The sequence below is a fragment of the Hyla sarda genome, chromosome 4 (assembly GCF_029499605.1).
Source record: "Hyla sarda isolate aHylSar1 chromosome 4, aHylSar1.hap1, whole genome shotgun sequence".
NCBI lineage: Eukaryota > Metazoa > Chordata > Amphibia > Anura > Hylidae > Hyla > Hyla sarda.
In genome coordinates, this window is record NC_079192.1 from 165382086 (window position 1) to 165670443 (window position 288358).

General features: G+C 44.0%; 1 protein-coding gene and 1 pseudogene across 5 annotated transcripts; one reads left to right on the forward strand and one right to left on the reverse strand.

Annotated features, from left to right (window-relative positions):
- Positions 1 to 6353: 6353 nt before the first annotated feature.
- LOC130267844 (U2 spliceosomal RNA) lies at positions 6354 to 6530 on the forward strand (annotated as a pseudogene).
- Positions 6531 to 50438: 43908 nt separating this feature from the next.
- Positions 50439 to 226029, reverse strand: C4H15orf39 (chromosome 4 C15orf39 homolog). Of its 5 annotated transcripts, XM_056572604.1 has the most exons (5): positions 135375 to 135684; positions 95802 to 99648; positions 87146 to 87179; positions 58856 to 58916; positions 53263 to 53419 (listed from the first exon to the last, which is right to left on the reverse strand). In XM_056572604.1, the coding sequence occupies exons 2-5, from the start codon at positions 99589 to 99591 to the stop codon at positions 53399 to 53401; spliced, it is 3906 nt and encodes a 1301-aa protein (XP_056428579.1). In that variant the 5' UTR covers positions 99592 to 99648; positions 135375 to 135684; the 3' UTR covers positions 53263 to 53398. The 5 variants fall into 5 exon arrangements, with proteins under 5 accessions (XP_056428577.1, XP_056428578.1, XP_056428576.1 ...); XM_056572602.1 differs by lacking the exons at positions 58856 to 58916; positions 87146 to 87179; positions 135375 to 135684 and adding exons at positions 154784 to 154876; positions 225934 to 226029 and having other exon boundaries at positions 50439 to 53419; XM_056572605.1 differs by lacking the exon at positions 58856 to 58916 and having other exon boundaries at positions 53280 to 53419.
- Positions 226030 to 288358: the final 62329 nt, after the last annotated feature.

Below are 288358 nucleotides of genomic sequence, written 5' to 3' on the forward strand. Positions count from 1 at the left end.
GTTTCTGTGAACAATTTGTGGCTCATACCTAGACTTTTGTACTTCGTATACATCAGAGTCCAGATAGGGTATGGCCGTCACCATGTACAGTTCTGTAACCCAGATAGAGTCTAACTTGTGGGTCTTTGGAAACTTCCGCAGCCAGACTTTATCGTCCAACTGAAGTGGTTTGGCAGGAGCATAACGGTTATAATCCTCCTGCTGTCTCTGCTGGGCCTCGCCCATCTTCTTGCTGACAATTTCTTTGGCCTCTTGGGTAGTCAGAGACCCACTCCAGGGAGGCTTGCTGAGAGTTGTTGAACGGGGCTTGGAGCCCAAATGTTCGGTCTTTAGGCAGCTGTCCATGGTGCCCCATCATCAAATAGAAAGGGGTGTACCCCGTAGAACAGTGGACTGTATATAATTCAGGCAGCAGTTGGGGACCCTTTTTTTGTCTTGACACAGAGGCAGCATGTGGATAAAGGCTTGGTTGATGCGCTCACAGAGCCAATTCCCCTGGGGGTGATAAGCAGTATTCCGGAGTTTCTTGCAGGCATGGAATTGACACAGCTCTTGGAAGGAATGGGCCTTGAATGCCGTTCCCCAGTTCGTTAGGACAGACTCCGGACACCCAAGGGTTTGCACCCAATTGGAGTAGAACATCTGGGCCGCTGTCTTGGCTGTAAGATCCAATCTTCACCTGACAGTGGCTTCAGTCTTGTGGACTCCAAAGTGTCCCGACTGATCATGGTATGCGTTGAGGACCATCGCCACGTCTTTTCGGAGAACCAGAATCTGATTAAGTCGATCACCAGAAACCGGATCCAAAGAATTTTGGCACAATAGCCCCTGTGCACAAACAGTCGCTTCCTCTGTCGCCACAGACGTTTCAGCTCATAATAACACTGGGCCCGGCATATACGGGTTGGTACCTTTTTCGCCAGAAGGTAGTCCAACAGATCCCCCATGACTCGACTTTCATCTTGAAGAGTCTTCCAGGTATACAGGTCTTGTTTAACTTTTTCGGACCTGGGTTCACCGTCCATCAGCATGGTCACAACATTCTGGTTCACAAACCGTTGATAAAATGGGGGAACCTCCACGTTCCCCCACACGTCTTTGAAAGGTGGTTCTTTGCCGGGGGTCATCCGAGACAGTACATCGGCATTGACATTAGACTTGCCGTTCTGTACTTGATGGTGAAACTGTAATTGGCTAATCTTGAAGCCCAACACTTTTCGATGGCACCCAAACTGGCAGGGTTCAGGTGGGCTAATGGGTTATTATCCGTGTAGACAGTAAATGGCGAGGCCGCCAAGTAGTCTTTGAACTTTTCGGTCACGGCCCATACCAGGACAAGAAGTTCTAACTTGAATGAGCTGTAGTTTGTGTTATGTTATGCGCTCCGGCCGCACACGCTGGCCGTGAGCGCATGGTCCTGTTACCTGCTGCTGCCAGCTGGGCTGGGATTCGCATCGTGGGACGCGCCTGCAGGTGAATCCCAGCCCGTCACACACCTGGTGCTTCTCCTGCCCCCGCCTCTGCCGCTCTGTTCCGGTGTGCGTGTCCCTGTCCCCTAGGGCGCACGGACCGGAGCTTTAAGATTTAAAGGGCCAATGTGCCCTTTAGTGAAGTAACACCTGTGGCTCATTGATAAATTCCTCCACCTCCCACACTTCCCTGCCGTATCTTTGTTGCCCTAGAGCCTTAGAGAAAGCATTCCTGTGTATTGCCTTGCCGTGTATCATACCTTTGCTCCGTGACCTGACCTTGCTCCTTTGCCGCCTTCCTACTGACCATTTGCTACATTCCTGACTATGCTACTGTGCAACCTGCCCTGACCTCCTGCTATCCAGACCACCAGTTGCCTAATCCCACCTGTGCCTCGAATCTCCTCAGCTGCCTGTGTGGTTGAGCCGTGCCAGGGGTAGTGACCTGGGTGCCGCCTGTTGCAGCAAGTCCATCCCGTTTTGCGGTGGGCTCTGGTGAAAACCAGCGACACCTTAGACTCCACTCCCTGGTATGGTCCGAGTCATCTACCACACAGGTCCAGCGGATCCACTATCATCTGTGTTCAAGTCTACTGAAATGTGAGTGTTACAGTTTGCATCATTTTTCTCTGCTCCTCACAGGTTACCACTGGCATAGGCAACTACAAGCTCTTGCCCTTCCTGGACTTGGGACAGGACAGCTCTCAGACCTTCAAAACTGGCATTGGTATATAACAGGAATGGCTGACTGTAGTCTGGGTACGCCAGGATGGGTGGTTCTGTCAGCAGACGTTTAAGAGCTCGGAACGCTGTCTCTTGCTCTACGGTCCATTCAACAGGTAGTTTTCCATTGTAGTTCTCCTTCGCTGTACCCCTTAAGAGAGTTGTGAGTGGTTCTGCAATCTGGGCAAAGTGGGAAATGAAGCGGCGGTAGTAGCCGGCAAATCCCAGGAAGTTCCTGACATCTTTCACCGTGCACGGGGTAGGCCAGTTCTTGACAACTTCCACCTTTTCAGAATTGGGCTGGACTCCTTCGGCGCTTACAACATGACCCAGGTAGTGTAACCCAGGTAGGTTTGAGCAAGTGACACTTTGACAGCTTGATCTTCAGCCCATGCTTAATCAGGACTTGGAAGACGTCTCACAAATGACTAAGGTGTTCCTGGTAGGACTTGGAATACACAATGACATTGTCCAGGTACAATAGGAGACTTTGAAACTTTAGAGGGCACAGGCACCTTTCCATCAAACGCTGAAACGTAGCCGGGGCATTACATTTGAAAATGTAGATGGTCCAGGCACCTTTCCATCAAACTCTGAAACATAGCAGGGGCATTACATAGCTCAAACGGCATACTTTTAAACTCAAACAGTCTCATGGGTGTCACGAAGGCAGTCTTCTCCTGGTCTTCGATGGCCATGGGCACTTGCCAATGTCCGCTGGTTAAGTCCAGGGTGGAGAAGTAAGCAGCAGACCCGAGGGCAGAGGATAAGCGTCCTTATGTGTGACATTGTTCAGTTTCCTGTAGTTGACACAGAAGCGGATGGTTCCATCTTTTTTTTTTTTTTTTACAGGAAAAGTGGCACCGCCACTGCCTCTTTCATGTCAGCCAGCATCTTCTTGACAGTCTGATACATGCCTGGCGTGACCGGGCGGTGTCCTTCCTTGATAGGTGGGCTGTCGCCTGTGAGGATTCGGTGTTGGATTATGAACGTATGCCCGAAATCTATAGGGTGTTTGCTATAAGTTTCATGGTACCTTTTGGTGACATTGATGACTCCCTTGACTTGGTCCCTTGGGGTAGTGTCGTCTCCAACTTGGAGTTGTGCCCACCAGGGCTTGGGAGGACTGGCACTGGATCCTTCAGCCACTTGGGCTGCACTCTGTCGGGCCACCATAATTTCTGTTAAGATGTCCTTTGACTCTATGAGATACAACTGGGCTACTGGTGTGTATTTGGGTAACACAGTAGCAGCATCAGAAAGGTAGACTAACTGGACTGGAACTCTCCCTTTGGTAACGGTGACAAGGCTTCTCGCAGATTGGACAAAAGGGTGGTCTTCTAGTTGCAGAGGCTCCATCAGGGCTTCATAGTCTCTATTCTTTTCTCTGGGACATGCACGACACCAGATGATGTGTGTTTTGTCTCTGTGTTGGGTTGCAAGGTCACCGACCGGATGTTTTGTACTCGAACTCTGCAGATTTCACCTTGTTTGTTGGCAAACTTTCGCTCGGCAATTTCACTTAAAATTTGTAGAACTTTCAAGTGGTGCTGCGCAACCCGCTGGCCTGAAGGGGACATTTGGGGAAGAGAAGCATGCAAGGCATCTACTATTTCAAAAAAACAGTTTTTCATAATGTTCATCCCCAGTATAAATTCAGCAGACCCCTTATCTGTCACATTAGTTACAATCACTCCCTGCCCGCTAAGTACATGCTCTCCCAACTGAATGGTTGGGTCCCAGTATCCATGTCTGGGGACTGGTTGCCCATTACCCGCAACTACTCTTAAGTTAACATCCTCCAGCTCACACAATAAACTAGCATCCCAATGCTGAAAAAACATTTTTAGGTATAGTAGACACCTGTGAATTTGTATCTATCAACGCCTCCAACGGTACACCTTCTACAATAATTTTTACATAAGGGCAAGAGGCAACATAAAGTGAGAGTCCTGATTGAGGTCGTTCGAGGATTGGACCTGATGACTGTTTTCCGGCAGGCCGGTCCGCGACATCAGGGGAAATCTACTTAAATCCCAACACTGCATTTTTCTATGTCCTCGTTTATTACAATAGGTACAAAAGGGTCTTTGAGTCCCTGAGGGTCTATTAGGTGGAGGGTTGCGGGGGTTGAAATTGCCAGGAGCAGGGGCAGGTTTTCTGGTTGGGGGCGGTTCACGGTCAGGTGGGGTGGACCAGGTGGCAAGCTCCTTCACAGCCTTAGTCAGTTGTTCAATGTCCTGCCTAAGGCTTAACTTTTACTATATCTCTTAAAGCAACATTACATTTTATAACACTTTACATGGTAAAACATCTTTACAATGGGGAAACAAGTGCAGGGGCCCTTGGGGACACTTAGGGAGGCTGCCTGACAGGACAGCAGGGGCACGGGGTATCACCTCCCATATTGGGCCACCACAGGTATAAGTCTGAGGGTTTAGGGTAATGCATTCCAGAGAACTGGTGCAGCATGAGCGAAGACTTCAAGATGGGAGTGAGAGGTTCAGATTATAAAAGATGTTAGTTTTATATTATCAGCAGATCTAAGATCACATGAATTATGGTAGACAGATATGAGGAAGAAAATGTAGTGAGGTGCAGCACTGTGGAGACAGGCTTGTGGGAGAGAGTGAGGATTGTGTACTCTATTCTGGACTGAACAAGTAACCAGTGTAGTGACTGACACGGGGAGGCATCGGTGTAACGGCTGGAAAGGAAGATAAGTCTGGCTTCTACATTTAGTATGGACTGGAGAGGGAAGAGTTTAGAGAAGGGAAGGCCTATTAGTAAAGAGTTACAATAGTCAAGGTGTGAAGGAATGAAAGCAACAATGCCAGTTTAGGCTGTTTCAATAGCAAGAAACGGATTTTGGAGACGTTTTTGAGGTGCAGATGACAAGAAATGAAAGCTATGGAATATAGGGAATGAAAGACAGATCAGAGTTTAGCATAACCCTAAGACAGTGGACGTGCTGCCCGAGAGTTATGGTATTACGACACACCGAGATGACAATGTCAAGTTTAGGTAGATTAGTCAATGGAGAAAATACAAGAAGTTTTGTTTTAGAAAGATTTCGTTTTAGATTGCAGAGACAAACACTGGTATTTTGTGGGACTTCAGAAGTGATATGATGGGTAGAGATATAGAGCATTAATATAGAGATGCTACTGGAAACCTAATCTACTGATCATTTGTCCAATGAGGGCTGTGAAGAGGGAATGGAGGAGAGGACCCAGGACTGACTGATTCCCAAGGAACCCCGACAGCAAGGGGAAGAGGAGAAGAACTAGAGCCAGAAAATGAGACACTAAAGGAGCAGCCAGAGAGGTAGGAAGAAAACCAGGAGAGAGCAGAGTCCTTAAGACCAATGAACCCAAGATAACTGAGATAGAGTTGGGGATCTACAGTGTCAAACATTACAGATAGATATAGAAGAATCAATAGAGAGAAATTATCTTTAGATTTGGCTGTCAGGAGATCATAAGTGACTTTGGTTAGGGTGCTTATCTGTGGAGTGTTGGGAGTGGACTGTGAGGCAATGTTCACACGGCACAATTTCTCCAATTCCGCACTAATTCCATTCAGCAAAGCTTGCTGAACGGAATTGCAGCAGAATTTAAGAGGAATTCTGTGTTTTCAAAACACAGAATTCTATTGAAAAGCCACATTGACTTCAGTGAGATTCGTCTATGGAATTTAGCTAAATTAAAGACTGGTCTTTAATTTATGCAGAATGCTGAATTTTCATGGCAGAATTGCTACCATGGAAATTTCACTATGTGAATGGGACAGCAGAATCCCATTAAAGTTTATCCCATAAAATTTTGGTGGAATTTCAGGTGGAATTATTCTGCGGAATTCCGCACAGAAATTCCGACGTGTGAACATGGACTATAGAGATGAGTGGCAGGGGCCATATTAGAATTCATGATATTTTGCGAATATATGGACTAATATTCGTCCTATGTTCAAGAAATTCGCATATTCACTATGTTTGTTCCCTTTTTTTTTCATGTGAAAATTTGTAATGAAATTCGTATAGTGCACATGCGCTATTATATCTTTCACCTAAAAGAAGGGAGGGATCAGTGTCAGGAAGTGCAGATATTTGCAAATATTTGCATATTCGCATATACAAAATATTCGCGCTCCACTCAGTAAATAACTTCTCGGCCTTTTGGCTAAGATCAAGTCTAGTATCTGTTCTTATCAGTTTCATGCCGGTGGCAGGCAACGCCGGTGTGGAGCTGGTAGGGATGGGTGCTGCATGGTAGGGGGCAGGTGTTCCAGGGCTGGTTCTATGGAATAAGCTCGACGGCTACCCCGATGTGACCTGTTTCCTCCGGGTCTCGCCATGAGGCTGAGAGGGTCTAGAGCCGAGGTACTTTAGTGCCTCGGGGAGTGGTGACCCCGAGGTGCTGAAACTCACTGGGAGTACTGACTCACTGAGTGGAAGCACGGGCACCATGACTTTTTCACCTTGTGGCACTCACCTCTTGATTCCCGTCCTTCTGGCTAGGATCAAAGAAAATTTTATAGACCCGGCCGGATGTCCGGGCAGTATACCTGCACACATTCACTTATTTATTTATTTTTTGTCACTGTGTCACTTTTTACATGTTGTGTGTTCACAGGATTGTTAGGATGCGGTAGCCCTTCTGAGTGTCCTTCCTAGCGGTCTAGGGGAGGTGTGTGTGGCCATCAGGTTCCTCACCTCCCTGCAAAAACCCTGGGTACTCCTGTATGGGCAGGGTACCGACCGTTATCGGCTCTGCGGGCAGATACCTTGTATGACGCCAAGGGGGATGCCAGGAGCATTTGTAAGTCCCTTAGTAGCTTTGGTGAAAAGGTACATCGAACCTGGAACTTTGCAGGTACCTTATGGGTTGGAGGCGAAGGGTAAGGTTTGTTGGGGGGCCTCTCTTCCATCGGAGAAGGGCTTGCAATATACCGCATCCTTTGTGCATGTTTTTTTTTTTTAGTGTAACACGTTTGCACTTTTTCTTGCACTGTAGGTGATTCGAGAGCACGTTCCTCGGCTCTTAGATAATCTCAGTAAATAATATTGGAGCCTTCTTTGGACCACAAGCTGGAAGCAGGGAGGGATGATCACTTTTTTTTTACACAGTACACATTATTGTTGTGATATGTACTGTGAAGAAAAAAATTGAATATTCATAATTTCAAATTTATATCGCCATATTCTAAATATTCGCTAAATTGCGAAGTGCCAATATTCACGGTAACAATTTGGATATAGAATATTCGTGCTCAACACTAATGGACTAAGGGAGTCAATCCTAGTGGATTAGGAAGGCATACACTAAGCATCCTGGGAGTTTAGAGATGAAGGGAAGTTCACAGATGGGTCGACAGTTAGCTATCCAGAAATGGCATTTAAGTAGCAGGGTTATTGCAGAATGTTTGAAGGAGGAAGGGAAGCTACCAGAGGAGAGAGGTTAAAAAATGTTGTTAAGTGACTGGTGATTGCCGGAGGAGAGAGAGACTGGATGAGGTGTGAGGAGATACGGTCATTAATGCAGGTAGTGGGGAAAGAGAAAGAGAGGAGCCTGAATACTTCATCCTCAGTTACTGCCTTAAAAACTGAGAATGATTAGGAAGTTTAGCACTAGATCAGCACTATTGGGGGACTGGGAGATGATTTAAAGGGGTACCCCACTCCTAGACATCTTATCCCCTATCTAAAGGAAAGGGTATAAGATGTCTGATCTTGAGTCGCAGCTGGGACCCCCACAATCTTCGGCCCATAATCAGGCACAGAGCTAACTCCGCTCTGTGCCTGATGACGGGCAATCACAGCCGTCACGCCCCCTCCATTCATGTCAATAGGAGGAGACGGGATGACTGTGTACTAGCCGTCACGCCCTCTCCCATAGACACAAATGGAGGGGGCATAGCATGATGTTGTTTTGGATGCATTCCAAGTGACTGCTCTAGGTTGATGTCCTGAGCCAAATTAGATAATACGTGCATGGAGAAAAATTACATTGACACAGGATTGAGTCAAAATGGTTCTATGATTTATTGTATTGCGTACACACAAGATATATCCTTCAGTAGGGCGTAGCACATTGTCTAAGCTTTCTAATTGGTTAGCAGACTACTTTACGTAAGCATTGCATGATATTTTCTCTGTGCCAAAAGGGTATGGTCACACAGGGCATAGTACAGGATGCAACCACCATCTTAGAAGAATGATCTTTATTTTGTATCTATCATCCATAACAACGTCACAAACACAGAATGCAGCGGCATCGGCCCTGAGATCTCCGCAGATCCCAGCCGCCAGACCCCCATGATCAGACATCTAATCCCCTATCCTTGGGATAGGGGATAAGATGCCTTGAGGTGGAGTACCATTTTAATGGAGAATTTTATCTATTTTAGTTTTGAAAAAGGAGGTCAGGTCTTCAGCAGAGGGGTCAGTTATGAGCTTCTGCACTTTAGGCCTGAGGAGAGGGTTGAATGTGTTGAATTTGGGTTATTAGACAAAGGAGAGATGATGGAGGGGAAATTGGCAAAGTGGGGGGCAGAGTAACAGGTTTTGAGCATGAATTTATAGTATAAATAGTCCACTGATGTCTTAGTTTCCCTCCACAGATGTTGGCACACCTAGAGAACCACCAAAAAAAGTTATTTGCGTGTGCCGGGGTTGCTGCTGTCTGTGTCAGGAGGTTTAGATTTTGGGGGATGCTGTTTTTTTCTAGGTAGTCTTGAGAGTGTCATGGTTTTGTTCATCTGATTATGGCTCGCAAAGGATGAGGGGATGATAGGGGTCGAGAGTAGTGTTGAGCGGCATAGGCCATATTCGAATTTGCGAATATATGGATGAATTTTCGTCATATATTCGTGAATATTCGCATATTCGTAATATTCTTGTTTTATTTTCGCATATGTGAAAAATTTGCGTATGTGAAAATTAGCACAAGCGAAAATTCGCATGTGCGAAAATTAGCATATGCAAATTTTCGCATAAGCGAAAATTCGCACACCAGTCTCACACAGTAGTATTAGAGCCTTCTTTACACCACACAAGCTGGAAGCAGAGAGGGATGATCACTGTGATGTGTACTGTGAAAAAAAAAAAAAACACGAATATTCGTAATTACGAATATATAGTGCTATATTCGCGAATATTCGCGAATATGCGATATTCGCGAATAAAATTCGCATTGCGAATATTCGCGAGCAACACTAGTCGAGAGGCAGATGAGAAAATTCTGTTAATGGGGATGTTAAAATCCCCCATAATGAATGTAGATGTTTCTGAGAATAGGAAATGAGGGAGCCATGTAGCAAAATGGTCTAGAAACATTTGAGGTGAGTCAGTACCTCGACTAGTGAGTCAGTCAGTCGATAGATGGCTGCTTCGCTGAGAGAAAAAGTCTGAGGGTGTGGACGTCAAAAAAGGGAAATATAAAGGAATGATCTAGAAAGTGCATTGTAAGGAGAGAAGCACACCAACTCCCCCAACATGCCTGTTGTTAGATTCAGAAGTATGTGAAAAGTTAGGAATACCATAAGATAGAGCAGCGATCTTTATATTGAGACATGACAGGGATCTCTTCCAAGCCTACAATTAGCTTATACAACTCTTGAAGACAATATTTAATCTGTATTGTATTGATTGTTTCGGGACTGATCTTTTATCATTTCAACCGTAATCTATTTCTACTTAGATATTATGACATTGATGTAAATGTAATGATGATAATTCAAGGGTACTCTCATTGATACTTTTTCTTTTACTTATCCTTCTTCTAGTTTTTTCTCTTTATGTTATTTGTATGTTAATGGGAAATTGTACAATTTTTCACATAAAGAGTTATGTATATATATATATATATATATATATATATATATATATATATACAGCAACAAAAGAATGCAGCAGCACACTGCCAGCACAAGGATATAGGTGAAACATGAATATGCAGTTAAAACATGGAGAGCTATACAGCTATGGTGTAATAGATGCATATGTGAAACTATGAAATAGTGAGGCACTTAGTTCGCAAATTTGTCTCCGCCGGCGGTCAAATAGCTTGGACCGTCCCACCGCGATAAGGTGGCCTCATTGGGACGGACCCTACACTGTGAATATGCCTCTGTGTGAACAGTTCAGTAAGCATGGCAGGATCTGGAACATCCAAGACACCTTATATACACACCTGATAGAGGTGGGTGGGGTGCAAGGCCGACATGGAGGTAGCCACTCCCCCGTATGTGCAAAACAGACAAAGAATAAGTCAGCCAGCACTTTAGTTGATACCAAACTATTATATGGACCTGGCCTACAGGTGCACGCTACTAGGCTAGATATACAGCAACAAAAGAATGCAGCAGCACACTGCCAGCACAAGGATATAGGTGAAACATGAATATGCAGTTAAAACATGGAGAGCTATACAGCTATGGTGTAATAGATGCATATGTGAAACTATGAAATAGTGAGGCACTTAGCTCGCAAATTTGTCTCCGCCGGCGGTCAAATAGCTTGGACCGTCCCACCGCGATAAGGTGGCCTCATTGGGACGGACTCTACACTGTGAATATGCCTCTGTGTGAACAGTTCAGTAAGCATGGCAGGATCTGGAACATCCAAGACACCTTATATACACACCTGATAGAGGTGGGTGGGGTGCAAGGCCGACATGGAGGTAGCCACTCCCCCGTATGTGCAATACAGACAAAGAATAAGTCAGCCAGCACTTTAGTTGATAATAAACTATTATATGGACCTGGCCTACAGGTGCACGCTACTAGGCTAGATATACAGCAACAAAAGAATGCAGCAGCACACTGCCAGCACAAGGATATAGGTGAAACATGAATATGCGGTTAAAACATGGAGAGCTATACAGCTATGGTGTAATAGATGCATATGTGAAACTATGAAATAGTGAGGCACTTAGCTCGCAAATTTGTCTCCGCCGGCGGTCAAATAGCTTGGACCATCCCACCGCGATAAGGTGGCCTCATTGGGACGGACCCTACACTGTGAATATACCTCTGTGTGAACAGTTCAGTAAGCATGGCAAGATCTGGAACATCCAAGACACCTTATATACACACCTGATAGAGGTGGGTGGGGTGCAAGGCCGACATGGAGGTAGCCACTCCCCCGTATGTGCAATACAGACAAAGAATAAGTCAGCCAGCACTTTAGTTGATACCAAACTATTATATGGACCTGGCCTACAGGTGCATGCTACTAGGCTAGATATACAGCAACAGAAGAATGCAGCAGCACACTGCCAGCACAAGGATATAGGTGAAACATGAATATTCAGTTAAAACATGGAGAGCTATACAGCTGTGGTGTAATAGATGCAAAATGTGAAACTATGAAATAGTGAGGCACTTAGCTCGCAAATGAAGGCCTACTAACCTAAGAAATAGAATTAGATGCTATAGAAGTTTCATCATGCCACCTTGCATATTCTCCCTAGTTGACAATTTTTTAGGGATGTCTGATAATTAGAGACGAGTGAACTGAACCTGTAGAACCTGAGTTCAGTCAGAATTCTGCTAAAACTTCAGTTAGCCTAGAATCTAAACTTTGGGCAGTTCAGTTCTGCAGAACCTGATAAAATAACATCAACTACATAAGATAGATGTAGGAAGGATCAGATGGCCTTAGAATCTCAAAATGCCTTTCAAACAGCCCATCAGGAGGCAGTATAGGGTTGATGTCAAAGCCACTATAAAAGCCTATGTACATAGCTTCAGCAAACATTTTAGGGATAGCTGGAGTGGGGGAAGATCTATGTGAGGGACACTAAGCAGTGAACAACACAGATAGGAGTAGGATCACACATAAATAATAGTTGTAGTAAAGCAGCAGAGAGTATTCTGTATCTATATTGTTAGTGAAAAATCGGATTAGGCTGCTTTCACACTTTAAAATCTATCCATTTTAAAGATCAGTTCAATGTTCCGTTATAAAAACCCTGAAAATCGTATGTTAAACCGCCGTTACAAAATCCCATTATAGTCTATGGGATTTTTACATTATCTGTTTTAACCCGTTATTAATAACGGACATTATTTTGTGATGGAAGATAGTAATGGGAGAAATAGTGCATGCACTATTTCTTCTGTTCATTCTCCCGTCTAAAAATTATCCGTTAAAACGAATAATAGAAAATCCCATTATAGTCTATGGGATTTTTATAACGGCCATATGGGATTTTGTAACGGCCGTTTAACAGCCGATAAAGAACATTGAATAGATCATTAAAATGGATAAAGTTTATAGTGTGAAAGCAGCCTTACTGTTAGCTAAGTGTGCACATTTTTTGTTTCAAATAGTTTATTTTATTTTATATTTTTTGTTTGTTTTTCATTGTGAAAAGCAGTACGCAGAGGGTTTTGTGTCACATTTGTGCACTTATTTAGGAAGGGGCTTAATTACGTTTATTAAACTTTTTATTTATTTATTTTATTTTACACTTTTAAGTCCTCACAGGGGACTATTTATTGCAATCTTTTGATTACAAATACTGACCAGTTCTATGCATATGCATAGTACTGATCAGTGTTATCTGCAATCCCCTTCTCTGATCTATCAGAATGCAGACCTGAGAAGAAGATTGCAGCAGACGGCCAGGAGTTTCTGCACTTGCTTCATAGCTGGGACGGGACTCAGGACTTACATGTACAGAACATACTAGTATACAGGGTGTACTAGGATGAACTAATGCAGTATTTTTATACAACCTGTCAATTACCACCGGGTACCATCCATTTACCTATATTTATACATGCTGCTGTACCTTTGAAATTAAATTTGCCTGAAAAACAGCTCAGAAGTACAGAGATAGTAGGTCACCTAACAGTTTTATAGAGGGCTTTTAGACAGTGTTATACACATATTTGTGGGCTATTGTTTTTTTCAGAGCCATCAGAATCATACTTTCGAATTTCGCACATCTCTACTGATAACTCCTTAATAAATGCTGTGTTTAAGTGTAGCAACTCAACTCTTAAGACCTGTTTCAGCTGTTCAGTTTAACCCCTTAAGGACTCAGCCCATTTTGGCCTTAAGGACTCAGACAATTTAATTTTTACGTTTTCATTTTTTCCTCCTCGCCTTCTAAAAATCATAACTCTTTTATATTTTCATCCACAGACTAGTATGAGGGCTTGTTTTTTGCGAGACTAGATGTCCTTTGTAATGATATCACTCATTATATCATAAAATGTATGGCACAACCAAAAAACACTATTTTTGTGGGGAAACGCAATTTTGCTAATTTTGGAAGGTTTTGTTTTCACACCATACAATTTATGGTAAAAATGACATGTGTTCTTTATTCTGAGGGTCAATACGATTAAAATGATACCCATTATTATACATTTTTATATTATTGTTGCGCTTAAAAAAAATCACAAACCTTTTAACCAAATTAGTACGTTTATAATCCCTTTATTTTGATGACCTCTAACTTTTTTATTTTTCCGTATAAGTGGCGGTATGGGGGCTCATTTTTTGTGCCATGATCTGTACTATTTTTGATACCACATTTGCATATAAAAAACTTTTAATAAATTTTTTATAATTTTTTTTAATAAAATGTATTAAAAAAGTACGAATTTTGGATTTTTTTTTTCCCATTCACGCCGTTCATCGTACGGGATCATTAACATTTTATTTTAATAGTTCGGACATTTACGCACGCGGCGATACCAAATATGTCTGTAAAAAATGTTTTTTACGCTTTTTGGGGGTAAAATAGGAAAAAACGGACGTTTTACTTTTTTGGGGGGGAGGGGATTTTTCCCTTTTTTTTACTTTTACTTTTACATTTTTTTACATTTTTTTTTACACTTGAATAGTCCCCATAGGGGACTATTCATAGCAATACCATGATTGCTAATACTGATCTGTTCTATGTATAGGACATAGAACAGATCAGTATTATCGGTCATCTCCTGCTCTGGTCTGCTCGATCATAGACCAGAGCAGGAGACGCCGGGAGCCGGACGGAGGAAGGAGAGGGGACCTCCGTCCGGCGTTCTGAATGATCGGATCCCCACAGCAGCGCTGCGGGCGATCCGATCGTTCATTTAAATCGCGAACTGCCGCAGATGCCGGGATCTGTATTGATCCCGGCACCTGAGGGGTTAATGGCGGACGCCCGCGAGATCGCGGGCGTCAGCCATTGCCGGCGGGTCCCTGGCTGCGATCAGCAGCCGGGATCAGCCGCGCATGACACGGGCATCGCTCCGATGCCCGCGGTTATGCACAGGACGTAAATGTACGTCCTGGTGCGTTAAGTACCACCTCACCAGGACGTACATTTACGTCCTGCGTCCTTAAGGGGTTAAAGCTGAAAGTCACTGTGCACACAGCAGAGAAGAACAAGCATTTTGCTAACGTTAAAAGAGGTTGTCTGGGGACAGACTTTGCTGTAAAAAGAAATGTGAGCTCCCCTACCTGATCCTCTGCCCCAGCCAGTGCCCAGTCTCAATTCTCAGCACTTCCTCAGTCCTTAAATAAGGAAGTGCCTGCTCAGTCCATCTTTGGCCACAGCTGTGACCTGTCTCAGCAAGTAACTAGATGAATGGGCACTTCCTTGTGTGAAGATGGAGACCAGGAAGTGATGAGCACCATCAAAACAGATTCTGTGGGGAATCAGGGCAGAGGAGCACATTTTTTTTTCCTGTATAGCCAAACCTGGCCACATTTACACATACATATTAATCCCTGGACAATCCCTTTAGGCCATGCCATTACTACTGTAAGACATTTGTAGTATTGTTGTGAGGTAATAACTCAATTATGAATTATGGTCATAAAAACATTAACCCCTTAAGAATGCAGGGTTTTTCAGTTTTTGCATTTCATTTTTTCCATATCGCCTTCTAAAAATCATAACGCTTTCAATTTTGCACATAACATTCCATATGAAGGCTTATTTTTTGAGTCACTAATTCTACTTTGCAGTGACATTAGTCATTTTACCAAAAAATCCACGGAGAAACGGAAAAAAAATTCATTGTTCGATGAAATTGAAGAAAAATGTAACTTTTGTACATTTTGAGGGCTTCCGTTTCTACACAGTGCATTTTCTGGTAAAAATGACACCTTGTCTTTATTCTGTAGGTCCATACAGTTAAAATGATACCCTACTTATATAGGTTTGATTTTGTCATAAAAAATCATAACTACATGCAGGAAAATTTATACGTTACAAATTCTCATTTTCTGACCCCTATAACTTTTTTTATTTTTCTGCGTACAAGCCGTGATCTGAAGTTTTTATCGATACAATTTTTGTATAGATCGCTTTTTATTCATTTTTTCATGATATAAAAAGTGACCAAAAATACGCTATTTTGGACTTTGGAATTTTTTTCGGCGTACGCCATTGACCGTGCGGTTTAATTCATGATATCTTTTTATAATTCGGACATTTCCGCACACGGCGATACCACATATGTTTATTTTTATTTACACAGTTTATTTTTTCATGGGAAAAGGGGGGTGATTCAAACTTTTATTAGGGAAGGGGTTAAATGGCCATTATTATCTTTTTTTTTCACTTTTTTTTGGTAGTGTTATAGCTCCCATAGGGGGCTATAACACTGCACACACTGATCTTTTACACTGATCCCTGCAAAGCCATAGCTTTGCATTGATCATTGTTATAGGCGGTCGAATGCTCAAGCCTGTATCTCAGGCTTTGAGCAATCAAACACTGATCAGATGCGATGGAGACAGGTGAGGGGACCTCCGCTCGCGTGCTAGCTGATCGGGGACATCGGGATTTTATCACGATGGTCCCGATCAGCCTGACTGAGCTGCTGGGAAGCTTTCACTTTCATTTCAGACGCGGCAATCAACTTTGTTCACCGCGTCTAAAGGGTTAATAGCACGCGGCACAGCGATCTGTGCCGCACGCTATTAGCCAAGGGTCCCGGCTATCATTAGACGACGGGACCAACCCGGTATGACGTGGGGTCATGGTGTGACCCCGCGTTATTTACCGGGACCGGTGCAGGGCATGAAGGTAAGCCCTGCGTCCTTCAGAGGTTAATTATGAAAAAATTTTAATTTAGAAAGTTATTAAAAATATCAAAATTATGACCTAGTGAATTGTAGACAAAGCCAATCAATACAATTCACAACTGGGTCCAACTATTTCCTCAGATATCAGCAAGTTATTTTTATGACGGGATGACATTAACGCTTAAGGATGTAGTTTTTAAGTATACAATAATACACAGGTATTACAAAATATGCAGATTTATTGGTTATAAGGTTTTAAACATAAATGAGTAACAAACACAATGATATATGCAAATGAATATCAATTAGATATATTAGTAAACATTACAAGCTTGTTAATTGACTACATATAGTAGAACAATACATGTGAGTAGTAAGTAACTTGTTACAATAAAACAAAAGCTACTAGGTTAGGATATCATATAAGAAAAAGGTTACATATCACTGTATTCAGAGGAAACCTTATGATATCAAGATGGGCAATATCTAATCATAGACATATCAATATGGCCCCCTTCTAACCAACTACATATCACATGACTCCATGAATGAGCAAATCCATCTAAAGATATAAACATGAAAGAACTATGACACTTTCACCCCATTCTGGACTATTTTCTATACATGACCTTGGTAAGACATTAAGACAAATAGCAGAGTTTTATGATCTTGCTAGACTATATTTTAGGAGGAAAAACTTGAAACAGGTTTTCTGTGTGGGAAATATACTTATAACACTTAGTTTGGCGAATAGGAATTCTATCAATGTCTAAGCAATTTAGTCCTGATTCTTCTGCAGGAAGAATGAAGTCTCACAATATCCTAAAACTATAATCTCAATATGGAGATAATTAATTATTTAATTTAATTTATTTATTTGCCAATCTAAATGGTATAATTCCATCAACATTATCCCAATTAGTCTTAATTAAATTGAATACCATTTTTTTTTGTCTCTTACCAAGTCTATGTAAGAACCTTGTTTCTGGTCCTAGGAAAATTGAACGGTCCATCTCATTGTCATGGATAGCCATTGGTCTGGTACCGTGTGATCAGTCTGTCTTGCTGGAATCTCACATGGCTTTTCCACCTGGTTGGACCTCTTTCTTGTGCATTTGTGTTCTCTACAGCACAGTACAGCACAGTCTACAGTCCCTAACATCTGGTTTACCAGACGTTTTAATTAGTTAGACACACCCTCCTAAATTGGAATTCCCCAATGGATGTAGGTTGGGCGTGTATATATGGTAATGACTATGACATCACTATATTACCAAGAATGCATTGAGCATATCACCCATAATGCCTTTCCTGTCGGTGTAATGTCAACTTCTCCTACGCTAGGGGGTGCTATTGAATAGGCAATTAGCATCATTACCATTAAGGGTTAACTGTCAATAACTTGTCTTAAACCCACATTCCACACTTGACACATAATTTAATAGGTCTGACACATAAAAGTAATTAAAACCTGGATTCTCATAGACAGAGTCACCAACTAGACATTTCCAACACTATCACATTTATGGGAAAGATAAGAGTACCATGGAGGTCTCTTTCACACAGACATGTGAATCTCTCTGTCTGTCTAGTCTAGGTAATTAGGCTCCCTTATCTAAACAGCAATAAATATCTGAAGAGACAACAAATATTCTTCTCTCAGACTGGCACTTTTAGAGGGGAACTTTAGAATTGTGGCCTACTTAGATTATACACAAAATGGCCGACATCATGTTATTAAACATATTAAACATAGTGATTCATTTTTGGGGCGTATAATTAGCACAACAGTATTAAGATTTCTCTTAGATCATAAAACAATTTCTGGGTGTTTATTGCAGTCCAGGGCATGTAACATTACTTATATGTTATTTGACATTATTATTTCAGTCAGTGAATTGTAAAGCAAGCAGCTTGTTTCCTTCCTTTTGTTGTCTTATATTTACAGCAACATATTGTATTCTTTTTTCCTATTGCTTTAAAAAGATGATTATACCTGTGCCCAGTTACGTATTGTTTTCCTCCCCCAGTGTTATCGTTTCTCTTCAGTAATAATTATACCCTTTAGATTATCTTAGTAGTTTATACAATATTTTTAAACTGCACATAAAGTGCCATGGGAAATGGAGGTTGCATCATAAAAACATTTTGTGTGACCTGGCATCTACACTGTACAATCAATCTAATCCAGCCAAATATATATTACCAGATGAAATGTTTGCCCACAACTATGGAGCTTTTTAAATATTGTAAAGACAGAATACTTTTCTTTACTAATTTACCAATATTTCTATTGTATTGTAAGTGCTGTGTTACACACTAGCATTATGTATTCCATTGATTTTGGATTCCATTTTTCAAAACACTGGAAAACTTCAATGATCATAATGAGTTCTATGGAGTTTATGATATTCAGAAGACTGTCTCATGATAACATATAATATTTCACTGTTAGATTTTAGGATTGTGGTGTTTAGGATTATGTAAAAATAAACAAAGTAACTACACTTACCACTAAGGCTGGGTTCACACCACGTTTTTCAAATACGGTTACCGCTAAAAAAAACGTACGGCAAAACCCATATGCAACCTTATACAACCGTATGACTCCAAATTAAAACGTATACGGTTTTTCCCTGTACGGTTCTATCCGTTTGCATCAGTTTTTGCCAACGGTTTTGCTATTTTGTTGGAATTAGTTTTCCAGCAATTTTATAAATTTACTATTGTTCTATTGAAATTCCAATCTGCGCATGTGTCAACTCCAAAAATGGATTAGAAAAACCGTGTGCAACCGTATTCTGAAATTCTGTGTACGGTTCTCATAGACAACAATGTTAAAAGAACCACATACGGTTCGCATACGGTTTTCCAACCGGAGGCAAAAACGTGGTCAACAGCATTTTTGCCTACGGTTGAAAAATCGGCAAAACCGTATCCGAGGCAAAACGGATGTGTCACGATTCGGCTTACAGGTAGTGGATCCTCTGTGTCAGCGAGGGATTGGCGTGGACCGTGCTAGTGGACCGGTTCTAAGAGGCTACTGGTGTTCACCAGAGCCCGCCGCAAAGCGGGATGGTCTTGCTGCGGCAGTAGCAACCAGGTCGTATCCACTAGCAACGGCTCAACCTCGCTGACTGCTGAGAAGGCGTGGGACAGAAGGACTAGGCAGAGGCAAGGTCAGACGTAGCAGAAGGTCGGGGCAGGCGGCAAGGTTCGTAGTCAAGATGGATAGCAGAAGTTCAGGTAACACAGGCTTTGGACACACTAAACGCTTTCACTGGCACAAGGCAACAAGATCCGGCCAGGGAGTGCAGGGGCAGTGAGCAGATATAGTCTGGGAGCAGGTGGAAGCCAATTAAGCTAATTGGGCCAGGCACCAATCATTGGTGCACTGGCCCTTTAAGTCTCAGAGAGCTGGCACGCGCGCCCTAGAGAGCGGAGCCGTGCGCGCCAGCACATGACAGCAGGGGACCGGGACGGGTAAGTGACCTGGGATGCGATTCGCGAGCGGGCGCGTCCCGCTGTGCGAATCACATCCCCGACGGCCATGACAGTGCAGCGCTCCCGGTCAGCGGGACTGACCGGGGCGCTGCAGGGAGAGAGACGCCGTGAGCGCTCCGGGGAGGAGCGGGGACCCGGAGCGCTAGGCGTAACAGTACCCCCCCCCCCCTTAGGTCTCCCCTTTTCTTTGTCCGGTAACTGCCTCCCCTGGGATGAGGACACCGGGACAGAATGGAGGGTTTCCTCAACGGCAGGCAGTACAGCAGGAGTGGGAATGGGGAGGTAGGGCAGAGGGCGAAGCCTGGCACGGGGCAGTGTGTCACCAGGACGGGGGCCATGAGGAGGCACTGAGGCTTGCCTGACGGGACTGGGAGGGGGGGAGAGGCACTTCCTATGGCAGGCAGAGTCCCAGTTCTTGATCTCCCCGGTGGTCCAATCAAGGGTGGGAGAATGAAGCCGGAGCCATGGCAGACCGAGGAGGACCTCAGAGGTACAGTTGGGAAGGACGAATAACTCAATCCTTTCGTGGTGGGGTCCAATACACATCAGGAGGGGTTCTGTGCGGTAACGCACGGTGCAATCCAATCTGACTCCGTTGACCGTGGAAATGTAGAGCGGCTTGACGAGACGGGTCACCGGGATGCGGAATTTATTCACAAAAGACTCCAAAATAAAATTCCCAGAGGCACCAGAGTCCAAGCAGGCCACGGCTGAGAGGGAGGAGTTGGCTGAAGGAGAAATCCGCACGGGCACCGTGAGACGCGGAGAAGCAGACTTAGAACCAAGAGACGCCACACCCACGTGAGCTGGGTGCGTGCGTGCGTTTCCCAGACGTGGAGGACGGATAGGGCAATCCACCAAGAAATGCTCGGTACTGGCACAGTACAGACAGAGATTTTCTTCCCTACGGCGATTCCTCTCTTCCTGGGTCAGGCGAGACCGATCCACTTGCATGGCCTCCTCGGCGGGAGGCCCAGGCGTAGACTGCAAAGGATGCTGTGGGAGAGGTGCCCAGAGATCTAAGTCTTTTTCCTGGCGGAGCTCCTGATGTCTCTCAGAAAAACGCATGTCAATGCGGGTGGCCAAATGGATAAGTTCTTGCAGGTTGGCAGGAATCTCTCGTGCGGCCAGCACATCCTTGATGCGACTGGATAGGCCTTTTTTAAAGGTCGCGCAGAGAGCCTCGTTATTCCATGATAGTTCGGAAGCAAGAGTACGAAATTGGATGGCGTACTCGCCCACTGAAGAATTACCCGGGACCAGGTTCAGCAGGGCAGTCTCGGCAGAAGAAGCTCGGGCTGGCTCCTCGAAGACACTACGGACCTCAGCGAAGAAGGACTGGACTGTGGCTGTGGCAGGATCATTGCGGTCCCAGAGCGGTGTGGCCCAAGACAAGGCCTTTCCTGAAAGAAGGCTCACTACGAACGCCACCTTAGACCGTTCTGTAGGAAACAAGTCCGACAACATCTCCATATGCAGGGAACACTGAGACAAAAATCCACGGCAGAGTCTGGAGTCCCCATCAAATTTGTCCGGCAGGGACAAGCGGAGGCTAGGAGCGGCCACTCGCTGCGGAGGAGGTGCAGGAGCTGGCGGAGGAGATGGTTGCTGCTGTAGCAGAGGCAGAAGTTGCTGTAACGTGGCGGTCAACTGCGACAGCTGCTGTCCTTGTTGGGCAATTTGCTGCGATTGCTGAGCGACCACCGTGGTAAGGTCAGCGAGACTTGGCAGCGGCACCTCAGCGGGATCCATGGCCAGATCTACTGTCACGATTCGGCTTACAGGTAGTGGATCCTCTGTGTCAGCGAGGGATTGGCGTGGACCGTGCTAGTGGACCAGTTCTAAGAGGCTACTGGTGTTCACCAGAGCCCGCCGCAAAGCGGGATGGTCTTGCTGCGGCAGTAGCAACCAGGTCGTATCCACTAGCAACGGCTCAACCTCGCTGACTGCTGAGAAGGCGTGGGACAGAAGGACTAGGCAGAGGCAAGGTCAGACGTAGCAGAAGGTCGGGGCAGGCGGCAAGGTTCGTAGTCAAGATGGATAGCAGAAGTTCAGGTAACACAGGCTTTGGACACACTAAACGCTTTCACTGGCACAAGGCAACAAGATCCGGCCAGGGAGTGCAGGGGCAGTGAGCAGATATAGTCTGGGAGCAGGTGGAAGCCAATTAAGCTAATTGGGCCAGGCACCAATCATTGGTGCACTGGCCCTTTAAGTCTCAGAGAGCTGGCGCGCGCGCGCCCTAGAGAGCGGAGCCGCGCGCGCCAGCACATGACAGCAGGGGACCGGGACGGGTAAGTGATCTGGGATGCGATTCGCGAGCGGGCGCGTCCCGCTATGCGAATCGCATCCCCGACGGCCATGACAGTGCAGCGCTCCCGGTCAGCGGGACTGACCGGGGCGCTGCAGGGAGAGAGACGCCGTGAGCGCTCCGGGGAGGAGCGGGGACCCGGAGCGCTAGGCGTAACAGGATGCAACCGTACACAACATTTGGAATACGGTTTACAATGAATTCTCTATGCGTATGGTTTCGGATACGGTCGTATACGTTTTTTTTTGTGGAAAACCGTATACGGTTACCATATTTGAAAAACGTGGTGTGAACCCAGCCTAAGCCTGATTGGCTGCAGCAGTGATGTGGGTATACAGAGCATGTCATCACTGTAGCTCTATAATCAAAGGCAGCAGGAAGAATGGCAGTGGAAAATGGCAAGGTATCTAGAAGACCTTTTTGAGGTACATTTAAGAGTAGGGTCAGGGTCTGAACTGAAAATGAAAGGCCACTTTCAATAATTGTTTATATAAATGTCCACATAATTATGCCAGACTGCCCAGCCCTGCCCAGGGCACTTTTAAGAGTAACGTCAAAAGGGAAGGGGCTCAAGACCCCTTTCTAGTCAACCTGTGCACACCCCTGATCACCAACCCATATTGCATACAGATAGTGACAGTGGTGGAGGAAAGACGGACCTAGCCTTCCAAGGCAACATGAACCAAAATCCCCCTAGAAGATGATCCTTCCACCCCTTCAAATGCTGCCTAATAAATGCATTCAGATGCATAAAAATAACCACACAGATATGCAGTCTGCATAGACAAGAAGTAGTGGCACTATGAGTCATACTAAACTTACCGTATTTTTCGCCGTATAAGACGCACTTTTCTTCCCCAAAACTGGGGGGGAAAAGTTGGTGCATCTTATACAGCGAATATACACCTATGGGGTCAGTCCCTGCGGCCATCAACGTCTGGGACCCACGGCTAATACAGGACATCACTGATCGCGGTGATGCCCTGTATTAACATTTCAGACTGAAGCGAAAGTGACAGTAAATCGGCTGCTCAGTCGGGCTGTTCGGGACCGCCGCGGTGTCCCGAACAGCTTACAGGACACCGGGAGGGACCTTACCTGCCTCCTCGGTGTCTGCTCCGTGCCGGGATCCCCTACATGGCGGCGCTCTCCTTCGACGTCCTCACGTCGTCGCGCACGCCGTCCAGTCATCCAATAGGAGAGGCGTGCATAGCGACGTGATGACGGCGACGGAGAGCGTGGATCCCGGGGAAGAAGACGTCCGGAGCGTCGGGGACACCCCGGGGACGCGGCGACAGCGATGGAGCGACATCCAGGGCAGCGGTGACGAGCGGTGATGGGTCCGGAGCGGTGGGGACACGTGAGTATTACCTCCTATCCAGTGGTCTTCAACCTGCGGACCTCCAGATGTTGCAAAACTACAACTCCCAGCCAACGGCTGTCCGGGCATGCTGGGAGTTGTAGTTTTGCAACATCTGGAGGTCTGCAGGTTGAAGACCATTGTTGGGTGCAGAATAGAGCAAAAAATACGGTACTTATTTAGCTTAGCTAAACATAGCTTTGTCATGGTTCAACCATTTACCGCAAAAATGCATGTGCTTATAAGTTTTGGTACTGCTAATTTGCCGCAACTAATGAACATGGCACTAATTGAGACATAAGCACATGAACTGTGTGTCAGTTTCTCTGGTGAGGCAACTGCAAACAAGTTTAAAGTCACAATGGACAATGCTGAGCATCAACTAGAGTGGTGTAGAGAACCCTGCACTGGGCTCTGGAGTAATGGAAATGTTTTCTGAAGTGATGAATAATGTTTAAAATTTCATGGATTATCTGGAGTGATTAATCATCTGGAAATCTGATGGATAAATCTGGGTTTGGAAGTTGCACAGAGAAAAATGCCTACAAGCATGCACAGAGAAAGTGATCATAAAAGTCAACTACACTAGCAAATGTTATCAATAAAAAAAAAGCTTTTAGAATGACACAATAAAAAAAAAACATAAATAAATTGGTCACGAAGGGGATAATCCTATACTATATGTTACCATATGAATTTATCTAACCATGTATCTTGTCTAACCATGTAACCTTTATGTAATCCTAAAACTTTTAATATGAATTTCTGTATTCTCCTATTTCACGTACGTTCTTGTGAGATACTTGAAAATTTTCTCATGTTTTAAAAAAAATAGTTGTGGTTCGAATTCTGTGGTTGAGATAACTCCCTCTCTCTTCCTTGGTGACATGACTTTTTCTAGGCGAACACTTAGGTCAAATGAACCATAATTCATCAAGAGTCAACTTCCAACTCTGCAATGATTTTTTTTTTTTATATGTAGAACACATTTTAACATCTTTTTCGTCACTTGCATAATACTTGCCTACGATCTGTATCAAACATTAAATTATTAAATAAGGACTCGTTCACATTGCCGTCGGGCTCTGTTATACGGAGCTCTGTCGGCAAGTCCGTCAAATGCACCACAGTACTCCTTTAAATAAGTTTACAGCAGGCATATGCCTTATTTTGAGGAGATGTTTTCATATTTGTTTGTATAACATGCCCAATGAAGGCACCTGAGATGTCTTGAAACCTTGCAATTTATATTTTCTCAGTTACCAAATAAAGGTATTATCCATACTCCACTTATTTCCTGCAAGTGGTACTAAGAGGCCCAATGTGTGCCATGAAAATGTCTCCCACACCATTACATCACCAGCCTGAACTATTGATACAAGGTAGTATAGATCTAGGCTTTTATGTTGTTTACACCAAATTTTGATCTTGCTTGAATTAAGACTGATCAGACCAAGGAATGCTCTTCCAGTGTCAAATTTTAGGGGAGCCTGTGTGAATTGTAGCCTCAGTTTCCTGTTCTTAGTTGACAGGCGTGGTACCTGGCGTGACGCTTTGCTGCTGTAGCCCATCTGCTTCAAGGTTTAATGTGTCGTGCTTTGTGCAACATGGTATTATGCATACCTTGGTTGCAATGAGTGGTGGTTTGAGATGACAAAAAGGCAACAGCAACTCAAATAATCGCACCATTCTTCCAATTCTCTTCTGACAAAAGCAAGACATTTTCATGCTCACAACTGCTGCTTATTGGACATTCTCTCTTTTTCAGCTCAATGTCTGTAAACCCTTTTTATGGTTTTGTTTACATAACATAATTTTTACCAAGCAGTGAATTCCATAATAAAATAGTTTAAAAAACGCCACAAATTATCACATTTTTCACAACATTTTTTATTTTTATTTTATTTTTTTTACAAAAAATGCAGCATGAATCAACAAACATTTACCACTAATATAAAGTACAATATTTCATGAGAAAACTATCTCAGAATCACGTCGCTAAGTAAAAGCGTGTCAGAGGTATTACCACTTAAATCCGGTCATTAAGGTAAAATAGGCGGCATCCTTCAGGGGTTAAAACTTCTTATAGCCTGTGGTTGATTATCTTCTCTCCTTTCTATATCACTATGGCTGTTGAATTACCATTCCCACTAATGGTCTCTCTCTCTCTCTTTCTCTATTTACTTCCTCCCCCCTCCGTCTCTTATCCTTATCTTTGTAAGTCTATGGTCCTAAATCTGGACAATTTATGACCCAACTTAGTTTGAATTCTTTACTATTGTTGATTTAACCTCTGCATATTTTGTGAGATATGTGCTTTCAACCTGTGCACTTAGAAATGCTTTCTACTTGAAAAAGATAGGCCTCCCGAGAGCTTGTCTCTACAAAATACTGTTTATCCAATAAAAAGGTATTACAAGATTCTGTAACATTCTACGATTTTGTATTTTATCATATGTGAAAGGAATATGCAAAGCAGCTCCTTCTCAGGTAGCACGCCCTAAGATCAGCTCTGGTTCCAGTTACGAAGTCTCAGAAACTGATTGGGATTTATGCCAAGCCAGAATTGTCCCCAGAAGGGAAGAAGACCCATCTGCAGACAGCTGTTTTGGGTTTATTGAAAGAGCTTTATTGTCCGTTCAGTCATTACAAGTCATACAATAAATTACAATCACACAAAGCATGACAGTACAATACAAAGCAAAGGTTCCCTAAGCTATACATCGCACATCATGCTACTCTAACACTCCGCTCAATCCTGTAATAGAAAAGCACAAGAGATCGAATAACAAAACAATACAATCTGTGATCGGTGTAGGGGCGTGGGTGACTATGTGGGGGTGGGGAGGGGGCGGATCACAGGGCCAAACTGCTGGGCTGTATCTTCAAGGAGACATGGGAGAAGGAGAGGGGTCTTCACTCCTCTTCTTCCTCATCGATGGCCGGGCTGTCCAAGATGGAATAGTCTCTAAGCAGGCTCTTGATCCTGCGGCAGTCCCGGACATACATGTTCTCCCTGTTGATCACGAGGCGGTTCCTGGCAAGCCACACTGCATCCTTAAAACAGTTCATAAGGCGCCAGGCCTCCTGGTTGGCCTCCACGTCGTGGGTCCCAGGGAACAGACCGTAAAGCACCGAATGGTAGGATAGGCAGTTCCTGGGTAGAGTCTCTGAGTTCATTTTCCACGGCGTCCAACAGACCCTGTTCAAAGGGGCACTGCCAAAACACGTGCAAAGATGCTTCCTCCACATAGGGGCACCGGGGGCAGTACCAGGTAGTGCACATGTTGCGGGCATGCATGAACGACCTGAGAGTCCTCCCTTGACAGCCATCCACGACAAGCCCTTGTGTCCATTGGTAAGCCTTTTGAGGCCACATTAGTCCAAACTTTCTCTGCAGTGGCTGCGGGAGTCCCGGAACCAGCTCAGTCAAGTCCTTAGCTCGGATGAGCTTGTAGATTGTCTTCGGCTTCCATAGGTCAGGTTTCAGTCCTTCCAGCTGGTGCTCCCTCACAAACCGGACAACATCCCCATAGAACCAGGGAGCGTTCCAGTTGTAAGGGATGGAGTTGTCCCACCTGTCCCAGCCCAGCTGTCTCCAGAGGGGCATGAGAAATAAGCGAGACATGGACGTGCCCGCTGAGCCAGTCTTTTCAACAAGAGTCCGCTGCACGCTGACACATGCAAAGGAGGCCCTCAGCAGAGTGGGGATATCGGATATTCCCTACCCACCCTTGCGGGGATCCTTGTACATCACAGTCCTCTTGACTCTGTCCATTTTGCCCCAGATGAAGCAAAACACTATCCAGGTGATGGCCTTGCAAACGGTGGTATGGGGAGGCCAGGCCTGTGCGGTATACTGGAGTACAGGCAAAACTTCACTCTGCAGGACAAGTGCTTTGCCTTCAATAGAGAGCTTTCTGGAGCTCCACAGTCCGATCTTAGAGTTCATCTTTCCTAGTTGGTCTTGCCAAGACTTAAGGGCCGCTCCTTCCTTCCCGAACCAGACTCCAAGAATTTGAATGAAGTCCGGCTTAACAGTAAAGGGGAAGGTGCCATTCCCCGAAGAGCATGGCTTCTGACTTCCCGCAGTTGACTTTTGCCCACGAAGCTCTGCCGAAGTCCTCGCAGGTCTGGACGAGTGCAGTCACAGAACGCTGGTCAGCGCAGAAGATGGTCACGTTGTCCATGTAGAGCGAGCACTTGACCTCGTAGCGATCTGGTCCTGGTGCGGTGATCCCTCTGATCTCTCCATTCTGCCGGATAGTCTCAGCGAAGAGCTCTATAACACAAACAAAAAGAAGAGGTGAAAGAGGGCAGCCTTGTCTAACCCCTGAAAGGATGGAAAAGGGGTTAGTCTTCCAGCCGTTCACCAACACTGTGCTGCAAATATCAAAATACATGACGTTAACAAAAGAGCAAAACATCTTCCCCAGACCAAGCTTGCGCAAAGCCCTGCCCATGAATGCGTGGGAGACACGGTCAAATGCCTTCTCCTGATCCAAACTGACCAGGGTCATTAAGGTAAAATAGGCATCCTTCAGGGGTTAAAACTTCTTATAGCCTGTGGTTGATTATCTTCTCTCCTTTCTATATCACCATGGCTGTTGAATTACCATTCCCACTAATGGTCTCTCTCTCTGTCTCTCTCTCTCTCTCTCTCTCTCTCTCTCTATTCACTCCCTCCCCCCACCTTCTCTTATCCCTATCTTTGTAAGTTTATGGTCCTAAATCTGGACAATTTATGACCCAACTTAGTTTGAATTCTTTACTATTGTTGATTTAACCCCTGCATATTTTGTGAGATATGTGCTTTCAACCTGTGCACTTAGAAATGCTTTCTACTTGAAAAAGATAGGCCTCCCGCTTGTCTCTACAAAATACTGTTTATCCAATAAAAAGGTATTACAAGATTCTGTAACATTCTACTATTTTGTATTTTATCATATGTGAAAGGAATATGCAAAGCAACTCATCACACCACCTTCTCAGGTAGCACGCCTTAAGATCAGCTCTGGTTCCAGTTACGAAGTCTCAGAAACTGATTGGGATTTATGCCAAGCCAGAATTGTCCCCAGAAGGGAAGAAGACCCATCTGCAGAAAGCTGTGGGTAGCTTGCCCCTCGTCAGTACAGAGCAGGATGTTCTGGCTTGGCTGTGGTGAGAGTCCTGTGACTAGCTAAAAGGGGTAAGTATTCTCCTTAGGGAGGAGCACCGCTTCAGGTGTAGAATGGAGATTCAAAAAGGCCATTAGCACTCTGCAGGCTTTCTGGGTAAGGAATATGCAAAGCAGCTCATCACTCCACCTTCTCAGGTAGCATGCCCTAAGATCAGCAAGATCAGCTTCTTCCCTTCTGGGGTGAATTCTGGCTTGGTATAAATCCCAATCAGTTTCTGAGACTTCATAACTGGAGTCAGAGCTGATCTTAGGGCATGTTACCAGAGAAGGTGGTGTGATGAGCTGATTTTCATATTCCTTACCCAGAAATCTCCATTCTACACCGGAAAGGGTGCTCTGCCTTGCAATGAAGGGTTAAATAATGGTGATGGAAGCAGCTAACCATATCATATGTGGCCAATTATCTATACTCTCTATGCCAGATCTGTACAGTTTGTAGTTTCCTTAAAGTATACCTGTCAAAAAAAAATCAATGCTTATATATGTTACTAGATCATGCAGATTACATGTCTTTGTCTTCTAGCTTCTGTATTTAGCTCACAATTCCCTCCATTCCGCTGCTCACTGATTCTGACATCTACTGTTCTGGAAGGAAAATGTCTGAGGCAAGCACTGAGCCCACTCTCATATACCATGCATTCACTTCCTCCCTGAGTCTGCTGTATTGGGTCTCTTCATCCAATCACTGCTTTGTCACCCTCTCCTCTCGGTTTTCAGACCGGACAGGAGTGAGCACAAAAGGAGTCCACTTCCCAGCCTGTGCTTCAGCTGGGACAAAGTTGATGTCTGCAGGCAGACAGCACCATGTTCTGGATGGTATGGGGACCCTAGTGGTCTTTTTTATTTTTTGTAAGCCACTATTATTACGAAAAGGAGATATGAACAACCAGGAACCATGGCTAATCTCTGCATTGCTAATCAGAGCCGTGTGCAGACTTAACCCTTTAGAAGCCACCATCAAAGTTGATCACAGCATCTAAAATGTGAAAAAACTATCTCTGGTAGCTCAGATGGGCTGAAAAGGACACCTGCTGCAAAATTACCTGTGAGGAAGGCAGGAGGGCACTTACCTTACTCTTCACCATCCTAAGATTAAAAAAACTATAGAACAACAATTCCACGTGTCCCGGGTGTGCCTAAAACATAGCTTTTAATAGATTCATTAAAAATTCTAAATTAAATGTTCCTTTGTAACCAATCACCAAATAATAGTATTCCATCTAAAATAATATATGAATATTTGTGGCTTGCATATACAAAATGGCACAAGTGGGCTCTGCTGGGCCCTGCCAGCCCAATTGCACCACCAAAGAACAAAATATACCACCAATTAAACCACCAAAAAAAAAAAAATTTTTTAAATGGTGTCATCAGGGAGGTATAAACATTGGCTCATTATCATAGAATTTATGGCATATCAGGTAACCACAGATATTTAAGGTATCAGTCAATGGCGATTTTGCTGCACTAGTGGACTTCCAACATTATGGATATAAAGAAGGCCCACTGTGAAAAAATAAAGCTATCCCTAAGGATAACAAAACAAAACCACAGCATCTGGATCGCCTGGAAAGGAAGCTCTGTCAATAGATGAGTAGTTCAGTGCCAATTGTATCTGGGATAACTGCTGAATCCACCTAAAATATAAAACAGGCACAAAAAGACCTATTCAGTGTGAATCCTGAAAGAGAAACGGGGACTGTATAGTAAGTCCCTACATTACTCATGGTTTCCCTATGTCCAGGACGGGTGCAATGCACAACCTGCTGTAGCGGAGGGAGCTGGAAGTTTCCAGCTCTGCTCGCTCGTTTCAGAGAGGTGCCGATGTCTGACGTCACTGCCGGTCTGAAGCGGAAGTTAAGCACACAGCCTCGCCCGCCTCCGTGACGCGCATATTGGGGCGGGCGAGTTAATACATGTCTGTTAATAGATAAAACTTGGGCAATAATCATTATGTGGTACATATTTTAATCGCCCAAGTTATGTCCAGGAGATAGTATTTCAAAGCCAGGGGTTTCCCAGGTATTTGCAGTACTATAAACAGCAAATAGGGGGGGGGGTTAGAAGGAGAGGGGGAGCGCTAAGGGGTATGTGCATAAGAAGGGGGGGGGGCAAATTTAAAATTTTTATGTAGAATAGGGGTGGAGAGGCGAGAAATGTCTTTTCTGAAAACACATTTGTTCAACCAAACTACACTCCTTCTATGCGGTCAGCTTTTAAAGAACTCACTCAATATTATAAACAGCACTCTACTTTTTTTTGGGAGGTTCAAAGCTTTGAAAACTACTTAGAACAAGGAATAGTGCCCCAGGGATTGAGGGTTCCTATCCTCCCCTCTACTAAATTAAGAACACCTGCAGTCCTTGCAAAGTGGGAAGCAGAAGCCACAAAGTGTTCTACCAAATTTATGGAAATTCTCCTAGAGGAGGAAAAGAAAAATCTAGATACTGTACTTTCCACCCATAGGGGATAAATCATCCATAGACGTGTTTTCAGAGCTTGTACTCCCGTGAAAAACTTATTTTTTTCAAATCAACAGAAAGTTAAACAGATTTGTAAATTACTTCTATAAAAAAATCTTAAAGGGGTACTCCGGTGCTTATACATCTTATCCCCTATCCAAAGGATAGGGGATAAGATGCCTTATCGCGGGAGTCCCGCAGCTGGGAACGCCCGGGATCATGCACGCGGCACCCCGTTTGTAATCAGTCCCCGGAGAGTGCTCGCTCCGGGTCTGATTACGGTCGACCGCAGGGCCGGCGGCGTGTGACATCACGCCCCCGTGTGACGTCACGCTCTGCCCCTCAATGCAAGCTTGCATTGAGAGACGGAGCGTGACGTCACACGGGGGCTGGGGCGTGACGTCACATGCCGCCGGCCCTGCGGTCGCCGGTAATCAGACCCGAAGCGAACACGCTCCGGGGACTGATTACAAACGGGGTGCCGCGCACATGATCCCGGGCGTCCCCAGCTGCGGGACTCCCGCGATCAGGCATATTATCCCCTATCCTTTGGATAGGGGATAAGATGTGTAAGCACGGGAGTACCCCTTTAATCCTTCCAGTAGTTTTTAGGGGCTGTATACTACAGAGGAAATGCTTTTCTTTTTGGATTTCTCTTCTATCATGGCCACAGTGCTCTCTCCTGACCTTTGCTGTCCATTTTAGGAACTGTCCAGAGCAGGAGAAAATCCCCATAGCAAACATATACTAAAATGGACATCAGAGGTCATCAGAGGTCAGCAGAGAGCACTGTGGTCATGACAGAAGAGAAATTTAAAAAGAAAAGCATTTCCTCTGTAGTATACAGCCCCTAAAAAGAAGTAATTTACAAATCTGTTCAACTTTCTGGCACCAGTTGATTTGAGAGGGAACTAAATTTTCTGGATGTCAAAATACATAAGGATATGGATAACACATTACAGAGCACAATCTTTCATTAAAAAAAACTGCAACGAACAGCCTCCTGAAGTTGGAGAGCTGCCACCTGGGCCCCCTGAAAAGGGGGATCCCTAAGGGGCAATATCTCCACCTCAGGAGGAACTGTTCGTTGCCAGAGAACTTTAGGACTTTAGCGAGAATCATGAGACAGAGATTCAGAAATAGAGGTTACCCGGATTTTGTACTATCACAGTCATACCATATTATATCCACTACACTGAGAAACTATTTACTTGTTCCAAAACCAACAACTTCTAACTCCCAAGTTGCACGTATTATTGAAACTTTTGATAGGATATCCCAATGCTGGGTGATAATTTCCCATATCTTAGGGGACATCCTAAGAATGGACCCGGACCGCCAGGGAATGATTGCCCCCCCCCCCCCCCCCCAAATAACATACAGACGAGGGTGGAGCATTGTGGACTTGTTGGTCCGGAGCCATCTCCAACCAGACACTGGTTCAGCACAAACCTGGTAGGATAGATTGAATACCATTTCTGGATGCTTTAAGTGTGGTCATTGTCAGGCTTGTCAATACATTCTAAAAAGTGACACGGTTCCATTTCAACAACAATCGATTTCAACAAGACACTTCATTAACTGTTCATCGAAATCAGTTATATATGTTGCCTTTTGTTCTTGCCCCCTTTTGAATGTTGAGAAAACAATAAGGGAATTGAGGAAGAGAGTCCTGGAGCAGATCGGAGATATTAGGAATGAGAGAGACACCCCTTTAGCGACACAAGACAATCAACAACACATTGGCAATTTATCATCTATTCAGTTTGTGGGAATTGACAGGGTCATACTTTCACAAAGGGGTGGGAATCTGGACAAATTTTTTATTACAAAGAGAATGACGTTGGATTCATCGTTTGGATACAGTTTCCCCGCGAGCGCTTAACGAGCAATTACATTTTGGATGCTTTTTATGAGTGGTTTGGTGGGACATGCTGGTGACCTTTTAGGTAGATAGGGCTGTAGCTGGCCAGACAGGAGTCAGTGGTCATCAACAATGGGGGACATTTATCAAGGGGTTTAGTCAGGTTTTCTTTACTATAATTGTCGCAACTACAACTACTTGTGTTTTCGTGCGACAATTTGCGTGAAGAACAAGAAAAGCAAGAAAATTCAAACTTGCTTACGCAGTACATTTTTCAAAATGGATTTGCTATAGTCAGGTATTTATTAACTGCGACAGTCGCAGCTGTGCAATAAAATGTCGCAACGGCCGTAAAAATTGACTATATTTACTCCCGCTCCAACATGGAGCAGCAAAAGCTACTGCCGCCCGGGCTCCGACATACTTTCTCCCCGCTACCCTCACTTTGCTACAGGGACACTGCAGCAATTTACATCCCACCCCTCTCACCTGCCAGCGCCACACAACTCCCATCTGTCTGCTAACTGTTGCAAGACTACAAATCCCATCATGCCCTTACAGTGAGGACACGCTGGGAGTTGTAGTCTTATATCAGCGGGAGCTGAGCGGCGCGGGCGGGAGACAAGGGGGGGGATGTATATCAGTGTCCCCATCATTATTAAGTGAGGGTAGTGGGGAGGCAGTATGAGGTTATAACATATACCGGCGCCGCAGACTCCAAAATCCCCTGCTGTCATTTCACATTTCGCGCTGGGTCCTGTGATTGGCCAGGACCAGCAGCCAATCACAGGACCCGACCGGAACATTGACATAACATTAGGGGATATAGGAGTCTGTCAGGGGGGGGGTCCATCAGCACCCCCCCCCCCACTGCTTTCACCTCCGCTGGGCCTGTCCGTAACACCCAAATCCCCCCCCTCCCCTCCCCCTCCGGCAAGACTACAAATCCCATCATGCCCTTACAGTGAGGACACGCTGGGAGTTGTAGTCTTATATCAGCGGGAGCTGAGCGGCGCGGGCGGGAGACAAGGGGGGGGATGTATATCAGTGTCCCCATCATTATTAAGTGAGGGTAGTGGGGAGGCAGTATGAGGTTATAACATATACCGGCGCCGAGACTCCAAAATCCCCTGCTGTCATTTCACATTTCGCGCTGGGTCCTGTGATTGGCCAGGACCAGCAGCCAATCACAGGACCCGACCGGAACATTGACATAACATTAGGGGATATAGGAGTCTGTCAGGGGGGGGGGTCCATCAGCACCCCCCCCCCCCCCACTGCTTTCACCTCCGCTGGGCCTGTCCGTAACACCCAAATCCCCCCCCTCCCCTCCCCCTCCGGCCTTCACCTGCACTGTGCCCGGCCTCCGCTCCCACGTCTTCGGTTGCGTCGGCCTGACGTCCCTCCGTCAGTGACGTCACTCGCAGGGCGCCCGGAGAGAAGGAGCGCTGCGCTGGATGGTTGAGTGTGTGTGTCTGTCTTTCTGTCTGTCTCTATCTCTGTCTGTGTGTCTCTGTCTGTGTGTGACTGTCTGTGTGTGACTGTGTGTGTGTGTGACTCTCTGTGTGTGTGTGTGTGTGACTATGTATGTGTGACTCTGTGTGTGACTCTATGTGTGTGTGTGTGTGACTATGTGTGACTGTGTGTCTGTGACTGTGTTGTGTGTCTCTCTGACTGTGTGTGTGTTTGTGTGTGTGTCTCTCTTTGCAGGACTACAACTCCCAGCATGCCCTTACTGTAAGGACATGCTCGGGGTTGTAGTTGTGCAGTGCAGGCGAATTACAAGCTTGTCCCCTGCCCCCAGCTACAGGACTACAACTCCCAGCATGTCCTTACTGTAAGGGCATGCTGGGAGTTGTAGTCCTGCAGCTGGGGGCAGGGGACAAGCTTGTCACTTGCCCACACATCTCCTGCACCACACAACTACAACTCCCAGAATGTCCTTACTGGAAGGGCATGCTGGGAGTTATAGTCATGTGGGGGCGGGAGATGTGCGAGCAGGTGATAATAAATGTACTAACCCATTTTTTTTTCTCTTCTCATTTCAGATCCGTGTATCCTGTGGACTTCTTCGGATTCAGTGGACTACTTCGATGAACAGCGTTTTTCTTTGTTTGATTTTAATAAAATGGTTAACGAGGGCTTGTGGGGGAGTGTTTTTTGTAATAAAATTTTTTTTAAACCTGTTATGTTTTTTCCTTACTTTACTTGACAGGCTTAGTAGTGGAAGCTGTCTTATAGACGGAGTCCATTACTAAGCCGGGCTTTGCGTAAGCCAAAAAAACAGCTATTATTACCCCGGTACCCAACACCACAGGGTCCCCCCCTATTTTTATTCTCAGCAAAATACCAACCAAACAGTAACAGCCTGCTGTTACCAGGGTGGGAGAGGACCATTGTTACTGGCCCTCCCCAGCCTAAATAACGACAGCCTGTTACCGCCTAGGCCCAGGAGCGCCATTTTTGATGCTCCGGGCCTGTTGGTACCGGCTCTTTCCGACACCACTGTGGCCATGGGTACCGGGGAAATAATTGGGGGTTAGCACTAGCTGTTTTTGTGGCTAACGCTAAGCCCGGCTTAGTAATGGACTCCGTCTATAAGACAGCTTCCACTACTAATCCTGTCAAGTAAAGTTAGAAAAAAACACAACAGGTCTTAAAAAAAACACTCCCCCACAAGCCCTCGTTAACCATTTTATTAATATCGAGCAAAGAAAAACGCTGGTCATCAAAGTAGTCCACCGAATCCAAAGGAGTCCACAGGATACACAGATCTGAAATAAGAAGTAACAAAAAAAAAATGAGTAAGTACATTTAGGTAGAAAAATTAGTGGTAAAATTTTTTTAATAAATACACACACACGTGTGTGTGTGTGTGTGTGTGTGTGTGTGTGTGTGTGTGTATATATATATATATATATATATAAATATATATATATATATATATATATATATTGCTGCAAAGTGGTGTTCTGTAGTCCTTATTTGGTTTTGCTTATGTGTGCTAAAAAAATGGTATTTAAAAGTGATTTCTTGGGTTTTGCTCATGTAAGCCAAATTTATCAACCCCCTGTGATAGTATGATAAATATGTCATCCATAAGCAAAAAATAGCAAGAAAAAAATGACTACAGAACTTGCTTACCAAAGCAACAATGATATAAATGTCCATCAGTATTTTTCAGGGTCTGTAGCTCTGTAATAGAAGGTTCCTGTGCGGGATCCCTAAACCCCCCCCCCCTCCCGCCTAGGTTTTAGGGATCCATGCCTAGGGAATTATAGGGCTAGCACAGTGATCCTTAGGGCCCTGATGTCTACCCTGTCCCATCACCTGTTAGCACAACCCCTTTTGGATAGTCCCGTGATGCCCACTCATGGGATACTTGGTGGTCTTTTGACTATCATAATAACTGTTATTTTCCATCCTGTCAGATCTCCCTGGTACCCCAGGACCTAACTCTATAATTCTCTACCCCTATTTTACATACAAATTTTTTATTTGCCCCCTTTTCTGATGCAAATACCCCTTATCCCTCCCTCTTCTCTCCTTTCCCCCCTATATGCTGTTTATTGTACTGCAAATACCTGGAAAACCCTGGCTTTGAAATACTATCTCCTGGAAATATCTTGGGCGATTTAAATATGTACCACATAATTATTATTGCCCAGGTTTTAGCTATTAACAGACATCTGTACACTGATATGCCAGTCATTTCACAACTCTAACATTCATATATGCATACCAAACAAGTTTGCTATAAATCAGAAGTTAGATATATTCACTGCCATGAATAACCAGTTGCTTCTATCTGACATTCGCACAGCCAAATCAGCGCGTGCCCGCCCCAACATGCGCATCATGGAGGCAGATGCGACTGGGCGCTTAACTTCCACTTCTGACCGGCAGTGATGTTAGACGCCAGCACCTCGCTGGAATGAGCGAGCAGAGCTGGAAACTTCCAGCTCCCTGTGCTACAGCAGGTTGTGCATTGCACCCGTCCTGGAGATAGGGAAACCGTTAATAACGTTGCAATACAGCCCCCTTTTCTCTTTCAGGATGGAAACTGAATGGGTCTTTTTGTGCCTATTTTAGGTGGATTCAGCGGTTATCCCAGATACAATGGGAACTGAACTACTCATCTAGGGACAGAGCTTCCTTTCCAGACAATCCAGATGCTGTGTTTTTGTTTCCCTATAAGAACCTTAAAAGGGTACTCTGGTGGATTTTTTTTTTTAAATCAACTGGTGCCAGAAAGGTAAAAAGATTTGTAAATGACTTCTTAATCCTTCCAGTACTTATTAGCTGCTGAATACTACAGCGCAAATTATTTGTGGTATCTAAAAAAAGTACAGATGACGGCGCAAAAAATGATTTTAGATTACTGATTTTGTACAAAAAGTTTTAGATTGTGGATCCTATGGAAGCCGGTGAGTTGCTTAGCAACATCTGGAGGGCTTGAGTCTGAGACCACTATAGAGTGGTCTCTAAACTGTAGCCCTCCAGATGTTGCAAAACTACAACTTCCAGCATGCCCAGAGAGCTGTTTAGGCATGTTGGGATTTGTAGTTTTGCATCAGCTGGAGGGCTACAGTTTGACACCACTGCACAATGATCTCTATACTGTCGCTCTCCAGATCTTGCAAAACTACAACTCCCAGCATGCCCACATAGCAGTTTGCTGTCTGAGCATGCTGGGATTTGTAGTTTTGCAACATCTGGAGGTCCACAGTTTGGAGATCACTGTGCAGTGGTCTCTATAAACTGTAGCTCTCCAGCTGTTGCAAAACTGCAAATACTAGCATGCCCAAACAAACAGCTGTCTCGGCATGCTGGGAGTTGTAGTTGTGTACCTCCAGCTGTTGTATAACTACATCTCCCAGCATGCCCTTCGGCGATCAGTACATGCTGGGAGTTGTAGTTTTGCAAAAGCTGGAGGCAAACTGGTTGGAAAATACTGAGTTAGATAACTGAAGGTTTTCCAACCAGTGTGCCTCCAGCTGTGGCAAAAGTACAACTCCCAGCATGCACGGTCTGTCAGTACATGCTGGGAGTTGTAGTTTTGAAACAGCTGGAGGTTTTCCCCCCTCCCCGATGTGAACGTACAGGTTACATTCACACAGGCAGGTTTTCAGTTAATTTTCTGCTTCAAGTTTGGGCTGCGGCAAATTTTTCGCCGCAGCACAAATTCCTAGCGGTAAACTCACTGTAAACGTAAACCCTTACACTGTCTCCCCCCCCCCCCCCCCCCCCCACAATAAAAATGAAAAACGTATCGTACGGCAGTGTTTCCAAAACGGAGCCTCCAGCTGTTGCAAATCACCAACTCCCAGCATTTCCGGACAGCCACTGACTGTCAAGGCATGCTTGGAGTTTAGCAACAGCTGGAGGCACCCTGTTTGGGAATCACTGGCATAGAATACCCCTATGTCCACCCCTCAAATGCGCATGGCGCTCTCTCACTTCAGAGCCCTGTCGTATTTCAAGGAAACAGTTTAGGGTCACATATGGGGTATTTCCGTACTCGGGAGAAATTGCACTACAAATTTGGGGGGCTTTTTTCCTTTTACCCCTTATGAAAAGGAAATTTTGGCGTCTACACCAGCCTGTTAGTGTAATTATTTTTTTTTTAAACTAACATGCTGGTTTTGCCCCATACTTTTTATTTTGACAAGCGGTAAAAGCAAAAAAGGACCCCCAAAATTTGTAACGCAATTTCTCCTGAGTACGGAAATACCCCAAATGTGGGCGTAAAATGTTCTCCGGATGCACAACAAGGCTCAGGAGTGAGAGCGCACTATGTACATTTGAAGCCTAAATTGGTGATTTGCACAGGGGTGGCTGATTTTACAGCGGTTCTGCCATAAACACAAAAAAATAAATACCCACATGTGACCCCATTTTGGAAACTACACCCCTCACGGAACGTAACAAGGGGTATAGTGAGCATTTACACCCCACAGGTGTTTGACAAAATAGTTGGATGGGAAAATGAGAAAAAAAAATGTTTCGCTAAAATGCTGGTGTTACCCTAAATTTTTCATTTTCACAAGGGAAAATAGGAAAAAAGCCCCCCAAAATTTGTAACCACATTTCTTCTGAGTAAGAACATACCCCATATGTGGATGTAAAGTGCTCTGCGTGTGCACTACAATGCTCAGAAGAGAAGGAGCGCCATTGGAATTTTGAAGAGAAAATTTGTCTGGAATTGAAGGCCACGTGTGTTTACAAAGCCCCCATAGTGCCAGAACAATGGACCCCCCCACGTGACCTCATTTTGGAAACTACACCCCTCATGTAATGTAAGAAGGGGTAAAGTGAGAATTTACGCCCCACAGGTGTCTGACAGATTTTTGGAACAGTGATCCGTGAAAATGAAAAATTAAATTTTTCATTTGCACAGCCCACTGTTTCAAAGTTCTGTCAAACGCCAGTGGGGTGTAAATACTCACTGCACCCCTTATTAAATTCTGTGAGGGGTGAAGTTTCCAAAATGGGGTCACATGTGGCGGGGGTCGACTGTTCTGGCACCATAGGGGCCTTTGTAAACGCACATGGCCCCCGACTTCGATTCCAAACAAATTCTCTTTCAAAAAGCTCAATGGCGCTTCTCCTCTTCTGAGCATTGTAGTTCGCCAGCAGAGCCCTTGACGTCCACACATGGGGTATTTCCATACTCAGAAGAAATGGGGTTACAAATTTTGGTGGTCATTTTCTCCTATTAACCCTTGTAGAAATGTAAAATTTGGGGAACAGCATTTTAGTGAAAAAATAATTTTTTTCATTTACACATCCAACTTTCACAAAAAGTCGTGAAATACCTGTGAGGTGTTAAGGCTCACTGTACCCCTTGTTACATTCCTTGAGGGGTGTAGTTTCCAAAATAGTATGCCATGTGTTTTTTTTTTTTTTTGCTGTTCTGGCACCCTTGGTGCTTCCTAAATGCGACATGCCCCCCAAACACCATTTCAGCAAAATTTGCTTTCCAAAAGCTAAATGTGACTCCTTCTCTTCTTAGCATTGTAGTTCGCTCGCAGAGCATTTTACGTCCTAACATGGGGTATTTATATACTCAGAAGAGATGGGGTTACAAATTTTGGGGGGCATTTCCTGCCATTACCCTTTGTAAAAAGGATAAATTTGGGGGAAAAACTGCACTTTAGTGAAAATTTTTTTTTTCATTTACACATCCAACTTTAACGAAAAGTCATCAAACACCTGTGGGGTGTTAAGGCTTACTGGACCCCTTGTTACGTGCCTTCAGGGGTGTAGTTTACAAAATGGTATGCCATGTGGGGGTTTTCTGCTGTTCTGGCACCATAGGGGCTTCCTAAATGTGACATGCCCCCCAAAAACCATTTCAGCAAAATTCACTCTCCAAAATCCCATTGTCGCTCCTTCCCTTCTGAGCCCTCTACTGCGCCCGCTGAAACTGGGTCTACAAGAACATGCGAGTGTAAAAAATGAAGATTTTGAATTTTCTCCTTCACTTTGCTGCTATTCCTGTGAAACACCTAAAGGGTTAACAAACTTTCTGAATGTTATTTGAATACTTTGAGGGGTGCAGTTTTTATAATGGGGTCATTTGTTGGGTATTTTTAATAAGAAAGCCCTTCAAATCAACTTCAAATCTGAAGTGGTCCCTGAAAAATTCAGAGTTTGAAAATTTTGTGGAAAATTGCTGCTGAACTTTGAAGCCCTCTGGTGTCTTCCAAAAGTAAAAACATGTCAACTTTATTTTGCAATCATAAAGTAGACATATTGTATATGTGAATCAATATAAAATGTATTTAGAATATCCATTTTCCTTATAAGCAGAGAGCTTCAAAGTAAAAAAAATGCTTTAATTTTTTCAATAAATTTTGACATTTTTCACCAAGAAATGATTCAAGTATCGACAAAATTTTACCTCTATCATAAACTAGAATATGTCACGAAAAAAACTCTCTCGGAATCAGAAAGAAAGGTAAAAGCATCCCAGAGTTAATAATGCTTAAAGTGACAGTGGTCAGATGTTAAAAAAATGGCCGGGTCCTTAAGGTATATTTGGGCTGGGTCCTTAAGGGGTTAAGGTGAAAATGGGCTTGGTCATTAAGGGGTTAAGGATAGCTTTATTTTTCACAGTGGGCCTGATATATAAGTTCACCCCTAATGCAGCAAAATAGTCATTGACTGATACCTTAAATATCTATCGTTACCTGATATGCCATATATTCTATGACAATGAGCGAATGCTTATACCTCCCTGATGATGCCATTTAAACAAATGGTAGAAACGCGTCAGCGATTTAATTGGCAGAATATTTTGTTCTTTGGTAGCGCAATTGGGCTGGCAGGGCCATTATTTGGTGATTGGTTACATAGGCACATTTAATTTAGGATTTTTAATGAATCTATTAAAATCTATGTTTTAGGCACACCCGGGACACATGGAATTGTTGTTCTATAGTTCTTGATCTCTAAATGCTGGGTGAATCTTACGCTTAAGAGTGGTTGGACACGTGACCTTTCCATGCTGCGCCATTTGTTGTATTCTCCACCATCCCAACAAAGCTCCTATGCTCCAGAAAGCCAAATAAGGACAAAAAAACATTTTTTAAGTAAAAAAAAAAAAAAGTTAATAAATGAATTAACCCCTTAAGGACTCAGCCCATTTTGGCCTTAAGTACTCAGACAATTTAATTTTTACGTATTCATTTTTTCCTCCTCGCCTTCTAAAAATCATAACTTTTATATTTTCATCCACAGACTAGTATGAGGGCTTGTTTTTTGCGCGACCAGTTGTCCTTTGTAATGACATAACTCATTATATCATAAAATGTATGGCGCAACCAAAAAACACTATTTTTGTGGGGAAATTAAAACGAAAAACGCAATTTTGCTAATTTTGGAAGGTTTCGTTTTCACGCCGTACAATTTATGGTAAAATGATGTGTGTTCTTTATTCTGAGGGTCAATACGATTAAAATGATACCCATTATTACATACTTTTCTATTATTGTTGCGCTTAAAAAAAATCACAAACTTTTTAACCAAATTAGTACGTTTATAATCCCTTTATTTTGATGACCTCTAACTTTTTTATTTTTCCGTATAAGCGGCGGTATGAGGGCTAATTTTTTGCGCCATGATCTGTACTTTTTTTTGATACCACATTTGCATATAAAAACTTTTAATAAATTTTTTATAATTTTTTTTAATAAAATGTATTAAAAAAGTAGGAATTTTGGACTTTTTTTTTTTCGTTCACGCCGTTCACCGTACGGGATCATTAACATTTTATTTTAATAGTTCGGACATTTACGCACGCGGCGATACCAAATATGTCAATAAAAAAATATTTTTACGCTTTTTGGGGGTAAAATAGGAAAAAACGGACGTTTTACTTTTTTATTGGGGGAGGGGATTTTTCACTTTTTTTTTTACTTTTACATTTTTTTTTACACTTGAATAGTCCCCATAGGGGACTATTCATAGCAATACCATGATTGCTAATACTGATCTGTTCTATGTATAGGACATAGAACAGATCAGTGTTTTCGGTGATCTTCTGCTCTGGTCTGCTCGATCACAGACCAGAGCAGGAGACGCCAGGAGCCGGACGGAGGAAGGAGAGGGGACCTCCGTGCGGCGTTATGAATGATCGGATCCCCGCAGCAGCGCTGCGGGCGATCCGATCATTCATTCAAATCGCGCACTGCCGCAGATGCCGGGATCTGTATTGATCCCGGCACCTGAGGGGTTAATGGCGGACGCCCGCGAGATCGCGGGCGTCGGCCATTGCCGGCGGGTCCCTGGCTGCGATCAGCAGCTGGGATCAGCCGCGCATGACACGGGCATCGCTCTGATGCCCGCGGTTATGCACAGGACGTAAATGTACGTCCTGGTGCGTTAAGTACCACCGCACCAGGACGTACATTTACGTCCTGCGTCCTTAAGGGGTTAAAGGGGTACTCCGGTGAAAACCTTTTTTCTTTTAAATCAACTGGTGGCAGAAAGTTAAACATATTTGTAAATTACTTCTATTAAAAAATCTTAATCCTTCCAGTACTTATTAGCTGCTGAATGCTACAGAGGAAATTCCTTTCTTTTTGGAACACTGATGACATCACGAGCACAGTGCTCTCTGCTGACATCTCTGTCTATTTTAGCAACCATGCAAAGCAGATGTATGCTAAAGGCAGTGTTGTGGCTCAGTGGTTAGCATTGCTGCCTTGCAGTGACAGGGACTTGGGATCAAATCCCACTAAGGACAACAAGAAATAAAGCATTATTATTATTATAACATCAGCAGAAAGAACTGTGTTCGTGATGTCATCAGAGAGCATTCCAAAAAGAAAAGAATTTCCTCTGCAGTATTTAGCAGCTAATAAGTACAGGAAGGATTGAGATTTTTTTAATAGAAGTAATTTACAAATATGTTTAACTTTCTGCCACCAGTTGATTTAAAAGAAAAAAAGGTTTTCACCGGAGTACCCCTTTAAACCCTTACCTAATAATTTTTTCTTTTTTTTTTTCAAAATAAAAAAACATTCTGAAATGTCCAAACTATTAAAATCTAATCTTAATTAAACCATATGATCAATGGTGTACACGTGAAAAAATACCAAAGTTCAAATTAGCGTATTTTTGGTCACTTCATATATCAGAAAAAAATGAATAAAAAGGGGTTAAATGGTGCTATTAAACAAAAATGGTAGCAATAAAAAAAATATACAGATCACAGCACATACATCCCCCATATAGGGAAAAATAAGAGAGAGTTATAGGAGTCAGAAGAGGACAATTTTAACCCCTTAACAACATTGCACGTAAATGTAGGTCCTGGTGCGGTGGTACTTAACACACCAGGACGTACATTGCGTGAGCTCTGTACTGGTGCTTGCATCATGCACAGCAGGTACTGGCTGATAGCAGCAACCAGGGACCACCGGTAATGGTGGACATCAGCAATCAATATAGATCACGGCATCTGCGGCAATGCAGGAGTTATATTGGATGATTGGCTTGCCCGTGGCCCTGCCCCAGGCATCTGATCATCCAAGATGTCAGACAGAGGTCTCCTCACCTGCTCCGGCCGTCATCCCAGTGTCTTCTTCTCTGGTCTGACATCGAGCAGACCAGAAAAGCAGATCACCGATAATATTGATCAGTGCTATGCCTATACATAGCACTGAACAGTATTAGCAATGTAATGATTGCTATAAATAGTCCCCTAGGGGGAGATAAAAAGTGTAAAAAAAATTGTAACAAAAAAAAAAAAAGTTTAGAGATTATGGCGCAGAAAATGAGCCCTCAAACAGCCCCGTATATGAAAAAAAGAGAAAGTTAGAGGCGGGCAAAATAGGGCAATTTTAAACATACTTATTTTTGTAAAAACTGCTTACTTTTTTTTTAAAAGCAGTACATTAATAGAAAAGTATTTAAGCATGGGTATAATTTTAAATGTATTATTCCACAGAATAAAGAAAACTTGTCATTGTTACTGTAAAGCAGGGGTCCTCAAACTTTTTAAACGGGGGGCCAGTTCACGGTCCCTCAGACCGTTGGAGGGCCGGACTATAGATAACAAAACATGAATAAATTCCTATGCACACATATATCTTGTTAGTGGACTACCACTTTAAGTACACAGCACAGTTCCCCCCACATTAGGTTGGCAGTATAGATCCCCCACATTAGGTTGTAGTTCCCCCACATTAGGGTTGGCAGTACAGTTCCCCCACATTAGGGTTGGCACTACAGTTCCCCCACATTAGGGTTGGCACTACAGTTCCCCCACATTAGGGTTGGCACTACAGTTCCCCTACATTAGGGTTGGCAGTACAGTTCCCCCACATTAGGGTTGGCAGTACAGTTCCCCCACATTAGGGTTGGCAGTACAGTTCCCCCACATTAGAGTTGGCAGTACAGTTCCCCCACATTAGGGTTGGCAGTACAGTTCCCCCCCATTAGGCTGGCAGTATAGTTCCCCCACATTAGGTGCAGTACAATTCCCCCACATTAGGTTGGCAGTATAGTCCCCCACACTAGGTAGTAGTTCCCCTACATTAGGTTGTAGTTCCCCCCCACATTAGGTGCAGTATAGTTCACCCACATTAGGTTGTAGTTCCCCCACATTAGGTGCAATATAGTCCCCCACATTAGGCTTGAAGTATGTTCCCCCACATTAGGTGCAATATAGTCCCCCACATTAGGTGCAGTATAGTTCTCCCACATTAGGTGTAATATAGTCCCCCACATTAGGCTGGCAGTATAGTTGCCCCACATTAGGTGCAATATAGCCCCCCACATTACGTTGGCAGTATGTTCCCCCACATTAGGTGCAATATAGTCCCCCACATTAGGCTGGCAGTATAGTTCCCCCACAATAGGTGCAATATAGTGCCCCACATTAGGTGCATTATAGTTCCCCCACATTAGGTGCAATATAGTCCCCCACATTACGTTGGCAGTATGTTCCCCCACATTAGGTGCAGTATAGGCCCCCAAATTACATTGGCAGTATAGTTCCCCCACATTAGGTGCAGTATAGTCCCCCAAATTACATTGGCAGTATAGTTCCCCCACACTAGGCTGGCAGTATAGTCCCCCAAATTACATTAGGTGCAGTATAGTTCCCCCACATTAGGTGCAGTATAGTTCCCCCACATTAGGTGCAGTATGTTCCCTCACATTAGGCTGGCAGTATAGTCCCCCAAATTACGTTGGCAGTATGTTCCCCCACAGGCATACAGCCTCCAGCCATAAAGTATGGCTGGAGGCTGTATGCCTGTGTACTGCCCCATTTCAGTGTTCCGATCACCGCTCCTCGGGTCCGGCCATAGCAGGACCGGAGGATCGGTGGTCAGAACACCGAAGGGACGCGCCGCTGGTAAACACTTACCTACTACCAGCGCGCACGTCCTTGCTTCTTCTCCGCTGCTCCGCGCTCGGTTGCCATGGGCGCACACATTGGACGTCAGTGACGTCGCTACGTGCGCCTGCTCCCGGCAGTCCCCGCATTTTTAAAGTAAACACGGGCCGCAGGGACTTCACAGAGGCATCCTTGTGTTCCGAAAGCATCTTTCGGAACACAGGGATGTCCTAAGGCAAAAACACCCGGCGGGCCGGGTAAATGCGCTCCGCGGGCCGCATATGGCCCGCGGGCCGTAGTTTGAGGGCCCCTGCTGTAAAGTGTACAGCATGAAAACGAAACATTTTAAAATGAACAAAATTGTGGTTTTCTTTTCAATTTCCCCACACAAATAATATATTTTTTGGTTGTGCCGTTCATTTTATGGTACAATTAGTCATGTCATTAAAAAGTACAATTGGCCATGCAAAAAACAAGCCCTCATATGGATCTCTGGAAAGGATAGGGGATAAGATGTCTGATGACTGGGTCAAGCCGCTGGCGATGTGGCTCTGATGTCACAGCCATGCCCCCTCCCATAGACTTGCAATGAGGGGGCGTGACTGTGACATCATGGGGGGCGTGGTCGTGACATCACAGGCCTCTGGTGCAGCAGCCAGAGTTTTAGTTTCGTTAGGGTGCTGCAGATCCCAGCGGCAGGACCCCAGCAATCAAACATTTTATTCCCTATTCTTTTAAAAGGTGATAAGATGTCTAGGGGCTGAGTACCCCTTTAAGGCCAAAATGGGTTATGTCCTTAAGGGGTTAAGTATACTCATTTTCATACAAAAGTTGTAAAATAACACAAAACCTATATAAAATTGGTTATCATTTTAATCATATGGACTAATGGAATTTAGATGACGTACTTTTTACCATAAAGTGCACTGCACTGTGAAGCCCCCCAACATTTGCAAAATGGCTTTTTGTTTCACCGTAGATTTGGCGGCAAAATGAATGATGTCACTACAAAAGTACCATTGGTGGCACAAAAAATAAGCCCTCATTTGGGTCTGAGGTCCTGAAGGGGTTAACCCCTTAAGGACCCGGGGATTTTCCATTTTTGCATTTTCGTTTTTTCCTCCTTACCTTTAAAAAATCATAACTCTTTCAATTTTGCACCTAAAAATCCATATGATGGCTTATTTTTTTTGCGCCACCAATTCTACTTTGTAATTATGTCAGTCATTTTACCCAAAAATCTACGGCGAAATGGAAAAAAAATCATTTTGAGACAAAATTGAAAAAAAAATAAAAAACGCAATTTTTTTTACTTTTGGGGGCTTCCGTTTCTACACAGTACATTTTTCGGTAAATAATGACACCTTCTCTTTATTCTGTAGGTCCATACGATTAAAATGATACCCTACTTACATAGGTTTGATTTTGTCGTATTTCTGGAAACAATTATAACTACATGCAGGAAAATGTATACGTTTAAAATTGTCATTTTCTGACCCCTATAACTTTTTTATTTTTCCACGTATGGGGCGGTATGAGGGCTCACTTTTTGCGACGTGATGTGTTTTTATCGTCACCATTTTTGTATTGATCGGACCTTTTTGATCGCTTTTTATTCATATTTTCATGATATACACAATTTTGGACTTTGGAATTTTTTTTGCGCATACACCATTAACCGTGCGGTTTAATTAATGATATATTTTTATAATTCGGAATTTTTTTTCTAAATGGGAAAAGGGGGGTGATTCTAACTTTTATTAGGAAAGGTGTTAAATGATCTTTATTCACTTTTTTTTGCAGTGTTATAGCTCCCATAGGGGGCTATAACACTGCACACACTGATCTTTTACATCGTTCAATGGTTTCTCATAGGAAACCATTGATCGATGATTCTGCCGCTTGACTGCTCATGCCTGGATCTCAGGCACTGATCAGTCATTCGGCGATCGGACAGTATGGAGGCAGGTAGGGACCCTCCAGCCTGTCTTGTAAGCTGTTCGGGATGCCGCAATTTCACCCCGCCTAACCCTAACAGCTCCCTGAGATAACCGGAAATGTTTTAGTTTCACTTTAGACGTGGCAACCAACATTGAACGCTGCGTCTAAAGGGTTAATAGCACGAGGCACCGCGATCGGTGCTGAGCGCTATTATCCACGGGTCCCGGACGTTGTTAGAGGCTTGGCTGTGGCCCCGTGTTATAGAACGGGAGCGAACTCATGACGTACATGTACGTCATGGGTCCTGTAGGGGTTAAAAGCATTCTAACTGAACAATCCTTTTTACATTTCACATAAAAGGTTGGTACATTGCTTAAAAAAAAATAAAGGGAACACTTAAACATCACAATGTAACTCCAAGTCAATCATACTTCTGTGAAATCACACTGTCCACTCAGGAAGCAACACTGATTGACAATCAATTTCACATGCTGTTATGCACATGGAAACCAACAAGTGGAAATTATAGGCAGTTAGCAAGACACCCACAATAAAGGAGTGATACTGCAGATGGTGACCATAGACCAATTCTCAGTTCCTATGCTTCCTGACTGATGTTTCGGGCACTTTTGAATGCTGGCGGTGCTTTCACTCTTGTAGTAGCATGAGACGGAGTCTACAACCCACCCAAGTTGCTCGGGTAGTGCAGCTCATCCAGGATGGCACATCAATGTGAACTGTGGCAAGAAGGTTTGCTGTCCGTAGTGTCCAGAGCATGGAGGCGCTACCAGGAGATAGGCCAGTACATCAGGAGACATGGAGGAGGCTGTACTGTAGGAGGGCAACAACCCAGCAGCAGGACCGCTACCTCCGCATTTGTGCAAGAAGAGGAAGAGCAGGAAGAGCACTGCCAGAGCCCTGCAAGATGACCTCCAGCAGGCCACAAATGTTCATGTGTCCAATCGGTCAGAAACAGACTCCATGAGGGTGGTATGAGGGCCCGACTTCCACATGTGGGGGTTGTGCTTACAGCCCAACACCATGGAGGACGTTTGCCATTTACCGTAGAACACCAAGATTGGCAAATTCGCCACTTGCACCCTGTGTTATTCACAGATGAAAGCAGGTTCACACTGAGCACGTGACAGAGTCTGGAGATGCCGCAGAGAATGTTCTGCACCCTCCAACATCCTCCAGCATGACAAGTTTGGTAGTGGGTCAATAATGGTGTGGGGTGGCATTTCTGTGGGGCCTGACTGCCATTGGGGTACCGAGATGAGATCCTCAGATCCCTTGTGAGACCATATGCTGGTGCCGTTGGCCCGGGGTTCCTCCTAATGCAAGACAATGCTATTACTCATGTGGCAGCAGTTCCTGCAAGATGAAGGCATTGATGCTATGGACTGGCCAGCCCGTTCCCCAGACCTGAATCCCATTGAGCACTTCTGGGACATCATGTCTCGCTCCATCCACCACCAGACTTGCACCAGTTGCACGAGACTGTCCAGGAGTTGGCGGATGCTTTAGTCCAGGACTGGGAGGACATCCCTCAGGAGACTATCTGCCACCTTATCAGGAGCATGCCCATGCATTGTAGGGAGGTCACACGGGCACGTGGAGGCCACGTGGAGGGTGCCCTTCGGGTCCAGCGCTGGTCCTCCGGTGTCTTCTGGGCCCTCTCTGGTGACGTCAATACGCTGCTGCGCACGCCGTCCCGTCATCCAATAGGAATGGCGTACGCAGCGGCAAAATGACGTCGCTACGTAGGCCCAGTAAGGCCTTGTGGAAGACAGCGGAGGACCGGAGAAGACCGCTGAGGACCGGAGAAGACAAGGAGAGCCCAGCAGAGGCCCGGGGACACCATCGGGAGCGGCGGGGACACCATCGGGAACGGCGGGACGTGGTCCGGAGCAGCGGGGACAGGCGAGTACAGATTCCTATACTTTACATTGCACGAATCCCTCAACATACGATGGATTCGACAAACGATGGCTCGTTTGGAACTAATTACCATCGTATGTTGAGGGACCACTGTATGCTATACTATAACAAGGAGACAGCCTCTCTGTCTAGAGGAAAGAAGGTTTCTACATCAGCACAGACGGGGATTCTTTACATTAAGAGCCCTGAGACTTTGAAACTATCTGCCAGAGGAATTGGTGATGATAAACACATTTAAAGAGTACACAAAGGATACATTTGTGATGAGTAACAAATTACAGGCTATGGATACTAGATTTATATGGACAGAACATTGATCCTGGGATTTATTCTGAATGCCATATTTGAATTAATAATACATTTTAAATAAAATGTCCCCCTGGTATGGGGCAATAGGCATCATTCTCAATGTTTTATGCCTTTTTCTGAATCAACACAGTAGGGACACAATAGGCTTATAGGTTGAACTTGGTAAACGTTTGTCTCTTTTCTACCTTATGAACTGTGTTACTTTGAGAATGAGGTCCAGATTTTCCTGTTGGAATTAATTGTTAATGGTAGACCGAGCTTTTTAACTCCTTTTTGTTAAAATATTCTAAACATTTAATGATGTATAATAATCACAAACCTTATATTGTCCCTGTCACTTAAAAACTTTTGACATGTTCTACAGAAATGTCAAAAGATTTCATCAAACAGTTGGACAGACCCAAACTGAACAAAACTTTTGACAGTGCCCATTTAACCCTTAACCATGTACATAAAATAAGAAAACAAACTTAAGTTTTGCGTATTGCTCTTTAATGTTAAATATTTAACTTACTTATTGCTCCCTACAGTATGCTTGTAAAGCATAAAAACATTGTTTACAATTGTTTCACATTACAGGCAATACTTTGAGAAAGTCAGCTTTTTATAATTTCATATAAACACAGACAAGGGTTAGTCCAATTTAACCCTCCTTTTTAATGGAAGTGCACTTTTATTTGGCCCTGTGTATAAATAAAATGGTGTATAAAATCCTCAAAACATGGAAACCATCAATGGCCCATAAGAAAATGTAAATTTGTTTTTCCATTTAAAACAACTCAGTAATGTGGACACATGATATTGTTAAGTGGTATAATACAGAGTTTGTTCAATATTAGATTGAGAAGCATGGTCCTCTGTGACAAAATAATTTGATATGGATAACTGGGAGGTAGTGCTTATGAATAAAAACTGGTTCCTAACAATCAGATAAAGAATGGCATCAATGTAGCACATGTTCCATAAAGAAAGCTGCGGGCGGTTGGCAACTCCTGCTTTTGCATTACCATTATGCATAATATAAAATAACTAGCTTTAGCACATTATCTCCTATTAGGCCACACTATGTGCTGATAGATTACCAACATCATACAAAGATGCTAATATAACACATATGATAAAAAAAAATAAGCTATCCTAAAGATAAGGAAATGGGGTACAAATCTGTATAATGCTGCTGTCAATGTAGATGTTCAAATAACCCCAACTATGAACTTGGTCCTAAATGTATGCCTGTCTTAAATGCAGTGGACTAACATCCACAGAAACTTTACTAAGTCACCACATTATATGGTGGGAGGATATCCTAGTGAATGTTACATGACATCTTTTAAATAAAAACTGATCACTGGCAGCACAGAAGATGGAAAAAAATCTGAAATGTGCTCTTATATTTAAGATTGCTGTAAACAATTACGTTTCGTGTAAACTAGCTTCTGTGCTAGCCCTTAAAAAAGGATGCCCGACTTATTTGGAAATTTTCCTACAGTTTAAACAATAAGAACTATATTCTGTTTTATCCTTGCTCCATCCAGGGCCACTGCTCCAGTTTTCCCTGTTAGCTTTGTTTACACGGCAGCAGCGATCAATGACATGCTTGTATACCTCCATTATTACTGCAGCCAATCACTGTAAACAAAGCTGATAGGAGGGCCAGTGTGGTGGTACTGGACATCAGTTTAGTGCATCCCAATGAGCTGTAAAAAAAACTCCAAGTAATTCAACAAACCCTTTAAAAAGTTTCTAAAATTACAAATTGTAAACCTAATTTAGGTGTAAAACGTTAAAAACAAACAAACAAACATACTTCAATTTTTAAAAATTGTTCACACATTAGAAATACAATTTACAGTGTCAAGTATAGTGCAGGGCCCAAATGGGAGTAGCATGACTTCCGCTCAGAAACTACACTAGGCCCAAAACAGTATCAGTCTTTCCTTTTAAGCTATATAGAAAGTTTGGGAAGTTTGCAAATAAGTTTTAAGTTCTATGAGGATTTCTTCTAAACATATTCATTGCCAAATTCATTTGCCTTTGGGTATCTTGAGCAATGCATTGCTGGAGCTCAAAAGACAGTGTTATGGCTGTCACTATCTGGCAGTTATTTAACATGACCCCCACAAACAAATGCACACTCCATTGCTTCCACTGGGGAGAGGGGAAGAAAAAAAAAGGAAAAAAAAAACAAAAACAAACGTTTCCATGAAACTGTTGGCAGTTTTTCTCCCAAATTCAAAGGATTGGTCATGTTGAAAGTCCACACGCTTGATTATATTTTAACGTGAAATGTAAGGGGGAAATGAGGCTGAGGGAATCTTCAAACTAGAATGTTGACTAGTCCAATCAAAATCAGTGGGTTGGTTTGATGCTGATCAAAGGTGTATAGACATCTTTACACATGAATGCAAAGTGTAAATCTCCTTACTTGAGCAACCATCAGAATTTTGAAAGCAGCTGAGGACATGAATGGAGAAAAAAGAATAATATATCTCAAATCCGGAACAAAAGTGATAAAGCATACATGCAGAGTTACTCAACACTGCATGCACATGTTGTAAAATGTTGTGTAATGCCGTTCAAAAAGGGAGAAAGCTTTAATACAACTGGATCAACTAGGATATGCACATTTGATACATTATCCTCTTCAAACTAAACCAGTGACATACTATCATATACATAGAAATACTAAACAAGTAAAGGAGGATGTTAAGGCACTTGTTTATATTAGAGAAACATGCTTAATACAAAATTTGCTAACACAATACATTGGAATCCAGGATACCTGGTTAATAATTTACATAAAAAGAAACCTCTGAACCTGGAAAGGAGGTTACAGATGTAAAACAGGCACAATGACATTTTCAGTAATCACATATTCCTCACAAAATAAGAAATTACAAAATATTTCAAATAGAAATGTTCAACTCATCACTATGCTCCAGGCCTGCCTGGGCTACTGTGTGACCATTTTACATGGACCAGCTAAACCATCAAGTTGCAGCCAGCCTTTTTCATAGTCCTGCAGTAGTTCTAAGAAATAGCGAGTGCCTGGCTCATCATCATACCACACCTCAAACTGGGTGTCACGTAGGGTACGTGAGCGCCGATGCACCCGATGCACTCTACCAGGAAACCAGACTTCTTGTTCACCATCATCAAACAAGTGTAGGATGCGTTTCCCTACTAAATTTGGAAAACGTGAATTTGTACGTCGCCGCCTTCTTTTTTTGTAGGTAAACACTGGACGTGCTCTATATGGTTTCTTGCGACAAACTGGACTTTTCTGTAATTTGTCGTCCTTCTGAGGACTCTTTGGATTTGGAGTCTTATACACGTGGATACCGGAGTGTTTGCGAACTCTCTGTAGCTTTAAAATTAATTTCCTTGGTGAGGCACTGTGTGGTTCCTTTTTTGGGGGATCACTTCGTTTGAGCTCCTCTTTCTCTAGAGTTCGTGTACTTTTACCTGTAAAATAATATATAAAGTTACATTAAGGTGAAATAAAAAGTTTCTGAAATATTAAATAAAAACAGGGTTATCCAGGAATACTAAACACAAGAAAATTTTAATCAAAAGGACAACAACGTCAGGCTTGGTCTTCTCTTTAACCCCTTAAGCACAGACCCATTTTTTACCTTAATGACCAGGCTTTTTTTTTTTTATTTGACATGTGTCTCTGTAAATGGTAATAACTTTAGAACGCTTTTTCTGAGCGACGCAATTCTGAGATTATTTAATCGTCCCTTGAGAAAGTCAAATCAAGCAGACGAAACGTACGTTGGGGCGGTGGTGACAGAACCTCAATATAGTTGTTGCAGCGTATGGCATACTATAAGCACTTTATATAGGGAGTAGTGAAATTTGAGTTAGCACCTCATGTCATTCACTAGTGGAGGTCTGGATACCCCTGTAGGCATATGGGGGGAGATTTATCAAAACCTGTGCAGAGAAATGCTGCCAAGTTGCCCATAACAACCAATCAGATTGCTTCTTTCATTTTTAACATTTGAAAATTGAAAGGAGCAATCCGATTGGTTGCTATGGGCAAATGGTCAATTTTTCCTCTGCACAGTTTTTGATAAACCTCCCCCAAGATATTCAGTGAGACCCATATATTTGATTGCTGCTAACTTTCAAGTTCTGTGACACTATATTACAATATTGACCTGTCCCATCTTTTTGGATTAATTATCTATATATCCACCTAATAATGTATACAAAAATCGTTGCATGTATGTTTTTAATAATGTGTTCAATAAAATAATATTTTGATCAGTACCAATTGCTGTAGTTTTTTGTGTATACTATGCTTTGCATAGAGCTATTCCGAATCACCCCCAGCACTATTTGTTTATGATGAGGAGCATATACCCCGATACAAAAATAAGCAGCACCAATCTATAGTAGAAGTGGTGCATTGTTGTTGACATTCAGCATTTTTTGTGAAACACTCCAAAATATTGTGAAAAACTGCAAAATTTCTGGCTTTTTAAAAATTATTTTTTATGGTGTTCACTGTGCGGTAAAAGTGATGTTATATTTATTCTGTGGGTTGGTAAAATTATGGCAATACCCATTTTACATAGCTTTTTATGCAGGATAATTTACATTATAGCTTTATAGTACACGTCATTACAGACATGGCAATACCTAGCATATGATTTGTGTTTTTTTAATGATAATACATGGCTTTTATTGAAAAAGGGGACATTTTTTTACACTTCATACTTTTATTGAAGAACCTTTTACTATTTTACAGGTTATACTATGCCGCAATACATCGGTACTGCAGCACAGTATAACCTGATGAGCTGCACACACTACAGCCTGTGCGATCCAGCCTGAGGATGGATCTCACAGGCTTCCGTAGAAGGCAGACAGGAGGCCATCAGCTGGCCTCCTGCTGCCATAGCATCCAACGGTGACCCGCGATTGTATCGCGACGCCACTTTTGGTGAACAGGGGGAGCACCCTCCCCCTGTCAACACCATAGATGTTGTGATCAGGATTGATCACGGCATCTATGGGGTCAATGCTGCCGAGACAGGCACGATTGCGGCCCCAGCAGTTGCGGCGGGACCCCAGCTGTGATTGACAGGCGGGTCTTGCTGCCGATCTCCCAAGCTGCACGTGGCAGAGCAGGAGATCAGCAAGACGTATGCATACGTCCCAGCGCACGAACATGTCGGGTTCTGGGACGTATGCATACGTCCTGTAGTGGGAACGGGTTGAAAACTCTTTCACATGGGCCCATAAGGCAAGCAAATTCATTGACAGCAGCGCATCTTGTGTAAACATATGTTGCCATGTATATAAGAGAAGTAGTTTGAACTAATAGTTGGGGGGGGGGGGGGGTGGTATAATTCATTCTAACCTAGTAACTGGTCAATGAGAATTTCAGTAAATTAATGCTGATGGATGTCAATTACAGAAAATTGATTTGCCTATGTAAAGGACCTTTAAAATATTAGACAAATGGCATATTTTATTTTTTACAGTTTCTGAAAATGACACAAAAAACTAGCCCAATTTAGAATTAACTTATGTATTTAGATGACATTTTTTCCTAAAGCCTAGACAAGCCATTTAAAGGGTTGTCCCACTAATTTTAATATATGTAATTATATCATCCTTGCCGACACAACTAGATTACCAAATACTTTCATTTTTTTCTATTGCCTTGTTCAAAAGTTATCACCCTACTTGTATCCTGTGTGTCTGCCTTATGACTACTGTTATTTTTGGTTATGTCCCACAGCATTCTTGAGAAGGCTGGGTCACGCATGCTCAGTTGGTTTTCTAGTTCCCCATCCTGTGTGCATCTCCTCTCTCCTGCTTTGTCAGTTTGTCTGAGCAATGAAGAGCAACACCTTTCTTCCTGCTCTCCCAAGTAGTCACTTCACTCTCCTGCTCTGTCAGATTTCCCTACCCTCCATCCGACAGCCTGATATTGTAAATTGTGTTACACAGACAAGTCTCGGCAGTGAAAGGGTGGAAAGGGAGAAAGCAGAATGTAATCACTCCATCCTCCCCCTCGTTGACTGCTGAAACGAGCAGGCTGCTGGAAGGGGGGGGGGGGGGGGTACTGGAAACAGACAACAGGAGAGTGCAGTGACAGCGTGGGAGAACAGGCACTGCTCAGTACTTGTGTCAAGCAAGTACTAAGCATGTGTGACTCAAACTTCTAAGGGGCGCTGTGGGACATAACCAAGGACAACAACATCCATAACAAGGCAGGCACATGGCCTACAGGTGGGAGAACAACTTTTAAACAAAAATATTTGGTTATATTGCTGTCTCAGAAAACACTATATAATTAATTATATATTACAATTGGTGGGACAACTCCTTTAAATTGGCACTGGTATTTAAAACTTTTTATGTGCTGTAGAAGCATATCAAACGTTTTGATGGGTTGAAGTCCGAGTGTTCAGACTGATATCTATATAAAGTTGGGAGAAGTGCGCACTAAGCTTATTCTCTCCTGGGTCAGTATCATGTGACTGAGACGGTCTACGGGACTGCAAGTCTATTTGACTGTTTGTTTTGATAGTTAGAATGTGTGGTCACCAAGCGGAAAAGCCAAACAGACAAACAGTATCATCGCTTCCACAAGATCTACAGAGCTACTCGTTTATTTTTTCCCTATGGAGTCTTATTTCACGTGCATTGTAGGCCCCGCCCCCATCACCTACACCAACCCCCCCTGTCCCTCACCCAGTTGCTCAACTGAAGATAAATCCCCTATGTGTATATGTTCCAACCAAGTTGAAGTGAATTGACTCTTCTAGTGCCAAGTTCTGCCCAATAGTGAGAGAAAAATGTAAATACAAGGTAAAAAAAATTCTATATCAAATGGATAGCATTTCTCTTCAATGTCTGCAAGTACATGTTTCATTATATCTAATAAACCTGTGTGTAACCAAAATCCTTAGGCTGTATTCTGGTCGGTATTTCACATCATTATGTGTAAGCCAAAACCAGAAGGAGTGGGTCCAAAATACAGAAGAAATGCAAATTGTTCTATTATATTTCTGTGTGAGTTTCATTTCTGTTTTGGCTAACAAATACTGATGCAAAATACTGACCAGAAAACTGCTGTGTGAAGGAAGAACAATTTCATTAAAATCTATTGCTAAATATGTCATTTTAAGGGGGACTATCATGTCATAATACTTTTCCAGTGTCATATGGCCATTTGTAAGCTTAATTGAGGAATCTGAGTGTTGATAACCCTACAGGTTGATAATGCAGATGTAGAAGCACTCAGATAATCTCAGTGGAGTGAGCAGAGGATTATAGGGTGAGGTGGGGGATTTATCAAGGCTTGTATGTCAGTTTTCTGGTTCAAAAAGTAAAAAATGTTTGCGTAAGCCTAATTTTGCTTAAAGGGGTACTCCAGCAAAAAACATCTAACCCCCTCTCCAAAGGATAGGGGATAAGATGTCTGATCGCAGTGGTCCCCAGTGGGGACCACTGCGATCTCTGAGCCAGCAGTGGTGGCATACGGAACACGGAAACTTGGAGCTTCTATGTTCCTGACGTCCTACCTCGCCACCACCACTCATGTCTGTTGGAGGGGGCATGACGGCTAGTACATAGCAGTCACGCCTCCTTCCATAGACCTAAATAGAGGGGGCATGGCAGCTGTAGTCGCCAGTCATCTGGCACGGAGTGGAATTCGCTCCGTGCAAGGATGACGGGATACTGCGCTGGATCTTATCCCTATCCTTCAGACTACAATAATAGAAAAGCATATAAAATGGGTATAATTTTAATTGTATTGACCCATAGAAAAAAGAAACATGTCATTTTTACTGTAAGGTGTACAGCATGAACATGAAACCCTCCAAAATTGCGGTTTTCTTTTCAATTTCCCTACACAAATATATATATTTTGTTTTGTCATACATTTTATGCTAACTTGAGTTAGGTCATTAAAATTTGCAATTGGTCATGTAAAAAAGAAGCCATCATATGGGTATGTGGGTGGAAATATAAAATAGTTATAGTGGAGGAGGAAAAAACAAAAATGCAAAAATAAAATTGGATGTGAGCTGAACAGAGCCGATCAGGAAAGCATGGAGCACATGGCTTCTGCTTCTTGGTTTTGATCTGTGGGAGTGTGAAGTCTTGGCACCCAGACCTCCCCCAATCAAAACTATCACTTTGACAGTATTATGAAATGATAGTAACCTTTTAAAAATGTGATTCTTAAACATAATTTATGAAAAAATATAGTCTGAATTATATTCCCTTAGAGAGGATTAAGACATAACAAGGAGACAATTTCTATGTTTTCAAATCAACTAATGCCAGAAAGTTATACAGAGGAAGTTGTGTAGCTCTTTCCAGCTCTTTTTTGACCACAATGCTTTCTGCTGCCACCTCTGTCTGTGTCAGGAACTGTCTGAAGCAGGAGAGGTTTTCTATAGGGATCTGCTTCTGCTTTGGACACTTCCTCACATGGGCAGAAGTGTCAGCATAGCACGCTGAGGTCAGACTGGAAAGACTTCCTCTAGAGCATACAGCAGCTGATCAGTACTGGAAGGCCTAAGATTTTTAAATAGAAGTAATTTACAAATCTGTTAACTTTCTGGCACCAGCTGATAAAATTTTTATTTCCTCCGGAGTACTCCTTTAACCTTAAGGATGCAGGGCGTACCTTCGCCTGGTCCTGGTATATAACGCGTGGTAGTGCAGTGACCCCGCACCATACCGGGTCGGACCCTGGGCTAATAGCATGCAGCCGCGCACTATTAACCCTTTAGACGCGGCGTTCAAAGTTGACTGCAGCGTCTAAAATGAAATCTTCCCAGCAGCTCAGTCGGGCTGATCGGGACCATCGCAGTGAAATCGCGATGTCCCGATCAGCTAGAACGCGAGCGGAGGTCCCCTTACCTGCCTCCGTTGCATCCGATCGGCGATTGATTGCTCCAAGCCTGAAATACCGCCGATAACACTGAAGTGTGAAAAAAAAGTTGATAAAGATCATTTAATCTCTTCCCTAATAAAAGAATCACCCCCTTTTCCCATTAAAAAAAAAAAAAAACACTTTAAATAAAAATAAACATATGTGGTATCGCCGCGTGTGAAAATGTCCAAACTATAAAAATATATTGTTAATAAAACCGCACGGTCAATGGCGTACGCGCAAAAAAATTTCCAAAGTCCAAAATAGCAGATTTTTGGTCACTTTTTAGATCATGAAAAAATTAATAAAAAGCGATTATAAAGTCCGAACAGTATAAAAATGGTACCGATAAAAACTTCAGATCACGGCGCAAAAAAATTAGCCATCATACCGCCCCGTGAGCAGAAAAATAAAAAAGTTATAGGGGTCAGAAGATGACAATTTTAAACGTATAATTTTTCCTGAATGTAGTTATGATTTTTTTTTAGAAGTACGACAAAATAAAACCTATATAAGTAGGGTAGCATTTTAACCGTGTGGACCTACAGAATAAAAGATAAGATGTAATTTTTACCGTAAAATGCACTGTCTAGAAACAGAAGCCCCCAAAAGTTACAAAATTGCATTTTTTCTTCAATTTTGTCACACAATGAATTTTTTTTCCGCTTCGCCGTGGATATTTTGGTAAAATGACTAATGTCACTGCAAAATAGAATTGGTGGTGCAAATTTTTAGAAGGGGATGAGGAAAAAATAAAAATGCAAAAATGGAAAAACCCTGCATCCGTGACAGGGTTAAAGCCCGTTAGTGACCACTGTTTTAAGACATTAGACAGTCACTAAGACTATTCATGTCTTTTATGGCATAAGACATATCCTTCTCCCTGCCCATATTCTACCGTAAATTTCAAATACAGACTATTATTAGAACAGAAAAACAATGCACTTATATGCCTTTTATTTAGAAGTGGAGTAAGATACAATTCTTTTTACATGCATTGTATTTTTTTGCCAGTTGGAGACAAATGTCATAGTATCCCTTTCCTTTCCATCATGAGATGTTTAACCCTTGTACAGCGCGGCCACCAACGCCTTACATTGGAAAAGTTATCCCCTATCCTAAGCACTGTATTGCCATAGTGCTGTATTGAGGGGGCATGTTGACTGCCACTTTGTGCGGTGGCTGACACACACTATCTGAAGGGAGAGCTGGGACCCCGTACGGGAGATTGCCGGGGTCCCAGCGGTCAGACCCCCAGCGATCTGAAACATATCCCCTATCCATAGCATAGGGGATACGTTTTTCAATCCTGGACTACTCCTTTAACCCCTTCCCGACCAAGGACGTACCAGTACATCTTGGGTCCTATCCCTTTCTATAACGCGGGTCATAGCGGGTCAGGCCCGGCACCTAGCAACGACGGGGACCCGTGGCTAATAGCGTGAAGCACTGATCGCAGTGCTGCGCGCTATTAACCCTTTAGATGCGGTGTTCAAAGTTGATCGCCGAGTCTAAAGTGAAAGCTAATAAGTGCCGGTTAGCTCACTGGGCTGTTCGGGACCACCGCGGAGAAATCGCGGCATCCAGAACAGCTGGAGGACACGAGGAGGGTGCCTTACCTTCCTCCTCCGTGTCCCATCGCCAAATGACTGCTCTGTGCCTGAGATCCATGCATGAGCAGTCAAGCGGCAGAAACACTGATCAATGCTGTGCTATGGCATAGCATTGAACAGTATGAGAGATCAATGTACTGCATGTAATAGTCCCTTATGAGGGCTATAACATTGCAAAAAAAAGTGAAAAAAAAAGTCAATAAAAATCATTTAACCCCTTCCCTAATAAAAGTAAGAATCAACCCCCCTTTTCCCATTTAATAACAAAAAAATGTAAATAAAAATAAACATATGTCCAAATTATAAAAATGTATTCTTAATTAAACTGCATGGTCAATGGCGTACGCGCTAAAAAAAAACCTCCAAAGTTCAAAATAGTGTATTTTTGGTCACTTTTTATTTCATGAAAAAATGAATAAAAAGCTATCAAAAAGTCCAATCAATAAAAAAATTATACTGCTAAAAACATCAGATCACGTCGCAAAAAATTAGCCCTTATACCGCCCCGTATGTGGAAAAATAAAAAAGTTATAGGGGTCAGAAGATGACAATTTTAAACATATAAATTTTCCTGCATGTAGTACGACAAAATCAAACCTATATAAGTAGGGTATAATTTGAATCTTATGGACCCTACAGAATAAAGAGAAGGTGTTATTTTTACCAAAAAATTTACTGCGTAGAAACGGAAGCCCCCAACCCAAAAGGTACAAAATTGTGTTTTTTCTTAAATTTTGATTAATGATTTTTTTCCCCGTTTCGCCATAGATTTTTGGGTAAAATTACTGAGGTCATTACAAAGTAGAATTGGTGGCGCAAAAAAAAATAATTTTTTTTTAAATATCATAATAAAAGTTACACAGTTGCACAGGGGTGTCACAGATGTTAAATGAAGAATAAGGACATTGGTATAATTGATGTGTTATAATTGGGTGCAAAAAGTGGTATTATTGTGAGATTAAAACTCTACATAAAGAAGAAAAAAAATTCTAAAACTAATAACGAGGACACACTTACTGTTTAGATGCAGATACGCTGCAGACAAAGCTCCTACTAAATAGAGCTGCGGTGTAAATTTATGCTCTGAGGAGAATTCTAAATTTAAACGCAATTCAAGAAAGTAGCTGCACAAGAATAATAAATTTAACGCAGCTGCGCCAAATTTAGACAACAGGCAGAGGGGTAAAAAAACTTCTATTATACACTGGAAATGATACATGTCCCCCATAGACCCTAAACCACTGCCTTTTGAAGAAAACAAAATGCCAAGGACCCAAAAATGCAAGAAGAATGAGACTTTGCATCAGCTAAAATGGCCCAGATTATAAGATTAATAAAATTGTACGGTTATTAAGATCCATAAGAATTAGAGTTTTACTTTAATATTATGTCAGATTCATCAACTTCTTAGTGTATTTGGCTTTTTTTTTGTGTGCCCTGATTTGCATAATTTTGCACCAAACTGTAAGGAAAAACTGTAGTAAATATCCTGGGACATGTGAAAAAAAAAAAGAAGTGTTTCTGCTTGTTTTTTTTCCAGCCCAATTAGTAATCCAACACTGCAGGCAGCCTCAGCAGCCTTTAGTAATGGAGCACCGTTCATGTATACTATCAAAAGATTGCATGTAATAGTCCCATAAAAAAGTCCCTAAAAAATTGTGAATAAAATGTAAGGAATTAAAACATGCCTAAATGTGAATAGGCCCCTTCCCTAATAAAAGTTTGTTTCATGCCTCTTTTCCCATTTTCCAAATAAAATATAAACAAAAATAAACATGTTTAAAATAATGTAAACAAAACTTATGTTTTAAAAGTAGTAAAACAAACCTATATAAAAAACTGTCATTCTTGAAATCATATGGACCTACAGAATACTTTTTTTTTTTTTTTTTTTTTCAAATTTTCTCCCCCAAATATATTTTTTCACCATAGATTTCTTGGTAAAATGAGTGAGGTCATTACAAAGTACAATTGGTGGCGCCAAAAACACCTATTAGTCTGTAGGTGAAAGATTGAAAGTGGTGTGGCTATTAGAAGAGACGAGGAAAATGCTAAAGTAAAAAAAATATTTGCGTCCTTAACAACGCAGGATGTATATTTAAGGCCTGCACATGACCCCACGTCATATCGGGTCGGTCTCGGTAGCCATCAAAGGCCGGGATCGGACATCACTAAACCCTGTATTAACCCTTCAGACGCAGCGATCAAAGTTGATCACCAAGGCTGAAGTAAAAGTGAAACATTCCCGGCAGCTCAGTGGTGCTGTTCGGGACTGCTGCGGTGAAATCGCAGCGTACCGAACAGCTTGCAGGACGCGGGGAGGATCCCTACCTGCCTCCACGCTGTCTGATCGCCAAATGGCTGCTCCGTGCCTGAGAACCCTGGCAGCAGCAGTCAAGTGGCGATAACACTGATCAACACCATGCTATTGCATGGCAGTGATCAGTGTAGGAAATCAGTGTGTGCAATGTTATAGTCCCCTATTGCCATACTTATTGTAAGCCCCAAAAATGAATAATAGCATGATGTATCCGCCATGTTGTATGTTCTAAATAGACCACAGTGTATTCTAAAGTTTCATCTCAACAAAAGTGCCAGTCTGGGAGAGGAGTACTGTTTGTCTCCTTAGATATTTATGGCTGTTTAGATCAGACAGATAAGGGGACTAGTTACACTCTCTAGACACTACTACAAATTACCCAAGGTTAAGGAGGGTTGAGATAAGAAACTGTGAAATAATTATGTCTTATCCAAATAAACATTAGTTCTATATATACATATATTAATCAGTAGGACATATGATATTGTCATATAGTTAGTATTGTAAAGGACATAGATATATATATATATATATATATCTTATATATGATTCTCACAGGGAGCATTGCTTAGTGTTTGCATTCCTAAGACCTGGTGGGAAGGTCTCAAGTATAGACTTGATAATGAGTCTTTGTATAAGGCTAGTTAGCCAGTCTTGTGAATGTTATTCTGACTAACAATTACTTACCCATTTAACTAGACAGAGAGAGAGATTCACATGTCTGTGTGAAAGAGACCTCCATGGTATTCTTACCTCTCAAATGAATTTGGATGTATAGATAGGCCCCAAGATGTCTATGAGAATCCAGGTTTTAACTTATATATATGTCAAAAATAATCCCTGAATTTATAATTTAGGGCTCAATACTTCAGGTGTGGAATGTGGGTTTAAGACAAGTTATTGACAGTTAACCCTTAATGGTAATGATGCTAATTGCCTATACAATAGCACCGTCTAGCGTATGGGTAATTGACATTACACCGACAGGAAAGGCATTATGGGTGATATGCTCAATGCATTTTGAGTATTATAGTGATGTCAGTCATTACCATACGTACACGCCCAACCTACATTCATTGGGGAATTCCAATTTAGGGAGGTGTGTTTAATTAGAAAGTCTGGTAAACCAGATGTTAGGAACTGTAGACAATACACAAAGAAACAAAGGAAGAGAGACAAGGGAAAAAAAAAAAAAAAGAACTCTCTCCCACACAAACTAAAGAGGTCCAACAAGGTAGAAAAGCCATGTGAGATCGCAGCAAGCCAGACTGATCACGCGGTACCAGACCAATGGCTATCCATGATGATGAGATAGACCGTTCAGCTTTCCTAGGACCAGAAGTGAGGTTCTTACATAGACTTGGTAAGAGACACAAAAATGGTATTCCATTTAATTAAGACTAATTTGGTTAATGTGGATGGAATTATACCATTTAGATTGGAGAATAAATTAAATAAAATAATTATCTCCATATTGAGATTATAGTTTTAGGATATTGTGAGACTCCATTCTAACTGCAATCTAAGTGTTATAAGTATATTTGGACACGGTAGAGGATGAGGAGTCGCAGACTGTCACAGGACCAACGGCCTGAGAGAGTGGTGGAGGAAGCAGCATAACCTGTCCAAGTTGCTGTTGTGGCTGTGCAGGAATCACATTCACCCAGTGGGCCGTAAAGGACATGTATTGTCCCTGACCATAGTTGCAGTTCAAGACGTCGGCGCTGCTGTGCACTTTGGTACACACCGGAAGGCTCAAGGACTGGCCCACCTTCTCTTCCACAAAATTGTGCAGGGCTGGTACTGCCTTCTTTGCACAGAAATGATAGCTTGGGACTCTCCACCTCGGCACAAGCCATCAGTTCTCTGAAAGGTGCAGAGTCCACCACTTGAAAATGTGGTCCAGCAACTTGGATGAGCGGCGCATACTGTTGTCTCTTGGACATGGCTTCGCGGATTGATTGCTGGTGGAATGACTGACTAAAAGTAGGAGGAGCAGGAGCATCTGGAGCGACAGAAGGAGGGTATGATACACAGCTCCCTTTGGCTGAGGTGGTGGAGCCTTGGCTGGCTGAAAGAGGGAGCGGCGTGCCACTGGGTGATGCAGCAGGCTGGGCAACCACATTGGAGCCACGGTTCTCCCAGTCCGCTTTATGGTGGCACAGCATATGTTGACGCAGGGCCGTGGTGCCAACATTCAGACCCTGGCTACGCTTCACCTTCTGCCGACACATCTTGCATGTGGCAGTGTTAACCTCCTCCGGATGCTTGTTGAAAAACTGCCACACCGCAGAGTAGCTGATTTTCCCACCAACAGTCAGCACTAATTGACTGCTACTGCCACAGTCTCCAGGAACCCCTGTTGCACTACCTCCCGGGAAGGTAGGCTTCCTTGAAGCAGGTGGTCTCCCAAGGCATGTTTGGCTCCAGAATTTCCACTTCTGCCACCATGCTGACTGCCACCATGTTACCACCTTGCTGGCTCAGCTGCTGCTTCACAGGCAACCTGCAACCCTCTTATCCTGATGATGATGATGAAGCCCCTTCTGCACCCGGCTCCCAATTGCAAACGGCTTCATCATCATCAAGTGTCTACATGTCACTGATGTCCTCCTCAGGTTCCTCAATAGTGTTTGCTTCAGGACCCTGAATGCTGGCAACACCACCTCTCACATGACTCTCCTCATCACTACTTGCCCGCCTAATGGAGGAAGCGGCGGAGGTCTCCTCCACTTCTTGGCTGGGCAGTAGCTGCTTACTGTCCTCCATTAAATAGTCCTCACTGAATAGTGGAGCTGCTTAAGATACTTCTTTAGGGGAGGGAACAGCATAAGACAGAGGCAATGGAAGGAGACGGACTGCTGCCTGGCCATGCAAACTGGGGGTTATGTTTGAGGAACCCACCGACTGTTGACTGGGGGTATCAGATGTCACTTGTGATGAAGTGGATGACTGTGTTAACCAAATAGATGACAGCATATGGGTTGCTGGTCAAGACACGACCGCTATATGATACCAGGAGATCAGGCCTTTCGCTGCGACGCCTCGCCCCTAGTCTGCTGCAACCTCTGCCTGATGAATTTAGGCATCTGCCACTTCTCTGTGCACGTTCTGGCACTTATCTGCCTGACATACTTAGTGCGTATATGAGGGGAGTACAATACACTTCACTACGCTTAAAACCGTATTTGTCTAGAACAGCAGCAGGTGTGTACTTTTGGCTGGCATTTTACAGTAACTAGGCCCTTGAGACTTTAACAATAACAAAATAGTACACCAGTTAGATGTACGTATGTGGTATGCACTTAAGAGGGCAGCAGAATGTGCTCCACTACGCTTAGCAGTATTTGTCTAGAACAGCAGCAGGTGCGTCCTTTTGCCTGTACTTTCACAGTATCTAGGCCCTTGAGACTTTAACAGTAACAAAATAGTACCACTTAGATGTACGTATGTGGTATGCACTTATGAGGGCAGAAAAATGCGCTACAGTACACAAAGTATTTGAGTAGAACACCAGTCGGTGATTACTTCTGCCTGGACTTTCACAGTATCTAGACCCTTGACAGATTAACAGGTACAAAATAGTACACTACTTAGATGTAGGTATGTAGTATGCACTTATGAGGGCAGAAAAATGCGCTACAGTACGCTTTAAAAAGTATTTGTGCACAACACCAGCAGCACACAACAGTGATGCAGCACACAGTCGCTGTGTACTAAACCCAAAATTGCACTCGCTCTCAAAGACTATTAGGAATGGACTGCTGGGTATGTATTATACCGTCTACAGACTAGTATAGCCAACAGACCATTTGTTGTGGAACAGACACAGAGTTATGCTAAAAACTTATTCCTCCCTCCTCTCCTGATGTTTCTCCAGTTTAGCCAGCTTGTTCTAACGTATGAGGCAACACACAGCTCCCTGCCCCTCTCTGTAATACAATGCTATAGAAAGTGACTGGGAGGTTAATCCCTGCAGTAAAAAAAAAAAAAAAATTCTGTGAAAAATGCACTGCTCTCTGTCCACCAGATCGCTGACGTGACTAGGAGGTGAAACGCTGCTGGAAAAAGCTTTTCTGTGTAACATACAGTCCTCTCTCAGTAGTGTAATGAATGAAGTGACTAGCCGGAATATGGTTGCCGATTATATAGGGCTGTGACATCATAGGGGTGACTGGCTGTTGATAGGCTGCATCCTGCATGTGATTCAGGGTCATCCCGCCTACCCAGGATTCTTTGCTCCATGTCCTCACATGTGGATCCGCCATTTTAGATGCCCTGGAGCCTGGACCGCACTAAATGGAGTTTAACCCCTTAACGACGCAGGACGTAAATGTATGCCCTGGTGAGGTGGCACTTAACGCAGCAGGATGTACATTTACGTCCTAAGCATAACCGTGAGCATCGGAGCGATGCTCGGCTCATGCGCGGCAAGTCTCGGCTGCTGATCGCAGCCAGGGACCCGCCCGTAATGGCGGACATTCGCGATCCCGCGGATGTCCGCCATTAACCCCTCAGATGCCGTGATCAATATAGATCACGGCATCTGCAGCATCGCGGTCACTAAAATGGATGATCGCATCGCCCGCAGCCCTGCCACGGCGATCCGATCAACCAGCACGGCAGATGGAGGTCCCCTCACCTGGCTCCGCTGCTTTCCCGGTGTTTTCTGCTCTGATCTGCCTCCCCGCAGACCAGAGCAGAAGATGACCGATAATGCTGATCAGTGTTCTGTCCTATACATAGCACTGAACAGTATTAGCAATCGAGTGATTGCTATAAATAGTCCCCTATGGGGACTATTAAAGTGTAAAAATAAAAGTAAAAAAAATAAAGTAAAAAAAAAGAAAATTTGAAAAAAACCCTCCCCCAATAAAAACCTAAATTGTCCCATTTTCCCAATTTCACCCCCAAAAAGTGTTAAAAAAATATTTTACATACATATTCGGTATCGCCGCCTGCGTAAATATCTGAACTAGTAAAATAAAATGTTAATGATACCGTACGGTGAACGACGTAAACGTAAAAATAAAAAAAGTTCAAATTAGATGCTTTTTTTATTACATTTTATTTATAATTAAAATTATAAAATTTTAAATTAATAAAAAATGGATTAAAAGTTCTAAATAAGCAAATATGGTATCAATAAAAAGTACAGATCACGGTGCAAAAAATGAGCCCTCATACCGCCGCTTGTATGGAAAAATTAAAAAGTTCTGGTCTTCATAATAGGGGGATTTTAAATGTACAAATTTTTTTTAAAGTTTGCAATTTTTTTTAAGCACAACAGTAATAGAAAAGTATGTTATCATAGGTATCATTTTAATTGTATTGACCCAAAGAATAAAGAACACATGTCATTTTTACCGTAAATTGTACAGTATGAAAACAAAACCTTACAAAATTAGCAAAATTGCGGTTTTCTTTTTAATTTCACCACACAAATAGTATTTTTTTGGTTGTGCCATACATTTAATGGTAAAGTGAGTGATGGCATTACAAGGGACAACTGGTCGTGCTAAAAACAAGCCCTCTTAATAGTCTGTGGATGAAAATATAAAAGAGTTATGATTTTTTGAAGGCGAGGAGGAAAAAACGAAAACGTAAAAATTAAATTCTCTGCGTCCTTAAGGCCCAAATGGGCTGCATCCTTAAGGGGTTAACTTGCTGCTATTAGGATGAATGACCAATGCACTTTGTTCTCAGTTTCTTTTGTATGCATTGGCAGTACTATCTAGTGTTCTAAGTGTTAAGGAGATATATGTTTTTTACCTTGCATTATTAAAAGTTTAATTTTATGATATCTTCTTTTAGGAGTCCACCGTTTTAAAAGTAACAGAAAGAATACAATGCATGCTATAATGCTATGGCTTGCTGAGACAAAGTTAACCCCTTCATGACCCAGCCCATTTTCACCTTCATGACCTGGGCATTTTTTGAAAATCTGACCACTGTCACTTTAAACATTAATAACTTTGGAATGCTTTTACTTATCATTCTGATTCCAAGATTGTTTTTTCGTGACATATTCTACTTTATGTTATTGGTAAAATTTCACTGATATTTGTATCCTTTCTTGGTAAAAAATCTAAAAATTTCATGAAAATTTTGAAAATTTTGCATTTTTCTAACTTTGAAAGTCTCTGCTTGAAAGGAAAATGGATATTCCAAATAAATTACATATTGATTCACATATACAATATGTCTACTTTGTGTTTGCATTAAAAAATTGACAAGTTTTTACTTTTGGAAGACACCAGAGGGCTTCAAAGTTCTGCAGCAATTTTCCAATTTTTCTCAAGATTTTCAAAATCGTAATTTTTCAGGGCCCAGTTCAGGTTGGAAGTGGATTTTAAGGATCTTCATATTAGAAATACCCCATAAATGACCCCATTATAAAACTGCACCCCCCAAAGTATTCAAAATGACATTCAGTAAGTGTTTTAACCCTTTAGGTGTTTCACAGGAATAGCAGCAAAGTGAAGGAGAAAATTCTAAATCTTCATTTTTTACACTCGCATTTTCTTGTAGACCCAATTTTTTAATTTTTACAAGGGTTAAAAGGAGAGAAATCACCCTAAAATTGGTAACCCAATTTCTCTTGAGTAAGGAAATACCTCATATGCGTATGTAAAGTGTTCGGCGGGCGCAGTAGAGGGCTCAGAAGGGAAGGAGCGACAATGGGATTTTGGAGAGTGAGTTTTTCTGAAAGGGTTTTTGAGGGCATGTCCCATTTAGGAAGCCCCTATGGTGCCAGAACAGTGGACCCCCCCCACATGTGACCCCATTTTGGAAACTATACCCCTCATGGAATTTAATAAGGGGTGCAGTGAGCATTTACACCCCACTGGCGTTTGACAGATATTTGAAACAGTGGACTGTGCAAATCAAAAATTTTATTTTTCATTTTCACAGACCACTGTTCCAAAAATCTGTCATACACCAGTGGGGTGTAAATGCTCACTGCACCCCTTATTACATTCCGTGAGGGGTGTAGTTTCCAAAATGGGGTCACATGTGGATATTTATTGTTTTGCGTTTGTCAGAACTGCTGTAACAATCAGCCACCCCTGTGCAAATCGCCTCAAATGTACATGGTGCACTCTCCCTTCTGGGCCTTGTTGTGCGCCCCCAGAGCACTTTGCGTCCACATATGGGGTATCTCCGTACTCAGAAGAAATTGCGTTACAAATTTTGGGGGGCTTTTTTCCCTTTTACCTCTTGTGAAAATGAAAAGTATAGGGCAACACCAGCATGTCAGTGTAAAAAATGTTTTTTTTTTTACACTAACATGCTGGTGTAGACCCCAACTTCACCTTTTCATAAGGGGTTAAAGAAGAAAAAGCCCCCCAAAATTTGTAAGGCAATTTCTCCCGAGTACGGCGATACCCCATATGTGTCCCAAAACTGTTGCCCTGAAATACGACAGGGCTCCAAAGTGAGAGAGCGCCATGCGCATTTGAGGCCTGAATTAGGGATTTGCATAGGGTTGGACATAGGGGTATTCTACGCCAGTGATTCCCAAACAGGGTGCCTCCAGCTGTTGCAAAACTCCCAGCATGCCTGGACAGTCAATGGCTGTCCGGCAATACTGGGAGTTATTATTTTGCAACAGCTGGAGGCTCCGTTTTGGAAACAGTAGCGTACCAGACGTTTTTCATTTTTTGGGGGGAGGGGGGCTGTGTAGGGGTATGTGTATATGTAGTATTTTTTACTTTTTATTTTAGGTTAGTGTCAGTGTAGTGTAGTGTTTTTAGGGTACAGTCACATGGGCAGAGGTTCACAGCAAGTTTGCCGCTGGAAGTTTGAGCTGCAGCGCAAAATTTGCCCCATCTCAAACTTGCAGCACTCACTGTAAACCTCCGCCCATGTGAGTGTACCCTGTACATTCACATTGGGGGGAGGGTGCAAACATCCAGCTGTTGCAAACTCCGAGCATGCCCTTTGGCTGTCCATGCATGCTGGGAGTTGTAGTTTTGCAACAGCTGGAGGAACACTGGTTTGGAAACACTAAGTTAAGTAATAAACTTTCAAGTGTTTTGCAACCAAACTTAGTGTTTCCAAACCAGTGTGCCTCCAGCTGTTGCAAAACTACAACTCCCAGCATGCATGGTCTGTCAGTGCATGCTGGGAGTTATAGTTTTGCAACAATTGCAACAGCTGGAGGCACTGAGGTATGAAACGGACAATGTATCCCAACTAGTGTGCCTCCAGTTGTTGCAAAACTACAACTCCCAGCATGCCCAGACTGCCAAGGCATGCTGGAAGTTGTAGTTCGGCAATATCTGAAGGATCAGATGTTGCCGAACTACAACTTCCAGCATGCTTGGGCAGTCTGGGCATGCTGGGAGTTGTAGTTTTGCAACATCTGGAGGTCCACAGTTTGGAGACCACTGCATAATGGTCTCCAATCTGTGCTCTTCCAGATGTTAGAGAACTACAACTCCCAGCATGCCTGGACAGACTGAGCATGCTGAGATTTGTAGTTTTGCAACATCTGGAAGAGCACAGATTGGAGACCATTATACAGTGGTCTCCAAACTGTGGCCCTCCAGATGTTGCAAAACTACAACTCCCAGCATGCCCAGAAAGCCAAAGGCTGTCTGGGCATGCTGGGAGTTGCAGTTTTGAAACTCTCAGAGGCAGCAGTGAGATCGCTTTACGGCGATCTCACTGCTGCCAATGAAGATGCCGCACTGCTGCCGGAAACTCACCTCCGGGACGCAGCGCAGCCGGGACCGCACGGAGGATGCCGGGACCGCACGGAGGACGCCGGGACCGCTCGGGACAACGCTCCGACGGGTAAGTGACGCCGGGGGACGGGTCAGGGACACTTAGCAGAGCGGTGTGTGTCCCGATCCCCGTAATCGGGACTCACACACCGCGCTGCTAAGTATTCTGATAGCGAAACGCTGCTATCAGCTAGTCAGATTTGACCAGCTGATAGCAGCGATCGCTGGGGGGGGGTGGGGGACGAAACCCCCCGTGGTCGCACGGTAAGATGGCTGGCTATCAGTGATAGCCACCATCTTTCCGGGCGCTGCGGGATGCCGCGAGTAGCGGCAGTAATGTCCATGACGTACCTGTATGTCATGGGTCGGGAACACCTTGCCACCCATGACGTACAGGTATGTCATAGGTCAGGAAGGGGTTAAAGGGGTAGTTCGGTGGAAAACTTTTTTTTTTTTTTTATCAACTGGTGCCAGAAAGTTAAACAGATTTGTAAATAACTTCTTAATCCTTTCAGTACTTATTAGCTGCTGAATACTACAGAGAAAATTATTTTATTCTTGGAACACAGAGCTCTCTGCTGACTTCACGAGCACATTGCTCTCTGCTGACATCTCTGTCCATTTTAAGAACTGTCCAGAGTAGGAGAAAATCCCCATAGCAAACATATGCTGCTCTGGACAGTTCCTAAAATGGACAGAGATGTCAGCAGAGAGCACTGTGTTCCAAAAAGAAAAGAATTCCCTTTGTAGTATTCAGCAGCTAATAAGTACTGGTAGGGTTTAGATTTTTTTTTTTTTTATAGAAGTAATTTACAATTCTGTTTAACTTTCTGGCACCAGTTGATTTAAAAAAAATAAAAAAGTTTTCCACCGGAGTACCCCTTTAACCCCATAACGACGCCGGACATAAATGTACGTCCTGGTGAGGTGGTACTTAAAGCACCAGGATGTACATTTACGTCCTATACATAACCGCGAGCCTCAAAGAGATGCTCGGGTCATGCGCGGCAGGTGCCGGCTGCTGATAGCTGCCCGTAATGGCGGATGTCCGCCATTAACCCCTCAGATGTCGTGATCAATACAGATCACGGCATCTGCAGCATTGCGGTCACTAAAATGGATGATCGGATCGCCCGCAGCGCAGATCATCCAGAACGGCAGACAGGGGTCCCCTCACCTGCCTCCGCTGCCTTCCACTGATCAGAGCTATGCCCTATGCATAGCACTGAACAGTATTAGCAATAGAATGATTGCTATAAATAGTCCCCTATGGGAACTATCAAAGTGTAAAAATAAAAGTAAAACAAAGTAAAAAATAAAAAAAGTGTAAATTCTCCCATTTCCCCTATTTCACCCCCAAAAAGAGAAAAAAAAATGTATATATATTTGGTATCGCCGCGTGCGTAAATATATGAACTATTAAAATATAGTGTTAATGATACTGTATGGTGAACGGCGTGAACATAAAAAAAATATATATACAATTTTTTTATAACATTTTATAAAAAAAAAATATATACATTTATTAAAAGCTTTATATAAGCAAATATGGTATCTATAAAAAGTACAGATTACGGCACAAAAAAATTAGCCCTCATACCACCACTTACCGTATATACTCGAGTATTAGCAGTTCCGAATATAAGCCGAGGCCCCTAATTTCACCCCAAAACATAGGAAAAGTTATTGACTTGACTATAAGCCTAGGGTGGGAAATACATCATCCCCCCCCCTGTCAACACCCAGACCCCCGTCATTAACACCCCCATCATCATCACCCCCCGTCATCATCACCGCCTGTCAATCCCTTTGTCATCATCCAGACCCCCCTTTTGTTTTCTTCTCACCTCCCCAGATGTTGCTTTCTCGGTGGGAAGGAAGGGTGAGCTGGTCCGGGCCGTCCATCTTCAGCCATCTATGCTGCAAGGACCGTCCGGTGGGGAAGGTTAGTCATTCTGGGCTGTCCATCTTCAACAGGAGGCCCTCTTCTCCGCTCCGGGCCGGCCACGGACTAGTGACGTTGCGTTGACGACGACGCACAGGGACGTCCGTTGCGCAGCAGACATCTGTGACGTCCCTGCGCATGAACGTTCCTGCGTGGTGGCGTCAATGCAGCGTCACTAGTTCGGAGCAGGCCCGGAGCAGAGAAGAGGGCCTCCCGGTGAAGATGGACAGCCCAAAATGACTAACCCTTCCCACCGGACGGTCCCTGCAGCATTGATGGCCTGGCCCATCCCGTCACAGCTAAGCCAGAAGCAGTTTTTTGTTCACTTGAGAATAAGCCGAGGGGGGCGTTTTCAGCACAAAAAATCGTGCTGAAAAACTCGGCTTGTACTTGTGTATATACAGGAAAATGAAAAAGTTATAGGTCTTTAAAATAGAGCGTTTTAAACGTACTAATTTGGTTAAAAATTTTGTGATTTTTTTTTAAGTGCAACAGTAATAGAAAAGTATGTTATCATGGGTATCATTTTAATCATATTGACCCAAAGAATAAAGAACACATGTCCTTTTTACGGTAAATTCGACACCGTGAAAATAAAACCTTCCAAAATTAGCAAAAGTGCGTTTTTAAATTTCCCCACACAAATAGTATTTTTTGGTTGCGCCATATATTTTATGGTAAAGTGAGGGACGGCATTACAACAGACAATTGGTCGCGCAAAAAACAAGCCTTCATACTAGTCTGTGGATGAAAATATAAAATAGTTATGATTTTTTGAAGAGAGGAGGTAAAAACGAAAATGTAAAAATAAAATTGTCTTAATGCCCAAATGGGCTGAGTCCTTAAGGGGCTCGCACTGTATTAGTCCAGGTGAAGTCAGTCCTCGATGTAGAGTTATATCATACATAAGGTCCCCTAAAAAAAATAAAAAAATAAAACATGTATGCTCTATTCCATCCATCTATTAAAGGGAAACTGACAGGTTGTTCCCTGCACTTAACCCAATACACTGGGTTATAGTGCGAGTGAATAGGAGTAAAATTATGTATTTGTGGTGTTCCAGCACCAATGGCTATCCTGTTGCTTCGGAATGCTTTGGGAGCTTTGCAGCACAAGGTTTTGGGCCCACCAAACTTATTGTTTAAAGGGGTATTCCAGGCAAAAACTTTTTTTATATATATCAACTGGCTCCAGAAAGTTAAACAGATTTGTAAATTACTTCTATAAAAAAATCTTAATCCTTTCAGTACTTATGAGATTCTGAAGTTAAGGTTGTTCTTTTCTGTCTAAATCTTCTCTGATGACACCTGTCTTGGGAAACGCCCAGTTTAGAAGAGGTTTGCTATGGGGATTTGCTTCTAAACTGGGCGTTTCCCGAGACAGGTGTCATCAGAGAGGATTTAGACAGAAAAGAACAACCTTAACTTCAGAAGCTCATAAGTACTGAAAGGATTTTTTTATAGAAGTAATTTACAAATCTGTTTAACTTTCTGGAGCCAGTTGATATATATATAAAAAAAAAAAAAAAAGTTTTTGCCTGGAATACCTCTTTAATTTAATTAATTATGTTTGCACTTTGTTGAGAAGTAACATTTTTCTAATTAATTCTATTGTTGTTATCTGTATATTTGTTACTGATATGTTACTAGACCCTTAAGAGAGGAGCTTTGTAAAACCCACGAGACCCTGCCTGTCTATGGGAACCCCTAAATTCTTGCCTTATAGTGTAGTGGGGGAGTTGCACCAGTCTAGACCAGTCTAAGCAACAGTGTGGTAAAGGTGGGTTGTGTGTAGAAGGCTCAGGGGAAGGCCCAGATCAAATTTAGTCGATCCGGTCATTCTGCAAGCATCACTCGCACGGTAGAAGTTCATGCCCCAGGGGAGAAGGCTGCAAGACCTTGACAGAACCCTACCTACCAGGATTCATCTACCCGTTTCACAAGTCAGTATTAACTCATTAATTCATGAAAGCACCACAAGTCCCAGCAAGGCAACAGGGCTCCCAAGGGATTACGATCTTCTCACCCAGCACCAAACTGTCTGTGTAATACCATCTGCACCCTGCTCATTAAAACATTTATCCATAACCTGACCATCGGTGTGTTCATTTAACCCCCCCCCATGTCTGGCCAGGGATAAGCTGTCGCCAACCTCGGACCTGTATATGATAACGGTGGCCTGGTGTCACAAAGTGATAAGGTGTTTCTCCTAACACACCGTGGTACCACATATTACTTAACCCCTTAAGGACCGGGGGTTTTTCCGTTTTTGCATTTTCGTTTTTTGCTCCTTGCCTTTAAAAAATCATAACTCTTTCAAATTTACACCTAAAAATCCATATGATGGCTTATTTTTTGCGCCACCAATTCTACTTTGTAATGACGTCATTCATTTTGCCCAAAAATCTATGGTGAAGCGGGAAAAAAAATCATTGTGCGACAAAATTGAAAAAAAAAAACGCTGTTTTGTAACTTTTGGGGGCTTCCGTTTCTACGTAGTACATTTTTCGGTAAAAATGACACCTGATATGTATTCTGTAGGTCCATACGATTAAAATGATACCCTATTTATATAGGTTTGATTTTGTCGGACTTCTAGAAAAAATCATAACTACATGCAGGAAAATTAATACGTTTAAAATTGTCATCTTCTGACCCCTATAACTTTTTTATTTTTCCGTGTATGGGGCGGTATGAGGGCTAATATTTTGCGCCGTGATCTGAAGTTTTTAACGGTACCATTTTTGCATTGATAGGACTTATTGATCACTTTTTATTCATTTTTAAATGATATAAAAAGTGACCAAAAATGCACTATTTTGGACTTTTGAATTTTTTTGCGCGCACGCCATTGACCGAGCGGTTTAATTAATGATATATTTTTATAATTCGGACATTTCCGCACGCGGTGATACCACATATGTTTATTTTTATTTACACTGTGGTTTTTTTTTTTATTGGAAAAGGGGGGTGATTCAAACTTTTAATAGGGGAGGAGTTAAATGATCTTTATTCACTTTTTTTTTCCACTTTTTTTTTTGCAGTGTTATAGGTCCCATAGGGACCTATAACACTGCACACACTGATCTTCTATGTTGATCACTGGTTTCTCATAAGAAACCAGTGATCAACGATTCTGCCGCATGACTGCTCATGCCTGGATCTCAGGCACCGAGCAGTCATTCGGCGATCGGACAGCGAGGAGGCAGGAAGGGGCCCTCCCGCTGTCCTGTCAGCTGTTCGGGATGCCGCGATTAGCCGCGGCTATCCCGAACAGCTCGACTGAGCTAGTCGGGAACTTTCACTTTCACTTTTAGCCGCGCGGCTCAGCTCTGAGCGCGCGGCTAAAGGGTTAATAGCGCGCGGCGCCGCGATCGGCGCTGCGCGCTATTAGAGGCGGGTCCCGGCTTCACTATGACGCCGGGCCCGCCGTGATATGACGCGGGGTTACTGTGTAACCCCGCGTTATATCAGAAGAGCAGGACCAAGGACGTACCGGTACGTCCTTGGTCCTTAAGGGGTTAAATTGGTCCATGCGTTTCCAACATATGTGGGGAGATTTATCAAAACCTGTCCAGAGGAAAAGTTGTCCAGTTGCCCATAGCAACCAATCAGATCGCTTCTTTCACTTTGCAGAAGCCTTGTTAAAAATGAAAGAAGTGAGCTGATTGGTTGCTATGGGCAACTTTTCCTCTGGACAGGTTTTGATAAATCTCCCCCCATATGGTCTCTGTTGCTAAAATGCTTAGTGACGCGAGAGTGAGGAATAATGAATATGCATAAAATGGACAAGCATAGCACGGTATACAGAACAGAGGCAGGGAATCTCGGTAAGCTGTGCCCCCTGTGGGCTATATCTTAAGAACTCATGGACAAATTTAAGTAAGTAATACTCATAATTATTTTACTTTTGTTCACCCACACTTTAACCCAGTGTATTGGGTTTAGAGAAGGGGGAAAGCCTGTCAGTTCTCCTTTAAAGGGTACCTCTCATCAAATAAACTTTTGATATATTTTAGATTAATGAATGTTGAATAACTTTCCAATAGCATGTTAATGAAAAATATGGTTCTTTCTATTGTATTTTTCCCGATCAGTCCCTTCAGCAAGCATTTCAGACTCATGCTGGAGTCCTAAACACTCAGAGCTGCCAGCCTGCTTTGTTCACAGCCAAACAGGCTGTGAACAAAGCAGGCTGGCAGCTCTGAGTGTTCTCCTTTGTGAACAAAGCAGACTGGCAGCTCGTAGTGTTTAGGACTCCAGCATGAGTCTGAAATTCTTGCTGCCAGGACTGGTAGGGAGACCCCTAGTGGTCATTTCTTCAAAGTGGAAAATTAAATAGAAAGAAGCATATTTTTTAATAACATGCAATTGTAAAGTTATTCTGCATACATTAATCTATAATATATCAAAAGTTTTTTTGATGAGAGGTACCCTTTAACACATCTGCCAGTATCTATCCCAGCGATAGTGTTAAATGGAGACTGCTGCACACTGCATAACACTGTATGAACCCAGCCATTTACTCAAGCAAGCTATGATAAAAACAGTTGCATTAAAAAAATTCAACCCACAAAAAAAGGTTTTATATGCAGATTGTACAAACATTAGCTATTTACAGAGACCAGATGAGGTCTTTTTTTTCTTACACAACCAATTGTACTTTGTAAGGACACCTTTTAATTTTACCATAAAATGTATGAAAAAACACATTTTTTTTTGGCAACCACTAGGGGGTTATTTTCTTTACATAGTTTTTTTATTGCTGTACTACCATTAAAATAAACTAAACTTAAAAAAAAAAAAAAGTTATATGGGTCAGAAAAAGGCAATTTTTGGGGCTTTTTGAGGGCTCTTTTTTTGCACTCTGGTAAGCAGTTTTTTTTATGGAAAAATGGAAACGTTTTAAATTGTTATAAGGGAATGGCTTTTTAAATCTTAATTTTTTTAAATTATTTTATGCACATGTTATAAGCAATCATTAGATTGCTAATACTGAATAATGCTATGCCATTGCACTACTACATATAGAGTCTGCCTAAGAGAAGATAGCACCAGGTCCAGTGGGGAATAGGTGAAGAGACCTCCAGATGTGAGGGAAACCAATCAGACCTTCCGCATATATGTTTAGGGGGGGGGCTGACTGCCAGGCTTTTAAGTGCCATAAGCACTATTGATCACGGCACTTAAAGGGGTTCTCCGGTGCTTACACATCTTTACCCCTATCCAAAGGATAGGGGATAAGATGCCTGATCGCGGGAGTACCGCCGCAGGGGACCCCCAGGATCTTGCACGCGGCACCCCGTTTGTAATCAGTCCCCGGAGCATGTTCGCTCCAGGTCTGATTACCGACGACCACAAAGCCGGCGGCGTGTGACGACACGCCTCCGCCCCCGTGTGACGTCACGCTCCACCCCTCAATGCAAGCCTACGGGAGGTGGCGTGATAGCTGCCACGCCCCCTCCCGTAGGCTTGCATTGAGGGGAGGAGCGTGACATCACACGGGGGCGTGAAGTCACACGCCTCCCACCCTGTGGTCACCGGTAATCAGTCCAGGAGCGAACACGCTCCGGGACTGATTACAAACGGGGTGCCGCGTGCAAGATCCTGGGGGTCCCCAGCGGCGGAACTCCCGCGATCAGGCATCTTATCCCCTATCCTTTGGACCCCTTTAAGGGCATCAGCGACATCATTGACACTAAATGAGCTTGCTTTATTGACACTAAAACACTCCATGGCGTACATGCACGCACTGGTCTGTTTAGGGCCAGGCAGCCATGGTGTACAGGTATGCCCTTTGTCTAGGGGTTAATGACTAGTTCAGTCTCAGAATTACTCAACCCCTGCATGACAAAAGTTTTAAGTACTTAGCAAAGCAGTCAAAATCTGTATGTGACATGCTCACCCTGCTCTACCAAAGATGTTCCAGACATCATCTGAATGGGTTGAGAATAAAATCAGCAGAGCATGGATTTACTTCATCAGGGCAGTAAACACGGGAACTTGGAAGCATAGTGTGGTGTCCCAGCACCAATAGCTGTCCCATGGCTTTGGACTGTCTCTGGCAGCACAAGGTGTTAGATTAATTATGTGTATTATAATGTCAGAGAATATATTTTTCTGAAATTAATTTTGTTCTATGTATATATTTTTTTATATGTTATTGTACCTTTAACCCTTTAAGGACCAAGCCCATTTTAACCTTAAGGACCAGGCCAATTTATTTTTGCATTTTCATTTTTTCCTCCTTCCCTTTTAAAATCTATAACTTTTATATTTCCATCTACAGACCCATATAAGGGCTTGTTTTTTGCATGACCAATTGTACTTTGTAATGAAACCTCTCATTTTACCATAAAATGTACGGCGAACCCAAATTATTTTGTTAGGGAGGAAATTTAAATAAAAACCACAATTTTGCACATTTTGGAGGGTTTGGTTTTCATACTGTACACTTTATGCCAAAGTTAATGGTACCACTGTATTTAGGGGGTTATGAGCTGCATGTTGGTCCATTGATTCCTACGATGGGCACCTTGTGCAACACAATCATGGGGTGCCAATCAGTTGTCATGGCAGCTAGGGGACAGCTAAAGGCTTCTGTAGCACCCATGGTAGGGCTTCTAGTACAGCCTCTGTAGCACCCATGGTAGGGCTTCTAGTACAGCCTGTCACAGAATGCTATAACAGAACAGCAGTCATTTGACATTATAAAATACATATACAGTGATCCCATGACTTGCCATGGCCTCAACATGTGAGGTATTCAACTTACGATGATGGCCTCTAATGGGATGGCTCAGTGCAGGAGCCACTTGCTGCGGATGAGGAGTTCTTACATCAGAAGGAGATAAGTCTTGTTTCTAGTAAATCACGTGAAAACTATGGGACAGTCTTGAATTTTAGCCTTTGCTGCACTATCCTGGGAGGTAGAATGCCCAGCACTGGGCTGCTGTTTGTGAAACACCACAGTGCTAGAGCAGGGACAGAACATGGATGCATACAAACAAGCGTCTGCAACCAGTAAACATGAGAAAAACCCCACACCGCCTCCCTTAAAAAAATAAAAAATAAATAAAGAAAAACTCCCAAAGCAAAACAGTGAGGCACTGTGATCATGTGGAATCAAAATGGCTGCATTATACAAGTGACGTCCACCCAGACCTGGGAGCTGCAGAAACTGGGGAACCCTGCAATGCCAGTTTATATTTAGGGATTAGATCATCTCTAAGTGTACACAATCTCAATGATTTAATGAATCTGAACATAACTCATTTATTGTGGGTCTAATCAGTATGTAGATTATGCGATTTCCGATTTAGGTCACATCAATTACCTAGTGCCATTTATCCATGTAGTCTTAACATTTTGGAGGCTTCAGAACCAAATACCAGTTTTCATAATAGAGTTATGGACGCATCATACAGTGGATTTTAACATATAATGAAAAGAAAGTGTATATATAGTCTTCTAGTTAGATTGCAATTGACAGAGAGAATATATATATATTATATATACACACACCCCATAAATATATGGCTTTATGTATTCCTTTTCTATTCATATATTTTTTTTACTCTCTGTATATAATTTTTTTCATCCATATACTGTATTTTATGGTACAATTACATAAACATATACATTCTCATTCTGGCCATTAAAATTTTTTATTTAAATAATCAAATAATATTTTGTGTCAACAATTAAATATAATTATGAGCAACACTTTCTCCCGCTATCATCCCCCTTTCCACCTCCAGCAGCAGCAAGCCTCCACTGCACACAAGAAGAACTTATATTAACAAACAAAATGGATTTCTCCTAAAGAGCTGCTGAGCAGGAAATTGCAGGGGGTGCCAGCGGTCAGACCCCCGTGCTCAGACATTTATCCCCTATCCTGTGGATAGGGAATACGTTTTTAAGTACTGGAGTACTCCTTTAAGAGACCTGTAGTGGAAAAAAATAGCAGCAGACAGCTGCAAGATGCTAACAGATGGCTACAAATAACATTTGGAGGCTGTCATTGCTGCCAAAGGTCGTGGAACCTACGAATCTTTATTTTTTGACAGGTCAACTTTCTTGCGAAATGTATTATGCTATTTTAATGTTATTGCTATTTGCTATTTTAATGTTATTAAAATATAATTATTTCTTAGTTTATTGAATATACACTGCTCAAAAAAATAAAGGGAAGACTTAAACAACACAATGTAACTCCAAGTCAATCACACTGTCCACTCAGGAAGCAACGCTGATTGACAATCAATTCCACATGCTGTTGTGAAAAATGGAACAGACAGGTGGAAATTATAGACAATTAGCAAGACACACCCAATAAAGGGGTGGTTCTGCAGACCACTTCTCAGTTCCTATGCTTCCTGGCTAATGTTTTGATGCCTTTAAAATGCTGGCAGTGCTTTCACTCTAGTGGTAGCATGAGATGAGTCTACAACCCACACAAGTGGCTCAGGTAGTGAAGCTCATCCAGGATGGCACATCAATGTGAGCTGTGGCAAGAAGAATTGCTGTGTCCACCAGAATAGTGTCCAGAGCATGGAGGATCTACCAGGAGACAGGCCAGTACATCAGGAGACATGGAGGAGGCCGTAGGAGGGCAACAACCCAGCAGCAGGACCGCTACCTCTGCCTTTGTGCAAGGAGGAGCACTGCCAGAGCCCTGCAAAATTACTTCCAGCAGGCCACAAATGTGCATGTGTCCACTCAAGGGGTCAGAAACAGACTCCATGAGGGTGGTATGAGGGCCCAACGTCCACAGGTGGGTTTTGGGCTTACAGCTTAACACCGTGCAGGACATTTGGCATTTGCCAGAGAACACCAAGATTGGCAAATTCGCCACTGGCGCCCTGTGCTCTTCTCAGATGAAAGCAGGTTCACAATGAGGAAATGTGACAGAAGTGAGTCTGGAGACACCGTGGAGAATGTTCTGTGCCTGCAACATCCTCCAGCATGATCGGTTTGGCGGTGGATCAGTAATGGTGTGGGGTGGCATTTCTTTGGGGGTCCGCAAAGCCCTCCATGTGCTTGCCAGAGGTAGCCTGACTACCATTAGGTACCGAGATGCAATCCTCAGACCCCTTGTGAGACCATATGCTGGTGTGGTTAGCCCTGGGTTCCTCCTAATGCAAGACAATGCTAGACTTCATGTGGCTGGAATGTGTCAGCCGTTCCTGCAAGAGGAAGGCATTGATGCTATGGACTGGCCCGCCCTTTCCCAGACCTGAATCCGATTGAGCACCTCTGGAACATCATGTCTCGCTTCATCCACCAACGCCACACGATGCACAACAGACTCAACGTCACCTCATCGGGAGCATGCCCAGGCATTGTAGGGAGATCATACGGGCATGTGGAGGCCACACACAATATTGAGCCTCATTTTGACTTGTTATAAGAACATTACATCAAAGTTGGATCAGCCCGTAGTGTGGTTTCCCACTTTGATTTTGAGTGTGACTCCATATCCAGACCTCCATGGGTTGATAAATTTGATTTCCATTGATACTTTTTGTGTGATTTTGTTGTCAGCACATTCCACTATGTAAAGATGAAAGTATTTCATATGATTAGTTAATTCATTCAGATCTAGGATGTGTTATCTTAGTGCTCCCTTTAGTTTTTTGAGCAGTGTATCTATATATACACACAGTTGCAAGAAAAAGTATGTGAACCCTTTGGAATTATATGGATTTTTGCCCAAATTGGTCATAAAATGTGATCTGATCTTCATCTAAGTCACAACAATAGACAATCACAGTCTGCTTAAACTAATAACACACAAAGAATTAAAGTTTACTGTTAGGGTCGAGACGTCTTCTATCAGTGGATGCCCAATTAGTGTGTGGAAGGCTTGTAAGGGGCTGCAGTCACCCTACTTTCCTCCCAACGCCACCCTGCCACTCAAATCAAGACACAGACACAAGTGCTGTCTCTAAGCCGAGGGCAGTACAAGTCTAACACTCTTCTCGAGTGTATTTTCTTATATACTCGATTTTCAATAAGGCATGCGCAGTAAACTTTACATTGTACAAACACAGGAAACCATAAATCATTTGCATAGTCAGCAGAAAGTTGGATACAAAGATACATAGCTTAAGCTGAAATATAATGTACCATTGTTTCAAGGAAACATCTGGGGTAGAAAAAGATAAGAGTGTCTGCATCCTGCATCCTTGAAGATAAGGCACCAATCGTCTCTAGTCCATAAGTTCAGGAGTTATGTAAAAAAACAAGAATGATAGAATGCAGACACTTAGACCGAGAATATGGCGTCTTTGGATAAAAAAAAAGAATTACAGTTACCATGTTTTTATTGAACACACCATATAAAAATTCACAGTGCAGATTAAAAAAAGTATGTGAACCCTTGGATTTAATAACTAGTTGAACCTCCTTGTAACATCCGTGCTTTGGCCAGACACGCTCTGTCATGTCCCCGCTGCCGGTGGGGTTGGGATTCGCATCGCGGGACGCACTAGCATGCAAATCCCAGCCTGTCACTCACCTCCCTGTCCTCGCAGCTCCGGTGCACATACCCCCACCTTCTAGGGCACGCACACGCTGGAGCACTCACTCTTAAAGGGACAGTGCTCATTTAGTCTAGTGTCTACATCTGCACCCTGTCCTAAAATATCAGCTCCTCCCTTGGTTCCCTGCTGCATCTTTGGTTGTCTATTGCCATTGTGAAAGTCCCGTGTCCCATGTACCTTACTACCCTGCACCTGTGTTCCTGCCCTGACCTACTGCCATCTTGCCACATCCTGCCAGTCTTCTTCTGTGCAACGCCACCTCCCAGCTACCTGTGTGGACGAGTCCAGGAGTAGCGAACTGGATGCCGCCTGCCGCAGCAAGATCATCCCGCTTTGCGGTGGGCTCTGGTGAAAACCAGCAGCATCTTAGACTCCGCTCCCTGGCAAGGCTCACGTCATCATCCACACAGGCCCAGAGGATCCACCACCTGTCGTGACCATAACACTCCTTTGGCAGCAATAATTTCAACCAAGTAGTTGCAAATCAGACGTGCACAACGGTCAGGAGTAATTCTTGACCATTCCTCTTTACAGAACAGTTTCAGTTGAGCAATATTCTTGGGATGTCTGATTCGCTTTCTTGAGGTCATGCCACAGCATCTCAATCGGGTCGAGGTCAGGACTTTGAAGGTATATTTTCTTCTGTTTAAGCCATTCTGTTGTTGATTTACTTCTATGCTTTGGGTTGTGTTCCTGTTGCAATATCCTTCTGTTGAGCTTCAGCTGGTGGACAGATGGCCTTAAGTCCTCCTGCAAAATGTCTTGATAAACTTGGGAATTCATTTTTCCTTCGATGATAGCAATCCATCCAGGCCCTGATGCAGCAAAGCAGCCCCAAACCATGATGCCCCCATCACCATACTTCACAGTCGGGATGAGGTTTTGATGTTGGTGTGATATGCCTCTTTTTCTCCACACAGTGTTGTGTGATTCTTCCAAACAACTCAACTTTGGTTTCATCTGTCCACAGAAAATGTTGCCAGTACTGCTGTGGAACATCCAGTGCTCTTGTGCAAACTGTTAAGGTTTTTTTTGGACAGCAGTGGCTTTCTCTGTGGTATTCTCCCATGAAATCCATTCTTGATTAGTGTTTTACGCATCATAGATTCAGTAACAGAGATGTTAGCATATGCCAGAGACTTTTGTAAGTCTTTAGCAGACACTCTAGGAATCTTCTTCATCTCATTGAGCAGTCTACGCTGTGCTCTTGCAGTCATCTTTACAGGATGGCCACTCCTAGACAGTAGCAGCAGTGCTAAACTTTATCCATTTATAGACAATTTGTCTTACCGTGGACTGATGAACAGCAAGATTTTTGGAGATAATTTTATAACCCTTTCCAGCTTTATGCAAGTCAACAATTCTTAATCGTAGGTCTACTGAGAGCTCTTTTGTGCGAGGCATCATTCACATCAGGCAATGATTCTTGTGAAAAGCAAACCCAGAACTGGTGGGTGTTTTTTTTTTTATAGGGCAGGACAGCTGTAACCAACACCTCCAATCTAATCTCATTGATTGGACTCCAGTTCGATGATACCTCACTCCAATTAGCTCCTGGAGATTTCATTAGGTGTTCACATACTTTTTCCAACTGCACTGTGAATGTTTATATGGTGTGTTAACAAAAAAACATGGTAAGATTTAATTATTTGTGTGTTATTAGTTTAAGCCGACTGTGATTGTCTATTGTTGTGACTTAGATGAAGATCAGATCACATTTTATGACCAATTTGTGCAGAAATTCATATAATTCCCAAGGGTTCACATACTTTTTCTTGCAACTGTATATACACATATACACACACACACACACACTAATGTTTGCCACAGCTGTACTTTGTCTTGGGGTAATTCTTTAAACTTATAGAACTTAGAGTAAGAAAGAATATTTATATCTTTAAACTATACTACTACTGCATTAAAATCAGCATCACCTGCACCGTTACCGTGTTAACAGGTTAGTGCGTGTGATGTCAGTTTTCCTTTAAAAAGGTCTACTGTATACAGAGCACTTTGGAATTTACATTTGGGGGGACATGAGTAAACAAATGCATAATCTAGGTACATACGTACATTTCACATATGAAAATGTGCATATATTATAAAGTGATTAAATAGCTTAGGGTGTCTAGGGCTACATCATCTTGATATGCCTGCCGGTTCCCAAGATGTAAGGGTTTATAGCTTGTTTGACAGTTCAGGGAATCAGTCAGGTGGGTGTGAAATTGATTTAAATAATAGGAGTGACTATCAGTTAATGGACCAGATTATGTAGTCAGAAGGTGTGAACGGTGGTGTGTAAAACACAATCCTTGATTGTATAATTTTGCCCATCACCTGTTGGCCACAGGTGAAGGCTATAGACAAAAGGGGTCCTTAAAAAGGTTTGTCCAGTGGAATTTCTTTTTAATATAATGTCCCCAGGCTACCTATTTCCAGGCAGCACAGTGTATGACTTTATTATATCCAAGGGGCACAGTGTGTGGCAATAGGATATCCTGACAGCACGATGCGTGGCCCTATTATGTTCTGGCAGCACAATGTGTGGAACTATGATATTCAGGAGGAACAATGTGGGGCACTATTATATTCTGGTGGCACAGTGGGTGGCATATACAGTATGTAGCTTTATAATTGTCCCCTACCCCATGCTTTATTTTCTCACCCCCAGTGTGCGCCTCCCCCAAAAAAAAAAAAAAAAAAATGAATGAATGCTGCAGAAGCCACTGCACATTGATTGGCCAGCAGCAATGTCATTTTTTCCTGCTGACGAGTCTATGCTCTGCAGCTCGGGGGAAAGAAGTGTCACCAGCCAGGGTGCCCTGACACCTGAGGCTTTGAGGAAGAGGAGAAAGGAAAGTAAAAGGTGTCATTGTTTTAATAGGCAGAAAGGGCATAGTTGATGTCCACTGGACAACCCCTTTAATGAAAATGAAATTAGCCTTTTCATGGAAAAATTTACCTTTGCCCTGTGGCATGAACACAGATGATTTTATAAAGTATTAATCGGCCGAATAAAATAAACATTCAAATATAGACAAATTTGTTCACATTGGCACTTACAAACTACACAGTTCTATAACCCCCTAAGTAGTGTCATTCGCAAAGATCGCATACGTACTTGAGTGTATGCAGCCCAGACTGTGTGCGGGAACCTGGAAGATATAAAGTATAGGGATGTGAGCCCAAAGAGTTTAGGAAAGAAAGGAAAACCCCCTGTGGTCAGTCACAGGGTACACAACTCCAGGCATTAGAGATCAGTTATTTTATAACTTTTTTTTATTTATAAAATGTATATTCCTGTTAAGTCAAAGATATGGAGTCATGGTACACATCTGTGCTGTCATTGCAGTTCTTCTGTTCTGTCATAGGAGCAAAAAATAAATAAAAAATAAAAATGAAGTGCTGGATCCCTCCATTGATCTGGGATGGGATCGAGCGACTTCTGCCATGGTGTCCTTCTCTTTGACAGAAATAATGACATATGTTGTGTTTTCCTTCTGCAATACAGATGTGAATACCGCCTGATGAGAATGAATGACAGCTTTGTTAGTAATTAGAAATAGTGGGCAAGATTTCATGTCCAAAAGATAAAGGCTGGAGTTGTACACCCAGGTTCAAAGCCAAGCCAAGCAAAAGGTATAGCAGTGTCATGCAGCAGTACATTTAAAGGGATACTCCGGTGGAAAAAAACATTTTATTTTATTTTTTTAAATCAACTGGTGCCAGAAAGTTAAAACAGATTTGTAAATGACTTCTATAGAAAAAAAATCTTTACCCTTCCAGTACTTTTTAGCAGCTGTATGCTAGAGGAAATTCTTTTCTTTTTGAATTTCTTTTTTTGTCTTGTCCACAGTGCTCTCTGCTGACACCTGATGCCCGTATGAGGAACTGTCCAGAGCAGGAGAAAATCCCCCATAGCAAATCTATGCTGCTCTGGACAGTTCCTGGCACAGACAGAGGTGCTAGCAGAGAACACTGTGGACAAGACAAAAAAGAAACTCAAAAATAAAAAAGAATTTCCTCTGTAGTATACAGCTGCTAAAAAGTACTGGATGGTTAAAGATTTTTTAATAGACGTCATTTACAAATCTGTTTAACTTTCTGGCACCAGTTCATTTAAAATAAATTGTTGACCACCCAAGGTTTGCAATTTTTAAAGCTGTTAAATCTCTAAGCTCATTTAATTCTAAATTTTAAAATAAAGTAAACATTGTTCTAGTTAAATAAAACATAAGATAAGCAGAATAAAACGTAGTGACATGGAGGTCCTCACATTTATTACAAGTATTAGAGGTGCTATTTGAAGGGGTACTCCGGTGGAAAACAATTTATTTTAAATCAACTGGTGCCAGAAAGTTAAACAGATGTGTAAATTATTTCTATTACAAAATCTTAATCCTTCCAGTACTTATCAGAACTGTATACTCCAGAGAAAGTTCTTTTCTTTTTGAATTTCTTTTCTGTCTGACCTCCTAACAAACATATCCTGCTCTGGACAGTTCCTGACATGGACAGAAGTGTTAGCAGAGATCACTGTGGTTAGACAGAGAAGAAATTCAAAAAGAAAATAACTTTCTCTGTAGTATACAGCAGCTGATAAGTACTGGAATGATTAAGATTTTTTTAATAGAAGTAATTTACAACTCTGTATAACTTTCTGGCACCAGTTGATTTAAAATAAATTGTTTTCCAACAGAGTACCCCTTTAAAAGGGGTTATATGCCTTTCATTTTTATTTTTTGTTAAAACCTATTTGCATAAAAAAAAAAAAAAAAAAAAAAAAAAAACACACACTTACCTCCTGCCTCATCACTGCTGTCCTGGTATCCCTGTTCTATCCCAAAAATGACAGGTTTCTTGCTATACACAACAATGGAAGGGACCTGCAAATCAAGCCCAGCAGGGCTGCAACATTTTAGAGAATATCCTAGTCACTGCAGTTGGGGAGCCTGTGTCTATTGTATGCTACCTGTGGTTCGGTCGATATGATGCACTTGACAGGTTGACTTTAAAATGTACCTGTCGTTTTCAAAAACATTTGATATAATATAGATAATACCATTATAATGTATATTTGTAATACAAATTGGTTACAATATTTGTAGATTTTTGGGTAAACAAGCAGTGTCTGCAGCTAATGTGTTTGTGTATCTGTGGAGTCAAAATACAAGAAATGTGGGCAGGACAAGCGGGGCTCTGTGCAGGCTCTTGGCTTGTCAATCAGCCTGCTATGTGAGTGGGGAGCATGTCACAGAGCCTCAGTGCACAGAGCCCACACTTGTTCCCAGTGCACAGAGCCCACACTTGTCCGCCCACTTCCTGAATTTTGTCATTGCACACAAGCAATAGCTGCACGGACAGAACAGAATTTTTTCACCCAAAAATATACACCTTTTTTCCCAAAAATATACACCTTTTTTAACCAATGTACAGTGGGGCAAAAAAGTATTTATTCAGCCACCAACTGTGCAAGTTCTCCCACTTAAAAAGATGAGAGAGACCTGTAATTTTCAGATATACCTCAACTATGAGAGGCATAATGAGAGAAAAAAAATCCATAAAATCACATTGTCTGATTTTTTAATAATGTATTTGCAAATTATGGTGGAAAATAAGTATTTGGTCAATTACAAAAGTTCATCTCAATACTTTGCTATATACCCTTTGTTGGCAATGACAGAGGTCAAATGTTTTCTGTAAGTCTTCACAAGGTTCTCACACACTGCTGCTGGTACTTCGGCCCATTCCTCCATGCAGATCTCCTCTAGAGCAGTGATGTTTTGGGGTTGTCGCTGGGCAACACGGACTTTCAACTCCCTCCAAAGGTTTTCTATGGGGTTGAGATCTGGGGACTGGCTAGGCCACTCCAGGACCTTGAAATGCTTCTTACAAAGCAACTCCTTCGTTACCCGGGCAGTGTGTTTGGTATCCTCGTCATGCTGAAAGACCCAGCCATGTTTCATCTTCAATGCCCTTGCCAATGGAAGGAGGTTTTCCCTCAAAATCCCACGATACATGGCCCCATTCATTCTTTCCTTTACACGGATCAGTTGTCCTGTTCCCTTTGCTGAAAAACAGCCCTTTCCACCCCCTCATGTTTCACAGTACATATGGTGTTCTTTGGATGCAACTCCGCATTCTCTCACCTCCAAACATGACGAGTTGAGTTTTTACCAAAAAGTTCTACTCTGGTTTCATATTACATTCTCCCAATCCTCTTCTGGATAATCCAATTGCTCTCCAGTAAACTTCAGATGGGCCAGGATGTGTACTGGCTTAAGCAGGGGGACACGTCTGGCATTGCATGATTTGAGTCCCTGGCGGGGTAGTGTGTTACTGATGGTAGCCTTTTTTTACTTTGGTCCCAGCTTTCTGCAGGTCATTCACTAGTTCCCCCATGTGGTTCTGGGATTTTTGCTCACTGTCCTTGTGATCATTTTGACACCACGGGGTGAGATCTTGCGTGTAGCCCCAGATCAAGATGGATAATTAGTGGTCTTGTATGTCTTCTTTTTTTCTAAGAATTACAGTTGATTTCTTCACATCAAGCTGCTTGCCTATTGCAGATTCAGTCTTCCAAGCCTGGGGCAGGTCTACAATTTTGTTTCTGGTGTCATTCGACAGCTCTTTGGTCTTGGCCTTAGTGGAGTTTGGAGTGTGACTGTTTGAGGTTGTGGCCAGGTGTCTTTTATACTGATAAGTTCAAACAGGTACCATTAATACAGGTAATGAGTGGAGGACAGAGGAGACTCTTAAAGAAGTTACAGGTCTGTGAGAGCCAGAAATCTTACTTGTTTGTAGGTGACCAAATACTTATTTTTCACCATAATTTGCAAATAGAAGTTGCTGAGTTGCCCATAGCAACCAATCAGATCGCTTCTTAAATTTTTTTTAAAAGGGCTCTGAAAATGAAAGACGCAATCCGATTGGCTGCTATGGGCAACTCAAACTTTTCCTCTGGACAGGTTTTGATAAATCTCCCCCATAACGTTCACAAGCAGTATACATCAGGACACCTACAAAAAAAGGCATTTTGCAAATACTGCTCACCTGCAGCACTGTCATAGATTAATAAACCAAATTAAGTCTACTAGAGAGAGCATTTTTGCTCAGTGGATCTGCTTCATGAACATACAAGGATTGTTTTGCAGGACACAAAAGTGTAGCCAACCTTATTGATATTAACCCCTTAACCCCTTAAGGACCAAGGACGTACCGGTACGTCCTTGGTCCTGCTCTTCTGATATAACGCGGGGTTACACAGTAACCCCGCGTCATATCATGGCGGGCCCGGCGTCATAGTGAAGCCGGGACCCGCCTCTAATAGCGCGCAGCGCCGATCGCGGCGCCGCGCGCTATTAACCCTTTAGCCGCGCGCTCAAAGCTGAGCCGCGCGGCTAAAAGTGAAAGTGAAAGTTCCCGGCTATCTCAGTCGGGCTGTTCGGGATAGCCGCGGCTAATCGCGGCATCCCGAACAGCTGACAGGACAGCGGGAGGGCCCCTTCCTGCCTCCTCGCTGTCCGATCGCCGAATGACTGCTCAGTGCCTGAGATCCAGGCATGAGCAGTCATGCGGCAGAATCGCTGATCACTGGTTTCTTATGAGAAACCAGTGATCAACATAGAAGATCAGTGTGTGCAGTGTTATAGGTCCCTATGGGACCTATAACACTGCACAAAAAAAGTGAAAAAAAAAAGTGAATAAAGATCATTTAACTCCTCCCCTATTAAAAGTTTGAATCACCCCCCTTTTCCAATAAAAAAAAAAACACAGTGTAAATAAAAATTAAAATAAACATATGTGGTATCACCGCGTGCGGAAATGTCCGAATTATAAAAATATATCATTAATTAAACAGCTCGGTCAATGGCGTGCGCGCAAAAAAATTCCAAAGTCCAAAATAGTGAATTTTTGGTCACTTTTTATATCATTTAAAAATGAATAAAAAGTGATTAATAAGTCCTATCAATACAAAAATGGTACCGTTAAAAACTTCAGATCACGGCGCAAAAAATGAGCCCTCATACCGCCCCATACACGGAAAAATAAAAAAGTTATAGGGGTCAGAAGATGACAATTTTAAACGTATTAATTTTCCTGCATGTAGTTATGATTTTTTACAGAAGTCCGACAAAATCAAACCTATATAAGTAGGGTATCATTTTAATCGTATGGACCTACAGAATACATATCAGGTGTCATTTTTACCGAAAAATGTACTACGTAGAAACGGAAGCCCCCAAAAGTTACAAAACAGCGTTTTTTTTTCAATTTTGTCGCACAATGATTTTTTTTCCCGCTTCACCATAGATTTTTGGGCAAAATGACTGACGTCATTACAAAGTAGAATTGGTGGCGCAAAAAATAAGCCATCATATGGATTTTTAGGTGTAAATTTGAAAGAGTTATGATTTTTTAAAGGCAAGGAGCAAAAAACGAAAATGCAAAAACGGAAAAACCTCCGGTCCTTAAGGGGTTAAAGGGGTACTCCAGCCATAAGACATCTTATCCCCTATGCAAAGGATAGGGGATAAGATGTCTGACCGCGGGGGTCCTGCCGCTGGGGACCCCCGCCCGCAATCTTGCATTCAGCACCCACCTCTGGGAGCTGCACGCCATGCTGCCAGCTCCGAATCTGCTGTGTGATGACTATGGGGCCGGAGTCGTCACACAGCAGATTTGGAGCTGGCAACGGGTGTCCGATCAGTCCAAATGCCTGAGAAGTAGATCGCCAAACAGCCTATGCATAGCAGTTATTAGTAAAAGCAATCTAATGATTGCTTTAAATAGTCTTTTATGTGGACATAAAAAAATTTATAAAAATTAAATAAATAAATAAATAAATAAATAAAAAGGCTGGAAAATGTGAATAAGCCCTTCTGCCAAAGAATAACGTGTAAGATAAAAATAAAAACGAAACATATTTGGTATTGATGCCTGTGTAAATGTCCAAACTATTAAAATTTTATATTTATGATCATGTGATGACTTAAACATAAAAGAAAAAACACAGACGACTTTTTGATCACATTCCAGAAAAGCGGGAAAAAAAGGGTTAAAAATCCACATTCAAGCAAAAGTGGAACTAAAAAACTGGATCACAGCGCAAAAAAAATGAGCCCTTATATAGCTCTGCATATTGAAAATTGAGAAAGTTATAGGGGTCAGATAGGGCGATTTTAAACATACTAATTTTGTTTTTGTTTTTTTAAAAAGCAGTTTGGTAATAGTAAAGTATGTAACCATAGGTATGGGCATGGTACATTTTATGGTAAAATCAAAAAGTTATGGCTCTTAGAAAGCGAGAAGGAAAAAAATTAATCTGGCTGTGTCCTTAAAAACAACAAAGAAAGCTAGACAGAAAATGCTGAGAGGTAGTAAGTGTGTAGTAGACAAAACAAAAAGACTACTGTAACACCCCCTCAGAAAATTTGTATACTGCCCATAAATGTTATAAGACTGCGAGTAATATCACCAACCAAAAAACAAAAGCAAAATGGAGTCATTGATATAATAGTAAAAAAATTATAGTTTATTGGTATACTTTAAAAACCAAAAACACAAATATAAGGGGAAAACAACATATAGGATGGCATAATGATTAATTACACACAAGCACCCATCCCAATAAGGTAAATAAAGGTATAAAAATATATGGTATACTATATATATATAGATAAAGATATCTCGAGTGCATATAGCAATAAGGTGCTCAATGTCGGTACACATATAATATACCCAGTAAAGTGCTTAGAATGATGATAAGCAATAAAAAGAACCATACCCACATAGGACAGAGGTGGTCACTGAGATGATGCAGGGGCCGGGATGACGCCGCTCCAACGCGCGTTACGGCACACTGAAGTTCGACACTCCCGGACGAAGGTCAGCGTGCCGAAACGCGCGTTGGGGTGGCATCATCCCGGCCCCTGCATCATCTCAGTGACCACCTCGGTCCTATGTGGGTATTGTTCTTTTTATTGCTTATCATTCTATGCACTTTACTGGGTATATTATATGTGTACCGACATTGAGCACCTTATTGCTATATGCACTCGATATATATATATATATACACACACCATATATTTGTATACCTTGATTTACCTTATCCGGATGGGTGCTTATGTGTAATTAATCATTATGCCATCCTATATGTTATATGCCCCATGATTTATATCCCTGGTGCAGGGAGTACGGTGATGCTGCCTGTTCTTGATGCATTGTTTTCCCCTTATATGTGTTTTTGGTTTTTAATGTATACCAATAAACTATATATTTTTTTACTATTATATCAATGACTCCATTTTGCTTTTGTTTTTCGCTCTGTGTCCTTAAAACCAAAATGGGCTGTGTCCTTAAGAGGTCATTATGCCCGGGCTGCCAGCATCTAAAACAAACTGAATTCACCTGCTGTTGCTCCTTCTTCGGTATTACTGTTCCAATCCTCCGATGACATCATTTTCCTGACCGCTGGGCTCCATGCATCACACTGCCACTCAACCTATCGCTGGCAGATGCGTGACATCAGTGCCGCTAGTGCCAGCAGTGTGAAGACTAGTTGGCCATGGGCAACCAGGAAGAAGACTGCAGCGGAGGACTGGAGGAGTGATACCGGGGCACTGAGGGAACGGTGGCAGGCAAGTTCAGTTTGTTGTTTTGATCGCTGGCAGCCTGGGCATAATGCCACAAAAAAGTGCTTAACAGGACATCTCCTTTAAACAGCAAAGATTTGAAACATTACATGAATGTGGCTAAACCTCTGCTCACCTCCAGCTCCACTCTCTGTGCCTCTGGTGTCCTGCTCTGGTCCAGTCCTCTTCCTGCTTCTGTGGGGAGACAAGTCATGCTGAACTGAGCTAATCACAGCAAAGTCTTGCCTGGGCCAGTGACAGGCGGGCAGGAAGTGTGACATATTGGACCCGGGCACCAGGAAGATGACTGGAGCCTGGCCCAATAGGTCACACTGCCGGTCAGCTTATCATTGGCCAAGGCAGGACATCGCTGTGTTCAGTGGTTAGGTGACCTGATGCGTGACATGCTGACCCCCAGAAGGAGAAAGAGGATCAGACCAGGAATTGAAGCATGACACTGTAGGGAACCGCAGGCGTGCTGAAGGTAAGTAGAGGTTTAACCCTCCCACCGAATAACCACCTTTAACGAAGAAGAAAAAAAACACATTCTCCCTAGCCTAAAATAAATTGCTGAGCTTAATGAATTTCACCAATCTGTAAAAAAATATCACTATAGAAAATGATATAAACATTACAGAACAAAGCAGAAATAGCATAGATTTAAATATCCTTTAAAGAACAAGTAAGCCTATTTTGTTAAGATTTCTCAGTTACTGATCCTAAAGAAAATATCAGTAAATCCACTAATTCTACTGACCATTCTTTTCAATTTTGGAAGATTTAAAGCATACTAATAAAATGTATGATCAAAAATTAAGTCAAATTATTTAGGAGACCTTATTTCATATGTAGTTAAGATTGTGAAGTTAGTCTGTTGTAGCAAGATGCACCCCTCCATTTTGCAAAAAAAAAATAAAAAATTGCCATCATTGGGATATAAACTTCTCTACATTATAGACTGCAATTTTTCTACAGGAGAATATGCTCTTCAAACTGCATTGGCAAATATAAACATTTAATGGGAACTTTCAATGAAGCAGAAGTTAAGAGGATTGCTACTAAATGAGCTAAGTTATAAAAGCAGAATGTTATTTTGTGCCAAATTCAATTGCAGACAAACCTCAGAGAAATAATACTTACCGAGCTCCTGTTGTATGGTGTGTCTACAAAAGAGACATAGTAAATCTGGATAAACATCAGGAAGCTGCTTAAGGGCCAGTAGTTTTAACATACGGGAAGGACATTCTTTAAGCTCAGTCTCTCTGAGTAATTTTTCTTCAGATAAAGTGGTGGGACGAAGTTCTACTTTATGCTTCTGCAAAATTTTATCTACTGCAGGACCCAACAACTCTGGAAACAAAACTTCCTTTACCATATAAATAGGGATAAAGATTGCACCAGCTCGTATGACATGTGAAAATGGGCATCTTCGAGTAAACATGAACGTTTCCAACTGGGATAGCAGCTTATGAAGTAGTAAACGAACTCCATCGAAAGCAAGCCATATATCTTCGCCTGGCAAGTCTGAGGAGTGATCATTTGACCTAAAACTATTCTTAGTCTTAACAAGTGTCTTGCTGGTCTCTTCAACCTTGGTTTTTGATAGCCAGTCCTCAAGCAAGCTGGAAGGAGCCCTAGCAACAGCACTAGTAATAGCTGTGTGCACAGAATGATGAAGTTCACGAAACTGCTTTTCAGAACTACTAAGAGAAGGTTCACCAACACTTGCCAAGGATACATTAGCTTCCCCTAGTGCTGGAGAAGATTCAGGAGCACTTGGAGGCAGAGACTGCATGGTATCAGGTGAAAACAGATTAGACATATTTTGGGCAGCAGAGTCAATATTAACTCTATGAGTCTGTTCCTCAGAGGAAAACTTTTTCATTTTGTACTTCCGAAACATGAATGATTTTGAACTTTGGAAGCCATTACTTTCATTCTCTGAACTTGACGGTGAAGACAATGAATGACACGATTCAAAGGAACTTCTTGCAATTTGTATAGGTCTCTCTACAGATGTTGGCTGGGAGGTGTGTAATGCTATTGTATTAGTGAAGTAAACAGCAGGGTGAGAGCCAAGTATAACAGGCAGAATGGTGGTTTGGGATTTCATGGTATTTACAAAGACTGAAACATCTGAGAGACTAGGATGTTGTACCGAAGTATGAACAGGTACAGTCCTTAAGGTCTGATGTGTGTTACTGGAAGGTTCTTGTTGTGGCAAGCTTTTGGGTACCTGAGAAGAGCTATCCTGAGGATGACAGGATAGGCTTTTGTTGGAATGGAATTTGTAACTGTCCTGAAAATTATGGAGTTTGCTTGTATAGTCTTGAGATGGGAGATTCTTCTGAGATTGTTGTGGTAAACGGTCAATCATCTGAGGTAAGGAACTTTTTTGATGCTGGCTGAGCGATCTCTCTGTATCTCGAGAATAGTTACACTCCAGTTGGTTGGACATGCGATTGCTGGCCAAGGACACAGAGCTTTCCCCTAACTTGTTCTTTTGTGTTTCTGTAGCTTGAGACTGGCAATTCTCCTGATGCTGCCAGGGAAAGGCTTTGGGGGTCTGAGGGAGAATGTTTTCAGTTGACAGTTTTTTCTCTTGGCCTAAGGAGGGCAGTCTGTCTTGACTTGATTCAACAATTATTTTAGAGGCTTGAAAGGAATCTCTTACCTGATCCAAGTGAAAAATTCTGCTGGTGTCTGAAGCCATGTATCCTTCTTGAACCTGAATTTGTTTTTGTGCTTTACTAGGTAATTTGTTTGCAGCAACAGCAGGCAAGGATTCCTTGTCATACCAAGGAAAATCCAGCTGGGCACAAAGAGAGGAACTGGTCTGAGGTAACTTCTTCAGACTAAGATCTAGAACCACAGATTCTCCACCTATATTTTGCATGAAGACTTCTTGTTCTCCAGTTTGCACACATTCTCCATTTAGAATTTTTACAACTTTTGCATTGTCAGCATTTACTACTTTAGTGGTACTAGAAATGTCCTCAGCTTTTTTTGTTTTATCTTCAGAAAAAGGAGCCTCAAGGAAAGCAGAAGTAGATGCTATATCTTCCACTTCGGATTCTTGATTTAGAGAAAAAGGATGTGGGGCTTTTCCTTCTAAATAAGCACGGTAGGGGGCTAGACTGAACACATCATTAATAACTGGCATTGGTGGGGATTTTGGATTATCAATATTCAAATCCTCATTGACAGAAGTAGAAGCAGATTTTGGATCATCAGCATTTACCACATTACTGCCTGGAAGTTCACAGTTTGGAGACACTAATGCAGCTATATCATGTCCTGATCTCACATTGTTATAATTTATTTGATACTGGCTGCCAACACCAGACACAACAGAAGAGCTAGGAACAGTTGATTCTGCATGTTCTAGATGTAGGTGTGATCTACTGCTATTACTTATAGTAGCATTTTCTACTATTCGAATACCTGTAGCTCCACCTTCAAAAGAATGGAGGGAGCTATGCAATGAGGATGCCTCTAAAGTAACTGAATGGCTACTGGAATGTTGACCAGATAAAAGTTCATGACTGGAGACAATTGGCATTTTAACGGAACTGCTACTTTCTTGAACAAATGAAGTATGTACACTCTGTCGTACAAAGGGATCTTGATAAACGGTCCTTTCTTGCAAACTCCTATTAGTTGAGGTTGAGTCAAATAACATTTCTTTGTCTGCACTGCTAGATGTCTCACATAGCTCTCTGTTTATTGGACCAGATTGTGCCCACAAATTCTCATTTCGCTGAGGTGAGCTTTCAGGAATCCTTTCAATGGTCTTGTGTGTACTTGGGTTCACTTGGAATGATCTCTCACTATGTTGTGCAGTTCCATCAAGGTGAGACATTTGTACTCTCAGCTCTGCATTCACATATCCTGAATGCATGTGTTGTGGTCGGTTAGGATAAACTGAACTCCCTCTTACATTGTGGGGTACTTCTGTAAAGTCCATATTGCAAGAAAATTGAGAGGATCTTTGGTGTATATTGTTCATTGTATTACTGTAAGGATTTTTTGAATACAAATTCCCCATTCGACAATCTAGGCTACCTTGATAGGCTCTAGGTCTATTGTGTTGTGGAGAAGGAGTGGTAAAGGCCGATGTTCGTTGCCTTCCAAAAGGTACATTGCCTTCAGCATAGAGAAGCTGAATATTTTGTTGAGCAACAGTCTGGCAGGCATCTGTGAAAATGTCTTTTTGGGAACATGTTGATGAAACACCTACTGCAAGACTCATATCAGCCCTGTGTCTATAAACAGGACTTTGCTCCTGTAAGACCTGAGATCGAGAGGACGGGCTCCCAGCTACCTCAGGGTAAGTGCTAGCGGTAGATAAGTGCTTCTTTGTTCCAGATGGAGAAGGAGGAGAGGAATGGGTAAATTTAGCAGAATTCCATTCTACAGTAGATGGACATAGGGGCTGAGATGCTACACAGACACCAAGAGATTGAAAACCTCTTGAACCATATGCCGCATCCATAAACTTGTTTTGACTTCTGTAAACAGGCCTGGGCATTGCAATTGGAGGGCATGCGCGTGGGTATGACATATGATAACTATGTACAGGACTTTGAAGTGGAACCTGATTATTTGTATTATCTGACAGTTGCAAAGGTTTATGCTGTCGTTCAGCATTTGATCTTTGATACTTTAGTGAAGCTTCTCTAGTTTTTAGATGATCATTTAGGGCACTGCCTGCATACTGCAGATATGCTACTTTAGAGCTCCAGGGATTAGAAGATCCATGCGCTTTAATATCAGGTACAGGATAGGCCATGAAGTTCTGACATGTCTGCAGATCTTGCGGATTTGTAATCCCAAAACAAGCTGTAGAACGCTGTGGTGCAAACTCCAACCGAGATAACTTATTGTGAGTCATATGGTCCACAGTGCTAAAGTGTCTTTTTCCAGCCATTACAAATACAAATTGATATTGTTCTTAAAACCCCTTTTGTGAAACAATTCCCATTCCCTGTAAAAGAAAATATGAAAATTAATAACATTGCAAAATTCATGATTAACAAGAGCATTCACATAGCAAATATGTCAACAAATTATATATTATTGATATTCTTTGGCATAAAAAAATGACCCAGATGGAATATTGCTGGTATTCTATATAGGTTAAAAAAAAAATATTTCACCAAAAATCTACAACAAACTAACAGAAAAAAAAAAACTATCACATTGGAGGAGTAAAGTTGCTTAAAGGGGTATTCCAGGCAAAAACTTTTTGATATATATCAACTGGCTCCAAAAAGTTAAACAGATTTGGGGATTTGCGTCTAAACTGGGTGTTTCCCGAGACAGGTGTCATCAGAGAGGATTTAGACAGAAAAGAACAACCTTAACTTCAGAAGCTCATAAGTACTGAAAGGATTAAGATTTTTTTTATAGAAGTAATATACAAATCTGTTTAACTTTCTGGAGCCAGTTGATATATATATTAAAAAAAGTTTTTTTCCTGGAATACCCCTTTAAATATTCACAAAATTAAAAAAAAAATTTCCCCAAGGAAACACAATAAAATCAGCAACAGCAGAGCAACATTATACACAACACTTATAAATGACCTTACTAGACCAACAACCAGAACATTAAAGATACAACAAAGTTAAAAACAGTGGGCAACGTGAGGCTACAGGACCAGCAACATAAATGATTCCACCTAACTAAAGAAAGGAGCACACAGAATTGTACACGTACTTGTGCAGTGTCTGCTGGCACACATTCACGAGTCTGGATAGCTATAATGCCCTTAGGATTTAAGGTTGGATCCCATGACAGTTTGGAATCAAAACAAAAGTCTAATCTAGTCAAGGAATCGAAGAAGACAAACACTGAATGCTAAATAAACACAGTCATGTCTGTATGTGTCTAAGTGATCTAAAAGAGTACGGTTAAATTACGACACAAATAAACAGATTAAAAAACACCCTTATCATCGGTTTTAGATTCTTGGAATAATAAACTATACCAGTTTGATTTCAAGAGAGATTTTATTGCCAAGCTGAAAACCATGGTCTGGTTTTTAGTCCTGCAATAAAACTGATACGGTTCAAAAAGGAGCAGACCAAATGAATGGTATGCGGCGATGGGTCTGGCAGGGTTACGGCAGCGGATGGTTTTTAAATTTCCAGCAGCTGTATAACACAATCGCAGTGGGAATTCACCCTTAGATAGTTAACTGGTGCAGGTTAGCTCAACTCTGATCTGGTGCTTTTTAATCCCTTGATGCAGGGATTAATCCCTTGATGCAATGATGCAGTTTTCTTTTTTTTTGCATTTTAATTTTTTTTCCCTTTTAAAAGCCGTAACTCAATTTATCCATCTGCATGAACTCTAATCACTGACTACTAAACCTGTGACCAACACATAATAATAACCACCAATAATAAGTACCCACAACCAGGGTCATAAAAAGAGGGGACCTAAGTGTACCTTTATAGTAACATATCTTTAATACTATGAACAATGGTTAGGTAGGTAAGAATTCTTAGCAGGGGAAGGATCAAGTGCCCCCTATAGCTAGACCTTGTACCCCTCTGACTCTACCTCTTGGGGTACCCACCTTCTTGGTAGGTCCATGGTGATGGGCCCTAACTTAGGCAGAGATAAAATTAAAAACAAAACATCAAAACAAAGGTAGTGAGGTATTAAAAAATGTAGATTGTGACACAAGTAGTCATGGATCAGGATGCTCTGATCCACAGACGAAGACGAAAATATACAGACTACAATTACTGTACAGAGCATCAGAGAATCCAAGTTTCTTACAAAGGTGAAATTACAGAATTCCTTACTGGGGTTCCAATGTGTTTGCCCCATCATATAAATTTGGGTTTATCAGGGAACCTCTACTCAGTAGAGCTAGTATGATTGTAGGTCTCTAACACAGCTCAAGATGGCAGTGTACGCTGAAGCCCACATTTGGGCACTAGAAGACAGTTATTCATAATCATAGAGGGAAATATAAAGGATTGTATGTAAAAATATATGTACCAAGACCAATCAATACCACTGGTAAAATTATACCAACAGAATATACAAGATGGTGGGACGGAGATCCCCTCACCTGCCTCCGTCCGTCTCCCGGGTCTTCTCTGGTCTGACATTGAGCAGACCAGAGAAAAATCGACAATAATACTGATCAGTGCTATACCTATGCATAGCATTGAACAGTAGTAGCAATCTAATGATTGCTATAAATAATCACCTATGGGGATATAAAAAGTGTAAAAAAATACTTATTTTTTTTGTTTTTTTTTAAATCCCCTCACCTAATAAAAAATAAAATAATAAAAAAAACATTTAGTATTGCCACGTGTGTAAATGTCGGAATTATGAAAACATAAATGTAAATGTTCCCGTATGTGAAACAGCGTATATTGTTGTGTTTTGTTCACATCAACTTTAAAAAAAAATGCAATCAAGTTGTCACATATGCCAAAAAGTGGTATAAAAAGAACTACAGATCACGACACAATTAGCCCTCATACAGCCCCATATATACTGAAAAATTATAAAACATACTACTTTTGGTGAAAAAGTTTGTTATTTTTAAAAGCCGTACAATAATAGAATAAAGTATGTAATCATGAGTATCATTTTAATTGTAACAACAGAAAGGACCAATGGGTGGAGGGTTAATTTGAACAATGCTATTTACAATTGATCACTAAGTGATCACTAGAACCCTAGATTTACCACCCACTAAATTAATTGTGAAACCTAAAATATAACTTTTAATGCCAATACATTTAAAATTCCAGTGTATATGTCTCCAGTTAATTGCTGCAATAACATATCTACTGCATGTGTCCACATGCTAGTCTTGATTATATGATTCCATTGCCTCGGCTGCAGTCCGACTGGCAATTTGTACTGGGAGCACACTGTAGTTAAAAACGATCACACATAAACCCTCCCCGACGTTTCACCACAAGCAGTGGCTTTATCAAGGACTAAAGGGTCAATGGCCCTTTAGTCCTTGGCGATCTAAAGGGTTAATAGCCAGCCGCGGCGATCGCCGCATGCTGGCTATTAGCGGCGGCCCCCGGCTACTGAGAACAGCCGGGGGCTGCAGAGTATGGAGCGGGCAGGAATCCCGAGCCCGCTCCATACAGACTGCAGAGCGCCGCAAGCATCTCCCCATGCAGACGCGCCTCCTCCCCTCAGCTCTCCGAAGCTACAGCTGGGGGGAGTGAAGGCAGAGGACGCAGGTCTGCACGGGGAGCAAGAAGCCACGCCCCCTCATCTCCCCTCGCACGTCTGCAGAGCAGGGGAGAGAAGACAAATACTGTACAAAGCTTCTCATCTCCCCTGCTCTGCTTCCGAGGACACAGGCTGCAGAGTATGGAGCGGGCAGGAGTCGGCAGCCCGCTCCATACAGACTGCAGATCGCCACCGCACTTGTCAGGTCCGGCCCTGCTTGCCCGAAGCCGGGCTAAGGGCCGGACAAATTCACCTGCCCGGCGCCCAAAACTGCTAGTCCCGGGCGTAGGCGATAGGAATTCCACATCCCTGCGCTATACCTGTTGGGCCCCTCCCCCACCCTCCGAATCAATAAAAAAATAAATTAAACTTACCCGTAATGGGGGTGGTCCGGGCCATCCATCCTTCCTTCCTGTAGTGTCCGGCGGCATTCCGGGTGGAGGGTGAACTGGTCCGGGCTGTCCTTCTCCGGGGGTCATCTTCTCCACTGACTGCCTGTCTGACTGCGGGGGGGGGGGGGGGGGGGGGTCTGGCCGCAGGGACTCTCAGCAATCTCCTGGCCGGCGCTGCAGCATTATGGTCAATGGATGCCTCCTCCCTTCCCAATCCACAAGGAAAAAACTTTTTCCTCTGATAAACTTGGAGTCCAAAATTTCTTTAACAACATAAACATCAGACGTACCCGAGATGGGAGTAGGGGAGATGTCCTTTTTAGAAAAGCGGTTGTGGATGACAGGTTTCAAGATTGAGACATGGAATGAATTTGGGATCCAGAGAGAGAGAGAGGACGGCAGATGGAGAGAATAGGCCACGGGGTTTAGACGTTTCTTAATCTTATAAGAACCCAGATAGCCAGGGCCCAGTTTATAACTGGGTACCTTAAAGCACATATACTTGGATAACAACCAGACTCTGTCACCAGGAGAGAACTCGAGAGGAGGGCGCCTTTTCTTGTCCGCTTGAGACTTCATACGAGAAGTGGCATACAATAGAGATTGACGAGTCTTCTGCCAGATGGTGGAGAAATTCCGCACTTGCTCATCAACCACAGGAACTCCATATGAAGAGGACAGGGGAAGAGGAGGATGAGGATGAAGTCCATAAACCACAAAGAAAGGTTAAGTCCCAGAGGATTCAGAGTCCCTATGATTGTATGAGAACTCTGCCCAAGGAAGTAAATTGACGCAGTCGTCTTGACGAGCAGAAATGAAATGACAAAGATAATCTCCTAACACCTAATTCACTCTCTCCACCTGTCCATTGGATTGAGGGTGGTATGCTGAGGAAAAATCCATCTTAACTTGGAGACAACAACATAGGGCCCGCCAGAACTTAGAGATGAACTTGACTCCACGGTCAGATACAATATGAGAAGGCAATCCATGTAAACGTAAGATGGAAGTTCGGGCAGAGGCACAAAATGAGCCATTTTAGAAAATCGGTCCACTATCACCCAGATGACCATATTGCGTATTGGAAGGTCAGTTATGAAGTCCATAGTAACATCGGTCCAGGGGAGCTCTAGGACTGCCAAGGGGTGTAGGAGACCTGCAGGTTTAGAACGAGGAGTCTTGTCCCATGCACAGACCGAACAGGAACGGACAAAATCAACGACATCCCGTTTTAAACTAGGCCACCAATACTGTCTGGAGATGAGCTGCAAGGACTTGCGGACTCCGGAATGCCCGGCCAGAAGAGAGGACTTACCCCACTTCAAGACTCGCAATCAAACAGGGAGATACGAAAGTCTTTCCAGGGGGTAGGTGCTGTAGACTTGCTGGTGCTGCAGAGATGAAACGCTCAGGAGGAATAATATGCTGAGGTCAAGAACATCAGAAGACCTGGAAAGAGCGTCTGCTCGTAAATTCTTCTCTGCCGGATGGAAGTGAATGAAGAAATCAAATCTGGAGAAGAACAGTGACCAGCGGGCCTGCAGAGGATTGAGTCAATGGGCAGTCTGAAGATAGAGCAAGTTCTTGTGGTCAGAATATATAGAAACTGGATGTACAGAACCCTCCAAGAGATGACGCCATTCTTCCAAAGCCAGCTTGATTGCCAGGAGTTTGCGGTCTCCAATAGTATAGTTTTTCTCCGCGGGAGAAAAAGGTCTTAGAGAAAAAGCCGCAGGTTACGATTCTTCCTTTGGAAGACTTTTGCGTCAAGACAGCACCAGCTCAGACTAAAAAAGCGTCCACCTCCAAAAGAAATGGTTTGCCTGTATCAGGTCTAGACAAAACCGGAGCTGAGGCAAAGGCGGATTTTAACTGTTGGAAAGCCTCTTAAGCCTCTGGAGTCCAAACCTTAGGATTAGAAGTCTTCTTGGTGAGAGAGACAATGGGCATTACCGAGGTGGAGTAATGAGGAATAAATTGACGATATTAATTGGCAAAACCGAGAAAGCACTGAAAAGCTGGATGGTCATGGCCAATCCAGTACAGCAGACAATTTGTTAGGGTCCATTTGAAGACCTTGACTGGTAACAAAAGAACCCAAAAACGGAAGACAGTTTTTTTTCGAAAATACACCTCCAGTTAAGCATAGAGATGATTGTCTCGGAGACGTTGTAGGACCTGGCGGATGTGAGAATGATGAATCTGTACATTGGGCGAGGAGAATGTCATCCGAATGGACTACGACTCAGCAGTGTAGGAGGTCACGAAAGATATCATTGACGAACTCCTGGGGAAGACTGCAGGAGCATTACAGAGTCCAAATGACATCACAAGGTACTCAAAATGTCCATCACAAGTATTAAACGCAGTCTTCCATTCGTCACCTTCTCGTATGCGAATTAACTTATATGCCCCACGAACCTCAAGTTTTCAGAAGATCCTCGCTCCACACAAATGATCAAATAATTTCGGGATCAATGGAAGTGGAATTTTATTCAGGCCATGATAATCAATGCAAGGTCACAAAAAAAACAACGTCTCTTTTTCCACAAAGAAGAATCCGGCTCTGGCTTGGAAAGAAGACTTTCTGATTGTTGCAGCCAAGATTGGCCACACTAATATAATTTTGATGTGTTTTTATTATGGACTCAAATATATTGGAATGCAGTGGAATTTCATGGATGGAATGGTGTAGGGTGTCTGCAGGACTGGCTCCAGGAATTGTGGTTGATGCAAACAGCTGATTAGACAATCATTTGCTTTCATCCTGTTTAAAGCCATACGATAAGCCTGGCACCTGAGTGATAAGAATGGAGGTGAGCTACAGTTCCTGTTACCTCCAATAATATAAGACATAAAACCAGCCCCTGCGGTGTTGGATACAATGGACTGCAAATCATCCTGTCAGCCCACCAAGGTGTGATTCTCAAGGAAACTTGGATATCTGTCAACACAGTATGGGACAACAAAGAAGACCCCCCCCCCCCCCCCACTCAAGAAGACATCAAAAGGACAAGAACTGATTGCAATGCAAATAAACTGTAACTGTTCTGATTGGCCATGGAGATGTCTTGGGATGGGCAATGTATGGGTTATGTGTGTGGATGACTGCTATATATGTGTTACTTATAGGATGATGAGTTAGAGACAGCACTTCCTTCCCCCTTCCTTTTCACCTTCCCCTCTTCCTTGCACCCCTATCCCTTAATTAGTCAGGTTCCCCCTTTGTATTTATATGTATATGTGTAGCTTGTAATAAACCCCCTTAAAGATCCAGTTGTCCTCAATCAATTAGTAAGGCACCCCAAAAACAAAGCAGTTTCAACACTGATAAAGCCTTTTTGAAGGTTTTCTTGAATGTATTTTGACATGGCCTGAGTTTCAGGAATAGGCAAAGGATAAATTCTGCCCCGAGGAGGAGTAGTCCCAGGCAATAAGTCTATAGGACAATCGTATGGACGATGAGGTGGTAGAATTTCAGCATGTTTCTCACTGAAGACGTCAGCAAAGTTGCAACCAAGGTAGGCCAAGCAGAAGAGCAGAGGTACAATGAGGAAGTACAAAGAAGGACAAGTTCTCTTATGCAAGACTCCATCAAAACCAATGACATAGACAAAAAGTGTACCCTAAAGAAATGGGGAGGGGGAAACGTCTCACACAATGTCAGGACACCCCTATGTACTCCCAGGGTCTAGATAATGGGACCCTATAATGTCTGCTAATACAGCAAGATACAAAAGCGTACAAAACAGAACACTGTAGCAGACTTAACCCCTTAACAACACAGGACGTATATTTACGTCCTGCGCCGGCTCCCGCGATATGAAGCCGCGATCCCGCATCATATCGCGTCGGTCCCGGCACTCATCAACGGCCGGGACCCGCGGCTAATACCACACATCGCCGATCGCGGCAATGTGTGGTATTAACCCTTTAGAAGCGGCGGTCAAAGCTGACCGCCGCTTCTAAAGTGAAAGTGAAAGTGACCAGGCTGCTCAGTCGGGCTGTTCGGGACCGCCGCGGTGAAATCGCGGCGTCCCGAACAGCTGACAGGACACTGGGAGGGCCCTTACCTGCCTCCTCGGTGTCCGATCGGCAAATGCCTGCTCCGTGCCTGAGATCCAGGCAGGAGCAGTCAAGCACCGATAACACTGATCACAGGCGTGTTAATACACGCCTGTGATCTGTGTAGAAGATCAGTGTGTGCAGTGTTATAGGTCCCTATGGGACCTATAACACTGCAAAAAAAATGTAAAAAAAAGTGTTAATAAAGGTCATTTAACCCCTTCCATAATAAAAGTTTGAATCACCCACCTTTACCCATAAAAAAAAATAAAACAGTGTAAAAAATAAAATAAATAAACATTTGTGGTATCGCCGCGTGCGTAAATGTTGGAACTATAAAAATATATCATTAATTAAACCGCACGGTCAATGGCGTACGCGCAAAAAAATTCCAAAGTCAAAAAAAGCGTATTTTGGTCACTTTTTATACCATTAAAAAATGAATAAAAAGTGATCAAAAAGTCCGATCAAAACTAAAATCATACCGATAAAAACTTCAGATCACGGCGCAAAAAATGAGTACTCATACCGCCCTGTACGTGGAAAAATAAAAAAGTTATAGGGGTCAGAAGATTACATTTTTAAACGTATACATTTTCCTGCATGTAGTTATGATTTTTTCCAGAAGTAATACAAAATCAAACCTATATAAGTAGGGTATCATTTTAACCGTATTGACCTACAGAATAATCAGAAGGTGTAATTTTTACCGAAATATGCACTGCGTAGAAACGGAAGGCCCCAAAAGTTACAAAATGGCGTTTTTTCTTCGATTTTGTCGCACAATGATTTTTTTTTCCGTTTCGCCGTGCATTTTTGGGTAAAATGACTAATGTCACTGCAAAGTAGAATTGGCGACGCAAAAAATAAGCCATAATATGGATTTTTAGGTGGAAAATTTAAAGGGTTATGATTTTTAAAAGGTAAGGAGGAAAAAACGAAAGTGCAAAAACGGAAAAACCCTGAGTCCTTAAGGGGTTAAAGTGATGACAATGGAATAATGACAAAAAAATTATTTTATTATTAAAATAAAATATTAAAAAACATACAAAGCACAGAGGAATGACTTCTGATAAAGGATGTCTCCTGGCAAAGGTGCATAGGAGTGCTATAATGGCAAAATGCCATATGCTACATAATACATACAGTATACACGGTGGGTAATGCATACAAAACAATGCGCACCACCTGTAATGTATAAATATACAGTACAAGAAAAAATATATTATAGTAGCAGTATAGCAGCAGTATATAAGGTGCAATTCACATCCAAAAATGACACAAAGTACAAAAAAATGCAAACATACAAAGGTGCACAGTAGAGCAATACCCACATGACAAAGCAAGTGGTAATGTGGCCAGGGGACGTCCACCCCTACGATCGTTTCGGCCTACGTCCTTGTTCCGGGAGTGGCCATCACACAGTTAGGGTAAGTATATATAATAGAATTGAGCCAATCACAGTATACGTGTCACATAGTTATTTAAGACAGCTGTGTACCTGGTTGATCCTGCCGCGGCGCAACCAAAAAAAAATACTATTTATATGGGGAAATTTAAAAGAAAACTGCAATTTTTGGAAGGTTTCGTTTTCACGCCGTACAATTTACAGTAAAAATGACGTGTTCTATATTCTTTGGGTCAATATGATTAAAATTATACCCATGATTCACTTTTCCCGTATAAGCGGCGGTATGAGGGCTCATTTTTTGCGCCATGATCTGTACTTTTTATTGATACCATATTTGCTTATTTAAAACTTTTATTTTTATAAAACAAAATTTGGAATAAAAGGTTATAAAAAAGCAGCTATTTTGGACTTTTTTTTTTACGTTCACGCCGTTCACCGTAAGTATCATTAACATTTTATTTTAATAGTTCGGATATTTATGCACGCGGCGATATAAATATGTATTATAAATACATACTTTTCAGTACTATGCATAGGAGATAGCACTGATCTGTGTTATCGGTCATCTTATGCTCTGGTCTGCTCGATCACAGACCAGTGCAGAAGACCCGAGGAAGGCAGCGGAGACAGGTGAGGGGACCTCGGTCTGCCGTTCTGGATGATCGGATCGCCACGGCAGCACTGTGGGCGATCATCCATTTTAGTGACCGCGATGCTGCAGATACCATGATGTGTATTGATCACAGCATCTGAGGGGTTAATGGTGGACATCCTTGTGATCGCGGATGTCTGCCATTACCGGCGGGTCCCTGGCTGGTATCAGCAGCTGGGATCTGCCGCGCATGACCTGAGCATTGCTCTGATGCTCGCGATTATGTATAGGACGTAAATGTACTTCCTGGTGCATTAAGTTCCAGCTCACCATGATGTACATTTACGGCCGGCGTGGTTAAAGGTTGAAATTTACTCCAAGTCCACTATGAATATGGAAGTCTTGACAGCTTACCATAACATAGGGGCATGTTACTAAATTTTATAGACAGTGGCCCATATTTATTTATCAATCAGCATGCAACCCTAATTGTCTGTTTTTTCCCACAGCGACCAATCACAGCTCGTTTTCATATCTTAATGAGCTCTTATAAAGTGAAAAATGAACTGTGATTGGTTGCTATGGGAAAAACCAGACAATTAGGGTTTTAGGCTGATTGATCTATATATATGGGCCAGTGTGTCCCCAACCTCAGAACTTGATGCTGCAGGAAATGCCTGCACTCTTCATCATCTTTTATGGAACGCTTGAAAAAAATCTTCTCTCTCTCATGGTGACAAGAAACGAGGTCACAGTGTAAACAGAGTTAGAAAAATTAAGAAAAATGTGGGCACGCGAGATCTCCACATAATGGAGCAGGCAGACATTTCATAACAAAACCAGAATCATTGTTTTTTAAACCAATCTTTTGGCTACATGCCATCAAGGAGGACCATATATTACAGGCCATCACTTAGGAATCCCCACTAAAAACACCATCAATTTACAAGGATTACGTTGTATGATATATGTAAATTTGATGTACTTGACAGCAGTAGACAGACATTCTGGAAATTCTGTTCTAGACAATTTTATGAAATATATTTACACAAGGCAAAGGAAACACATAAGGTGTATATCAAATGGCAATATTTATTAGCAAAGTATATAATAATAATTTGTCCAGGATTTATTAAGGTGAATCCTCACACGGCATTTGTTCAAAAGTTACTTTATGCAGAATGTGAATGGATTCTTTAAAGGGTACCTTTCATCAAAAAAAACTTTTTATATATTATAGATTAATGTATGCAGAATAACTTTCCAATAGCATGTTATTAAAAAATATGCTTCTTTCTATTTAATTTTCCACTTTGAAAAAGTGACCACTAGTGTCTCCCTACCAGTCCTTTTTTTTATAGATTTCAGACTCATGCAGGAGTCCTAAATCTCAGACTGTATCCGGAACACACACAAACTCACCACTGCTCACTGCCAGGGAGCAATGTTGCGCTTGTCTGTGTCCCGGATACAGTCTGAGATTTAGGACTCCTGCATGAGTCTGAAATCTATAAAAAAAAATAAATAAAAAAAAAGGACTGGTAGGGAGACCCCTAGTGGTCATTTTTTCAAAGTGGAAAATTAAATAGAAAGAAGCATATTTTTTAATAACATGCTATTGGAAAGTTATTCTGCATACATTAATCTATAATATATCAAAAGTTGTTTTGATGAAAGGTACCCTTTAAACCTAATTTTCAACAAATGGGACAGTCCCTGAAATTATTGGAACTGCAGGTGAACTTACTATTTAAAGGGGACAGGTAAGTATGGTTATCATCAGAGTCACCTGCACTACACAATTGTACCAACAGGTTAGTGCGGTTGACACTGATGACACTTTCAAGCAGGGATGTGGAAATCCTATCGCCCGACGCTCGGGCAATGTAGTTCCAGGCGGCGGGCAGGTGAATTTTTCATAGCTTTAGCCCTGTATCGGGCAAGCAGGGCCGGAGCGACTCCCCCCCCCCCCTTCCCCCCCCCCCCCCTAAATGCCGGTGTGAGGTGCGGGAGCGGATGGAGACTTGCGTCCCACAAGTCTGCACCTCACACCGGCACTCAGGGTGTATGGAGCAGGCTCCTGACTCGAGCCCGGTCCATACTCAGCGGCCCCCGGTTGATTTCAGATAATAGCCCGGCATGCGGCGATCGCCGCGGCCGGCTATTAACGCTTTAGATCACCGCTGTCAAAGTTGACAGCGGTGTCTAAAGGGATCTTTTAACCATCCCTGGTGGTCTAGTGGGGGTCGCGGGGCGGGGGGGTCAATCACTTGTGGAGGTAGCCAGAGGGCTTACCTCTGCATCCGTGGCTGCCCCCATAGATCTGCATTTGATTGAGCCTGCCTTGTGCAGGTTCAATCAAATGATCACAGATCAAATGGAGTTCAATAGAACTGCATTGATGTATGAGGAATCTAAATGGTTCCTCCTAAAAGTGTATAATAAAAAAAAAGTTTAATTAAAGTTTAAAAACACCCATTAACCCCTTCCATATTAGAGGTACTGTCACGATGCCGGCTGGCAGGTAGTGGATCCTCTGTGCCAGAGAGGGATGGCGAGGACCGCGCTAGTGGACCGGTTCTAAGCCACTACAGGTTTTCACCAGAGCCCGCCGCAAAGCGGGATGGTCTTGCTGCGGCGGTAGTGACCAGGTCGTATCCACTAGCAACGGCTCACCTCTCTGACTGCTGAAGATAGGCGAGGTACAAGGGAGTAGGCAGAAGCAAAGTCGGACGTAGCAGAAGGTCGGGGGCAGGCGGCAAGGTTCGTAGTCAGGGGAGATAGCAGAAGTTCTGGTACACAGGCTTTAAACACACAAAACGCTTTCACTAGGCACAAGGGCAACAAGATCCGGCAAGGAAGTGCATGGGAGGAGGTTAGATATAGTCAGGGACCAGGTGGAAGCCAATTAAGCTAATTGGGCCAGGCACCAATCATTGGTGCACTGGCCCTTTAAGTCTCAGGGAGCTGGCGTGCGCGTGCCCTAGAGAGCGGAGCCGCGCGCGCCAGCACATGACAGCAGGGGACGGGAACGGGTAAGTGACCTGGGATGCGATTCGCGAGAGGGCGCGTCCCGCTGTGCGAATCGCATCCCCAACGGCCATGACAGAGCAGCGCTCCCGGTCAGCGGGACTGACCGGGGAGCTGCAGGGAGAAAGACGCCGTGAGCGCTCCGGGGAGGAGCGGGGGCCCGGAGCGCTAGGCGTAACAGTACCCCCCCCCTTAGGTCTCCCCTTCTCTTTGTCCGGTAACTGCCTCCCCTGGGATGAGGACACCGGGAAAGGATGGAGGGATTCCTCAACGGCAGGCAGAACAGCAGGAGTAGGAATGGGGAGAGAGGGCAGAGGGCGAGACCTGGCACGGGGCAGTGTGACACCAGGACGAGGGCCATGAGGGGACACAGAGGCTTGCCTGATGGGACTGGGAGGGGGGGAGAGGCATTTCCTGTGGCAGGCAGAGTCCTTAATGACCTTAGGGGGACCGGATACAGGAGGAACCACAGGGTCACGGCAGGGAGTACTGGGAACCGGTTGAAGGCAGTCCTTGGAACAAGAGGGACCCCAACTCTTGATCTCCCCAGTGGACCAATCCAGGGTTGGGGAATGGTGTTGAAGCCAGGGTAGTCCAAGGAGAACTTCAGAAGTGCAATTAGGAAGGACAAAAAATACAATTTCCTCGTGATGAGGTCCGATGCACATTAGGAGGGGCTCCGTGCGGTAACGCACGGTGCAATCCAACCTGGCTCCGTTGACCGCGGAAATGTGGAGTGGCTTGACAAGACGGGTCACCGGAATGCGGAATTTATTCACTAAGGACTCCCGAATAAAATTCCCAGAAGCTCCAGAGTCCAGGCAGGCCACGGCTGAGAGGGGAGAGCTGGCTGAAGTAGAAATCCGAACAGGCACCGTGAGACGTGGAGAAGCCGACTTGGCATCAAGAGACGCCACACCCACGAGAGCTGGGTGCGAGCGTGCGTTTCCCAGACGTGGAGGACGGATTGGGCAATCCACCAAAAAATGTTCAGTACTGGCACAGTACAGACAAAGATTCTCTTCCTTACGGCGATTCCTCTCTTCCAGGGTCAGGCGAGACCGATCCACTTGCATGGCCTCCTCGGCGGGAGGCCTAGGCGCAGATTGCAGTGGAGACTGTGGGAGAGGTGTCCAGAGATCTAAGTCTTTTTCCTGGCGGAGCTCTTGATGCCTCTCAGAAAAACGCATGTCAATGCGAGTGGCTAGATGAATGAGTTCATGCAGGTTAGCAGGAGTCTCTCGTGCGGCCAGAACATCTTTAATGTTGCTGGATAGGCCTTTTTTAAAGGTCGCGCAGAGAGCCTCATTATTCCAGGATAGTTCAGAAGCAAGAGTACGGAATTGTATGGCGTACTCGCCAACGGAGGAATTACCCTGGACCAGGTTCAGCAGGGCAGTCTCAGCAGAAGAGGCTCGGGCAGGTTCCTCAAAGACACTTCGAATTTCCGAGAAGAAGGAGTGTACAGAGGCAGTGACGGGGTCATTGCGGTCCCAGAGCGGTGTGGCCCATGACAGGGCTTTTCCAGACAGAAGGCTGACTACGAAAGCCACCTTAGACCTTTCAGTAGGAAACTGGTCCGACATCATCTCCAAGTGCAGGGAACATTGCGAAAGAAAGCCACGGCAAAACTTAGAGTCCCCATTAAATTTGTCCGGCAAGGACAGGCGGAGGCTAGGAGTGGCCACTCGCTGCGGAAGGGGTGCAGGAGCTGGCGGAGGAGATGGTTGTTGCTGCTGTAGCTGTGACTGTACTTGCTGTAGTTGTGACTGGAGTTGCTGTGTCATGGTGGTCAAGTACGACAGCTGGTGATCTTGTTGGGCGATCTGACGAGCTTGCTGGGCGACCAGCGTAGGGAGGTCAGCGACAACTGGCAGAGGAACTTCAGCGGGATCCATGGCCGGATCTACTGTCACGATGCCGGCTGGCAGGTAGTGGATCCTCTGTGCCAGAGAGGGATGGCGAGGACCGCGCTAGTGGACCGGTTCTAAGCCACTACAGGTTTTCACTAGAGCCCGCCGCAAAGCGGGATGGTCTTGCTGCGGCGGTAGTGACCAGGTCGTATCCACTAGCAACGGCTCACCTCTCTGACTGCTGAAGATAGGCGAGGTACAAGGGAGTAGGCAGAAGCAAAGTCGGACGTAGCAGAAGGTCGGGGGCAGGCGGCAAGGTTCGTAGTCAGGGGAGATAGCAGAAGTTCTGGTACACAGGCTTTAAACACACAAAACGCTTTCACTAGGCACAAGGGCAACAAGATCCGGCAAGGAAGTGCATGGGAGGAGGTTAGATATAGTCAGGGACCAGGTGGAAGCCAATTAAGCTAATTGGGCCAGGCACCAATCATTGGTGCACTGGCCCTTTAAGTCTCAGGGAGCTGGCGCGCGCGTGCCCTAGAGAGCGGAGCCGCGTGCGCCAGCACATGACAGCAGGGGACGGGAACGGGTAAGTGACCTGGGATGCGATTCACGAGCGGGCGCGTCCCGCTGTGCGAATCGCATCCCCAACGGCCATGACAGAGCAGCGCTCCCGGTCAGCGGGACTGACCGGGGAGCTGCAGGGAGAAAGACGCCGTGAGCGCTCCGGGGAGGAGCGGGGGCCCGGAGCGCTAGGCGTAACAGGTACGTTCACACGGGCGGATTTATTTGCAGGTTTCCCGCTGCGTATTTGAAAGGGGGCGGTCTCTTCTCTGATTTCCGCTGCGGAATTTCCGCTGCGGAATTTCCGCTGTGGAAAATATGCCGCAGACCCTTCCATGGGGCTTGCGGCGGATTTTCCACAGCGTAAATTCCGCCTCAGAAAACCTGCTGCGGACAGCTGAGAAGAGCCTGCCCCCTTTCATATACATTGTATGTGTGCTTAGCCCACACTGGAAGTAACCAGAGGAGCAATCTGCAAGTCGGACCTATGGCTGCCATAGTTTGGTTCCTGGTTTTATTTATCTGGCCAGGTAGGTTAGTTGATAGGACCAGCATCATTTGAAAAACCTTGGCGCGGTGTGCAGGCTCAAGTGTGTCCTTCATATAACGATATACTGGCTAATGTCTCAATTTTACATAAGTTTTGAGGGTTAGCTAATGTAATTGTTTACATTAACCACAGTTGTGAAACCACATTGTGATCCATAGGTGCAGGTCCTCCACTCCAACGTAGGTGCACAACTGCACTTGTAGTTGAGCACCTTGTATCACCTTAGACCACGTCAATGTAATTGCCCCTTTCAAATACGCAGCAGGAAACCCGCAAATAAATCCGCCTGTGTGAAAGTACCCTAAAAGTTCATATCACCCCCCCCCCCCCCCCCCCCACCTTTTCCATATAAAAATATGTAAACATAATAAAAATTAACATTTGGTATTGGCGCGTGCATAACATAACTATTAAAAAATAACATTTTATATCCCGTAAGGTAAGTGGCGTTAACGTTAAAAAAAATACCAAATCCCAGAATAGCTTTTTTATGTTTATAACATCATATCCCAGAAAAAATTAAGTAAAAAAGTGTTCAAAAAGTCTGATCAATGCCAAAATGGTACCGATACAAACAGTATTTCAGAAAAAACTTTAAGGCAAAGCCAGCTCACCCCTGGTCAAGATATTGAGCACGGAAAAGTGCAGACTTGCACTCAAGCACAATGAAAAACTATAAAGGAATCCAGCTCAGATGCAGATCAAATATGCACAGCTTCATTTCAACATCACGCCCAAAGCAACAGGTACAAGTCGGAAATGAAGCGTTTCGGCCAGGTGCTGGTATGACTAAGGCCAGCACCTGGCCGAAATGCTTCATTTCCGACTTGTACCTGTTGCTTTGGGCGTGATGTTGAAATGAAGCTGCGCATATTTGATCTGCATCTGAGCTGGATTCCTTTTTTTTTTTTTATACAAACAATATATTACGGCCCAAAAAATAAGCCCACATACAGCCCAGTATACGGAAAATAAAAATATTATAGGGGTCAGGGATTTTCTTTTTTAAATTAAAAAAATTATTAAAACGTGACAGAAACTAAAATTTGGTATTGGTGTAATCAGGCCGACGTAAAGTATCAAAATAATATGTAATTTTGACCACAAGGTGAATTGTAACAAAAAAAGAAAACCTCAACATTTGCATCTTTTTTTTTCAATTTCACCTTACAAATACATTTTTTGGTTTCAGTTATGGAAAAATTAAAAGGCGTCATTACAAAGTATACTTCCCCACAAAAAACAAGCCCCATATGGGTCTGTAGATGGAAAAATAAGTGTTATGGCTATTATAGGACGAGGAGGAAAAAACGAAAGTGCTGAAACTAATAAAGACCCTATTTTCGTAATATTTTGGTTGAAATTATTTTATCTATCAGGACAAGTGGGTTTTCTTGAGGGACAAGTAGATTGTGTTCCGCTTTAATCCCTTGGACAAGTATTTTTATTTTTTATTTCCACACCCCTGCAAGGGTTATCCAGGATTAGAAGACTCCAAATTCGAAGAATCTCTCCTTTGTTCCTGTGGTAGCCCTTGGGGGGTGTATGGTAGGGATGGTATGGTGTTGGTATATGAGGGGTTAATATTAACCCTGTCACTCGTGACGCCAGGATGAGGGCTGGTATGCTGAATCTATGTTCCGGCCTATCGCCGCCCTTCCCAGAAGCGAAAGGTGCAATGAAATGACTGAAGGTCCACAAACAGATTTAACTTTAACTTGAATAACTTTACTGTAGTGCTTGCAATATACAATGCATAGTAACAGTCTCATATAACAGTTCTCAGGTTGCTTAGCGACTGGCATTAAACTTGTAGTCTCTGAATTTAGGGAGTGCGGACCTTGCATTAAACTTGTAGTCTCTGAATTTAGGGAGTGATGTGCAGATCCGTCCGGATTTAGGGGAAATATTGGGTCCGGTGATACTGCAGAGTGCTTAGAGATGACACACTCTATAATTTAGATCATTCAGCCGTTGCCGCAAGGCTCAGGCCTAACTCACTGCGATACTGCGATATAGGTCTTCTCTCATCAAGAGCCAGGAGAAAGAGAGCCGCCGCTCCCTTATATGGGCAGGGGGCGTGGCGATTCTGATTGGTCCGAACGTCTGCCATTCACCAGTACATGGTGTGATGGGATTACTGATGTAAGAGGGCCTCAAAAGGTCCTTAAGCTAAAACCATAGAGTTCACCTTGTCACATGACCCGCAGGTCCTGCAACGATAATAGAAACAGGTAATTAACCATTTATATACAGAAATAATACTATATACATTATTCTATGGACAAATTAAAAATCTATATACTATAATAGAGGCGACTAGGGGCGGACTGACTAACAGAGATTACTAAGTCCTAGGGACTCTGGCTACGGGGACCCATAGATAAATAATTACTGTATGAAATGCGGTACTGGGACACCACATTCCCATTGTGACAATGACAATAACAAGTGGCCAACCTCCCCAGCCAAGCTAGGGAGGTTGGCCCCTTGTTATTGTCATTGTCACATTTTTGTCTTATATTCCTCTTCCTTTTTCCACACTTAGAGAATAGGAGTGTTCTTTGTGTATTAGGAGCATAAGGTTAGGGCATCACCTAACCCCTTTCCCTTTTAACCCCCCCCCCCTAATTATTGGTTATTTGTGTATCTTTTTTATGTCATGAGTAGTTATGTTTTAAGTATATCTCTGCCTTATTGGTATTCTTCAGGTTGGTTACATTTATTTCTTCTACCAAGGGTGCTTGGTTATATAGGGTCCTGGTACCCCCATCAATTTCTAGAAGTTGGTTTATATGTATTGCATATGGAACGTTGCCTTCTGGTTACCAGTGTGGAAATGAAGTCCTGAATTCCATATGTTTGGAATGGTTTAGAAAGGTCAACCAACCAGTTATTCACTGATTCAAATGGATGAGCAAAGTCATCAACAGTGGGAAAATTAATGCAAACTATACTAAAAGATAAGATTGTTGAACATCCACAATTCCATGGATTGGAAGATGAAAAACAACATGGGATTACTTCAAGGAGATCATGTCAACCTAATCTTACTGACTGTTTGGATTAGGTGAGTAAAATAATAGATGGCTACTGTTGACATTGCTTCTAGATTTTAGCAAGGCTACTGGGGGAGATTTATCATTAGGTGTCTATTGCAGATCTACTCCTTTACACTGCTTGTCTAATTTACACTCTTGCTCAAGATTTACTAAAGTTGTGCACGTCCTTTGATAAATTGTGTGCTAATATAGAAAGCCCCCCCCCTCTCTCTACCGTGCACTCCTTCTCTACCTCACATTTCACAGAGCTGTGGCATTTTCCTGCAGTACACTGCTCACATAGCTAGAAGTGCTGGAGCAGCAGTGCGTGCCGAACAAAACTCTGAACAATAGTAAAATCATAAATCTTTGTAAAGTACACAGAGGGGGAGATTCGCAAAGTATTTTTCGGCAAAAAAAAAAATCAATTTTGGTGTGAAAAATATTGACCACATTTTCAAAGAGCTTTGTGCCTCGGTTTACACTGTTCACATCAGTTTTGTAAAAGTGGGCGTCTCCACGTATATTGTTGGCTTTACAAGATATTTTCAAAGGGGTGAGTCCAGTTTACATAAAAAACTTCCCACAAGATTTTTGATAGTGTAGAAATCACAGAAATGGTTGTAGTTTTATTGTTTTCTTCTCATTTTAGATACGTGAATGCGGAGGACAAAGTCAGATTTGGCAGATTGCAATGAACAGCACTTTTTAAAATGTCAATAAAAGAGTTACCAAGGGCTGTGGGCAGTGTTTTTATTTTTTTATTTTTATTTTTTTAAATAAAACATTTTTTTCAATGTGTTTTTTTACACTTAATTTTTCAGGCTTAGTAGTGGAAGCAGTCTTGTAGACAGAATCCATTACTAAGCCGGGGCTTAGCGTTAGCCCCAAAATCAGTTAGCGCTAACCCCCAATTATTACCCCGGTACCCACCGCCACTGCTGGGAAGAGCCAACAGGTACCAACAGGCCCAGAGCATCAAAAATGGGGCTCTTGGGCCTAGGCGGTAACAGGCTAGCATTATTTAGGCTGGGGAGGGCCAGTAACAATGGTCCTCGCCCACCCTGGTAACATCAGGCTGTTGCTGCTTGGTTGGTATCTGGCTGATAAGGAAAAAATGGGGGAACCACACACATTTTTTTATTTATTTAAAATAATAAAAAATGTTTAAAAAAACACATAGGGTTGCCCTTATTTTCAGTATCAGCCAGATACCAACCAAGCAGCAACAGCCTGGACGTTACCAGGGTGGGTACGGACCATTGTTACTGGCCATCCCCAGCCCGAATAACGCCAGTCTGTTACCACCTAGGCCATTTTTTTGATGCTCAGGGCCTGTTGGTACCAGCTTTTTCCAGCACCCCTGTGGCGGTGGGTACCGAGGTAACAATAAGAGGTTAGCACTAGCTGATTTTGGGGCTAACACTAAGCCCTGGCATAGTAATGGATTCAGTCTATAAGACGGCTTCCACTACTAAGCCTGAAAATGCAATTATAAATAACATAACACGCTGAAAAAATAAATTATAAAAAAAAAAAAAAAAAAAAAACACTCCCCCCCCCCACAGCCATATAAAAAAAATGTTGGTCATCGTCGCAGTCCACCGAATCTGACATAGTCCTCTGCATTCAGGTTTCTGAAATGAGAAGAAAAGAAAAACAAGAAATATGGTTTAGTACATTTTTTGCGCTCTCCCCTGGGGAGAGCGCACAAAATGCAGTGTGTTCATAAACAGGGAGCCTCCAATTGTTGCTAAACTACAACTCTCATCATGGAGGATGTAGTTAAGCAACAGCTGGAGTCTCCATGTTTGGGAACACACTGCCAGAAAGGCTCTGTCCCCATTATGCAATACGCATGAGAACAGGCCTGGACTTTGTAGCTCGATCTGTCCCTCTGCCCTTGGACTACTACTCCCATCATGGGACAGTCTGTCTCATGATGGGAGTAGTTGTAGTACCGCAGTGCTGAGGGATGGCACTTGCACATCCCCTGGCTGCGGGACTTTTAGGACTTAAGAGTTATGATTTTTTAAAGGTAAGGAGGAAAAAACGAAAGTGCAAAAAAACAAAAAACGCCTGGTCCTTAAAGGGGTACTATGGTGAAAACCTTTTTTCTTTTAAATCAACTGGTGGCAGAAAGTTAAACATATTTGTTAATTACTTCTATTAAAAAATCTTAATCCTTCCAGTACTTATTAGCTGCTGAATGCTACAGAGGAAATTCCTTTCTTTTTGGAACACTGATGACATCACGAACACAGTGCTCTCTGCTGACATCTCTGTCCATTTTAGCAACCATGCATAGCAGATGTATGCATAGCAGATGTATGCTAAGGGCAGCATGGTGGCTCAGTGGTTAGCACTGCTGCCTTGCAGTGCTGGGGACTTGGGTTCAAATCCCACTAAGGAGAACAATGAATAAAGTGTTGTTATTATTATATAATAACATCAGCAGAGAGCACTGTGGTCGTGATGTCATCAGAGAGCATTCCAAAAAGAAAAGAATTTCCTCTGTAGTATTCAGCAGCTAATAAGTACAGGAAGGATTAAGATTTTTTAATAGAAGTAATTTACAAATATGTTTAACTTTCTGCCACCAGTTGATTTAAAAGAAAAAAGGTTTTCACCGGAGTACCCCTTTTAAGGGGTTATTAAAGGAGAAAAAGTTTATGCAGTAATATCAGAAAGTATTACTTTACTGAGAGAGTAGTAGATGCATGGAATAGCCTTCCTGCAGAAATGGTAGCTGCAAATACAGTTCGAGCATGCATGGGATAGGTATGAGGCTATCTTTTATATATAATAAGGCCAGGGACAATTGATTATATTCAGAACATTGGGCACACTAGAAGGGCTGAATGGTTCCTATTTGCTGACACATTCTATGTTTCAATGTCCTATCTATACAATGTGTGTCATTTCATGATCATCATCTTCATCAGTAATTGTATGTATCCCTCATTGTGGGTACTGCATATGCAACAGTCCATGCAGTTTCATCACACAGAAAAGTAATTCCCAGGGGTCATTAAGAAATCACATGACCAAAGTGAAGAAAATAATTCTAGGAAGTCTCTGAAAGAAGGGAATAACTAAATAAGGTAATACTTTCCGAATTATACCGGCTACCTAATAAAAACATTTTTTGTGCCCTAATTTAAAGTAGTCTCATGCAAAAAAAAATTATCCTATATCCTATCCGCAGTATAGGGGACAAGTTATAGATGGCAGGGGGGGGGGGGGGGGTTCCATTTCCGGTACAGAGCCCCAGCTCCCCCCTCTAGAGCGGCTCGTCACAACACCTCCATATATCTCTACGGGAAAGTCGTTCGTCTATCTTCAGCTCTGTCAGAGATATATGAAGAAGGCCCCCGCTTTGGGCAGTGGTCATGCCACTCCAGTAGCTTTACCAGAAGATCGCAGGGGGCCACAGTACTCGGACCCCTCACGATCTAAAACTTATCCCCTATCCTGAGGATAGAATAAGTATTTTTTGCATGAGACTACTCCTTTAATGCTTGCCAGTCCCAAGAATTAAAGGCTTGCAGCATAGGTTTAGCTCTGCGCATTTTTTCCAAGCAAAGTAGGATACCCATTCATTTAGCCGTGCAGAAAGCTGCAGCTTGACCCTATTCACCTGGATGGGATGCCACTGTATGGGCAAAATCGAAGAATCTGACAGTTCTTATCAAATACAACTTTAGAGTCTTATCGCAAGAGCACTATATCATCCCAAAATATCTAAAAATATTAAAAGGAGAAGGGCAACCCCAACAAATATAAAACAGTATGGAAACATTTCTCAATTTCATCATTCACCACTCGAAGGTTATGTTCACACTAAGGTAATTCAGTAAATATTTTCCTCATTGGATCCACAGAGTTCTAAAATGGTCTACCACCAGAAGATTACACAAGTACAATCTTCCGCTGGAATACAAGTCCATGTAGGAAGTTCTGTTGTGGAACTTCGGACGTTTGGACAGTGCAGCATAACTTCCATTGAATTTAAAGATAGTGGAATCTGAGCAGAATTGAATCTTCATGGTATGAACAGGGCCTAAAAGGGTAATCTAGCAAAAACATACAAGTTTTTAAAAATCTTTTGAAACGACAGATACACTTTAAACGTAGATTAATATAAACCTAAAAAAATAGCTTAAATTGGAACACCAAGAAGGAAAATTCACGGAATTATGGAAATCACAAAATCCATGGAGAAGAAAATAATATGCAAACTATAAAAAAAAAATATTCAAAACATCTTGATTTATTCAGTATCAAGTATAAAGTACCATGTGCAGAAATCCACACCTTAATGCCTTGGCATGCTACCAGTGAGGATATAAATCATCAAGATCTGCAGATGGCAGCCCCCTGTGCTACTGATGTCCGAGATGTGCTTAGTGGCAGACAAATCCAGAGATGCTGCAGGCCATGGTAGGGCGTTTAGGCCACACAAGCTTCTCACAGTAGCACAAGCAAGATGCAGCCTGGCATTCTGGTGTTGAAAAACGGCTCCTGGAACACTTTGGCTGCGTTCACACAGAGTAAATGAAGAGTAATTAACGCTGAAAAATTTACGGGCAAAAAAAAATATTTGCACACAATTTGCGCTGAATTGCACGCGGACATGTGGGAGAAAGAAGTGAAGGGTTTTTCAGCCATTTCCATGCAGCATTCGCAGGCAATTTGCGCGGAAAACGATGTCGGGCGGAATTTTTTTTTACCATTGACTTCAATTGATTTCTGCTAGCAGATTGCGCTTGAAGAATGACCATGTTCTTTCTTCAAGTGGAATAGAATTTAGTGTCGGAATTCTGCTAGCAGAATTTCTGCAGTGTGAACAGGACAGCAGAAATAACATTAAAGTCAATGGGCAGAGGAGATGTGCATTCATTTGGAGCGGAGAATTCAAGAGGAATTACTCAAGTAAATTCCTCTTGAATTACTCAGTGTGAACGCACCCTTAGGAGAAATGGCCATACCACTGGCCCAAGCAAAGTATCAAAACAGTTATATATCCGGTGGAAAACAATTTTTTTATATATCAACTGGTGCCAAAAAGTTCAACAGATTTGTAAATTACTTCTATTAAAAATCTTAATCCTTCCAGTACTTATCAGCTGTTTATACTACAGAGGAAGTTGAGTTGTTCTTTTTCTGTCTGACCACAGTGCTCTCTGCTGACACCTCTGTCCATCTCAGGAATTGTCCAGAGCAGGAACAAATTCCCATAGCAAACCTCTCCTGCTCTGGACAGTTCCTGAGATGGACAGAGGTGTCAGCAGAGAGCACGGTGGTCAGACAGAAAAGTACATAAACTACATAAAAGTAATTTGCTAATCTGTTTACGTTTCTGGCACCAGTTGATTAGAATTACTTTTTTCCATTGGAGTGTAGGGTTACATGTATACCATTCACACCGTATTCCACTACGTTGCAGATTCTGCTCCAAGAAGACACACAGGGCTAGTTCTACATTAAGGTTTGGAGGCGGACCCACACGTCACAGTCACGTTTGCATGCTGGAACCCGCCTCCAAACCTTACTGCACATACAAGACTGAAGCGGGGTAACCCTGTGTGTCTGCTCATAACAAATTCCACAGCGTATTACCCGCAGCATGAAAAACGCTGTAGATTCGCTTTGTGTGACTCTACTCTTAGGGTGTATTCGGCACATATTTGATATGTAGGATTTGAAGTTGCCTTTTTGATGTGTTTGCTGTGTTCAATAATTTAGTTTATACTGAACTCGGCATCATAAAATCTGCTGCTTCAAATCCTGTGCATTAAATATGCCCAGGATACTGTACTAGTGAATAAACCCTAAGTGTAAGTTCACACGTACAGGATCTGCTACATATTTTGTTCAGCTGATTTTGCTACCAAGAAAGGGAAACACAGATCAGCTCACGGAATCTAGATGTAACAAGGAGCACTTTAATCCTGTAGTCCGGAAGCACAGAGCAGGGAACCGTTATTCCCCAGAGAGGATAATCAATGGAGAAAAGAAAGTGTCCAGCTCCCAGGAAGTCCAATTAAAACTTAACGTTTAATATGATGCAAAGTTAAAAAAGCATTCCACTGAAGGAAAGTGACATGCCACTCATAAAAGAAGTAAAAGTACAGTGACCCCCCCGATATACGATCATTTCAACATACGATGGCCTCTCAGAGGCCATCGCATGTTGAAGGCAGCATCAACATACGATGCTTTTGTATGTCGGGGCCATCGCATAAACAGCAATCCGGCAGCGCAGACTGCTTCAGCTGCCACCGGATAGCTGTTTACGGTGCCCCGTGTCGTCCGCTGACGATCACTGACCTGTCCCCGGGGCTCCGGCGCATCCTCTTCGGGATCCCCTGCATCGTCGGCACTCTCCATCGTCGTCATCACATCCCTGCAAACGCCGTCCCGTCATCCAATAGGAGCGGTGTGCGTAACGACGCGATGGCGGCGACGGAGAGTGAGGATGCCGGGGAAGCAGAGGCCTTGCCGGAGCGTCGGGGACACCCTGGGGACGCGGCGACAGCGATGGAAGGCGACATCACAGCAGTGACGAGCGGTGACGGTCCAGAGCGGCAGGGACAGGTGAGTACAACTTCCTCTACCAGTGGTCTTCAACCTGCGGACCTCCAGATGTTGCAACACTACAACACCCAGCATGCCCGGACAGCCGTTGGCTGTCCGGGCATGCTGGGTGTTGTAGTTTTGCAACATCTGGAGGTCCGCAGGTTGTAGACCACTGTCCTATACTTTACATTGCACGGATCCCTCAACATACGATGGTTCATTTGGAACAGATTACCATTGTATGTTGAGGGACCACTGTATAAGCTCTTAGTCATGGCCATGACTCAGAGCTTATGCTCGAAACGCATCAGCGTTTCACTCCTTTTATGAGTGACATGTCACTTTCCTTCAGTGGAATGCTTTTTTCGCTTTAAAGCAACATTTCATTTCATGGGCTATGATTATATTCAGTCTTGTTATTTCATATCCTTAAAAAATTGCATAAGCATCTATCATGGGACTTAAAGGAAAGCGGTAGTCTACAACTCCCCACACACATCATGTTAAGGTTTATTATTAGATATGAAAACAATCAGGTGAATGAGCGGGAGAGCAGAACAGGGTGATGTGTCACCTGAGTGCGCCCGCCTGCTGCAGGGTATTTCAGAGGGTACAAAGTCTACAAAGAATTAATTTCCAGCCGAATAGTAATGGATATGCAGGAAAAAAATGCTATATTGTAAGCTGAAGGTTTGAAATCTGCATGGATTTTATGCACCATGTGTATAAGGTTTTATTGATCTTCAAAATAATATGTATCAAGACCCAGTGAGTGGAGAGCTATAAATTTACATTTATTTACAATTTACAGCCATAAGCAGTTACAAAAAAAAAAAAACTCTTTCTTCCCACTCACTCAAATTGTGAAAATATTTTTTCCCCAACAAGCTTTATTAGGTGAAAAAAATAATACAGTGATGCCTCAACATACAATAGTTTCAGCATACGATGGTCTTTTCTGGACCATTGTAACTTGAAACCAGACTCCACATACAATGCTACAGACAGTCCAGATCTGTGAAACATGTCAATAGTTGGAAGAACCGACCAATCGGAATGGACATTTTACTGGTAAAACCCCTGTATTACTGAAGTGCATGCACTGACTGGCTGTCTGGTAGCACCCTCTTCAGTACAGGGTGGTATTACATGTTCTGTACTACTCTTTAGGGATAGCTGCTCCAGGTGAGGGCGGCTATATGTTACCTTTCTGGGACATTGAGTGTACTGTACAGGACCCTGAAGAAGCTCTTGTCCTCTACATAGACAGATTACAGCTCCCAGCAGATCTTTATTACTTTTATATGTAAGGATTTGCTTTATCTGTATTAGTTATCTACTTATTTTTCTTTAATCCTCACTTTTTCCTATTTTTGGATGACATTTTGGAGGCTTCAGAACCAATTACCAGGTTTCCAAAGAATTATAGTCTCAACATACAATGGTCGTCCTGAAACCAATTAATATTGTAACTTGAGGGACCACTGTTTTTAAATAACACACACTTCAAAATCTGGTGTGTGCCACCTGATCACAGGTCAATGGATATTAATCTGCCGAATGGCTGGAATATTGTATGTACATTGCGCTGGGAAAACCTGCAGTGTAATCCCAGTATTTTCAGAGGGTCACAACACTGTTAAAAAGCTCCAACACTGCCCCCATCAGATTGCTTTTTATATTCTTAAAAGGAGTATTCCAACACTGGAAAACGTATCCCCTACCCTAAGGATAAGGGATAAGTTTCAGATCAGGCGGATCCCAGCGGTCGGACCCCCAGCAGTCTGCGGGAAGTGGGTGTGTCGACCACTGCATGAAGCTGCGGCTGACACGCCCCCTCAATACAGCTCTATGGGAGAGTCAGAGCGCTGTCTTTCGCAACCTCCGGCTCCGCCATAGCGCTGTATGGAGGGGGAATGTCGGCCTCGCTTCACGCTATCTGGCCAGAGAGCCGAGGCCCATACGGGGGATTTGCGGGGGGTGTCCCAGCGGTCAGACCCCGACCATCTGAAACTTCTCCCCTATCCTTAGGATAGTGGATACATTTTCCAATACTGGATATTTCCTTTAACAAGGCCTCTGAAAAATGAAAGTAGCCAGCTTATTCGTTGCTGTGGAAAACTGAGCGACTTTGTCTTTCCACAGGTTTTGATAAATCTCTCCCTTATGTGTCTGACCCCCCTACTATCTCCTGCATGGCCTACAAAGTGTCAATGTATCTCTATGGGCAAGTCAGAGATACCCCAATGCCGTATCTCCGGCTCTGCATGATAGTTCTCCATTAAGCAGTTGGACCATTTTCTGTTTAAAGGAGTTCTCCAGAACTATCTATGTTTTCCAGGGGAGCTCCTGGACCTAGAATAAAGGGGTGTGATGCTTCTGGGACTGCTCTGCCCACCTTGCTGTATACCCTGATAGGGCAGCTTGTCCCATTCAAGACCTGATCCCCACTTGTCAAACCTTCCTGGTTGGGTCATCACTTTTTAATATAAAGGAACAGCAACCCTCAAAAAAAACAGGATTTAGCTTTTAAGATGCACCATGTACCGTATATACTCGAGTTTAAGCCGACCCGAGTATAAGCCGAGGCCCCTAATTTCAACCCAAAATCCCAGGAAAAGTTATTGACTCGAGTATAAGCCTAGGGTGGGAAATACATCATCCCCCCCTGTCATCATCCAGACCCCCGTCATTAACATCCTCATCATCATCACCGCCTGTCATCATCCAGACCCTCATCATCATCACCTGTCATCATCCTTTTGTCATCATCCCACACCCCCCCTTCATCATCCCCTTGTCATCATCCCACACCCCCCCCTTCATCATCCCCTTGTCATCATCCCACACCCCCCTTTCATCATCCCACAACCCCCCTTCATCATCATCTTGTCATCATCCGCCCTCAGTGGTCTTCAACCTGCGGACCTCCAGAGGTTTCAAAACTACAACTCCCAGCAAGCCCGGGCAGCCATCGGCTGTCCGGGCTTGCTGGGAGTTGTAGTTTTGAAACCTCTGGAGGTCCGCAGGTTGAAGACCACTGCGGCCTTCGACATCATCCAGCCCCCTCTCACCCCCTTTAGTTCTGTACAGTACTCGCCTCCGCTCGGCGCTGGTCCGGTGCTGTAGGACTGCCGTCCGGTGGGATAGTGATTCCGGGCTGCTATCTTCACCGGGGGCGCCTCTTCTCCGTGCTTCGGGCCCAGAATAGAGGCGTTGCCTTGACGATGACGCAGAAGTACGTTGGTAATGAACGTACCTCTGCGTCGTCGTCAAGGCAACGCCTCTATTCTGGGGCCGGGCCCGAAGCGCTTAGAAGAGGCCTCCCCGGTGAAGATAGCAGCCCGGAACCACTATCCCACCGGACCACCTCCTCTCCGGACAGTCCTGCAGCACCGGACCAGCGCCGAGCGGAGGCGAGTACTGTACAGAACTAAAGGGGGTGAGAGGGGGGCTGGATGATGTCGAAGGCCGCAGTGGTCTTCAACCTGCGGACCTCCGGAGGTTTCAGAACTACAACTCCCAGCAAGCCCGGACAGCCGATGGCTGCCCGGGCTTGCTGGGAGTTGTAGTTTTGAAACCTCTGGAGGTCCGCAGGTTGAAGACCACTGCGAGTTGAGAGTTCACTCGAGTATAAGCCGAGGGGGGTGTTTTCAGCACGAAAAATCGTGCTGAAAAACTCGGCTTATACTCGAGTATATACGGTAACTGATTTACAACAGTTTTTGCTACGTTTGCTCAAAGTACCTAAACTGCTTTCCTACAATGTAACCAGGGCTGTGGAGTCAGAGTCAGACAAAATTTCAGATCAGGCGGATCCCAGCGGTCGGACCCCCAGCAGTCTGCGGGAAGTGGGTGTGTCGACCACTGCATGAAGCTGCGGCTGACACGCCCCCTCAATACAGCTCTATGGGAGAGTCAGAGCGCTGTCTTTCGCAACCTCCGGCTCCGCCATAGCGCTGTATGGAGGGGGAATGTCGGCCTCGCTTCACGCTATCTGGCCAGAGAGCCGAGGCCCATACGGGGGATTGCGGGGGGTGTCCCAGCGGTCAGACCCCGACCATCTGAAACTTCTCCCCTATCCTTAGGATAGTGGATACATTTTCCAATACTGGATATTTCCTTTAACAAGGCCTCTGAAAAATGAAAGTAGCCAGCTTATTCGTTGCTGTGGAAAACTGAGCGACTTTGTCTTTCCACAGGTTTTGATAAATCTCTCCCTTATGTGTCTGACCCCCCTACTATCTCCTGCATGGCCTACAAAGTGTCAATGTATCTCTATGGGCAAGTCAGAGATACCCCAATGCCGTATATCCGGCTCTGCATGATAGTTCTCCATTAAGCAGTTGGACCATTTTCTGTTTAAAGGAGTTCTCCAGAACTATCTATGTTTTCCAGGGGAGCTCCTGGACCTAGAATAAAGGGGTGTGATGCTTCTGGGACTGCTCTGCCCACCTTGCTGTATACCCTGATAGGGCAGCTTGTCCCATTCAAGACCTGATCCCCACTTGTCAAACCTTCCTGGTTGGGTCATCACTTTTTAATATAAAGGAACAGCAACCCTCAAAAAAAACAGGATTTAGCTTTTAAGATGCACCATGTACCGTATATACTCGAGTTTAAGCCGACCCGAGTATAAGCCGAGGCCCCTAATTTCAACCCAAAATCCCAGGAAAAGTTATTGACTCGAGTATAAGCCTAGGGTGGGAAATACATCATCCCCCCCTGTCATCATCCAGACCCCCGTCATTAACATCCTCATCATCATCACCGCCTGTCATCATCCAGACCCTCATCATCATCACCTGTCATCATCCTTTTGTCATCATCCCACACCCCCCCCCCCCTTCATCATCCCCTTGTCATCATCCCCACCCCCCTTCATCATCCCCTTGTCATCATCCCACACCCCCCCTTCATCATCCCCTTGTCATCATCCCACACACCCCCCCTTCATCATCCCCTTGTCGTCATCATCCCACACCCCCCCTTCATCATCCCCTTGTCGTCATCATCCCACACCCCCCCTTCATCATCCCCTTGTCGTCATCATCCCACACCCCCCCTTCATCATCCCCTTGTCGTCATCATCCCACACCCCCCCTTCATCATCCCCTTGTCGTCATCATCCCACACCCCCCCTTCATCATCCCCTTGTCGTCATCATCCCACACCCCCCCTTCATCATCCCCTTGTCGTCATCATCCCACACCCCCCCCTTCATCATCCCCTTGTCGTCATCATCCCACACCCCCCCTTCATCATCCCCTTGTCGTCATCATCCCACACCCCCCCTTCATCATCCCCTTGTCATCATCCCACACCCCCCTTTCATCATCCCACTGTCATCATCCCACACCCCCCTTTCATCATCCCACAACCCCCCTTCATCATCATCTTGTCATCATCCGCCCTCAGTGGTCTTCAACCTGCGGACCTCCAGAGGTTTCAAAACTACAACTCCCAGCAAGCCCGGGCAGCCATCGGCTGTCCGGGCTTGCTGGGAGTTGTAGTTTTGAAACCTCTGGAGGTCCGCAGGTTGAAGACCACTGCGGCCTTCGACATCATCCAGCCCCCTCTCACCCCCTTTAGTTCTGTACAGTACTCGCCTCCGCTCGGCGCTGGTCCGGTGCTGCAGGACTGTCGTCCGGTGGGATAGTGGTTCCGGGCTGCTATCTTCACCGGGGGCGCCTCTTTTCCGCGCTTCGGGCCCAGAATAGAGGCGTTGCCTTGACGATGACGCAGAAGTACGTTGGTAATGAACGTACCTCTGCGTCGTCGTCAAGGCAACGCCTCTATTCTGGGGCCGGGCCCGAAGCGCTTAGAAGAGGCCTCCCCGGTGAAGATAGCAGCCCGGAACCACTATCCCACCGGACCACCTCCTCTCCGGACAGTCCTGCAGCACCGGACCAGCGCCGAGCGGAGGCGAGTACTGTACAGAACTAAAGGGGGTGAGAGGGGGGCTGGATGATGTCGAAGGCCGCAGTGGTCTTCAACCTGCGGACCTCCGGAGGTTTCAGAACTACAACTCCCAGCAAGCCCGGACAGCCGATGGCTGCCCGGGCTTGCTGGGAGTTGTAGTTTTGAAACCTCTGGAGGTCCGCAGGTTGAAGACCACTGCGAGTTGAGAGTTCACTCGAGTATAAGCCGAGGGGGGTGTTTTCAGCACGAAAAATCGTGCTGAAAAACTCGGCTTATACTCGAGTATATACGGTAACTGATTTACAACAGTTTTTGCTACGTTTGCTCAAAGTACCTAAACTGCTTTCCTACAATGTAACCAGGGCTGTGGAGTCAGAGTCAGACAAAATTTTGGGTACCTGGAGTCGGCAAACAATGCACCGACTCGGACTTCTAATAAATTTAGATTGGAATGAATATAATTAAAGGAGTACTCCAATGGAAAACTTTATATGGGCAAACAAAGCATGAAATAAAGTTATATAAATTTCTAATGTACTTGCGCTGTCCAGACTGAAAGGATCCCGGTGTTCTTCTTCTTTCTGCTGCTCACCGGAAGCTCAGTAGTTTTCCTTCATTTGATGACGCTCGACTTCTTATTCCGAGCGCTCCGCCGCCATCTTAGCCTGGTGACTCATACATCCCATGAGTCATCGCGGGCTCTGCCGGCCTCCTAGCCCGGAGTCGGCTACTCCTCCCGCAATTATATATTCATTTATGCTTGTTTGCTGAGCTGCCATAGGCTTAGCTCAGCAAACACCACCAGCCAATCTCCATAATAGACATGCTCATGCGCACATCGTTAACTCCGCTTGCCAATAACTGTCTTAGTTGTGCGCATGAGCACATCGTTCTCCGGCATAATCTGCGCACGCAGCCGTGGCCGAAAGCTCATTGGAGCTTCAGCTGCACGTGAGTAAGGATGTTTTTTTCAAATCTCGTGATATGAATATGAGAGGGAGCGAAGGGGGCGTACTTTATTAAAATTTAGGAAGTGGGACTAGCAGGAGAGAAGCAGGGGGAGGGCAGGAGCTGGCCGGATATGATGAGTGGGTATTCTGGGAAATGTAGTTTTTAACCATGCGCTGCCCAGGCATATAACCTGGAAGTGACCGAAACTTCGGTCGAGCATAGCGCGAAAACGGCTGGGCCATTCCGTGTGATTGTAGGTGCTATGTGAAGGTATGTGAATGGGCTACATTTGGAGATTAGTTTGTTCTTTCTAGGGGGGCATCGGAGTTTTCCTTTAATGACTTCTCTACTGTAAGAATAAAGACCAATGCATGCAGTGCCTCATGTAACCACAAAACCAACACGTTAAGTGACTCAAGAAGCTTTTCATGTGCTTTACTATATGACACACAACGCACAATTAGGAGCGGCAATACTTATACTTTCCATAGTGTTGTGTTCTGCTGTTACAGGGAACCCATGGGTAACATAGCCTCTCACTGATAAGGGATTAAAGGGGTACTCCGGCGCTAAGACATCTTATCCCCTATCCAAAGGATAGGGGATAAGATGCCTGATCGCGGGGGTCCCGCCGCTGGGGACCCCCGTGATCTTCCACGCTGCACCCAGTTAGAATCAGTCCCCGGAGCGTGTTCGCTCCGGGTATGATTACTGGCGATCACGGGGACGGAGCATAGTGATGTCACGGCTCTGCCCCGGTTGAGGTCACGCTCCGCCCCCTCAATGCAAGCCATAAAGGTGGGTGCTGCATGGTAGATCCCGGGGGTCCCAAGCAGCGGGACCCCGGCGATCTGACATCTTATCTCCTATCCTTTGGATAGGGGATAAGATGTCTTAGCACCGGAGTACCCCTTTAAGTAAATATGTTTTTTGCAGGACTAGAGACACTTGTATAAGTGAAGGGAATGGAGGGTCACTAGTTCAAGACTGAAGCTGTAAACCATTGGAAAAACTGCTGTCATTCAGCTAAGGCTATAAAAACTTGTAAACTCAGATTGTTAGCTTAAACTTTAAACATGACAGCCAGTAGTCTTTTGGTAATGACATGTATGTTGCCTTTCTTTCCTTCAAGGAATGTATAAAATACATTTGCATATTAATACAGGAGTCGGAGGGTATGAGTCGGAAGTACAAAAAACTTCAGAGTCTGAGTCGGAACATTTATCTACCGACTCCACAGCCCTGAATGTAACTACATGAGGTACATAATACCAGCAAAAAGGCAATGGCCACCCGTGTGTCTATAATCAGAATACAACAGCTAGTCCCTGCAATACAGTCATAGCATGAACTGAGCTCTGCTCCCAAAAAAACACATGGCAGCATAAACACTGTACAGTACATTTACTGATACCTACAGCCCCATATCAGCATATCTACTTATGTATACAGCCCCATATCAGCATATCTACTTATGTATACAGCCCCATATCAGCATATCTACTTATGTATACAGCCCCATATCACCATATCTACTCATGTATACAGCCCCATATCACCATATCTACTCATGTATACAGCCCCATATCACCATATCCACTGATGTATACAGCCCCATATCACCATATCCACTGATGTATACAGCCCCATATCACCATATCCACTGATGTATACAGCCCCATATCACCATATCCACTGATGTATACAGCCCCATATCACCATATCCACTGATGTATACAGCCCCATATCACCATATCCACTGATGTATACAGCCCCATATCACCATATCCACTGATGTATACAGCCCCATATCACTATATATACACGGATGTATACAGCCCCATATCACTATATATACACGGATGTATACAGCCCCATATCACCATATCCACTGATGTATACAGCCCTATATCACTATATATATACACGGATGTATACAGCCCCATATCACCATATACACTGATGTATACAGCCCCATATCACCATATCCACTAATGTATACAGCCCCATATCACTATATATACACGGATGTATACAGCCCCATATCACCATATCCACTGATGTATACAGCCCCATATCACCATTTCCACTGATGTATACAGCCCCATTTCACCATATCCACTGATTTATACAGCCCCATATCACCATATCCACTGATGTATACAGCCCCATATCACCATATCCACTGATGTATACAGCCCCATATCACCATATCCACTGATGTATACAGCCCCATATCACCATATCCACTGATGTATACAGCCCCATTTCACCATATCCACTGATGTATACAGCCCCATTTCACCATATCCACTGATGTATACAGCCCCATTTCACCATATCCACTGATGTATACAGCCCCATATCACTATATATACACGGATGTATACAGCCCCATATCACTATATATACACGGATGTATACAGCCCCATATCACCATATCCACTGATGTATACAGCCCCATATCACCATATCCACTGATGTATACAGCCCTATATCACTATATATATATACGGATGTATACAGCCCCATATCACCATATACACTGATGTATACAGCCCCATATCACCATATCCACTAATGTATACAGCCCCATATCACTATATATACACGGATGTATACAGCCCCATATCACCATATCCACTGATGTATACAGCCCCATATCACCATATCCACTGATGTATACAGCCCCATTTCACCATATCCACTGATGTATACAGCCCCATATCACCATATCCACTGATGTATACAGCCCCATATCACCATATCCACTGATGTATACAGCCCCATATCACCATATCCACTGATGTATACAGCCCCATATCACCATATCCACTGATGTATACAGCCCCATATCACCATATCCACTGATGTATACAGCCCCATATCACCATATCTACTGATGTATACAGCCCCATATCACCATATCCACTGATGTATACAGCCCCATATCACTATATATACACGGATGTATACAGCCCCATATCACTATATATACACGGATGTATACAGCCCCATATCACTATATATACACGGATGTATACAGCCCCATATCACCATATCCACTGATGTATACAGCCCCATATCACCATATCCACTGATGTATACAGCCCCATATCACCATATACACTGATGTATACAGCCCCATATCACCATATCCACTAATGTATACAGCCCCATATCACTATATACACTGATGTATATAGCCCCATATCACCATATATACACGGATGTATACAGCCCCATATCACTATATATACACGGATGTATACAGCCCCATATCACCATATATACACGGATGTATACAGCCCCATATCACCATATATACACGGATGTATACAGCCCCATATCACTATATATACACGGATGTATACAGCCCCATATCACTATATACACTGGTGTATACAGTCCAGGTACCAGGGCTGGACATGAGCAGTCCCTGCCCTCCCTGAGTTGCCCCCATACATAGAGCTCCATGACTAACAACTTTCACACATGAGTCATGTCCCCGGATATAACAGCAGCTCTTACCCACATGAGGTGTGAAGTCCTCCAGGCTGTCAGCTTCTCTTCTACTTGTGCTGCATCTGTGTGCCCGCTGCCTGCAGGGCTCAGTGTGTACAGTATCCAAAGCTGCAGCGCCGCACATACAGACTTCCCTGAGCAACAAGTGTCTGCAGTACAAGTCTCTTCAGGCTGCTAAACGGGCAAAGTGTCCTAGTGTCCGGGCCAGAGCAAAGCACTACACCGCAGATACATCCTACACGTTGTCCCCGAGCGCACTGACTGACCCTGGAGGGGGCGGTGTGAGGTGCAAACGTGTGTCCTATGCAAGTCTACGTTCGCACCTCCCCTCGGCTCTCCGAAGATTGCTGAAGGCAGAGCAGGGCAGAGAGGATGTACACACCTCCCTCCGCTCCCCTCCTCGGTCCCCTTCCCTCAGCACAGAGCAGCTCAGCACTCCAAGGACGTAAACATACAGCAGAAATGTATCGTGTAGGAATACACAGTGTAATTGTATAGTGTAGAAATACACAACAGTGTATAGTGTTCATCACTCCTAGGACAGATAAATACACAGTGTAAATGTATAGTGTAGAAATACACAGTGTAATTGTATAGTGTAGAAATACACAGTGTAATTGTATAGTGTAGAAATACACAACAGTCTATAGTGTTCATCACTCCTAGGACAGAGAAATACACAGTGTAAATGTATAGTGTAGTAATATACAGTGTATAGTGTTCATCACTCCTAGGACAGAGAAATGCACAGTGTAATTGTATAGTGTAGTAATATACAGTGTAAATGCATAGTGTAGAAATACACAGTGTAATTGTATAGTGTAAAAATACACAGTGTAATTGTATAGTGTAGAAATACACAACAGGGTATAGTGTTCATCACTCCTAGGACAGAGAAATACACAGTGTAAATGTATAGTGTAGAAATACACAGTGTAAATGTATAGTGTAGAAATACACAACAGGGTATAGTGTTCATCACTCCTAGGACAGAGAAATGCACAGTGTAAATGTATAGTGTAGAAATACACAGTGTAATTGTATAGTGTAGAAATACACAACAGGGTATAGTGTTCATCACTCCTAGGACAGAGAAATACACAGTGTAAATGTATAGTGTAGAAATACACAACAGGGTATAGTGTTCATCACTCCTAGGACATAGAAATATACAGTGTAAATGTATAGTGTAGAAATACACAACAGTGTATAGTGTTCATCACTCCTAGGACAGAGAAATACACAGTGTAATTGTATAGTGTAGAAATACACAACAGGGTATAGTGTTCATCACTCCTAGGACATAGAAATATACAGTGTAAATGTATAGTGTAGAAATACACAACAGTGTATAGTGTTCATCACTCCTAGGACAGAGAAATACACAGTGTAATTGTATAGTGTAGAAATACACAACAGGGTATAGTGTTCATCACTCCTAGGACAGATAAATACACAGTGTAAATGTATAGTGTAGAAATACACAGTGTAAATGCATAGTGTAGAAATACACAGTGTAATTGTATAGTGTAAAAATACACAACAGGGTATAGTGTTCATCACTCCTAGGACATAGAAATATACAGTGTAAATGTATAGTGTAGAAATACACAGTGTAAATGTATAGTGTAGAAATACACAACAGGGTATAGTGTTCATCACTCCTAGGACAGAGAAATACACAGTGTAAATGTATAGTGTAGAAATACACAGTGTAAATGTATAGTGTAGAAATACACAGTGTAAATGTATAGTGTAGAAATACACAACAGTGTATAGTGTTCATCACTCCTAGGACAGAGAAATACACAGTGTAAATGTATAGTGTAGAAATACACAGTGTAAATGTATAGTGTAGAAATACACAGTGTAAATGTATAGTGTAGAAATACACAGTGTAGATGTATAGTGTAGAAATACACAACAGTGTATAGTGTTCATCACTCCTAGGACATAGAAATATACAGTGTAAATGTATAGTGTAGAAATACACAGTGTAAATGTATAGTGTAGAAATACACAACAGGGTATAGTGTTCATCACTCCTAGGACAGAGATATACACAGTGTAAATGCATAGTGTAGAAATACACAGTGTAAATGTATAGTGTAGAAATACACAGTGTAAATGTATAGTGTAGAAATACACAGTGTAAATATATAGTGTAGAAATACACAGTGTAAATGTATAGTGTAGAAATACACAGTGTAGATGTATAGTGTAGAAATACACAACAGTGTATAGTGTTCATCATTCCTAGGACATAGAAATATACAGTGTAAATGTATAGTGTAGAAATACACAATGTAAATGTATAGTGTAGAAATACACAACAGGGTATAGTGTTCATCACTCCTAGGACAGAGAAATACACAGTGTAAATGTATAGTGCAGAAATACACAGTGTAATTGTATAGTGTAGAAATACACAACAGGGTATAGTGTTCATCACTCCTAGGACAGAGAAATACACAGTGTAAATGTATAGTGTAGAAATACACAGTGTAAATGTATAGTGTAGAAATACAGGCCCTAATTTACTAACAGGATCCCAACACTTTTTGTCGGGTTTTGCACCAGAATTCTGTCTGCGCCAGAATTTGCGCCAGAATCTGGCGCACAACCCGACAAAATCAAAATCACTCAGAGTGAAAAAAAAGCCAACAAAAGGGCCGTGTTCCCGACAAAAAGAGAAAAAACACTTCGAGTGTGAAGAAAACTCACAGGAAAACCTGTGAGTTTTGCTTCACAGAAAACCGACAGCTCAGAGCTGTCGGTAAATTCCTCAAAACGGAGTGAATCCTGCTACCCCCAGCATGGAACAGGGTCTGTTCCATGTTGGGGGTTGTAGTAGAGGGGCTGAGGGATTGATCGCACCGGGTCTCACTTCTGAGACCCGATCAGATGTTATTAAGCAGGGGAGTGGGCGGCATGTTCCAATCCCCTGCAATGTACAGTAAACTTTCATTTTTAAATTCCCCACCAGGAGCCCTGAATGCCTGGGACCGAGGAGCCAATCAGGGCTCCTGGCAGGGTTTTAATATAGAAGCGCTGTGGTGGGCAAAGATGTATAGAATCGCTGGGGGGGTATATATCTGGCCCCTCCAGCGTTTCTATATATCTTTCCCCCTGCTGTGCTATATCAAACTTAGTGCCCACTGTGCTTGAATAAATGTACTGCCCCCCCAGCCCTATTATATATCTATACTGACCCCCGCTGCGCATATACTGACCCCCGCTGTGCATATTTATATATATATTGACCCCCCCCCCCCCCAGCTGCGCATATTAATATTTTCTCCCGGCCATTTAGGGCTCCTGGTGGGGAGTTTAAAAATTAAAGTTTACTGTACATTGCAGGGGATCGGAACACGACGCCCGCTCCCCTGCTTAATAACATCAGATCGGATCGGGTCTCAGAAGTGAGACCCGGTGCGATCAATCCCTCAGCCCCTCTACTACTACCCCCAACATGGAACAGACCCTGTTCCATGATGGGGGTAGTAGTACGAGCACTAATGTAGTCAGAATTTGAGAGACTTTTTTCTGTCGCACAGAATACATTTTGTGCGACAGAAGAAAAACCCTGTGACAGAGATACACAGTGTAAATGTATAGTGTAGAGATACACAGTGTAAATGTATAGTGTAGAAATACACAATACAGGAATATGGGTGCGCTACTGTGGTAGATGTATACAATGACATTGGCTATCCCTCAACACTGATGTTAAAATTGAGACATTCGCCAGTGTATCCTTATATGAAGGACACACCAGAGCCCGCACACCAACGCCAAGGTTTCTCAAATTGGTGCGAGACCTAACGCTAATCCTACCTGTGCTTGATAAGCAAAACAGGGGCCAGTGGGCAATTACGGCAGCATTCAGTTGACTCACAACTTCCTCCCAGATACCCTCCAGCGTGACTGAGCACACATGCAATGGGAGGAGGGAGGCAAGCTGCAAGCCCCACCTGAGTTGGCTAATATAGTTGCATGGCCTCACAGGTGCTACCTTAATGCTGCCTTGTAGATATTCAAGGCGCATTAATTTTGGAGTTTACACACCTCCAAATATCAAATTTAAACAAACAACAAAAAAACGTGGTCTCAAATGGCTGGAGGTGCTCAACCCCAAATGCGGTTGTGCATTTATACTGGGGGAGCAGATCCTGCCCTTGTAGTCCGTTGCTAAGGGCGATCCCCAGCATAAAAATACATACAATGGAGGATGCCTGCAGCGGACTACAAGTGCCACAATAGAATCCTACACCAGATAAACGGTGTGGATGTGTAACAATTAGAATACAATACAGGAATATGGGTGCACTACTGTGGTAGATGTATACTATGACATTGGCTATCCCTCAACACTGATGTTAAAATTGAGTATTGTATTGTAATTGTATAGTGTAGAGATGCACAGTGTTAATGTATAGTGTAGAGATACACAGTGTAATTGTATAGTGTAGAGATACACAGTGTTTAGTAGTGTTGCTCGCGAATATTCGCAATGTGAATTTTATTCGCGAATATCTAATATTGGCGAATTCGCGAATATTCGCGAATATAGCACTATATATTCGTAATTATGAATATTTAAAAAAAAAATTGCTTCACCACATCACAGTGATCACCCCTCTCTGCTTTCAGCTTGTGTGGTGTAAAGAAGGCTCTAATACTACTGTGTGAGACTGGCCTGCAAATTTTCGCATATGCAAAAATTAGCATATGCTAATTTTGGTTTATGCAAATTTTTGCATATGCTAATTTTCGCATACACAAATTTTCACATTTCGCATATTACGAATATGCAAATTTAGCGAATATATGACGAATATTCGTCCATATATTCGCGAAATATCGCGAATTCGAATATGGCCTATGCCGCTCAACACTAGTGTTTAGTTTTCATGCTCAGGACAGAGAAATGCACAGTGTAATTGTATAGTATAGAAATACACAGTGTATAGTGGTCAGCGCTCCCAGGACTTAGAAATACACAGTGTAATTGTATAGTGTAGAAATACACAGTGTATAGTGTTCAGCACTACGAGGACAGAGAAATACACAGTGTAAATGTATAGTGTAGAAATACGCAATGTAATTGTTTAGTGTAGAAATATACAGTGTATAGTGTTCATCACTCCGAGGACATATAAAAACAGTGTAAATGTATAGCGTAGAAATACACAGTTTATAGTGTTCAGTGCTCCGAGGACGTAGAAATGCATAGGCCCTCATTTAGTATTGCAAACCCGACATGTTTTGTTGGGTTGTGCGCCAGATTCTGGCGCATTGCACCAAAAATTCTGTCTGCGCCAGATTTTGCGCCAGAATTGATAATCCCCCCCCCCCAACTAACTCTCCATTTTGCTAAGAAAACCTGAAATGGGGGCGTGGCCATCTGGAAAAGGGGGCATGGTTACCGAAAAGGCCTGTGTTCCCGACATTTTCACCAAAAAAACAACATATTTACTAAGGTTTCCACAAAAAATGTAGTGGATTTCAACCCTGCAGATCACCAAAATGTGGTAGAGGAAAACCCTACAGATCAGAGCATGTGTAAAAAAAAAAAATCAAAATGTAGGGAAAGTGGAAAATGTAGGGAAAGCTTAATAAATACTGTGGAACATAAATTGTAGGGAATTAAAACCCACAAAGAAACCTACACAACACTCTTAGTAAATAAGGGCCATAGTGTAAATGTATAGTGTAGAAATACACAGTGTATAGTGCTCAGCGCTCTGAGGATGTAGAAATACACAGTATAATTGTATAGTGTAGAAATACACCACAGTGTATAGTGGTCAGCACTCTGAGGACAGAGAAATACACAGTGTAAATGAATAGTGTAGATATTAACAGTGTAAATGTATAGTGTAAAAATACACAGTGTATAGTGTTCAGCGCTCCGAGGACGTAGAAATACACAGTGTAATTGTTTAGTGTAAAAATACACAGTGTTTAGTGTTCAGCGCTCCGAGGACGTAGAAATACACAGTGTAAATGTATTGTGTAGAAATACACAGTGTTTAGTGCTTAGCGCTCCGAGGACTTAGAAATACACAGTGTAAATGTATACTGTAGAGATACACAGTGTAAATGTATAGTGTAGAGCAGTGTTTCCCAACCTTTTTTTTTTTCAGTTCCAATTCCCTTCAGGGCAGAAAGCCCTAAGCTAGGGTTACCCCTTTAAAATATCACTTTTATTTCGTTATTTAAAAATACCCCAATAATTGTGCTCAAAATAATACAAAAATTAGTGCATTAAAAGCACAACTAGGATTTGGATACCGGTTCTAAAAACCTATTTATTTCTGGAGGTATTCTAATAGTGGTTCATAATTGTCACTCCTCTTGTTTGGGTTATAATTAATTCCCTTATGATTTAACCAATATGAGCCTCCTATTTTCCTTTCCGGGTTTCTATGTTAAAATACTACTGTCCCTAGCATCCCCCCGACATTTCGCCGATAGGAAATGGCTTTATCAAGGTGCGGGATACTAATGCCGGGCCCTGACATCCACTCTAGTATTTATAATTATATTATATTTCTCATTCAATCCCTCAAGTAAATTTAGCTGTAGTGACCAGTGTCGGACAGCTGCTGCCAAGGCAAATAAAATCATGTGGTGCATCAATAGGGGCATAGATACCCACGACAAGGAAATAATTCTACTGCTGTACAAATCACTAGTATACACATAGAATACTGTGTACAGTACTGGGCACCAGTGTACAAGAAAGACATAGGGGAGCTGGAGAGGGTTCAAAGTTGGGCAACCAGGGTAATATGGGGAATGGGAGGACTACAGTACCCAGAAAGATTATCAGAATAAGGGTTATTTAGTTTAGAAAAAAGAAGGCTTAGGGGCGACCTAATGACTATGTATAAATATGTCAGGGGACAGTACAGAGATCTCTCCCATGATCTTTTTATACCCAGGACGGTATCTATAACAGGGAGGCATCCTCTACATTTAGAGAAAAGAAGGTTTCTACACCAGCACAGACGGGGGTTCTTTACTGTAAGAGCAGTGAGATTGTGGAATTCTATGCCTGAGGAGGTGGTCATTGTGAACTCTGTAAAAGAGTTCAAAAGGGGTCTGGATGCATTTTTAGAGAATAATAACATCACCGGTTATTTATACTAGATTTATAGGGACAGAACGTTGATCCAGGGATTTATTCTGACTGCCATATTTGGAGTCGGGAAGGAATTTTTTCCTTTAGCATGAGGGTTTTTTGCCTTCCTCTGGATCAACTCAGTAGGGACTCATTAGGGTTATAGTTTGAACTCAATGGACTCTGGTCTTTTTTCAACCTTATGAAATATGTTACTATGTTACAATCATCCTTCCGAGTTGAGACAAAATGACGGAAATAATCTCCCAGGATTTGATTAACTCTCTCTACCTAGCCGTTGGTTTGAGGGTGGTAAGGAAAAGAAAAGTCCAGCTTGATTTTGAGACAGGAGAAGAGAACTCGCCAGAACTTGGAAACGAATTGCACTGCTCGACAATGTGAGACGGAAGGCCATGAAGGTGAAAGATATGCTGAAGTAAGTGTTTCTCCAGCTGTGGAACAGATGGAAAACCAGGCAAAGGAACAAAATGAGCTTGTTACGCCGAGCGCTCCGGGTCCCCGCTCCTCCCCGGAGCGCTCGCAGCATCCTCTCATTCGCAGCGCCCCGGTCAGACCCGCTGACCGGGTGCGCTGCAATATCTCTCCCAGCCGGGATGCGATTCGCGACGCGGGAGGCGCCCGCTCGCGATGCGCGTCCCGGCTCCCGTACCTGACCCGTTCCCCGTCTGTCTTGTACCGGCGCGCGGCCCCGCTCCTTAGGGCGCACGCGCGCCGGGTCTCTGCAATTTAAAGGGCCACTGCGCCACTGATTGGCGCAGCAGGCCTAATCAGTGTTATCACCTGTGCACTCCCTACTTATACCTCACTTCCCCTGCACTCCCTCGCCGGATCTTGTTGCCATTGTGCCAGTGAAAGCGTTCCCTTGTGTGTTCCTAGCCTGTGTTACAGACCTCCTGCCGTTGCCCCTGACTACGATCCTTGCTGCCTGCCCTGACCTTCTGCTACGTCCGACCTTGCTCTTGTCTACTCCCTTGTACCGCACCTATCTTCAGCAGTCAGAGAGGTTGAGCCGTTGCTGGTGGATACGACCTGGTTGCTACCGCCGCTGCAAGACCATCCCGCTTTGCGGCAGGCTCTGGTGAATACCAGTAGCAACTTAGAACCGGTCCACCAACACGGTCCACGCCAATCCCTCTCTGGCACAGAGGATCCACCTCCAGCCAGCCGAATCGTGACAGAGCTACTGCTGGTTTCTGCCTAGGAGTCTTGTTGTGAGCACAAATAGCACAAATACGGACAAAATCTGTGACATCGCGTTCTAGGTACGGCCACCAGTAATGCAGAGAAATGCCTCATAAGCCTCAGGAGTACAATTCTTGGGATTACAGTTTTTTTTGTGAGAGCCACAATCGGGGCGACCACAGAAGAAAAATCAAGAATGAACTGACGATAGTTATTAGCAAACCCCAAGAAACACTGAATGGCCGTAGGCCAGTAGGTCTTGGCCAGTCCAAAACTGAAGACAACTTGCCAGGATTCATCTGAAGAATTTGACCGGACACAATGTAACCAAGAAAAGAAAGACTTGATCTCTCGAATAGGCACTTCTCAAGCTTGGCATACAGACGATTATTCCTGAGGCGCTGGAAAACCTGCCGGACATGAGAACGATGATCCTCCAAGTTGGGTGAGAAGATCAGAATGTCATCAAGATATACCCCAACACAAGTGTAAAGCAAATCACAGAAAATGTAATTAACAAATTCTTGAAAGACAGTATCATGAGATATTCAAAGTGTCCATCATGGGTGTCAAAGGCTGTCTTCCTTCATGAATCTCTCCTTCATGGATGGCTGACTCCTTCATGAATCCAAATGAGATTGTAAGCTCCCCAAAGATCCAATTTGGAGAAAATCTTGGCTCCCTAAAGACGATCAAAAAGTTCAGAAATTAAAGGCAGAGGATAGCGATTTTATACTGTAATTTTGTTAAGTCCCCGGTAGTCAATTCAAGGACGAAAAGAACCATCCTTCTTCCCAACAAAGAAGAAACTAGCTCCGGCTGGGGAGGAGGATTTACGGATTAAACCCTTTTGGAGGCTCTCTTGGATATATTAAGCGATGGCTTGAGTCTCTGGAACAGACAAAGAATACATTTTTCCACAGGCAGGCGAAGTCCCTGACTGTAAGTCAATAGGACAGTCATAGGGACTATGTGGTAGAAGAATTTCAGCCTGCTTTTCACTGAATACATCATAGTAGTCTTGATGAGGAAGAGGCAATCCCAGCATAGAAGAAGGCGTATTGAAAGATCTAGGCTGGGTAGGCTCAAGACAGTGTTTTTGGCAAAAGGATCCCCTAGCGGGTGACCTCCCCAGACCTCCAGTTGAGGAGTGGAGTGTGACGTTTAAGCCAAGGAAGACAGAGAAGAAGATCTGAAGTACAATGTGGAAGCACGTAGAACACCCTCACTTGCATAATGAGAGGTTAAGTGCGGAAAGCACAGTACAGGTCAGGTTTTCTCCATTGACAGAGGAAATGTACATAGGCTTAGCAAGCCGAGTCACTGGAAGACGATGTTTATAGACCAGGGAGGCATCAATAAAATCTCCAGCAGAACCGGAGCCCAAAAAGGCAGAAGTGGAGAAAGATGTCTTGGCTGCAGTATAAACTTGAACAGGCATGGTCAGACGAGGAGAGGTAGTATTCACACCTAGGGACGCCTCTCCCACGAACCCTAGGTGCGAGCGTTTCCCGGACGCTGAGGACGTATAGAACAGTCTTTGAGAGAATGATCAGGACTGGCACAATATAAGCACAAATTCTCATTGCTTCGACGGGATCTTTCCTGCAGCATTAGGCGAGACCGATCCACCTGCTTTGCCTCTTCAGCCAAAGACATAGGAGAGGGTAGAGGTGGACGCTGGAACAAGGGTGCCAGACGAGGAAATTGCTGAGTATGGACAGGTTCTCTTTCCAGGCGAAGTTCTTCCTGCCTCTCGGCAAAACGCACATCAATTTGAGTGGCCAAATGGATAAGCTCACTCCGGGTAGATCGAGGGTCTCTTGCTGCAAGAGCATCCTTGATTCTACTAGATAGTCCTTTTTTGAAAATAGCACACAAGGCCTCTTCAGTTCAGAAGCAAGAGTCCGGAATTGAACTGCGTAGTCGCCTACTAAGGAGTGCTGTCTCGGCCGAGGAAGCCCGTGCAGGTTCTTTAAAGACATTGCAAAATTTTGAGAGAAAAACCTGCAGGTTAGAAGACACCGGATCATTATGATCCCAGAGAGGAGTAGCCCAGGCCAGGGCTTCCCCGGACAGCAGACTGACCACGAATGCAACATTAACTCTCTCCGTCGGAAACTGATCTGCCATGAGCTCCAAATGCATAGAACATTGAGTCACAAAGCCTCTACGCAACTTAGGCTCTCCTTCCTACTTCGAAGGCAAGGGTAAACGAAGCTTGGATCCAGAAGGAGCTGCAGGTACAAGAGGAGATGCAGGAGCAGGTTGCGGCTGCTGTTGCTGTTGCTGGGCTGCTAGAAGCTATTGCATCATGGCAGATAGTTGATTGAGTTGCTGTGCCTGACAGGCTAACTGCTTCGACTGTTGAGCCAAGACGGTGGAGAGATCCGTAACATCAGGCAGAGGCACCCCAGCGGGATCCATGGCCGGATCTTACTGTAAGCAGCAAGGAGGTAGTAGATCCACTTAGCCTGAGTGAATGATGGCTTGGGCCGTGTCAGGGAGTTGAGTCCAAGCACCCAGGTCGCTAACCCAGACACGACTCGTCCACTCAGGCTGCTGAGGAGAAAACGTGGTACAGGAGGGATAAGGCAACTCGTAGTCAGGATAGCAGAAGGTCAGGGCAGGCAGCATGGCAGCGAGAACAGGGACATAGCAAGAGCTCATTAGGCAGGTAGCACAGAAGCAAGGTCAGGTCACGGAGCAGGTAGGTCAGGAACATGGTAAGGTAAGACACAATAAACGCTTTCACTAGGGCACAGGGCACACAAAGATCCAGCAAGACGTAGAGGAAGGCGCACATACTTATTGAGAAGGGACAGGTGCAAACACTAATTAAGGGCTCACTGGCCCTTTAAATCTCAGAGCTCCGCCAGTGGTGTGAGAACATGGAGGAGACAGAAGAAGGAGGAGGAGGTGAGAGACGTCCTGAGATCACATGACATTTTCTATATAATTTGACATGTCAAGTACTCTCCTACTAATAGTATTGTCTGAAAGAGGGACTTTGTCAACTTCCATTTCTGCTTGCCTTCCTAGTATGGTTCTCACAATCATTTTGTAAGCAGACAGTATTAAACGTTCGGCAATTGTGTGACTTTTCATTTTTTTTGGCAACTAGTTCTGCTACCAAATGACTTACCTCTTGAGCCTTTTCACTAACTGTCACTGTCCTTTCAAAAGTATGATGCTGTCTTTTCTGTGAAGCCAAAAGTCTTTCAAAATAAACTACAGATTTACCAACTAAATGACCATGAAATGTCTGAAGGTGCCGTTTCAGTTTGGATGGGACCATCCCTTCATTTGATTTTTTGAGTTTTTTGCCACAAACCAAACACATCGGAATGGGACACTCTTTATCACCAGTAGCCACAAATCCCATAGCTAAATAACTCTCACTGTATAATCGTTTTTCTCACTCATATCTGTACTTCTACCCGATTCATTTCATTAATTACTTGGCCCTGAGTCAATTCTTTCTGTTCTTTGTTCTGAGTCAATTCTTTCTGTACTTGGCCCTGCATCAATTCTTTCTGTACTTGGCCCTGCATCAATTCTTTCTGTACTTGGCCCTGCATCCATTCTCGCTGTAGTTGGCCATGCGTCCATTGTCTCTGTACTTGGCCCTGCTTCATCATCACTTTTGTCTTCTGTACTCTGCTTTCTTTTCAAGTACCTCAACATTGTAGCTACCAGAACTAACTATCTTGCCTAAGAAAAAACCCTCAATTTGTGGCCTTCCACAACATAGCCCCAGAAGCATCAATTCTTTCAATGATGGATCACAGACAGTAACATAGTGACTGTCATTGTGTGTGTGGCCCATCTTTGACAAAATTGATGCAGCTGGGGCCTTCCGCTCCTCCTGGACCTCTGTACCTCAAGTGTAAACAATGTGTAAATGTGATGTTTCAATTTGATGCGGTACCTATCAACACTTTTGATCTTTGTTGGCTCCTTCTGTTAGCTTTTTCTGAGTTGTATCTGCAGGAAGAAGAGATTAGTGTTGGGTGCAAATATTCTCATTTTGAATTTTTATCACAAATATCGCTAATTCGCAAATATTGCAAATATCTTCCTTATATATTCGAAATTGCGAATATTTGCTTTTTTCTGCATATGCGCATATGTGAATATTCACATATGTGAATATTTGCATATTTGCATATGTGAATATTCGTGTATGCGCATATTCGCATATGTGAATATTCACATATTCCTTCTATTCACTTGTGGGCCAATTAGAATGATGCAAATACACTTGTCAGAGGTTATCAACAACATCCCTAACAACCAATAGTAAAGTTGCCCACCCCCTCACTGTTTTCTTCCTCCAATATGCAAATATGCGAATATTCACATATGGGAATATGTGAATATTCACATATGCGAATATAACGAATACGCGAAATTCGAGAATATAGGACGAATATTTATCTATATATTTGCTAAATATCACGAATTCGAATATGGGCAATGCTGCTCATCACTAGAAGAGATAAGTGAACACAAAAGTCAGTAAAGTACCAGTATCCTGCAATCCAAGAAAACCAGGTTAACACATGTTATCTACTTCCATTGCAATTGTTCACATTTCACCTCTTAGAACAGGTCAATTATTTGGCCAAGTAGGGTCCACTTCGGTCTCCTTGCGTGCAGGGTGGTCCTTAATGAGCCTAGTTGTATCTGAGGGAAGAAGAAGAGCTGAGTGAACACAGGTGTGATGGAAAAGAAAGTCAGTCAACAGTTTATCAAAGTCTCAGCGACTTTGATAAAGACTTTTCTTTTCCATCACACCTGTGTTCACTCTTCTCCTCTCTTTCCTGTCGCAGCAAAATCAAAGTAAATTTAACTAATTACTAAAGAAAACTTCATTCAAAAACAGACCTAATCCTTCCTAAACAAAACTTATTTCTAAACAAAACTTAATTCTTAACAAAACCTACTTCTAAAAACAAAACTTAACAAATTTAACATGTTTAAATAGAATAAACTTACTGAGGGCCAGGAGGAGAGGGAAGGCCCCAGCTGCACCAATGGTATCAATGATGGGCCACACACGGTCCATCATCGATAGAATTGGTGCATTCTGGGGCCATCTTGTGGTAGGCCACTGTGAAGGGAAGAGTCATATAATCATATTTATATCGATCTATCTCACATCAGCCTATGCCCTATAAATGACCTTTATAAGAATGTCTATAGAAATGTGGTACAAACAGAAATGTTTCTTACATTACTTGGGGCATGTCATAAAACACAATATAATGGCCATTAGACCAGGGGCATATTTTGGGATGTTGTATAACATTCTGAAATGGGCCCACCTAACCTGTCTCATACATGTATCATGGTAGCCTTGGGATATCTGGCCTGGTCATAGAGAGGCCAAAGCACAGGTGGCATTGTCTACAAACATTCTCTGGTATGTGCCCACCAAACCAGTGTTGGTGCCTGGGGATATCTGGCCAGATAGGAGGGTCTTAGGACATTGTATAAAGTTAGCTATATATACCGAGCTGGATGAAAGGGAGGGAGTGATCCTGAGAGGCAGCCACCATAACAGGCAGTGAGGATCCATCATCAAACTGCTGCCCTGCCTCATCTGCACCAAGGCTGATAATCTGCTAAGTATCACCCTCTTTCCTCCCTGCAACCTATACCTTTGCCCCCAACTTCTATCTCTTAATAACCTCCACTCTCTCTTGGCTTCCACAGTCTAACCCTATCCTTCCTATCCCAAGACTCCTTTCCACTCCTCTCTAATAAGACTCATTAACCCCTTCCATCCCTGTTAACTGTATATCACAAACTCCTATAGCCCTAGGGACAGAAAGCTGTTCTGGATTGAGTGCTTGAGTATTGGTGTGTAATTAGGTGGGTGGGTAAGATATTGTATTGGGTTAAATTATGTTAGTATAATGTTAATGTATTGAAGTTGCCATTGTTGTATACACTCAGATACATTGATATTATACGGATATGTATATATATATATATATATATATATATATATATATATATATATGTTAGCTAAAGTTATATATAGTGTATTAGTGAATAAACCTTTGTATTATTAACCCTGTGTTGGGAATTACTTAAACCGTACAATTACATAGGTAAACTAGAGAAAGTTGTTAGCACTTGGAAAAGGAAGGAAAGCAGGAGGAATATATAGTATACAATATTTATATCAATACTTATATCCCCTTTATCACCTTTATCATTGGCAATATCCTTTATCAGCCACACATTTATTTTCTATTCTCTTTTGTTTAGCTGAGTTAGTTCTGGTAGCATTAATGTTCAGTTACTTGAAAAGAAAGCAGGGTTCAGAGGACAAAAAATGATGATTAAGCAGGGCCAAGTACAGAAAGAATTGACAGAGTGCCAAAGATAGAAAGAATTGAATCAAGGTGAAAAACAGATGAGTGAGAAAAAGACAACATGATTATATGGTGACAGATAGTGAAAAGGCTGAAGAAGTGAGTTATTTACTAGAGAGGGGGTAGTTGCCAGAAAGACTGAAAAGTCTTACAATTGCCGTAAAGTTTAATACTGCCTCCCTGCAAATTGAAAGCAAGATACGTACTAGGAAGGAAAGCGTGAAAAAAGTGGAAAAGTACTTTACTGTTCAAATTATATTGAAAATGTCATGTCCAAAAAGCTGCAGAACAGTAAGTTGTCCATTCAAGTCGATGAATCAACAGATGGCTTATAAACACGTGACATCATGGAATAGCTGTGTTTGAATTTACACAGATGGTGCTCCTTGAATTGGTAGGTCTATTAAAAGGCTTTGTCATACTTGTCACTGGAAATATACCGAAATTATTACCATCCCCCTTCAAACAAGTTCTCAATGCCACCATGGACATGGTCAACCTCATCAAGTAACATCCCCTCCAGTCACAAATATTTGCCCTGCTGTGTGAAAATATGCACAAAGACCATGTTACCCTCCTTCAGCATACTGATGTTAGATGGTTTTAACCCCTTAAGGACTCAGGGTTTTTCCGTTTTTGCACTTTCGTTTTTTCCTCCTTACCTTTTAAAAATCATAACCCTTTCAATTTTCCACCAAAAAATCCATATTATGGCTTATTTTTTGCGTCGCCAATTCTACTTTGCAGTGACATTAGTCATTTTACCCAAAAATGCACGGCGAAACGGAAAAAAAAATCATTGTGCGACAAAATCGAAAAAAAAACGCCATTTTGTAATTTTTGGGGGCTTCCGTTTCTACGCAGTGCATATTTCGGTAAAAATTACACCTTATAATTATTCTGTAGGTCCATACGGTTAAAATGATACCCTACTTATATAGGTTTGATTTTGTCGCACTTCTTGAAAAAATCATAACTACATGCAGGAAAATGTATACGTTTAAAAATGTCATCTTCTGACCCCTATAACTTTTTTATTTTTCCACGTACGGGGCGGTATGGGACTCATTTTTTGCGCCGTGATCTGAAGTTTTTATCGGTATGATTTTAGTTTTGATCGGACTTTTTGATCACTTTTTATTCATTTTTTAATGTTATAAAAAGTTACCAAAATACGCTTTTTTGGACTTTGGAATTTTTGTGCGCGTACGCCATTGACCGTAAGGCTTAATTAATGATATATTTTTATAGTTCGGACATTTACGCACGCGGCGATACCACATATGTTTATTTTTATTTTTTTTACACTGTTTTATTTTTTTTATGGGAAAAGGGGGGTGATTCAAACTTTTATTAGGGAAGGGGTTAAATGACCTTTATTAACACTTTTCTTTTTTGCAGTGTTATAGGTCCCATAGGGACCTATAACACTGCACACACTGATCTCTCATCCTGATCACAGGCGTGTATTAACACGCCTGTGATCAGCATTATCGGCGCTTGACTGCTCCTGCCTGGATCTCAGGCACGGAGCAGTCATTCGTCGATCGGACACCGAGGAGGCAGGTAAGGGCCCTCCCGGTGTCCGATCAGCTGTTCGGGACGCCGCGATTTCACCGCGGCGGTCCCGAACAGCCCGACTGAGCAGCCGGGATACTTTCAGTTTCACTTTAGAAGCGGCGGTCAGCTTTGACCGCCGCTTCTAAAGGGTTAATACTGCACATCGCTGCGATCGGCGATGTGTGGTATTAGCCGCGGGTCCCGGCCGTTGATTATCGCCGGGACCAACGCGATATGATGCGGGATCGCGGCGTGATCCCGCTTCATATCGCGGGAGCCGGCGCAGGACGTAAATATACGTCCTGCGTCGTTAAGGGGTTAAAGAGGAACATTTTTGACAAAAGTATTTCAACTTTGAAACGATTGCTTAACCGAGTTTTTTTTAGTTTTAGTTTCAGTTTTAGTTTACATCAATGAGGGAAGATTTGAAAGCCTCTCGGGTGATAGTGCTTTCATGCAGAAATTGGCATACCTGGCTGGTATATACCTACATCTCAAAAAGTTAAAGGGGTACTCCGGTGGAAAACTTTTTTTTTTAAAGAACTGGTGCCAAAAAGTTAAACAGATTTGTAAATTACTTCTATTAAAAAATCTTAATCCTTTCAGTACTTTGTAGCAGCTGTTTGCTACAGAGGAAAATCTTTATGTTTTGAATTTATTTTTTGTGTTGTCCACAGTGCTCTCTGCTGACATCTGATGCCCGTATCAGGAACTGTCCAGAGCAGGAGTAAATCCCCATAGCAAACCTATGCTGCTCTGGACAGTTCCTGAAATGGACAGAGGTGTCAGCAGAGAGCACTGTGGACAACACAAAAAAGAAATACAAAAAGTAAAGAATTTCCTCTGTAGCATTCAGCTGCTAAAAAGTACTAAAAGGATTAAGATTTTTTAATAGAAGTAATATACAAATCTGTTTAACTTTCTGGCATCAATTCATTAAAAAAAAAAAAAGTTTTCCACCGGAGTACCCCTTTAACCCCTTAAGGACGCAGGACGTAAATGTACGTCCTGGTGAGGTGGTACTTAATGCACCAGGACGTACATTTACGTCCTGTGCATAACCGCGGGCATCGGAGCGATGCCCGTGTCATGCGCGGCTGATCCCGGCTGCTGATCGCAGCCAGGGACCCGCCGGCAATGGCCGACGCCCGCGATCTCGCGGGCGTCCGCCATTAACCCCTCAGGTGCCGAGATCAATACAGATCCCGGCATCTGCGGCAGTTCGCGATTTAAATGAACGATCGGATCGCCCGCAGCGCTGCTGCGGGGATCCGATCATTCAGAACGCCGGACGGAGGTCGTCTCTCCTTTCTCCGTCCGGCTCCCGGCGTCTCCTGCTCTGGTCTGTGATCGAGCAGACCAGAGCAGGAGATGACCGATAATACTGATCTGTTCTATGTCCTATACATAGAACAGATCAGTATTAGCAATCATGGTATTGCTATGAATAGTCCCCTATGGGGACTATTCAAGTGTAAAAAAAAAATGTAAAAAAATGTAAAAGTAAAAGTAAAAAAAAAGTGAAAAATCCCCTCCCCAATAAAAAAGTAAAACGTCCGTTTTTTCCTATTTTACCCCCAAAAAGCGTAAAAAACATTTTTTATAGACATATTTGGTATTGCCGCGTGCGTAAATGTCCGAACTATTAAAATAAAATGTTAATGATCCCGAACGGTGAACGGCGTGAACGAAAAAAAAAAAAAAAGTCCAAAATTCCTACTTTTTTAATACATTTTATTAAAATAAAATTATAAAAAATGTATTAAAAGTTTTTTATATGCAAATGTGGTATAAAAAAAAGTACAGATCATGGCGCAAAAAATGAGCCCCCATACCGCCACTTATACGGAAAAATAAAAAAGTTAGAGGTCATCAAAATAAAGGGATTATAAACGTACTAATTTGGTTAAAAAGTTTGTGATTTTTTTTAAGCGCAACAATAATGTAAAAGTATATAATAATGGGTATCATTTTAATCATATTGACCCTCAGAATAAAGAACACATGTCATTTTTACCATAAATTGTACGGCGTGAAAACAAAACCTTCCAAAATTAGCAAAATTGCGTTTTTCGTTTTAATTTCACTACAAAAATAGTGTTTTTTGGTTGCACCATACATTTTATGATATAATGAGTGATGTCCTTACAAAGGACAACTGGTCGCGCAAAAAACAAGCCCTCATACTAGTCTGTGGATGAAAATATAAAAGAGTTATGATTTTTAGAAGGCGAGGAGGAAAAAATGAAAACGTAAAAATTAAATTGTCTGAGTCCTTAAGGCCAAAATGGGCTGAGTCCTTAAGGGGTTAAACTCCAGCATGCAGGTAGCATATGGAAATATGCTCACTGACACAGACAAACTTCTGGCTTTTCAGAATAAAATAAAAATTTGTGAAATACACCTCTGTTCAGGAAATATTGAGATGTTTCCTCTGTTAAATCAACTTGTTAGTGACAGTCAGCATAATAAAGAAGTTATTGAATTAGCAATTGGTCATTTGAAATCCTTGTCAGGGAACCTTGAGCATTATTTTCCTTTATTAGCCTCCGAGTCATATGACTGGATTCGAAATCCATTTTCTGCAGATTTGTCAACGGCACAGTTTATCTTTCATAAAGAAGAGCAGATAAATCAATGGAAGTGTGATAGAACACTAAATATCAAATTTTATGAAGTTGATATCGACATTTTCTGTCTTTCAATTCTAGCCGAATTTCCCACAATATCTCATAGAGCTGTAGACGTTGTCTTTCAGTTCTCAACCTAATATTTGTGTGAGCAAGCATTCTCATGTCTAACAAACATTAAGAGTAAGCAGAGGAACCATCTGCTCTCTGCTGAAGAAGAAATACAGGTGAGTTTGTCCACAATTAGGCCCCAAATTCACATTCTGTGTTAGCAGAAGCAAGCCCAGGTTTCACGCTAACCAGGTACGCCAGGTACGGTAGTTTTTTTCCTATATGAAAATACAATACAGGGGCTTCATAGCTGACAGTGATAGAGGGGGGGTACTGTGCGCTGCTTGTATTTAGCAGGACTTTTTGCATAGTAGACGATTTAATAGGGAAAAAAACTACCCAAAAAATGTTTAACAAATTCTGTAAAATAAATACAATATTCTATCATCTCACCTTTGTGAGCAAGCCTTCTATCCTCACGAGCAGGTAGGGTAGGTCATACACAACTTGAGTCAGTGGACGGGATGTTGTTCAGCTATGTTGTACCTGCTGAAAGAAGAGATGAGTAAACTCAGGTGTGATAGAAAAGATAATAATAATGTATGCATGCAAAATCACCTGGAGTGCTGGCAGAATCCCTGCAATGCTGCCCAAATCCCCCTCCCCTAAAAGCCTCCAGAAAGCACTACTGACTCTCTTGCCATGCTTGTTTCCACATAGTCTCCCCCCTCCCACTATGCTATTGACACAAACTTCCCCCTCTCCCCCTTCCAAACCTGTAGTTTTGTGACAACTGGAGAGCCGCTGTTGTGGAGCACTGCTATAGACGTACCCCATATCCATAGATGAGCTGCTGAATGCGATTTAGCATGATGGTAATTGTAGATTTGTGATGTCACTTCACCACAAGCACTCCCATCCCCCCCCCCCACCACCACAAGTACAATTTCACCCCTCTCCCATCAACACCTCACCTCAATCACTATTCGCCACATCCTCATCATCATCACCACCTCAAGCATCATCTCCCCATCATCATCATCATCATCTCCACCTCAAGTACCATTCCCTCTCCCCCTCCTCCATCATATTCATCAGTATCACCACCCCAGGTACCATTCCCTCTCCCCCTCCCCCATCATCATCATCACCACCTCAGGTACTATTCCCTCTCCGCCTCCCCTATCATATTCATCAGTATCACCACCTCAGGTACCATCCCCTCTCCCCCCCATCATCATCATCCCCACCTCAGGTACATTCCCTCTCCCCCTCCCTCATCATCATCATCATCACCTCAGGTACCGTTCCCTCTCCGCCTCCCCTATCATATTCATCAGTATCACCACCGAAGGTATCATTCCCACTCCCCCATCATCATCATCACCACCACCTCAGGTACCATTCCCTCTCCCCCTCCCCCATCATCTTCATCAGTATCATCATCTCAGGTACCACTCCCTCTCCCCCTCCCCCATCATCATCATCACCACCTCAAGCATCATCTCCCCATCATCATCATCATCACCACCTCAAGTACCATTCCCTCTCCCCCTCCCCCATCATATTCATCAGTATCACCACCCCAGGTACCATTCCCTTTCCCCCTCCGCCATCATCATCATCATCATCATCATCACCACCTCAGGTACTATTCCCTCTCCACCTCCCCTATCATATTCATCAGTATCACCACCTCAGGTACCATTCCCTCTCCCCCCCATCATCATCATCATCACCACCTCAGGTACCATTCCCTTTCCCCCTCCGCCATCATCATCATCATCATCACCACCTCAGGTACTATTCCTTCTCCGCCTCCCCTATCATATTCATCAGTATCACCACCTCAGGTACCATTCCTTCTCCCCCATCATCATCATCACCACCTCAGGTACATTCTTTCTCCCCCTCCCTCATCATCATCATCACCACCACCTCCGGTACCGTTCCCTCTCCGCCTCCCCTATCATAGGGTAAGGGTAGGCAAACCTGGCAATTACCCAGGGCCCCCATCCTCCAGGGGGCCCCCTGCGCCTGCTACAGTGTTTGCAGCTCAGGAAATGTGGGGGAGTGCAGCCAGCACCATTTAGAAGTGAGCCTTGCTGCTTCTTAACTCCTTAAGGATCAAGCCCATTTTGACCTTAAGGACCAGGCCAATTTTATTTTTGCATTTTCGTTTTTTTCCTCCTCGTTTTTTGAAAAATCATAACTCTTTTATATTTTCATCCACAGACCAGTATGAGGGCTGGTTTTTTGCACAACCAGTTGTCCTGCATAATGACATCACTCATTTTACTATAAAAGGTATGGCACAACCAAAAAAATACTATTTGTGTGGGGAAACTAAAAAGAAAACCACAATTTTGGAAGGTTTCGTTTTCACGCCATATAATTTACGGAAAAAAGAACATGTGTTCTTTATTCTGTGGGTGAATACAATTAAAATGATACCCATGATTACCTACTTTACTATTATTGTCGCGCTTTAAAAAAAATCACAAACTTTTTAACCAAATTAGTATGTTTAAAATCCTTCTATTTTGACGACCTGTAACTTTTTCATTTTTCCATATAAGCGGCGGTATGAGGACTAATTTTTTGCGCCATGATCTGTGCTTTTTATTGATACCACATTTTATATATAAAACTTTTACAAATTAAAAATTTTTTTTAATAATGAAAATGCTATTTTGTGCCATATGGGATCAATAACATTATATTTTAATAGGTCGGACATTTACGCACATGGTGATACCAAATATGTGTATTCATTTTTTTTTTTACACTTTATGGGGGTAAAATGGTTTAAAAAAAGGACATTTTAGATTTTTATTGGGGAGGGGATTATTCAAATTTTGTACTTTTTTTTTTTTTTTTACTTTTTTTACTTTTATTTTTACACTTTAAAGAGTAGCTCCGACCATCTTAATTTTTTTTCTGTCCCTACCTATTGCTAATCTATCCCTAACCCCCTTCCTGCCTTTAAAAAAAATGTTTTCTACCTTATAATTGTCTTTTCTTCTGCTCCCGGCTGTAGCTCTACCAGAAGCCGACTTCCCCAGCAGGCGTGACGTCACTAACGCCTACTGGGTGCCGACTTCCACCCTCACCTCATCTATGCTGCGCCCCTGTTGGAAGCGCGCATAGATGAGTGGCCAATAGCATGGCAGGCTGCTCCAGGGTCTCCTCCTCCCTGTTTAGCAGATCATGTGCTACCCAGGGAGGAGGGGTTCAGGAGCATCGCTGTACTGCCGTGGAAGATATCACTGCCGGGGGAGGGCTGCACGCGAGGCCAGTGAGCCAATGTGCGCAGCCCTGGCATTCACAGTGCTCGCTCCCGCATGTCTGATTGACAGACAGGGAGCGAGCTCAGGCTGACTGAATTAGGACCGATTGCCCGGCCGGCATCGGTCCTAATTCAGTCGTGACGTCACGTCAGGCTGCAGCCGGCAACTAGGAGCGAGACCAATAGTGTCCGGTTTTCAAATGTAAAATAAAATATCTTAAACAAAAAATAAATAATTGATATATATTAGAGATATGTTGCAGTACATAAGTACTACAACATATCAAAACAAAAGGTTGGTAACAGTGCCCATTTAATAGTCCCCATAGGGGACTATTTATAGCAATCCTTTGATTGCTATTACTGTTCAGTGCTATGCATAGGGCATGGCACTGATCAGTGTTATCGGTCATCTTCTGCTCTGGTCTGCTGGATCTCAGACCAGTGCAGAAGACCCTTGGAAGGTGGTGGAGGCAGGTGAGGGGACCTCCGTCTGCTGTTCTGGATGATCGGATCACAGCGCTGCGGGCGAGCCGATCATCCATATTTCCAACCGCACTGACGCAGATACTGTGATCTGTATTGATGATGGCATCCGAGGGGTTAATGGCAGAAATTCACGCGATCGCGGATGTTTGCCATTACCAGCGGGTCCCTGGCTGCGATCAGAGCATCGTTCTAAAGCTCGAGGTCAATTACAGGAAGTAAATATACGTCCTGGTGCGCTAAGTACCACAGCACCAGGACGTAAATTCACATCCTTGGTTGTTAAAGGGTTAAAGGCTCTCAGCAGAGGCCATTCATGTAGTTCTGACTCTCAGCAGAGGCCATTTATGTAGTGCTCCTTTATCGCTACTGAAGAAGGGCGCTCCCCAAAACATGTTAAGATGATCAATACACCCCGATAACACAGATCACCTTTACAAAAGGCTTGAATCCGCATTTGTAACAGCTGGAACCCCCCACCACTGTCCAGACGCGCGCATTCTATCGCTGGATCCACGAGGACGCCGCCTGCCTGCATTTCCACTCACCGCATCCCACAGCATCCATTTGCCAGCCAGACGCCAGTCTGTGCCACTCCGGAAAGGCATTGTGACCCCACACATCGCGCAGATACCACCCTCAAGCCGTCTGCATAGTCATGCCAGTCTGCGGAAGCGAAGTTCGTCACTGAGCTGTAATATCTTACCATCTATCCCAGAGCTTCCATCTGTACAGCGGTGCGGTGAGTGGTGTAGAGCACCAAACCATTCTACAAACTATCCATAAACTTTATTTGTATTAACTACAACTTCTTCTAACTATCTACTTACTTCATCTATATGAACTATAACTCAGAGCGTATCTGAGTGTAGATACAGTACACATTAGGTGGCTATGTATTAATACACTTGACTTTTATACCCAGTTTTATTACCAATAATTCTTATATACTTCTCACTGTTTTAATGTATGGTAAGGTCCACAGCAAGGACCCTGCTTGGACACTAATATATTATAATAATGAATAAATAATTTCAACCTACTATACTGTATACAACTAGCCATTTATTAGTTATGTACATTATATATATATATATATATATAGAGAGAGAGAGAGAGAGGTCTGTATTAAAGGGTTACGTGCAACACGAGTACCTCGCTCGCTCGCGGCGTTACTCTCTCTGCAGCGCCCCGGTCAGACCCGCTGACCGGGAGTGCTACACTGACTCTGCCGCTCGCGAATCGCATCCCAAGTCACTCACCTGTCCCGGTCCCCGGGTGTCACGTCCTGGTGCACGCGGCTCCGCTCCTTAGGGGGCGCGCGCGCCAGCTCTCTGAGATTTAAAGGGCCAGTGCACCAATGATTGGTGCCTGGCCCAATCAGTCTAATTAGCTTCCACCTGCTCCCTGTGTATATTACCTCACTTCCCCTTCACTTCCTTGCCGGATCTTGTTGCCTTTGTGCCAGAGAAAGCGTTACTGTGTTTGCCTTACCAGTGTACCTGACCTCTTGCTGTTGCTATTGACTACGAACCTTGCCACCTGCCCCGATCTTCTGCTACGTCTGACCTTGCCTCTGCTTAGTCCTTCTGTCCCATGCCTTCTCAGCAGTCAGCGAGGTTGAGCCGTTGCCGGTGGGTACGACCTGGTTGCTACCGCCGCAGCAAGACCATCCCGCTTTGCGGCGGGCTCTGGTGAATACCAGTAGCAACCCTAGAACCGGTCCACCGACACGGTCCACGCCAATCCCTCGCTGACACAGAGGATCCACATCCAGCTAGCCGAATCATAACAGTAGATCTGGCCATGGATCCCGCTGAGGTCCCACTGCCAGTTGTCGCTGACCTTACCACGGTGGTCGCCCAGCAGTGCCAACAGATTGAACAACTTGGACAACAGTTCGCCCAACAAGGACAGCAGCTGTCGCAGTTGACCGCCATGCTACAGCAACTTCTGCCACAGCTACAGCAGCAACCATCTCCTCCGCCAGCTCCTGCATCTCCTCCGGAGCGAGTGCCTGCTCCTGGCCTCCGCTTGTCCCTGCCGGACAAATTTGATGGGGACTCTAGACTTTGCCGAGGTTTCCTGTCACAATGTTCCCTACATTTGGAGATGTTGTCGGACCAATTTCCTACAGAACGGTCGAAGGTGGCTTTCGTGGTCAGTCTCCTCTCTGGGAAGGCCCTGTCATGGGCCAAACCACTCTGGGACCGCAATGATCCTGTCACTACCTCCGTACAGTCCTTTTTCGCTGAGATTCGCAGTGTCTTCGAGGAACCAGCCCGAGCTTCTTCTGCCGAGACTGCCCTGCTGAACCTGGTCCAGGGTAATTCTTCAGTAGGCGAGTACGCCATCCAATTTCGTACTCTCGCCTCCGAATTGTCTTGGAATAACGAGGCCCTCTGCGCGACCTTTAAAAAAGGCCTATCCAGTAACATCAAAGATGTGCTGGCCGCACGAGAAATTCCTGCCAACCTGCATGAACTTATCCATTTGGCCACCCGCATTGACATGCGTTTTTCTGAACGACGCCAGGAGCTCCGCCAGGAAAAAGACCTTGATCTCTGGGCACCTCTCTCACAGTATCCTTTGCAATCTACCCCTGTGCCTCCCGCCGAGGAGGCTATGCAAGTGGATCGGTCTCGCTTGACCCATGAAGAGAGGACTTGCCGCAGAGATAAAAATTTATGTCTGTACTGCGCTAGTACCAAACATTTCTTGGTGGATTGCCCTATTCGTCCTCCACGTCTGGGAAACGCACGCACCCAGCTCACGTGGGAGTGGCGTCTCTTGGTCTGAAGTCTGCTTCTCCACGTCTCACTGTGCCCGTACGGATTTCTCCTTCTGCCAACTCCTCCTTCCCATCTATGGCCTTCTTGGACTCTGGTTCTGCGGGAAATTTCATTTTGGCCTCTTTTGTTAATAAGTTCAACATCCCTGTGACCCGTCTCGCCAAGCCGCTCTACATTTCCTCGGTCAACGGAGTGAAATTCGACTGCACTGTGCGTTACCGCACAGAACCCCTGCTCATGAGCATTGGACTGCATCACGAAAAAATTTAACTTTTTGTTTTGCCCAACTGCACCTCTGAAGTCCTCCTCGATCTGCCATGGCTCCAACGCCACTCTCCTACCCTTGACTGGACCACCGGGGAAATCAAGTGCTGGGGTGCTTCTTGCCACAAAAAATGCCTCAATTCTGCTCCCAGTCCCGTCAGGCAAGCCTCAGTGCCTCCTCCTACACCTGGTCTCCCCAGGGCCTATCAGGACTATGCTTTGCCTCCTTGAAGCCTCCGTCCTGGTAAACTCTGCCCCGTACCAAGCTTCACCCTCTGCCCCCCCTCCCCATTCCCACTCCTTCTGTACTGCCTGCCGTTGATCTGTATGCCCAGGACTTCTCTGTCCTCCAGAAGGAGACTCTACAATCGCTCCCAAAGTCCTCGTCCCTGGTGGAGCGACAACCGGACAAAAAGAAGGGGAGACCTAAGGGGGGGGGGGTACTGTTACGCCGAGCGCTCCGGGTCCCTGCTTCTCCCCGGAGCGCTTGCGGTGTTCCTCTCTCTGCAGCGCCCCAGTCAGACCCGCTGACCGGGAGCGCTGCACTGACTCTGCCGGCGGGGATGCGATTCGCATAGCGGGACGCGCCCGCTCGCGAATCGCATCCCAAGTCACTCACCTGTCCCGGTCCCGGCTGTCACGTCCTGGCGCGCGCGGCTCCGCTCCTTAGGGCGCGCGCGCACCAGCTCTCTAAGATTTAAAGGGCCAGTGCACCAATGATTGGTGCCTGGCCCAATCAGTCTAATTAGCTTCCACCTACTCCCTGTGTATATTACCTCACTTCCCCTTCACTTCCTTGCCGGATCTTGTTGCCTTTGTGCCAGAAAAAGCGTTTCTGTGTTTGCCTTACCAGTGTACCTGACCTCTTGCTGTTGCTATTGACTACGAACCTTGCCGCCTGCCCCGACCTTCTGCTACGTCTGACCTTGCCTCTGCCTAGTCCTTCTGTCCCACGCCTTCTCAGCAGTCAGCGAGGTTGAGCCATTGCCGGTGGATACGACCTGGTTGCTACCGCCGCAGCAAGACAATCCCGCTTTGCGGCGGGCTCTGGTGAATACCAGTAGCAACCCTAGAACTGGTCCACCGACACGGTCCACGCCAATCCCTCGCTGATACAGAGGATCCACATCCAGCTAGCCGAATCATAACAATATATAGTAAGAAGAAAAACAGGCGTCCTGCACTCACCATCAAAATTCTGATCAAACAGCTCCCATCTCGGGCTGGTCCGTCCGGTACATCAGGCAAAGATAGTGTGGGGCGCTCAGAGGCGACTGCCGGTGGTTTCACGCACACAGGTGCGCTTCTTCCGGAAGAGGCCTCTGAGCGCCCCACACTATCTTTGCCTGATGTGCCGGACGGACCAGCCCGAGATGGGAGCTGTTTGATCAGAATTTTGACGGTGAGTGCAGGACGCCTGTTTTTCTTCTTACTTTATATTACATTGACTGGGTTTCCTATCGTCCTAGCACCGCCGTCAGATGACTTATTCTGGTGTGCATTCGGGTTTGATACTATCCATCTCGTGGAGCTGGAGCTATTCAGGTATCGGTGTCACTATATATGCTTTCTTTTTGTGGATATATATATATATATATATGTATATATATATATATATATATATATATATATATTTACAGTGGGGATCAAAAGTTTGGGCACCCCGGGTAAAAATTTGTATTAATGTGCATAAAGAAGCCAAGGAAAGATGGAAAATTCTCCAAAAGGCATCAAATTACAGATTAGACATTCTTATATGTCTAAAAAAGTTAGATTTTATTTCCATCATTTACATTTTCAAAATAATAGAAAACAAAAAAATCTGCAAAAGTTTGGGCACCCTGCAGAATTTATAGCATGCACTGCCCCCTTTGCAAAGCTGAGACCTGAGAGCATCATTGATTGTTCTCTATCATCATCTGGGAAGACCAGGTGATGTCAATCTCAAAGGTTTTAAATGCCCAGACTCATCTGACCTTGCCCCAACAATCAGCACCATGGGTTCTTCTAAGCAGTTGTCTAGAAATCTGAAACTGAAAATAGTTGACGCTCACAAAGCTGGAGAAGGCTATAAGAAGATAGCAAAACGTTTTCAGATGTCAATATCCTCTGTTCAGAATGTAATTAAGAAATGGCAGTCATCAGGAACAGTGAAAGTTAAAGCAAGATCTGGAAGACCAAGAAAAATATCATAGAGAACAGCTTGCAGGATTGTGAGAAAAACAATTCAAAACCCACATTTGACTGCACAATCCCTAAAGAAAGAACTGTCAGACACTGGAGTTGTGGTACACTTTTCCACTATAAAGAGATACTTGTACAAATATGGTCTTCATGGAAGAGTCATCAGAAGAAAACCTCTTCTACGTCCTCACCACAAAAATCAGCGTTTGAACTTTGCAAATGAACATATAGACAAGCCTGATGCATTTTGGAAACAAGTTCTGTGGACTGATGAGGTTAAAATTGAACTTTTTGGCCGGTATGAGCAAAGGTACGTTTGGAGAAGAAGGGGAACAGAATTTAATGAAAAGAACCTCTGTCCAACTGTTAAGCATGGGGGTGGATCAATCATGCTTTGGGGTTGTATTGCAGCCAGTGGCACAGGGAACATCTCAAGAGTAGAAGGAAAAATGGATTCAATAATATTTCAGCAAATTTTGGATGTTGATGCCATCTGTGAAAAAGCTGAAGTTAAAGAGAGGATGGCTTCTACAAATGAATAATGATCCTAAATACACCTCGAAATCCACGGGGGATTACTTCAAGAGGCGTAAACTGAAGCTTTTGCCATGGCCTTCACAATCTCCTGACCTCAACATAATTGAAAATCTATGGATAGACCTTAAAAGAGCAGTGCGTGACAGACAGCCCAGAAATCTCAAAGAACTGGAAGACTTTTGTAAGGAAGAATGGGCAAAGATACCTTAAACAAGAATGGAAAGACTCTTGGCTGTTTACAAAAAGCATTTACAAGCTGTGATACTTGCCAAAGGGGACAGTACAAGATATTAACTGCGCAGGGTGCCCAAACTTTTGCAGATGCCAATTTTTTTGTTTTCTGTTATTTTGAAAGTGTAAATGATGGAAATAAAATCTAACTTTTATTGACATATTATAAGAATGTGTAATCTGTAATTTGATGCCTTTTGGAGATTTTCCATCTTTCCTTTTATATATATATATATATATATATATATATATATATATATATATATATATTAGTGTCAGGATCCGGGTACTGAGAGGATACTTGTGGTGGATCCTCTGTGTCAGTGGGGTGATGACGTGGGCCGTACCAGGGGAACGGAGTCTAAGGGGTTACTGGTATTCACCAGAGCCCGCCGCAAAGCGGGATAGACTTGCTGCGGCAGGTAACCCCCAGGTCGTTCCACCCGATAGCGACTCAACACCGACTGACTGCTGAGATAGTCGCGGTACAAGGGATTAGGCAAGAGCAAGGTCAGACGTAGCAGAAGGTCAGGGCAGGCAGCAAGGATCGTAGTCAGGGGCAACGGCAGGAGGTCTGGAACACTGGCTTGGGACATACAAGGAACGCTTTCACTGGCACAATGGCAACAAGATCCGGCAATACAAGGAAGGGGAAGTGAGGTAATATAGACCAGTGCACAGGTGAAATTACTAATTTGGGCCACGCGCCAATCAGCGTCGCACTGGCCCTTTAAATCACAGAGAGCCGGCGCGCGCGCCCTAGGGAGCGGGGCCGCGCGCACCGGGACTGGACAGACGGAGGACAGGTCTGGTAAGCAGGGTGGGATGCGAACCGCGAGCGGGCACGTCCCGCATCGCGGATCGCATCCCTGCTAGAGACTCTATCGCAGCGCTCCCGGTCAGCAGGTCTGACCGGGGCGCTGCGAGCAGGTAAATGCTGCGAGCGCTCAGGGGAGGAGCGGGGACCCGGAGCGCTCGGCGTAACAATTAGTATCTATCAGTGTTTACAAAACAGTGTTTAGATAGATTTTGCAAAATTACAACTCCCAGCATGCCCGGACAGGATATGGATGTCTGGGCATGCTGGGCAGCTGGCACACATTTGAAAAACAAAGAAAAAAATAAATAAATGTATATTTATTTTTTCTTCATGTGTTTCCCAAACAGTGTGTTGCCTGCTGTTTCAAGACTACAACTACCAGCATGCCCAGACATCCATATCCTGTCCGGGCATGCTGGGAGTTGTAATTTTGCACTGTTATAGATCAAACAATGTGTTGCAAGCTTTTTTTTGTAAAACTACAAAGAGAGAGAGAGAGAGAGAGGTACATTAGTGTTTAAAGTGTTTTAGAGAGTGTCTCTAGTTGGTGCAAAACTACAACTCCCAGCATTCTGTAGTTTTACAGAAGCTTTCAATACAATGTTTGGAAAACACTGATATATATATATATATATATATATATATATATATATATATATGTGTGTGTGTGTGTGTGTGTACATATATAAATGCATATAGCGATGTATAAATATAAAATTATTTTTACATCAACATGATTATACTCATGTATCTCTAAATAAATAAAGATCTGTGTGTATAAGTACCGTATGCAATTGCTATAAAGGTATACTCTTGGATATAAATGCATACAGGGCCGGCCTTAGATGTTCAGGCGCCCTGTGCGAGCTAACCTTGTTGCGCCCCCCCTATTACCCCATAAACATACAAAAAGAGGGAAAAAAATCTTTGTAACAAATATTTTTTTTAAATATTTAATCAGTCCCCTGCCCCCTTAATCAGTCTCATGTCCCCCTTCACCAGTCCCCTGCCCCCCTAATCAGATGCAGTATAGTTCCCCCACATTAGGTGCAGTATAGCTCTCCACATTAGGTGCAGCATAGTTCCCCACATTAGGTGCAGTATAGCTCTCCACATTAGGTGCAGTATAGTTCCCCCACATTAGGTGCAGTATAGTTCCCCTACATTACGTGCAGTATAGTTCCCCCAAATTAGGTGCAGTATAGTTCCCCACATTAGGTGCCATATAGTTCCCCACATTAGGTGCAGTATAGTTCCCCCACATTAGGTGCAGTATAGTTCCCCTACATTAGGTGCAGTAAAGCTCTCCACATTAGGTGCAGTATAGTTCCCCCATATTAGGTGCCATATAGTTCTCCACATTAGGTGCAGTATAGTTCCCCCACATTAGGTGCAGTATAGTTCTCCACATTAAGTGCAGTATAGTTCCCCACATTAGGTGCAGTATAGTTCTCCACATTAGGTGCAGTATAGCTCCCCCATTAGGTGCAGTACAGTTCCCCCACATTAGGTGCAGTACAGTTCCCCCACATTAGGGGCAGTACAGTTCCCCCACATTAGGTGCAGTATAGTTCCCCCACATTAGGTGCAGAATAGTTCCCCACATTAGGTGCAGTATAGTTCCTCCACATTAGGTGCCATATAGTTTCCCACATTAGGTGCAGTATAGTTCTCCACTTTAGGTGCAGTATAGCTCTCCACATTAGGTTGGCAGTATAGTTCCCCACATTAGGTGCAGTATTTTCCCCCACAGACATACAGCCTCCAGCCATATACAGTGTATGGCTGGAGGCTGTATATCTGTGTTCTGCCCCACTTCAGTGTTTCGACCACCGCTCCGGGGTCATGATCAACTGCTATGGCCTATAGACCATAGCAGTAGGTCCTGGGACCGGAGGAGGGGTGGTCGGAACACTGAAGATGACGTACAACATACAGGTAACTTACCATGCGCGTGGGCGTCCTCTTCCTCGCTGCTCCGCTCTGCTGTTGCTATGGGTGCACGCACGGGACGTCAGTGACGTCCCTGCATGCCCTATCTCCCAGCGGCCCCAGCGTTTTTAAAGTTAACGTGGGGGGGCACCGCATAGAGGTAATGAGGCATCCTTGTGTCCCAAAAAGATCTTTCGGGACACAGGGATGTCCAGAATGTGACGTGGATCCCCCCCCCCCCCCCCCGGGCTTGATTAGGGTGTGCTCAGGCAAACCCGGCACACCCCGTGCACACTCCTATGGCTTTTCCCCATCTTCGGCCGGCCTGTTACACTGCGAGCTGTGTCGGCCGTCCGGCGCCCCTGTTGCTGTGGCACCCAGTGCGGTCGCACAGCTCGCAAACCCCTAAGGCCGGCCCTGAATGCGTATATGTCTCTGTGTGTTTGGGGACAGTGGGAAGATGATGGGAGTGTGGTTAGGCTTCTTTCACACTGTCGTTAGCACACGGCAGTGTGACGGTTCCCGGGGGAGCCCAGGGAAATAGCTGGAGAAAAATTACTGCTTGTTCCGTCTTTTTCTCCCGCTATTCCCGTGAAAAAATTACGATGCCCGACAGCCCCCTTAATAGTAAATGGGATCGCCAGGACCCGTTCTTGCTGGTTGCTCCCTGTCAAGATAACAACCATTAAAGTAATCAACAACAAAAAAGAGACTTTAACTGCTGTTCTTGATGGGTAGCAATGGCAGTGTTTAAGGGGCCTTAGTGTGAGGATGATGGGAGTGAGAAAACTGGCAGGATGATGGAAGTCAGGCAGGTGGGAGGATCATAGGCCGCAGCAGCACACACGCAGTAGCCAGAAATACAGACTGGGGAGGTGGGGGCAAGTAATATATATTGAAGAGCCAGTTTTGAAATGTCCGTAGACCTGAGGGGAGGAGCGGACGCAAATTTGTCTGGGGCGCATGGAACTCCCTCACACCACCCTCACCACCTTAGGATCAGGCACGATGGTGGTGGTGCCCTCTGCCACAAAGAGCAGTGGCTGCTTGTAGTGGTAATGGGTAGCAGGCATGCCGTGTCATGCTGCCACGCACTGGTTCAGAACCTCAATATTACAATGCAATTTTGTAAAAGTTGGGGGAAACCGTTTCTATGCAGTGCACCTTTCGGCAAATATCTCTATTTTGTAGGTCAATACGGTTACAACAATACCCAATTTATATAGGTTTTTTTTTTTTTTTTTAAGGCTACGTTTTTTTTTCTTGCAGTTTTTGGAATACAGCCACTGCAGTTTTTGAGCCTAAGCCAGAAGTGTATTCAAAAGGAATAGGACATATAAAGGAAGGACTTACACTTCTCCTCCCTTATGTATCCACTTCTGACTTTGGCTCAATAACTGCAGTGGCGGTTCCAAAAACTGCCAGAAAAAAAAAACAAGTGGAAACTTAGTCTTACTACTTTAGTTTTTGTATAAAAATGAGTATGCTCAAAAGCGTCCTATTCTGATCCCTATAACTCTTTTATTTTTCTGTATATGGGAATGTATGAGGGTAATTTTTGTGCTGTGATTTGTAGTTTTTATCGGTAGTATTTTTGTTTTGATGGGACTTTTAACTGCTTTTATATATTTTTATGGTATTTGAAGTGACCAAAAATGTGCAAATCTGGTTAGTGCACTATTTTAACTTTTGGGGCCCCACTTTTAATTTTGCCACGCTAAGCCCAATACTGGCCTTGCCCCCCCAAATCATCATTCACCACCTTAGGCACAATTAACCCCACCCCCCCCCCCAAATCATCATTATATCATTATTATTATCATTATCACTACCTTAGGCACCATTAACCCCCCCCCCCAAATCATCATTATCAGTGTCACCACCTTAGGCACCATTAACCCCCCCCCCCCCCGCCCCAGATCATCATCATTATTATAATCACCACCTCAGGCACCATTAACCCCCCAATATCATCATTATCAGTATCACCTCCTTAGGCACGATTAACCCTCCCCCCCCCCCCAAATCATCATCATTATCAGTATCATCAACCACCACCAAGACTCTCTGGCAATGAATGTACTTTGACCCCTGTGAAGGGAAGAGTCATATAATCATATTTATGTTGATCTATCTCACATCAACCTATGCCCTATAAAAGTCCTGTGATGTCAAAGTCAGGAATACACTCCTTACAGTCCTGTCAGGTTTAGTCCCTGTACATGCTGAAGGCTCGCTTGCAGTGTTCCCACATAAAGTGTAAAGCTTGTATATTTAGTGTAACGGACCTTTGATATGGTCACATGATTGTTAGTCATATGATAAGGGTTGTCACATGTTTAAGTCATATGTTTGTTACCCAGAGAGCACCATGTCACCAGATGACCCGCAGCTAGCCTATGGGCTCCTTGCTCAGCCCCCCTTTATAAGTGGGGGGGGGGGGGGTGGTGGTACTACAATCTCTCTCTTTCACTGCTCTTAGATCCTGAGGTAAAGTCCAGTCCAGACGTCTCAGAGCTAGTGTCCAGCACATCTGGAGGCCTCAAGCCTAAATTGCAGCCACAAATCAGTAAGTCAAGTAATCTTTATCTGCTGTCATCATCTTCAGTCAAGTCAAGTCAATTGTGGAGAGCGTGGCCTGCACCTATAGTCTCTCAAGACACTGCAAGTCCCAACAAGCAGCGAGGTCCCCTGTGTTACTGGTCACCTCCCTGGGATTCTGTCCGAACTGTATAGACTGTAACACCTGTCTAACCTCATTTAAAGCTACTGCTAACCTTAATCTGGCCTTGGACTATTATTTGCCCTGCCTAACCTAGGACTAGTGGTGCTACCTTCGGCCGTCACGAACACTAAGTGGTTAACACCATCTACCCCTGGGCAACACCATCTGCCCCTAGACCTCACATTGCACCCTGACACCACAACTCTTTTGGCATCACAAACAGGATTCAGGTGTGTGCCATATGCCACAAAGCAACAAGTCTTCCCCCTGGTCTGAACTGTGTCCAAGAAAAATCGCATGCTGATGCAAAAAAGTTTGCGCCAGGAAAGTGTACGGGACTGTGCTAATTGCAAAGTGTTAATGGCAGGCGCTGGTGAAGTAAAGGGGAAGGTGAAGGAAAGATTGTTAATTGCCATTGCAGAGTATGGAAAGTCAAAGTCAGTACCTGAAAGGGTTAGACGTACAGGGCCGGTTTTAGGCTTAGCGTGGCCCTAGGCAAAATCAAAAATGGGTCCCCAAAAGTCGTAACAGTGCACTAACCAGTTTTACACATTTTGGTCACTTCAAATACCATAAAAAATATCTAGAAAGCTATTGAAAAGTCCCATTAAGACAAACATTCTCCCACATTAGGTTGGTAGTACAGTTCCCCCACATTAGGATGGCAGTACAGTTCCCCCACATTAGGATGGCAGTACAGTTCCCCCACATTAGGTTGGCTGTATAGTTCCCCCGCATTAGGTGCAGTACACTTCCTCCACATTAGGTTGGCTGTATAGTTCCCCCACATTAGGTGCAGTGCAGTTCCCCACATTAGGTTGGCTGTATAGTTCACCCACATTAGGTTGGCTGTATAGTTTCCTCACATTATGTTGGCAGTACAGTTCCCCCCACATTAGGTGCAGTACAGTTCCCCCCACATTAGGTGCAGTACAGTTCCCCCCACATTAGGTGCAGTACAGTTCCCCCACATAAGGTTGGCTGTATAGTTCCCCCACATTAGGTGCGGTACAGGTCCCTCCACATTAGGTGCAGTACAGTTCCCCCACATTAGGTGCAGTAAAGTTCCCCCACATTAGGTGCAGTACAGTTCCCCCACATTAGTTGCAGTGCAGTTCCCCCCACTTTAGGTGCAGTACAGTTCCCCCACATTAGGTTGGCTGTATAGTTCCCCCACATTAGGTGCAGTACAGTTCCTCCCACATTAGGTGCAGTACGGTTCCCCTCACATTAGGTGCAGTACAGTTCCCCCCACATTAGGTGCAGCACAGTTCCCCCACATTAGGTGTAGTACAGTTCCCCCAAATTAAGTGCAGTACAGTTCCCCTCACATTAGATGGAGAACAGTTCCCACACAATAGGTGCAGCGCAGTTCCCCCACAATAGGTGCAGTACAGTTCCCCCACATTAGGTGCAGTATAGTTCCCCCACAGACATACAGCCTTCAGCCATATACAATGGCTGGAGGCTGTATGTCTGTGTCCTGCCCAACTTCAGTGTCCCGACCACTGGACCTCCAGTCCAGGGTCACAATCTACTGCTATGACCTATAGACCATAGCAGTAGGTCCTAGGACAGGAGGAGTGGTGATTGGAACACCAAAGATGACGTGCTGCTGGTGCTGGTGACTTACCATTCTGGCCGGCGCGCTTCGTCCTCGATGCACCACTCCTCCATTGCTATGGGCGCACGCACAGGACGTCAGTGACGTCCCTGCTTACGCTACCTCCCGGCAGCCCCTGCCTTTTTAAAGTTAACACGGGGGCCACTGCAGAAAGGTAGCGAGACATCCTTGTGTCCTGAAAAGCTCTTTCGGGACACAGGGATGTCCAGAATATGATGGGGGCCCCCTGCGGGCTGCTCAGTGGCTGCCGCGGTTCCCCCCAGGGCTTGATTAGGCCTATGCTGAGAAGCAGGCAGGGGGCCCCCTGGGGGATGGGGGCCGTAGGCAATTGCCTGGTTTGCCCCGCCTTAACACCGGCTCTCTGGTGTTTCCCGCGCTCACGAGCGGTCGCAGGCCCCGTCAGTCCCTATCGGTGATGCCTCTTAAGTGTGCAAAGAGGAACTAAAGATCCTCCTCATGTTGCGCGAGGGAAGACTTTACCACCCGGACCAAACAGGAAGTTCCCTGGGCTCAGCCATATTGAAGATTCCAGCGGCTGCGTCCGGCTCTGCGATATACAGTCAAGCACCCTCTACAGCGCAGACTCTGCATAAACCACTGATCTCCTGCAGTAAGTCTCCGGCATCGGTGATAACTCACATTAACCCCTTAGTGCCCAACAGTGTCCCCGGGTGCCACTCAAATGGTTCCAGTTAGCTAAGATTAAGCTGCTGCAGCACCTTACCCGAAGTCTTAAAGAGACAGCGCACTCAAATCATTTTAAAGTGACAACGCACTGAAAACATCTTAAAGTGACAGCGCACTCAAAGAGATCTACAAGATGTCAGCAACCAGCTCTCCAGAGCAACCCGGCAACAGTGCCCCTTCATCACCAGCAGTCGGGATGCTGCCAATTCTGCTTGTAGTTAATGTCAACAATGTGGGGGTTACAGCATCAGCACCAGTGTTCTTGGGGGAATCCTGTCCATTCTATCTACAACGGAGACCCCTTCACCCTGAGGGATTTCAAGGAGAAGATCCGAAGCTTGTTTGTCTTTTCCTCTCTCCCTCCTAATAAACAGGTGCAGCTGCTCACAGAACAACTACAAGGACCTGCACTTGAGGAAGTCCGCACCTGGCCCGCCTCTGAGAAGGCAAATGTAGAGCAGATCTTTGAAGGGCTGTACCAGGTATTTGAGTCACATTCTCTGTCAGAGGTACGTCTCCGGTTGTATGAGAGACGTCAGAAACCAGGTGAGACTCTAAGAGCTTATGCCGTAGCCCTACAGAATGCCCTAGAGACTGTTCAAAAGCTAGATGGTATCACTCCCGATCAGGGTAACAAAGTATTGATGGACCGATTTATTGATGAGGCTCATAATAAGTGGGACAAAGCTCAGTTGAGGATGTTAGAAGTGCAAAACACCAGTCTGTCCTTCCCCGCTTTTAAGAGGCTGGCTATTCAGGTTATAGAGTCTGGGACTGAGTCAGAAAAAAATTGTGCCCCTGCCTTAGAGCCACTAGGGGCATTAGCCGGACCCATGCCACCACCGGCTCCCACCCCAATGTCCACTACCAGTCACTACAGCCTCAGAATTTCAGAGTGTTAAGCAGGAAATTGAACAATTGACTCAGGCTGTAAAGGAGCTCACCAGTCGGACCGCACCACCTTACCGCTAACTGCCCCTACATAGGAAACCTGTCTTTGTTTCTGCTCCCCACCATGCTAACCCGAGTAATCCTCTGCCCAATAGGCCCACGGGGACTCAAAGACCCTTTTGTACCTATTTCAATAATTCTAGACATTGGAAAGTACAATGTTGGGATTTAAATGGATTTCCCCCTGAGGTCGCCGACCGGCCCTCAGGAAAACAGGCACAAGGTCCGAACCCAGAACAACCTAAGCACTCTCACTTTATGTCGCCCCCTGCCCATATGTAAAGGTCATTGTAGAAGGAGTACCATTGGAGGCGTTAATAGATACAAGATCCAAAGTGTCTACTATATCCAAAGATGTTTTTTAAGTACTGGAATGCTAATTTGTGAACCTAATTTGTGAACCTGAATATGTGAACCTGATAATGTTGGTTTCAGAGTATTAGCAGGCAACGAGTAACCAATACTCTGACATGGATATTGGGAACCCACCATCCAGTTGAGGAAACATGTACTCCGAGGGCAGGGAGTGATTGTAACTGATGTCTGATAAAGGGTCTCCAGAGTTTATATTGGGGATGAATATCATGAAACACTGTTTTTGCTCAAATCGTAGATTCTTTGCATGCCTCTCTCCCCTACATGTCCCCCTCAAGCCAGCGGCTGTGCAGCACCACTTAAAGATTCTACAGGCGGAGCAGAAGTTTGCCAACCAACAAGGTGAAATTTGCAGAATGCTTATTCAAGACATCAGCTCGGTGACCTTACAACCCAACACAGAGACAATCATTTGGTGCCGTGCACGTCCTGAAGTAAGAAACAAGGACTTTCAAGCCCTGCTAGAGCCTATGTGGTTGGAAGACCATCCCCTAGTCCGAGCTGCAAGAAGCCCTGTCACAGTTACCAAGTGGAGAGTTCCAGTCCGATTAGTCAATCTGTATCTTCTAGAATCAAGGGACATCTTAACAGAATGCAATGTGGCCCGACAGCAGACGGCCCAAGCGACTTTGAAATCTGCTGTAAGTTCCCCTGAGCCCTGGTGGGCATAACTACAAGTGGGAGAGGAAGCCACTCCGAGAGATCAAGTCAGTGGAGTCATCAATGTCGCCAAGAGGCACCACAAGGCTTTCAGTAAGCACCCCACCAACTTTGGCCGTACGTCCATGATCCAGCACCTGATTCTGACAGGTGACAGCCCACCTATCAAAGAAAGACGCTGTCCGGCCATGTCAGGCATGTATCAAACCGTTAAGGAGATGCTGGTTTACATGAAGGACGCGAACTTCATTCAAGAGAGTCGCTGGGCGGCACCCCTTGTCTTGGTCAAGAAGAAGGATGGGACAATCTGTTTTTGTGTAGACTACAGGAAACTGAACAATGTTACACATAAGAACGCTTATCACCTACCAATAATCAAAGAGTCACTTACAGCCCTCGGGTCGGTTGCCTACTTCACCTTGGACTTAACCAGTGGGTATTGGCAAGTGCCTATGGCCATAGAAAACTGAGAGAAGACAGCCTTCGTCTCATGAGACTGTTCGAATTCAAGAGTATGCTGTTCAGGTTGTGCAATGCCCCTGCTACTTTCCAGCGTCTGATGGAGTGTGCCCGGGCCATCTAAACTTTCACAGTGTCCTGTTGTGCTTACTGTGGGGATCAAAAGTTTGGGCACCCCAGGTAAAAATTTGTATTAATGTGCATAAAGAAGCAAAGGAAAGATGGAAAAATCTCCAAAAGTCATCAAATTACAGATTAGACATTCTTATAATATGTCAACAAAAGTTAGATTTTATTTCTATCATTTACACCAGGGGTCCTCAAACTTTTTAAATGGGGGGCCAGTTCATGGTCCCTCAGACCGTTGGAGGGCCGGACTATAGATAAGAAAAAAAATATATAAACAAATTCCTATGCACACTTATATATCTCATAAGTGGACTACCCCTTTAAGTACACAGCATAGTTCCCCCCACACAAGTTAGGCAGCATAGTTCCCCCCACATTAGGTTGGCAGTATAAATCCCCCCACTTTAGGTTGTAGTTCCCCTACATCAGGGTTGGCAGTATAGTTCCCCCACATTAGGGTTGGCAGTATAGTTCCCTCACATTAGGTTGTAGTTCCCCACATTAGGATGACAGTATAGTTCCCCTACTTCAGGTTGGCAGTATAGTTCCCACCCCCCTCCCCATATTAGGTTGGCAGTATAGTTCCCCCACATTAGGTTGGCAGTATAGTTCCCCCACATTAGGTTGGCAGTATAGTTCCCCCCACATTAGGTTGGCAGTATAGTTCCCCCACATTAGGGTTGTCAGTATAGTTTCCCCACATTAGGTTGTAGTTCCCCCACATTTAGTTGGCAGTATAGTTTCCCCACATTAGGTGCAGTATAGTTCCTCCACATTAGGTTAGCAGTATAGTTCTCCCCACATTAGGTTGTGGTTCCCCCACATTAGGTGCAGTATAGTCCCCCCACATTAGGTGCAGTATAGTTCCCCACATCAGGTGCAGTACAGTTCCCCCACATTAGGTGCAGTATAGCTCCCCACATTAGGTGCAGTATAGTTCCCCCACATTAGGGTTGGCAGTATTGTTTCCCCACATTAGGTTGTAGTTCCCCCACATTTAGTTGGCAGTATAGTTCCCCCACATTAGGTGCAGTATAGTTCCTCCACATTAGGTTAGCAGTATAGTTCTCCCCACATTAGGTTGTGGTTCCCCCACATTAGGTGCAGTATAGTTCCCCCACATTAGGTAGTAGTCCCCCCACATTAGGTGCAGTATAGTTCCCCACATCAGGTGCAGTACAGTTCCCCCACATTAGGTGCAGTATAGCTCCCCACATTAGGTGCAGTATAGTCCCCCCACATTAGGTGCAGTATAGTTCCTCACATTAGATGTAGTATAGTTCCCCCACATTAGGTGCAGTATAGTTCCCCCACATTAGGGGCAGTATAGTTCCCCCACATCAGGTGCAGTATAGTTTCCCCACATTAGGTGCAGTATAGCTCCCCACATTAGGTGCAGTATAGTCCCCCACAGTAGGTGCAGTATAGTCCCCCCACATTAGGTGCAGTATAGTTCCCCACATTAGATGCAGTATAGTTCCCCCACATTAGGTGCAGTATAGTTCCCCCACATTAGGTGCAGTATAGTTCCCCCACATCAGGTGCAGTATAGTTCCCCACATTAGGTGCAGTATAGTTCCCCCACATTAGGTGTAGTATAGTTCCCCACATTAGGTGTAGTATAGTCCCCCACAGTAGGTGCAGTATAGTTCCCCCACATTAGGTGCAGTATAGTCCCCCACAGTAGGTGCAGTATAGTTCCCCCACATTAGGTGCAGTAAAGTCCCCCCACAGTAGGTGGAGTATAGTTCCCCCACATTAGGTGCAGTATAGTTCCCCACATCAGGTGCAGTACAGTTCCCCCACATTAGGTGCAGTATAGCTCCCCACATCAGGTGCAGTATAGTTCCCCCACATTAGGTGCAGTATAGTTCCCCCACATTAGGTGCAGTATAACTCCCCACATCAGGTGCAGTATAGTTCCCCCACATCAGGTGCAGTATAGCTCCCCCACATTAGGTGCTGTATAGTCCACCACAGTAGGTGCAGTATAGTTCCCCCACATTAGGTGCAGTATAGCTCCCCACATCAGGTGCAGTATAGTTCCCCACATTAGGCGCAGTATAGCTCCCCACATCAGGTGCAGTATAGTTCCCCACATCAGGGGTAGTATAGTTCCCCACATCAGATGCAGTATAGTTCCCCACATTAGGTGCAGTATCGTCCCCCACATTAGGTGCAGTATAGCTCGCCACATCAGGTGCAGTATAGTTCCCCCATATTAGGTGCAGTATAGTTCCCCACATTAGGTGCAGTATAGTTCCCCACATCAGGTGCAGTATAGTTCCCCACATCAGGTGCAGTATAGTTCCCCACATTAGGTGCAGTATAGTTCCCCACATTAGGTGCAGTATGTTCCCCCACAGACATACAGCCTCCAACCATACAGAGTATGGCTGGAGGCTGCATGCCTGTGTACTGCCCCACTTCAGTGTTCCGACGACCACTCCTCTGGTCCGGCCATAGCAGTGGGTCCCGGGACCGGAGGAGCGGCAGTCGGAGCACCGAAGCTGACATGCCGCTGGTACCACTCACCTAGCTGGCCAGCCCATGCCCTGCTCGCTGCTCCGCTCCTCCACACTCTGTTGCTATGGGTGCACGCACGGGACGTCAGTGACGTCCCTGTGTGCGCTACGTCCCGGCGGTCCCTGCGTTTTTAAAGTAAACGCGGGGCCCCGAGACCGCATCCCTGTGTCCCAAAAACATCTTTCGGGACACAGGGATATCCCTAGGCAGCGGTGGGCCGGATAAATGTCCTCGGCGGAACGCATGTGGCCCGCGGGCCGTAGTTTGAGGACCCCTGATTTACACTTTCAAAATAGCAGAAAACAAAAAAATGGCGTCTGCAAAAGTTTGGGCACCCTGCACAGTTAATATCTTGTACTGCCCCCTTTGGCAAGTATCATAGTTTGTAAATGCTTTTTTTAGCCAGCCAAGAGTCTTTCAATTCTTGTTTGAGGTATCTTTGCCCATTCTTCCTTACAAAAGTCTTCCAGTTCTTTGAGATTTCTGCGCTGTCTGTCACACACTGCTCTTTTAAGGTCTATCCATAGATTTTCAATTATGTTGAGGTCAGGAGATTGTGAAGGCCTTGGCAAAACCTTCAGTTTACGCCTCTTGATGTAATCCCCCGTGGATTTCGAGGGGTGTTTAGGATCATTATCCATTTGTAGAAGCCATCCTCTCTTTAACTTCAGCTTTTTCACAGATTGCTGATTTAATCCATTTTTCCTTCTACTCGTGAGATGTTCCCTGTGCCACTGGCTGCAATACAACCCCACAGCATGATTGATCCACCCCCATGCTTAACAGTTGGACAGAGGTTCTGTTCATTAAATTCTGTTCCCCTTCTTCTCCAAACGTACCTTTGCTCATTCCGGCCAAGAAGTTCAATTTTAACCTCATCGGTCCACAGAACTTGTTTCCAAAATGCATCAGGCTTGTCTATATGTTCATTTGCAAAGTTCAAACGCTGATTTTTTTGGTGAGGACATAGAAAAGGTTTTCTTCTGATGACTCTTCCATGAAGACCATATTTGTACAAGTATCTCTTTATAGTGGAATCGTGTACCACAACTCCAGTGTCTGCCAGATCTTTCTGGAGGGATTGTGCAGTCAAACGTGGGTTTTGAATAGTTTTTCTCACAATCCTGCAAGCTGTTCTGTCTGATATTTTTCTTGACCTTCCAGATCTTATTTTAACTTCCACTGTTGCTGATGAATGCCATTTCTTAACCCCTTAAGGACCAGGCCATTTTATCCCTTAAGGACCAGAGCGTTTTTTTTGCAAATCTGACCACTGTCACTTTAAACATTAATAACTCTGGAATGCTTTTAGTTATCATTCTTATTCCGTGAATGTTTTTTCGTGACATATTCTACTTTAACTTAGTGGTAACATTTTATGGTAACTTGCATCCTTTCTTGGTGAAAAATCCCCAAATTTGATGAAAAAATGAAAATTTAGCATTTTTCTAACTTTGAAGCTCTCTGCTTGTAAGGAAAATGGATATTCAAAATAAAAAAAAATTGGGTTCACATATACAATATGTCTACTTTATGTTTGCATCATAAAATTTATGAGTTTTTACTTTTGGAAGACACCAGAGGGCTTCAAAGTTCAGCAGCAATTTTGAAATTTTTCACAAAATTTTCAAACTCACTATTTTTCAGGGACCAATTCAGTTTTGAAGTGAATTTGAAGGGTCTTCATATTAGAAATACCCCATAAAAGACCCCATTATAAAAACTACACCCCCAAAGTATTCAAAATGACATTCAGTAAGTGTATTAACCCTTTAGGTGTTTCACAAGAAGAGCAGCAAAGTGAAGGAGAAAATTCAAAATCTTAATTTTTTACACTCGCATGTGCTTTTAGACCCAATTTTTGAATTTTTGCAAGGGGTAAAAAGGAGAAAATTTTTACTTGTATTTGAAACCCAATTTCTCTTGAGTAAGGACATACCTCATATGTCTATGTTAATTGTTCAGCGGGCACAGTAGAGGGCTCAGAAGGGAAAGAGCGACAAATGGTTTTTGGGGGGCATATCACCTTTAGGAAGCCCCTATGATGCCAGGACAGCAAAAAAAAAAAAACACATGGCATATCATTTTGGAAACTAGACCCCTTTGGGAATGTAACAAGGGGTAAAGTGAACCTTAATACCCCACAGGTGATTCACGACTTTTGCATATGTAAAAAAAAAATTTTTTTTTTACCTAAAATGCTTGGTTTCCCCTAAATTTTACATTTTTTTAAAAGGGTAATAGCAGAAAATACCCCCCAAAATTTGAAGCCCAATTTCTCCCAATTCAGAAAACACCCCATATGGGGGTGAAAATTGCTCTGCTGGCGCACTACAGGTCTCAGAAGAGATGGAGTCACATTTGGCTTTTTTAAAGCAAATTTTGCTCTGGGGGCATGCCGCATTTAGGAAGCCCCTATGGTGCCAGAACAGAGAAAAAACACATGGCATACCATTTTGGAAACAAGACCCCTTGGGGAACGTAACAAGTGTTAATATGAACCTTAATACCCTACAGGTGTTTCACGACTTTTGCATATGTAAAAAAAAAAATTATTTTTTACCTAAAATGCTTGGTTTCCCAAAATTTTTACATTTTTAAAAAGGGTAATAGCAGAAAATACCCCCCACAATTTGAAGCCCAATTTCTCCCAATTCAGAAAACACCCCATATGGGGGTGAAAAGTGCTTTGCTGGCGCACTACAGGTCTCAGAAGAGAAGGAGTCACATTTGGCTTTTTGAAAGCAAATTTTGCTCTGGGGGCATGCCGCATTTAGGAAGCCCCTATGGTGTCAGGACAGCAAAAAAAACACATGGCATACCATTTTGGAAACTAGACCCCTCGGGGAACATAACAAGGGGTAATGTGAACCTTAATACCCTACAGGTGTTTCACGACTTTTGCATATGTGAAAAAACATTTTTTTTTTACCTAAAATGCTTGGTTTCCCAAAATGTTTACATTTTTAAAAAGGGTAATAGCAGAAAATACCCCCCAAAATTTGAAGCCCAATTTCTCCCGATTCAGAAAACACCCCATATGGGGGTGAAAAGTGCTCTGCTGGCGCACTACAGGTCTCAGAAGAGAAGGAGTCACATTTGGCTTTTTGAAAGCAAATTTTGCTCTGGGGGCATGCCGCATTTCGGAAGCCCCTATGGTGCCAGAACAGCAAAAAAAAAACACATGGCATGCCATTTTGGAAACTAGACCCCTCGGGGAACGTAGCAAGGGGTAATGTGAACCTTTATACCCCACAGGTGTTTCACGACTTTTGTATATGTAAAAACAAAATTTTTTTTCTTACCTAAAGTGCTTGTTTTCCCAAAAATGTTACATTTTTAAAAAGGGTAATAGCAGAAAATACCCCCCAAAATTTGTAACACAATTTCTCCCGAGTATGGCGATGCCCCATATGTGGCCCTAAACTGTTGCCTTGAAATACGACAGGGCTCCAAAGTGAGAGCGCCATGCACATTTGAGGCCTAAATTAGGGACTTGCATAGGGGTGGACATAGGGGTATTCTACGCCAGTGATTCCCAAACAGGGTGCCTCCAGCTGTTGTAAAACTCCCAGCATGCCTAGACAGTCAGTGGTTATCTGGCAATACTGTGAGTAGTTGTTTTGCAACAGCTGGAGGCTCCGTTTTGGAAACAGTGGCGTACCAGACGTTTTTCATTTTTATTGGGAAGGGGAGGGGGGCTGTGTAGGGGTATGTGTATATATAGTGTTTTTTACTTTTTATTTTCTTTTTTCTTAGTGTAGTGTAGTGTTTTTAGGGTACAGTCGCACGGGCGGGGGTTCACAGTAGTTTCTCGCTGGCAGCTTGAGCTGCGGCAGGAAATTTGCCACAGCTCAAACTTGCAGCCGGATACTTACTGTAAACCTCTGCCCATGTGAGTGTACCCTGTACATTCACATTGGGGGGGAGAAACATCCAGCTGTTGCAAAACTACAACTCCCAGCATGTACGGTCTATCAGTCCCCAGCTCCCGGGGTCTTCTTCCTGCACCCGCTCACGTCCTCCGGAAGAGGGGCGGAGCAGGTTGCGGGAGTGACACCCGCAGCAGGCGCCCTGATTGGTCGGCCGGGAAACCGGCCGACGAATCAGGGCGATTGTGAGGTGGCACCAGTGACACCTCACCCCTGCTGGCTATGGCTGTTCGGGGCCGTCTCTGATCAGCCAGTAATTCCGGGTCACCGGGTCACTGGAGATCTGCGCCCATCGCCGACATGGGGGACATAATGACCCCCCTAGGCGATATGCTGGGATGCCTGCTGAACGATTTCAGCAGGCATCCGGCACCGGCTCCCCTCCAGCTAGCAGCTGGGGCCGGAAATGCGCAGGGCATATCCATACGCCCTGTGTCCTTAAGGACTTGGAAACGGGGGCGTCTGGATACGCCCTGTGTCCTTAAGGGGTTAATTACATTCCGAACAGAGGATATTGACATCTGAAAACGTTTTGCTATCTTCTTATAGCCTTCTCCAGCTTTGTGAGCATCAACTATTTTCAGTTTCAGATTTCTAGACAACTGCTTAGAAGAACCCATGGTGTTGATTGTTGGGGGAAGGTCAGATGAGTCTGGGCATTTAAAACCTTTGAGATTGACATCACCTGGTCTTCCAAGATGATGATTGAGAACAATCCATGACACTGGCAGGTCTCAGCTTTGCAAAGGGGAAGTACATGCTATAAATTCTGCAGGGTGCCCAAACTTTTATAGAAGCCATTTTTTTGTTTTCTGTTATTTTGGAAGTGTAAATGATGGAAATAAAATCTAACTTTTGTTGACATATTATAAGAATGTCTAATCTATAATTTGATGCCTTTTGGAGACTTTTCCATCTTTCCTCTGCTTCTTTATGCACATTAATACAAATGTTTACCTGGGGTGCCCAAACTTTTGATCCCCACTGTAGATGATGTCATCATGTACTCAAAGTCCTACCAGGAGCACCTTAGTCATCTGTCAGATGTCTTCCAAGTCTTGATCAAACATGGGCTGAAGATTAAACCGTCCAAGTACCATCTGCTTAAACCTCAGGTACATTTCCATGGTCATGTTGTCATGTTGCTGAGGGAGTCCAGCCTAATCCTGAGAAGATAGAGATTTTCAAGGACTGGCCTACCCCACGCACGGTGAAAGATGTCTGCAGCTTCCTGGGATTTGCCGGCTACTACCGCTGCTTCATTCCCCACTTTGCCCAGATTGCAGAACCCCTCAGTGGGCCGAAGAGCAAGAAACAGAGTTCCAAGCTCTTAAACACCTGTTGACTGAACCATCCATCCTGACGTATCCAGACTACAGTCAGCCATTCCGGTTATTTGCCAATGCCAGCTTTGAAAGGTCTGGGGGCTTTCCTGTCCCAAGTCCAAGAAGGGCAAGAGCGAGTGATAGCCTATGCCAGTCGTAATCTGCGAGGATCAGAGAAAAAAAACTATGCCAACTACAGCTCCTTTAAGCTGGAACTGTTACGCCGAGCGCTCCGGGTCCCCGCTCCTCCCCGGAGCGCTCGCTACACTTCCCTCACTGCAGCGCCCCGGTCGGTTCCACGGACCCGGGGCGCTGCGTTACTACCTCCGGCCGGGATGCGATTCGCGATGCGGGTAGCGCCCGCTCGCGATGCGCACCCCGGCTCCCGTACCTTACTCGCTCCCCGTCAGTTCTGTCCCGGCGCGCGCGGCCCCGCTCCCTAGGGCGCGCGCGCGCCGGGTCTTTGCGATTTAAAGGGCCACTGCACCGCTGATTGGTGCAGTGGTTCCAATTAGTGTTTACACCTGTGCACTTCCCTATATCACCTCACTTCCCCTTCACTCCCTCGCCGGATCTTGTTGCCCTAGTGCCAGTGAAAGCGTTCCTTGTGTGTTCCTTGCCTGTGATTCCAGACCTTCTGCCGTTGCCCCTGACTACGATCCTTGCTGCCTGCCCCGACCTTCTGCTACGTCCGACCTTGCTTCTGTCTACTCCCTTGTACCGCGCCTATCTTCAGCAGCCAGAGAGGTTGAGCCGTTGCTAGGGGATACGACCTGGTCACTACCGCCGCAGCAAGACCATCCCGCTTTGCGGCGGGCTCTGGTGAAAACCAGTAGTGACTTAGAACCGATCCTCTAGCACGGTCCACGCCAATCCCTCTCTGGCACAGAGGATCCACTACCTGCCAGCCGGCATCGTGACAGTAGATCCGGCCATGGATCCCGCTGAAGTTCCTCTGCCAGTTGTCGCTGACCTCACCACGGTGGTCGCCCAGCAGTCACAACAGATTGCGCAACAAGGCCAACAGCTGTCTCAACTGACTGTTATGCTACAACAGTTACTACCACAGCTCCAGCAATCATCTCCTCCGCCAGCTCCTGTACCTCCTCCACAGCGAGTGGCCGCTTCTGGAATACGACTATCCTTGCCGGATAAATTTGATGGGGACTCTAAGTTTTGCCGTGGCTTTCTTTCCCAATGTTCATTACACTTGGAGATGATGTCGGACCAGTTCCCCACTGAAAGGTCTAAGGTGGCTTTCGTAGTCAGCCTGCTGTCTGGAAAAGCCCTGGCTTGGGCCACACCGCTCTGGGACCGCAATGACCCCGTCACTGCCTCTGTACACTCCTTCTTCTCGGAAATTCGAAGTGTCTTTGAGGAACCTGCCCGAGCCTCTTCTGCTGAGACTGCCCTGTTGAACCTGGTCCAGGGTAATTCTTCCGTTGGCGAGTATGCCGTACAGTTCCGTACCCTTGCTTCAGAATTATCCTGGAATAATGAGGCACTCTGCGCGACCTTTAAAAAAGGCCTATCCAGCAACATTAAAGATGTTCTGGCCGCACGAGAAATCCCTGCTAACCTACATGAACTCATCCATCTTGCCACTCGCATTGACATGCGTTTTTCCGAACGGCGTCAGGAGCTCCGCCAGGATATGGACTCTGTTCGCACGAGGCGTTTCTTCTCCCCGGCTCCTCTCTCCTCTGGTCCCCTGCAATCTGTTCCTGTGCCTCCCGCCGTGGAGGCTATGCAGGTCGACCGGTCTCGCCTGACACCCCAAGAGAGGACACGACGCCGCATGGAGAATCTCTGCCTGTACTGTGCTAGTACCGAACACTTCCTGAAGGATTGTCCTATCCGTCCTCCCCGCCTGGAAAGACGTCCGCTGACTCCGCACAAAGGTGAGACAGTCCTTGATGTCTACTCTGCTTCTCCACGTCTTACTGTGCCTGTGCGGATGTCTGCCTCTGCCTTCTCCTTCTCTGCTGTGGCCTTCTTGGACTCTGGATCTGCAGGAAATTTCATCTTAGCCTCTCTCGTCAACAGGTTCAACATCCCGGTGACCAGTCTCGCCAGACCCCTCTACATCAATTGTGTAAACAATGAAAGATTGGACTGTACTATACGTTTCCGCACGGAGCCCCTTCTAATGTGCATCGGATCTCATCACGAGAGGATTGAACTGTTGGTCCTCCCCAATTGCACTTCTGAAATCCTTCTTGGACTTCCCTGGCTTCAACTCCATTCCCCAATCCTGGATTGGTCCACTGGGGAGATCAAGAGTTGGGGGCCCTCTTGTTCCAAGGACTGCTTAAAACCGGTTCCCAGTAAACCTTGCCGTGTCCCTGTGCTTCCTCATGTAACCGGTCTCCCTAAGGCCTATATGGACTTTGCGGACGTTTTTTGCAAAAAACAAGCTGAGACTCTACCTCCTCACAGGCCTTATGATTGTCCCATTGACCTCCTCCCGGGCACTACTCCACCCCGGGGCAGAATCTATCCTCTGTCCGTCCCAGAGACTCTTGCCATGTCTGAATACGTCCAAGAAAATTTAAAAAAGGGCTTTATCCGTAAATCCTCCTCTCCTGCCGGAGCCGGATTTTTCTTTGTGTCCAAAAAAGATGGCTCTCTACGTCCTTGCATTGACTACCGCGGTCTTAATAAAATCACGGTTAAGAACCGCTACCCCCTACCCCTCATCTCTGAACTCTTTGATCGTCTCCAAGGTGCCCATATTTTTACCAAACTGGACTTAAGAGGTGCTTATAATCTCATCCGCATCAGAGAGGGGGATGAATGGAAAACGGCATTTAACACCAGAGATGGACACTTTGAGTATCTGGTCATGCCCTTTGGTCTATGCAACGCCCCTGCCGTCTTCCAAGACTTTGTTAATGAAATTTTTCGTGATCTACTATACTCCTGTGTTGTTGTATATCTGGACGATATCCTGATTTTTTCTGCCAATCTTGAAGAACACCGCCAGCATGTCCGTATGGTTCTTCAGAGACTTCGTGATAATCAACTCTATGCCAAAATAGAGAAATGTCTGTTTGAATGCCAATCTCTTCCTTTTCTAGGATACTTGGTCTCTGGCCAGGGACTACAAATGGACCCAGATAAACTCTCTGCCGTCTTAGATTGGCCACGCCCCTCCGGACTCCGTGCCATCCAACGTTTTTTGGGGTTCGCCAATTATTACAGGCAATTTATTCCACATTTTTCTACCATTGTGGCTCCTATTGTGGCTTTAACAAAAAAAAATGCCGATCCCAAGTCTTGGCCTCCTCAAGCGGAAGACGCCTTTAAACGACTCAAGTCTGCCTTTTCTTCGGCTCCCGTGCTCTCCAGACCTGACCCATCTAAACCCTTCCTATTGGAGGTTGATGCCTCCTCAGTGGGAGCTGGAGCTGTCCTTCTACAAAAAAACTCTTCCGGGCATGCTGTTACTTGTGGTTTTTTTTCCAGGACCTTCTCTCCGGCGGAGAGGAACTACTCCATCGGGGATCGAGAGCTTCTAGCCATTAAATTAGCACTTGAGGAATGGAGGCATCTGCTGGAGGGATCAAGATTTCCAGTTATTATTTACACCGATCACAAGAACCTCTCCTACCTCCAGTCTGCCCAACGGCTGAATCCTCGTCAGGCCAGGTGGTCTCTGTTCTTTGCCCGATTTAATTTTGAAATTCACTTTCGGCCTGCTGATAAAAACATTAGGGCCGATGCTCTCTCTCGTTCCTCAGATGCCTCTGAAATTGAACTCTCTCCTCAACACATCATTCCTCCTGACTGCCTGATTTCCACTTCTCCAGCCTCCATCAGGCAAACTCCTCCAGGAAAGACCTTTGTTTCTCCACGCCAACGCCTTGGGATCCTCAAATGGGGTCACTCCTCCCATCTCGCAGGTCATGCGGGCATCAAGAAATCTGTGCAACTCATCTCTCGCTTCTATTGGTGGCCGACTCTAGAGACTGATGTGGTGGACTTTGTGCGAGCCTGCACTATCTGTGCCCGGGATAAGACTCCTCGCCAGAAGCCCGCTGGTTTTCTTCATCCTCTACCTGTCCCCGAACAACCTTGGTCTCTGATTGGTATGGATTTTATTACTGACTTACCCCCATCCCATGGCAACACTGTTATTTGGGTGGTCGTTGATCGATTCTCCAAAATGGCACATTTCATCCCTCTTCCTGGTCTTCCTTCAGCGCCTCAGTTGGCTAAACAATTTTTTGTACACATTTTTCGTCTTCACGGGTTGCCTACACAGATCGTCTCGGATAGAGGCGTCCAATTTGTGTCTAAATTCTGGAGGGCTCTCTGTAAACAACTCAAGATTAAATTAAATTTTTCTTCTGCATACCATCCTCAATCCAATGGACAAGTAGAGAGAATTAACCAGATCTTGGGGGACTATTTACGACATTTTGTTTCCTCCCGCCAGGATGACTGGGCAGATCTTCTACCTTGGGCCGAATTCTCGTATAATTTCAGAATCTCTGAATCTTCCTCCAAATCTCCGTTTTTCGTGGTGTACGGCCGTCACCCTCTTCCCCCCCTCCCTACCCCCTTGCCCTCTGGTCTGCCCGCTGTGGATGAAATTTCTCGTGATCTTTCCACCATATGGAAAGAGACCCAAAATTCTCTCTTACAGGCTTCTTCTCGCATGAAGAGATTCGCAGATAAGAAAAGAAGAGCTCCTCCCATTTTTTCCCCTGGAGACAAGGTATGGCTCTCCGCTAAATATGTCCGTTTCCGTGTCCCGAGCTATAAGTTGGGACCACGCTATCTTGGTCCTTTTAAAGTTTTGTGTCAAATTAATCCTGTCTCTTACAAACTTCTTCTTCCTCCTTCTCTTCGTATCCCTAATGCCTTTCACGTCTCTCTTCTTAAACCTCTCATCCTCAACCGTTTTTCTCCTAAATCTGTTCCTCCCACTCCTGTTTCCGGCTCCTCGGACATCTTCTCTGTCAAAGAGATTTTGGCCTCTAAAAAGGTCAGGGGAAGAACTTTTTTTTTAGTGGATTGGGAGGGTTGTGGTCCAGAAGAGAGGTCCTGGGAACCTGAGGACAATATCCTGGACAAAAGTCTGATCCTCAGGTTCTCAGGCCCCAAGAAGAGGGGGAGACCCAAGGGGGGGGGTACTGTTACGCCGAGCGCTCCGGGTCCCCGCTCCTCCCCGGAGCGCTCGCTACACTTCCCTCACTGCAGCGCCCCGGTCGGTTCCACGGACCCGGGGCGCTGCGTTACTACCTCCGGCCGGGATGCGATTCGCGATGCGGGTAGCGCCCGCTCGCGATGCGCACCCCGGCTCCCGTACCTTACTCGCTCCCCGTCAGTTCTGTCCCGGCGCGCGCGGCCCCGCTCCCTAGGGCGCGCGCGCGCCGGGTCTTTGCGATTTAAAGGGCCACTGCACCGCTGATTGGTGCAGTGGTTCCAATTAGTGTTTACACCTGTGCACTTCCCTATATCACCTCACTTCCCCTTCACTCCCTCGCCGGATCTTGTTGCCCTAGTGCCAGTGAAAGCGTTCCTTGTGTGTTCCTTGCCTGTGATTCCAGACCTTCTGCCGTTGCCCCTGACTACGATCCTTGCTGCCTGCCCCGACCTTCTGCTACGTCCGACCTTGCTTCTGTCTACTCCCTTGTACCGCGCCTATCTTCAGCAGCCAGAGAGGTTGAGCCGTTGCTAGGGGATACGACCTGGTCACTACCGCCGCAGCAAGACCATCCCGCTTTGCGGCGGGCTCTGGTGAAAACCAGTAGTGACTTAGAACCGATCCTCTAGCACGGTCCACGCCAATCCCTCTCTGGCACAGAGGATCCACTACCTGCCAGCCGGCATCGTGACAGGAACTCCTTGCCCTTGTATGGGCCGTAACTGAATAGTTTAAGGACTACTTGACTGCTACACCATTCACGGTCTACATTGATAATAACCCATCTGAGTACTGTCTAACTGGATGCCATGGAACAGCGTTGGGCCTCAAGATTGGCCAACTACAACTTCACCATCAAGTACACAAGCGGCATGTCAAATATCCACGTCGACGTAGTATCTGGAATGAAGAACCACCTATCATTTTACCAGAAGTTTGTGAATCAGAATGCTGTGACCACCCTCGAAGAGGGTAAACCCAGGTCCGAGAAGGTCCAGGAAGACCTATATACCTGGAAGACTCATCAGGACGAAAGTTGAGTTATTGGGGATCTGTTGGACTACCTTCTGATGAAACAGGTACCAACCCGTCTACATCAGGCCAAGTGTGACTAAAAGTTGAAACGTCTGTGGCCATAGAGGAAGTGACTGTTTGTGCACAAGGGACTGTTGTACCAAAACTCTTTGGATCCAGTTCCTTGTGACCGACTTAGTCAGATTCTGGTTCCCCAAAGAGACGCAGCAATGGTCCTCAATGCCTACCATGATGTGTCCGGACACTTTGGAGTCCACAAAACCAAAGCTACTGTGAGATGAAGGTTCTACTGGATTGGGATGCGGAGCGACATCAAAAAATGGTGCAGTGAGTGTGCTGTCTGCAACATCACCAAGAACAGGCGCAAGGACACCAGAGCACTCCTGCATTCCATCCAGAGTGAAAGCCAAGTGGGTTATCGTTGTGCCTGTTAAGGACCTCACAGTCAAAACCATGGCCCAGATGTTCTACACTGATTGGGTGCAAATCCTTGGGTGTCCAGAGTCTGTCCTAACGGACCGAGGAATGGCCTTTGAGGCCCAACTCTTCCAGGAGCTATGTCAGTTCCACGCCTGCAAGAAACTCCGGACTACTGCTTATTACCCTCAAGGGAACGGGCTCTGTGAGCCCATCAATCAAGTTATTATCCACATGCTACGAGCAGCATCTATATCAAAGCACAAAGAGTGGCCCATTGTTGTCCGAATTGCTGGAAATTTATAATAACACAGTCCACTATTCTACTGGATACACCCTGTTCTACTTGATGATGGGTCAACACGGGCAGCTGCCAAAAATCGGATGTTTGGGCTTGAAACTCCCTTCAACAATTCTCCGCAAGCTTCTATGGAGTGGGTCTCTGACCACCAAAAGAAGGATCCAGGAAGCAAAAGAGATTGTCGATAAAAAGATGGGCGAGGCTCAGCAAAGACAACAGCAAGACTACAACCGTCATGCCTCTGCCAAACCTTTCCAGTTAGGCGACAAGGTCTGGTTGTGGAAGCTCCCAAGGACCTACAAGCTGGACTCCATCTGGAAAACGGAGCCCTACACAGTGACGGCCGTACCCTACCCAGACTCAGATGTGTACGCAATCCAGAAACCAGGGTACGAGCCGCAAGTCATCCACAGTAACCGGATAAAGTTATGCTGCAAGGAAGACCTGCCTGAACCTCCTGTACCTCCTCCACCAGCTATCCGACTTATACTGGAGTACATACCAGGAGAAGGGATCCATCCATCCATGGACGTTCCCATGTTCTCTCCCAGCCAACCTGCAATCTTCGGTATCATGCCATCTCAGGGGCCAGTGCAACTAACTCTAGTCACCTCATCATCTCAAGTCCTGTCACAATTGGCACCAGTCTACACTCCGGTTTTCAGGTCTCCAGTATCTCTGCCAGCCAGCCCAACTCCAGATAGTCCAGAAATTTAGCTTTAGAAATGGATCTTCAAGAGGCCTCTATCACTCCTGTCGTGCCAACAGTCTACCCAGTGTCAGTTACCCGCAAGATACAAGGATAAGCATCATGTACCGTAAAGAGTAAAGTCGTGTACTACACATAGCACATAAGTACACATAAAGTCATGTACACATGTCTTCTGTACATTGGGACTGTAACACTCACAACTAAAAAGTCCATACAAATGTCTCATATGTCTAAAATGTCTAATGTGTTTTTTCTTGTGTCCATGTGCTCAGGATACTTTGCTGGCCAGGATGTATTCCTGTTCCCACAAAGCACATAACCTAAAAAGTCAATGGTAACAAATGTCTAATGTTATCTAATAAATGTCTATATAACTAGTGTTCTCGGGAGAAGTGTGTAATACCAAGGGACCCCAGTAGCCAAGGCATTGGGCAGAAAGCCTCCAGAAACGCAATCCGCCAGTGTCATGTCTTAGTGTTGTGAAATACGTAGTCAAATGTTATATGCCTTCCCCATAGATGTCAATGCATTTCTGAGCAGATCTCCCAAAAGATACACCCAGAAATGCATTGCCATCAATGGGGATGGCAATGCAGTCCGTGCGGTCCTATTGCCGCCGGCTAAATTTCCGGCAGAAATTCTGCCCAGAGATTCCGTAGTGTGAACCTAGCCTTACAATGCTCCTGGACTGCTTGCAGCCCCGAAGCCGTTTCGCTCCTCAAAGCCTTCCAGGACAGATGTCAGGGGCAACTTTGCTGAAGTAGGGGGGTTGTCGATGTCCCAGTACGGGATATGCTCCTACAGTCCTGTCAGGTTGAGTCCCTGTACGTCCTGAGGGCTCCCCTGCAGTGTTCCCCCATAAAGTGTAAAGCTTGTATATTTAGTGTAAAGGACCTTTGATATGGTCACATGATTGTTAGTCATATGATAATGGTTGTCACATGTTTAAGTCATATGTTTGTTACCCAGAGAGCACCAGGTGACCAGATGACCCGCAGCTAGCCTATGGGCTCCTTGCTCAGCCCACCTTTATAATAGGGGGTGGTACTACAATTTCTCTTACACCGCTCTTAGATCCTGAGGTCAAGTCCAGAGCTAGTGTCCAGCACATCTGGAGGCCTCCAGCCTAAATTGCAGCCACAAGTCAGTAAGTCAAGTCATCTTTGTCTGCTGTCACTATCTTCAGTCAAGTCAGTTATAGTCAGCGTGGCTGCGCTAAAGTCTGTTAAGTCACTGCAAGTCCCAACAAGCAGCGAGGTCCCCTTTGTTATTGGTCACCTCTCTGGGATCCTGGCCGAACTGTATAGACTGTAACACAGGATGGAAATGTAAAGTGTATGTTCACAAATGCCAGAAGCCTAGCAAATAAAATGGGGGAGCTTGAGGCCTTGATACTGGAGGAACATATTGATATAGTTGGGGTCACTGAGACATGGCTGGACTCCTCGCATGACTGGGCTGTCAATCTGCAGGGGTTTACGTTGTTTCGCAAGGATAGAATGAACAGAAAAGGTGGTGGAGTCTGTCTGTATGTAAGAAGTGGTATGAAAGTCAGTGTGAACGATGCCATAGTGTGTGATGATTTTGAGGAGGTGGAATCACTGTGGGTAGAATTACAAAAGGAGGGAAATACTGAAAAAATAATATTTGGGGTAATCTACAGACCCCCTAATATCACTGAAGAGATAGAAGGTAGGCTTCATAAACAAATCGAGAGGGCCGCCCGGGCAGCTACAGTGGTAATAATGGGAGATTTTAACTATCCAGATATAGATTGGGGTCCGGGGTTGGCTAAAACTACAAAGGGGCGACAATTCCTAAATTTATTGCAGGATAATTTTATGGGCCAGTTTGTGGAGGACCCAACAAGAAGTGATGCCTTGTTGGATCTGATCATTTCCAACAACGCAGAGCTGGTTGGTAATGTAACTGTGCGGGAAAACCTTGGTAATAGCGACCACAATATAGTTACTTTTGACTTAAAATGTAGAAAACTAAGACAGGCGGGGAAGGCAAAAACATATAACTTTAAAAAGGCAAACTTCCCTGGGCTGAGAGCTGCACTACAGGACATAGACTGGGGGGAGGAGTTCTCAAATACTGATACAGAAGGTAAATGGGACATCTTTAAATCAACTCTAAATAACTATACAGCTAAATATGTACCAAAGGGGAACAAATATAAACGATTAAAACTAAATCCTACATGGCTGACACATGATGTTAAAAGAGCAATAAACAACAAAAAAATAGCCTTCAAAAAATACAAATCTGATAGGTCAGCTATAACATTTAAACAGTACAAGGAGCTTAATAAAATCTGTAAAAATGTAATAAAAACAGCAAAAATTCAAAATGAGAGACAGGTGGCCAAAGAAAGCAAAACTAATCCTAAATATTTTTTTAGATATATAAATGCAAAAAAACCAAGGACAGAGCATGTAGGACCCCTTAATAATGATAATGGGGAGGTTGTCACAGGCGATCAAGAGAAAGCGGAGCTACTGAATGGGTTCTTTAGTTCTGTATACACTATGGAAAAAGGAGCTGACATTGGCCAGGTCAGTGCTGGTAACACATCATGTAATGTACTGAACTGGCTTAATGTAGAGATGGTACAAGGTAAGTTAAGTGATATAAATGTAAGCAAATCCCCAGGGCCAGATGGACTACACCCAAGAGTTCTTAGAGAGGTAAGTTCAGTAATATCTGTACCCCTGTTCATGATATTTAGAGATTCTCTGGTGTCTGGTATTGTGCCAAGGGACTGGCGCAAGGCGAATGTGGTGCCAATCTTTAAAAAGGGCTCTAGGTCTTCCCCAGGAAACTATAGACCGGTAAGTTTAACGTGCATTGTGGGTAAATTGTTTGAAGGACTTATGAGGGATTACATACAGGAATACATAGGGGATAATTGTATTATAAGTGATAACCAGCATGGGTTTACTAAGGATAGAAGTTGTCAAACTTGACAGAGGAATGGCTGTGGATATAGTGTTTCTGGATTTTGCTAAAGCGTTTGATACTGTCCCTCATAGACGTCTGACAGGTAAGTTAAGGTCTTTGGGTTTGGAAATTTTAGTTTGTAACTGGATTGAACACTGGCTCATGGATCGTACCCAGAGAGTGGTGGTCAATGATCCGTACTCTGATTGGTCCCCGGTTATTAGTGGTGTACCCCAAGGTTCAGTACGGGGCCCGCTGTTGTTTAATTTATTTATCAATGATATAGAGGATGGTATTAACAGCTCTGTTTCTATCTTTGCAGATGACACCAAGCTTTGTAGCACGGTACAGTCTATAGAGGATGTGCATAAGTTACAAGATGACTTGGATAGACTAAGTGTCTGGGCATCCACTTGGCAAATGAGGTTCAATGTGGATAAATGTAAAGTTATGCATCTGGGTACTAATAACCTGCATGCATCGTATGTCTTAGGGGGGATTAAACTGTCAGAGTCACTGGTAGAGAAGGATCTGGGTGTACTTGTAGATCACAGACTACAGAATAGCATACAATGTCAGGCTGCTGCTTCCAAAGCCGGCAGGATATTGTCATGTATCAAAAGAGGCATGGACTCAAGGGACAGGGACATAATACTCCCCCTTTATAAAGCATTGGTACGGCCTCACCTGGAATATGCTGTTCAGTTTTGGGCACCTGTCCATAAAAGGGACACTGCGGAGTTGGAAAGGGTGCAGAGACTCGCGACTTAACTAATATGGGGCATGGAACATCTTAGCTATGAGGAGCGATTAAAGGAGTTACAATTGTTTAGTCTTGAGAAGAGACGTTTAAGGGGGGATATGATAAACGTATATAAGTATATTAATGGCCCATACAAAAAATATGGAGAAAAACTGTTCCAGGTTAAACCCCCCCAAAGGACGAGGGGGCACTCCCTCCGTCTGGAGAAGAAAAAGTTTAGTCTCAAGGGGCGACACGCCTTCTTTACCGTGAGGACTGTGAATTTATGGAACGGTCTACCTCAGGAACTGGTCACAGCAGGAACAATTAACAGCTTTAAAACAGGATTAGATACATTCCTGGAACAAAATAACATTAATGCTTATGAAGAAATATAAAATCCCATCCCTTCCCCAATATCGCGCCACACCCCTACCCCTTAATTCCCTGGTTGAACTTGATGGACATATGTCTTTTTTCGACCGTACTAACTATGTAACTATGTAACCTGTCTAACCTCAGTAAAAGCTACCGTTAACCCTAACCTGGCCTTGGACTATTATTTGCTCTGCCTAACCTAAGACTAGCGGTGCTACCTTCGGGTGGTCACGAACACTAAGGGATTAACACCACCTACCCCTGGGCAACACCACAGACCTTTATAGGAATGTCTATAGAAATGCTGTACAAACAGGAATATTTCTTACATGACTTGGGGCATGTCATAAAATGCAATATAATGGCCATTAGACCTGGGGCATATTTTGGGTTGTTGTATAACATCCTGGAATGGGCCCACCTAACCGGCCTCATGCACGTATCATGGTAGCCTTGGGATATCTGGCCAGGTCATAGAGAGGCCAAAGCCCAGGTGGCATTGTCTACAAACATTCTCTGGTATGTGCCCACCAAACCTGTGTTGGTGCCTGGGGATATCTCGACCCCTTCTATCCCTGTTAACTGTATCAAGCATTGACCCTCTCATGGCTATCACAAACTCCTATAGCCTTAGGGACAGAAAGCTGTTCTGGATTGAGTGCTTGTGTAAGTGTATTGGTGTGTAATAAGGTGGGCAGGCAAGATATTGTATTGGGTTAAATAGTAATGTAACTAGTATAATGTTAATGTATTGAAGTTGTCTTAGCCATTGTTGTACACACTGAGATACCTTGATATTATATGGATATATATATATATATATATATATATATATATATATATATTAGCTAAAGTTATATAGTGTATTTATAGTGTATTATTGAATAAACCTTTGTATTATTAACCCCGTGTTGGGAATTACTTAAAGGGGTACTCTGGCGCTTAGACATCTTATCCCCATATAGGGGATAAGATGCCTGATAGTGGGGGTCCCGCCGCTGGGGACCCCCCTGATCTTGCACGCCGCACCCCATTAAAATCAGTCCCCGGAGCGTGTGTTAACGTCACACGGGGGCGGAGCCATGATGTCACAATGCTCCGGCCCTGTGATCGACAGTAATCAGACCCGGAGCGAACACGCTCTGGGGACTGATTTTAAAGGGGTGCGGTGTGCAAGATCACGGGGGTCCCCAGCGGCGGGACCCCCGAGATCAGGCATCTTATCCCCTATCCTTTGGATAGGGATAAGATGTCTAAGCCGGAGTACCCCTTTAAACCATACAATTTAAATAGGGAAACAGGAGTAAGTTGTTGAAAAGGAAGGAAGGAGAAATAGTATATTATATTTATATCAATATTTATACACGTCCTTTCACATTGGATTATTCTTTTACATTGACGAGCCAGGCCCGACTGGTTTTAATTTATTTCTTTGTGTTTTGTGCAACATACGTACACGGGGAATGGGGAAAGTGTTATGTTATACTGTGCATCTAGACCTTGAAGTTTGGACAAGTTGCATAGTTTCGTGTAAAACAGGACACAGGAATATATTTAGGAACAGCGAACCTATTTGTTTAAATTTTTTTCTAAGGTTTTTTTCTCCCTTTGCGGCGATACGGCGAACGATTCACTAAGTAAAAGAATTCCATACACATACTTTCAAGCATAGACGGTAGTGTTCCTAAGGTGACGCCCAGCTGGTCGGGAAAAGGCATTCCGGAAGAAAAGGACCTTTTTCAAGCAGCACGAAAGGGATGAGAAGTACAACACTGACCAAGATGGCCAAGAAAAACGTGAGTATGGACTTTTCCACACTAAAACATTTAGCAAAACATAGTAGTCTTGACTCTATACCCCCCACCACATACAAATCAGCATAAATCTTATGGTCCTCTTTATTAGATCAAGCATATAAATATGACAAAATGCATATTAGCAAAAGATGTGTTCTAAACAAAATTTCTAAACGGCTTAAGATGTTAGCAAAGCTAGTGTATTGCTTTGAGGACACCATTTTGAAGCCTAAACACAGTGAAACAATTGCTGCTAACAGGAAGGCAGACAAGGTAGCTGATATACATAACTCACACTGCCATAGCTGCTTAGATAAAGTGAAATAAATGTGGAACTGGAATACCAGTTAGAAGAAGAAGCCCAGTGTACAATTGAAAGAGGCAAGGAAAAGTTGTATGTTGGAATCAAAATTCTCTGACCAAGAGAGGTATTGCTCTGACATAGACAAAGAGCTTCTTCAATTGTACACTCAAGATCAATCACCAGATCAATCAGTATAGAACTAGAATGGCATCAACTGATGCCATGATGGCAACACTTAGGGAAGATCTGTCGCAGATGATTGCAAACCTGTAGCAGATCATCACTAATCTGTCTAGGACTAGTGCATATAGCAAGTTGCCCTTGCCAACAAAACAAGTCTGTGTTACGGAGTTGGCAGAGGGGGAGACAGGAGCAATGGCTCCAGTGCCTGATGAGGATTGAATACCTCAATCTCCACGTCTGGATGATAAGCGACAGGTGGAGCACAGGTTATCATATTCTCCAACACCTATGGAGAATATGGGTAACAGTCCCTGTAATAGGGAGGGAACAAGTGTGCTATTTGGTAGTGGATGGGAAACTGTAAACTCAGCTTCCAGTCTACCAAAGCAAACAAGAAGGGTGCCGGAATTTTATCTTAAGCACAACAATATGGAAAGGATAAATTTCCAGATCTGCAAAGAGATCCCTAGTTATGATCCCAATGTAGATCAATTTATCTCATGCAACATTTTTGAGGGGCATTGCAACAAGTTTTCAGTAGCCCTACAAAATCGCATGGGGTTGTTTAAATTGTGGTTGCCTACACACCTTATCCAGAGTTATGAGGCAACAGGGAAAAAGGAACCCAAAAAATGCAAATTTCATAATGAGGAAGAACGCCTTTCAATACTTATGAAATTAGCAACTGGCCATTGGGGTGTTAACCTGGATATCCTGACTAAATTCAAACCCACCATAGATGATGAACCCTTGTCTCTGTGTGGGAGGTTTGAAGCAATGTACAGGAAGGTAACAAATGATCAAGGTATAGGAGTTCCACAAGGCATGGTGCATTTGTTTGTGGAAAGATTCCCTTACCTGGAGACTGCGATCCGGTTAAGTGCAGCAAAAGAATTTTCGCTCACGGATGCAGTTATGATTATTGAGCAGTACAGGCGAGATCTGCCGCACAATAGAAAATCTGTAAAAGTTAGGGAGCGTGGGAATGTAACCTTTAGATCTAAAGAAGCACGTGGACACCATGCTAAGCCATACAGACCTGTCTACCCCACAGCTCCACCATTGGAAAACAAGCAGTCAGGACACATTCATTGTTTCCTGTGTCTGCAATATGGGCACATGAAAAGGAAATGTCCACAAGGTTCCTACAAAACAATTACCCAAGATAAAACTGGCAATAATAACAGTTTCAAAGTGAAACCCAATTATGCAAAACAACATGGGGTACAGACAGAAAAGAATTCGGAGCATTTATAATGGCAAGATAAACATGTTTCACTTGTAAATGTCCCAAGCAAACCAGCAGAAAAACCAATAAGGGTAGAAGCTATGCAGAATTTTCCAGCTGAATATTCTCAAGTGGCAGTATGTACCACAGAGGTACCTACTGGGAGTCTGGTGCACCTTGACTGAATATCAGGGATCCCTAGACATCTGGCTCCAATATGTCACATCATATTGGATTCTTCAGGGAAACCCCACATTGAAGCCAGAATTAAAAATCAGGACACAAAGATCATGCTTGACACTGGTGCGGAAATTTCCATCACTAATGTGAAACATGATCTTCCCCCCGACAGACCTTGATCACAAACAAGGGGGGGGGGGGGGGGCAGGGGGGGGATTGGGGGTGAAAGCCCACAGAATAGAGGTATCGATGTAATGACACAGGATGGATGGATAATTGATTTGTCTAACTGCATTGTGTGGAGGGGCCCCAAACAAGCAAAGGTTTGTGCCATACATCACCAGTGTCTGGGACCACCCCTGCCTGCAATTGAAAACTCCTGCAACATGCTGGAACACAAATGGCCAGAGGTCTTACATAACATAGACCTCAAACCTATTGTTTATGAGCATCCAGGCTTGTGGGCCCAAAGTGAAAATGACTGCAGGAAAATGGTTGACTTTCAGGTGGACATCCAAAGGCCAGACCCACCACCTCAATTGCAATATCGCTTTTCACCAGAGGCAATGGAATCAATACTGGACACAGTCCAGGATTTCAAAGAATGGGGCATGATCATAGAGGGCAATTCTAAATGCAATAATGCACTCTGGCCCGTGAAAAAGAAGGACACTAATTCTTTCAGATTGACTGTAGAACTAAGAGTCCTTAACAAATACACCCCCATGTATGCCCCAGGAGTTGCACAGACTCCCGACATAATGGCAAGAATAAGCGGCAAAAGTTGCGTATTCGCGACCATTGATGTTGCCAATGGTAGGTACAAGTTTGCTTTCATGGTAGGGGACAAACAGTATTTGTCTTGTGTACTCCCTCAGGGGTTTCACAGCAGCCCTACATATTTTCACCAGGCATTGGCAGCCATACTAAGTGTGTTTTCACAGCCAGAATGTCTGCTGCAATATGTAGACGATTTACTGCTTCATGGCTCTGTTGAGGGAACAGCTGGGACTCCTTGTCCAAGCAGTGCTCAAACTGAACCCTCACAAGGCAAACTTGGCTAGGTCAGAGGTAACCTTCCTTTGTTTTCAAATTTCCCATGGAGCCAAAGGCGTCATGGCTGCCCGTGTGGAAGATATGGTGAAACTACCCAAACTAGGCACTCTTCAGGACCTGCTCAAGTTTTTGGGGATAGCCAACTTTATGAGAGAGTTCATAGAGGATTTTGCTGCGAAAGCAAAGCTTGGCCGCAGCCACAGCCACCACTACTGCCCGGGTCCTTTGGGAGCAGGTTCTGTCACAATGGGGAATGCCCAGAGTGATTGAATCAGACCAGGGGACCCATTTCACAGGCAAGGTAATGAAATCTCTTTGTGGACTTTTGGACATAAAGCAGAGGTTTCATGCACTTTACCATCCCCAGTCTGCAGGCATAGTGGAACTGATGAATCGTACCATCAAGATGGCATTAATGGAAAGGGGTTCCTCTTGGGTACCCTCTCTCCCAGCTGTGCTTATGAGAAGCAGAGCCTCGGAATCATCCACCACCTGCGTAACACCCTTCGCGCTCATGACAGGGTGCAAGATGCCGCTCTGCTTTCCAAATAAGCCACAAATATCGGAACCAATGAAAAACGCCATTGCCAGAGACGTGTTTCTCCAACAGGTTCAACAGAACCTGAAGGAGTTACTGCCACATGCAGCAATACGGATGCACAGACCAAATCTACAGTAGGAGACTCCCATGCCCTCTGTAGGTGATATGGTTATGGTCAAGGTGTTCCTTAAGGCTGGACCCTGGGATGCAAACTAGGAGGGACACTATCAGGTCTTGGAGGCAATGGGCGACACAATGCTAAAAGTGCAAAGGCCGATGACTGCTAAAAATAAATCACATAAAAGGCAGGCAACCTTTTGGATCCACATCGACCAAGCAAAAGTCACCTAAGCCTCCCCAACTTAACACCACACAATATGAGTTGGGGAAGGCGGGAGTAGGCGATGAGCCGAAGTGGTTCCAGCTTTTTAATTTCACATACACATATATAGTCTCAGGTGGTAAAGATAGGCATGTTAAATAACTTATCCCTTACCAGATGACAGGATCCAGATGGAAACAGACACTAAAGGTTCTCCTACTTACGATATTAGTGATCATGACCCTAGCAGACCCAACCCCTCACAGTGAGAGACACGATGACGGAGGTAAGAACACTGATACATCAATATCTAGCCCCCTACTAATGGTGCAATGTCTAGAGGGTGAAATATTAGAGCCATACACTAATTTTGTATTTACACCAGGGCGTACATTTACGTCCGTGGTCGTTAATGATTTAAAGGAAAGGTGCAAATATGTGTAACGGTAGTCAGAGTCCCTTCAGACACAGAGGATTTCCTACCGGTAGGACTACATAGAAACCCTTGCAATGCCCCTACCCATAAATTGGCGGATCCTATACCTCCACAGTAATCATCACCTTGGACAATACTTACAGAAGCCAAGTTTACATTGTATACCTGGAGGATTTATGTAAATCATTTTAGGATGGATCACCGTTGTGTGGAGTTTGTTAGAAATCAAATTGGCATGTTAAAAGGATGGGTAGAGGCAGGGCAAGTATGGACACACAGGTACAGGACATACCGGGGAAAAGAGAATTGATTGCTATGGGTCTAGGAGGAGGATCTATGGGAATAGGGGCTTTAAACACAATAGGCTTGTAAGTTCTGCGGAGCAAATTTGGGGATCTGGCGGGACATGCTGGTAAAGGATTTAAGACCCAGCTTGATGTAAACCATATTTTGGACATAGATGCTACAACCTCTCTGTCTTCTGCTCTACAAGAGAGGTTTAGAAGGTTAGTTGTGGGTCTCCTAGAGGAGCAAGACAATTCTCAACTTGCCATGGCATGTACGCAGGTCCGAAGTGAACTCTCGGGCAACCTAAAACATATTGGCCCTGATTTACTAAGAATGAAGTGTAGGTTTCTTTGTGGGTTTTATTTCCCTACAATCTTTTTCCACGGTATTTACTAAGGTTTCCCTACATTTTGCACCTTTCCCTTCACTTTGCTTGTTTTACACATGCTCTGATCTGTTGGGTTTTCCTCAGCTCAAAAACACCACTTTTTTTATGTGGAAACCTTAGTAAATTTGTAGGGTTTTTGTGAAAATGTTGGGACACGTCCCATTTCACTGTGGCCATGCCCCTTTTTAGGGTTTTTTCAGTAAAATGGAGAGTTAGTCAGTTTTTTTCAATTCTGGCGCAAATTCTGGCTCAGATTCTGGCGCAGACCGAATTTCTTGCACAATGTGCCAGAATCCCGTGCACAACCCAACAAAACATGTCGGGTTTGCAATAGTAAATAAGGGCCAAAGTGTCGCAGAGGACGTGTGACACAAATTGTGTCGCATAACCCGATAAAAATAGTTGGGATGATGTAAGTAAATCAGGGTCAGTGTATAGTGTTCAGCAATCTGAGGACATAGAAATACACAGTGTAAATGCATAGTGTAGAAATACACAGTGTAAATGTATAGTGTAGAGATACACAGTGTAAATGCATAGTGTAGAAATACACAGTGTAAATGTATAGTGTAGTAATATACAGTGTAAATGTATAGTGTAGAAATACACAGTGTAAATGTATAGTGTTGAGATACACAGTGTAAATGTATAGTGAAGAAATACACAGTGTAAATGTATAGTGTAGAAATATACAGTGTATAGTGTTCAGCGCTCCCAGGACATAGAAATACACAGTGTAATTGTAAAGTGTAGAAATACACAGTGTATACTTAACCCCTTAACGACTAAGGACGTATATTTACGTCCTTGGCCGGCTCCCGCAACACCGCGTGACCCCGCGTCATATCGGGTCGGTCCCAGCATGTATCTGAAGCCGGGACCCGTGGCTAATAGCGCGCAGCAGCGATCGCGGAGCAGTGTGCTATTAACCCTTTAGACGCAGCGTTCAACTTTGGACGAAAGTGAAAGCTGCCCGGCTGCTCAGTGGGGCTGATCGGGACCACCGCAGTGAAAATGCGGTGTCCCGATCAGCTGGGACACGAGCGGAGGTCCTCTTACCTGCCTCCGGCGTGTCCCTTCGGTGATTGATTGCTCCAAGCCTGAGATGCAGGCTTGAGCAATCGACCGCTGATAACGCTGATCATTGCAAAGCTATGGCTTTGCAGTGAACAGTGCTGGCAATCAGTGTGTGCAGTGTTACAGGTCCCTATGGGAGCTATAGCACTGCAAAAAAAAAGTGTAAAAAAAAGTTAATAAATGTGATTTAACCCTTTCCTTAATAAAAGTTAAAATCACCCCCCTTTTCCCATAAAAAAAAAAAACGCCATGTAAATAAAAATAAATATAAACATATGTGGTATCGCCGCGTGCATAAATGTCCAAACTATAAAAATATATAATTAATTAAACCGCATGGTCAATGGCGTATGCGCAAAAAAATTCCGAAGTCCAAAATATCATGAAAAAATGAATAAAAAGCGATCAAAAAGTCCGATCAATACAAAAATTGTACCGCTAAAAACGTCAGATCACGGCGCAAAAAATGAGCCCTCATACCGCCCCATACGCATTTATAATAAAAAAGCTATAGGGGTCAGAAGATGACAATTTTAAACATATAAATTTCCGTGCATGTAATTATGATTTTTTTCAGAAGTACGACAAAATCAAACCGATATAAGTAGGGTATCATTTTAATCGTATGGACCTACAGAATAAAGATCAGGTGCCATTTTTACTGAAAAATGTACTGCATAGAAACGGAAGCCCCCAAAAGTTACAAAATGGCGTTTCTTCTTCAATTTTGTCGCACAATGATTTTGTTTCCATTTCACTGTAGATTTTTGGGTAAAATGACTGATGTCACTGCAAAGTAGAATTGGTGGCGCAAAGAATAAGCCATCATATGGATTTTTAGGTGCAAAATTGAAAGGGTTATGATTTTTAAAACCGAAAAACCCTCAGTCCTTAAGGGGTTAATATTGTAACCTCAAGATATTTACCTACTTGTTTTTACTTGTTAAATTTGTCAATAAAAATTCTATTGAAAAGAAATACACAGTGTTTATCATGTGTTTATCGTGTACAGCAGCCTACGAAGGACATAGAAATGCACGATGTTCATCATGTCATTGGCCCTGATTTACTAAGAGTGTAGTGTAGTTTTCTTTGTGGGTTTCAACCCCTTAATGACGCAGGACATATATTTACGTTCTGCGCCGTCTCCTGCGATATAATGCGGGGTCACGCGGAGACCCCGCGTCATATCGGGTCAGTCCCGGCGGCCATCAACGGCCGAGACCCGCAGCTAATACCAGATATCACCGATCGCGGAGATGCCCGGTATTAAAGGAGAACTCCAGAGTATAAAGATTGTCGCCCATACTGCCGGCAGTAAAAAAATAAAGATGTACATACCTTCCTCCACTCCCCCGGGGCATCCGGTAACCGGCTCCTGTCTCCGCCGTGATGCACTTCCTGTTTGTCGGTAGTCGGAGAATCATACTGCGCTCAGCCAATCACCAGCCGCAGCGAAGTCCGACTCGGCCGGCGATAGGCTGAGCGGCAGTGTGAGAATGCTTCAGGACACAAAATTCATCACTACACCGGCACCTGCTGCCGGGGACGGGGCCGAAAACGTCACACTGCCACTTAGCCTATCGCCGGAAGAGGATCAATGCGGAGTTCGGAGACGGTTGCCGGAGGCCCCGGGGGAGCGGAGGAAGGTATGTACATCTTTATCTTTTTTACTGCCGGCAGTATGGGGGACAATTTCTATACTCTGGAGTTCTCCTTTAACCCTTCAGACTGAAGTGAAAGTGAAACCTTCCCAGCAGCTCAGTGGTGCAGTTCGGTACCGCCGCAGTGAAATCACTGCGTCCCGAACAGCTTGCAGGACGCAAGGAGGATCTCTACCTGCTTCCTCGCTGTCCGATCACCAGACAGAGAGATCGAGGCAGGAGCAGTCGAGCGGCGATAACACTGATCAATGCCATGCTATTACATGGCAGTGATCAGTGTAGGAAATCAGTGTGTGCAATGTTATAGTCCCCTATGGGAAATGAAAATCAAGTGTTAATAAATATGATTTAACCCCTTCCCTAATAAAAGTCCGAATCACCCCCCTTTTCCCATAAAAAAAAACTATGTCAATAAAAATAAATATAAACATATGTGGTATCGCCGTGTGAGTAAATGTCTGAATTATAAAAATAGATCATTAATCAAACCGCATGGTCAATGGCGTGCACGTACAGAAAAAACAAAGTCCAAAATAGCATATTTTTTGCCACTTTTTATACCATAAAAAAAGAATAAAAGTGATCAAAAAGTGAGATCAAAACAAAAATGGTACCGATACAAACTTCAAATCACGGTGCAAAAAATGAGCCCTCATACATCCCCATATGCTGGGAAAAAAAAAGTTATAGGGGTCAGAAAAGGAAATTTTTAGACGTATTAATTTCATGTAGTTATGATTTTTTCCAGAAGTACGACAAAATCAAACCTATATAAGTATAGAGTATCATTTTAATCGTATGGACCTACAGAATAAAGAGAAGGTGTCATTTTTACCGAGTAGGAACGGAACGGAAACCCCCAAAATTTACAAAATGGTGTTTTTTTGGGTTTTTTCAATTTTGTCGAACAATGATTTATTTTTGGTTTTGCTGTAGATTTTTGGGTAAAATGACTGTAGTCATTACAAAGAAGAATTGGTGGCGCAAAAAATAGGCCATCATATGGATTTTTAGGTTGAAAATTGAAAGGGTTAGGGTTTTTAAAAGGTAAGGAGGAAAAAACAAAAATGCAAAAACTGTAAAACGCTGAGTCCTTAAGGGGATAATACCGTACAGTTTTTTTTCCATGGTATTTACTAAGCTTTCCCTACATTTTGCACTTTTCCCTAGATTTAGCTTCTTTTTTTTTTTTTTTTTTTACACACATGTAGGGTTGATCTGTAGGGTTTTCCTCATACATTTTCTGAGTTTTCTAAGTAAAATGGAGAGCAAGGTTTTTTTTTTTTCAATTCTGGTGCAAATTCTGGCGCAGACAGAATCTGGCACACAACCCAACAAAATATGTCGGGTTTACAATAGTAAATCAGGGCCATTGTGTACAGGGCTTAGAAATGCACAGTGCTCATACAGTGGTTTTTAGGTCTACAACTCCAAGCATGCTCTTTGGCTGCCTATGCATGCTGGGAGTTGTAGTTATGCAACAGGTGGTGGCACCTTTTCCCTCCAGCTGTTGCATAACTACAATTCCTAGCATGCATGGACAGCCAAATGGCATGCTGGGAGTTGTAGTGGTGTGTCTCTAGCGGTTGCATAACTACAACTTCCAGCATGCACACACAGTCAAAAGGCATGCTGGGCATTGTAGTTATGCAACAGCTGGAGGCATATAACTACTGCTCTAAGCATTCCATTTGGCTGTCTGTGCATGCTGGGAGTTGTGGTTATACAACAGCTAGAGCACATGATGGGTTTACAATAAGTTTCCAAGTTTGAGTTGCGGAAAATCCGCCATGGCTTAAACACTGCACTACACTATCCTAACACAAAATAAAGAGTAAAGCACTATATATACACACACTCTTACTCTGTTACTCACCCCCACCCCCTCCAGCTGTTGCAAAACAACAACTCCCAGCGTGCACGCACACCATTAACTGTCTAGCCATGCAGGGAGTTGTAGGTTTGCAACAGCTGCAACATTTTTTTAGAAACATTGCCATAGGGTATGCAAATCCCTAATTTAGGCCTCAAATGCGCATGGAGCTCTCTCATTCTGGAGCCCCGTCGTATTTAAAGGCAACAGTTTAGGGCCACATTTGGGGTATTTCCATACTCAGGAGAAATTGCATCACAATTTTTTTTGGGGGGGGGGTGGTTATGAAAAAGAAAAGATGTTAGTGCAAAAAATTTAATTTTCTACACTAACATGCTGGTGTTGCCCCATATTGTTAATTTGGTAAAAGGAGGTTAAAGAGGAGGTTAAAGAGGTAAAGGAGAAAAAGACCCCCAAAATTTGTAACACAATTTCTTTCGAGTACAGAAAATTCCAATATGGGGATGTAAAGTGTTCAGGGGGGCGCATGGCAGGGTTTAGGAGGGAAGAAGCGCCATTTGGGTTTTGGACAGAGAATTTGGCTGAAATTGTTTTTGGGGGCCATGTTGCATTTATAAAACCCCCATGGTGCCCAGAAAGTTGAGACCACCCATATGTGACACCATTTTGGAAACAACACCCCTCAAGGAATTTAATAAGGGGTGCAGTGAGTATTTGGAAACTACAGGTGACCAACAAAATTTTGGAGCAGAGGTCTGTAAAAATGAAAAATTTCGCTTTTAACATTTTGGTGTAGCCCCAAAATTTTCTTTTTTTACAAGGGGTAAATTGAGAATAAGCTCCACAAAATTTGTAACACAATTTCTTCCGAGCACAGAAATACCCCACATGTGGACGTAAAGTGCTCTGCGGGTGCACAGCAGGGCTTAGAAGTGAAGGCATGCCGTTGGGCTTTTGGAGAGAGGATTTGGCTGTAATGGATGTTGGGAGCCATGTTGTGTTTATAAAGCCACCATGGTGCCAGAACAGTGGAAACCCCCCACAAGTGACCCCATTTTAGAAACAACACCCCTCAAGGAATGTAACAAGTGGTGCAGTGAGCATTTACACACTACTGGCATTTGACACATTTTTCATTTTCATGGACTTCTGTTCCAAAAATATGTCAGACACCTGTGGGGTGTAAATGCTCACTGCACCCCTTGTTACATTCTGTGAGGGGTGTAGTTTCAAAAATGGAGTCACATGTGGGTGTTTCTTTTTTCTGCGTCTATGTCAGAACCGCTACAACTATCAGCCTTCCCTGTGGAAATCTCCAAGTTTGCCTCAAATGTACATGGCGCTCTCTCACTCCTGAGTCATGTTGTGCACCCGTACAGCACTTTACGACCACATTTTGGGAGTCTTTTTCTCCTTTTATGTCTTGTGAAAATATAAAGTATGAGGCAACACCAGCATGTTAGTGTAAAAAATATATATTTTTACACTAACATGCTGATGTAGCCCCCAACTTTTCCTTTTCATAAGGGGTAAAAGGAGAAAAAGCCCCCAAATATTCATAACACAATTTCTCCCGAGTACGGAATTAACCCATATGTGGCCCTAAACTGTTGCCTTGAAATACAACAGGGCTCCTGAGTGAGAGAGCTCCATGTGCATTTGAGGCCTAAATTAGGGATTTGCATGCTCTTTGGCAGTGTTTCCAAAACAGCGTGCCTCCAACTGTGCAAAACAACAACTTGCCAATGGCTGTGCGTGCATGCTGGGAGTTGTTGCTTTGCAACAGCTGGATGCTCAGTTTAATAAACACTGCCATATGAGCCATTTGTAATTTTTAGGAGGTTGGGAGTAAAAGTGTAAGGGTGTGTGTATATGTAGTGTTTTACTCTTTATTTTGTGTTAGTGTAGTGTAGTGCGGTGTATTGTGCTTTTACAGTATGTACACATGGTTGAGTTTACAACGAGTTTCCCGCTACAAGTTTGAGTCATTGTGGATTTTCTACAACTTAAACTCGGGGCGGGAAACTTACTGTAAACCCTCCGTGTCCTCTAGTTGTTGTATAACTACAACCATACCTCCCAACCATCCCGGATCCTTTGGAGTCATGTCCTGCCATCCTGGACTGGAACGCCCCCACATGTCCCGCTTCTGTGATTTCCCACTGATGCATGGAGCCCCAGTGTAATTACTACTCACAGTACACAGCGGAGCCATTGAGATCCATTCAGTTTCTGCTCTGTCATGTGAGTCTCCCCTGCACTAATAGGAACTGCTGATTGGTTATTCAGCCTGGGAGTATTAACCAACCAGAGACTTCCTCTGACTGGGGGGAGATGCCTGCAGATGGAGGAGCAGAAGCGGATCAGAGGTGCACAATGTCCTGGATAATACACTGCTCAAAAAAATAAAGGGAACACTAAGATAACTGTTACGCCGAGCGCTCCGGGTCCCCGTTCCTCCCCGGAGCACTCGCCTCATCCTCGCTACTACAGCGCCCCGGTCAGGTCCACTGACCGGGTGCGCTGCGGTACCGCCTCCAGCCGGGATGCGATTCGCGATGCGGGTGGCGCCCGCTCGCGATGCGCACCCCGGCTTCCGTACCTGACTCGCTCTCCGTCGGTCCTGTCCCGGCGCGCGCGGCCCCGCTCCCTAGGGCGCGCGCGCGCCGGGTCCCTGCGATTTAAAGGGCCACTGCGCCGCTGATTGGCGCAAGTGGTTCTAATTAGTGTGTTCACCTGTGCACTCCCTATGTATACCTCACTTCCCCTGCACTCCCTCGCCGGATCTTGTTGCCCTTGTGCCTAGTGAAAGCGTTCCCTTGTTTGTTCCTAGCCTGTGTTCCAGACCTCCTGCCGTTGCCCCTGACTACGATCCTTGCTGCCTGCCCCGACCTTCTGCTACGTCCGACCTTGCTTCTGTCTACTCCCTTGTACCGCGCCTATCTTCAGCAGTCAGAGAGGTTGAGCCGTTGCTAGTGGATACGACCTGGTCACTACCGCCGCAGCAAGACCATCCCGCTTTGCGGCGGGCTCTGGTGAAAACCAGTAGTGACTTAGAACCGGTCCACTAGCACGGTCCACGCCAATCCCTCTCTGGCACAGAGGATCCACCTCCTGCCAGCCGGCATCGTGACAGTAGATCCGGCCATGGATTCCGCTGAGGTGCCGCTGTCAAGTCTTGCCGACATTTCCACGATGATCACCCAACAAAATCACCAGCTGGCATACTTGTCCTCCGTGACACAGCAACTGAAGTCACAGTTACAGCAGATGCTGTCACTGACACAGCAGCGGCAACTACAACAACCATCTCCTCCGCCGGCTCCTGCAACTCCTCCGCAGCGTCCGGCCGCTCCTAACCCCTGCTTGTCCCTGCCGGACAAATTTGATGGGGACTCTAGACTCTGCCGTGGTCTCCTTTCTGGAAAGGTCTTCTCTTGGGCCACACCGCTCTGCGACCACAATGATCCTGCCACAGTCACAGTCCAGTCCTTCTTCGTTGAGGTCCGTAGTGTCTTCGAGGAGCCTGCCCGAGCTTCTTCTGCTGAGACTGCCCTGCTGAACCTGGCCCAGGGTGTTTCTTCCGTTGGCGAGTACGCCATTCAGTTCCGTGCTCTTGCTTCCGAGTTGTCCTGGAATAGTGAGGTCCTCTGCGCGACCTTTAAAAAGGGCCTATCCAGCAACATTAAAGATGTTCTGGCCGCACGAGAAACTCCTGCTAACCTACATGAACTCATTCATCTTGCCACTCGCATTGACATGCGTTCTTCCGGATGGCGTCTGGAGCTCCGCCTGGATATGGACTTTGTTCGCACAAGGCGTTTTTTCCCCCCGGCTCCTCTCTCCTCTGGTCCTCTGCAATCCGTTCCTGTGCCTCCCGCCGTGGAGGCTATGCAAGTTGACCGGTCTCGCTTGACACCTCAAGAGAGGACACGACGCCGCATGGAGAATCTTTGCCTGTACTATGCCGGTACCGAACACTTCCTGAAGGATTGTCCTATCCGTTCTCCCCGCCTGGAAAGACGTACGCTGACTCCGCACAAAGGTGACACAGTTCTTGATGTCAACTCTGCTTCTCCACGTCTTACTGTGCCTGTGCGGATATCTTCCTCTACCTTCTCCTTCTCTACTATGGCCTTCTTGGATTCCGGATCTGCAGGAAATTTTTTTTTGGCCTCTCTTATCTACAGGTTCAACGTCCCTGTGACCAGTCTCGCCAGACCCCTCTACATCAATTGTGTTAACAATGAAAGATTGGACTGTGCCGTGCCTTACCGCACGGAACCCCTCCTAATGTGCATCGGACCTCATCACGAAAAAATTGAGTTTTTGGTCCTCAGGTTCTTTGGCCCCAAGAAGAGGGGGAGACCCAAGGGGGGGGTACTGTTACGCCGAGCGCTCCGGGTCCCCGTTCCTCCCCGGAGCGCTCGCCTCATCCTCGCTACTACAGCGCCCCGGTCAGGTCCACTGACCGGGTGCGCTGCGGTACCGCCTCCAGCCGGGATGCGATTCGCGATGCGGGTGGCGCCCGCTCGCGATGCGCACCCCGGCTTCCGTACCTGACTCGCTCTCCGTCGGTCCTGTCCCGGCGCGCGCGGCCCCGCTCCCTAGGGCGCGCGCGCGCCGGGTCCCTGCGATTTAAAGGGCCACTGCGCCGCTGATTGGCGCAAGTGGTTCTAATTAGTGTGTTCACCTGTGCACTCCCTATGTATACCTCACTTCCCCTGCACTCCCTCGCCGGATCTTGTTGCCCTTGTGCCTAGTGAAAGCGTTCCCTTGTTTGTTCCTAGCCTGTGTTCCAGACCTCCTGCCGTTGCCCCTGACTACGATCCTTGCTGCCTGCCCCGACCTTCTGCTACGTCCGACCTTGCTTCTGTCTACTCCCTTGTACCGCGCCTATCTTCAGCAGTCAGAGAGGTTGAGCCGTTGCTAGTGGATACGACCTGGTCACTACCGCCGCAGCAAGACCATCCCGCTTTGCGGCGGGCTCTGGTGAAAACCAGTAGTAACTTAGAACCGGTCCACTAGCACGGTCCACGCCAATCCCTCTCTGGCACAGAGGATCCACCTCCTGCCAGCCGGCATCGTGACAATAACACATCCTAGGTCTGAAGGAATTAACTATTCGTATGAAATACTTTTGTCTTTACATAGTTGAATGTGCTGACAACAAAATCACACAAAAATTATCAATGGAAATCAAATTTATCAACCCTTGGAGGTCTGGATATGGAGTCACACTCAAAATTAAAGTGGAAAACCACACTACAGGCTGATCCAACTTTGATGTAATGTCCTTAAAACAAGTCAAAATGAGGCTCAGTAGTGTTTGTGGCCTCCACATGCCCGTATGACCTCCCTACAACGCCTGGGCATGCTCCTGAGGAGGTGGCGGATGGTCTCCTGAGGGATGTCCTCCCAGACCTGGACTAAAGCATCCTCCAACTCCTGGACAGTCTGTGGTGCAATGTGGCGTTGGTGGATGAAGCGGGACATGATGTCCCAGATGTGCTCAATCGGATTTAGGTCTGGGGAACGGGAGGGCCAGTCCATAACATCAATGCCTTCCTCTTGCAGGAACTGCTGACACACTCCAGCCACATGAGGTCTAGCATTGTCTTGCATTAGGAGGAACCCAGGGCCAACCGCACTAGCATATGGTCTGACAAGGGGTCTGAGGATCTCATATTGGTACTTAATGGCAGTCAGGCTACCTCTGGCAAGCACAGGGAGGGCTGTGCGGCCCCCCAAAGAAATGCAACCCCATACCATTACTGACCCACCACCAAATTGGTCATGCTGGAGGATGTTGCAGGCAGAAAGTTCTCCACGGCGTCTCCATACTCTGTCACGTCTGTCACATGTGCTCAGTGTGAACCTGCTTTCATCTGTGAAGAGCACAGGGCGCCAGTGGCAAATTTGCCAATCTTGGTGTTCTCTGGCAAATGCCAAACACCCTGCATGGTGTTGGGCTGTAAGCACAACCCCCACCTGTGGACGTCGGGCCCTCATACCTGTCACGATGCCGGCTGGCAGGTAGTGGACCCTCTGTGCCAGAGAGGGATTGGCGTGGACCGTGCTAGTGGACCGGTTCTAAGCCACTACTGGTTTTCACCAGAGCCCGCCGCAAAGCGGGATGGTCTTGCTGCGGCGGTAGTGACCAGGTCGTATCCACTAGCAACGGCTCACCTCTCTGGCTGCTGAAGATAGGCGCGGTACAAGGGAGTAGGCAGAAGCAAGGTCGGACGTAGCAGAAGGTCGGGGCAGGCAGCAAGGATCGTAGTCAGGGGCAACGGCAGAAGGTCTGGAAACACTGGCAAGGGACACACAAGGAACGCTTTCACTGGCACTAAGGCAACAAGATCCGGCAAGGGAGTGCAAGGGAAGTGAGGTAATATAGGGAGTGCACAGGTGATAACCCTAATTGGAACCACTGCGCCAATCAGCGGCGCAGTGGCCCTTTAAATCGCAGAGACCCGGCGCGCGCGCGCCCTAGGGAGCGGGGCCGCGCGCGCCGGGACAGAACAGACGGGGAGCGAGTCAGGTAGGGGAGCCGGGGTGCGCATCGCGAGCGGGCGCTACCCGCATCGCGAATCGCATCCCGGCTAGCAGCAGGATCGCAGCGCCCCGGGTCAGAGGACGTGACCGGAGCGCTGCAGCGGAGGGGGAGAAGCGAGCGCTCCGGGGAGGAGCGGGAACCCGGAGCGCTCGGCGTAACAGTACCCCCCCCCTTGGGTCTCCCCCTCTTCTTGGAGCCTGAGAACCTGAGGAGCAGGCTTTTGTCAAGGATGTTGTCCTCAGGTTCCCAGGATCTCTCTTCAGGACCACAACCCTCCCAGTCTACTAAAAAAAAATTTTTTCCTCTGACCTTTTTGGCAGCCAAAATCTCCTTGACCGAGAAGACGTCCGAGGAGCCGGAAACAGGAGTGGGAGGAACAGATTTGGGAGAAAAACGGTTGAGGATGAGTGGTTTGAGAAGAGAGACGTGAAAGGCATTAGGGATACGAAGAGAAGGAGGAAGAAGAAGTTTATAAGAGACAGGATTAATTTGACACAAAATTTTGAAAGGACCAAGATAGCGTGGTCCCAACTTGTAGCTAGGGACACGGAAGCGGACATATTTAGCGGAGAGCCATACCTTGTCTCCAGGGGAAAAAACGGGGGGAGCTCTTCTTTTCTTATCCGCGAATCTCTTCATGCGTGAAGAAGCCTGTAAGAGAGAATTTTGGGTCTCTCTCCATATAATGGAAAGGTCACGAGAAATTTCATCCACAGCGGGCAGACCAGAGGGCAAGGGGGTAGGGAGGGGGGGAAGAGGGTGACGGCCGTACACCACGAAAAATGGGGATTTGGAGGAAGATTCAGAGACCCTGAAGTTATACGAGAATTCGGCCCATGGAAGGAGATCTGCCCAGTCATCCTGGCGGGAGGAAACAAAATGTCGCAAATAATCACCCAGGATCTGGTTAATTCTTTCTACTTGTCCATTGGACTGGGGATGATATGCAGAGGAAAAATTTAATTTAATCTTAAGTTGTTTACAGAGAGCTCTCCAGAATTTAGACACGAATTGGACCCCTCTATCCGAGACAATCTGCGTAGGCAACCCGTGAAGACGAAAAATGTGTACAAAAAATTGTTTAGCCAACTGAGGCGCAGAAGGAAGACCAGGAAGAGGGATGAAATGTGCCATTTTGGAGAATCGATCAACGACCACCCAAATAACGGTGTTGCCACGGGAAGGGGGTAAATCAGTAATAAAATCCATACCAATCAGAGACCAAGGCTGTTCGGGGACAGGCAGAGGATGAAGAAGACCAGCGGGCTTCTGGCGGGGAGTCTTATCCCGGGCACAGATAGTGCAGGCTCGCACAAAGTCCCCAACATCCGTCTCCAGAGTCGGCCACCAATAGAAGCGGGAGATGAGTTGCACAGATTTCTTGATGCCCGCATGACCTGCGAGATGGGAGGAGTGACCCCATTTGAGGATTCCGAGGCGTTGGCGAGGAGAAACAAAGGTCTTTCCTGGAGGAGTCTGCCTGATGGAGGCAGGAGAAGTGGAGATCAGGCAGCCAGGTGGAATGATGTGTTGCGGAGGGAGATCAACTTCTGAGGCATCCGAGGAACGAGAGAGAGCATCGGCCCTAATGTTCTTATCGGCAGGACGAAAGTGAATCTCAAAATTAAATCGGGCAAAGAACAGAGACCACCGGGCCTGGCGAGGATTCAGCCGTTGGGCCGACTGGAGGTAGGAGAGGTTCTTGTGGTCGGTGTAGATGATAACAGGAAATCTTGATCCCTCCAGCAGATGCCTCCATTCCTCAAGTGCTAATTTAATGGCTAGAAGCTCTCGATCCCCGATGGAGTAGTTCCTCTCCGCTGGAGAGAAGGTCCTAGAGAAAAAACCACAAGTGACAGCATGCCCGGAAGAATTTTTTTGTAGAAGAACAGCTCCAGCTCCTACTGAGGAGGCATCAACCTCCAATAGGAAGGGTTTGGAAGGGTCAGGTCTGGAGAGCACGGGAGCCGAAGAAAAGGCAGACTTGAGTCGTTTAAAGGAGTCTTCTGCTTGAGGAGGCCAGGACTTGGGATCAGCATTTTTTTTGGTTAAAGCCACGATAGGAGCCACAATGGTAGAAAAATGTGGAATAAATTGCCTGTAATAATTGGCGAACCCCAAAAAGCGTTGGATAGCACGGAGTCCAGAGGGGCGTGGCCAATTTAAGACGGCAGAGAGTTTGTCAGGATCCATCTGTAGTCCCTGGCCAGAGACCAAATATCCTAGAAAAGGAAGAGATTGGCATTCGAACAGACATTTCTCAATTTTGGCATAGAGTTGGTTGTCACGAAGTCTCTGAAGAACCATACGGACATGCTGGCGGTGTTCTTCTAGATTGGCAGAAAAAATTAGGATATCGTCCAGATATACCACAACACAGGAGTATAACAGATCACGAAAAATTTCATTGACAAAGTCTTGGAAGACGGCAGGGGCGTTGCACAGGCCAAAGGGCATGACCAGATATTCAAAGTGTCCATCTCTGGTGTTAAATGCCGTTTTCCACTCGTCCCCCTCTCTGATGCGGATGAGGTTATAGGCGCCTCTTAAGTCCAATTTAGTGAAGATGTGGGCACCTTGGAGGCGATCAAAGAGTTCAGAGATGAGGGGTAAGGGGTAGCGGTTCTTAACCGTGATTTTATTAAGACCGCGGTAGTCAATGCAAGGACGTAAGGAGCCATCTTTTTTGGACACGAAGAAAAATCCGGCTCCGGCAGGAGAGGAAGATTTACGGATAAAGCCCTTTTTTAGATTCTCCTGGACGTATTCGGACATGGCAAGAGTCTCTGGGGCAGAGAGAGGATAAATTCTGCCCCGGGGTGGAGTAGTACCCGGGAGGAGGTCGATAGGGCAATCATAAGGCCTGTGAGGAGGTAGAGTCTCAGCTTGCTTTTTGCAGAAAACATCCGCGAAGTCCATATAGGCCTTAGGGAGACCGGTTACTGGAGGAACCACAGAGTTACGGCAAGGGTTACTGGGAACCGGTTTTAGACAGTTCTTGGAACAAGAGGACCCCCAACTCTTGATCTCCCCAGTGGACCAATCCAGGGTTGGGGAATGAAGTTGAAGCCAGGGTAGTCCAAGGAGAATCTCCGAGGTGCAATTGGGGAGGACCAAAAGTTCAATCCTCTCATGATGAGATCCGATGCTCATAAGAAGGGGCTCCGTACGGAAACGTATGGTACAGTCCAATCTTTCATTATTTACACAATTGATGTAGAGGGGTCTGGCGAGACTGGTCACTGGGATGTTGAACCTGTTGACGAGAGAGGCCAAAATAAAATTTCCTGCAGATCCAGAGTCCAAGAAGGCCACTGTAGAGAAGGAGAAGGCAGAGGCAGACATCCGCACAGGCACAGTAAGACGTGGAGAAGCAGAGTAGACATCAAGGACTGTCTCACCCTTGTGCGGAGTCAGCGTACGTCTTTCCAGGCGAGGAGGACGGATAGGACAATCCCTCAGGAAGTGTTCGGTACTAGCACAGTACAGGCAGAGGTTCTCCATACGGCGTCGTGTCCTCTCTTGAGGTGTCAGGCGAGACCGGTCGACCTGCATAGCCTCCACGGCGGGAGGCACAGGAACAGATTGCAGGGGACCAGAGGAGAGAGGAGCCGAGGAGACGAAACGCCTCGTGCGAACAGAGTCCATATCTTGGCGGAGTTCCTGACGCCTTTCAGAAAAACGCATGTCAATGCGAGTGGCTAGGTGAATAAGTTCATGTAGATTAGCAGGAATTTCTCGTGCGGCCAGAACATCTTTAATGTTGCTGGATAGGCCTTTTTTGAAGGTCGCGCAGAGGGCCTCATTATTCCAGGACAATTCTGAAGCAAGTGTACGGAATTGTACGGCATACTCGCCAACGGAAGAATTACCCTGGACCAGGTTCAACAGGGCAGTCTCAGCAGAAGAGGCTCGGGCAGGTTCCTCAAAGACACTTCGGATTTCCGAGAAGAAGGAGTGTACAGAGGCAGTGACGGGGTCATTGCGGTCCCAGAGCGGTGTGGCCCATGACAGGGCTTTTCCGGACAGAAGACTGACTACGAAAGCCACCTTAGACCTTTCAGTGGGAAACAGGTCCGACATCATCTCCAGATGCAGGGAACATTGGGAAAGGAAGCCACGGCAAAACTTAGAGTCCCCATCAAATTTATCCGGCAAGGATAAGCGTATCCCAGGAGCGGCCACTCGCTGCGGAGGAGGTGCAGGAGCTGGCGGAGGAGATGACTGCTGAAGCTGTGGTAGCAACTGTTGTAGCATAACGGTCAGTTGAGACAGCTGTTGGCCTTGTTGCGCTATCTGTTGTGACTGCTGGGCGACCACCGTGGTGAGGTCAGCGACAACTGGCAGAGGAACTTCAGCGGGATCCATGGCCGGATCTACTGTCACGATGCCGGCTGGCAGGTAGTGGACCCTCTGTGCCAGAGAGGGATTGGCGTGGACCGTGCTAGTGGACCGGTTCTAAGCCACTACTGGTTTTCACCAGAGCCCGCCGCAAAGCGGGATGGTCTTGCTGCGGCGGTAGTGACCAGGTCGTATCCACTAGCAACGGCTCACCTCTCTGGCTGCTGAAGATAGGCGCGGTACAAGGGAGTAGGCAGAAGCAAGGTCGGACGTAGCAGAAGGTCGGGGCAGGCAGCAAGGATCGTAGTCAGGGGCAACGGCAGAAGGTCTGGAAACACTGGCAAGGGACACACAAGGAACGCTTTCACTGGCACTAAGGCAACAAGATCCGGCAAGGGAGTGCAAGGGAAGTGAGGTAATATAGGGAGTGCACAGGTGATAACCCTAATTGGAACCACTGCGCCAATCAGCGGCGCAGTGGCCCTTTAAATCGCAGAGACCCGGCGCGCGCGCGCCCTAGGGAGCGGGGCCGCGCGCGCCGGGACAGAACAGACGGGGAGCGAGTCAGGTAGGGGAGCCGGGGTGCGCATCGCGAGCGGGCGCTACCCGCATCGCGAATCGCATCCCGGCTAGCAGCAGGATCGCAGCGCCCCGGGTCAGAGGACGTGACCGGAGCGCTGCAGCGGAGGGGGAGAAGCGAGCGCTCCGGGGAGGAGCGGGAACCCGGAGCGCTCGGCGTAACAATACCACACTCATGGAGTCTGTTTCTGACCGTTTGAGTGAACACATGAACATTTGTGGCCTGCTGGAAGTAATTTTGCAGGGTTCTGGCAGTGCTCCTCCTGCTCCTCCTTGCACAAAGGTGGAGGTAGCGTTCCTGCTGCCGGGTTGTTGCCCTCCTATGGCTTCCTCCACATCTCCTGAGGTACTGGCCTGTCTCCTGGTAGCACCTAAATGCTCTGGACACTACGCTGACAGACACAGCAAACCTTCTTGCCATAGCTCGCATTGATGTGCCATCCTGGATGAACTGCACTACCTGAGCCACTTGCGTGGGTTGTAGACTTCATGCTACCACTAGAGTGAAAGCACCGCCAGCATTCAAAAGTGACCAAAACATCAGCAAGGAAGCATAGGAACTGAGAAGTGGTCTCTGGTCACCACCTGCAGAACCACTCCTTTATTGGGGGGTGACTTGCTAATTGCCTATAATTTCCACCTGTTGTCTGTTCCATTTGCACAACAGCATGTGAAATTGATTAATGTTTGTTATTCTAAAAACTTTTCAATAAAAAATGTTGAAACAGAAATTGATTGTCAATCAGTGTTGCTTCCTGAGTGGACAGTGTGATTTCACAGAAGTGTGATTGACTTGGAGTTACATTATGTTGTTTAAGTGTTCCCTTTGTTTTTTTGAGCAGTGTAGATGTGTATGATCTATATCCCATCCGGAGCAGAGGGGAGACTGTTGGCAGCTTCACTGAAGAGAGAGGACGAGAAGCTCTAACGCAGCAGCTGTAAAGGCATAGACCCTCCTAACACGTGGAGCCTGGACTGCTGCAGGCTGTATGCCCCCTCTGCCCTGGTGCCCTTCCACCCACATGTATGCTGGACCCCCCTCTGCCCTGGTGCTCCTATACTCACATGTATGCTGTATGCCCCCTCTGCCATGGTGCCTCTTCAACCATATGTATGCTGTTATCCCCCCTCTGCTATGGTGTCTCTCCAACCATATGTATGCTCTTATCCCCCCCTCTGCTATGGTGCCCCTTCACCCACATGTATGCTGTATACCACATCTGCCATGCTGCCCCTCCACCTACATGCTCTCATGTCCTCCCTTACTGATTACTTCAGTCCAGCATCTTCTCTTCAAATTTACTTCCTTTGGATCAGCATTTCTCAACCACTGGCATGCTGGGAGTTGTAGTTCAGCTGAAGGCACCTTGGTTGAGAAACACTGATCTAGACCTTGACTGTGTAATTGTTGGTTTAGTGGTTATGTATTTGTATTGTGTCTGTGTGTGGAGAGCACAGTATGTGCATGTATTATGTGCAGTGGTTGTATGCATGTTGAGCGTGAACAAGGGTCTTGACTCTAGAGTGTATGACTCTGGGTGGTGTGTATGTAGGTGTGCAGAGTTTGTGTCTGTATTGTACATATAGGCTGTGTTCATACTGTACAAAGTTTAAATCCAGCTATAGGTGTGCAGAATGCCTGGAGTGTGTGCGATGTGTGCATATATACTGTACTTACCTGTAGTGTGTCTGCAGTGTGTGTAAAATGTTAGTGTGTGTAATGTGTATGTAAGTGGTTATGGTTGGATGTGTATGCAGGTGTGCAGAGTCTGTCTGGAGTGTGCATTGTACACGTAGGTGTGCAGAGTCTGCCTGGTGTGTGCATTGTATACGTAGGTGTGCAGAGTCTGTCTGGAGTGTGCATTGTACACGTAGGTGTGCAGAGTCTGCCTGGTGTGTGCATTGTATACGTAGGTGTGCAGAGTCTGTCTGGAGTGTGCATTGTACACGTAGGTGTGCAGAGTCTGCCTGGTGTGTGCATTGTATACGTAGGTGTGCAGAGTCTGTCTGGAGTGTGCATTGTACACGTAGGTGTGCAGAGTCTGCCTGGTGTGTGCATTGTATACGTAGGTGTGCAGAGTCTGTCTGGAGTGTGCATTGTACATGTAGGTGTACAGAGTCTGCCTGGAGTTTGCATTGTACACGTAGGTGGGCAGAGTGCAGTATGTGTTTGCCCACCAACTGTCCTGATTTAGATGGGACAGTCCTGCTTTTGAGACCCCCGTCTGCCGTCCCACTTTTGGCTGGCGCTGTCCAGCTTTGCAGTGCCAAGCTTTGACAGAGCGAAGAGCCATTGGCCCCATCTCTCTTCAGAGTGCTGGACACTATGCACTGGGTATTTCTACACTATACATTTACAAAGTATATTTCTACGTCCTCGGAGCGCTGAGCTGCTTCCAGATGAGGGAGGTGTGTACCTCCTCTTTGCCCGGCTCTGCCTTTGACAATCTTCGGAGGAGCGAACGCAGACTTGCATAGGACGCAAGTTTCCACCTCACAGCGGACCCGGGTGGATTGTGATGGAGGGGGAGGGGCAAGCGCCTGAGGAAGGAAGATAAGCTTCTGGAGGAGAGGAGGCAGCCGAGAGTTCGATGCTGGGAGGACGAGGTGTGCACGATGATGAGGAGCATAGTGTTCTCACCACACCTGACCCGTACACCTCCCTTGTCCAAGCTCTATGGTTTATAGTAAGTGCACGGGATGCGTTTTGTTTGCATATTTGCATTTATACAAATATCCATAGGACGGTCCGGTGGTTGTTGCCTCAGTCATGTGCCAAGAACTAAAAATACCCATCCACATATGTGTATGGAAATGACAGCGGTCACATTATGACAGAAGCTATGACATTATGACAAAGGCTATGTGAAAAGCATGTTTTTCCCTTCTGCCTCCACGACAGCACCCCTGAGATTAACTCCTCCTCCTGATTGGGACAGGAAAAAACACTGAGAAGTTAAATTTCCCAACCCTTCCTGTCCACACCAGTGTTTTTCCTGTCCTTGTCAGGGAAGGAGTACTGAGAGGTGCGGGGGACTAGGTCTCCTGTGCAAAAGAAGGGCCTTACCGGGGCTTGGTAGACTTGGGGTACTGAGCAGCGCACCCCCTGTCATCTTTCTCCCGTTGGTCCGGTCCGCTTCTGCAGTGTCCAGTCCAGGACTAGGGAGGATGCCAGATCACTGCACGGGGTCCTCCTTCTTGCATGGTGCTTGTCGGTTGTCCCGGCTTCCTTCGGCACGGCCTGGCTTCACACCTGCGAGTGCTTCTAAATGATGTCACTTCCGGCGAGGAGACTCTAGTCATTTCTCCTTCCGGTCGGCAACGCTGGCATCTGACGTCACTTCCGGACACTTCTCGGCTGTAAATTTGATTCAGTGGACCAGCCTTTTCCTATAAAGAGCCCCTCTCCTAGATGGAAGTTGCTCTGCTTGATTCCTGCATTGGATCTTCCCAGGCTCACCAGCAAAGATCCAAGATCCTCCTGCAGTCCCTGGATCCGTTAGTACTGAGGGCCTATGGGGTTTTTACCCTGACCTATCTTCGTTTGCTTGGTGTTTTATCCTTCTCTTGTATTTCCAGGGAGACAAGGATTCTTCAGGTTCTGTTCTTCAGGTTCTTCGGTTAAACCAAAACAGAGAACTAAACTTAAAAAATGTATAATGTGTTACAAAGAGTTCCCAGAGTCTGCATGAAAGCCTTTATGTAAAGCGTGTATTGCATCTGTGGTTAAGGATGATTCTCCCATCCTTATGCAAGAAATTAAAACTATGATCCCTTTGGAGATACACTCAGCTTTAGCTTCATTTACTCCACCATCTACCCCTGTGGCATCAATTGCTTCAATTAATGCCTCAGCTGTTAAAAAGACTAAAACGGTGTCTTTCTCTGACCGAAGAAAGTGTGTCTCCAGAATTTGAAGAATGGGAATGTGTAGAAAATCCTCACGAAGAGGAAGATTCTTCTCCTAAAAAGATTCTATTTAATTCTGATGATATTTAATAATTAATTAAGTCTATCCGGACTACCTTAAATCTGAAAGAGGTTCAGGAGGCCAGATCTATCCAGGATGAGCTCTTTGAAGGGCTAGGAGACAGAAAGTCTTGTACTTTCTCTGTTCATGCTAATGTACATAAAATTATTGAGGATGAATGGGTGAAACCAGTAAAGAATGCTTTTATCCCTAAAGGTCTGAAAGGGCGCTACCCCTTCAATGACACAGACTCTAGCACTTGGGATATCATACCGTTAGTTTACATCCCGGTTGCTAAAATAGCTAAACGTACCTCTCTGCCTTTTGAGGATGCTATGCAACTAAAAGACCCTATGGATAGAAAGGCAGAGAGTTTGTTAAAAAAGACCTGGAAGGATGTTGCATCTTTGTTAAGACCCAGCATAGCCTCTACTTGTGTGGCCAGAATTCTAGGTGTCTGGTTAGATCAACTGGAATTCCATTTCAGTCTGATACGCCCAAAGACCAGATCATGGAATCCCTACCTCTTCTTAAAATGATTTCAAATTTTTTGTCTGCTGAATCTGTAAAACTTGCCTCTTGTACTGCTGTTTTGTTTAATAACACTAGGCGTGTACTATGGCTAAGATCTTGGTCGGGAGACACGACATCTAAATGTAAACTCTGTTCCCTTCCATTCCATAGTCAGTTTTTATTTGGTCCAGATCTGGACTGAATATTAGAGAAAGCAGCAGACAAGAAAAAAGGATTGCCCTTAGATAAGGTTCAACCTAAAAAATCTCCTTTTCGGCTTTTTTGTCAGCCAGATCAGTCTTCCAGAGGAGGTAAAGGGAAATCAGGCCGTTGGTCATACAGGAAAGGGGGTAGGGGAAGAAATCTCCTTACTAACTCTGGTCAGTCCTCTTCCAACCCTAAACAGTGACACCAAACCAGTAGGGGCAAGGTTTTCTCATTCTGCCCCAGTTTGGGAGTCCCTGATTCCCAATCCCATGATACTAGAGGTAATATCCCAGGACCTCCGGATCGAATTGTTATCACCTCTCCCTCCAAGGTATGTTGTTACTCAGCAGAGTCCAAAAAAACAGAAATTGGTTCTCAAGGGTGTTCAGGACCTTATTAGCCTGGGAGCTATCCAGGAGGTTCCTCTCCTTCAGATGGGCCTAGGTCATTATTCTTCCCTGTTTCTAGTTTCCAAACCAAATGGGAAATGTAGTACAATTATAAATCTGAAACCCTTGAACAAATTTGTGGTTTACAGGAAATTAAAGATGGAAACTGTAAAATATGCAGTTCAGTTAATAAAGGAGGGGGCGGTGATAGCGACAATTGATCTAAGGGGTGCATATTATCACATTCCCATCCATTTAAATTCTCAAAAATATTTGAGGTTTGCCATCCAGTGGGGGTGCAGTGTTTGCCACTTTCAGTTTGTTTGTCTTCCATAAGTTCTGTCATCTGCCTCTCAAATTTTCACCAAGGTATTGGCAGAGGTGGTAGCCCTTCTCAGGAAGGAATCTATTTTAATCATCCCTTATCTAGACGACATTCTGACAGTTCCTCAATTGGAACTCCATATACAGAGAACTATTCTTGTTCTCCAGAAGTTGGGCTGGATTCTAAATCTGGAGAAGTCAGATCTTATTCCTAGTCAAAGAAAGATCTTCCTTGGTACCCTCTTGGATTTGAGAATTCAGACCTCCTTTCTTTCAGATTCCAAAAGGGTAATGCTTCATGCCCTAATCTCCCGGTTCCTAGCCCTTCGCTCTTGTTCAATCAAGACAGCAATGTCCACTCTGGGCCATATGACATCGTGCATCCAATCAGTAGGCTGGGCCCAGTTTCACTCCAGGACTCTACAAAAGTGGATTCTACCCATTTGGGACAAATCTCAAAAGACTTTAGACAAAAGAGTAATAATTCCCACTTAGAGGTACTCCGGTGGAAAACTTTTTTTTTTTAAATGAACTGGTGCCAGAAAGTTAAACAGATTTCTAAATTACTTCTATAAAAAAATCTTAATCCTTTTGGTACTTTTTAGCAGCTGTATGCTTTTTGAATTTCTCTGCTGACACCTCTGTCTGTGTCAGGAACTGTCCAGAGCAGCATAGGTTTGCTGTGGGGATTTTCTCCTGCTCTGGACAGGCATCAGGTGTCAGCAGAGAGCACTGTGGACAACACAAAAAAGTGATTAAAAAAATAAAGATTTTCCTCTGTTGCAAACAGCTGCTAAAAAGTACTGAAAGGATTAAGATTTTTTAATAGAAGTAATTTACAAATCTGTTTAACTTTCTGGCATCATTTCACCGGAGTACCCCTTTAAGTAAAAACCCACCTAAAGTGGTGGTTGTCCATAAAAAATCCAGAAAAAGGAGTAAGTTGGTTTCAGACAAACCCATTACTAATAATGACAGATGCCAGTGTGTGGGGATGGGGAGCTCACTCAGAGAGTCAAGCAGTCCAAGTAAGGTGTCATCCCAGACAGCAAAGAAATCTGCAAATTTCAGAGAACTACTGGCCATATGGATGACGCTTCAGGAGCTGGAGCAAAATTGCAAAAATCGTCACATCCTCATTTATTTGGACAATACCAAAGCAGTAGCCTTTTAAAACATCGGGGAGGTCTAAGACATTCTGCCCTTCAATCAGCATCACATCAAATATTTTCTTGGGCAGAAAGCAAAGTTCTTTCCATCACAGCAGTTCACCTCAAGGGTGTCTGGAACCTGTAAGCCCACTTTCTGAGCAGACACGTAATAGACCCAGGAAAATGGTCTCTAGCTCCTTGGGCATTCAAAATGATTACGGAGAGATGGAGTTCCTCAAGTGGAACTACACAAGGTGGATCTACTCTATTCCCTCAATCCAAAAGACTCTCCACTAACAGTGGATGCTTTGGCTCAGGATTGGACATTCAAAAAAGGTTATGCTTTTTCTCCCCTGCCTCTGATATCTCAGGTCCCTCAAAAGCTAATGAACTGCCATTGCATTCTAATTCTGATAGCTCCTTACTGGCCAAAGAGGGGCTTTTCTCTATTGAGAACTTTGAGTATAGAGGAGCCTACCAGGCTTCCTCCTCAAAGGGATCTTCTGCCCCAGGGACAATCCTTTCACCGTCAGATTCAAAGCCTCAGCTTGACAGCATGGAAATTGAAAAGTCCATTCTGCTGAAGGAAGGTTTCTCTGAAAAGGTAGTAAATACCCTTCTATCAAGCCGTAAAGATTCTACCTCTGCAATCTATGCTAAAACATGAAAGAAATGTATCTCTTTGTGTGGGAATTCTTTTTCTATTGACACTCCAGTGATTCCTTAAATTCTAGACTTCGTTCAGCACGGATTTGATTTAGGTCTTTCCCCTAGTACACTTAAAGTACAGGTTTCTGCTCTGAGTGCTCTCTATCATGTAAAACTAACTGATAACATGTGAATTTCTAGATTTATTAAAGCATCTAGTAGACTCAGACCTAAGACTTTAAATCTCTGTCCTTATTTTAGTCGCCATCACTACAGCTAGAAAAGTAGATGAAATTCAGGCCCTTTTTATCCAGGAGCATTATATTAGAATTTTGGATGACAAAATTATTTTTAAACCCTTAACGACAATGAACGTAAATGTACGCCATGGTGCCTTGGTACTTAAAGGGGTACTCCGTTCCCTTGCTTTTGGAGCTTCACTCCCCAGCGTCCAGAAGTTATTGTTCCAAAGAATGTGTGTACGGGCTTCCGTGTTCAGGGCCGCCCCTCATGACATCACGCCCATCCCCTCGTGACGTCACACCCGCCCCCTCAACGTAAGTCTATGGGAAGGGGGCACGACATCACGAGGGGTTGGGCATGACCACGGGAGCCCGCACACACACCGTTCGGAACAATAACTTCCGGACGCTGGGGAGCGGAGCTCCGAAAGCAGGGGAACGGAGTACTCCTTTAATGCACCATGACGTACATTTACTTTCCGCCATGACCGCGAGCATCGGATCAGTGTTCGCGTCATGCGTGGTAGGTCCCGGCTGCTGTCAGCAGCCAGGGACCCGCCGGTAATGGCAGACATCCGTGATCACGCAGATGTCCGCCATTAACCCCTCAGATGCCGTGATCAATACAGATCACGGCATCTGCGGCAGTGTGGTACCTTAAATGGATGATCGGATCGCCCGCAGCACTGCGCGGGGATCCGATCATCCAGCATGGCAGCCGAAGTCCCCTCACCTGGCTCCGGCTGTCTCCCGGGGTCTTCTGCTCTGGTCTGAGATCGAGCAGGCCAGAGCAAAAGATCACCGATAACACTGATCAGTGCTATGTCCTATGCTATACTAAACAGTATTAGCAATCACATGATTGCTATAAATAGTCCCCTATGGGGACTATTAGAGTGTAAAAAAAAAAAAAAGTAAAAAAATGTAAAGTAAAATAAAAAAGTAAAAGAATGTGAAAAATCCTCTCCCCAAATAAAAAGGTAAAACGTCAGTTTTTCCCATTTTACCCCCAAAAAAGCGTAAAAAAAATAATAAATACACATATTTGGTATTGCCGCGTACATAAAATTCTGAACTATTAAAATATATTGTTAATTATCCCATACAGTGAATGGCGTAAAAGTGAAAAAACAATTAAAAAGTCCAAAATTGCAGCTTTTTTCACATTTCATTCCCTCAAAAATTTATAAAAAATTTATAAAAAGTAAAACCTAAGCAAATGTGGTACCAATAAAAACTACTGATCATGGTGCAAAAAATTAGCCCTCATACCACCCCATATACAGAAAAATTAGAAAGTTATAGGTGGTCAAAATAAGGCAATTTCAAACATACTAATTTTGTTAAAATAGTTTGAGATTTTTTTTAAGCGGTACAATTATAGAAAAGCATATAACATGGGTATCATTTTAAACGTATTGATCCACAGAATAAAGAAAACATGTCATTTTTACCGTAAAGTGTACAGCATCAAAACAAAACCTTCCAAAATTTGCTAAATTGCGGTTTTCTTTTCAATTTTCCCACATAAATAATATTTGTTTGGTTGCGCCGTACATTTTATGGTAAAATAAGTGATGTAAATGCAAAGTACAATTGGTGACGCAAAAAACAAGCCCTCATATGGGTCTGTGGATGGAAATATAAAAGAGTTATGATTTTAGAAGACGAGGAGGAAAAAGCAAAAATGCAAAAATAAAATTGGTCTGGTACTTAAGGCCAATATGTGCCTGGTTCTTAAGGGGTTAAGCTTGATCCACATTTTTTACCTAAGGTTGTATCTACTTTTCATAGATCACAGGATATTGTAATTCCATCCTTCTGTTCTAATCCTAAAAGTGACCTAAACGATCATATAGGGGGAGATATTTCAAAACTTGTGCAGAGGAAAAGTTGCTGAGTTGCCCATAGCAACCAATCAGATCGCTTCTTTCATTTTTGAAAACCTCTGAAAAATGAAAGAAGCAATCTGATTGGTTGCTATGGGCAACTCAGCAACTTTTCCTCTGGACAGGATTTGATAAATCTCCCCCATAGTCTTCTAGATGTTAGAAAAGCTGTTCTCCAATATATTGAAATAACTAGTCAGTTAGTCAGTGGAGAGAAGATAATAATCTGTTTGTTCAGTTTGCTGGTCATAATAGAGGTAAAAAAAAAAAAAAAAAAGGCCTCTAGAAGTTCCATAGCCAGATGGATTAAAACTGCAATTTCAGAAGCTTATGTGGCCAGAGGTAAATCCCTACCTCTTCAGATGAAGGCCCATTCTACTAGAGCAATATCCTCTTCATGGGCAGAGAGAGCTGGAGCTTCTGTAGAGCAAATTTGTAAGGCTGCAACTTGGAAAAGCCTCCATACTTTTTCCAAACATTATAGAGTTGATGTTTTGTCTAATGAGGATATGGCCTTTGGATGTAAAGTCCTCAGCGCTATAGTCCCTCCCTAAAAAAATTATTTGGTATTTCTCAGGGGCGCTGTCGTGGAGATGGAAGGGGAAATGGTGAATTAAACTCACTGATAATTTCTTTTCTGGAAGTCTCCATGACAGCACCCATATATGCACTTTTTTCCTTTCCTTCAGTGTTCTTTGTAAATACACTGGTGTGGACAGGAAGGGGTGGGGAATTTAACCTCTTAGTGTTTTTTCCTGTCTCAATCAGGAGGAGGAGTTATTCTCAGGGGTGCTGTCGTGGAGACTTCCAGAAAAAGAGTATAGTATAGAATCAGTGAGTATAATTCACCATTTTAATTCTGGCTTTGTACTTACAGTTTTTTTTTTTTTAAATCTTTATGCAGCCTAGGTGATTCTTCCCAGCATACTGCCTTGTGTCTGCTCTGCTCCCTATCTCCAGCCTGTGTGAGCTGCCCCCCTATGTTCTCGCCTCCTGTCTGCAATCTGAGCTGATATGTAACATTACCCCTACTGTTGTCTCTAACAACTATATAGAAAGTTGCTTCTTTTTGCATTAAGGGAACAAATGAACAATAAAAATAAAAAATCAGTGCAAAGGTGTTCATATCCTGTAACCACATCGGACAGCATGTCTTGGTGCCCTGGTCCTTAATGTCCCAGGATGTATATGAAGCAATAGTAGGAGCTTATGGTGGACATTAGCAATCATGGCTTTGTCATCTTATTTGTATTTACAATGATGTGCTGTGCTGACAGGAACTGCTGCTCAGCACAGTGATTGGTGATCAGCCACATTCCCAATACTTACTGTCTTAGGGTAGGGTCACACGTAACGTATCCTCAGCGTAATGGCAATCTGCCCATAATGGCAATCCGCTGCTACAAGCAGACACACATGGACCTGCGACTCAGCCGCTCCCCCTGCTCCCTGAGCTAGTCTGAGAGCGGCCGCGATGATTGTGAGTACACTGCATGTTCGCATGGCAGCAAATTGTCCCTCCTGGCACAGCGGGAGGCACACTATAGGGTCAGGTCATCTCCGGAGCCGCAGTGTAAAATATGCTGCGGATTCGTTACATATGACCCTACCCATAGGCCACTTTCACACGGGGGGGAAATCCGCGTGAATGTAGTATTACCCATTAACTTTAATGGGATTCTGCAAGTTCATTCACACATCAGAAATTCAGAATTCCACTGTTGAAATTTTGCATTACGATGTCCAAAAAAATATAAGTCTGGTCTTATATTTTTCCGCACTTCGGCTACGGAATCCATTTGAAGTTAGTGGGGCTGACTTTCTGACGAATCTGCGGGCAGCTGGGAAGACTACTGTAGCGCTAGTACTACTACTCCCACCATGCAACAGAGCATGTTCCATGTTGGGGGTAGTAGTACAGGGGCTGAGGTATTGATAGCATCGGGTTAATTCTGAGACCCCATGTAATCCTAAATTGTTACCCTGGGGAGCAGGCAGCACACCAGCCGCACAGCTCCACAGCGATGTACATTTTATTTTCATAACTTGCAATTCAAATACCCCACTGGGAGCCCTGAATGGCTGGCACTGAGTGGCCATTCAGGGCACCTGGCGGGGTTTTAAAAATTCTACACTGGGGATTTTATATTTTTATAGAGATGGCCTGCCGAGGAATCGCAGGACAATGCAGCCCGCTTCCCCGACAGGAGCCGTATTTCTTACTACAGCTCCCATCATGGACAGTGTCTCCTAATAACTTAGGATCACATTGGGGTCTCAGAATTGAGACCCCCATGTGATCAATACCTCAGCCCCTGTACTACTATCCCCAACATGGAACAGACTCTGTTTCATGATAGGAGTAATAGTACTAGCGCTACAGTGTTTCCGCACAAATTCAGCATCAATTCCACCGTGTGAATGCGGCCTTAGGCAATATTCACATGTACAGAATCTGCTGCATATTTTGTTAAAAATTATTATTATTAAAGAGTACCTGTCATCAAACCATATTTTCAACACTAACTCAGATTATATTCACTAACTACTAACACCCCTCCTGCCCTAAAAAATAAAATTCCAAACTTTAAAAAGCTCTGGATCATACCTTTTACCTTGCTCACATTGTGTGAGCTCCCGGCAGGAGAAAGTGGGTGTTCCCCAGCAACGTCACTGAAGCCTGCAAGAGCTGAGGCTCACCATGCCCGGCACGCACTTCCTGAATTTGGACTTCTGTAAGTCCGGGTGGAGACCAAATAAACTGTTTGGGAACAGAACAGAGCCACCCAGTGGCTGTTTTTTCAATCACATTAAAAGCATATAAAGGTTAAGAATTTTAACAGCAAGTAAATAGCAAAGTGTCTTATAATAACAAAAGGAACAATAGATTAAAAGTTTAGTTTGGTGACAGGTACTCTTTAAGGAACATTAGCAGGCTGAGGTGAATTAGTGGCACTGCTGCCCCTCTTAACTGGCAGCATCTAGTGCTGCTCTAAAAAGTGACTAGCCAATTTATACAAGGGTTTGTGTGTGATGGAAAATTCATCTTTCCTATGTAAATTTGTCCCAGGGGTTGTCCCACCATTGCAAATTATCCCCTATCCACAGAATGGGATAAATAATTGCAGGGGTCCATCTGCTGGGGCCCCCACGATCTCAAAAAGAGGGACCGGCTTCTCTCGTCAGATTGGAGTAGCAGTGGTGATATGGGACTGCTGTTTAATTCATTTTGTATGAAGCCTCTTCATACAGCTTAGAACTGTACTCAGCTATCTACCCAAGAACATGAATGAAGCTACAGTCACATAAGTGCACCGCCATTTCATTCTGATAAGAGCAGTGGGTCCCAATTTTTGAGATCACAGAGGTCGAACCCCCTGCAGTCAATTATCCCCTATCCTGCAGATAGAGTATAATTTGTAATAGTGTGGCAAACCCTTTAACCCCTTAAAGAGGTACTCCGGTGGAAAACCTTTTTTTTTTCTTTATAAATCAAGTGGTGCCAGAAAGTTAAATAGATATTCACCTTCAGAAAAAAACACTACAAGAGTGGTTGAATATTGTTATGGGAAACCAGCTACGGCTTAGTTATATTGCCCATTATTTGATGGTTTAAAGTTAAACAGATTTGTAAATAACTTCTATTTAAAAACCCTGCTGTATGCTCCACAGGAAGTTCTTTTCTTTTTTAAAGGAAAACTGTCACCCGTTCACCGGCACTATAATCCGATACACCGGGTTATAGTGCGGGTGAACAGGAGACCGATGCGTGGTCTCGCACTGCTAAATCTACCTGCAGTCTGGAACCCTGATCCTCCAAAGGTCCCCCTCTTTCAGAGCTGACTTACGCTCTGGAGGTGGGCCCACTGGCTGGATTTAAATATTCATAAGCGTTGGTCATGTGAGCGCTCAGTAGGCACGAGCGCTCACGTGACCAACGCTCATGAATATTTAAATCCAGCTGGTGGGTGTGCCTCCAGCCGGCGGGTTCGCTTCAGTGCTGAAAGAGAGGGACCTTCGGAGGATTGGGGTTCTGGACTACAGGTAGGTATAGCTGTCCTAGACCCCGCATCAGTCTCCTGTTCACCCGCACTATTACCCGGTGCATCGGGTTATAGTGCCGGTGAACAGATGACCGCTTTCCTTCAATTTCGTTTCTGTCTGAATACAGTGCTTTCTGCTGACATCCCAGAAACTGTCCAGAACAGGAGCAAATCCTCATAGCAAACCTCTTCTGCTCTGGAAAGTTCCTGACATGTGGAACATACAGCAGCTGATAAGCACTGGAAGGATTAAGATTTTTTTTATAGAAGTTATTTATAAATCTGTTTAACTGTCTGGCACCAATTGATTTAAAAAAAATATATTTCACCCGAGAACCCCTTTAATGCAAATCATGTACACTGCAGAGGCATAGCTTGGAGCTTCTGGGCACCTAGCAAAAGAATGCCATAGGCAGGCTATATTGAATTGATCTGTATGAGCAATTAAATAATTCCTTTTAAGGGTACGTTCACACATGCATATTTTTGCTGCAGATCTGTTGCTGCAGATTTTGCTCCCCATTGACTTCAATAGGCTACAAAATCTGCTAAAGCAAATCTGCAGCAGAAAATATGCATGTGTGAATGCACCCCAAAAGTCCCTTAGGCCCTATTCACATGGCGGAATTTCCAAGTGGAATCCAGTGCAAAATTCAACTCTGAAATTCTGTTGTAGCAGATTACTATTGTTTTTAATGGGATCCTCCTGCACCGTGCACACAGTATGATTTCAATTCAAGCCTCCACAGAAAGCATTGAAGTCAATTCTTTCTGCATAATGCACTTGGAAATGTATTACAATCTATGGAGACAAGCATTTTCCAATTTTTCAAACCAAACCCCTTTTCCTAGTTTTCAAACCAAAAAAGTAAACATATTTTGAATCGCCACATGTGGAAATGTCCAAACAATTTAAATATAATGATATTGAAATCGCACATCACATCAGGAAAAAAGGAATTGAAAAGTGATCAAAAAGCCCTATATGTGCCATAATGGTACTGATAAAATCTACAAAAAAAAGTTGTGTGTCAGAATATGGTGATTCAAACCATTATTTAGGGATTTTTTTTTTTTTAAACCTTTTTTCATTTTATAAAGGTAGTAAAACACGTGCAAAAGCAAAGTCTTCTGTCCTGCTTGCTTTTTTTTTACGTTTTGATATGTTGTAGCATTTTACTGAAATAGAAAATAATTCAATTTTCCCCTATCAATCTGCACTCAATACCCCATAATCAGAATGTTAAGTTTTTGAAATGTTTGCACATTTATTAGAAAAAAACAACAACTAAATTTCACATAAACATCAGCATTCAGATCTTTTGCTATGACAAATTTAGCTTTGGGGATGTCCATTTCACTGTGTTGGTATGGTCTCATAGGGAAATCATACATTTACAGGTCACCTGTGTGGGTCCAAATTAACCCCTTCGCGCAGAACGCCCCCTTTCTACGGTGGATGACGCGATACCTTTGCGCATTCCGCCGTATAAAGGAAGCGTTCATTTAATGTGCGCTCCCGTGGTGCTGATATGGTTAATTAGCTAAAGTCCCGGGGTATCCGACACCCTGGGACCCCATTTGATTAACCAGATCAGCGATCGGGTGTGCAAGGACAGCGGGTGTGTGGCGGGTGCGCAGTGGGTGCGTGGCGGGATCGGCGGGTGCACGTAGGTCCGGAGGCCTGGCGGCGGCATCCACGATGACGGGGGTAAGTGCCCTCGCCCTTACAAGTTGCAAAACTACAACTCCAAGCATGTCCAGACAGTCTGGGCATGCTGGAAGTTGTAGTTTTGCAACATCTGGAGGACCACAGTTTAGAGACCGCTGTGTAGTGGTCTCCAAACTGTGGTCCTCCAGATGTTGCAAAACTACAACTCCCAGCATGCCTGGACAGCCAATGTCTGTCTGGGCATGCCGGGAGTTGTAGTTTTGCAAGATCTGGAGGACCTCAGTTTAGAAACCACTACACTGTGGTCTTCAAACTATAGACCTCCAGATGTTGCAAAATTACAACTCCCAGCATGCCCGGCTGCAAATGGCTGTCTAGACATGCTGGGAGTTGTAGTTGTGTGCCTCCAGCTGTTGCAAAACTACAACTCCCAGCATGCCCAAACAGCCATTTGCTGTCTGGGCATACAGTGATTTGTAGTTTTGCAAGATCTGGAGGGTCACAGTTTGGAAATCACTGTGCAGCAGTCTCTAAACTGTGGCCCTCCAGATCTTGCAAAACTACCAGCATGCCCAGCAACAAGCGGCTGTCAACTCTAAAACTACAATTCTAAACATGAACTGACAGACTGTACATGCTGGGAGTTGTAGTTTTGCAACATCTGGAGGCACACTGGTGGGTAAACACTGAGTTAGTCTGTTATGTAATTCAGTGTTTTCCCACCAGTGTGCCTCCAGCTGCAGCAAAACTACAACTCCCAGCATGCACAGTCTGTCCGTTCATATTTAGAGTTATAGTTTGGCAACAGTTGGAGGTTTGCACCCATAAACACCCCCTCCCCTCCAAAATGTGAATGTACAGTGTACATTCACACGGGCGGGGCTTTACAATGTGTTTCCCAATGTAAGTTAGAGCTGCAGCAAATTTTCCACTGCAACTCAAACTGCCAGAACTATGCTGTACTTCCTTCAGATCCCACCGCACGTTTTTTGGAAGAACTTAAACCAATTTTGATAGAGGCTAAAAAAAATCACTTGATTGATGAGAAAGAATTCAAATTTATGCTCCCGTCCAAACCTTCAGTTGCCACCTTTTACTGCCTACCCAAAGTTCATAAGGGTACCCAACCTTTAAAGGGCCGCCCCATTGTGTCGGGGAATGGCTCTATAACAGAAGCCTTGGGTATTTATGTAGACCGAATACTTAGGAGCTTTGTCACTGCGTTGCCATCCTATGTACGTGACACTACTGATTTCTTACAGAGGATAGACGGTGTCTATGTTGGAGAAAAAATCTTTTTGGCCAGCATAGACGTAGAGGCACTATATAGCTCTATACCTCACAATTTAGGTCTGCAGGCAGTGTAATATTTTCTTAGATCATGGGGTAGCTATCTCATTCCTCACAATCAATTTGTGGTCTCTATCATGCAGTACATTCTTAACCATAACTACTTTATTTTCGAAGGGAAGACTTACCACCAGCTCAGGGGGACTGCTATGGGGAGCCCTTGTGCCCCCACATACGCAAATCTCCTCCTGGGCTGGTGGGAGGACACCATAGTCTTCCCACCGGATGAATGTATCTGGACCCAATTTATCACTCTTTGGGCCAGGTACATAGATGACATCTTTGTTTTATGGTCTGGCACACAGGAACAGTTTCTCAGGTTTATGAAACATTTGAATGAGAATAACTTAGGTCTTCATTTTACTCATGAAATTAACAACCATACTTTAGCCTTCCTGGATAAATTGTTCCACGAATCAGGACTTTTATCAGGAAGCTGGCAAACTTCAAAATAGGTTTCATCAGCGGGGCTATCCCAATAAGACACTTAGGGATGCCTTTCATTTTGCCCGCAATACGAACCACGTGGAGTTACTGACCCCCATCCCAAAAACATCATCCGACGGCCCGATGAGGATCATAGGGACATATGACACTAGCAAGTATGAGATCTTGGAAATCCTCAAGAAGCACTGGTCCATCTTACAAGCTGACCCCCTCTTGAATGAGGTTATAACAGATCACCCTCTTGTAACTTGCAGGAGGGGACGGAACCTCGGGGACCGCCTGACTCACAGCCACCACAGTCGACCCATGCCTTTGGGTACCTGGCTTGACCGGCGGATCGCCGGGAATTTCAGATGCAGTGGCTGTAAAGCATGTTCATATATGCACAAAACTAAGGTTAACATCAGCTCTACTACAGGCGAGTGCTATGAAGTAAGAGATTTTGCGAACTGTCGCACAAAAGGCCTTGTTTATCTCCTTCAGTGCGGTTGTCCCAAGGATTATATAGGCAAAACGATCAGGGAGTTCCGTCACAGGATTTGCGAACATATTAATGACATAATTCACCAACGTGATACTCCCGTTGCGAGACACGTACATCGGGTACACAATGGTAATCCTAAAGCATGTACCTTTGCAGCCCTTGAGGTCATATGTCCGTCCCCGAGAGGGGGAGATATTGATAAAAGACTTATGCAGAAAGAAACTTCCTGGATATATAAATTCAAATCTGTTACCCCACAAGGCCTCAATGAGGTCATGTCATTTACCTCTTTTATATGACACCCCCCCTGTGACTACACTGAGTTTACCAATTCAAGATCCTGTTATGATTGGTTCACTCCTAATTTTATCCCTTCCCCTTTTCCCTTCTTCCCTTTTATTTTCCCTTCCCGCCCCCTCCTCCCATTTGTTCCCAATTTATGTATCAATAATCATGTCTCTTTTGCTGTATGGTATTCATTTTTTGGTGAGAGCTCGACCAGGGGCTCTCACCTCATTTCATATTTAAGGTAATACCTGGTTGTCAAACTCCAGTTCATATTGGCACATGATAGTGCCTTTCTAAGCTGCATCTTATTGGTTGATAGTGGTCAATAGTCAATATTTAATCATGGATGTGAAGTGGTATACAGGATATGTTGTAAGCACCAGTCCACCTCACCAACTAAATTAGATCCGGTGTTGATTTAACCGGATCTATTAATATACATGCTTTTAAACTTAGGAGTATTGTAGCATAAGGACTGTTAATTATACTGCAGACAACCATTACTCACATGTTTTTTCGATCTAATCACCTTCTCCTTTAAACATGTACAGCTGTGCCCCCCTTTTTTCTCTTTTGATACATCATTCATATTCATTTCAATATCATTGTGAAATATATGTAACAATCAGTGTTTGGTGTGTATCCACACTTAGTATCTTATACCCAAACCAGCAATCCCCTGCGCTATAGCGTATTATGCCCGTATCCATGGAGACTGATATACACACCTGTGTTACTGCGCCATAGCGTATCATGCCCGTGTCCATGGAGACTGATATACATATCTGTGCTGATGACGGAATGTAGGTCTCGGAATGACAGCGGCCATGTGATCATCACTGGTCATGTGATAGATTCTGGTCACATGGCTTTGTTTATCTCTGTCTATACAAGTCGCTCTGGAGCGTCACTAAGGATGCTTCAGACTCGCCACTCGGAACGAGGCTATACAGCGGTCATGTGATATACTCGTCATACGGGTCACATGACCGCTTCCGAGTAGACACGGAATGATTGTCTGTCCCGGAGGCCGCGTGTATATGGCGTCTGACGCCAGTTCCGGATAAACAGGTAGGATGGGCACCAGGTAAATTTATCCAATACCTGCCCCTTATATGCTCGGGTCTATACAGGATTGGCTGTACATTTAGGAGGGAGGTGTCTCTTTTGAGATAAAAACCGGGAACTGCCCGGTAATGGACATGGTCCTTCTGCAGTTACCATCTACACTGCTCCGCCATCGGCCATCACTGCATCATCTCTAACTATGCATACAGCCCCCAATTGTCCCCTGATGAACGGGGGGGGGGGCGTGAAACACGTTGGGAGATCCCTAGTTAACATCCACATTGGATAAGTATAATCTTGATCTACATCTATATCCAATTGTGATTCTCCATGTATTTACACCTATATTTTAGGTTTGTTTTGTACTCTATCTCCTGTTTTACGAGACTTATGTGATTTAGATAGCTGGGTTTTCAAGTTGTTCTATCTATAACTGGCCCAAATTGTTACTGTCAGTTTGTAATATCACAGGTTACTGTACAGGTGGTGTGACTGTGACTTTGGCTGTTCATTTCACAATGATCATGACTGTCAGGGACACTTTACAACTATGTGTAGTCCTCTGTTTTGGCCCTGACTGCCAGCAACACCTTGATAATATAGTTACATAGTTAGTACGGTTTAAAAAAGACATACGTCCATCAAGTTCAACCAGGGAATTGAAGGGTAGGGGTGTGGTGCGATATTGGGGAAGGGATGGGATTTTATATTTCTTCATAAGCATTAATGTTATTTTGTTCCAGGAATGTATCTAACCCTGTTTTAAAGCTGTTACATTTTCCTGCTGTGACCAGTTCCTGAGGTAGACTGTTCCATAAGTTCACAGTTCTTATGGTAAAGAAGGTGTGTCGCCCCTTGAGACTAAACCATTTCTTCTCCAGACGGAGGGAGTGCCCCCTCGTCCTTTGGGGGGGTTTAACCTGGAACAGTTTTTCTCCATATTTTTTGTATGGGCCATTAATATACTGATATACATTTATCATATCCCCCCTTAAACGTCTCTTCTCAAGACTAAACAATTGTAACTCCTTTAATCGCTCCTCATAACTAAGATGTTCCATGCCCCATCTTAGTTTAGTCGCGCGGCTCTGCACTCTTTCCAGCTCCACAATGTCCCTTTTATGGACTGGTGCCCAAAACTGAACAGCATATTCCAGGTGAGGCCGTACCAATGCTTTATAAAGGGGGAGTATTATGTCCCTGTCCCTCGAGTCCATGCCTCTTTTTATACATGACAATATCCTGCCGGCCTTGGAAGCAGCAGCCTGACATTGCATGCTATTCTGTTGTCTATGATCTACAAGTACACCCAGGTCCTTCTCTACCAGTGACTCTGCCAGTTTAATCCCCCCTAAGACATACGATGCATGCAGGTTATTAGTACCCAGATGCATAACTTTATAAATTTATCCACATTGAACCTCATTTGCCAAGTGGATGCCCAGACACTTAGTCTATCCAAGTCATCTTGTAACCTATACACATCCTCCATAGACTGTACCGTGCTACAAAGCTTGGTGTCATCTGCAAAGATAGAAACAGAGCTGTTAATGCCATCCTCTATATCATTGATAAATAAATTAAACAACAGCGGGCCCGGTACTGAACCTTGGGGTACACCACTAATAACCAGGGACCAATCAGAGTACGAATCATTGACCACCACTCTCTGGGTACGATTCATGAGCCAGTGTTCAATCCAGCTACAAACTAAAGTTTCCAAACCCAAAGACCTTGACTTACCTGTCAGACGTCTATGAGGGACAGTATCAAACGCTTAAGCAAAATCCAGAAACACTACTATACAATAATACACTATACACTAATATACAATACTTTGCTGCATTGTTCACACTATTTTTTAGCATCATGATTTGATTTCTCTTATGTGAAGGCAGGATTGTGAATCTTGGTCAGACAGGGCCTCATTTAGAGATATAGCTATATATCTAATCAGGGTGTCTTACACTCTATGGAGATCACAATTTTCAATACTGTACCTAGTCTGATATAAGACTGATAGAATCAATCTATCTTTTTTCACCCAAGGGTGAAGTCTCACATTATCAGCCCTATTAATATATCTGTTATAACTTGATAGGGGCATCCATCCCTGTCCCTCTAGCTATGCAGGGCACCCCAGTGAGACAGAGAGTTTTTTCCTAATTGTCATATTGCAGGGCATTTAGGTGACTAAACAGGCTAGGTTTCCGGTGCGGGGCCACCCTTATCAGGGCATTAACTCCGCCTAGGATTAGGTATAGAGTAGGGGATTAACAGGGAAAGTGATAGGTAGCGGCCTACTATCTCCATCGGCCTATCCTCCCTAGGACCTTTCCCCCATATATCCCTACCTATATCCCCTCCTTTATTTTAGGAGTTGTGGTTTATATTCTAATTACTGACCGATTGTGGCTGTTGACAGGGATAACAATATATTCTGTAAAGATTACAATCATCTATGAGCTGACTCTGACCCTTATTGGGTCCCTATTGTCACTTCATAGTAAGATATTTCCTTTTGATTTATCATGTTGGATATTTGGATATTTGATGGTTTCGGGGTTGCATTCCCCAGATTTTTAGCGCAAATTATTAAAAGTTAAGTATTAGTGTTTTTTTCGGTGACTTCTACTTTTGTGCACTAATAGAAATTGAGTCCTTCGGTGATATATATATATTTTTTTTTTTCCCAGCAGGAAACTCACTGTAAACCCCTGCTCGTGTGAATGTGCCCTAAAAACACTAACTACACTACACTACCACAAAATAAAAAGTAAAACTCTACATGTACACCCTTACACAATTACCCCCCCCCCCCCCAACAAAAATGCATTTCCAAAACAGAGCCTCCAGCTGTGGCACAACAACAACTCCCGGCATTGCCGGACGGTCATTGACTGTCCAGGCATGCTGGGAGTTTTGCAACAGATGGAGGCACCTTGTTTGGGAAACACTGGCGTACGGTATTTTTGGCGGCGGAGGCAAGAGTAACGTTTGCATCCGTGTCCACCCCTATGCAAATCCCTAATTTAGGCCTCAAATGCACATAGCGCTCTCTCACCTCGGAGCCCTGTCGTATTTCACGGCAACAGTTTAGGGCCACATATGGGGTATTTCCGTACTCGGCAGAAATTGTTTTACAAATTTTGTGGGGCTTTTCCTTCTTTACTCCTTATGAAAATGAAAAATTGGGGTCTATACCAGCATGTTAGTGTAGAAAGAAAAATTTTTTACACTAACATGCTGGTGTTGCCCCATACTTTTCACTTTCACAAGAGGAAATAGGAAAACAAGGCCACAAAAGTTTGTAACGTCATTTCTCCTGAGTACGAAAGTACCCCATATGTGGACGAAAAGTGATCTGTGGGCGCACAACATGGCTCAGGAGTGAGAGCGCCATGTATATTTGAGGCCTAAATTGGTGATTTGCACAGGGGTGGCTGATAGTTACAGCGGTTCTGACATACACGCAAAAAAAAAAAACACCCACATGTGACGCCATATTGGAAACTACACCCCGCACGGAATGTAACAAGGGGTATAGTGAGCTTTAACACTCCAAAGGGGTATTCCAGGCAAAACCTTTTTTATATATATCAACTGGCTCCGTAAAGTATTAAAAAAATCTTAATCCTTCCAATAGTTATTAGCTGCTGAAGTTTTCTGTCTAACTGCTCAATGATGATGTCACGTCCCGGGAGCTGTGCATGATGGGAGAATATCCCCATAGGAACTGCACAGCTCCTGGGACGTGAGTCATTAGAGAGCAGTTAGACAGAAAACAACGAATCAACTTCAGAAGCAATAGAAGTAATTTACAAATCTGTTTAACTTTCCGGAGCCAGTTGATATATAAAAAAAGTTTTGGCCTGGAATACCCCTTTAAAGTTGGACATGAAAATGAAAATTTTATATTTTTTTACTAAAATACTGGTGTTACCCCAAAGTTTTCATTTTCACAAGGGGTAATAGTAAAAAAAAAGACCCCCAAAATTTGTAACCCCATTTCTTCATGAGTAAGGAAATGACCCAAATGTGGATGTAAAGTGCTCTGCAGGTGAACTACAGGGCTCAGACATGTGGGGGGGGGGTCCACTGTTCTGGCACCACTGGGGCTTTGTAAACGCATATGACCCCCGACTTCTATTCCAACCAAATTCTGTCTCCAAAAGGCACTCATTCCCTCCTAAGCATTGTAGTGCTCCCGTAGAGCAGTTTACATCCATATATGGGGTACTTCCATACTCAGAAGAAATAGTGTTACAAATTTGGGGGGCTTTTTATCCTATTACCCCTTATGAAAATGAAAACTCTAGGGTAACACCAGCATTTTAGTGAAAAAAAAATCTAGTTTTTCTTTTTCACGTCCAAATGTAGTGAAAATTCGCCAAACATCTGTGCAGTGTAAAGGCTGACTGTACCCCTTGTTACATGCCTTGAGGGGTGTAGTTTCCAAAATAGAATGCCATGTGGTTTCTTTGTTTTTTTTTTTTTTTTTGCTGTTCTGGGAACATTGGGGCTTCCTAAATGTGACATGCCCCCCCAAAAGCCATTTCAGCAAACTTTGCTTTTCAAAAGCCAAATGTGGCTCACTCTCTTCTGAGCATTGTAGCTTGCCCGCAGAGCATTTTAAATCCTAACATGGGGTATTTCCATACTCAGAAGAGATGGGATTACATATTTTGGAGTGTATTTTCTCCTATTATCCCTTGTAAAAATAGTAAATTTGGGGAAAAACCAGCATTTTAGTGAAAAAAATTTTTTTTCATTTACACATTGACTTTAACGAAAAGTCGTCAAACACCTGTGGGGTGTTAAGGCTCACTGTACCCCTTGTTACGTTCCTTGAGGGGTGTAGTTTCCAAAATAGTATGCCATGTGTTAAAAAATGTGTCTACAAGAACATGTTAGTGCAAAATTTGAAGATTTAGAATTTTCTCCTTCACTTTGCTGCTATTCCTGTGAAACACCTAAAGGGTTAACAAACTTTCTGAATATCCTTTTGAATACTTTGAGGGGTGTAGTTTATATAATGGGGTCATTTATGAGGTATGTCTCACAGAAAGGTCTCTCAAATCCACTTCAAACTGAACTGGTTGCTGAAAAATCCTGATTTTGAAATTTTCATGAAAAACTGGAAAATTGCTGCCAAATTTTGTAGTCCTTTGATGTCTTCAAAAAGTAAATAAATGTCAACTTTATGATGCCAACATAAAGTAGACATATTGTGTATGTGAATCAATATATAATTTATTTGGTATGTCTATTGTCCTTACAAGCAGAGAGTTTCAAAAAAAAAAAATGCTACATTTTCTAATTTTGCATGAAATTTTGTCATTTGGAAAAAACTACGGCGTCCTTAAGGTCAAAATGTGCTGTGTCCTTAAGGGGTTAAGGTATGAGGTATGACTGGCCAGTCATGAACATTAGAAAATATACAGGAAAGCTGGGTAATCCAGAATGCTCTAAGCAAAGTGCTGTTTATGCTACCCACCTTTTATACGCTGGGTATGTACTGAGTGTACGTCATAACTTATACAATTTTACATACATAGCAAATAATCAGAAGACACCTGCTTGCTTTCACAGTCCTTGGATACTCTCATTCCTTTTTCAGAATTCACCTACAGATACTAATTAGTACCAACTCCTTGGTCTTCTTGAATTTAAAGGGATTATCCAGGAATTTTTTTTTTTATATATCAACTGGCTCCAGAAATTACTTCTATTAAAACATCTTAATCCTTTCAGTACTTATGAGCTGCTGAAGTTGAGTTGTTCTTTTCTATCTAAGTGCTCTCTGATGAGACCTGTCTCGGGAACTGTCCAGAGTAGAAGCAAATCCCCATAGCAAACCTCTCCTACTCTGTGCAGTTCCTGAGACAAGCAGATATGTCAGCAGAGAGCACTGTTGCCAGGCAGAAAAGAACAACTCAATTTAAGCAACTGATAATTATTGGAAGGATTAAGATTTTTTAGTAGAAGTAATTTACAAATCAGTTTAATTTTCTGGAGCCAGTTGATATATATATGTGGTGTCCCGGTACCGTATCCTATACGTTACCCGTATAGAGGTCCCCATAGCCAGAGTCCCTAGGACGTCGGATACCTCTTGTATAGTCTTCCCCTTGTCACCTCTCACTTAGTCAGTAGATATATAGTAATTCTATTTGATATTTATATAGCTATAGAAACTGTATATATTTGGTTATTTACCTGTACGGAGCGTAGCAGGACCTGCGGGTCACGTGATCAGGTAGAAACTCTATGGTTTTGCTTAAAGGAGTAGTCCAGTGGTTACTCAGTGGTGAACAACTTATCCCCTATCTTAAGGATAGGGGATAAGTTGCAGATCGCGGGGGGTCCGACCGCTGGGGCCCCATGCGATCTCCTGTACGGAGCCCCGAGAGCCCGCGGGGAGGGGGCGTGTCGACCTCCGCACCAAGAGGCGGCCGACACGCCCCCTCAATACAACTCTATGGCAGAGCCGAAGCACTGCCTTCGGCAATCTCCGGCTCTGCCATTAAGATGTATTGAGGGGGCGTGTCGGCCGCCGCTTCGTGCCGGGGTTGACATCCGCTATCTGGCCGGAGAGCCAGGGCCCTGTACAGAGAGATCGCAGGGGGCCCCAGCGGTGGGCCCCCCCGCGATCTCAAACTTATCCCCTATCCTTAGGATAGGGGATAAGTTTTTCACCACTGGACTACCCCTTTAAGGACCTTTGGAGGTCCCCGTGACGTGTTCACCCACCATGCCTTGTAACGGTGAGTGACAGCTGACAAGGACCAATCCAAAATGGCCCTGCCCATATAAGGGAGCAGCGGCCATTACTAGTTCTCTTTCCTCGTGGGCTGCTGATGAGGACAAATCTGCGCAGCTGTCATCAGCAGTAACCAGACCTAAGCCTTGCGGCAACGGTCATCTCTCAAAACTGTCAGTTACTTCAATCCTTATTACCTCAGCAAGATCACCGGACCTAAATATTCCCCTAAATCCGGACGAATCTCTGCAAAAATCCTAAATCTAATAACTCTTTGGATAAGTCAATGGTCCTCAGCATCTGTCAATCACTGCCGTGCTATATAGAGACTGTATTACTAAGACTGTTGCTGTTAATTGGATGTACCACAAGTACTTCAGTAAAGTTTATGCAAGTTCAAGTTCATCTCCATTGTGGACCTTCATTCATTTAAGCACGCACCTATCGTTCCTGGGAAGGGTGGCGATAGGCCTGAGATTTACCTCAGTGTATTAACCCTCACCCTGGCGTCACGAGTGACAGGGGTTAAATTAACCCCTTATATTCTGAAGCAACACCCCAACTACACTATACCCCCCAAGGGCTACCACAAAGCCTTTTTGGCGTTGCACAAACAGGATTCGGGTGTGTGCCTACTACAGTTGCCACTAGTGAAAGTGTACTCTACCCCCAAGCAACGAACGTTATTTATGTGCTGTAAACCGTGTTGTTGTGTACGGGAGCGATGTCCGTGGTGCACCATGCAAGGGGGCCACGAGAAAAGTAAGGGGGGGAGGCAAAAATTCATCTGCAACTAAGATGTGTAAACTGCGCAATGAGTTCATGCTGCGATCCTCTGGTCCGGTCAACACAGGCGGAGCTGAACTGCTGCCGGAAAAGCACGCGAAGAAGGCCCGTGCTGCGCCATGCCCCGCCCCTGGGCATGGCTGCTAAGTTGCTGTATCATAGCCGAAAGGGAACTTGGAGATACAGGAGTCGTCTCTGGAGGGACCGGAAGTCGGGGCTGCACCGATGACGTCCTTCCTGCCATTTTGGGGAAGCCCACTATAAAAGACATAATGCACAGCGACCTCTTCAGTCTGCACAAAGAGCCGAAGAGTGCAGACATGGCGGAGAGCAGCGTTCCACGTGGTGAAGATGGCAAAATGGCACCAGAGCAACAAAAAGTCATGGCAGTCGCAGCCCGACTTTTTCAAGAACTTGCTGACCATCTGCAGCGGTTGTCATTAGACGAAGAGGGGGCCTGCAATCTTCCCCCACTGCCTGATGATGATGACGATTGGCCAGACACACCTCCAGCGGAGTGCGCAGGGACACCTGGAGGTGCATCACCGGTGAGATTGTCCCCTCACCAAAGAACTTGGGGCTCGCGGGCCTAGATCACATCGGAGGAGTCGGCAGTGAGTACCCCGCCAGAGGTGGCCTATTCTTCCTCCTCCAGCTCTGAAGCTAAAGTTCCTCTATCTGATTTGCCAAGTGCACAACCGTGCTCACCAAAAATGCCTCAGTGGGTGTTTGGAGATGAGCCGGAGCTGATCGAATATATGCACAAGGTATTTCAGCCAATACCTGGGAAGCCACTCCCACAAATTCCAGCTGCACAAAGAGAAAGGGCCCGTCAAGAAGCCGAGCTGGCCGAATTGATGGAAAAGTTAAAGGCCTGACACAAAGAACTGTATGCCCCTAAGCACGTGCATTTGCCTTATGAAGAAAAAGTGTGGTATCAAGAAAATACCAAAGAAATGGAGGCATTGTACATTCGCAAATGGGATCATCCCAGAGAAGGGGAGGAGCTTCTAGAACGACGAAGAGCAACTGTGGCCAAGTTCGACAAGGTCAGAGGTTATGGGACACTCCTAGATTGCAACACAGGGCAAACCATCCTAATAAACCGGTGAGCAGTACAGAGGCCATATCTTCATAAAAAGTTCTACTTCTTGGAGGTGGGTGAAATTGTGAAGTACATCCCCGTCCAGAGCCTGCGTGGAGAATGGGCTGCTGCGGTCACAAGACCAACTGCCCCAACACAGCTTCGCTTCAAGTATTTCCCGTCAACTGATTGGGAATCAGACCCCTTCAACTTGAGGCCAAAATGGTCCGCTCCTAAAGCCTCAATCAACCTACCCAAGGAGGAGGAGCCTCAACAGCAAAGATCATCTTTTGTGTACAGCAAAGTGCCAAGTCCTGCTCAAGTTCAAGAAAGTAAGCCCAAATTGCGGGCACCAAAGACCGTACCTAGACCCTCTCGGAGCAATAAGAGTTTGTCTGTTCCAGAGGTATCAACGCATGTACCTAGGCCTTCTCGGAGCAATGAGAGTTTGCCTCCTGCACAGGTACCAACGTATGTACCAAGGCCCTCTTCTGACATGGAGAGTTTGCCTGCTTCCAGGATACCGACGGAAGGGTCATGGGTCCATCTTATTTTGGAAGTGGTGCTCAAGCCCTATTGCCCCACTTACATTCCGGCTAGTAAAAAAAAGAAAGTTGCAACAGCACTCTAGGTCAAAAAATGGAGGCTCTTAGCGCACTTTTTGATCAAAATGTGTCCCCCCCATCCACCACGCGGAGGTGGCCTCATATCGGATGGGACCCTAACATGATAACTTATGTTAGGGTCCCATCCGATATGAGGCCACATCCGCGTGGTGGATGGGGGGACACATTTTGATCAAAAAGTGCGCTAAGAGCCTCCATTTTTTTTACCTAGAGTGCTGTTGCAACTTTCTTTTTTGTACATTTTGTATTTGCCACAGCAGCGGGCACCTGTGTATTAGGTTGTTGTGCTGGCAAATTTTTCCTTTTGTTTTTACTTTGTAAGTTGGAGGGTGTGGCACCCTCTTTAGCTGTGCACCCCACCCCTCTCAGACTGGAGGTGGTTTAGTCAATGACTGATCCAACATGTCACACAGTCAGAGGCTATATGCACAGCAGAAGTGAGTTATCATGTTAGGGTCCCATCCGAAATGAGGCCACCTCCGCGTGGTGGATGGGGGGACACATTTTGATCAAAAAGTGCGCTTAGAGCCTCCATTTTTTGACCCAGAGTGCTGTTGCAACATTCTTTTTTGTACATTTTGTATTTGCCACAGCAGTATCGGACACCTGTGTATTAGGTTGTTGTGCTGGCTAATTTTTCCTTTTGTTTTTATTCCGGCTAGTAAGCCTAATTCTACTATCAACCACTCCACACTCACCAATGTGGTGTGGCAGAGCTATGTTAATTCCATACCTGCCCCTGATGTTGGGAGGTACAGAGGAACCAGGAGAGGCACAACAAGAGTGAGGAAGAACATCCTCTAAAGAGACTCTAAAGTAATATCCTGTTGTTTCTCTGCTAACCACTTTTGTTTTTCAGTAACAAAGTTCAAGAATTGTGCCTAGCAGGAATGTGCTAAGATTGTTCCAGTTTTAAGTTCCGCAAAGTAACCATCAAGCTTTGTGCCTGACTATTAAGTCAAGGGACTCCTAGCCCGTAGGAGATTCATAAGGACTGTACCCGGCTGATTTGTGGTAAAGCCGCGTTTCCTTTCCCTTTCCATGAACTCTTAGTGTAGGTGGACTGCTGATCCTTACACGTCTGTTTTATGTATATACCAGCAGCTTCATAAGAACTCTTATATTAAATGTTGCACTTATCAGGTGAATGAGCCTGAACCCTGTTGGAGTGTTGATAATTGTGTAAGTTTGTATAGTAAATATGTATATGGTTCTTGTACACAGGAAGGTATCCTCGTGTCTGTGTACATAAAAAGTGTTGTACACGAAAAATGTCAGTGTAATGCATGTGTACACTAAACCCTAAAAATGTCAATTACCTCTTGTACACATGTACATACAAAGATATAAAAATGCTCAAAGGTGTTTTAGTAGTTACTTAATAGGTGACACCCCGTCTCCTCCGAGGGTAGTATTGCTGCTGTTGCCAATCGCTAGCACCTTTCTCAACAACAACAGTAGGGTAACTTACCTTTAAGATAGTACTTGCACACATAGTACCCTAAACTACTCACTTAAATGTACTTCCTCAATCTACTTCAGTACATACACAAAAATAAGATATATCTCACATTCCAAGAAACACTTAGGAATTGTAGCCTATTGATGTCCAATTCCTGCCAATGTTATGTACACATATGTCTTTTCTCTTTATTATGTGTGTGAGATGCTCTACCTGGCCAGTAGGTGCTCTTGCGAGTGTAGAATTGAACACGTATTTCTAAAGGTAACCTAGGTAGGTTATTTGGAAGTGCTCTAGGGGTAAGTAGCGTGTAGCCGATAGACCCTAGCAGCCAACTTTACTGTGACCTAGCTTCCGGCTAGCCAGTATAACTTTCGTGTACTAACAGGTAACTTATTGTTGGCAAAAATACAAAAAATGTGTGAGATAATAAAAATGTCTAGTCAGCTTGAAGCTAAATGTATAGAGAGCTGTACTAATGTCTAGTTAGCTTCATAAAATGTGTAGAGAGCTAAAATAAAAATGTTTTAGGAGCTAGCAACTAAATGTCAGATAGCTGCCTAATTGTATAGTAAGCTTGATGAAAAATGTCTAAGGAGCTAGAAACTAAAGGTTAGATAGCTTCACCAATGTCTAGATAGCTTTATTCAAATGTCTAGATAGCTTTATCCAAATGTATAGATAGATTCCTATTGTCTAGTCCAGATACTAGTAAGAGTATGAGAAAATGTAAATGTGTTCAATGTTTACTTAGGATGTATAGCAAATTTATTGGTATAATCCTGTTTTAGTCCTAGTTCCTCTGCCTTAGGGGACAGGCGTCGAGGTCGACTTATTTTAAGTAAGGGGGTTTGTGGTGTCCCAGTACCGTATCCTATATGTTACCTGTATAGAGGTCCCCATAGCCAGAGTCCCTAGGACGTCAGGGTCCCTCTTGTCTAGTCTTCCCCTTGTCACCTCTCACTTAGTCAGTAGATATATAGTAATTCTATTTGATATTTATATAGCTATAGGTATAGAAACTGTATATATTTAGTTATTTACCTGTACGGAGCGTAGCAGGACCTGCGGGTCACGGGATCAGGTAGAAACTCTATGGTTTTGCTTAAGGACCTTTGGAGGTCCCCGTGACGTGTTCACCCACCATGGCTTGTAATGGTGAGTGACAGCTGACACGGACCAATCCAAAACGGCCCTGCCCATATAAGGGAGTGGCGGCCATTACTAGTTCTCTTTCCTCGTGGGCTGCTGATGAGGACGGATCTGCGCAGCTGTCATCAGCAGTAACCAGGCCTAAGCCTTGCGGCAACAGTCATCTCTCAAAACTGTCAGTTACTTCAATCCCTATTACCTCAGGAAGATCACCGGACCTAAATATTCCCCTAAATCCGGACGGATCTCTGCAAAAATCCGAAATCTAATAACTCTTTGGATAAGTCAATGGTCCTCAGCATCTGTCAATCACTGCCGTGCTATATAGAGACTGTATTACTAAGACTGTTGCTGTTAATTGGATGTACCGCAAGTACTTCAGTAAAGTTTATGCAAGTTCAAGTTCATCTCCATTGTGGACCTTCATTCATTTAAGCACGCACCTATCGTTCCTGGGAAGGGTGGCGATAGGCCGGAGATTTACCTCAGCGTATTAACCCTCACCCTGGCGTCACGAGTGACAGGGGTTAAAATTAACCCCTTATATTCTGAAGCAACACCCCAACTACACTATACCCCCCAAGGGCTACCAATATATATATATATATATATATATATATATAAAGTTTTTTCCTGGAATTTCCCTTTAACTTATTTTTCTAACATACTTTGTACTTCAGATTATTTAGGTGTTTAGTTTCCGCATCAACTTCTATACAGTAATTTAGTACTGTAACATGCCTTGAATTTTACCTGTAGAGAACCATGGGAATAATCTGCAGCATTTTTTCCCCTTATGAATTTAAAGGGGTATTCCGGCTTTATACATCTTATCCCCTATCCTTTAGATAGGGGATAAGATGTATGATCGCATGGGCCCCCTCCATTCATGTCATTGGAAGGGTTCTGATGGCCGTCATGCCCCCTCCCATAGAAATGAATGGGCGCGGTGTAGTGTGACGTCACTAGGGGACGTGGCCGTGACATCACACCCAGTCTCGGAGGCAGCTCCCGGCACAGAATGCCGGGGGCTGCACCGAGATCGCGGGGGTCCCCAATGGTGGGACCCATGCCATCACACATCTTATCTCCTATCCTTTGGATAAGGGATAAGATGTATAAAGAAGAAATACCCCTTTAAAGCATTACCGTCATTCGAATATTGTTTTGACATGTTGTCTAGACATGTCAAAAATTTTGATTACATCTAGCTGCTGCGATCGTGAGCTACAGTCGAGTGAATAGTGCAGCAGCATGTGCATCGCTCACCGGCTGTTACTCAAACCCAACCCTTTTACTGCATAAGTTTAGGAAATGAAAAGACCGGATGAAGCATCCCGTCAGGGAGTGAGGTTCTCTCTGCCACGCACTTCACATAGTAATAACTTGCGATTGCAGCTCAGAAGTGAGACATTATGCAATCTGAACATTTGACATATTTGACACTTTTTATTTTTTATTTTTTTTATTAAATGCATTTTTTTGTTATGCAAGGGTTTTTAATTAAAATATTGAAGCATATGTTGTTTTGAAATGATTATTTTTTAAGGCTACTCTCTCTTATCCGACCCACACACTCCTTGGACATAGGATTAGTAAAAGTGATGTTATATGTACTCTGTGGGTAGGTACGATTATGGCAATACCCATTTTATGTAGCTTTTTAATGTTATTTTTCCTTTTTCTGAGCAAAATTATTTTTTTCCCTTTTTTGTGTTATCATGTTCCAACAGCCGTAACTTTTTCATTATTCGTCCGACTCCATTGAGTGAGGGCTTATTTTTTGCGGAACAAGCTGTACTTTTTCTTGGTATAATTTAATGATAAGAACAAAACAAAAGGGGAATTTGCGCCCCTAGTGAAGGCCGTTTTAGGAGTCATAAGGATGGTAAATAGAGATACACTCACCAAGTGGGATTGTGCTCAGAGCACAACACCTCATCTTGCATTTTCAGAAAATCCAGGCCCACAGCCACTTTCCTCTGGTAGCAGCTTCGCTGTCCCAGTTTAAAGCAATGGAAAGAATGTGGAAAACTTGACCGTTCCTGATGCTGGTTCTCTGGAGAGTGAAAGACTAGGAAATCTGGTATATTCCTTTAAAACTGATTTATTAAGCAGATACACAGGCAACGCGTTTCTGGTCCATACCGGACCCTTCGTCAGGCAGAGCGAATACCCAATACACATTACGGTACCAAGCATGGTTTTGTGTTCTGCATTTTTTTTCTTAAACAAATCACTTTCAACTAGTGTTTATAATAATATAGGTCCCTGTAATGTGTATTTACATTTTTTCATGGAAATGTAATGCTCCTATTGAGAAAATTAACTATGACTGCATAAAAAACGAAAGTACAATAGGTAAATGTTACATGTCACTTTGATATACCCAGTTTCCAAAAAGTTAGCCATTGCCTTATGGTAATCTCACAACATCCTTCCTAAGCATGTCAATTACTGTCTGCCAGTTACATACTTAAAGGACATCTATAGTACAAAATAACTTATCCCCTATCCGAAGGATAGAGGATAAGTTATAGATCGCGGAGGGTCCGAGCGCTGGGGCCCCCCGCGATCTTCGGTACGGGGCCGTGGCAATATACAGGAAAGGGGGAGTTCCATCCCTGCATGACGCGGCGGCCGACACGCCCCCTCCATGTACCCCATAGAGATACATGGAGGGGGAGTGTCTGCCGCGTCTTTCTGCTGGGGGTGAAACTTCACTTCCGGCAGACTGCCGTGGCCCCGTCAAGGGGATCCCGGGGGGCCCCAGCGCTCAGACCCCCGCGATCTATAACTTATCCCCTATCCTTTGGATAGGGGATAAGTTATATTGCGCTGGAGTACTCCTTTAAATCCCCTTTAGGTTATGAAAGTTGAGCTGTGATTGGTTGTTATTGGAAAAAACAACCAATTAGGGTTTCAGACTAATTGATTCATCTGGGTATACATATTAATTTGCTCAGCGAATCCTGCTCTAACACATCAGCTTGTAGAGTAGACTACATTTTCAATGTCACAGGTTCCTGATCCATTCCTGCTATAAGCAGGAATGGGGTACTCCACTGAATTTATTTATTTTTTGTCCCTCCATTTTGCCCAGGCTGCAAAAATAAAAATAACAAAAATTAACCTTCCACTACTTCCCCTGTGTGCTGATATCGCTCTCCTGTCTTTTTGACCCCGGTCTTCTTACACATTCTGGGACCAGACACATAACACTGCGCTGAGCATATGGCCGGCCGCAGCAACATTTCCGCCTCAGCCAGTGATATGCTGAGTGGCAGCGTCATGTGTGCACAGTGCAGTGGGCACAGTACGGCAGTGTCAGTGAGCACAGTGCGCACAATGGATTTTCATTGGTGCCAAAAGAATGGTGTGTGAATTTTTTAGGCAGAATCTGGGCCACAAGACATTGCCGTTTATGGGGATGGCAATGTCCACGCGGTCCTACCTTTCACCGATTCAGTTGGCACTGGCCGAAGCGGAATCTGCACAGTGTGGCCGCACTTGGAAATTATGTAGTGTGAACCCATTGTCAAGCACCTGAATGCGGGCTGTCACGAAACTGGATGTGGATACTCTACCTGTGTGGCTGATGACTTGGACCGTATTGGGGAGCGGAGTCTAAGGTACTGCTGGTCTTCACCAGAGCCTGCCGTAAAGCAGGATGGATTTGCTGCGGCAGGCGACACCCAGGTCGCTACCCAGTCAACGTAGCAGAAGGTCTAGGCAGGCGGCAAAGGTTCGGAGCCAAAAAACGTAGCCGGGGCTGAGAGGAAGCAGCTGCCGGAGTGGAGTGAGGTAAGAGATGGGCCTGGAGTCCCATGCTGGCGCATCCCGCAATGCGAATCCCGCCCCAACCGGTGTCTGTGACCGGAGTGCAGTATGTTACACCCATCCTTACAGGTAGATGTTTTGGATATGCATATAGTGATAAGAGATATCGCTGAATTGACACCTTAATGGCCCATATTTTTCAATCTTACTGAAACCACAACTGTCTGGTTTTGCCCATAACAACAAAGCACAGCTTATATTTCATATCTCAATGGGCTCTGGTAAAATGAAAGCTGAGCTGTAATTGGTTATTATTGGAAAAAAACTGTTATTGGGGAAAAAGAGGTAGTTAGGGTTTCAAGCAGAATGATAAATCTGGGCCATAGTGTTCACATTCTTCCTACTTTCAGAATGGAATCATTGATATTGTTGCATATGTTACAGAAATAGGCAGCTCCAGGAACATCAGCTGTGTTGTTTATTGTGAATCTGTGCAGATTCATTGTTTAGGCTAGCAACACAACTTCTCACGACTCACGTTTTAGAGAACTATGATAAATATGTAGACACAGAATATGACATTAAACATATAAATAAGTTAACAATTAGACTGGAAACTCACATGCCATTTGTTGGTAACGTTTGAGCTGTAGTTTTTGATCTAGATTTTGAGCCACAGCCAGAAGTAGATCCAATATTTAGGATGTGCTTTTATAACATGTATTTTTTGTTTTCATTTTAGTTTATGTAATAAAAAGGCAGTGTGAAGACAGCCTAAAGGGACTTTCTCATTAAGATAAATAGCTGAAAACTGTTTCTTAAATGGGGTATCTGGTAGAGGGTTCTCCCTTCTAAAGATGCCCAGGCTGTCTATAATGATAAAAAAAGAGTAAATTCTGCACTCCACCGCTGCCTCCGATAACACCACATCACTGGGAAACCCCTTTAAGGCAAAGTCTTTCCTGTTAGTGTACAAGATATGGTTCTAGCTTTCACACATTATTTTGCATGCACTGTGTTGTTTTACTAAGGGCTACTCAAGGACTTTATCACAGTATTTTTTTATGCAAAGATTTTCCACTTGCAAATGAGCAGCCAAGTGTTTGTTGGGTATTTCTGAAACTGGCCAATGCTTTACCTGTTTTACAGAAATGTATTGGTTTATGTACCCAGTCTACCTGCCCCCCCTTCCCTCTGCTGTTGACATGGGTAGATGTGTGTGTGTGTGTGTGTGTAAGGTTTCACCAAAGTAATGCCCATTCACCCATCTCAGGTGAATTGGCCTTTAAAGCAGCACAGCTGAGATGAGTGCATACATATTACCCCTTATGAAACATTTGTCCACAGCAGGGAAAGGAACTACACAGATGCTGGGCCAGTGCAAACACCTAGTCATGTCAGTCCGCATAATAATGAAGAGGTTATGTAAGATTGCACTTGAAGAATCAGGTCACTTAACAGCTATAATCTGCACCTCTCACTCCAGTCTTCAAGTCTGCTTGTGCCGCACCATTTATTTGAAATAAAACATCCCAAAGCCTCAACTTATACCCAACGTCTACAGTTTTAAACATGCTCAAAAGACACATAAAGCAGGCCTATAACACCCCCTAATTGTCCCCTCTCTACTATCACTTTGCCCCCTTTTGAGACCTTTGGGTCTTGGAGATATCAAAAGTATCATATTCGGTGCCCCCATGCTCTATGCATGTTCTACATAAAAAATGTACCCTATTTATATAAAAATGGCTGTACCATTGTATCAATAATGTAGTTTCTGCCTATTGTCTTAACCCCCTTCCTTATAGACTGTGAGGTCTTGTGAGCAGGGCCCTCACTTGTTTGAATATTTAGTGTATAATATTGTAACATCTGATACTTGTATATAATGTCTTCATTTGTACCCCAAAAAAGTGCTGCGTAATCTTTTGGCGCAATATAGATAAATAAGTAAATAAATAATTAATAGTATTATTGTTGTTACAGGAATAACTGCCAAAGCTCACAAAGTCATGGGATGTATCCCATAGAGGCTCTTGACATAAACATAGTTTTGCCTCGGTATAAATCATTAGTCAGACCACATTTTGTGTCCAATTTTGTGTACCTGTGTAAAAGAAAGACATGGCTGAACGTGTTCGCTCCGGGTATGATTACGGTCGACCGCAGGGCCGGTGGCGTGTGACGTCACGCTCTACCCTCAATGCAAGCCTAAGGGAGGGGGTGTGACAGCTATCACGCCCCCTCCCGTAGGCTTGCATTGAGGGGCGGAGCGTGACATCACACGGGGGCTGGGGCGTGACGTCACACTCCACCGGCCCTGCGGTCGACTATAATCAGACCCGGAGCGAACACGCTCCATGGACTGATTACAAACGGGGTGCCCCGTGCATGATCCCGGGCGTCCCCAGCTGCGGGACTCCCGTGATCAGGCATCTTATCCCCTATCCTTTGGATAGGGGATAAGATGTGTAAGCACCGGAGTACCCCTTTAAGGGATTGGGTGGATTACAGGACCAAGACAGGTTATCAAGCTTGGGGTTATTAAGTTTACAGAAAAGACGTCTTAGGGCCGATTTGATCACAATGTACAAATATATGAATGGACAGTACATAAATCTTTCTAATGATATTTATATACCTAGGCCATTAACCATGACAAGGGGGTATCCTCTATGTCTAAAGGTTTCACAGATAGGGATTCTTTATTGTAAGAACTCTCTGCCACATGAAGTTGTGATGTCTGACTTAATAAATAAGTTCAATGGGGACCTGGATGTTTTTCTGGAAAAATATAATCTTAAAGGTTATGAATAATAGATTTATGGGGATAATCTGCCTGATTTATTCTGCAGGTCATAGTTGCATGTTACTTGCATTAAGATCAATGGTGGCAAAGTCAAATGCAACCTGAGACCTAAAGTAATTCAAGGATGGATATTTTGTGGCTGTTGTGTAACAGACATGCCATGTCACACGACACATAATTTACTAACGTGTGATGTCGCATGATTGTTATGTAGCCCCAGCCTTATACAAATAAAAAAAAATGTTTCAGGTTTTAATTATTTAAAAAAATATGAGCAGTAGGTTCTATTTTGAATGGAAGAGAACATTTAAGTTATTGGTGGAAATTAATTTCACAAGTACTTAGTCTGCTGTGGATTTGATGTACATTTAGGGTAGGGTCACACATAGATCACAGTCGCTCCCCCCGCTCCCTGAGCTAGGCTGAGAGTGGCCATGATATCTGTGAGTACACTGCCTAATGTGCGCTTGACTCACATTAAAGCACCAGATTTCTGCTACGAGGACACCTGGGCACAGCAGGAGGCACACTCTAGGGATGGTCAGTAGCTCATCCGCGCTACCCTTAAAGCGTACCTCCAGTGCATTCTTGAAAAATTACTTGTTCAACACTGTCACCTATCAAAACGACATTCATTTCAAAATAGACACCTAAATGTCTGAACATGGCAACATTCTCCCAGCTACCTTCTGTATATAACTATGCAATAGGAGACAAAGCTTCCATAGCACCCATTTTGAGCACAAAACCCAGCACCATAGAGTCGCATTATACTGCGTCTTGTGCTGGAGAGGAGACGTATTTATTTTTTGCTTTCACATTTTTTCTTCATAAACTTTTTTTTTTCACTATAGGACTTGGCTGTATTTACTTTAGCAATACATTATTGTAATAGTGTTGTGTTGCAATGTGGTATGTGCTGGTCAGTAGGTCCTGGGTGCCAATAGGGTGACAAAGTCATCACCCTCTCTCTAGTAAACTGCTTATATGCCATAGTTGCTATTGGGGTTCCAAGAAGTTAATCCTCCAAGATGAACTTTTCTGAAATGGTAAGTTCCTGTTGAGCACCTTTTTGTTATTGCAAAATAACTTGTTGAAATGTTAAAAAAAAAAACTTGGATTCTGTCATTAAACTTAAAATGTAAACTATATTTAACTTTTCTGATGTTCCCTTAATTTTTTATTATTTTTTTTTTATTTTTTTTTGTTGCTATAAAACCCCCAGAAATGTCTAAAACCACCTGGAAATATATCCGAAATGTCCACATTCCCTAGCTCTTCATTTGTATCTTTCTGTTCTTTATTTACCCGACTCCTACTCTTTCCACTCAAGGCCATTCATTATCTGTAGTTCTCTCACACTTTCTAATCTTTAGCATTTTTCCTTTAGAGAAACAATTAAACTCTGTTTTTGTTGCTCCAAAGGTCTGTATATTCACAAGAGTAGAATGCTCTTAGCATAGAATACAGTTATTGTGCTGCTTTAGACTATTTCATTAGATGTTATTATCTTTACATGTTGCTTGTTGTATGTTATTACCATGGCAATGGAGCGGTACCCGGCAATATGAGGTCAACGGCACTCTGACATCACTGTCTCTGTGTCTGGAAGCATGCCTACTGCGAAAAAGCCATGGCCCTTTCCAGTGGAACGTGCCTGCACAAGTTTATCCCATACCTGGTGGGCAAAAAAAGAGTATATCAAGTAAACCCATGGTGAGTGCCATTAATATATTTCTACTTGTACATAAAATATGCATACTTGTTCTCCAATGTGCACCACTATATTGATCACCATATACCCACTGTATACTAAAGGGCCGGGTCTGAGCTGCAACCCATTGTGAAATTGAGTAGCGCTAGTCTGGAACCTGTGGTGCTGACAATTTAGGAGCTCTGCTGTCCATATCAGGTCAAACAGCTAACAATGCACATTAGAGTAAAACCAAGCAATGGGGGGAGCACAGATCTCGAAAAGGGTACACATAATTTCTGCTGCACTGACAGTTCCCAAGAGCACAGTGACCTCCATAATTCTTAAATGGAAGATGTTTGGAATAACCAGGACTCATCATTTTGCTGGCCACCCGACCAAATTAAGTAATCAGGGGAGAAGGGCTTTGCTAAGAGGGGTGACCAATACTTCAGTGGTTTGGCTGAGCTCCAAAGTTCTAATGTGTTGGAATTCCTTTTAGAAGGTCAACCAATATGGAAGCACTTCATCAATCTAGGCTTTATGGCAGAGTGGCCAGAAATAAGCCTCTCCTCAGCAAAAGACACATAAATGCATTTACAGTTTACAAAAAAAGTACCTCGAGGACTCTCAGTCTGTGGGAAACAAGATGCTCTGGTCCAATGAAACTAAGATTGAACTTTCTGGCCTAAAATATAAGCATCATGGGGGTATCTATCAAAGGATTCAGAAGTTTTTTGTTTCTTTTTTTGCCGCACGTTGCATGTGAATTTTTTAAATTGGCTGTGCTGAGGTACTTTTCCCTAGCTGTGCATTGCTTAGACAAATTTATTGTATGCTGTTTTCCATTACATAAATATGACACACGTCAGCACTCTCACAGCTGAAAATATTGACTGTAAGACACGTCCACCACAGACAATAATAATAAATTCCCCCCACCCCCCACCTCACCCCCATGTTTAGAGGAAACCAGGCACGGCACATCACTAAAGATGCTCATAACTTTTCAAAGGTTCTGCTGGTTTGCTGAACTTTGGCAAAAAGTTCTGACCTAACTTGTTCACTAATAGCTCAACATTTCTTACCTGAAAATATCTGTCACCAACATTACCTTTTCACCCTGAGAAAGCTTAAGAGGATCTGCAGAAAAGAATGGAAGAATGGCAGAAAATCCTCAAATCCAAGTGTGCAAACCTTGTAGACTGGAAGCTACAAGAGTAGTCCTGTCTTTTTTACACAATGCCTATATTTAAGTTAGTTTTGCCTTATAAGTTAATATATATATATATATATATATATATATATATACATATACACACACACACACACACATATATATATATATATATATATATATATATATATATGCAGGGCCGCCATCAGGGGGGTACAACCCATACACTTGTATGGGGCCCGGAGCTTCAGGGAGGCCCGGACGTCCCTGCCTGTACCTTTTTTTTCCCCCAGCTTGTCAGTGAGTGACTGCGACTGTCTCTTACTGACTCCTGGCTGGTTGCCCGTCAGAACTATGACCGGGCCTCATAGTCCGGGGGGCCCGCAGGACGATGAGGCCCGCTCTTTCTAGGGTGCGGGCCCCTTAAGAAGTACGGCAAGGCCGGACAGGCCAGAGGCTGATGGGAGTCGACGTGCCCCCCGCACGCACGTCTACTCCAGTCACCTGACCTGTCCCTGTCTCCAGTCCAGCATCCTCCTGACAGATCCTCCCCATGCAGTGGAACACTGTGACAGGAGCAGCAGCTGCACCAAACCCCGCGGCAGGGTAAGTGAAGGGGCGGGGGTGGGGGGCGGGGGTGTTGTTTGCAGACTACAATGGTGATGAGAGGCGCAGGGGAAGAGGTGCTTGGGGTGTTATAGGGGTGATGAGAGGTGCATGGGGAGGTTATGGGAGTGATGAGAGGGGGGGTGTTATGGGGGTGATGAGAGATGCAGGGGGGTGTTAAGGGGGTGATGAGAGGGGGGTTATGGGGGTGATGAGAGATGCAGGGGGGTTCTGGGGGTGATGAGAGGGGGGGTTATGGGGGTGATGAGAGATGCAGGGGGGTTATGGGGGTGATGAGAGATGCAGGGGGGATTATGGGGGTGATGAGAGGGGGGTTATGGGGGTGATGAGAGATGCAGGGGGTTATGGGGGTGATGAGAGGGGGGTTATGGGGGTGATGAGAGATGCAGGGGGGTGTTAAGGGGGTGATGAGAGGGGGGTTATGGGGGTGATGAGAGATGCAGGGGGGTTCTGGGGGTGATGAGAGGGGGGGTTATGGGGGTGATGAGAGATGCAGGGGGGTTATGGGGGTGATGAGAGATGCAGGGGGGATTATGGGGGTGATGAGAGGGGGGTTATGGGGGTGATGAGAGATGCAGGGGGTTATGGGGGTGATGAGAGGGGGGTTATGGGGGTGATGAGAGATGCAGGGGGGGTTATGGGGGTGGTGAGAGATACAGGGGGGGTTATGAGGGTGATGAGAGATGCAGGGGGGATTATGGGGGTGATGAGAGGGGGGGTTATGGGGGTAATGAGAGGTGCAGGGGGGTGTTTTGGGGGTGATGAGCTGCATGGGGAGGTTATGGGGGTGATGAGAGGGGGGTGTTATGGGGGGGATGAGAGGTGCAGGGGGGTGTTATGGGGTGATGAGAGATGCAGGGGGTGTTATGGGGGTGATGAGAGGGGGTGTTATGGGGGTAATGAGAGATGCAGGGGGGTGTTATGGGGGTGATGAGAGGGGGGATTATGGGAGTGATGAGAGATGCAGGGGGTTATGGGGGTGATGAGAGGGGGGTTATGGGGGTGATGATAGATGCAGGGGGGGTTATGGGGGTGATGAGAGATGCAGGGGGGTTATGGGGGTGATGAGAGGTGCAGGGGGGTGTTATGGGGGTGATGAGAGATGCAGGGGGTGTTATGGGGGTGATGAGAGGGGGGTTATGGGGGTGATGAGAGGTGCAGGGAGTGTTATGGGGCTGGTGAGAGATGCAGGGGGGTTATAGTAGTGATGAGGAGAGCTGCGGGGGGTTATAGTAGTGATGAGGAGAGCTGCGGGGGGTTATAGTAGTGATGAGGAGAGATGCAGGGGGGTTATAGTAGTGATGAGGAGAGCTGCGGGGGGGTTATAGTAGTGATGAGGAGAGATGCGGGGGGTTATAGTAGTGATGAGGAGAGCTGCGGGGGGGTTATAGTAGTGATGAGGAGAGGTGCGGGGGGTTGTAGTGATGAGGAGAGGTGCGGGGGGTTGTAGTGATGAGGAGAGGTGCGGGGGGTTATAGTAGTGATGAGGAGAGGTGGGGGGTTGTAGTGATGAGGAGAGGTGCGGGGGGTTATAGTAGTGATGAGGAGAGGTGGGGGTTATAGAAGTGATAAGGAGAGGTGCGGGGGGGTTATAGTAGTGATGAGGAGAGGTGCGGGGGGGTTATAGTAGTGATGAGGAGAGGTGCAGGGGGTTATAGTAGTGATGAGGAAAGGTTTGGCGGGGGTTCTGGGGGGGGATGAGGAGAGATGAGGACACAGAGGATAAGAGGTATTATATTTAGTGGGTACAGTGTGTGGCAGTATAATATTCAGGGTATAGTGTGTGGCAGGATTATATTTAGTGGGTACAGTGTATAGCAGTATTATATTCAGGTTACAGTGTGTGGCAGTATTATATTCAGGGTACAGTGTGTGGCAGGATTATATTTAGTGGGTACAGTGTGTAGCAGTATTATATTCAGGGTACAGTGTATAGCAATATTAATTTCAGGGTACAGTGTGGGGCAGGATTATATTTAGTGGGTACAGTGTATAGCAGTATTATATTCAATGTACAGTGTGTGGCAGAATTATATTTAGTGGGCACAGTGTGTGGCAGTATTATATTCAGGGTGCAGTGTATAGCAGTATTATATTCAGGGTACGGTGTGTGGCAGTATTATATTTAGTGGGTACAGTGTGTGGCAGTATTATATTCAGGGTACAGTGTGTGGCAGGATTATATTCAGGTTACAGTGTGTGGCAGGATTATATTTAGTGGATACAGTGTATAGCAGTATTATATTCAGGGTACAGTGTACAGCAGTATTATATTCAGGGTACAGTGTGGGGCAGTATTATATTCAGGGTACAGTGTGTGGCATGATTATATTTAGTGGGTACAGTGTATGGCAGTATTTTATTTAGGTAACACTTTCTGGCAGGGTTATAATGATTACTGTCTTCATGCAGAGGATGAGGATCTGCTGACAGTGAGGAGCCGATGATGTCTGGATGTCAGACTCTACAGAGAAGATGGAGCTGGAGGAAGACCTGTTCTCTGGACCAGATGAAGAAGAAAAGATAACAGAGAAGATATCACTCAAGTCAGAAGACGTCACTCAGGTCACTGATATCATTGTGTGTTCTCCTGACTGTCCTATCAGAGCTGTAGTCACGTGTAAGTTCTGCAGTGATGATGGGTAAAACTGCGTCCAATCTGTGTCTCTCCAGCTGTTATAACATCAAAGAAAAACCAAGGTATTCTGGGACACAATTCTGGGGCAGACTGTGGGTCTGCCACCTATTTATACACCTAAATAGCCTATCATATGTGTCTACATAATATTGCCTCACCTCCGGGTGTGCGTCATCCCTGCTTCCTTGCTTCGCGCCGTGTCACATGGCCCGTCGTGTCATGTGACCACGTATCGCGAGAGTCGAGGAGAATGGCCTCGCTACCTAAGATCTAAGTGTCACGGGATTCATTGTACCATCGCGAGATCCTAACGTCATGTGATAACCCGCTGACTGAGCCGAGGACACGTCAGGTGACCATCCTGGTCACATGACACATCATAGAATCATGCAGAATACGGAGAACTAGCTCCGAAACCATGGTGACCATATCAACAACGATCTCCCTCTATATTTGTATATATTGGAAACTCCAAGTGTAAATACTAACTACAGGTAAATTAAAAGTGAAAATGAAAAGTGAAAAAGTGCAATAGTTACCGATATCTTTAGCACAAATATTAGGACATGTAAAGCAGTTATTATAAACTGCAAATATTATAAGAAAATATTAAATTAAATAACCTATGTATATTATCCTGTATATTACACCTAGTGACCTATTGATCAAGATTAATGTGATTATAATTCCACATATAACATATATCACATACAAGGACATACAGGGCCCACATTTATACATTTGTTACACACATTTAAATCCGCCACGTCACAAACAAACAAACAACAATAAAGAAAATGATATAATAAAATAAAATAAAACCACCACGTGAGGTGTACATACCGTGACCACCACCATAGTGAGAAGACGTGATATATCTTGTGCTGTACTAAAAGGAAAAGGAATAATTATTTGTGGATTGTGTTCATGTATATAGATATGCTAACATGTTAAAATTACTATTTTAAATAAGTCACTTAGTATAATAGATAATCCCCATTTGGGAGGAGTAGATTCTGATACTCAGTGTCTTAAAACCATTGATACCATATGGAGGGGGGGAAGAAAGGAAAAGGAAGGAGAAAGAAGGGGGGGAGGGAAAGGGGGGAGAGGGGGGGGGGGAAGGGGAAAGGAGGGAGAGAAAGGGGAGGGGGTGGGGGAGGGAGAAAGAGGAGGGGAGAAGGGAGGAGGAGGAAAGAAGAAAAGGGGGAAAAGAAAAGAAAAAAGAAAAAAGAAGAAAAGAAAAAAAGAAAAAAAGAAAGAGAAAGAGAAAGAAAAGAAAAAGAAAGGAAGAAGAAGAAAAAAGAAAGAAGAAAAAGAAAGAAGGGGGAGAGAAAAAAAGAGAAAAGGAAAAAAGGGGGGCAGGAGAAAAAGGATAGAATCACCCCATCATATGGTGAACAAGACATTTGGGTTATGTAGCCCACAGTATATTGCACAAAACCCCATTATGTAACACCACAAAGGTGTATTGCACTTAATCCAGGTCATGTAAAAAAAAAATCCCAATTCACAATGCGATATTATATATTGCACTTAATCCAGAGGATATATATTGCACAAACGTCCAAAGTATTCTTCTTATGATCGCAATTTTATATTTGATCTTGTATAAGGTATATATACACCCATTGCTGGATAAGGGTTTCCATGTGTACGTGGATAACTTTTATACCAGCATCCCTCTGTTCAAATCCCTTTCCACCAAATCCACGTCCGCTTGTGGGACCGTGCGGAAGAACCAGAGAGGCCTCCCTCTAAATTTGGTCCAGATGCCTATCTCCAAGGGGGAGTCCCGTGCCCTGACCCATGATAACCTGTTGTTGGTGAAGTATAAGGATAAGAGGGATGTCCTTATGCTCACCACTTTTCATGGGAACGGCAGCACCCCTGTCCATGTCCGAGGTACCGTGGGACCGGTCCTCAAGCCCGATTGTATTCTGCACTACAATCGGTATATGAGGGGAGTTGATCTCTCAGATCAAGTCCTCAAGCCATATAACACCATGCGGAAAACACGGGCAAGGTACAAAAAAGTTGCGGTCTACTTGGTACAGGTTGCCATGTACAACGCTTTTGTACTATCCCAGTATGCTGGCAACACAGGGACATTCCTCCAATACCAAGAAGAAGTCCTAAGGTTTCTGATCTTTGCTGACCGGGAAAGATCAGGCCGGACTTCCCAAGGGTCTGGAGTTATAGGTGCCAGGATCGTCCCTGGCCAGCACTTTCCAGGTGAGGTCCCCCGCACTGGAAGGACGGGACGATCCCAGAAAAGATGCAGAGTGTGTCACAGGAAGGGGATACGGAAGGACACCACCACTCAGTGTGACACTTGCCCAGATAATCCGGGCCTCTGCATAAAAAACTGCTTCAGGGAGTAACACACTTCCATGGAGCGCTACATTTTCCCTTTTCATTAGAATTTTCCATAATTTGACCAATGTACCAAGTCCAGAGTACATTCAAAATTTTAACCCCCCATTAACCTCTAAATTGCCCAAAAAAACCTGAAAAAAAACCTGATAAGACCTCTGGGGTTTTTTTTTTTCAGAAATGGGTCATAGGTCACTGAGTCACTATCATGGGGGACTTTTTATGTTGCCTCAAATGCGCAGCGCTCTCTCTCCACCTGAGCGGGTGTGCATTTGAGGCAACAGGTTAGGGACGGCCCCACACATCACATTCCCAGAATGATGATTCAGAGCATAGGGTTTGGGGCGGGCATATTTTTTTTTAGTTTTTCGCTATGCTCTGGGTCATCATTCTGGGAACATATCCTGTTTTATTATTATTTATAATTTTCTGGCCCATTGTACCCCATATTACGGGCCTCTGTGCCCCACCTGTCTACCCCAGTTACGGCCCGTTGTCCCCCAAGTGTTCCCCTATTTTAGGGCTCAGTGCTCCCCCATTAACAGTCCCTGAGGGGGGGTCCCACATCCTGGATCCATATGAAGCTCAAGGCACCTGACTGACCTCACCCTATAACAAGACCTGGTGTGCACCCGCTGAGCTGCTGTCATTAAAAAAAGGTATGTCCTTACTCCAAAGAAATGTATTTACAAATTGTGGAGGGTCATTTCTGCTATTAACCCTTGTAAAAAAAAATTAAATTTTGGGGAAAACCAACATTTTAGTGAAAAAAAAATTATTATTTTTTTTTACAAATGCAAACGTTGTGAAACCCCTGTGGGGTATTAAGGCTTACTTTATTCCTTATTACGTTCCCCAAGGGGTCCAGTTTCCAAAATGGTATGCCATGTGTTTTTTTTGTTTTTTTGCTGTCCTGGCACCATAGGGGCTTCCATAATGCTTCCATAATGTCCCCCCCCATTTCTGCAAAGTTGGCAAATGTGACTCCTTCTCTTCTGAGCATTGTAGCGCTCCTGCAGTGCATTTGACGTCCACTTATGGGGTAATTGCATACTCAGAAGAGATGGGGTTACAAATTTTGGGGGGTATTTTCTGCTGTTAACCCTTGCAAAAATGTGAAATTTGAGGGGAAACACACATTTTAGTGAAAAAAACTATTTTTTTTTTTTAAACATGCAAAACTCGTGAAACCCTGTGGGGTATTAAGGCTCACTTTATTCCTTGTTACGTTCCTCAAGGGGTCTAGTTTCCAAAATGGTATGCCATGTGGTTTTTTTTGTTGTTTTTTTTGCTGTCCTGGCACCATAGGTGCTTTCTAAATGCGACATGCCCCCCGAGCAAAATTTGCTCTCAAAAAGCCAAATATGACTCCTTCTCTTCTGAGCATTGTAGTTCGCCTGTAGTGCACTTCAGGTCAACTTATGGGGTACCTCCATACTCAGAAGAGATGGGGTTACAAATTTTGGGGGGTCATTCTTCTATTAACCCATGCAAAAATGTGAAATTTTGGGGGGAAACACACATTTTAGTGAAAATGTTTTTTAATTTTTTTTTACAAATGCAAAAGTCGTGAAACCCCTGTGGGGTATTAAGGCTCACTTTATTCCTTGTTACGTTCCTCAAGGGGTCTAGTTTCCAAAATGGTATGCCATGTGTTTTTTTTTTTTTTTTTTTTTGCTGTCCTGGCACCATAGGGGCTTCCTAAATGCGACATACCCCCCGAGCAAAATTTGCTCTCAAAAAGCCAAATATGACTCCTTCTCTTCTGAGCATTGTAGTTCGCCCGTAGTGCACTTCAGGTCAACTTATGGGGTACCTCCATACTCAGAAGAGATGGGGTTACAAATTTTTGGGGGTATTTTCTGCTATTAACCCTTGCAAATATGTGAATCTTGGGAGGGAACACACATTTTAGTGAAAAAATTTTTTTTTTTACATATGCAAAAGTCGTGAAACACCTGTGGGGTATTAAGGCTCACTTAATTCCTTGTTACGTTCCTTAAGGGGTCTAGTTTCCAAAATTGTATGCCGTGTGTTTTTTTTTTTTGCTGTCCTGGCACCATAGGGGCTTCCTAAATGCGACATGCCCCCCGAGCAAAATTTGCTTTCAAAAAGCCAAATATGACTCATTCTCTTCTGAGCATTGTAGTTCGCCTGTAATGCACTTCAGGTCAACTTATGGGGTACCTCCATACTCAGAAGAGATGGGGTTACAAATTTTGGGGGGTATTTTCTGCTATTAACCCTTGCAAATATGTGAAATTTGGGGGGAAACACACATTTTAGTGAGAATTTTTTTTTTTTTAACATATGCAAAAGTCGTGAAACCCCTGTGGGGTATTAAGGCTCACTTTATTCCTTGTTACGTTCCTCAAGGGGTCTAGTTTCCAAAATGGTATGCCATGTGTTTTTTTTTCTGTCCTGGCACCATAGGGGCTTCCTAAATGCGACATGCCCCCCGAGCAAAATTTGCTCTCAAAAAGCCAAATATGACTCCTTCTCTTCTGAGCATTGTAGTTCGCCTGTAGTGCACTTCAGGTCAACTTATGGGGTACCTCCATACTCAGAAGAGATGGGGTTACAAATTTTGGGGGGTATTTTCTGCTATTAACCCTTGCAAATATGTGAAATTTGGGAGGGAACACACATTTTAGTGAAAACATTTTTTTTTTACATATGCAAAAGTCGTGAAACACCTGTGGGGTATTAAGGCTCATTTAATTCCTTGTTACGTTCCTTAACCCTTTAAGGACTCAGCCCATTTTGGCCTTAAGGACTCAGACAATTTAATTTTTACGTTTTCATTTTTTCCTCCTCGCCTTCTAAAAATCATAACTCTTTTATATTTTCATCCACAGACTAATATGAGGGATTGTTTTTTGTGCGACCAGTTGTCCTTTGTAATGACATCACTCATTATATCATAAAATGTATGGCGCAACCAAAAAACACTATTTTTGTGGGGAAATTAAAACGAAAAACGCAATTTTGCTAATTTTGGAAGGTTTTGTTTTCACGCCGTACAATTTATGGTAAAAATGACATGTGTTCTTTATTCTGAGGGTCAATACGATTAAAATGATACCCATTATTATATACTTTTATATTATTGTTGCGCTTAAAAAAAATCACAAACTTTTTAACCAAATTAGTACGTTTATAATCCCTTTATTTTGATGACCTCTAACTTTTTTATTGTTCCGTATAAGTGGCGGTATGGGGGCTCATTTTTTGCGCCATGATCTGTACTTTTTTTTGATACCACATTTGCATATAAAAAAACTTTTAATACATTTTTTATAATGTTTTTTTTAATAAAATGTATTAAAAAAGTAGGAATTTTGGACTTTTTTTTTTTTCGTTCACGCCGTTCACCGTACGGGATCATTAACATTTTATTTTAATAGTTTGGACATTTATGCACGCGGCGATACCAAATATGTCTATAAAAAATGTTTTTTACGCTTTTTGGGGGTAAAATAGGAAAAAACTGACGTTTTACTTTTTTATTGGGGGAGGGGATTTTTCACTTTTTTTTACTTTTACATTTTTTAACATTTTTTTACACTTGAATAGTCCCCATAGGGGACTATTCATAGCAATACCATGATTGCTAATACTGATCTGTTCTATGTATAAGACATAGAACAGATCAGTATTATTGGTCATCTCCTGCTCTGGTCTGCTCGACCACAGACCAGAGCAGGAGACGCCGGGAGCCGCACGGAGGAAGGTGAGGGGACCTCCGTCCGGTGTTCTGAATGATCGGATCCCCGCAGCAGCGCTGCGGGCGATCCGATCGTTCATTTAAATCGCGAACTCCCGCAGATGCCGGGATCTGTATTGATCCCGGGACCTGAGGGGTTAATGGCGGACGCCCGAGAGATCGCGGGCGTCGGCCATTGCCGGCGGGTCCCTGGCTGCGATCAGCAGCCGGGATCAGCCACGCATGACACGGGCATCGATCCGATGCCCGCGGTTATGCACAGGACGTAAATGTACGTCCTGGTGCGTTAAGTACCACCTCACCAGGACGTACATTTACGTCCTGCGTCCTTAAGGGGTTAAGGGGTCTAGTTTCCAAAATTGTATGCCATGTGTTTTTTTTTTGCTGTCCTGGCACCATAGGGGCTTCCTAAATGCGACATGCCCCCCGAGCAAAATTTGCTCTCAAAAAGCCAAATATGACTCCTTCTCTTCTGAGCATTGTAGTTCGCCCGTAATGCACTTCAGGTCAACTTATGGGGTACCTCCATACTCAGAAGAGATGGGGTTACAAATTTTGGGGGGTATTTTCTGCTATTAACCCTTGTAAATATGTAAAATTTGGGGGGAAACACACATTTTAGTGAGAAAAAAAAATATTTTTTAACATATGCAAAAGTCGTGAAACCCCTGTGGGGTATTAAGGCTCACTTTATTCCTTGTTACTTTCCTCAAGGGGTCTAGTTTCTAAAATGGTATGCCATGTGTTTTTTTTTGCTGTCCTGGCACCATAGGGGCTTCCTAAATGCGACATGCCCCCCGAGCAAAATTTGCTCTCAAAAAGCCAAATATGACTCCTTCTCTTCTGAGCATTGTAGTTCGCCCGTAGTGCACATCAGGTCAACTTATGGGGTACCTCCATACTCAGATGAGATGGGGTTACATATTTTGGGGGGTAATTCTGCTATTAACCCTTGCAAATATGTGAAATTTGGGGGGAAACACACATTTTAGTGAGAAAAAAATTATTTTTTAACATATGCAAAAGTCGTGAAACCCCTGTGGAATATTACGGCTCACTTTTTTCCTTGTTACGTTCCTCAAGGGGTCTAGTTTCCAAAATGGTATGCCATGTGTTTTTTTTTGCTGTTCTGGCACCATAGGGGCTTCCTAAATGCGACATGCCCCCGAGCAAAATTTGCTCTCAAAAAGCCAAATAGGACTCCTTCTCTTCTGAGCATTGTAGTTCGCTCGTAGTGCACTTCAGGTCAACTTATGGGGTACCTCCATACTCAGAAGAGATGGGGTTACAAATTTTGGCACCATAGGGGCTTCCTAAATGCGACATGCCCCCCAAAAACCATTTCAGAAAAACGTACTCTCCAAAATCCCCTTGTCGCTCCTTCCCTTCTGAGCCCTCTACTGCGCCCGCCAAACAATTTACATAGACATATGAGGTATGTGCTTCTTACTCGAGAGAAATTGGGCTACAAGTGTAAGTATAAATTTTCTCCTTCACTTTGCTGCTATTCCTGTGAAACACCTAAAGGGTTAAAATGCTGACTGAATGTCATTTTGAATACTTTGGGGGGTGCAGTTTTTATAATGGGGTCTTTTATGGGGTATTTCTAATATGAAGACCCTTCAAATACACTTCAAACCTGAACTGGTCCCTGAAAAATAGTGATTTGGAAAATATTGTGAAAAATTGGAAAATTGCTGCTGAACTTTGAAGCCCTCTGGTGTCTTCCAAAAGTAAAAACATGTCAACTTTATGATGCAAACATAAAGTAGACATATTGAATATGTGAATAAAATAACATTTATTTGGAATATTCATTTCCCTTACAAGCAGAGAGCTTCAAAGTTAGAAAATGCTAAATTTTCAAATTTTTCATAAAATTTGGGGATTTTTCACCAAGAAAGGATGCAAGTTACCACAAAATTTTACCACCATGTTAAAGTACAATATGTCACGAAAAAACAATCTCGAAATCAGAATGATAAGTAAAAGCATTCCAGAGCTATTAATGTTTAAAGTGACAGTGGTCAGATATTTAAAAAATGGCCGGGTCCTAAGGTGTAAAATGGCTGGGTCCTTAAGGGGTTAAAGGCCATCTAACCAAAACTGCTTTTAGCAAATATGTGATATTCTTTTTATAGGATGAACAGTGAGTTTATTGATTTCTATGGGAAGTCATTGTGCAGGGACAGGCACTGTAAACATCACCTATTGTGCATGGCTGTTCTCTCTCGTGAAACACTGGTGGGCATTCCTCAGTGGGCATTCCCTGCGTGTCAGAAAAGAGAAGAGGTGCTGACTGCAGAAACTGTCATCAGCTGGGAAAAGCAGGCAGGTGAGTACAGCTTTTTTATGTTATACTGCCACTACAGGTAGTTTTAACTGTAATATATTTTCCTCCAGAATACCCCTTTTAGGGTCACACGTAACAGATCTGCAGTGTGGCTCCATGTGGGAAATTATGAGATAAGTGTTATATTAATGCAGATTTCCTTTAAACAAGTCCAGGGCAGACTGCAATAAGCAAACTGGTAGTAATTGTCCTTGAGATGTGACACAATTGCTTAACTGTTCTGTCTCTGGCTTGGTCTGTACGTGTATCTGTGAATGCCTTACAAACACTGTACAAAGGTCCGTACACAGCAAACCACATTGTTCAACTTAAATCATACCTGTCAGATCCCACACACAAAAAAAAACTGTTGTATGTTACTCAGTACCTCATCCTGATCATGTACATGTAATGTTTATGTCTCTATCACACATATTTCACACAAAAAATAGCATATTACAGCTGTTCAATGTCTTTTCAATTGTCTCAAAGGGAGGGGGCGTGTCCTCTCTTGCCTGCACTGTGATGCTTCCTCTCCCTCACTCACTCTGCGGACTCACTGCTCTTGAAGTAGCATGGCAGCCCTGCTCTGTAACCCTGTCCTCTCTGGTGTTATGCTACGCACACACACACACACAATGATTATTGGAGGTTTCCTGTACCCTACCACCAAAGACAATATGGTGAGTGTATAACTTAGATCTTCCTATGTCAATTATGTGTGTCATCCTTAGGTATTCCTGTAATGTTTTGCAATAGTTGGAGATACAGTGTTTGGATAACTCTTTTTTGCAGCAGTGTTGCCTTCAGCTGTGTGCCTACAGCTTTTGCAAAACTACAACTCCCAGCATACCCAGACACCCTTTGACTGTCCAGACATGCTTGGAGTTGTAGTTTTGCAACAGCTGGAGGCACATGTTTGGTAAAACTCTGTGTTGCAGCATTGTTGCTGCAGACTGTGTTCTTCCTGCAGCCATGACCCTTGGACACACTCATGCTGCTGTAGGACTCATCAGTGTCCCAGGAGATATGGGGACCTCTAGTGGTGGGATTTTTTAAGGCAGTTTTCTTTAATAAAATGTGAAAATGTTTTATAGAAGTATATTAGAAAAACTATTGTTTTGCAAAGATGTACAAGTTTTTATATCTGACAGTGCCCATTTAAATATTAAAGGTATATGCATACCCTACATGGATAAAAGTAGTGGGACACACGTTTTAACCATTGAATAGGAGAACAAACTAACCAAAAATGAAAAAAGTAGAATGAAAAAAATTAAGAAAGAAGAAAATTAAAAAAAACATATTTACCCCAAAATGCAAAGCAAGCTCTCACAAAGCTAGGTTGATGGAAAAATACACATGGCACTTGGAATGTAGTGACACAATAACCTCTTTTGTTTTTAAATGGCCTTCTTTTTGTGTTTGTTAGTGTTGGAAAATGTTTTGCTAGTTTTCCACAATAAACTATAAAACTGGTATTCGTCCCAATTTTTCCTCTAAAGTACCCTGAAACGCGTCTAGAGGAGAGGAAAAATTGCCGCACGATTACCGCTATCCATTAACCGCATCCTCATATCCTGGACACTATTCCTTAAAAGCTCCGTGAACTCTACAATTCCACTCTGCAAATTCACTCTGCAAATCCAGTATTCCACCTTGCCGTATTCTACTCACCTAACTGACGTCAGATGCCGAGAGACCTTCCACGAGGCTGCATTCACCTCTGGAGCAGATCCATCTACCTCCAAGGCTGTTTTTTCATCTCCGGAGCAGTCCATCTATCTCCGTGATTAGCGACTTCTCCTAGGCCTGTGGCAACCGGGTCCGTCGCTGCAGCGCATGCCAGCGCTGTATACAGCCTCTACAGCAGACACCATCTGTCTCTCTGACGTCCAGCCATACAGCTCTCTACCATGAACTGTTTCCATCTGCAGGAGCTGGTAAATATATGAGGTGTCCTTGATCATATTTTGAACTATATTATATATGGATACGGAGTTAAAAATTGAACTATGCCGGTTTACTAAATATCGGATTAGCGGAAGATCCAACTTTATAGCGGCTGTTTGAGATTATTTTGTTTTGTATAATTTTATATTACCTCCCCACAAGGGCCCTGTGGAAGGAGGTTTTTTATTAATGTTATTTATCTTGTACAATAATTTTATATTAAATTTCTCTTTTTTTCATTATTAAAGTGAAGCACAGTTCCATTTCTTTTCACATTATGTTATAATTATCATGTACCATTTATGGTATTAGTCTAGAGGCTTCTGACATCCTCATTTTTTTCTTTATTTTATATTACTTCTGAAAAAAATCATAACTACATGCAGGAAAATTTATACGCTTAAAATTGTCCCATTCTGACCCCTATAACTTTTTAATTTCTCCATGTATGGGGTGGTATGAGGGCCCATTTTTTGCACCGTGATCTGAAGTTTTTATTGGTACCATTTTTGTTTTGATTGGACTTTTTGATTGCTTTTTATTCGTTTTTTTATGGTATAAAAAGTGACCAAAAATATGCTATTTTGGACTTTGGAATTTATTTGCGCATACGCTATTGACCATGCGGTTTAATTAACAATTTATTTTTATAGTTCGGACATTTACGCACGCGGCCATACCACATATGTTTATTTTTATTTACAGTTTTTTTATTGGGAAAAAGGGGGTAATTCAGACTTTTATTAGGGAAGGGGTTAAATGATCTTTATTAACTTTTTTTTTTAACTTTTTTTTTGCAATGTTATAGCCCCCATAGGGGACTATAACATGCAGTACATTGATTCAATACACTGATCACTGCCATTGTATTCAAAGGCAGGGATCAGTGTTATCGGCGGTTGATTGCTCAAGCCTGGATTTCAGGCTTGGAGCAATCAATCGCCATTCGGACGCGCAGGAGGCAGGTAAGATCAGCCCGACTGAGCTGCTCGGGAAGCTTTTACTTTCACTTTAGACGCGGTGATCAACTTTGATTGCCGCGTCTAAAGAGTTAATGCCGGACATCATACCTCAGGAGACGCTTATGGACATTCATACACGTCCATATACGTTAAGGGGTTAAAGGGGTACTCCGGTGGAAATTATAATTTTTTTTAAATCAGCTGGTGCCAGAAAGTTAAACAGATTTGTAAATTACTTTTCTTAAAAATTTTTAATCCTTACAGTACTTATGAGTTGCTGTATGCTCCACCGGAAGTTCTTTTCTTTTTCTATTCTTTTTTTTTCTGTCTGACCACAGTGCTCTCTGCTGACACCTCTGTCCATGTCAGGAACTGTCAAGAGCAGGAGCAAATCCTCATAGCAAACCTATTCTGCTCTGGACAGTTCCTGACTGGTACATAGGTGTCAGCAGAGAGCACTGTAGTCAGACCGGAAAGAAATTCAAAAAGGATAGAACTTCCTCTTTAGTATACAGTAACAAAAACTGAAGGATTATGATTTTGAAATAGAAGTAATTTACAAATCTGTTTAACTTTCTGGCACCAGATGATTTGAAAACAATTGTTTTCTACTTGTTTCCACCAGAGTTCCCCATTAAGTAGGCCCTATGTACCATACAGTAGGTACATCCTGCCTTTCTACCATCTGATTCTTCTGATAAAGAATTTGTTGCTTTTGTTCGCTGTGTGTATTTGCCTATGTTTGTAATTTGCCTTTACTAATGTAGTCAGCTCAGGTGCCTATTGTTGTTGTTGTCATGAAGGAGGCAGACTTAATGGCTCCACATTATCTAAAGGGTGGACCTGTATACTGTAGGCATAAATTTATCAAAATCATTTTGTGAAATTTGGAATCAAAATAGCAAACTTTCTTTTCTGAAGATGGTGCATTCTGTCCATGGGTTGTGTCTGGTATTGTAGCTAAACCCCATTCATGTGTGTACTCACTGGGAAACATTTTTTCAATTGTAACTATAAACTTACCTTGCCTATAGCAACATAACAAAGCTAGTATAAGTTTGCACCTTCCATAAGATGGCCTTGTGATGCATTTCGGAACATTTAGGTGCACTTAAGCCCTGTCCTCTGTTTATAGAAGCCCTGCTCCTTTATCAAGTAAGTTGAAAAGATGTCTAAAAAGTGTATACAACACATTTAAAATGGAAAAGGTTATGTAAGAAAGTTTTGTAGCGCAAATTGCACCAGATTTTTTTCATTTTTCTCCAATTGTGCATTCTTTTTTTTATAACTTTGTAGACACTTAACCTTTTAACGACCAATGATGTGTATATATACGTCATTGTGCCATTAAGGGTGGCGGCCCTCAGGGGGGGATCTACTGCAGAGGTTGATAAAGGGCTTACCTCTCCTCCTGTTCCATCTGTGGCTCTGGCGCTATCAATCGAGCACAGAGAACACAGTTCAGTGGAGTTCTATGGAACCGAATTGATCTGTATGAGGAATCTAATGATTCCTCCTGAAAGTGTAAAAAAACTAAAATGAATTAAAGGTTTAACCCACATACATTAACCCCTTCCATATCAAACGTTTAACTCAACCCACTTTTCCAAAATTCCATACAAAAAATATGTAAAAATAAACATTTTTGGTATCACCGCTTGTGTAATTGAACTATTAAAATGAAACAGTTGTCTTAACAGTTAACGCAAAAAAATACCAAACCCCAAAAGTGTGGGTTTTTATCAAACCCCAGAAAAAATTTAGTAAAAAGCGATCTAAGTCTTATCAAAAGTCCATCGATTCCAAAATGGATCTGGAAATTACAGATCACAGCGAAACAAAATGAGCCCTCATAGAGCCCGGTAAACAAAAAAAGAAAAAAGTTATAGTGGTCACTATTAAGATGAAGAAAGCCCTTCAAATTTGCGCAATTGCTATTTTATTTTATTTTTATTTTTTTCAAAGGTAGCCCTCTGGCTACCTTTTTCAATTTCGCCTCACATATATATTTTTTTCCATTTCGAAGCATATGTTATGGAAAATGAATGAACACATCACAAACTACAATCGGTTCCGCAAAAAATAGTCCCTTATATGGGTGTGTAGATGAAAAAATAAAATAGTTATGGCTGTTAAAGGACAAGGAGGAAAAACTAACTAACGTGCAACAACAAAATTTGGCCTGATCCTTTAGGGGTTAACCTAGCCCCTAATGGATTTTCTTTTGTTACATAGTGGAGCAAAGGCTATTAGAGAATGATGTAGAAGTTCTTGGGTATGTCTTGTGCTTACCTGTTTTAGCTTATGTCACAGCCATGAGTTTTCAGCCATACTAATTCCTATTTCAGAAAATAAATTATTTTCCCATACTGCCTACACTTCCAGTGGTTCCTCTGCTTTGCACCAACTCTGTTGGTTATATTGACCTAATGAGACCAATCTAATTACCTGGAAACCAGAAGCCTAAACAGCTTAGACTTATTTGTGGATTGGTGTCAGTTCACACTATATGCCATGAGATGAAAGTAATTTAAACCATCATCATCTTTGAGGTCTTTTATAAATATTTGAAGTCTTTCAGCTGTTTTCGCATGTTGAATTCTTACAGCATTTTTCCTCCTCGCCATGACAGCACCACCTGAGAAAGAGGGACTCCGCCTCCAGGGACAGGAAACCTTGGAGAATAAAAGGAAGGCCCCTCCTCTCCATCCTCAGTGGTTTCCTGTCCCTTGGGAAGCCTAGGAGAAAAGCCCTCTCTCAGGGGGGGCTTCATAGCTTTAATATGGCTGGGGGGATTCCTGCAGGCTGGTCCACTCGGTGCAGGCGGTGGTGGTATCCCCCTATGGACCCTGATTGGGGCTCCTTGCCGGCTCACTTTAGCCTCCGTTCAAATTCCTCTCCCTCTTCCCGAAGTGGCATGTTCACATACCATTTCTGAGCTGGAGGAGTTGCGGCCTGAGGGCAAGCTCCAGAGTTCCGTCAGGAAGTACGTGCGCATCGGGAGGCCCCGGAGTCTGAGAGCGGTGGAGCGGATGCTGGGGAAGGCTGCGTCGCTTTGGCGGAAATTACGTTGCGGAGAGTAAGCTCGAGGTCAGGTGCGGCGGATGTGACGTCACACGCCAACCTCCAACGTGCAGGGGGTGGCACTTTACAAAAATTCAAGTGCCAATTCATTCTGCCTCTTGCTGTGAGCTGGCCAGTCATATCTGGTCTTCTTCTGAACAAGTGTTTGTTGTCCAGCCTGGGATAGGGGTGATCTTCCTCTGCATCATGAGCTCTGGTGAAGTCCTGAAGTGTGCTCCATCTGACTCTGCTTCAAAGACACCTATGGGTGATGATGAGCCTATAAAGGCCACCAAAAAGCTGAAAAACCGTGAATATAATATTTGTAAAGAAAAATGATCTGCGGATTATGAAAAATCTTCATGTCAATCCTGCATTAACAAATTGATTTCTGCTGAAGTCCCAACCCTTGTACCGTCACTACTGGCACAAATGCAGGACCTTATTAGAAAGGAAATGCAAACTTCCATCCAAAATATCTTAATAAAGTTACTGAAATTGTATCTCCTCCAGTTATTGCTGATATTATTAATAATCCAGTGGCAGCTCTTCAGTCTGATTCGGAGGAAGAGGGGATTATTTTGCCAGGTGTGTGGGAATCAGGGAGGAGTCAGAAGAGTATACTTCAGGGAAGGTTGTATTCCAATTTGAAGATACTGACCAATTAATAAAAGCTGTACAGTCCGCTATGAATATAGAGGAACCAAGGGAACCTAAGTCCATCCAGGATGTTATGTTTGAAGGCCTTGACACTAAAAAATGTTGAGTTTTCCCTATTCATAAAACCCTCTACAATGTTATTTTAAAGGAGTGGGAAAACATTAATTAAAAAAATCCTACGTACCTCAAGCTATTAAAAGAAATTATTCTTTCACTGACCCTGATACTAAGAATTTTGGGATCACCCCCCAAAAATTGATATGGCTATTTCCAGAATTTCTAAAAAAAAAAAAAAAAAAAAAAAGGTTCACTCCCATTTGAGGATCTTGGTTCCCTCAAAGATCCTATGGATAAGAAAATTGATATTTTTCTTAAGAGAACTTGGGAAGCCTCGGGGCTGCTCTTAAACCAAACATTGCAGGGACCTCAGTAGCTATATTCGTTATTCTCTGGCTGGATCAATTAACATCAAATATCCAAAATAAAGTCCCTAGAGATCAGCTTTTAGCAGCTATCCCTACCATACGTAAAGGAGTGGCCTTTTTTTTTTTTATTAGACTCCTCCTCGGATGCATTAAGATTATCTGCCTATATGGCGGCACTATCTAATTCAGCCAGAAGGGCTTTATGGTTGAAAAATAGGTCAGAAGATCCCACATCAAAAAGTAAATTATGTGCAATACCCTGTGAAGGTAAACATTTGTTTGGTTCTTACTTGTCCGACCTTCTTCAAAAAGCCAGTGATAAGGGTGTATTAAAAATCCTACAATTCTCACTATGGATGCTAGCCCCTGGGCTTGGGAAGCCCACATGGGTGGAGAAAATTTTCAAGGAGTCTGGGAAGCTTCCCTTAGTGTGGAGTCCTCCAACTATAAAGAGCTGATGGCTGTCCTTTGGGCCTTGCAGACTATAGGACAGCCATTATATGGGAATAATGTTAGAGTTCTTTCTGATAACTCTAGTGTTGTGGCCCTAATAAATAGACAGGGCACAACCAGAAGCTCACAGGTAATGTCTTTTTCTTCCAAGGTCCCAACCCACCTAGCCCCAATCTCTGCAGTTCACCTGAAGGGCACTCTAAACACAAGCGCAGACTACCTCAGCAGGCATCTTCTTCATCAGAGAGAATGGTGCTTAAATCGGGACATTTTCAAGAAAGTATGTGTTCTTTGGCGGGATCCCTGCATAGATCTCTTTGCCAACAGACAGAATCGCCAAGCGAAACATTTTTGTTCCCTGATACCAACAGAAAACTCGACAGTAGTAGATGCTCTGTCCCAGTCCTGGGAATGGGGAAGGAATTATGTTTTTCCCCCTCTGGCTCTCATAACGAGAGTAATAAAGAAGATCAAGGAAGACAGGGCAAGGATTATTCTCATAGCCCCATTCTGGCCTTGCAGGGCATGGTTTTCTTGTCTGCAGGAAATGTCAGTCTCAGATCCCTGGGTACTACCAGAGATAACAGATCTACTTCATCAGGGTCCAGTTTTTCATCCAGATGCTCGAAATTTACATCTAACTGTATGGAATTTGAAAGGTTGATTCTTAAGAACAAAGGTCTGTCTGATTCCGTTATATCAACCTTGCAATCAAGCAGAAAACCGATAACATCTTCAATTTATTTTAAAATATGGAAAGCCTACATAGACTTTTCAAAACCTGCTAGTATAGACTTTAACAAACCTAATTTAGCCTATATCCTAGACTTCCTTCAGAAAGGACTAGAAAAAGGCTTAAAGTTAGCCAACCTTAAAGTGCAGGTGTCAGCGCTAGGTTCTTTATTTACACAGTCCTTAGCCAGTCACCCTTGGATTATCAGGTTCTTTAAAGGTTACAAAGGGTTAGGGTTAGGGTTAGGGTTAGGGGTTAGGGTTAGGGTTAGGGTTAGGGTACCTAAAACTCCCCCCTGGGATTGGTCCCTAGTTCTTAATGATCTGTGTAAAGAACCCTTTGAACCTGTTTCTTCTGTCTCAAGAATCTTACACTTAAAAGGGTACTCCGGTGGAAAGCTTTTTTTTTTTTTTCATCAACTGGTGCCAGAAAGTTAAACAGATTTGTAAATTACTTCTATTAAAAATTCTTAATCCTTCCAGTACTTATTAGCTGCTGAATACTACAGAGGAAATTATTTTATTTTTGGAACACAGAGCTCTCTACTGACATCATGACCACAGTGCTTTCTGCTGACACCTCTGTCCATTTTAAGAACTGTCCAGAGTAGGAGAAAATCCCCATAGAAATATGCTGCTCTGGACAGTTCCTAAAATGGACAGAGATGTCAGCAGAGAGCACTGTGGTCATGATGTCAGCAGAGAGCTCTGTGTTCCAAAAAAAAAAGAATTTCCTCTGTAGTATTCAGCAGCTAATAAGTACTGGAAGCATTAAGATTTTTAATAGAAGTAATTTACAAATTTTTTTAACTTTCTGGCACCAGATGATTAAAAAAAAAAAGTTTTTCACCGGAGTACCCCTTTAAGACCGCTCTCCTGGTGGCAGTTACATCCGCACGTAGAGTAGGTGAGATTGCTAACTTATCATGCATAGAACCATACACTAGAATCCTTCAAGACAGAATAATTCTCAAGACAGACCCAGCTTTTTCCCCTAAGGTAGTTTCTAAATTCCATGTCTCTCAGGAGGTTATTCTACCTTCATTCTGCAGTAATCCTTCTAGTGACAAAGACATGTTTTTTCCATATGCTGGACGTTAGAAGGTGTATTCTAAATTACTTGGAAAGAACCAAAGAATTCAAGAATTCAGGAAGTCTAACAGATTATTTGTTCAGTTCTCAGGTCAAAATAAGGGTAATAGTGTTAGGGGTGACACCATTGCAAGATGGATTAAACAGGCCATTTGTTTGTCTTACGTTTCCTCTGGCCTTTTTCCTCCTGTTGGTCTCATGGCCCATTCTACACATGCAATTGCATCCTCTTGGGCCGAAAGGGGAAGAGCCTCGATAGACCAAATCTGCAAGGTGGCCACCTGGTCGTCTCCTCACACTATTTTCCGCTACTATAGTTTGAATGCTGGGAGCTTTTCTGATTTATCCTTTGGTCACAAGGTTCTCCAAACTGTCATCCCACCCTAATTTTTGTCTCTGGTACACTCTCAGGTGGTGCTGTCATTGCGAGGAGGAAAGCCGGTGATTACTCATCGGTAATTCTGTTTCCGTGAGCCATGACAGTACCACTACATTCCCACCTTTTTTTTTTTCTGATTAGTTCACTGGTATGTATATATCACTTGGGTGTAGCAAATTTTTTTTATTTATTTTATGTATTGTGTTATGCATATTGTTCTGTTGTCTATTAACCAAGTAGGAAGGCTGTTTGTAGGTCTCCGTAATTCACTGAGGACGGAGAGGAGGGGGCCTTCCTTTTATTCCCCAAGGTTTCCTGTCCCTGGGGGCGGATTCCCTCTCTCTCAGGTGGTGCTGACATGGCTCATGGAAACAAAATTGCTGATGAGTAATTACCGGCTTTCTCCTATTTGTACTGCATTTGGGCAGTTTCTACTACAACTTTTTAAAATCACAGTAAAAATTACACATTTTGACACTGATTTGCAGCATTGCAGTAAGTTATCACCTTTTTTGCTGCCTCCGGAGTGGTGTATATCTACTTTTATATGCTAACCCCAAATAGATAACAGCAGTTTACAGATCTGGGTGGGGAGGAGAGTTCTGTGAGCTGCAGGGAGGGGATCTGGTAAGTGATTATGTCATTCTGTAGTTCACTGGAGTAAAATGTAATTATTTTTAACCCAGTATCCACAGTAACTTTCTGTGGGTCAGACTGGGAATCACATGGCCAAGTAATAAACTGCATGGCTACAGTTGTGCTGGAATAAAACAGTTGTCGCTGTATAACTTGTGAGTGTGCATGATATGGGCGAAAAAATCCAGAGTGTTTTTTTGAAGAAGAAAGTAAGGAATATAAATTCTGTTACCAAACAAAATGGTTTGAACCCCCAACACAAGCAAAAAAATGATATTTATAGTCCCAATTTTCCATATCTGTTTATTTTTCATTTGACACAGCCTTATAAGGATTTACAATGTACAATTACATGGTAACGTTATTTTTTAATAGTTCTGATGATTATGCATGCGGTGATGCCAAATATCTTTGTTTTTATCTTTTTTAAATTATTTTTATTTGGACAAGGGGGGTGATTTTGAATTTTTATTATGGAAGGTGTTTATTTAGATGTTATTGATCTTCAGAAGGTGGTACCCACAGCTATCAGGAACTTATTGCCATGAGTGTCCAAATGGAAATATTCCTTTTAAGAGCGACAGTTAGGACAATGGTGTGAACAGAGCCTAGCAAGATGGCTTTTTTTTTATTTTTTATAATTATATTCTTTTTATTATAGTTTCAACAATACATCAACCACAAAAACCAAACAAATACAGCAGCCAATCTTTATGCAGTCTAATGTTAGTATACGAAAATCAGGTCGACCACCAAAAAAGAGAAAAGAAAAAGAAAAAAAGGAGAAAAAAGAGAGAAAAGGAAAAAGGAAAGATTCTTCTATCTAATAACTGGCATTCTGTCTCTAATAAGGCAAAGGGAGGAAATAATAAGACTGCTCATTTACACCTATTACCCTAAGATTGATTTAAGGGTTTAAACTTAAGCCATTTCGACCAGTGGGAGAAAAAATTAGCTAATGAAAATGTAGATACGGCTATTAAATATTCCAATGTACAATTTAGGTGCATTAAATTTATCAAACAACGCAGGTTTGGGAGATTTTCTGATTTCCATTTAGCCGCAATACCCACATTAGCTTCTGTTAGGAAATGAATCATAATAGTCCTATCATTGTCCGGGGTCTCTTCCAACCCCATAAACAGCAAGACAGTCTCTGGGCTCCATGGGGGAGAATAACCCAAAACATAAGACAGGAAGTTGTAAACTTGGTTCCACAGTGGAACAATCCGTTCGCATTCCCACCAAATATGAAGGAAACTACCCCTCGCTTCCTTACAGCGCCAACATACATCTCGGCACCCCGGAAACTGACGTTACATTCTATGCGGAGTCAAATACCATCGATACAGCAGCTTCCGGTGTACCTCAAAATGCGAGGTGTAATGGGACACTTTAAGTACGCTCTGATATACAAATTCCCATTGTTCGTTAGTAAAGTTTTATTCAATTCAAGTTCCCATTTCCTACAGGATGCAAGGACAGTAGGTTTAGAAACCAACTTCCTATATATAATTGCAAGCCCTTTCTTCATAGGCATCTCTGAAAAAAAGGTACCAACTCTTGGGGAACCCAAAAAGACTCCACTAGTTATAGAGGAAATAAAGTGCCTAACCTGTAGGTATTTATAGAAATCTGTGTTTGATAAATTAAATTTTACTGCTATATCGGAGAAAGCAAGAATCCCCTGTGTATCTGAGATATCAGCGTAATTATTAATTCCGTGTTTTATCCATTGTGTGAGACTAGAGTCTTTTATTTGAGACTGAATGACACTGAGTGTTAGCGAGCCAAGGGGGAGGGAAGATACGACTCGAGGAATATCCAGAAAGGACCAGACGCACAGTGCAGCATCTACAGTGGGAAGTAGATTTAGAGGTCTCGTTTTAGTTAAGTATGTCTTCCACAATAAGTCAGGGAGAGTATTCTCGGGACTAGCTACAGTTTCTGTCTCTACCCATTGCTTTCTTATCTAACCACTCCACCAAAATTGCGTTTGTTCCAAAATGGACGCCCAGTAGTAGCAGTTTAAGTTTGGACATCCCATCCCTCCGGACTCTACCGGGCCGCACATAACTCTAGAAGCCACCCTAGCTCTCTTGCCTTTCCAAATGTATTGCATCAACAGGTTTTGGACTTGAGAGATAAGATTCCTAGGAAAATATATGGGTAAATTTCGAAATAGATATAAAATCTTAGGTAAAAGTAACATTTTAACTAATGCGATACGACCAGCCCAGGGAATTTTTATTTTGGAAATCCTATTTATATCCTTTCTGAGAGTTTTGGTTATAGTAGCTATATTAAAAGATGCCAAATTTGAAATAGGGAACGTCATATTTATACCCAAATAGCTAATATATTCCTTTACCCAAGTGTATGGGAATCTCTTTTGAAGAAACTTTCGTACTTCTTCTGAGATAGTATATGGTAGAACCAAAGATTTGCTTCAATTAACTTTATAATAACTAATTTTACTGAATGCACCAAGTACCTCCTCTACCTCCTCTAATGATTTATCTGGGGAAGTTACGAACAAGATGACATCGTCAGCATAAAGGCCCACACGGTAGTCCCCGACCCGATCTGAACTCCTGACATGTTTTTGGACAGGCGAATGAATTCCGCTAAGGGCTCCATACAGAGAGCAAAAATTTGCGGAGATAAGGGACAGCCTTGTCTTGTTCCATTGGAGATACAGATTTTCTCAGACAGGGAACCACCAGTGTAGACCCGTAATGACGGGGTACTATATAGAGCCATAACTAAATTTTTAAAGGTTCCCTTAATCCAAATTTCTCCAGTACCTCTTCTAGATAGCCCCTGTGAACTCGGTCGAACGCCTTCTTCGCATCTATTGCTAGGAGCAGAGACGGCGTCCGACTCTGCTCAATAATATACATAATGTCAATGAGACGATGAGTTCAATCCTGGGTCTGTTGACCTGACATTTTATTGAAAAGACGAACCAAGTATGGAGTCAGTGCAGCCGCATGTACCTTATAATAATCATTGGGGAAACCATCTGGGCCTGGTGCTTTGTGGATTTTACATTTTTTTATAGCAGATAGGACTTCATCTCCTGTAATTGGAGCTGACAGAAATTCCAACTGCAAGGAGGAGGGTTGGTGCAACTCAATTTTACTCAAGAAAGTTCTAATTTCTACAGTAGAGGGTTGATATATTGCTGGGTTATCTTTTAAATTATGAAGAGAATGATAATATTTAGCAAATACTTTTACAATCCCCTGCGGGTCAGAGATTTTATGTCTTTTTGCATTTATGTCCTTTAGCAAGATGGCTTTTTCACAGTTCAGTCTCCTGACCAGTACCAGGAAAATATGTCGCTATCAGACAACTCTTCTCTCAACATTCTTCCCCACCCAGCTTTTGCTGTCAGCCTGTCTACATATACTTCAGGTTGATGGCCACTGGGATCAGAATGGCATCCTGTGGATCTCATTAATGATGAACAAATAACTCATATTAAACATTAGCAGACACTACAGGCACAGACTGACATGGTGTATTCCATTAGCTATAAAATCAGGCCAGTTTACTTTCAGGGGATGCACATGGGTGGTCAGGCCACAAGCAGATTCCTCAGTGACATCCCCATGGACCACAGCTCTAACATCACTATCCTCACACAATGCTAATGGTGACATATGTGAAGTATAAGGTAAGAAAGAGCAAGAGGTAAGAAGAATACCTGGCTGACAATACAGGGTTGCTGGCAGAGGTCTGGTAGAACAGAAATCAGCAGCCACACTTACCCTCAATCTCAGCAGAAAGTGCCTCCATCACCAGCAGATCTTTATGATGACCGTCACTCCCTCCTCCCATAGACTTGCATTTAGGGGGCGTGACTGTGATGTCGCAAACCTCCGCCCCGCATCGCCAGTCATTCAGCACGAAGCAATGTTCACTCCGTGCACTGGATGGCTGGGGTGCCGCAGCCGAGATTGCGGATGTCCCCAGTGGCGAGAACCCCCGCGATCAGACATCTTATCCCCCTATCCTTTGGATAGGGGATAAGACGTCTAGGGGCAGAGAACCCCTTTTACACTTGTCATTTTGTTCCAGAAATAACTATTCCCAACACTGACCTGATAATAGAAAAAGGATATAGGATACACTCACATATCCGTTGGAGATTACCTGCAGATCTGAATTTTTATTTCCAATGGATTTGGATGTGGGTTAACTGGATTCACTAAAACTAATCCACACTACCTGGTGCAATTTGTGACACAAGAAGAAATCAGTGCAGTATGAACTGTGGCACTAATTCCCATTTAAAACAACAGGTTGTAAATGTCAGAAATGTCATATGAATGCACTCTAGAACTTGACCTACACGGCAAACTTTCTCACACAGCATGAAGGCCGCACTGTCACATTGTGACATTGCATCTTATGATTGAATGTAGTCATATGCAGTCAGTTGGATTTTGATCATAGGTCACACACAATTTTGCCAACATTGACCTCAATGTAAGATGCACGCTTCCGTGACATGCTTGCGGCTTCTCTGCAATCTGGATATATATCTGAATATTTATATATATATATATATATATATATATATATATATATATATATATATATTGAAAAACAATGGCGCAGCACTCCAAAGTTAAGTGGAAAAAAAAGGTGGATTTATTGGCTCACATCACAGCAACGTAGGACCATTTTCAAGCTTGTAAATGCTAGTTTGATGGGGCTTTGATCGGGTCCCGGATGCTGGCACCATGCATTTAATTTGATGAGTAGTGCTGCAATATATTTGTTCTTGGAACTGGATATATATATATATATATATATATATATATATATATATACAGGCTAAAAGATCTTTATTGCATCAGAGCATAAGGTGCGACGTTTCGGCTGAACAAGCCTTTTTCAAGCATAGTACAGTACAGCATAGTATAAACATCAATCTTAAGTAGGTGACAAATGTTCGTGATTGGTAAAACCACATATGTGAGTCATAAGGTAATCAACATTAAACCAGCCCTCTGTTTATCATAGAGAAAAGAAAAAATACGGTAAGAATACAAAAAGAAAAAAAGAAAAAAAAAAGAAAGAAAAGCAAAAGAAAAAGGGGAAAAAAGAAAGAAAAGGAGGGAGGAGCATCCAAGAATAGATTCACATATGAATTTAGAATCACTAAAATTACATATAAGGTTTAAGATTGAAATCGATGTTCAATCCATGTGGATGCAAAGTGTTTAATCTATATATCCACCGGAGTTCTTTCTGTTTTAGTATTCTATTCTTTTTTTTTTTTATAGATTAAGGTTAAAAAATTGATTGTTAACTCTGTTGGGAGTAAACAGGCAGACCTCACATTGAAGGAGGTAGGCTTGTTTAACAAAAGCAATTTTCAGCCTCCTAGGGATCACAACGGGGTGCAAGCCTATATCGAAACAGTCTCAGCTCAAATCGATAAGTTGAGAACATCACAGGGGCGAGGAGAGAGGTGGCATAATGCATCTAAAGTCGAAATCCAAGCCATTAAGGGTTTAGAGCAGAACAAAGCCATCACTGTTAAGCTGACGGATAAGGGGTGCCATTGTTATAATGGGCACCCCCCTTTATCTAACCGAGATCAAGAGACAATTTGAGGATTGTTCGGTGTCTACTAAAGTGGATTCAAATCCACTAAAGTGGAAAATCCAGAATATGGTTTCTAACATTTTGGCACAAGCAAAAGAAAGTGTCATCATTGATGAAGAGCTACACAGGTAATTTTTTTTATCATTATTTATTTATTCATTTTCTTATTTAATTTTTTCATCACACTTTCCCTCTTTATTTTCTTATTTTTTTCACCTCCACATCCCTGTTCGGAATACATATAAATATAGCCACAATAGCGTGAGGTATTGTTTTTAATGATACATGTATTTTTTTACATTTCTTTTAGGTACCGTATTTATCGGCGTATAACACGCACTTTTTAGGCAAAAATTTTTAGCCTAAAGTCTATGTGCGTGTTATACGCCGATACACTCCCAGGAAAGGCAGGGGGAGAGAGGCCGTCGCTGCCCGCTTCTCTCCCCCTGCCTTTCCTGGGGTCTAGAGCCCTGCTGCCGGCCCTTCTCTCCCCCTGGCTATCGGCACCGCTGCCCGTTCTGTCCCCCTGACTATCGGTACCGGCGCCCCATTGCCGGCACCGATAGCCAGGGGGAGAGAAGCGGCGCCGACAGCCAGGGGGAGAGAAGGGGCAGCGGCACCGATTGCCGGCGCCGCTGCCCTGTTGCCTCCCCCCATCCCCGGTGGCATAATTACCTGGGTCGGATCCGTGCTGCTGCAGGCCTCCGGCGTGCGTCCCCTGCGTCGTTGCTATGCACGGCGCGGCGCACTGATGTCATGCGCCGCGCCGTGCATCGCACAGCAACGACGCCGGGGACGCACGCCGGAGGCCTGCAGCAGCGCGGACCCGAACCAGGTAATTATGCCACCGGGGATGGGGGGAGGCAACGGGGCAGCGGTGCTGGCAATCGGTGCCGCTGCCCCTTCTCTCCCCCTGGCTATCAGCGCCGTCAATGGGGCGCCGGCACCGATAGTCAGGGGGACAGAACGGGCAGCGGCGCCGATAGCTAGGGGGAGAGAAGGGCCGGCAGCAGAGCTCTAGACCCCAGGAAAGGCAGGGGGAGAGAAGCGGGCAGCGACGGCCTCTCTCCCCCTGCCTTTCCTGGGGTATATCGGGGTATACACGCGCACACACGCACCCTCATTTTACCATGGATATTTGGGTAAAAAACTTTTTTTACCCAAATATCCTTGGTAAAATGAGGGTGCGTGTTATAGGCCGGTGCGTGGTATACCCCGATAAATACGGTAACTCTATTACATACACTACTTTGGACCTTTTGAACATACGCACTGCGGGGAGCCCCACGGATGATCAGACAAGCATGAATATATGAACTGATCGTCTTCCTAACGTATGAAAACATTACATTTTTTCAGATCCCATTCCGGACCCTGACAGATCCATTACGAGCTCCGGTTGACAGTAACTGGCTGCCGGACCTACGTACTTGTTTCAGGACAGTAGCGCTGTGCGTGATGCTAGTGCACACACGCTGGGGAAGCCCTGTGTGTGACTGACATACAATTAGGCTGCGCTGCGCGTCAAGTGTTTGCGCATGCGCATGTGAGGTATTCACGGATGACCAGCTGTGATCACATGGAGGATCGCCGCGCAGCCGTACTGGCAGTGTTTACAAACACTAGCACAGAGCGCGGACCCCATAAGATCATAGTTTCCATGACAAGCTCTGAGACATCAGATGTTAGCTACATTCATGTGGAGTCCCCCTCACTGCGTTATGTCAACAGGTCAGTATTTATCACCCTGTATTCACGAGATATATTGTACATTTATATGTTTGACAGCTGTTATATCACATGGTCACTGTTCCAGCCTATGATAAACAGAGGGCTGGTTTAATGTTGATTACCTTATGACTCACATATGTGGTTTTATCAATCACGTACATTTGTCACCTACTTTAGATTGATGTTTATACCTTTGTACTATGCTTGAAAAAGGCTTGTTCAGCCGAAACATCGCATCTTATGCTCTGATTCAATAAAGATCTTTTAGCCTGCATGTAATCTGGACCTCGTGACCGGTGCTGTTTCCTTGAGGGGAGAATTGTGTTTGTATCCAGCATGGCACGCTGGGGGATACTCTGCACCGCACTGAAGGCCGTCCTGTGCTGAAGTCTCCAAAAGTATTTAAATATATATATTTATAGTAAATTTGAGTAGCTGTATTAGTCTAGTGATGCAGAAGCAAATCAAGAAATGTTGCAGTATCTTGTAATACCTTTTTTATTGGACTAACAGAATTTTGTAGAGACAAGCTTTCGGGTTTCCTCCCTTTATCAAGTCCAAAGCAAATCTAAGCTCACAAGCAGAAGACACAGGTTACAGGGGAGACTTGAAAAAAGGGAGGAAGCCCGAAAGCTCGTCTCTACAAAATTCTGTTAGTCCAATAAAAAAGGTATTACAAGATACTGCAATAAAATTTTTATTTGCATCTATGTACAGTATATATATATATATATATATATATATATACAGTGGTCCCTCAACATACGATGGTAATTCGTTCCAAATGACCCATCGTTTGTCGAATCCATCGTATGTTAAGGGATCCTTGCAATGTAAAGTATAGGAAGCTGTACTCACCTGTCCCTGCCACTCCGGACCAGGTCCTCACCGCTCCCGATGCTGTCCAAGGGGCTCCCGATGCTGTCCCGCTGCTCCGGTGTCTCCTTCGCGATCCTCCGGATTCTTCCGCATCTTCTGCAGGGTCCGGGCCTTGCTTTCTGGTGACGTTATTACGCTGCTGCGCCGGCGCGGCGTGCGTAGTGACGTAATACCGACGCCAGAAAGCGAGGCCCAGACCCTGGAGAAGATGCAGAAGACGCCGGACGATCGCGAAGTGGACCCGGAGCAGTGGGAATAAGTAGACGGATCTGCCCGGGATGCTTAAACTGCTATCCGACAGCAGCTTAAGCATTTTGCGCTGTCGGAGAGCAGTTAATGCGATGGCCCCGACATATAAAAGCATCGTATGTCGATGCTGACATCGACATGCGATGGCCTCTGAGAGGCCATCGTATGTCGATTTTATCATATATCGGGGCGTTACTGTATATATATATTTATAATTATAATTTCAACTTCTACAAATTCCACAAATATTTTGGTCGCATGACCCACGATCTGTGTCTTCTTGTAGCACTAGCCCTAATGTTCAGGATGTGACCTCTACTTATAGACTGCTGAAAGAAACAGACAGGCAGCAGGAGGCTATTCACACAGGGCCTGATGTAACTGTGCAGGCTATTGCCTCAGCAAGCTGTTTGCTGTTTCGTCAGCTTTGGCATTTCCCCTGGGGATAGCTTCCATCCTCATTAACACCAGGATGTTGTTCACTGTTAGAGGAGATGAATGGGTTTTTGCCTGGCAGCAAATCACTTTTTTCTTTATTAATTGTAGAGTCTTATCTGTGTAACAGAATCTGTCAGTATTATGTTTTATTTATAGCCATAGTCTAACCACATTAAGATATAGTAGAGAGGCTCTGAAGAAAAATAAGCATGCCGATTCAAATGCACTTTATTACAGACAACCTAAACCACTGCCTTATAAGGCCATTGCAGAAAGTGTTAAATCTGAATCCATAAAGATCTCTGGCCAATATAGTGCATTTACATTGCCTCACAGTGCATTTTTTTCATTTTCTATGGCAAATTTTTTTTTGTACCATAAACATAAGGATTATCATTACCAATTCTAAAAATTTACTTGGAGAATTAATAATCAATCTTTTAACCCATTTTAGGGCTCTATTACATGGGGCGATTAGAAGTCAAACAGGCCAAAAATTTCCCTTTGTAATAGGGCGAGTAATTAGACTACAAACAAGCAAACGCCAGCTAATTGCCAGCTGATCATGGCCAACAAATGACAATAGAAAGAGGAGCATGGCGGCCCTGCTGGTCTAATGCTGAGCCATGCAATAGGCTCAGTAA

Bases quoted from the DNA above. Each gene is read 5' to 3' on its own strand.
- C4H15orf39 (XM_056572602.1), bottom strand. From the start codon at position 99,591: ATGGCTGGAAAAAGACACTTTAGCACTGTGGACCATATGACTCACAAT. The intron at 53,420-95,801 runs GTAAGTATTATT...ATTATTTTACAG, and splicing joins CACCATACAACAGGAGCTCG to GTAAAAGTACACGAACTCTA.